The sequence below is a fragment of the Lactuca virosa genome, chromosome 2 (genome assembly GCF_052849685.1).
Source record: "Lactuca virosa cultivar CGN04683 chromosome 2, Lactuca_virosa_CGN04683_v6, whole genome shotgun sequence".
Lineage (NCBI taxonomy): Eukaryota > Viridiplantae > Streptophyta > Magnoliopsida > Asterales > Asteraceae > Lactuca > Lactuca virosa.
Genome location: NC_136427.1, coordinates 276049723 through 276338080, shown reverse-complemented (window position 1 = coordinate 276338080; position 288358 = coordinate 276049723). Strand labels below are relative to the sequence as shown.

At 39.0% G+C, this 288358-nt stretch overlaps 1 long non-coding RNA gene across 11 annotated transcripts; it reads right to left on the bottom strand.

Moving 5' to 3' along the window:
- Nucleotides 1-125164: 125164 nt before the first annotated feature.
- On the bottom strand, nt 125165-142608 carry LOC145161143 (uncharacterized). Of its 11 annotated transcripts, XR_013738383.1 has the most exons (7): nt 142084-142608; nt 141906-141928; nt 141027-141451; nt 140906-140960; nt 140743-140814; nt 140587-140659; nt 129840-136268 (listed from the first exon to the last, which is right to left on the bottom strand). It is a non-coding gene; the product is annotated as an uncharacterized LOC145161143 (long non-coding RNA). The 11 variants fall into 11 exon arrangements; XR_013738377.1 differs by having other exon boundaries at nt 141027-141928; XR_013738379.1 differs by lacking the exon at nt 141906-141928.
- Between the last annotated feature and the right edge of the window lie 145750 nt (nt 142609-288358).

Genomic DNA, 288358 nt, shown 5'->3' with positions numbered 1-288358 from the left:
GACTCGTCTTTTATTTTGATATTTTTTTGGTGTCTTACAACTATGCATAGAAAACACATGTATTAACTATTCTATTAATGCAATGGATGTTGTTGCTTGTTTTACTATGGTGCATTGTTATGATATTGTACATGACGTCCTCCGCCCCCGAATGTTTCCGCCAGCTCGGTTTGGGGGTGTGACATCAATGGAGCGTGTGTGGTTAACCGACACATTGATTAGGTGATCTGTAACATTAAGTGTAGCAAGCTAATTTGAATGGTTATTCACACCTTGTTTGTGATCCTCGGCATCCCAGTCACAAAATGGAAGGGCACAATCGAGATTTAAACATGCCTTTGAAAAGTTCAATGAATCTCAAAAGATCTAGGAATTTCAATTCATTTAAAACTTAATAATCAATTTCGTTTTTCATGGTGGAAATTGGTAAATCGTCATTTACTTACCTTCAAATAATTTGCAATTGGATTACGACATCCCTCTTCCGAATTGTAAATTATTGTGTTGGGTCCTAGCCTTAATATTTCATTTGGGTGTTATATTAAGGACATAAATCAACTAAACTTGAATTTCTCCCTTGTATATGTCTAGTTATGACAACTATGGTCTTCCCGAATCCTTTATTTATAAAGATGATATTCCACAAGACGATCAAGTTGAAAGATTAATCCCTTCTTCGTGTTGTAGTGGTACTTCACTTCCTCCACCTCCTCCAATAGTTCTCCCTAACCTACAAGTTCAAAGACTTGAAAAGTTCAAGGTCACTGAAGCCCTATTAGCAAGCAAACACCAAGATGGAAGGTCTGTGTGTGCACATGTCTTGGAGATGAAGTCACACACTGACAGGTTGGGAATGTTAAGAGTCGATGTCTCAAGGAAGCTGGCTGTTGATTTGGTTCTTAAGTCACTCCCTGAGTCGTATAGTGAGTTCATTAAGGACTACTATATGACAGATCACTACATGACCCTTATCGATCTTGCCTATTTGCTTGTTGTTGATCAATCCGCAATGATTTGGCGTACTGGTAAAGCAAATTTGATTGGAAGATCTACTCCCCAAACTTCCATGGACATTGACAATGGCAACATTGGAAGTCCAAAAAAGCTTTCTCTTCCCAACGGAAATGGATTAGCCATGGTCAAGTCAAGTAACCAAATGGTAAAGAGAAATGCTAAGTTTAAGATAGTCTCGTATACCATTCCCAAAGAGTCCATATGTTTCTATTTCCAAGAGAAGGGGCATTGGTTGCGAAGCTGCCATATTTACCTGATAGATCGCAAGGATGGTAAAGTCAAAATGTTTGACTCTACTTCAGGTAAAGTCCTGTTTGGAGATTCTTAATACATGATGTAATGTAATTACATTTTGATGTTTTGTAGAATCGAATAAAAGAAAGGAAACATAAACAAAGATTAAGCTGATTCTGATCATGAAAAGATAGATTTCGATCGCATGGTTCGATGATCAAAATTTTGAGCTGCTGCTTAAGAGTTATGATAGATTGCTTAGGAATAGATAACAACATAGTTTTCATATGTATTTGCATTGTAATGATAAGTTTTCCACAATTTTTGTAAATAAAGAATTTTTTTTGAAATTTATCTTATTTAAAGTTTCCTTACAATGGAATTTGTGAAAATTGTTGCTTATATGTTTCCATTGATAGCAATATTGGAAAATGGATTTGATTCTTTCGTTTGTGGTAGTGTCATAATTTACCAAATAAGGAAAGAATCTCATCACCCAAGTTTCAATTGGATAGAAACTTGGAATCATGAAACTTGTATTGTATGATGAATGAGAACTTCTGTTGGGTCAAAAATATGGTTTATACTTTACTTTTCTAGGCAACTATATTTTTCAGTCTAGGATCGTAAACAGCCTGGTGTTTACGGCTGTATGGGTGTTCATGGCCGTGAACGTGTTTTTGGTCATCTAATGGGTTTTCGGTCAAGGCCTTGTATTTTGGGTTTAGCCTTAGGTCAATATATATAGTGTTAGTGGAGTCATAAGTGTACACGACTAGGGAGGAGCATTCATTCATATCATGTGCTAGAGAAAGAAAGTTAGATAGAGAACTAGTGTGTGTGAATCTTGTGTAAGGAACATCATTCTAATCATATCAATACATTGAAGATTCATCTTATTCTTCTTCTTCTTCTTCTCTATTTTGATCTTGCATCATCCAATTAATTGGGATTCCGCACCATCAATTGGATCTGATTGATACGTCAAGCAAATTTGGGACTTACAGTTGGTATCGGAGCTTGAATTGTATCAATCGTTTTAGCAAGATTTGGAGCATTTTTGCACTTTTTCTTGAAGGATTTTTCGTTTTCGGATAGTTTTTTGAAAAATATTGGGGTTTTGTTCTTTGTGTTTTTCATAAAAACGAGTTTTTGATCGAGTTTTGGAGCAAAAAAGGTGAAAAAACATTGTTTTTGGTCGTAACCAGCGAGGGGGTGGCGGCGTGTATGGCCAGCAGCTAGGGTTTCCGAAGCGTTTGCGGCCAGAAACGATTTGCGGTCTGCGGTATGTGCGGTCCGAGGTCTCGCAGGTTCACAGTCAAGAAGTTCATGTTCTCACACGTTTGCGCTTCGCGTTTCCGGTCAGCAGCCTCGCGTTTACGGTCCAGCTGTTCTCGGTTCGGCATCACACGTTCTCGGACGCGGCTTTGAAGATTCTCGGTCTTGCTTCGTTTTCGGCCAGCAACGATTTCAAAAATTCTTGCGTGGTGCAAGGATCGAACCCAAGTCACTTGGGAACTCAACCAACGTCCTTACTAGTCCATCTAGCAAGGCTGGTGTTATATTCCTTTCCGTTTTAATACAAAAAGACTCGTTGCTTCGACCTTAATTTCGCAATTTTGACAAATTTTGCCCAAAATTAAAATTTTCAAATTTTAAAGTTTCATTTTCAACCAAAAATTTTGGTTTTTAATCTTTGACTTCCAAGTTTGACCTTTGACTTTAAACTTTGACTTTATCATTTAACTTTTAAATTTTCAAATTTAGTTTTTCGGTTTGACTTTTCAAGTTTGACTTTTTAAATTTGACTTTTAAAGTTAACTTTTGAGTTTTTAGTCAAAGGGCATTTTTGATAAACTATGAGTTCTTCAAACATTCTGGTCAATAAAGTTTCATGTACTCAATCTTGTGAAGGTACTATTAAATTTCTCCGAGATCAAATCGATTTATTAAAAAGAGAAAATGAGGACCTAAAATATGACGGATATACACTTAGGAAGGCCCCAAAACCCCTAAAAGAACAACTAGACGCCAAAAACAAGGACTTCCAAAAGCTTCAAGAAGAATATAGCAATAAATGTGAAAATTGTTCATATGTTAAGGAACTGCTTGACAAATTAACTGCCAAACTAGATGCATTGAAAGAAAAATATAATGATGCTGAATTTAACTTTAAAAAGTTTGATGTATCAAGTGAGGTAGTTGCTTCCATGATTGAAAAACAACTAAAATTCAAAGATAATCAAAACAAGGGTCTAGGGTATAATAGTGTTCCACCTCCTTTCAATGACAATTATAACCCACCCCTTGAGACCAATGAGGAAGAGACACCTACTCAGTGTGGCCAAATACCTGTACCAGCTTCAGCTAAGACTGAACAATTTGGGTCAACTGAGGGTGTTGAGATGAAAGTTACTAATAATTCTACTTCATGTGCAGGCAAAGTAGTGAAGGATGAGGACAAGGAGAACATAACTAATTCTAGTTCTACAAATTATGTTGACTGTCAAACCAATGACTCATTGAACTCTGAATCTATTGCTTCTAATCAACCTGATGTTGGTAAATATAGGCCACCAAAACAAGTGAAGCAGACTACTTGCTGCAAGTGTGCTTGTGGGAACAATCAGAGACAAGGCAAGGGCATGCCACCAGGGGCAAGCAGAAACAACTCCTATGTGAAGAAGCAGACGTGTTTTCACTGTGGGACACCCGGACACATTGCCAGAAATTATCCAAATCGTGCATACGTTCCCTACTACACACAAGGCTAGAAGAACACGCAAGGCGGGAGATCCTCCAAAAGTAACCCTTCCAGGTCACAATCACGCAATGGTGACTGGAACGCGCAGAAGGCCAAGAATCAAAATCCCAAAGTCAAGAAGGGAATGCCGGCCAAGAAGCCAAATTCAAGAGATGCTCCAGTGAAACCAAGACCGGTTAGGTCAAAGTCATCTTGACGGCCAGCTTCAAGTTCCAAAGCAAGTGACAAGGCACCCATCGGATCGAAAAAGAAATGGGTTAAACCCGACTACAGATGGGTTCCGAAGGTTCACTCTCCAAAATCTTCTAATGACTCTAACATTTCTTCGCTTTCTGTATGTGATAAGCAGGATATGTCATGGGAGAGAGTAGTCTGCATGGATGAAAAAGGTCAACCCAGTTTCAAAAAGGACTGGGTTCCAAAGACCAACTAATCTCGCACTCTGTGCTGGAGCAGCTATGGAGGAATATCATCAGACTTCGATTTGTTGATAGTGGCTGATCCAAGCACATGGTAGGGGACATCTCTCAACTATACAACACTCAGAACTTTAAGTGAGAGTATATGTCCTTTGCGGGAAAGGAAGAAAATGAGAGGATCACAAATGGGGTTTGTGCTTAATGATGTGAAGAATTTTTGGATCTGTTCCGAGATTGAAACACAGCTAAGGCTGAATTCGTTGTTGCTTGCGTCTTTAATTGCTGACTTTCGGTTTGAATTCTTTCGATACTCCTAAGTTTTTCTTAAAATGATTCGTTTCAAAGACAAATTTCTTTTAATTTTGCGCATTTATTTTATTTCTTCCCTATGCTCAATTTATGGGGGAGAAATCAAAATACAAAAAATACAAAAAAAAAATTAAAAAAATATGTGTCTTTCTTTGGTAGGTATTATTTGGGAAATCATATGAGATTTAGTGATAAAAGGCAAGTTAAATTGCTTGACAACTTTGATCCCAAAAGTTTTTGTATTTTTACTTTTGTTTTTGTTAAATTTGTTCAAATTTTCTTATATGCACAAATTTAGGGGGAGAATTAAAAAAAACAAAACAAAAATTAAAATTTTCAAAAATACAATAATATGTGTTATTTCTTTTTCTGAAAATTCAAAAAAACCCAAAGATATTGTTTTTGAGCGTATTTTTCTTTTATTTTTAATTCTTAGTGTGAGTTTACTTTTATTTTTTTATTATTTTTTATGTTTATCTCAAAATTTTCATTTGTCTTGAAAAGTGAATTCAGGAGAAGATGAGACTCAAGGAGTATGTATAGAAATATTCTGAGCAAGGAGAAGAAACCTGAAAGTGGAAAGGAATTGACGGTCATTACACTTCACACTACTTTCACAAGGAATTTATGGATGATTCACATGCGAGTGATAGACTCTTCCATATTGAGACATATACTAGTCTTAATAGGAGTCTTCGCATCAAATGTTAATGATCAAAGGTCATCTTCACCATGACCAATGTGAAACACCCAACCATTCTTCACCCATATCAAAAATTTTCTCCATCAAATCATTTCCACGTACCGGTACCCCTTGAGGTTCGAGTATAAAACAACTCCGCTGACGGTTGCCAAAAAGACTATGTTTATGATCTTAGATGTCGTTGTCACCATGACTGTAAGTGAAACCCAAAATCCAAAACCATTTATTAATGAATTGACGGTGAACGTTTTATATGTTCTAGATGTCACCCATGAATTGACGGATAATGGCTCATACTTGGTGTGACATTGTACAAAATGCCAGTTAGACAGTTTATTTTTAAGAACTGTTGTATCTAAGGAATTGAAAGTCTGAAACGGTACAAATTGTCAGATTGGTCTTGTTAGATTTCTTTACCTAAGAACTGTCATGGCACCAGGGCGATTCACCCAACAGGGAAACAGGTATCGCTGAACGTCTCGACAAGGGCCAAGTTAACTTGTTAACTTGATAACTGTATTGAGATCTATGATCAAGGATATACAGGGGCTAACATCAAAACTATCCAAGAGTAGTTCTCTGATACTCAACAAATCACAGTGCGTTCCTCCGAGTTCACACAGATACTGCGAGAAGTCTCTTTCTGAGCCAAGGATTCATCCTTGAACAACTTTGGTGAGAAGGGTCTTTATGATTCTTTCTGTGATCCACAGGGACTTTTTAGTCACAGTTACTTCTCAAGACGCATCGGTGATCATTTAATAACATTCATTCGAAGGAACTAGAAGTGAAGATCATTTTTCAACATTTAATCTTTTAACCCCAGAAGCAAGGTGGAGTTGCACTTGAAGATTATGTGACAATTTGCATTGAAGCCTCCTCAATCAATTTGTTGCTATCTATATACCTGCTGAAGTGATCCAAAAGTTCGTTCTCTGTTCTCTCTGAAGATTCTGAAGCTGAAAGTGTTGATTTTCAAGAATCTCTACATGAAGCCTCCACACCCAACGTACGTTCAAAGTCAAATCTTGAAGAAAAGCCCATCCGTTCAAGATGAAGTCATTCAGCTAGAAGATTCAATTGTTCATCTTGAAGTTGTGAAGAAATTGAAGATTAAAGTTGAAGCCAAGCTCCAAATGAAGATTGACAAGAAAAACCAGCTACATTCTTAGGGGGAGTTTGTTGGGTCAAAGAAAAGAAATCAATAAACCACGGGGGAGATTGTTGGGTCAAAAATATGGTTTATACTTTACTTTTCTAGGTAACTATAATTTTCGGTCTAGGACCGTAAACAGCCTGGTGTTTACGGCTATATGGGTGTTCACGGCTGTGAACTTGCTTACGGCCATGAACGTGTTTTCGGTCATCTAATGGGTTTTCGGTCAAGGCCTTGTATTTTGGTCTTGGCCTTAGGTCAATATATATATATATATATATATATATATATATATATATATATATATATATATATATATATATATATATATATATATATATATAGTGTTAGTGGATTCATAAGTGTACACGGTTAGTGAGGATCATTCATTCATATCATGTGCTAGAGAGAGAAAGTTAGAGAGAGAGCTAGTGTGTGTGAATCTTGTGTAAGGAACATCATTCTAATCATATCAATACATTGAAGATTCCTCTTCTTCTTTTTCTTCTTCTTCTTCTTCTTCTTCTTCTTCTTCTTCTTCTTCTTCTTCTTCTCTATTTTGATCTTGCATCATCCAATTGATTGGGATTCCGCACCATCAATTGGATCTGATTGATACGTCAAGTAAATTTGGGACTTACAACTTCGTCTTTGGGAAATTGAAAGACCTCTTTCATACTTCACATTATTACTCCAAGTTACTCCAAAACATGATACATGCATATTCATAAACACTATTTTACATTGATAGTTTAATTACAAAAGACTGGATACAAACCGACTAAGTTTTAGTATATTACATAACTACCCAGGAAATTATATTTTTATACATACATGATCACTAAATACAAAAGTAATATTATCAACTATTCCAAATCTTCCAACAGTATGTATCTATACTGGATGTTTATTACCTGCAATAGTTAAACACTGAGAGGGATAAGTGGTGACGCTTAGTGAGTTCAAAAATAGATACAATATAACGTTATGCCATATATATATATATATATATATATATATATATATATATATATATATATATATATATATATATATATATATATATATCAATATGACAGAAGCAAAGAGAAACAAAGAAAAACAAAGGCATATGTAAATCATGTGACAAGCTTTCCATATCAACAATTGATCTGATTCAAAGATTTACAATCAATGAGATAAAACAATTTCAACTTAAAATACATCAATAAGACTTCAGCCCAAGTGGCACAGAAAATACAATTTCAGATTATCATTTTGCTAGAATTTACAGGCTTTCAGCCCTATCTAGCATTCTGCCAATAGCAAAGTGATATGATTCATGCTCTACATGGCCAAAGGCACAAAGCCGATACCATAAGTTATACGAGACATGCTCTACATGGCCAAAGGCTACATACCAGTACCAAAGTGATGCTTAGTCATTCACTTCATGTCAAAGGTATTGCTCCATTATCATAATAACACGGGAAAGCATATTACACATATAACACATAACATACAATTATTTCTATAATTTGAACTCACTGTGAAATAACCGGAGGTTAAAATAGTAATTTGGGCAACACTTCGTTTCTATAATTAACTTTCTTCGATGAAAACCGGGAGCTTTATTGAAAACCGGGCCTTGCGAGGGTTGAGCTTCAAACTGAAAAGATAAATTTCTCGGGGTCTTCAGGCACTTCGGGATGTTTTTCAGGTGTTAGGTATGATCCCGGGGCTTCGGGGGTTTAAAAGTAGCTTAAAATAAAGTTTAGGGTGTAAAAGTATGAAAAATACCAACCAAAACCAGGAGGGTTCGCACCTCCCTTATATATGGTGCGAGGGCTCGGTTCCGAAGGGAGGAGGAGGGGACACGCGTCGGACATGCGAGGGTAGCGCGTGTCGGATCTCGCAGGCGAGGTGGCTCGCTTCGGACAGGCCACGGGTGCGACACGCGGCAAGTATCGGTTGGACCTCCCTTCGGACGCACTACGAGTCGGACACGGGGCAGGCATGCGAAGTGGGGCGACGTGGCCGATTCCGAGCCAAGCATGCGAAGCTTCTCGGATTTTGTGCCCAAATCTTCAAAAATTCTTAACTTTCGCATACGAGCTCCGATTTCGACGTTCTTTATATGCACGCGTAGGTGAGATTATACTCTACAACTTTTGGTTTGACTTCGTTGGCTAACTTTGACTTTATTTTTAATATTATTATTTTTAACAGACCCGGACAGAAAAATCCATTAAAAATTCATAACTTCTTCATCCGACGTCCGTTTTGATCTGTCTTTTTACCGTTGTACTACTATTGACGAGACCTTCGATTCTCGTTTAGGTTGTGTTGGCTAAAAATCACTCGATCTTTATTTCGAGTTTTTAGTTGTATACTGCTATACTGAAATTTAGAAAAATCATAACTTCCTCATACGAAGTCAGATTTGGAAGTTCTTTTAATGAAAATTATCGGTTTAACAAATACTACGACTTTCATTTAGATCACTAAAGCTAAAAAGTAGTTTATCGAAAACTCATTTTTTACGCTAAATAGTGTTTTGTTGGTTTTGTCGCGGAACTTCGATTGGTCATAACTTCGTCGTTATAACTTGGATTTTGATGAGGTTTTCGCCTAAATGTTTCTAACGAGATAATCTACAACTTTCAATAACATTATTTTTATTTATTTCCAACTTTATATTTTCGTTAATTTCAATATTTGACTTTTGATCGGAATCTCATAAGACTTCCAATACTTTCTGAACGATTCTAAACATAGTTTTACTTCAATTCTTCATAAACAAAACACGATAACTGAACGTGTATGTTACAAATACCTCTTCCTTTTGAGGATTTTGTCCCCGAAATTACAACGATTTAAACAAATGGGGATATTTCTCTCTTATCTCATTCTTATTTTCCCAAGTATAATTTGGGCCTCTATGGTGTTTCCACTTGACAAGCACTAACTCCACTTCTCTATTACGTAGATTAGTCGTTCTTTCGTTTACGATCTCTTCAGGCTCTTCTACATATCTTAACTTATTATCCAGTTTCACCTCGGATAACGGAACCGTTTCATCATATATGCTTAAACATTTACGCAAATAACTCACATGAAACACATCATGAATACCTGCCAAATCTTCAGGCAATTCCAAGCGGTATGCTTGTTTACCAATTATGTGGATGATTTTGAAAGGACCGACAAATCTAGGACTTAGTTTTCCTTTCTTTCCAAATCGCATAATTCCTTTCCATGGGGATACCTTCAGCATTACGAAATCACCCAACTGGCATTCTATGGGTCGTCTCCTCTTTTCTGCATAGGATTTCTGTCGATCCTGGGCCGATTTCATTCTTTCTCGTACAATTTGAATCTTGTCAGTGGTGTCTTTAATCATTTCAGGGCCTCCAAGGATTTTCTGTCCTACATCACGCCAACATAATGGAGTACGGCATTTACGACCATATAATGCTTCATATGGTGGCATTTTGATTGAACCGTGGAAACTGTTATTATATGAAAATTCGACAAGAGGTAAGTACTTGTCCTAGTTACCACCAAACTCTAAGACACATGCATGAAGCATATCTTCCACTGTTTGGATTGTTCTTTCTGTCTGACCATCTGTCTGTGGATAATAAGTTGTGCTGAGAGCAATCCGAGACCCCAATTCATGTTGCATACTCGCCCAAAAATGAGAAGTGAAGCGAGTATCACGATGGGAAATAATATTTAGTGGCACGCCATTTCTCGAAACAATTTCATCCAAGTATACTTGTGCGTATTTCTCCATTGGGGCCGTTTCACGCATAGCAAGAAAATGTGCGCTTTTAGTCAATCGGTCGACAACTACCCAAATACTATCATTCTGTATAGTAGTCTTTGGTAATTTGGTAATAAAATCAATGGATAGCTCTTCCCATTTCCATACGGGAACACTAAGGCTTTCTGGAATTCTGTAAGGCTTTTGGTGCTCTACTTTGACTTGTAAGCATACTAAACATTCCTGCACGTATCTTCCAATGTCTTTCTTTAATCCAGGCCACCAATAATCAGCTTTTACATCATAGTACATTTTACTTGTACCAGGATGTATTGATAGTTTAGACTTATGAGCTTCATCTAAAATCTTCTGTCTTAATCCACCAATCTTTGGAATCCATAGCCGATTCTTGAATGCCTTAAATCCTCATGGATCATCAAGTAAAACATCAGTATAATGAACCATCCCTTCTTTCTTCACATTTTCTGGCTTTAGGGCCTCTACTTGCCATTTCTGTAGTTCATCTAGAATAGTGAGCTTTACTGTAGTTCTAGTAATAGCATAACACACACTATTATGATAAACCTTTCTGCTAAGTGCATTGGCAACTACATTGGCCTTTCCAGGATGATACAGGATTTCACAGTCATAGTCTTTGATCAGCTTCATGGCTCCTTGTTGTCTCATATTCAAAGTTTGCTTACTGAATATATACTTGAGACTTTTGTGGTCGGTAAACAATTTGCATTTTGTACCAAAAAGATAATGTCTCCAAAGTTTTAGGGCAAATACCACTGCAGCGAGTTCGAGGTCATGAGTGGGATAATTCTTTTCATAATCTTTCAGTTCTCTTGAGGCATAGGCTATCACTTTACCACGTTGCATCAACACACAACCGAGTCCCAATCTTGAAGCGTCGCTATACACGGAAAAATCATTATCACATTCTGGTAGTGATAAGATCAGAGCATGAGTCAAAAGATCTTTTAGAGTTGAGAAAGCTTTTTCTTGGGCTTCACCACATTCGAACTTTGCTTCCTTTCATGTAAGACTTGTGAGAGGTACAGCTATACGTGAGAAATCTTTAATGAATCTCCGGTAATATCCCACGAGACCCAAGAAACTACGAATTTCAGAAGCATTACGAGGCGCTTCCCAATTCTGAATGGCTTCGATTTTGGTAGGGTCTACGGATATACCGTCACCAAAAATCACACGGCCGAAGAATTGAACTTGGCGAAGCCAAAATTCACATTTCGAGAATTTAGCATATAGTTTCTCCTTTCTAAGAAGTTCTAATATTTCATGAATATGAATGGCATGATCAGATTCAGACTTGGAACAAATTAGAATATCATCAATGAATACGATGATAGATTTATCGAGCATTAAACGACATACGCGATTCATCATATCCATGAATATAGCAGGAGCATTTGTCAAACCAAATGGCATGACAAGGAATTCATAATGCCCATATCGAGTACGAAAAGCAGTCTTCGGTACATCCTTCTCGTGTACTTTCAACTGTTGATAGCCAGATCTCAAATCAATCTTCGAGAAACAGCTAACACCCTGAAGTTGATCAAACAAATCGTCAATGCGAGGTAGTGGGTACTTGTTCTTGATAGTTACCTTATTTAGCTCACGGTAATCAATACACATTCGCATCGAACCATCTTTCTTCTTGACAAATAACACTGGAGCACCCCAAGGAGAGATACTCGGTCGAATAAAGCCTTTGTCAAGTAATTCCTGCAGTTGGATCGTCATTTATTTCATTTCAGCTGGCGCAAGACGATAAGGAGTCTTTGCAATCGGAGCAACACCAGGCACAAGGTCAATTCGGAATTCTACTTGCCTATCCGGAGGAAGTCCAGGCAATTCTTCGGGAAAAACATCAGGATATTCATTAACAACAGGAACATCATTTGTGACATCCCCATTTTCACGGCCAGAAAAGACCGATTTGTTTATGCTTTGTTTAAAAATCAGAGTAACATTTTAAATAAAAGAGTTGCGGAATTTGTTCCCAAAATCAAATATGATAATGATTTATCAAAGAATTTCCGTAGAAATGTATTTCATTAAAAGACTCGGGATGTCATGTTCGATACAGATCAAAAGCATAAACCATACAACATAAGCCTTACTACATTATTTCGTATTTACAAGCCTATAATCCCTTATTTCTCATCCAAACATCTATGCTCATGCGCCACTACCTATAATACAAGAAACTGAGTGGGTCAGGCTTGGGAGCCTGGTGAGCACATTGGGTTTTCAACCCATAATAAATATGTTCATTATTTTCATCAACCAAACAAACCCGATTACCCGTTCCCGTTATCCTCACTTTACGTCCCTAAAACATCTAACATAAGGGACCTAGCCTAAGGATTTTCATCGGGGTGACAACACATGCTTCGGAGGTTCCTCAGCAATTCATGTCAAATAAGGCAACCATGTGGGGGATGGAGTACTGCTGGTGAGCACACAGTTCAAATAAACACCTACAGGTTGCGAGCCTGCTAGCGTTCCACTAGACTGTCTAGAATAGTCCGTGGTCGTCATCTATACTCCGCTAGATGACTGGATCATCAATAACATCTGTAACGTGGCCTCTCATTATTTTATTTTGTCACACAACATAGATAGCAAGTATACAGATAATATGCACACGTAGCACGTAATTTATATAAAATACTTCATATCTATGTGTAAGATGAAAGTAACTATGCGCTCACTTGGTAAGGTGGTGACTCGGTACTCGGACAGCACTTCGTTATCTCAAAACAATTTTCCCTTGACAAAACCTAGTATCAATACCACTAGGGTTTAGTCTAACGTTAACCGCGACTAATTAATAGTCTAACTATTATTACTATTATATAAGCGTTAAAAAACACTCTTATATAACTCATAATAATAGCCCAAATAACTATTTTAAGGTCCTAATAATGTTACTATAATTAATTAGAAGCTATATTAAAAATAGTGTAGGCGTAGCTCACTTACAGTGGGTTTTATAGAAAACCGGGCTTTGCTTGGAGCAGCGTTTCCGAACCGAAATACCCTTTTTCTCGGGACTCCGGGAGCCTCGGGGATTCCTTTGGGTGCTAGGGAGTTTACCTAGACTTTAGGGTGTGTTAGGGGGTAGTAAGAGAAAGTAGAGAGAGAGAGAAAGGAGTTGAGAAATGTGTGGAAAATCCGAGCAACTTCGCACCCCTTTTATAGGCTCCAGCCTCAGACGTACGCTGGGCGTAGTCCTCTGCTACGCGGGGCGTAGTTCGGATCAGGTCAACACTTGGCGAACTCCGGATGGTGCGACGTGGAGGCTTGTGGACCGAGGAAAGCAGCTGTACGCGGTGCGTACCCGAGCTCGGAAGCTGGGCGTACCGAAGGCCAGGTGTCGTTCATCCGAAGCGAGGCGTGATCAGCAAGCGACGGCCTAGATCATGCCACGTCATCAATTTCTCATCAGTCTCGCAATTTTCCTTTCCGACTTCTAAAAATCATAACTCTTGCATACTAGCTCTGTTTTCGACGTTCTTTATATCCACGCGTAGGCGGGAACGTACTCTACAACTTTTGTTTAGACTCCATCGGCTAATTTTGAATTTATTTTAAAAGTTATATTTTTAACAGGCCGGGACAGGATTGGTCCGTTAAAAATTCATAACTTCTTCATCCGACGTCCGTTTTCGTCTGTCTTTTTATCGTTACGCTACCATTAACGAGATCTTCGATTCTCGTTTAGATTGTGTCGGCTAAAAACCGCTCGATCTAATATTCAAACTTCGGGCTGTACACTGTTATGCCGAAACTTCAAAAAATCATAACTTCCTCATACGATATCAGATGTCGGTGTTCTTTTTATGGATGCTCTCGGTTTAACGTTTTCTACGACTTTCGTTTAGATCACTAAGGCTAAAAGTCGCTCTATCGTAAATTCACTATTTACGCTTCCCGGTGCCGTGCCGGTTCCGTCGTGAAACTTCGACGGGTCATAACTTCTTCGTTATAACTTGGATTTCGGCGTTCTTTATATCCCCGGAATCCTTGTTTCGACCACTACAACTTTATGTAAAGATATCGGGCTTATATCACACTTTAATTTTGACGCTTATTTTATTATTTTTTTATTCTTTATTAATTATACCTTTATAATTAAGTATAAAACACATAAATTCACATAATTCACATAATACTCAAATATTTCATCTTTATTACTTCAAAAAGAGTTACAATAGTTGACGTAGACTATTACATCATCTGATAATGCTTAGCCCCGAAACCCGGGCGTTACAATTCCCCCCCCCCCATTAGGATGATTCCGTCCTGGAATCATGCGTCAGCAAACAGATGTGGATAGCGACTCATCATGTCATCATCTGTTTCCCAAGTGAGATTCGGCCCATTCGAATGTTTCCATCGGACTAGCACTAAGTCGACCATCTTGCGTCGTAACTTCTTAGTCTTACGGTCAACAATTGCCTCGGGCTCTTCGATTAGCCTTTTATTCTCATCCATTCTTAACTCTGAGGTCGGAATTATGTCGGGAACTTCTCCCGTGAACTTCCTCAAATGACAAACATGGAAGGTGTTATGAATACCATCTAGTTCTTCGGGTAATTCGAGCTTGTAATCTTGGTTCCTAATCTTCTAAAGAACTTTGAATGGTCCAATAAACCTTGGACTCAACTTTCCTCGTTTCCCGAATCTTATAAGTCCCTTCCACGGTGAGACATTAAGCAAAACCGAATCCCCAACTTCGAAGGTCATCGGTAGTCTTTTCTTGTCAGCATAACTCTTCTGACGATCCTGAGCTGCTAACATCCTTTCCCTGATCACCTTCAGCTTCTCAGCAGTCTCATGGACTATCTCGGGGCCCATAAACTGCTTATCTCCAGCCTCAAGCCAACAAGACGGCGTACGACACTTCTGTCCGTACAAAGCTTGCTAAGGCGCCATCTTGATGCTTGAGTGGAAACTATTGTTGTAGGAAAACTCTACCAAAGGTAAGTGCTCATCCCAGTTACCTTGGAACTCCAGGGTACATGCTCTCAGCATATCTTCGAGTTATTGTATCGTTGTTTCACTCTGACCATCAGTCTGTGGATGGTAAGCTGTACTAAAAAACAACTTCGTACCCAATTCCTCTTGTAGACTTCTCCAGAACCTTGATGTGAAACGACTATCACGATCCGATATAATCGTAAGAGGAACACCGTGAAGTCTTACTATCTCCTTCATGTAAGCATTTGCGAGCTTATCCATACACCACCTCTCGTTGGCTGCTATGAAGTGTGCACTCTTATTGAAACGATCCACGACCACCCAAATCATGTCGTGACTGTTCTTCGTTCTGGGTAGTTTAGTCACAAAATCCATGGTGATGTCTTCCCATTTACCCATGGGTACAGGTAAAGGTTCTAAACTCCCACACTGTTTATGATGTTGTGCCTTAAATCTTGCACATGTCACACACTCAGCCACATACTTCGCAACATCGAGTTTCATCGTCGGCCACCAGTAGTAGGGTTTTAGGTCCCTAAACATTTTTGTGCTGCCGGGATGAATTGAGTATATGGTCTTGTGAGCTTCCTCCATCAAAAGATCTCTTACTCCTCCTGTCTTAGGTACCCAAATCCGATCTTGGAATACCTTCAGGCCTTGACTGTTTGTACCGAACACTAACGTTTTGCCCAAACGTTCTTCCTTTCGGTCATTCTTCTCTGAAGCTTCTTCTTGAGCTTTCTTGATAATTTCCACAATCGTCGAGACAACTTCTATTCTCAACGCTCTTGGACTTTTTCTTTCAAGATTGACTTTTCGACTTAGAGCATCAGCAACAACATTTGCTTTACCGAGGTGGTAAAGTATCTCACAGTCGTAGTCCTTGAGTAACTCTAGCCAGCTTCGTTGTCTCATGTTCAATTCCTTCTGATTAAAGAGATACTCGAAACTCTTATGATCAGTGAAAAGCTTACACTTCGTGCCATAGAGGTAATGCCTCCATATCTTCAAGGAAAAAACTACCGCTGCCAACTCCAGATCGTGAGTGGGGTAGTTCTTTTCATGATCCTTCAATTGTCGAGATGCATATGCTATCACCTTTTCTCTTTGGGTCAGAATACAACCCAGCCCAACTCCAGATGCGTCACTATAGACCGCGAAGTCTTCAATTCCATCGGGTAGAGAAAGAATTGGTGCTTCACATAACTTCTTCTTTAACTTCTTGAACGCTTCTTCGTGCTTCTCACTCCATGTGTATGTAGCTCCTTTATGGGCCAAAGCTGTCAATGGAGCAGCTATCGAAGAAAAGCCTTGGATAAATCTTCGGTAATATCCGGCTAATCCCAAAAAGCTTCGAATCTCCGTGCGACTTTTTGGTTGTTCCCACTTCATCACAACTTCGATCTTTGCTGGGTCAACCATTATCCCCTCCTGGTTAACCACATGACCCAAGAATTGGACTTTGTAACGCCTGTAGATTAGGGCTAGTCAATTTAGAGACGATAAGCGTCAAAAATGACTTTTTGATGGAAGATTATCTAGAAGGATTAATCTTAACTAAGTTGTAGTATATGTTACAAGGATTCCGTACATATAAATAACGCCGAAATCTGAGTTATAACGAAGAAGTTATGACCTGTCGAAGGTTCGCGACAGAACCGGCACGACGCTGAGTGATGTAAAATGTGAATTTACGTTAGAGCGTTTTCTAGTCTTAGTGATACAAACGAAAGTCGTAGAGTTCGTTAAACCGAGAGTGTGCATAAAAAGAACGTCCAAATCTAACTTCGTATGAGGAAGTTATGATTTTTTCTAAATTTCGACTTAGCAGTATGCAGCCCGAAACTCGAATTCGAGATCGAGTGATTTCTAGCTGAAACAGTCTAAACGAGAATTGAAGATCTCGTTGATAGTAGTTCAACGGTAAAAAGACAGATGAAAACGGACGTCGGATGAAGAAGTTATGGATTTATAACGGAGTTTTCCTGTCCCGGCCTACTAAAAGTAATATAATAAAAATAAAGTCAAAATTTGCCGACAGAGTCTAAACGAAAGTTGTAGAGCATAATCTCACCTACGCGTGGATATAAAGAACATCAAAAATGGAGATCGTATGCGAAAGTTACGAATTTCTGAAGTTCGAGGCACGCATCCCAAAGAGGGAACGCTCTGCGTTCCTTTGGGGAACGCACTGCGTTCGATACTTGGCTCCGGAGTGGCCACGTCGATACTGACTCAGCAGATAAGGGATAGGATCGGAACCCCGCTCCTACGCACCGCGTTCGAAGGGAACGCACTGCGTTCGGGGAACGCCCTGCGTTCGTTTGGGGAACGCACTGCGTTCGCGCGCAGACTTCACCCTATAAATAGATATCAAAGGGCAGCCGTTTGTGGTTACCAAATCTCTTCTCTCTCACCCTTATTTCATCAACCTACATGCAATTTATACCCCCGAAGCCCCGGTATCATCCCGAGACCCAAAGCGAGTCCCGAAGCCCCGAAGATCTCGAGAAGTAAAGTTTCTGAGCCGAAGCTCTGCCCGCGAGAAGCCCGGTTTTTGTGAAGATCTCCCGGTTTCACCGAAGAATACTACTTCTACAAGCCGTAACGCTGTCCGATCATCTTCTGATCAAGTGAGTCTGTAGTTACTTTCTTCTAACACATAAATACAAAGTATTTGCTATGAAATACGCGCTATGTGTTTATATATTATTTGTCTATTTGAACTGGGCATGGAATTGATGTTTTATACAGGTGTTAAATGATTTAAACTGTGTAAGTATTTATATCTACGAAAATGTTGGGTAGAACATGGGTAGACGGGATAGTTGGTGACTATGGAGTTAGCACCTATTGTATAAACCTTGGCGACGATGTGACTTCGTGCCTATTTGATGAACCTTGGCGACTATGGAGTTAGCGCACGTTGAGTAAACCTTGGCGACTATGGAGTTAGCGCTTGTTGAGTAAAGCTTGGCGACTATGGAGTTAGCGCTTGTTAAGTGAACCTTGGTGACTATGGAGTTAGCGCCTGATAGCTATGGATTTAGTATCTGATAGATAAATTTTGGCAGCAATGGACTTCATGCCAATTCCTTAGGTAAATCCTTAGGAATGAATGAATAAAGGATAATTGGTTCTTAGGGTAAAACCTTAAGAAATAAAGGAGATAATGGGGATGGGTATTTGGGTTGATTGTTTGATGATTGAATAATAAATGTATTATTGTGGGTTGAAAACCCTATATGCTCACCAGGCTCCCAAGCCTGACCCACTCAGTTTTCTTTGTATCACAGGTATCAATACGAAGACATATTTCACTGAGAGATTAAAGGAGATGTAAATCATTAGTGTAAATAAATGTATGTTCTGTTTATGCTTATGTGTCTGTATCGGAACATGACATCCCGAGATTTTGTTATAAAATGAAAATACTTTTCTTTAAGAAATGCTTTGATAAATTCTTATCATATTTTGTTTTGGGGACAAATTCCGCAACAATTTTCTTTAAACGATTACTCTGATTTTAAAAACAAAGCATAAACAAATCGGTCTTTTCTGGCCGTGAAATTGGGGATGTCACAGTTGGTATCAGAGCATTAGTTTAAGCGAACTAGGAATTTTGTAGGAAAATTTCTAGACTTAAACTTAGAATGCTAAGTAATGATCGTGAGGAGTGTGTCTAAAATATGTTAGGTAGTACACCTAAATTGACACAAGCACTAGTATAATTTAGGAATGATGCCTAAAATGCTTTTATGTGCTAAATGTTATATGTTACCATATATAATGTTATTTGTTCGGATCTATGGTCTGTTGCCGACCGGATCTGGAAACATTAGGTGTTTAGGATTCTAAGCGTACGATTACGATATTAGGACTAGCATGTAAACGTTTCGGAGTGATAAGGATGATATATGTATCTATTGTAAATGTGCATCTAAATTCACCTTATTCGGTGTATAGATCAAGAATGGCAAGAACTAGAAGCGGAGTTGGAAACACAAATGAGAACAGGAATCAACCACCAGTGATTGAGCAAATACCTGTTGTAGTTGCAGCACCTGAGCCAATGACGATGACCGGTGTACAAGCAATGATGCAGGCGATGTTGGATCGTCAAATGGAGGAGACCAGGCGGTTGCTTCGACATAATCGTGAAGAACTGTCAATTCAAGTGGAAGAGCCCGAAGTAAATGGAGGGCATTCGGAAGGAGGAAACTACAGTGGGACCGTTGGTCAAGCCAACCCACCAATAGTTTGCCAAAACAGCCAGGATGGAGGAAATGACGGACGTGGATGCAAGTACAAGGATTTCATGGCATCCAAACCACTGTGTCTTTCTGGGAGCCCGACACCGGTGCAAGTCATGGACTGGATCTCCGAGATGGAGACAATGTTTGAAAGTTGCAAGTGTAGCAACAGACAGAAGACCGCTCTTGCAATTCCTCTGTTAAAATCTGGAGTACTGAGCTGGTGGAAGTTACTGGCCGGTTTGATGCCCAAGGGGGAAGCTAGCAAGATGTCTTGGGAAGAGTTCGTGGGGCAACTGAAAATGCAATACTGCTCTGAGTAGGATCTTCTGGAAATCAACAATGAGTTCCAGAATCTGAAGAAAGGAAAATTGAGCGTCACTGAATACGCTACAAGCTTTATGGAGAAGATGAAGGTTATTCCATACCTAATTCCAACTGAACTTTCCAAGGTTAACAAGTTTGCCAATGGATTACCAGCAGACTTTGGTCCGATAGTCAAGCAAGCAACCACTCTAAAAGCCGCCATCTGGGCAGCCAAGAATGTTGAGACCCAAATAAAAGAAAAGGGTCTGGAGAGAGCTGAAGTTGAAGAGAAAAGGAAACATGAAGGATCTTCAATAATCAACAAAGAAAGCAAATTCTCGAAATCTGGGGGAAAAGATGAAGCTAAGTAGTGTGAGAAGTGTAAAAAGAAACACTTCGGGAAATGTAGCGAGGAGATGACTTGCTACAAATGTGGGAAGACAGGGCATTACGCCAACAAGTGCGCACCTATCAAGAAGGTGTGCTACAAATGTAACGAAGAAGGGCATATTTCTAAAGATTGCCCAAAGAAAAACACACCTCCACAGCCAAGGGCATTCCACATGCTCCTCGACGAAGCAGAAAACGATGGGAGGATTAAAAGATGAAGACTTCATATCAATATATAAAGTCTGTATCAGAAAGTGTAGCCTATTAGAGGCATAGTATAGGGTGAACTTGAACCTTTGTGTAATCGTTTCAAGAAATAATATAAACCCTGGTTTTGTTATCTGATGTGTTGAATGATTATATGATTTATGTATGGTGACTTGGTTGACTGCGAGACAATACTTGGGACGAGTATGAGTAGGTGTGAATGGTAGTAGAGATCTATACTACCGGAAGCACAGGACTCGCACTTGGATCAGGGAAAGTCACAAGTTTACCAAGAATCTAGTAATTGATTCCATTTTATTCAAGTATGTCATTACCCTTGTTTCGGTAATGGCTAGTAGGATGATGGTTATTCCGACCCTAGTGGTCATATTAAATTGAGTCCGACTTCGATGAGTTGGTTACATGGTCCAGAGGACCAAGTTCGATGTAACATCTGACTTAAGTCAGAAGATTGGAATCAATTTACAAGCCCTATTTCGTTGATGATTTCGGGACGTAATCATCCTAAGGGGGTGATAATTGTAATGCCCGTAGATTAGGGCTAGTCAATTTAGAGACGATAAGCGTCAAAAATGACTTTTTGATGGAAGATTATCTATGTCACACCCCAAAACCGGAACGACGGAAATGTTCTGGGGTGGAGGACGTCATGTTAAGTATCACAACACATGCAGTATAGTAATTCAAAGTACAACAACCATTGCATTAATAGTATAAGTTTTTACATAGGTTACATTTAGCAACAACATCAAAAGTAGATATAGAAAATAACATAAGATGCAGCTCGGTACAAGGCTGACTTCGCAAAAGCTCCCGGAGTGTACCTGTCTACTGGTGACCTGAGGATACAAGTTATTTTAAAAGAGAGGATCAACATTTTAATGTTGGTGAGTTCATAAGTATTTTAATGACATTGATATAAATACATGTGTTTCCTCAAAATAATCTCATTTGCTGATGGTGATAAAGGTTTATAGAGTATTTAAATTCCTTCCAGAAAATCCTATATTTTCTAAATAAAGTAGTCTTCTACCAAGACTCGACTGGTTCATGTTTAAAAGAATGATTTTCTTTACTAAAAGCAGTCTTCTACCAAGACCCGACTGGTTCATGTTTAAAAGAATGAGTTTCTTTACTAAAAGCAGTCTTCTACCAAGACCCGACTGGTTCATGTTTAAAAGAATGAGTTTCTTTACTAAAAGCAGCCTTCTACCAAGACCCTACTGTTTTGTATAAAAGAAGCATTTTTCCCAAACGTTACTATCATTATCAAAATGTAGTTTTACTTTATCGTTTTATGTCAAAACGTTCTAAGTTTAATGTATTAGGGAAAATATTATAGTACCGTAGTTTTATATGTAGAAACTACCGTGGTACTACTTACCTTAAGGCCATGAATTATAAGGTAAATGTGAAGATACTCGTAACCATACTGATTGACGGATGTAAACACGACGACCTACTAGCGTCGAAATAAATGTGACATTTATCACCCTTTGGCTTGGTCGGCCGGGACTGTAGCTAGCAGTCAGGATGTGGGATGGTCTATCCCGTATAGATCTATACACACAATGTCCGCTCTCCCTCCAGGAGACTCTGGTTACCAACTCGACAACGGTGAAATCCGCGTCATGAGGATGTATCTCATGTTTTGATTTGCTATATACGTTTCTTTTTACTAACAGTACATGTTTTAGAATATTGATATAGGTAGTTTCTCCTCATAAAAGTTATTGTTGGTTTCTAAACTATACCTACTATAGTTTACTTGAGAGGTTATCTAGGTACCTTTGCTACCCAAAGGCGCTGAGCTGGAGTAGGAGTTTTTAATATCTAAACAGATATACATAATATATAACTAGGACTTCAACGACACTCGGAAAAATAACCGGATACTCTAAGTCCACAACCAAACAAGGAACAGGAAATAGAGCGGGTTATCAGTCCTAAGTCCTTCAAACCCTACTTATATAACTATATCTATATAGACATGAATCTATCAAGAATATAAGTTTAAAAGACTTTGATAAAAGTTTAGTAATTTAAAAAGAGATTTTAGTACTTTAAAAGAGATTTGAAAACCTTTAGCTTGATAATAACAGTTTAACATGCGAAAATCTATTTGATTGACAGTTATTAATCATATATGATTGATATAATAACTTAATAGTTCAACTTGTATTCCCCCCATAAAAGCATTTAAAATCATTTTAAAGGTTGATTAAGGGGTATGAACTCACCTGAAGTGAGTAACTCGAAAGAAAGATTGATATAGGATCGCCGGGTGTCGAACGAAGTCGTGAGCACAAACGGATCCTAGTTTAACATGTGATAACACATATATGAATAAACTTAGGTTATATAACCACTAATAGACACGTGGACACACCTTAGGGACATGAAAACACTTAGAATTAAGTGTTACAAACACCTATTGAAGTCCTTAAATGAGTGTAGGGCCTTAGAATTGAGTGTAAGGCCACCAAACTCGACTTTTGTGTGTGTGCGGTCAGGTGTACGGCCAGGGTGTGCGGCCAGGCCTTTGTGCGGCCAGGTCTATCAGGGTGTGCGGCCAGGCCTGTGTGCGGTCGTACACTCCCATAGAAATGTGTCCAAATCGATTTTCCAAGGCTTTGTGATGATCCTAAGAAGGTGTTTTGGCCGATGATATGTTTAGATGAGTGTTTAAGTCCATTTTAGGACCAAAAGATGGGTGTGCGGTCACACATGATGTGTGTGCGGCCGTACACACATGACGATCATCTAGAACGATGATTTCATGGTTCAAACTCGAGGAAAAGGCTTTCTAATCTGTTGTATCAATGATCTAAGGATGAATACTCACTTGTTTTGCTGATTGGAGATGAAAACACGAAGGATCCTTGAGAGAGAATGTTCCAGCTTTGAAGGAGTGGAAAAGGATGTAAAGTTGGCTTAGGGTCCTTTATATAGGCTAGAGTGTGAGGTTGGAGGGTGCGTGCGGCTGGCTGGCCGCACACGTGGGTGTGCGGCCGCACACACCTTCTTTGGTGTGTATGGCCTGATTTTGTGATGCTACACACTTTCTAACCCTTCCTTAGACTCATATCTAGTTTATTCTAAGCCTAGAACACTCATATAGACCCACAATTTCGTTAGAAGATAGCAAAACGAAGGCTGACACTCGGCTGAGTTGAATAGTTGAACTTTACAAGACAAGGATTTTCGGGTTGTCACATCATCCCCCCGTTAGAGGGAATTTCGTCCCGAAATTAGAATCTTAACGAATACTTAAGGATGGGTACGAAAGATGTGGATACTTCATGCTCTAGCTGATCCGCCCGTTCCTTAGGGAAATCAGGTCCATACTGAGTTTTAGCGAGTTTTTGTTAGGAGGTATGGCTTCTCCTCTGATCTCTAGGCTATACAGAATAAGGTTTCATCAGTTTCCTTTACCGAGCTAGATTTCTCCTGTTTCCCTTAACGAACGTGACTCTAGTTTTTTTATGGATCTAGTCGAGAAAATGATGAGAGTTTTGTCGGGTACTACTGGTTCACTCGCTGAGACGTGGGTAAGTTAGGGTGGAATTTATGGAATCCCTAAAGTAGTTGGGGTCTGGCGGATGCTGGACCAATTCTCATCAAGAATCTCTGATGGTCCTAAGTTCTTTGGAAAATAGAACGTTCCGTACCCAAAACATAATGTACTTCCATGGTGAGATCATCGCTTGGCATGATCACCATTCTGAAGTTCCAAAAGTTTTCTCTTACTGGAGGTGTAGTCCTTCTGATTGGATTCCTAGGAGTCTCAGGTCGTATTCGGATTCGTATTTCCTACTGGTTAGCTTTCGGAGGTTTTCTGGATCATTGAAGATGTTGGCTATATGCTGACATCTATTGATTGCTTGGTATCTACCTCAGCAATGACAATGCTGGTTATAACATAATAAAATACAGACTCCAGGTAGTATTAAATGAACGATACACCTCGGGGAGTCTAAAGTAGCCTTTAGACTCTGAGTTTTTATATCACTTGTATCCGTTTAGTACTCGTAGAAAGGGTTGTAGAATCATTTTTACGTATCTTTCACCAAGGTAGAAAATCCAGTGCAGAAAGGACTTGCACTTTCGACTGATGAGGTGTTTCTAACTGAATAACTCAGCGCCAAGATGATAGAGGCTTTTACCAGATGATGCTTAGATAACTCCAATTTTCGTCATCGTCTAATAGATGCTTTCACAGCATGATCCCTAATCGGAAGGAATCGTTCTCTCATTCGGTTCGCTGTTTCATGGATAGCAGTCTCTGATCAGGGCTAGCTTCGCCCTTAGAGAATTTCTGAAGTGATTGACTATTTCGGGAGGTGGTTCCACTATCTCTTAGAGATAATGTTCCTTGAAACACCTAGTAGTCTAACAATCTCTAAGACATGCTCCATTCTCCATCGTGTCTATTTCCTCCAGTTTGTAGGAAGCACGTGTTCTTGTATAACCCGTCGACTAACACCTAGACTGGCGTCGGGTCCACAATCTCTTTATGACCTGGGTTATAAAGCTTAGCGCAACCTGCTGTCTACTGTACTCAAGTATTCCTGGCCGTGGGGGTAATCATGTGGTTCTTAGTATCCTAGTATTAACTTTGGTGAATGCAGTCTATCATCTGTAGGGCGACGGTAACTTTTCTCGCATGACGAGGCACTATCACAACTCTTTCCGACCTAGGCACCTCTCGTCTGTATCTGGATGAACGAAGTGTTTGAGTAGTGCGAGCATCCCTTGCAACTACTCTTCCGATGTTACTGAGTTTCTCCATCTAGATTAAATCTAGATGGCATAAGACTCTGCCACTCAGAACCTCTAATTTCCTCATCCATTCTTCTCAGAGTTTAACCTGTCACAGCTTTCCAGGTTTCTTGGCTCACTACTGAGATGCTTAATTTGTGGGGTCAGGCGTGAATGGATGGTCGTAGTCAATGTTTTTGCCACTTACGACTTGAGTTACCTTTCCTAACTGAGGGTGTCAGCTACTATATTGGCTTAACCCGGGATGACAACAAATTTCGAATTTGTAGTCATTTTAGTAGCTTAACCCACAATTGTTCTCTTGACTTCAGCTCCTTTCTTATGGGTATAGGATGAAGGGTTTTATTTTAAGGCTCATGGTAGACCTCATACTTGGCTCAATCACTATTAATCGGTGTATACAAGTCGTATATAATTGAGATTGACAGGATGTTCAGATGTGTGGCCCCACCCCAAACCCACAACCAAACAAGGAACAGGGAGTAGGGCGGAAGCACACATCTTAAATCTTATCGACCTAAATTACATACCACCCTAACGCATATACTCAGTAGTAGTAAGTTAATCCCATGAGTTCTTACTCTTGATTCACGAGCTTGATCGTGCGATGCAAGTGGTCTTTCCGGAGGATCTATTGGGTAGGTCTAGGGCAGTTATTTTCTTCTGGAATATCTGCAGTGCCTTTCGCTTCTGGTTTTAATGTCTAATGGGGTTGGTTAACAGCGCGCGGTACCCCTCCCCTGGGTACTTCTGAAAGTTGGATGAGAGAGACGACAGATTATTCGCATTAGGTTTTCTTATTAGGTTCGAAAGAACCTTTATTCGACACCTACGATAAGGTGAAAGTTCTTTTTACACAGCACTAGGAATTCTCGCATGGCCGAACCAAGTCGAACCATGACTGACGGTAGTGTCGAAATTAATAAACATCGACACGACATAGAATGAAGGTTGATAGGACCATGTGTTGAACAGGTCACACAAGTTATTAGCGTTTCGGGTTCGTCCATGGTATTACTATCGCGAATACTTGGACCGACATGATTGTCGCTGAACGCTAGGGGTCCTGATGTTTTGGAATAATGTACTTTTCATGAACGGATTTCTCACGAGGCCTCTCTATAACCTCGTAGTATACACTAGTCATGTATAATTAAGATTAAAAGGACTGTTGACTGAGTGACTCCGCACTAAATCCACAACCAAACAAGGAACAGGAGATAAGGCTGCATCACTCACTCGAGGTCTATCAATCTTAATCATAAATGGCCTTAACGTATATACTAAGTCATCATAGCTTTACCTGGCGGGTTTTTAAGTTTTACAACAGTGCTGCGACTTTTGCCTTAACGAGGGAGTAATTACAATTAGAATTGATTATTTAAGGTTTTCGATTAGCTACTTAAGGTTGAGAAGCGTACCAAAATTCTACCGGGTTCCTTGATGTTCCTCTAGGTATTAGGGTTAAACTCCTCCTGTGTCTTTGTCATTTCTTTCAGTTGGGCAGTCCCTCTTGAAATGTCCAATTTCACCACATAGGTGGCATATTGGACTGATCCCAACATTGGTGGTTGATGTGATGAACTCAACCGGAGTTCTGCAGTTGCGAGCGGTATGCCCCTTCATGTTGCACCTAACGCAAAAGGGTTCTCGACAGACTCCATAATGATGGTAGTCACACTTGTTGCAGTGGGGGAAGTTTCCTAGTTATGGTCTTCTTGGTGTCGAGACAGGCGAGTTGACAGGGGTATTGACTACCTCAGCTTGCTGCCCTTCGGAAGGTCCTTGAGTCGAGGTACTCCCCTTCTCATCCTCAAACTTTCTTTTCAGGGAATTAGGTTGGAGTTCTTGGGTGGCTTTACACACCGGTGCTGGTTGCTGCTGTCCATTGCTATGATCGGGATTCCCGATAGTGCTCCTGCTAACATTTGCGTTGTTAGCATTCAGGTGAGCCATGACAGCTGTTACGGCTGCTGAAACTGCAGCTTGGAACGTAGCTTCATCGATCTGAAGAGTCAGTGTCTTGCTAGCGGGTTGGTTACGTTTCTTCGGAGACATGGTTTTTCCTACACGATGAGGAACACAAGTTGATGAGAAACGATGGTTACCCCTAGACGTATATTTCTTTACTATAATAGGCATAAATTTTTCCCGTGCTTTGAGCTATGGTTCTCTAAGGGTCGACCTACATCCCTATGATGCAGTCCTTGTAGAAGTAAGTGTATCGAAAAGCCATAATTTAGATGTTGTTCTAGCTAAGTTATCTTTATACTGGAGAGGTTCACTCTCCGGCTTAGAAAAGATTTGAAAGAACTTCGGAACGAAGATTACACAAGAAAAGGCTCATGAAAGTTTAGGGCTAAACAATATCAATCGAGGTTTTGTGATCCGATCTATTTATCTTAGTCGCGACAGGAAAGACGATTTGCCTAACACATAGTGTGAGTAGTGTAACCACTAACTCACTAAGTTGTATTAATTTATGGGTTATTAATGTGACTTTATAGGGGTAGAACACTTCTCGGGTTTCATACATTGGCTCCTTCTGTTCTCCGTTTAATCTTGACTGGAATAAACGCTGGTTTTCTTCAGGTACTTATATAGGGTTCTCTTCTCCTGTAGACATATTGAATTTCCGCTCCGCCTTACCTCCGATTTTGACTCTGATCGTCATTATTTCAAAATGGATGACTGGAATCTCGGAAGTTCAGGCAAATCTCCCACCGATGTCCCTAAAAGATATAGGCACATGGTGATTTCAATAGTCTCATCACTGTTCATTTATTTCCTACTTGGAAATCTTTCTCAAGGGACCTCTTCTGGGTCTTTATCGACTCCTCTGCCGATTACTGAAGTAGGTAAGGTCTTCTAAAGGGGTTTATGCGAGAATGGGAATGTCTAAAGAATCTTAGAAGATTATTAAAACATTTTAATGTGTGATCCATATCGAGTCCTTCTACAATTACATAGTGTACACAAATCATATATAACTTAGATCTAATAGGCCTTCAAATATGTGATACTACTCTATATCCACATCCAAACATGGAAAAGGAAGTAGAGCGAAACCACACATTCTTAGTCTATGAGATCCGCACTATATATAACCTTCGAAGCATACACTCTGTAATCATAGACCTATCAATAAGGGTCTTTTTAGTTTTCACGCAAGGTTACTTATGGTTCCTAAAATATTCCTATAGCATTTTAATTACATATTTGATTCTAGAATTTCTGGACATGTTTTCTGGTTTATTGTTAGTCTATAGTATCATAAAATACTCCTATACTATTTTAAACTTTATGTTCGGCTCTAGCATTCCTATATGGTATGTTTCAGATTCATTGCAACACCACCGTCACTCCCAAACACACGTTGGTCGCATCTCGAATAAATATAGTTGATCAGGCTACATTTATTCCAGCTTACGATTACATAACTGCCCAGGTTTGACGGTAATGCTCAACATCCAAAGACTTTTATTCTTGTTCTTCTTGTGATACTTGTTCTGGTATATATATTCTGGATGTACTTATACTTTTGTAAAATATGGTTATATTTTAAAGTATAACTCTTGGTCAGAGTGTTTTTATCCCATTGTATTTATAGGTTGTATATATTTTATGATTTGATATACTGAGTTCACTATAAACAATGCTCTGATACCAATCTGTCACACCCCAAAACCGGAACGGCGAAAACGTTCTGGGGTGGAGGACGTCATGTTAAGTATCACAACACATGCAGTATAGTAATTCAAAGTACAACAACCATTGCATTAATAGTATAAGTTTTTACATAGGTTACATTTAGCAACAACATCAAAACTAGATATAGAGAATAACATAAGATGCAGCTCAGTACAAGGCTGACTTCGCAAAAGCTCCCGGAGTGTACCTGTCTACTGGTGACCTGAGGATACAAGTTATTTTAAAAGAGAGGATCAACATTTTAATGCTGGTGAGTTCATAAGTATTTTAATGACATTGATATAAATACATGTGTTTCCTCAAAATAATCTCATTTGCTGATGGTGATAAAGGTTTATAGAGTATTTGAATTCCTTCCAGAAAATCCTATATTTTCTAAATAAAGTAGTCTTCTACCAAGACTCGATTGGTTCATGTTTAAAAGAATGAGTTTCTTTACTAAAAGCAGTCTTCTACCAAGACCCGACTGGTTCATGTTTAAAAGAATGAGTTTCTTTACTAAAAGCAGTCTTCTACCAAGACCCGACTGGTTCATGTTTAAAAGAATGAGTTTCTTTACTAAAAGCAGCCTTCTACCAAGACCCTACTGTTTTGTATAAAAGAAGCATTTTTCCCAAACGTTACTATCATTATCAAAATGTAGTTTTACTTTATCGTTTTATTTCAAAACGTTCTAAGTTTAATGTATTAGGGAAAATATTATAGTACCGTAGTTTTATATATAGAAACTACCGTGGTACTACTTACCTTAAGGCCATGAATTATAAGGTAAATGTGAAGATACTCGTAACCATACTGATTGACGGATGTAAACACGACGACCTACTAGCGTCGAAATAAATGTGACATTTGTCACCCCTTGGTTTGGTCGGCCGGGACTGTAGCTAGCAGTCAGGATGTGGGATGGTCTGTCCCGTATAGATCTATACACACAATGCCCGATCTCCCTCCAGGAGACTCTGGTTACCAACTCGACAACGGTGAAATTCCCGTCACGAGGATGTATCTCATGTTTTGATTTGCTATATACGTTTCTTTTTACTAACAGTACATGTTTTAGAATATTGATATAGCTATTTTCTCCTCATAAAAGTTATTGTTGGTTTCTAAACTATACCTACTATAGTTTACTTGAGAGGTTATCTAGGTACCTTTGCTACCCTAAGGCGCTGAGCTGGAGTAAGAGTTTTTAATATCTAAACAGATATACATAATATATAACTAGGACTTCAACGACACTCGGACAAATAACCGGATACTCTAAGTCCACAACCAAACAAGGAACAGGAAATAGAGCGGGTTATCAGTCATAAGTCCTTCAAACCCTACTTATATAACTATATCTATATAGACATGAATCTATCAAGAATATAAGTTTAAAAGACTTTGATAAAAGTTTAGTAATTTAAAAAGAGATTTTAGTACTTTAAGAGAGATTTGAAGACAAGATTTGAAAACCTTTAGCTTGATAATAACAGTTTAACATGCGAAAATCTATTTGATTGACAGTTATTAATCATATATGATTGATATAATAACTTAATAGTTCAACTTGTATTCCCCCCCCATAAAATCATTTAAAATCATTTCAAAGGTTGATTAAGGGGTATGAACTCACCTGAAGTTAGTAACTCGAAAGAAAGATTGATATAGGATCGCCGGGTGTCGAACGAAGTCGTGAGCACAAACGGATCCTAGTTTAACATGTGATAACACATATATGAATAAACTTAGGTTATATAACCACTAATAGACACGTGGACACACCTTAGGGACATGAAAACACTTAGAATTAAGTGTTACAAACACCTATTGAAGTCCCTAAATGAGTGTAGGGCCTTAGAATTGAGTGTAAGGCCACCAAACTCGACTTTTGTGTGTGTGCGGCCAGGTGTACGGCCAGGCCTTTGTGCGGCCAGGTGTACGGTCAGGGTGTGCGGCCAGGCCTGTGTGCGGTCGTATACTCCCATAGAAATGTGTCCAAATCGATTTTCCAAGGCTTTGTGATGATCCTAAGAAGGTGTTTTGGCCGATGCTATGTTTAGATGAGTGTTTAAGTCCATTTTAGGACCAAAAGATGGATGTGGTGTCACACATGATGTGTGTGCGGCCGTACAAATATGAAGATCATCTAGAACGATGATTTCATGGATCAAACTCGAGGAAAAGGCTTTCTAATGTGTTGTATCAATGATCTAAGGATGAATACTCACTTGTTTTTGCTGATTGGAGATGAAAACACGAAGGATCCTTCAGAGAGAATGTTCCAGCTTTGAAGGAGTGGAAAAGGATGTAAAGTTGGCTTAGGGTCCTTTATATAGGCTAAAGTGTGAGGTTGGAGGGCGTGTGCGGCTGGGTGTGCGGCTGGCTGGGCGCACACACCTTCTTTGGTGTGTTTGGCCCGATTTTGTATGCTACACACTTTCTAACCCTTCCTTATACTCATATCTAGGTTATTCTAAGCCTAGAACACTCATATAGACCCACAATTTCGTTAGAAGATAGCAAAACGAAGGCTGACACTCGGCTGAGTTGAATAGTTGAACTTTACAAGACAAGGATTTTCGGGTTGTCACAATCTAGAAGGATTAATCTTAACTAAGTTGTAGTATATGTTACAAGGATTCCGTACATATAAAGAATGCCGAAATCCGAGTTATAACGAAGAAGTTATGATCTGTCGAAGTTTCGCGACAGAACCGGCATGACGCTGAGTGACGTAAAATGTGAATTTACGTTACAGCGATTTCTACCCTTAGTGATATAAACGAAATTCGTAGAGTTCGTTAAACCGAGAGCGTGCATAAAAAGAACGTCCAAATCTGACTTCGTATGAGGAAGTTATGATTTTTCTAAATTTCGACTTAGGAGTATGCAGCCCGAAACTCGAATTCGAGATCGGGTGATTTCTAGCCGAAACAATCTAAACGAGAATCGAAGATCTCGTTGATAGTAGTTCAACGGTAAAAAGACAGACGAAAACGGACGTCGAATGAAGAAGTTATGGATTTATAACGGAGTTTTCCTGTCTCGGCCTACTAAAAATAATATAATAAAAATAAATTCAAAATTAGCCGACAGAGTCTAAACGAAAGTTGTAGAGCAGAATCGCACCTACGCGTGGATATAAAGAACGTCAAAAACGGAGATCGTATACGAAAGTTACGAATTTCTGAAGTTCGAGGCACGCATCCCAAAGAGGGAACGCCCTGCGTTCCTTTGGGGAACGCACTGCGTTCGATAGTTGGCTCCGGATTGGCCACGTCGATGCTGACTCAGTAGATAAGGGATAGGATTGGAACCCCGCTCCTACGCACCGCGTTCGAAGGGAACACACTGCGTTCGTTTGGGGAACGTACTGCGTTCGCGGCATACTTCACCCTATAAATAGATATCAAAGGGCAGCCGTTTGTGGTTGCCAAATCTCTTCTCTCTCACCCTTATTTCATCAACCTACGTGCAATTTGTACCCCCGAAGCCCCGGTATCATCTCGAGACCCGAAGCGAGTCCTGAAGCACGAAGATCCCGAGTAGTAAAGTTTCCGAGCCGAAGCTCTACCCGCGAGAAGCCCGGTTTTTGTGAAGATATCCCGGTTTCACCGAAGAATACTACTTCTACAAGCCGTAACGCTGTCCGATCATCTTCTGATCAAGTAAGTGTGTAGTTATTTTCTTCTAACACATAAATACAAAGTATTTGCTATGAAATACGCGCTATGTGTTTATATATTATTTGTCTATTTGAAATGGGCATGGAATTGATGTTTTATACAGATGTTAAATGATTTAAACTGTGTAAGTATTTATATCAATGAAAATGTTGGGTAGAACATGGTTAGACGGGATAGTTGGTGACTATGGAGTTAGCGCCTATTGTATAAACCTTGGCGACGATGTGATTTCGTGCCTATGTGATGAACCTTGGCGACTATGGAGTTAGCGCACGTTGAGTAAACCATGGAGACTATGGAGTTAGCGCTTGTTGAGTAAAGCTTGGCGACTATGGAGTTAGCGCTTGTTAAGTGAACCTTGGTGACTATGGAGTTAGCGCCTGATAGCTATGGATTTAGTATCTGATAGATAAATTTTGGCAGCAATGGACTTCCTGCCAATTTCTTAGGTAAATCCTTAGGAATGAATGAATGAAGGATAATTGGTTCTTAGGGTAAAACCTTAAGAAATAAAGGAGATAATGGGGATGGGTATTTGGGTTGATTGTTTGATGATTGAATAATAAATGTATTATTGTGGGTTGAAAACCCTATATGCTCACCAGGCTCCCAAGCCTGACCCACTCAGTTTTCTTTGTATCACAGGTATCAATACGAAGACATATTTCACTGAGAGATTAAAGGAGATGTAAATCATTAATGTAAATAAATGTAAGTTTTGTTAAAGGAGATGTAAATCATTAGTGTATCAATACGAAGACATATCTCACCAGGCTCCCAAGCCTGACCCTATATGTGTCTGTATCGGAACATGACATCCCGAGATTTTGTTATAAAATGAAAATACTTTTCTTTAAGAAATGCTTTGATAAATTCTTATCATATTTTGTTTTGGGGACAAATTCTGCAATAGTTTTCTTTAAACAATTACTCTGATTTTAAAAACAAAGCATAAACAAATCGGTCTTTTCTGGCCGTGAAATTGGGGATGTCACAGACTTCTCGGATCCAAAAATCACATTTGGAGAACTTAGCGTAAAGCTTCTCCTTCTTTAACACTTCCAACACTTCTCGTAGATGCTTGCCATGCTCCTCCTAGCTTCTTGAGTAAATCAGAATGTCATCTATGAACACTATCACGGATTTATCGAGGAGTGGTTTACAAAACCTGTTCATCAAATCTATGAATGCTGCTGGAGCATTGGTTAGTCCAAACGACATAACCAAGAACTCATAGTGTCCATATCTTGTTTTGAATGCAGTCTTCTCGATATCCTGATCTCTCACCTTCAGCTGATGATATCCTGACCTAAGATCGATCTTTGAGAAATAGCTCGAACCTTGCAGCTGATCGAATAGGTCATTAATCCTCGGAAATGGGTACTTGTTCTTCACAGTTGCCTTGTTCAGTTCTCTGTAGTTTATACACATTCTCATGCTTCCATCTTTCTTTTTCACGAATAACACCGGAGCTCCCCAGGGTGATGAACTAGGTCTGATAAAACCGTTGTCCAATAACTCCTGAAGTTGCGTCATGAGCTCCTTCATCTCCGTCGGTGCCAGTCGGTACGGTGTTTTTGCTATTGGTGTTGTCCCTGGTAACAAGTCTATCCGAAAACTCCACTTGTCTATCAGGCGGTAATCCGGGAAGATCTTCGGGAAAGACTTCCGGATAATCACACACCACTGGTATACTCTGCACCTCCTTCTTTTCCTTCTTAGCGTCGATAACAAATCCCAAGTATGATGCATATCCCTTGGACAAACATTTTCTGGTTTTCATCAGGGAGATGATTCCAGAATTTACTCTGCGTTTGTCCCCGTACACCATGAACGACTCTTTTCCGGGTGGGTTTACTCTTACTATCTTCTTTCGGCATAATATCTCGGCATCGTTGGCACTGAGCCAATCCATTCCCAGAACAATGTCGAAACCGTTCAATTCTATGGGTAACAGCTCTTCGTGGAATTCGTTTCCGTTTAAGTCGATGACTATGTTGTTAATACGATTACTAACAGGTACGAACTTGCCACTGGCAACTTCTACAATCAGGGCATTATCAAGTTTTTCTACAGGTAATGCTAGTTTCCCACGAAACTTATGCGACACAAAGGAGTAGTTTGCTCCGGAATCAAACAGTATATTGGCAGGCAAACCATTTACAAGAAAGGTACCTGAAGCAACGTCTGCTGCCTCCTTCGCAGCCTCGAGCGTCATCTGGAAGTCTCTCGCCTTCGGCTTTGGTGGAATGTTGGGCCTTGCCGCATCTTTCTTCTTCGGGCAATCCTTAGCAACGTGCCCTTCTTCACGGCACTCGTAGCACACCCTTTTGTTGGTGGTGCACTCATTGGCGTAATTCCCTGTCTTCCCACACTTGTACCAGGTCACCTCTTCACTACACTTCCCAAAGTGCTTCTTCTTACACTTCTCGAACCATTTCGATTCATTTTCTCCTCCCCCGAACTTCTTTGAACCGAACTTGCTCTTCTTATTGTTGGGTTTAGCAGACCCTTCAAACTTCCTCTTCTCGCCAACCTCAACCTTGCTGCCAGCTCTTCCCTTAATCATATCCTCCACAGATTTGGCAGCCCAAATAGCTGCCTCCAGAGTAGGTGCCTGACGAACTGGCACCGCGTACTCCCATGGAAGTCCCTTTGCGTATTTGTCGATTTTTTTAGCTCATTTGGAACAAGACGCAAGGCGAACTCCATCTTCTCTGTGAAGTTGTTGGTGTATTCATCAATCGACATGCTTCCTTTCTTCAATGTCAGGAATTGGTTTTCTAGCTCGAGCAGGTTTTGGGCTGAGCAGTACTTGCGTTTGAATTGCACCAAAAATTCTTCCCATGTTAGTTGCAGGGGCTCATTGGGGCTTAAAGTCTTCCCCAGGGTGTTCCACTAACGCACCGCGCCTCCTCTGAACTGGCGTACTGCAAACATGGTCTGCAACTTGCCTCTACAACCACACGTCATGAAGGCTAGCTCCATCTCCAAGATCCAATCCATGACTCCGATCGGATCTTCCTTTCCAGTGAAAGTCGATGGCTTGCAAGTTAGAAAATCGTTGTACTTGCATCCATTCCTCTCGACTCCGCCATCCTGGTTGTTTTGTCGAACTATTGGTGGGTTGGCTTGACCAACGGTCCCACTGTAGTTCCCCTTCCTCAGACTGCCCTTCGTTTAACTCGGGCTGTTCGATAGGTATGGTAGCATCCTCTCGATTCTGTTGGAGCAAACATCTGGTTTCCTCCATTTGACGATCCAACATCATCTGGATCATCGCTTGCACTCCGGCCATCGTAATTGGCTCAGCAACGGCTGCCACAACTGGTATTTGCTCAATTACTGGAGGTTGGTTTCTGTTCCCATTTGCATTCCCGGCTCCACTGCGGGTTCTTGCCATTTTGATCTATACACCGAATAAGGTGAATTTAGATCTTTATTTAGGATAGTCGTTTAAACCGTCCTTATCACTCCGAAACGTTTACATGTTAGTTCTAATATCGTAGTCGTACGTTTAGAATCCTAAACACATAAGGTTTCCAGATCCGGTCGGCAACAGACCATAGATCCGAACAAATAACAACATATCAGGCACAAAGCATTTAACACATAAAATCATTTTAGGAATAATTCCTAAAATAAGCTATTGCTCACACCTCACAATCATCACTTAGCATTCTAAGTTTAAGTCTAGAAATCCTACAAATTCCTAGTTCGCTTAAACTAATGATCTGATACCAACTGTGACATCCCCATTTTCACGGCCAGAAAAGACCGATTTGTTTATGCTTTGTTTAAAAATCAGAGTAACATTTTAAATAAAAGAGTTACGGAATTTGTTCCCAAAACAAAATATGATAAAGATTTATCAAAGCATTTCCGTAGAAATGTATTTCATTAAAAGACTTGGGATGTCATGTTAAATACATATCAAAAGCATAAACAGTACAACATAAGCCTTACTACATTATTTCGTATTTACAGGCCTATAATCCCTTATCTCTCATCCAAACATCTATGCTCATGCGCCACTACCTGTAATACAAGAAACTGAGTGGGTCAGGCTTCGGAGCCTGGTGAGCACATAGGGTTTTCAACCCACAATAAATAAGTTCATTATTTTCATCAACCAAACAAACCCGATTACTCGTTCCCGTTATCCTCACTTTACGTTCCTAAAACATCTAACATAAGGGACCTAGCCTAAGGATTTTCATCGGGGTGACAACACATGCTTCGGGGGTTCCTCAGCAATTCATGTAAAATAAGGAAACCATGTGGGGGATGGAGTACTGTTGGTGAGCACACAGTTCAAATAAACACCTACAGGTTGCGAGTCTGCTAGCGTTCCACTGGACTGTCTAGAATAGTCTGTGGTCGTCATCTATACTCCGCTAGATGACTGGATCATCAATAACATCTATAACGAGGCCTCTCATTATTTTATTTTGTCACACAGCAACTATTACATCTACCCATGTTTTACCCATTACATTTTGTAGATGTAAAATACATATACAATTTAAATCATTTAAAACATGTATAAAATCGTTTATCCAGCATAAATAGCAAGTATACAGATAATATGCACACGTAGCACGTAATTTATATAAAATACTTCATATCTATGTGTAAGATGAAAGTAACGTGACACCCAAATTTTTTTGCAAAAATTTTAAACTTTTAAAACGCATCTTAAATTAAATTAAAACAACTGAAATAGTCATAACATAATCCATCAACTTAATAATCATATAAAATAAGTGCGGAAGTAATAATAATAATAATAAGGTCCCAACAAAAATAACTAGTAGCGATGTCCCGGTGCTCCATGTCAAGCCTTAGCCTCTTTAATCTTAACACCTGAAAAGTTATAAGGGAAACCGTAAGCACAAAGCTTAGTGAATTCAAACACAGACATTGTACTAACATTCATATTTACTAACCCTAATTCATTTTCCATTTATAATTATATGATAAGGGCAAAGAACGAATCAATGCCTATAATACAAGAAGGACTTGTAGGTTTGAACCGCACCGGGAAGATCCCATATCATTTGGCCCTAATCACCGCACCTCATGATGAGTATTACGTTGGTGATATTACCTACCCACCGCACCGGTAAATCCGTATCCTTTGGTGGTGTCCCCATATCCATAATTAGTTACATACAGTGGACATGTACGAATTAAAACAATGGTTATATAGCATGCCTTTATAATAAATTCAAATAATCACACACGAGCTAACTAGCAAACGCAAACATCAATACAACGGTGTGAGAGAACTCACCTTGAGTGAGTAGTAAGGATATCTAACAATCAAATAATGCTACCAAGCTTGAGCAAACTTCAAAACCTCACCTAAGAAGGACTAAAGGTTAGAAAGGAGAAGTAATGAAGCTATGAGTTGAGAAAAGAGTAATCACAGCAAGGTCTCTAAAACATACCTGCTGTTCAAAACGGATTTACTCCAAAATCTAAAACAGAAACATAGCTTTAACTAAATTTTATAGGAAACTATGATTGCTCAGGATTCCACAACTATAAAGAACTCATTCTAACTCCAAAAGATGAATTAAATATGAATTTTACAAAATGGTGTATCACTTCTGTCTCCAACAATATAGTCAAGTGATGTTGGCCAATTCTACCCAACTTGTGAGTAGAATTCGTCCAAACCAAAATTAAGAGAAGTAAAGGACATACAAATGAAAGTCTCAGAGTTGGAATTTAATGAAAACCATCTCCCAAACTCCAGATATAAAATTCACATTGTGGACAATCACAGCACTAGCAAAAGCTGGTGACTGCCCACTGATCTGGAGTGTGGATCCATTTTAACCAATTTATAATTGGAAATAACACCCCATCTGCTCCAGATCTTAAATTCATAATATAAGGAACATATAGAAACTTGGAATCACTCTGGATCCTTTTCCAAGCCTTAGAAATGATGAAAACAAAATGACATATCAGAACAGACCCGGATCAGACCTAACAGCAAAGATGCCATTCTTTCCCATAGATAAAGTCCTTATCAGTGAGGTTGGCCTGCTTAAGAAAGTTAGCCAACTCAATTTGTGAACTTTTGGAACTGGTTTGGGGTCCGTTTGAGTTCTAGAGCTCAAGATATGAATTTTACAAAATGACTACAGATCTGATGGAAAACAGAATCGTAGCCACCCGTGATTCCTTTTTGGCTTATCCATCCTTCTCCCTTTGAAACACATTTTAAGATGTGTTCATCATCCCAATTTAGTCCCCATGATCATGGTGGTACTAAAAAGGGTTAGGTATCATTAGGATTTCATTTTGCCACAAGATTGTAATAATAATCAACATGAAAATGAACATAAAGCACATAAAATCACCATTCTCCCTTTTAGGGTTTCCATGATCTTTTGCCACATGTAATCCCCTAGATCCATCATCCACCATATATGGGGTGAAGATAGGATCTTGAGATGATGTATAACATACAATTACAAATCAAATAGGAAGGAGAAGAAGTGAAGATGAAATCATAAAACTAGAACAAGGTTATGAATCAAGTTGTAAGAAATGATAAGGACGTTCATACCAATACGAATCAAGGCTGGAAATGAACAAGAATTAAGCTCCAAACAACAGCCCCTTGGCTACTCTTGATCCCAAAGAGAGAGAGGACGATTTGAGAGAGAGATGGAGGGTTTAGAGTGTTTTTCTTGTGTGTGTTCCAAATGACTCAATTAACACATTAAGTACTATTTACTAGATGGACTTGCAAATAGGCCCATAGCCCATGGACTTCAATAAAAGGAGTTTACAAGATGATCAAAAGAGTCCAATAACATAAGAAATCAGACATTGGTTAAATAAATTAACCCAAGGTTACAAGGATAATTAAATTAAAATAACCAAACGTACCGAGAAAAACCGGGGCGTTACAACTCTCCCCCACTAAGAACGGACTTCGTCCTCGAAGTCAACGCCTAGAAACAGATCCGGCTAATGAGCACGCATCTCGCATTCCGGTTCCCATGTCCACTCCGAACCCTTCCTATGTTTCCACTGCACCTTAACCAGGTTTATAGTCTTGTTGCGGAGAGCTTTCGTCTTTCGTTCTAAAATAGCGATTGGTTTCTCAACATAATTGAGACGCTCGTCAATCTGTATGTCCTCCAGTGGTATCACAGCGGTCTCGTCAACCACGCATTTTCGTAACTGATACACGTGGAACGTATTATGAATTAGACTAAGCTCGTCAGGCAGCTCTAAACGGTAAGCCACCTTTCCCACACGGGCTATGACCTTGTAGGGTCCAATGAATCGGGGTCCGAGCTTTCCCCGCTTTCGAAGTCGAATCACACCTTTCCAGGGGGAGACTTTGAGCAACACATAATCTCCCACCTGGAACTCAAGATCGGAGCATCTTTTGTCGGCATAACTTTTCTGACGACTCCTCGCTGTAACCAAATGATCCCGAATCACGTGGATTTTCTCTGTAGTACGAAGCATGATATCGGTACTCCCAAGTACCCTCTGCCAAACCTCACCCCAACAAACGGGCGCCACGAATCATATCTAACAAAGACGACACCATCGTCATCCAGAGACACTTAGATCGAATCGGTTCGGCAGATTGTTTACAACTGAGAGCATCAGCTACAACATTAGATTTACCGGGGTGGTAGTGAATTTCACAATCATAATCTTTTACCACATCTAACCATCTGATCTGCCTCATGTTCAAATCCCGCTACTCGAACAAGTATTTCAGACTCTTATGGTCAGTGTATATGATACACTTCACTCCATAGAGATAGTGTCTCCAAATCTTAAGAGCGAAAACAACAGCCCCAAGCTCCAAATCATGAGTGGGGTAGTTTCGTTCGTGGGGTTTCAGCTGTCGGGAGGCATAGGCTATCACCCTGTCCCGTTGAATTAACACGACACCAAGACCCTGAAGCGATGCATCACAGTAAACCACCATATCCTCAACCCTATCAGGTAAGGCCAAAATCGGAGCATCACACAATCGCTTCCTAAGCTCATCAAACGCAAATTGTTGCTCCGGGCCACAAACGAATTTCACTGATTTCTTGGTCAATCGGGTGAGTGGCAAGGCGATTTTAGAGAAATTTTCAATGAACCTACGGTAATAACCGGCTAAACCCAAGAAACTGCGAATTTCAGAAGGTGTTTTTGGAATCTCCCATTGTTTAACCGCATCAACCTTGGCTTGATCGACCTTAATACCGTGTTTGTTTACCACATGCCCCAAGAATTGAACTTCTTCTAACCAAAATTCATATTTTGAGAATTTAGCATAAAGCCTTTCTCTTGCCAGAGTTTCCAGAATCTCCCGAAGGTGTTGCTCATGCTCCTCTTTGGTCTTAGAATAGACCAAGATGTCATCAATGAACACTATGACCGAACGGTTAAGCATCGGGCTACACACCCGGTTCATGAGATCCATAAACGCTGCGGGTGCATTGGTGAGACCAAAACGCATCACCACGAACTCAAAATGCCCATAACGAGTATGGAATGATTTTTTCTCAATGTCTTCTTCACGAACCCGCATCTGATGGTAACCGCAACGTAAATCAATCTTGGAGAACCAAGACGCTCCCTGAAGCTGATCGAAAAGATCGTCAATACGTGGAAACGGGTACCTATTATTTATTGTGCGCTTGTTTAGCTCCCTATAATCAATACACATTCGCTGGGATCCATCTTTCTTCTTCACAAAGAGAATAGGAGCACCTCATGGCGAGCAGCTTGGCCGTATAAACCCTTTATCACTTAGTTCCTGAAGTTGATCTTGGAGCTCTTTCATCTCAGGTGGTGCCAAGCGGTAAGGAGATTTAGCTACCGGAGTCACACCCAACACCAAATCAATGTGAAACTCCACTTGCCGAATAGGTGGCAAACCAGGGAGTTCCTCCGGAAAGACATCACTAAAGTCGGAAATGATAGGAACGTCGTCTAGTGCTATAGCAGAAGAGCAAGAAGCGATGGCCACGCGGGGAATGTCCCCCTGAATGATAAGTTCTCCACCTCTAGGGTTTTCAACACGAACTTGCTTCTTACGACAGTGGATTTCCACATCACACGCATCAAGCCAATCCATGCCTACGATAACGCAGAGCTCTCGCATCGCAATAGGGATAAGATCAATGGGGAATTCAACTCCAGAAAACTCGAGAGTGCAACCCCGATAAACATCGGTGACATAAATAGTGCGGTTGTCGGCAACTTCGACAACCATTGGGTGAGCCAATTTTCCGATACTATGCCCCAAACGATTAATAAACATGCGAGATACAAAAGAATGGGTAGCACCGCTATCAAACATAACAACATCGGGCTCGGAATCTAGCAAATAAGTGCCTGCCACTGTCGCTGTAATCACCGGCTCCTCCGCAGTCATCTGGTGAGCACGACCTCGTGTCACCATAGTGGGTCCCTTAGAGGACGATGCAATTGCAGGATTTGTACCCCCGTCTCCTTTACCAGTCTTCAACTTCGGGCATTCGGGCTTCTTGTGTCCCGTCTCGTTGTAGTGATAGCAGACGGGAACTGCAGAAGTAATATGAGGTGCTGCACTCGTAGGGGGATCCCTACAATTCTTCCAATGATGCCCTGGCTTTTTGCAGTTGTAGCATATCAACGGATTTTTCTCGCCCTGAAGACGTCCTATACTCATACCTTGACTTACTACCCTGCTTTCGCTTTTTTTTGGGCATCTCTGGATGTCTTGGAAGAGGTGTCATTGGCCTTCCTCTTGGACTGGGTCTGCAACTCGATTTCCCTCCTCCTCGCTGCATTCATGATCCCGGATATGGTCGAGAACTCCTGCATGCTAACGAATTCCCGAATCTCGGTACGTAGGATGGCCATGTATCGGCTGACCAACCAGGCCTCGTTCCCAGCAAACGAGGGGCAAAAAGATAGCATCTCTAAGAACTTGGCGTTCAGGTCGCTAACGGACTCGGTAGTCTGCTGTAAGGCCATGAACTCTTGCTGCATCCGCTGCTGCTCCACCTTAGGCACATATTGTGCCTCAAACCTCTCCACAAATTGGGCCCAAGACATGGCCCTCACATCTTCTTCGCTTAATAGAGCGGTGATGGTGTTCCACCATGTCTTTCCCCTTTTCCGCAGCTGATTCATGGCGATCACAACTTTGTACTGGTCCGGACACCCAACAGTCATGAAGGCGCCCTCAACATCTGACACCCAGTGCTTAGCAGCAACTGGGTCGGATTCATCGTTCCAAAGAGGAGGGCTACACTTGCTGAACTTCTCGAAGTAGTATGCCGAATCCCGAACGGGCGGAGCCGGTAACGCTCCCCCGGGAATAGCTGCGAGGCGCTCATCCAAAAGAGCACCGACTTGGTTGATTATGTCATTGGTCACACCCGGGATTAGTTCATTGAAAGCGTTATTGAATTGCTCAGCGACAATATCCCTAACTTGCTCCATTTGGAGCTGATTAGGTCGAGCAGGCGGAGCCATTGGTATCCGCAGAAGAAGGAAAATCTTAGAAACAATTCAGCCTAGATATTTCTAGGAAGACAAAACACTCAGCTTGCCGAAAAATTTTCAACCTTGCCCCGACCCGAAACCGGCACCGATGTTTCAAATAGTAGGGGCCCTTCTACTACCTTCCACACAAGTTCCAATTTCGCATTCGCGTCTAGTTTCAAAATTTCCAGTTCGCTCTAGCCGTTAATTTTACAACTCTCTCACATGTTAACACTAAATAAGTGTGTAATCTAACATTTTAAGACTAGTAGAATCCAATTCATAGTCAACAATTTAACATAAACATTTAACATAAGAAATAAGGCTTACTTGGCTGGCTGACTGGCACACTGCGACATCTTCCACTACTACTCTTCAGAAGGTTTGAAAAATATTTTAAAAAGAAAATAAACTCTTATAGAGCCTCAAATTTGAGTCTAGAACATCCACAAGAATGCCTAGTTCCCTCAAACTGTGGCTCTGATACCAACTTGTGACACCCAAATTTTTTGCAAAAATTTTAAACTTTTAAAACGCATCTTAAATTAAATTAAAACAACTGAAATAGTCATAACATAATCCATCAACTTAATAATCATATAAAATAAGTGCGGAAGTAATAATAATAATAATAAGGTCCCAACAAAAATAACTAGTAGCGATGTCCCGGTGCTCCATGTCAAGCCTTAGCCTCTTTAATCTTAACACCTGAAAAGTTATAAGGGAAACCGTAAGCACAAAGCTTAGTGAATTCAAACACAGACATTGTACTAACATTCATATTTACTAACCCTAATCCATTTTCCATTTATAATTATATGATAAGGGCAAAGAACGAATCAATGCCTATAATACAAGAAGGACTTGTAGGTTTGAACCGCACCGGGAAGATCCCGTATCATTTGGCCCTAATCACCGCACATCATGATGAGTATTACGTTGGTGATATTACCTACCCACCGCACCGGTAAATCCGTATCCTTTGGTGGTGTCCCCATATCCATAATTAGTTACATACAGTGGACATGTACGAATTAAAACAATGGTTATATAGCATGCCTTTATAATAAATTCAAATAATCACACACGAGCTAACTAGCAAACGCAAACATCAATACAACGGTGTGAGAGAACTCACCTTGAGTGAGTAGTAAGGATATCTAACAATCAAATAATGCTACCAAGCTTGAGCAACCTTCAAAACCTCACCTAAGAAGGACTAAAGGTTAGAAAGGAGAAGTAATGAAGCTATGAGTTGAGAAAAGAGTAATCACAGCAAGGTCTCTAAAACATACCTGCTGTTCAAAACGGATTTACTCCAAAATCTAAAACAGAAACATAGCTTTAACTAAATTTTATAGGAAACTATGATTTCTCAGGATTCCACAACTATAAAGAACTCATTCTAACTCCAAAAGATGAATTAAATATGAATTTTACAAAATGGTGTATCACTTCTGTCTCCAACAATACAGTCAAGTGATGTTGGCCAATTCTACCCAACTTGTGAGTAGAATTCGTCCAAACCAAAATTAAGAGAAGTAAAGGACATACAAATGAAAGTCTCAGAGTTGGAATTTAATGAAAAGCATCTCCCAAACTCCAGATATAAAATTCACATTGTGGACAATCACAGCACTAGCAAAAACTGGTGACTGCCCACTGATCTGGAGTGTGGATCCATTTTAACCAATTTATAATTGGAAATAACACCCCATCTGCTCCAGATCTTAAATTCATAATATAAGGAACATATAGAAACTTGGAATCACTCTGGATCCTTTTCCAAGCCTTAGAAATGATGAAAACAAAATGACATATCAGAACAGACCCGGATCAGACCTAACAGCAAAGATGCCATTCTTTCCCATAGATAAAGTCCTTATCAGTGAGGTTGGCCTGCTTAAGAAAGTTAGCCAACTCAATTTGTGAACTTTTGGAACTGGTTTGGGGTCCGTTTGAGTTCTAGAGCTCAAGATATGAATTTTACAAAATGACTACAGATCTGATGGAAAACAGAATCGTAGCCACCCGTGATTCCTTTTTGGCTTATCCATCCTTCTCCCTTTGAAACACATTTTAAGATGTGTTCATCATCCCAATTTAGTCCCCATGATCATGGTGGTACTAAAAAGGGTTAGGTATCATTAGGATTTCATTTTGCCACAAGATTGTAATAATAATCAACATGAAAATGAACATAAAGCACATAAAATCACCATTCTCCCTTTTAGGGTTTCCATGATCTTTTGCCACATGTAATCCCCTAGATCCATCATCCACCATATATGGGGTGAAGATAGGATCTTGAGATGATGTATAACATACAATTACAAATCAAATAGGAAGGAGAAGAAGTGAAGATGAAATCATAAAACTAGAACAAGGTTATGAATCAAGTTGTAAGAAATAATAAGGAGGTTCATACCAATACGAATCAAGGCTGGAAATGAACAAGAATTAAGCTCCAAACAACAGCCCCTTGGCTGCTCTTGATCCCAAAGAGAGAGAGGACGATTTGAGAGAGAGATTGAGGGTTTAGAGTGTTTTTCTTGTGTGTGTTCCAAATGACTCAATTAACACATTAAGTACTATTTACTAGATGGACTTGCAAATAGGCCCATAGCCCATGGACTTCAATAAAAGGAGTTTACAAGATGATCAAAAGAGTCCAATAACATAAGAAATCAGACATTGGTTAAATAAATTAACCCAAGGTTACAAGGATAATTAAATTAAAATAACCAAACGTACCGAGAAAAACCGGGGCGTTAGAAGTAACTATGCACTCACTTGGTAAGGTGGTGACTCGGTACTCGGACAACACTTCGTTATCTCAAAACAATTTTTCCTTGACAAAACCTGGTATCAATACCAATAGGGTTTAGTCTAACGTTAACCGCGACTAATTAATAGTCTAGCTATTATTACTATTATATAAGCGTTAAACAACACTCTTATATAACTCATAATAATAGCCCAAATAATTATTTTAAGGTCCTAATAATGTTACTACAATTAATTAGAAGCTATATTAAAAACTGCGTAGGCGTAGCTCACTTACAGCGGATTTTATAGAAAACCGGGCTTTGCTTGGAGCAGCGTTTCCGAACCGAAAGACCCTTTTTCTCGGGACTCCAGGAGCCTCAGGGCTTCCTTCGGGTGCTAGGGGGTTTACCTAGACTTTAGGGGGGGGGGGGTTAGCGGGGTAGTGAGAGAAAGTAGAGAGAGAAAGGAGTTGAGAAATGTGTGGAAAATCCGAGCAACTTCGCACCCTTTTTATAGGCTCCAGCTTCGGACGTACGCTGGGCGTAGTCCTCGGCTATGTGGGGCGTAGTTCGGATCAGGTCAACACTTGGCGAACTCCGGATGGTGCGACGTGGAGGCTTGTGGACCGAGGGAAGCAGCTGTACGCGGCGCGTACCCAAGCTCGGACGCTGGGCGTACCGAAGGCCAGGTGTCGTTCATCCGAAGCGAGGCGTGATCAACAAGCGACGGCCTAGATCATGCCACGTCATCAATTTCGCATCAGTCTCGCAATCTTCCTTTCCGACTTCTAAAAATCATAACTCTCGCATTTGAGCTCCGTTTTCGACGTTCTTTATATCCACGCGTAGGCGGGACGTACTCTACAACTTTCGTTTAACAGGCCGGGACAGGATTGGTTCATTAAAAATTCATAACTTCTTCATCTGACGTCCGTTTTCGTCTGTCTTTTAATTGTTACGCTACTATTAACGAGATCTTTGATTCTCGTTTAGGTTGTGTCGGCTAAAAACCGCTCGATCTAATATTCGAACTTCGGGCTGTACACTGCTAAGCCGAAACTTCGAAAAATCATAACTTCCTCATACGAAGTCAGATTTGGGCGTTATTTTTATGGACACTCTCGGTTTAATGTTTTCTACGACTTTCGTTTAGATCGCTAAGGCTAAAAGTCGCTCTATCGTAAATTCACTATTTACGTTTCCCGGTGTCGTGCCGGTTCCGTCGCGAAACTTCGACGGGTCATAACTTCTTCGTTATAACTCGAATTTCGGCGTTTTTTATATCCCCGGAATCCTTGTTTCGACCACTAAGACTTTATGTAAAGATATCGGGCTTATCTCACACTTTAATTTTGACTCTTATTTTATTATTTTTTTATTATTTATTAATTATACCTTTCTAATTAAGTATAAAACACATAAATTCACATAATTCACATAATACTCAAATATTTCATCTTTATTACTTCAAAAAGAGTTACAATAGTTGACCTAGACTATTACATCATCTGATAATGCTTAGCCCCGAAACCCGGGCGTTACGTCATTTACCGTTTTCTTCTCCTCTTTTGAGATATCAACTGTATAGGCTATATAGATAGAACACCCCTTCGATATGAATTTACGAGCTTTTAGGAAAGAGATTATTTTTACGATTTTAAGTCTTTGTTCACTGTATATATAAATAGGATTCTACCCTTCAATGGGAATACGTACTATTTTTCATAGCACAAGAGTTTTGCACGTTTCTTTGACAACCAATCCATGCCGAGAATAATATCAAAGTTGGGCAAGGAGATAGGAATCAGGTTAGCAAGAAAATTATAGCCTTCAATTTCTATCACACAATCCCTATAGACTTTATCAGCAAGTAATGATATACTTCTCGCAGTATCTACATGAAATGGTTGCGCGAGTGCATAGCAAGAAATTTGAAAGGAATGCGCAAATTCATGAGATACAAAAGAATCTGAGGCACCAGAATCAAATAAGATGTGAGCAGGTCTAGAGTTGACTAGAAATGTACCGGTCACAACATTCGGGTCTTCACGTGCCTCCTCCGTGGTAATCTGAAATGCACGGCCTTTAGCTTTTGGCACCTCCTCCTTTTTAGTTGGAGTACTCTTTGGTTGTTGGACGAAGCTTGACTCCCCGCCATTTGACTAGTAAGAGTAGGGTAGAAACGCTTCCTATTGCCAGTAACACCACAACCAAAGCAAGTAACATTCTTCATCGGGCAAACGGGCTTCATGTGGCCTATTTCTCCACATCCATGACAGATCACTGATCCTTTTTCTAATCTGCATTCGCCCGAATGATTCTTTCCACAATTTCGACACGATGGCGACTGAAGAGAAAAAGATTGTGACCTACCGCGGCCACGAGAGGTATTATGAGATTGCACTTGTTCACCAAGATCAGATCGAATGGATTGAGCTGGTGGAATAGAGGAAACATGAACTGTTCAATCAACACGTGGATGCTTCGGAACAGAAAGAGTGGCACCACGTATTTCTAAGTCATGCTCGCGCTTTCGAGCATACTCAACAGCTTTATCAAATGACAGAACATCCCGATTAACCACGAAATCGTGAATTTCATACCATAGTCCTTACAGGAATAACTGAATTTTATCATCTTTAGTTGGAATATACTTTGCAGCAAACCGTGCTTTTTGATTGAATTGAGTTTCATAATCATTCACAGTCATTCCTCCCTGGTTAAGCTCGAGGAATTCTTTCTCCAATCTTCTCCTCATGTCTAGAGGACAGTACTTTCCTAAAAAACGAGTTTTGAACATTTCCCAAGATAAATTATCCTGGTCATACCCGTTGAGAGCTTTAAATGTTGCTTCCCACCAGACCAAGGCTTCTCCGATGAGCATTGCAGACGCATAATTAGCCTTGTCTTCATTTACCACATGAGAGATACGGAATACTTTTTCTGTGTTCTGGATCCATTTAAGAACAACAATGGGATTAAGAACACCTGAAAACTCCGTAGCACCATTACTCTTGAAAGTTTTGAATGAGGGACGTTTCGTCTCCCCTTTTGAAGATTCTCCGGTGGTTTCTCTTTACCTTTATCACTATTCTTTTTGTGTTCTTCGAGAGTCTGCCGAATAACACTAATAAGTTTATCAAAGAGTCACACCTCACGAGGGGATACTGGAGTATTTACTTCCTCAGGATGAGGATCTCCACCCACACCTGGTGCATGACTACTCACCTGCTCAGCCATTGCTCTGAAATTTGAAGTAACATTGTATTTTAGAATATTAGGATTTATTATAATCTAATACTTCACTTAAATCTTTCCTATGGTTTGTATCCATATACTTATAATGAATCCGTTCATATATTGAACTTCCAATAGTTTAAGTCTAAATACCAATTCGTGGGATTTAGTTCACTTAAACTACTTCTCTCATACCATGTTTGAAAGACCTCTTTCATACTTAATATTATTATTCCAAGTTACTCCAAAACATGCTACATGCATATTCATAAACAATATTTTACATTGATAGTTTAATTACAAAAGACTGGATACAAACCGACTAAGTTTTAGTATATTACATAACTACCCAGGAAATTATAATTTTATACATACATGATCACTAAATATAAAAGTAATATTATCAACTATTCTAAATCTTCCAACAGTATGTGTCTATACTGGATGTTTATTACCTGCAATAGTTAAACACTGAGAGGGATAAGCGGTGACGCTTAGTGAATTCAAAAATAGATACAATATAACGTTATGTCATATATATATATATATATATATATATATATATATATGATAGAAGCAAAGAGGAACAAATAACAACAAAGGCATGTGTAAATCATGTGACAAGCTTTCCATATCAACAATTGATCTGATTCAAAGATTTACAATCAATGAGATAAAACAATTTCAACTTGATATACATCAATAAGACTTCAGCCCAAGTGGCACAGAAAATAAAATTCCGGATTATCATTTTTCTAGAATTTACAGGCTTTCAGCCCTATCTAGCATTCTGCCAATACCAAAGTGATACGATTCATGCTCTACATGGCCAAAGGCACAAAGCCGATACCATAAGTTATACGAGACATGCTCTACATGGCCAAATGCTACATACCAATACCAAAGTGATGCTTAGTCATTCACTTCATGTCAAAGGTATAGCTCCATTATCATAATAACACGGGAAAGCATATTACACATATAACACATAACATACAATTGTTTCTATAATTTGAACTCACTGTGAAATAACCGGAGGTTAAAATAGTAATTTGGGCAGCACTTCGTTTCTATAATTAACTTTCTTCGATGAAAACCAGGAGCTTTATTGAAAACCGGGCCTTGCGAGGGTTGAGCTTCAAACCGAAAAGATAAATTTCTCTGGGTCTTCAGGCACTTCGGGATGTTTTTCAGGTGTTAGGTATGATCCCGGGGCTTCGAGGGTTTAAAAGTAGCTTAAAATAAAGTTTAGTGTGTAAAAGTATGAAAAATACCAACCAAAACCGGGAGGGTTTGCACCTCCCTTATATATGGTGCGAGGGCTCGGTTCCGAAGGGAGGAGGAGGGGACACGCGTCAGACATGCGAGGGTAGCACGCGTCAGATCTCGCAAGCGAGGTGGCTCGCTTCGGACAGGCCACGGGTGCGAAACGCGGCGAGTACTGGTTGGACCTCCCTTCGGACGCACTGCGAGTCGGACATGGGGCAGGCATGCGAAGTGGGGCGACGTGGCCGATTCCGAGCCAAGCATGCGAAGCTTCTCGAATTTTGTGCCCAAATCTTCAAAAATTCATAACTTTCGCATACGAGCTCCATTTTCGACGTTCTTTATATGCACGCGTAGGTGAGATTATACTCTACAACTTTCGTTTAGACTCCGTTGGCTAATTTTGAATTTATTTTTAATATAATTATTTTTAACAGACCGGCACAGGAAAATCCGTTAAAAATTCATAACTTCTTCGTCCGACGTCCATTTTCGTCTGTCTTTTTACCGTTGTACTACTATTGACGAGACATTCGATTCTCGTTTAGGTTGTGTCGGCTAAAAATCACTCGATCTTTATTTTGAGTTTTTAGTTGTATACTGCTATACTGAAATTTAGAAAAATCATAACTTCCTCATACGAAGTCAGATTTGGACGTTCTTTTTATGAAAATTCTTAGTTTAACGAATACTAGGACTTTCATTTAGATCACTAAAGCTAAAAAGTAGTTTATCAAAAACTCACTTTTTACGCTAAATAGTGTTTTGTGGGTTTTGTCGCGGATCTTCGATTGATCATAACTTCTTCGTTATAACTCAGATTTCGATGAGGTTTTCGCCTAAATGTTTCTAACGAGATAATCTACAACTTTCAATAACATTATTTTTATTTATTTCCAACTTTATATTTTCGTTAATTTCAATATTTGACTTTTGATCGGAATCTCATAAGACTTCCAATACTTTCCGAACGATTCTAAACATAGTTTTACTTCAATTCTTCATAAAACTATCTTGTTAGAACTCAACACTCAAAATCATATATTAAATAATATTCATTTTTAAACAAAGCACGATAACTGAACGTGTATGTTACAGAAATTAAGACTAATTCCTTGTTCACATGTATATGTGAGTCAAGTGAAGGACTAGGAGATCGGGTACACTTGGTTGTGCGCTGGTCAGGTCCACCAAAAAGAACGATAAGACTGTTCGTTATGATTTACTAAAGTTTAGTAAATATGGTTATACTTACAAGATTTAGTGTAATTCTGAACCATTGGAAAAGTTTCAATGTATAGCAGAGCGAATAAGAAGAATCAAATTAGGCAGAAAGATAAAAGTTTCTTCAAACTGAAAAGAAGGGAGAGCACTTGAGTATCGTGTTTTAAGATTATCTTAGTGATTATGAAACCATATCACAATTGATCCTCTAAGTGCACTTGTATGCCTATGAAGAGGAATCATGAATTGTTGAAATGGTTAAATCAAGAAGATAAGTCATACTTCGTTCCAAAATCGATTCTTAGAGTCATACTCCAAGATTGAGCCTTGAGTGACATAATCTTAAGAAAGGTTTATAACACTTATCAAATGTAGAGTAAAATGTTTTCTACTCTTGTACATTTGAAATTGGTAAGTTGTGATGTTTTGGATAAAACAAAGACCAACTAAGGCCAATTGTGTAAAGTGTTTGTCTTGATAAGAAACTGCACTAACTCTTGTATATTTGTTTGTCAAGGAATGTTTCTTGACAATAGAATCTTATATGTCAAGAGGACAGTGGGAGTCTTAATGATCTTGAAGAGTTTCAAGAACTAATCAAGAGTAACCCTGTTGTTAATCACTAGCACATGACTTGAGGTTTATAACCTATCGTGTTGACATATTCTTGTTTTTGTGCCCATTCCAGTAAAAGTTGACTATGCATGTGAGTTCTATGAGTTCTCAGTTGGTTGCATAACAACTTGGAAGCAATGGTAGGCCCTTGTGCTGCCAGGTGGCAAGAAATTAAGATTGAACAAGTTCAGTCCATATGAGTTTGGATTTATCACTAACCTTGTCTTGTGATTATGGTTTTGACAAATTCACATGGATAGGAACACATACACCATAAAATCTAAGTGTCATAAGGTTTCTATCCAGTTCATGAAAATGATTGTGAGGAAACGCTTTCACTAAGTATATTTTAAATAGTTAGCAATTGTGATATTTGCATTCTTAAATTCGATTATGATTACGGAATCCCTCTTCATAGTTCGAATTGTGGGAAATGGCAAAGGTCTAAACATTTGAGACTTATTGCTGTAAGTTCTAAAAATTTTTAGACACGCATCTGAGCTATCAAAGGAAAGGTGTATGAGTTTGAAAAGCCTAGATAAAATCTTATCGAAGCATCTCGTGTCAGAAATTTGAACTTTTGTAATGAAAGTCAATAAGTATTGATTTCTAGAAGTCCAATTGATTTCTGGGTACATGTCAAAGCTAGTGGGAACATAAGTGTTATGCTAGTAAGATAATAATTATTGTGCTAGTGGGAGCATAATTATTATGGTATGCTAGTAAGATAATAATTATTGTGCTAGTGGGAGCATAATTATTATGGTAAGTGTTGCAAGTTAGCAATGTTAATTATAGAAAACAAAAAGTTTCAAATCTCAAAGTTGCAGGGTTTGAAAAGTTGTTTTGCTATAATTAAGGGAGAGGAATTCATACTTCATTTCAATTCTAAAAGCTTAGATTGAGATTTTAATCAAGTTTAGTCAAAAATATATATGGATGTTATGTTGATAAGATTCGACATAAGGAAATTTTATATATGGAAATATTATAGCAAGAGACTGGTAAAGTATCACGTCTTTATGTGAGACATTATGGATCGTATCACATATGCTTCGGGTATAGGGTCTATTGCATATGCTATAATATTTAAGAGGGAAAATGGACCAGAACTGGATATGACTAAAATGGTTAAGCAATTGTCGAGGACAATCTGAGGTTTACCAAAGATTGGTTGCTTATGGACAGTTGGAAGTATTGTGTAAATTTAGGAAGGACCATGTTGGCATACTATGAGAAGAGGTAACTCTTGTTCAGAAGTGATAGTCAAAATGGGAATATGGAAATGTTTCCATAAGTGGAAGTTACTCTTTAAACCTGTGTAAGATTAGAAAACTTAATGCAAGAAGGATGTTCAAAGGAATGTACTTTGAATGTGAGACTTCGTTTCCATGGAATTGCTATCCATTGTAATACTTTGCAATGTCTGTTACCAAGTCTCTGTGACTTTTGTGCATAGTCATTACAAGAGGATTATTGCATTTAAGTTTAGAATCTAACAGATTACAGTAAATGACAAGAATTTGGTATTCTTACATTTGCGATAAGGATTTGGAATTGTGAAATGAGATCATTGAAATGTTGTCCATTGATCTATTTCACAAAGAGATGATCATAGACAAACATAGTGTGCATGCTTGGGGTATGGGATAACTATTGTTTTAATTCAAGTATTAAGTTGATTAATCGAAACACTATACAATGAATAATGTGTAATCAATATGGTGACTAAATAAAAGGTGTTTTATTTATATTCATAAGTTCTGAGACCTATTTAGATTCAATTATTCTTGTGTTTCACTTTGCATGTTTTGACTTCCCGGATAACTAGGTTATTCAAACTATCCACAGTCGATCATACTTTGGAAGTAGGTATTGAGGCAAGACTGTCATGAATCTGGATGTAGATTGTCTAGGTGTTTTAGACATAACACAAGTTTGCTGCAGTGTTCATGAGTACTCCTGGAATAAGATTCGAGTATTGGATTAAACCCACGCTCATCTGAATCACTTCATGGATATTATCACGAGTGATTGTGAGACGATAATATCTTATATTCTTGAAACCAAGACGTGTGAGTTGTAATTTACAAGTCGGTTGTACATTTACATATGTAAACGCACCAGTAACTTGGTGTTATAAAACATATTGTTGTGTTTGATTTGATGAGTAAGTAGAAGTAAGCATTTGAGTCAAAGTTTATTCATTCCTTTTACCCTTAGAGGGATAAAAGCGATATATGTGGGCCCCTCGATGATTTAGTGATGACACCCGAAGTGCTTGGCCAAGCCTAAACTAATTTGATTTGTTTAATTAGTCAGTCGTCATAAATCGGAAATCGGGAAACAACAGATAGACATAGAGAATGATTATAATCCATGTCTCATGTCCATATGATATCTAGAATGGAGGAATATATGATCCCTTATCTAATGGACGCGTCATTGACTGGGTCAGAGTTCGACAACGGCTTTTAAGAGCTACGATTGCTAGTCGGGTTGTGGAGTCGTACTTGAAATAATAGTTATTAGACTTATCCAAGTGGGAGACTGTTGGATTAGGTGTCTAAGCCCATAACTATAATCGGTATGTACTTGACCCGAGAGTAGCATGGTCCATTTGGGTTGCATATCACCACGACAATTTGATAGGATGGACTTTTGCGAAGAGGTTATTTATGATTTATTAATATATTATAAGTTCTAATATATTAATATGAAATCATATGATTTAATTAGTATTGATCAATAAATTAATTTGGAATTAATTCAGTGATCAAAAGAGGCTAATTAAATTAATAGGGACTAATTATGTAAATTAGTTATATATATGGTTTGGGCTTATGATACAAGATGGACTAAGTTTATGGATGAATCCATGAAGAGTTAGCCCACTTAAATCATGGATCATGGATAATAAGCCCAAGAGTATGGATTAGGGTTTACCCATGACTCTTGGATTCCTAACATATATATAATTAACCCCATAGCTAAAATCGGAGAGGCTAGTGTTCTTGGAGTCCACATAACCAATTTTGAGTGCAAGAAACTCTCTCAAAAGTCATCCTTTGTCCTAGGTGTGTTGTGTACCATTTGAGGTGCAACATTTGGGGCACTAAGTTCTTAAAGGCCAAAACTACAAGCTACAACAAAGAGGTAATTCTATAACTCATTTCTATGTCATTTATGTCAATTGTATGCTAGTTGTAGGCTTAATGCTTTGGAAACAATATTGCATGTATAATTAGAGAAACATAGATCCAAATCATTTAGGGTTGTATGTGCACCATAGGATGTTGTAGTATACAAAACCCAACAAGATAGTCCATTAGACTGCTGAAAAGCTGAAAGTAATTAGGGAAAGGATGTTAGCAGCTCAGGATCGTCAAAAGGGCTATGCTGACAAGAAGAGACGACCGGTGACATTCGGAGTTGGAGATTCAGTTTTGCTTAAAGTCTCACCATGGAAGGGACTTATAAGATTTGGGAAAAGAGGAAAGTTTAGTCCAAGGTTCATTGGACCGTTCAAAGTTCTTCAAAGGATTGGGAACCAACCTTACAAGCTACAACTACCAGAAGAACTAGATGGTATTTATAACACATTCCATGTGTGTTATTTGAGGAAGTTCACGGGAGAAGTTCCCGACATAATTCCAATTTCATAGTTAAGGATGGATGAGAATAAGAGGCTAATCGAAGAGCCCGAGGTGATTCTTGACCGTAAGACGAAGAAGTTGCGACGCAAGATGGTCGAATTAGTGCTTGTGCGATGGAAACATTCGAATGGGCCAAATCTCACCTGGGAGATGGAGAGTGATATGATCAGTCGTTATCCGCATCTGTTTTCTGATGCATGATTCCGAGGACGGAATCATCTTAAGGGGGAGAGAATTGTAACGCCTGTATTTCGAGACTAAGCATTGATGCGTTTATGTAATAGTCTAGGTCAACCGTTGTAACCCATTTTCAAGTAATAAAGATGAATTACTCGAATATTAAGTGAATTATGTGCTTTTGTGTGCTTATTACTTGTCTATAATAATATAATAAATAAAGGATAAAAATAAGCGTAAAAAAATAAGCGTCAAAAATAAAATTTTAGATAAGCCCGATGTCAATGAAGAAAGTTGTAGTGGTCGTGACAAGGATTCCGGAGATTTAAAAACGCCGAAATCCGAGTTTTAATGAAGAAATTATGGCATGTCGAAGTTTCGCGGCAGAACCGGCACAACACTGCATGACGTAAATAGAAAATTTATGATAGATGACTTTTTGGCCTTAGCGATCTAAAAGAAAGTCATAGTGTTCGTTAAACCGAGAGCGTGCATAAAAAGAACGCCCAAATCTGACTTCGTATGAGGAAGTTATGATTTTTCTAAGTTTCGGCTTAGCAGTATGCAGCCCGGAGTTCGAATATTAGATCGAATGATTTCTGGCCGACACAACCTAAACGAGAATCGAAGGTCTCATTAATAGTAGTTCAACGGTAAAAAGGCAGACGAAAACGGACGTCGGATGAAGAAGTTATGAATTTTTAACGGACTTTCCTGTCCCGGCCTGTTAAAAATATAACTTTAAAAATAGATTCAAAATTATCCGACGGAGTCTAAACGAAAGTTGTAGAGTATGGTCTCACCTACGCGTGGATATAAAGAACGTCAAAAACGGAACTCGTATGCGAAAGTTATGAATTTTAGAAGTCGAGATGAGAAATTGCGAGCTGATGCGAGGGGTACGCCCAGCGTACCTTCGGACGCCCTGCGTTCCGAAGTACGCCCCGCATACGAGGAGGACTACGCTGCATGATTTGACTTTTCCTGCGGCTCCGAGACGTCCACGATGCTCCACCAAAGATCTGACGTGTGTTACTACTCCCCGCGTAGATCTGAGGTACGCCCCGCGTACTGGGAGGCCTCGGCCCTATAAAAGGGGGTGCGAGGCAGCCTCATTTCTCACACTTTTAAGCTATCTCTTTCTCACTCTACTCTCTCTCTCTAGCCACCCTAATCCACCTCGAAGCCTAGGGAACCTCCGTAGCACTAGAAGAAAGCCCCAGAGCGCCCGAAGGCTTGGAGAAAAAGAGTTTTTCGGTTTAAAACTCTGCCCGCGCGGAGCCCAGTTTTCAAGCAAACTTCTCGGTTTTGTCAAAGAAGATTATTTTAAGAAGCGAAGTGCTGTCCGAATCACTCCTTATCAAGTGAGTGTATAGTCACTTTCATCTTACACATAGATATGAAGTATTTTATATAAATTACGTGCTATGTGTATATATATTTTTTGTTTACTTCAGATCTATGTTGGATGAAAGATCTGAACCTCCTTCTTTTCAGATATGAACTTTTTCTTTCAGATCTAAACTTTTCTTCCAGATCTGAACCTTTTCCTGCAGATCTAGATTTTCTCATTTCAGATCTAAACTGTATACATATGTTTTATAATTTGAGATCTATCTTGTATGAAAGATTTAAGCTTTGTTTTCCATATCTGAAGTGTATATGTATTTTATATCTCAATATGTAGGGTAAAACATGGGTAGATGAAATAGTTGGTGTGTGATGAAATAAAATGATGAGAGGCCTCGATGTTGACGTTGATCTAGTCATCTAGCAGAGTATGGATGACGACCACAGACTTTTCTAGGAAGTCCAGTGGAACGCTAGCAGGTTCGCAACCTGTAGGTGTTTTGTGAACGATATGTTCACCGGTGTACTCCATCCCCCCCCCCCCCCCCATGGTTGCCTTACAGACACTTATGGCTGAGGAATTCCCTTAGCAGTAGTGTCCATCCCGATGAAATTCCATAGGATAGGTCCCTTATAGTAGATGCTTTAGGGACGTAAGGTGAGGATAATGGGAACGGGTAATCAGGTTTAATGATTGTTGAAAATAATAAACTTATTTATTGTGGGTTGAAGACCCTATATGCTCACCAGGCTGCCCAGCCTGACCCACTCAGTTTCTTGTATTACATGTTGTGGCAAAAGCATAGTTGGATGACTTGACGAGAGATTATGGATTTTATGGCCAGTAGAAAATAAATGGAATGTTGTAAGGCCTATGTTGTTTTGAGGCCAGATTTTGTTTTGTGGCCTATGATGTTTTTGGTTTATGCTTATGATCTGTATCGATGTTGACATCCCGAGTTTTTGTAATGTAATGAAAATACATTTCTTTAAGAAATGCTTTGATAAAATTTTATCATATTTTGTTTTGGGAACAAATTCCGCAACACTTTTCTTTGAAAGATTAATCTGATTTTATTATAAAAGCATAAACGAAATCGGTCTTTTCTGACCGTAAAAATGGGGATGTCACATAACGGGCCCCGCCCAATATGTGTAGCAGGCCCCACCCAATATGTGTATCGGGCCCCGCCGACACTCACATAACGGGCCTCGCCCACCGATTATAACGGGCCCCGCCCAAACAAACATATCAGGCCTCGCCCACTGAGTATAACGAGCCCCGCCCAAACTCGCATAATGGGCCCCGCCTAACATACAAATCATATAAGCACATACACATAGAAGAGTCACGCAGACATCTAATATCTTAGCATCACTGATCATGGGTCGGCATTGGTGCCTTAGACCCGCTAAACATGGTGAGGAAACTCACCTCGCACTACTGAATCTCACAGATAAATCTCTTGCTGCTGGCCCGCTAAAAATCCCCGCGCTATTATCACAAAACATCATCCAATTAATAATTGGATCTTGACTCACCCTAAGAGTCCAAACTAGGGTAAAATACCTTCTTACCCTTCCTTATATTTGGCCCAAGGCACAAGCCCAATCCAAGTTGTCCAAAGGCCCAAATTCTAAAATAATCACCTAAGGCCCACTATGGCCCATTTTTCCAAATTGGGCCCAAACCCCTTCATGGGCCTTAAACCAAGGTCCAAAAATATTCTGATGGCCTAAAATAAAGCCCTGTACTCCTAAAGTCCAAAATGAAGCTCAATACCGAAAAGCCCAACTTCCGTAGCCCACTACTGAGTACGCGGGGCATACTCAACTCTTACGCTCAACGTACTCGCTTAAGGGCTTGTACGCGCCACGTACATGCTTGTATGCCCAACGTACTCCACCCTTTTGCCAACTTTCACTTTTTGGCTACTTAATCAATTAAGACTTCCATCCCAACTCAGATCTGACTTCCTTACAGTGGTTTATCATGTATAGTTGTCAACTTTACGTGCATGCATGGCTGAATGAGGCTCTAGAGCTCAAAAGAGCTTAATAAATGACTAAATACATGCATGAGACCATAAAAACCATAAAGTTTGCACCTTTAAGCTTAAGGAACCCTCCAAACATCCAGATCTAAGGGATTTAGCTTCTAAAATGGTCTTTACTCATCAAGACCAAACAAAAGGGACCAAAAAGGACCATAACAAGCTAAAGAGTAGATCTAACCAAATAGTAGACAAGGTATGAACTTTATACTTCAAAAGTCACCAAAAGATGGAGCTATATATGGATCTCTAAGCTTCCCTCCAGTAAATGAGTCTTCTAACTTCTTCTTCTATCACTTCAAGGAGCACAAACCACCAAAAATCAAGACCAAGGCTCAAGAACACTCAAAGATGCTATTAGGGTTCGAGATTAGGGTTTTAGGACAATAGAGGCTGATAAAGAGGCCAACTGTTAGGACTTAAGGTGAATATATAGGTTGCAACACCCCAAAATTAGGATTTCATTTAAACGCATGTACCGCCCCGCATACACAAGTGTACGCCCTGCGTACGTGCCCGAAGGCGCGATCCCACCTCACACTAGTACGCTAAGTGTACACACATGGTACCCCATCGTATTAGCTTCTCAACTAGTACGCTAAGCGTACACTATGGTACGCCCCGCGTACTAACCATAAGGACCAAAAGTGAAATGCATATAAATAGAAGGTTTCAAGGAAACATACCAAATTTAAGTGTTACATCTTTTATTTATTTATTTATTTATTTATTTATTTTGATTTTTTAAACTAAATATCGGTTTGAGTTTTTTAATATTTAACAATTATAAAATTTTAAATAAGAAGAATATTAAGGATCATAATATTTTCCATTTATATATATTTTTTAATCATATTATTTTTGGATCATAACGATATTATGCATCATATATCTTTGGATCATATTAATTTGGATCATTTTAACTTGGATCATAATATATTGCATTGACAAAACTGCACGAATGGTCTCTGTGGTTAGCTGAAAATTGTCACTTTTGTGCAAAAAAGTTTGGACTAACACCAGAGGTCCAAACTTTTCATTTAGTTGCGAGTTTGGTCCGATTTTATTTGAACTTTTTTATAAAGACGATTTTGCCCCTGATTATTTAATATTTAATTTTCTTTTATTAAAACAATTAAAAAGAATTAAAAATAAAAGAAAAAAGAAAATACTCTCTCTCTCTCCATTAACCCAATCTTACCCCAAATTTTCTTCCAAAATCCTTTAAGCCTCCATGGAAATATGAGTTTAATTCTAGTTAAGAACCGTAAAAAACTCTTCTTAATCCTCCTACTGGAGGTGCTCATGAGAAAATTATCCCAACAACAGGTACACCGAGAAAAACTAGAAATGCTCCTCTAACTGGGTTGTGGCAGAAAAGGACGGGAGTTCATCCGGGTTCGAACTAGGTTATGACAATGGCTCTTGGGAAGAACTTGGGGCGGAAAATTGAAGTGGAAGCAGGTGAAGTCGAATTATAAAGACGACCATCGATTTCAAAAGACGACCATCGAGTTTGGGTTTGGAATTGAAGATTGGGTTTGGGTTTGGTTAACCTTCAATATCCGACCTTTATAAATAATGGAATTGATTTCAAAAATCGATTTCATTGCCTCACATCCTCCTTCCTCCTAATTCATAAACAGAAAAGAAGATCTGAAAAACACAAGGTATGTCCTTCAAGATGTTTTGAATAACACGAGGTATGTCGATGTTGTTTTGACTATTCCAGATCTGAAAAACTCCAGCGACTCTTCTCTTCTCCTTCTCGGGGTGCACATCGATCTGATAAACTCTTACAGTCGGATTGGTCGGAGGAGTCTTTGGAAGACTTAACTCTCTGATGAGACGATATTAACGAGTAAGAAAGAGGGAAATCCATATTTATTGCAAAATAGAATCTTAGGATTTAGAGAAAAGCAGGAATCGAGAGTTGTTTACAGGAATAAGAAAGAGGAAAGAAAAGTAGGTGGTTGTCAGTATCAGAGCTTCAAGATGAAAGAAATCACCATGTTCTTATTTTTGGGCTACTAAAAAGTACACAAGATTAAACATCATGTGTTACTCAATAAAAAAGAAAAATTTCAAATTTTCATAATTATGCTCGTTTTGTAGAGAATTAAAATTTAAGAACTTTAGTTTTTTCAAATTTTTTTACAGAAAAAAAATTATGGCATTAAAATTATGCGGGTGGAAAAAAATACCCACTAGTCAATAAGGGTTGGAGACATATCATGCTGGAGGTGGGAGCACGTGTCAGCTACTGGAGAGGCCACATGGCCGAATTTTCATTTGCTTTTTTCTTTTCTCTTTTTTCTTTTAATCTTTTTGTTTTTATCACTTGTAATTTCCAAACAATTAACCTTCCTTGGAAATTATCAAAATCTCGCAATTAATTACGACAATGTTTTATTGTCTCACGATATTTTGACGATAAATAAAATCAAATCCTGACAATTTATTTATTCAATCTTAAGGTCAAAAATAATCATCGCGGTTCCTACCATTTTTTGAGTTATTACTTGATCCTACTTATATATATATATATATATATATATATATATATATATATATATATATATATATATATATATACAGAGAGAGAGAGAAAGAGAGCTATGTTCAAATGTTTATAACAACTATTGTGTTCCTAAATGCACCAATCAGAAATTAGCAAATAATTAAATAATTAATTAAATCAGAAAGGGTATTTCTAGTTTTTTGCACTTGTAATTAATGAGATCATTTAATTAAATCCATGCAATTAAGGAAACAAAATAAATATGTCGACCTAATATCTATTCTTTATAACCATCGTAGACACCTTTGTATCCCTCATCTTGCCACTGTCGTATCTTCTTCTTCCTCCCTCTCCATCGGCAGCTTCGTTTTCCATCAACAAAATCGGTCCACAGTTTCCACCGTACACCAACATCTTAGCCCTGATATGTTCTTGAACTCAATTTCTAATTTTTAAGCCTAAATTCTGATTTTGCAATCAAATTTCTTTTGAGAATGGTAATGTGTCACACCCCCAAACCAGACGGAGGAAACGTCCGGGGGTGGATGACTTCATTTGTAGTATCACAACACATGCATTATAGTAATCAAAGTACAAACAACCATTGCATTAATAAGTATAAGTTTTTACATGTGTTCAATCATTGTATATTGACACCAAAAATAATTATAGCAAAAGATAGAAGACATGACTCAAAACAACTCCATCTTCTCAAAAGCTCGGGGAGTACCTGTTACTAATTCCCTGAGAATACAAGTAATTTGAAAAGAGAGTATCAACATAAAGTTGAGTGAGTGCATAAGTATTTATGTTTGAAAGTATGTTTTCTGTTCCTTTAATATGTAAACTGTTCCAGAAAATCCTATATTTTCTACTGTATATGAAAAGTAGTTTAATCTCATAAAACCGTTCTGTTTGTAAACCATTTTTCTGTATTTTGTATTCTTTTGTATAACCTGTAAAAGTGAGTGTGCCTAGCTCCACCAGTTGTTATTGTAAAGTGAGATGTAATACTGTCAACTGTATTTTAGTAAACCGGTACTTTGAAAATGTACTCATGTTTAGTTAATTATACATTAACCGTATTGTTAATATCTTTTTAATGACTTATTATCACCATACGGAGACTAGATTGCCTGAAACAACGCTTTGAAGGCGTCAAAACTGTTGATAACAATTGTCACTCGTAGGCGTGTATGTCCGGCTGTAGTTAGCAGTCTGAGTGCGGGGTTGTCAATCCCAATATAGATCTATACAAACTTGTTTCGATCCCCGACTAGAGATTGTGGTTATAATGTCAGGACTTTAACTATGTTGTTTAAATGAATAAACAACCTGAATCTATTGACTCATAAAAAATATATAGACGTTACGTGTATAATAGAAGTGAAAAACCCTATCATTCTGAAATAAATGATTAATAGTATGCTCTTGAATTATTATTCTTAAAGTGTATTTGTAAAATGTATACCCTTGATTAGTTCTAAATCAAACCCTTGTTCTTGTAAAATGGTGTACTCTAGTATACTTGAATCGTGAATTAATGTTCTATGAATCATAAATTATACATATTATAATTTATATGTACTTTCTCAATTGATACTAACTGTTCATGAATGAAACCCCTTGATCGACATGTTACAAAGGGTATTGAAATTGAATGAAATAACTTTTATATATATACATATATAAATATATATATAACTAAAATTTAAACGGCAGTCGGACAAATAACCGATACTTTAGGCCCACATCCAAACAAGGAAAAGGAAATAAAGTGAGTTATTAGTCCTAAGCCCTTTAATTCTTATATATATATATATATATATATATATATATATATATATATATATATATATATATATATATATATATATATGATTTTTAGGGAAAATATAAGTTTATAAAATCATTTTAAAGAGTTTAACATTTTGAAATACTTTTGATGACTTGATGTCATTTTAACACAATTTGAACCCTTTTAATTTGATGATAATTGAAATACATTTTGGTGAGATATTTTGAAACCATTTGTTTGTAACACAAAATCCTTATGTTAGACTTGTATCCCCCCTCCCCTTAAAACTGTAAAAACTATGAAAATACGGGGGTATAAACTCACCTTTGAGTGAGTGAATTGGATGAAAGATTGATATAGGATGCTTGGTATGCCAAGTGAAGTCCCGAGCACAAATGGATCCTATTTAGCATATATTAACATATATATGTATGAATTTAGGTCCTATAATAGCTAATATGTAAAGGAAACAACCTTAGGAACTAGGAAACACTTACAATGAAGTGTTAGAACTGAATATGAAGAGCTGAAAGATGATCACGGCCATCCAAGAGGAGTTCACGGCCCTTGATGTGTTCACGGTCCAAGAACACTTGAAGTGTTCACGACCCAAATGATGAATGTTTGAAGGGTTCACGACCAATGAGGTGTTCACAGCCCTGAGTTCTTGATGAATGAAGAACACTTGATGATCCTAAGCAAGTTTCTAACAAGATTCAAAGGTTTTTAGATGGGTGTTCTTCGTGTTCTTCGTGAAAACTAGTGAAATAAGCGGATTTCAGCCTAGTATAAGAAAATTGAAGGATGTTCTTGAAATGATAACAAGATCAAGAAATGATACCTGTTAGATCTTAGGAAGAACTAGTGATTATCCCTTGAATATGTTGATAAAGGATTAATTTAGCATGTTCTTGAGGAGAGAGGTTGTTCTTGGCTGATGATACTTGAGAGAGAAGGGGAGAGTTCACGGCTGGAAGATGAGAAATGAAGAGAAAAATGGCTAACACCCATATATATAGGTGAGGGTTCACGGTCCGAAGGGTTCACCGCCATGAACCTCGTTTGTGGTCCGAAGGCGGTTGTGGCCGAGAAGGCGTTCACGGTCCGAGGGTTTGCGGCCCTCGTTCACGGCTATGAGATTGCGGTCCGAAGGGAAAGAAAGAATGGTCTTCGGACTTCAAGTTTTCACCTCTTAAAAATATAACACCTTGAATAGAAGGTGTAAACACTTATAAAACATTAATCTAACCCATTTAAGATAGAATAGGATTTAAGTTGACTTTAGTTGACCCAAGTTTGACTTTGGTTGACTAGGTTTGATTTTACAAGTAGAAAAATAACGGGATGTTACATAATGTTCGTTCTTTCCTATCATTTTTTATTTCCAAGGCTTATGAATTTTGACTTTAAAAAATATCTCATTCATGCAAGCATTTTTTTTCAATTAATTGTTTTTAGATTCTTGTTTTGCATATTTTATACACATATTGGTTTTTAGCATTTTTTTTGATGATTTATTTGTCTATTTATAAGGATCATGGTCTTTGTTGATACAAACCTAGCACCCACATTATTATTCTAAATTCATTAATTGTTTTAGATGAATTTGGCTTGTTTGATAATAATGCGTAACAAGTGTTTGTTGAAATGCCTGAAAGAGAATCTAAAGAATTTAACCTTGTGGTACGCATTCTGTCAGAATTACTAGCAACACTTGTTTTATGTAATTGTTTAAAAAGGTAATTAATTTGGTTCTCTTTACTTCCCTGTCTAGGATGTCTACGGGCTCTTCCACAAAGTTGAGGCTCTCGTTTACCTCGATCTCGTCGAGTGGGATAACAAGAGTCTCGTCGAATAAGCAGTTTTTCAAGTTAGAGACGTGGACGGTAGGATGTATGTTACTTAGTTCTTGAGGTAGTCGGAGTTTGTAAGCTACTAGACCAATTCTAGCAAGAATCTCGAATGGTCCTATGTAACTTGGGTTCAGCTTGCCATGCTTTCCAAAGCGTATCATGCCCTTCCAGGGTGAGACCTTCAACAAGACGCGGTCACCAACCTGGAATTCTAAGGGTTTTCTCCTTTTGTCAGCGTAGTTCTACCTCTGGAAGCTTTAAGTTGCTCCCAAATTTTACGATTTTCTCCGTAGTTTCACGAATGATTTCCGGACCAGTGAGAGTACTATCGGGAACTTGACCTCTAGCTAGTTGCGTATCACCCACTTCAGCCCAGCACAGAGGTGATCTGCACTTGCGGCCGTAGAGGGCTTCGAATGGAGCAGCCTTTATGCTAGTGTGATAACTGTTATTGTAAGAGAATTCGACAAGGGGTAAATGAGTATCCCATGCCTTTCCAAAGTCTATCATGCAGGCTCGCAACATATCTTCTAGAGTTTGAATCGTCCTCTCACTTTGCCCGTCAGTTTGTGGATGGTAGGTTATACTCATGTCCAGCCTAGTTCCGAGAGATTTTGGTAAAGACTGCCGGAAACTAGAGGTGAATCTGCTATCTCGGTCAGAATTAATAGATATTGGCACACCATGCAGTCTAACAATCTCTTTGAGGTAAGTTCTTGTTAGCTTCTCCATCTTGTCGGTTTCTTTTATTGGTAAGAAGTGTGCGGATTCGGTCAATCTATCGACGATTACCCAAATAGTATCATAACCACTCGATGTCTTAGGTAACTTAGTTATGAAATCCATCGTAATCCGCTACCACTTCCATTCAGGGATTTCAGGTTGTTGCAATAGACCTGAAGGTTTTTGGTACTCTACCTTGACTTTGGCACAAGTAAGGCACTTGCCCACAAAGGTAGCGATCTCGTCCTTCATGTTAGGCCACCAGTACAGTTTCTTGAGATCCAGATACATCTTGTCTGAACCTGGATGAATGGAGTATCGGGTTTTGTGTGCTTCATTCATAACCACGTCTCTGTAACCACCGAACTTTGGTGTCCAGATCCGGTTCATGAAACAATAGACTCCATCACCCCTGATTTTGAAGTTCTTATCCATTCCTCTCAGGGTTTCACCTGCCACGTTTTTAGGTTTCAAGGCCTCGAGTTGAGCCTCTTTAATCTGTGTGGATAGATGTGAATGGATTGTCATGGTCAACGACTTTACTCGGCGTCTCGAGTATTCTTTTCTGCTAAGGGCGTCAACTACTACATTGGCTTTACCAGGGTGATAATGAATCTCACATTTGTAATCGTTCAGTAGCTCCACCCACCGTCGTTGTCTCATGTTCAACTCTTTCTGGTTGAAGATATGCTGAAGACTTTCATGGTCAATGAATATTGTGCATTTCGTGCCATATAAATAATGTCTCCAGATCTTCAGAGCAAAAACCACTGCTCCCAGTTCAAGGTCATGTGTTGTATAGTTGACCTCATGTGTCTTTAGTTGTCTCGAGGCGTAGGATATAACCTTTCCTCGTTGCATAAGAACCCATCCAATCCCTTGATTAGAAGCATCGTAGTACACTACGAAGTCCTTTGTCCCTTCAGGAAGAGACAATATCGATGCACTACACAAGGCTCGTTTCAGCGCTTGGAATGTTGTTTCTTGTTTCTCTCCCCAACTAAAAGTTACACCCTTTTGAGTCAGGGTGGTAAGTGGTTTAGCAACTCGGGAGAAATTCTGGATGAATCTATGATAGTAGCCAGCAAGACCTAAGAATTGACGGATTTCTGTAGGTGTTTTAGGTGCTGACCACTTCTCAATTGCCTTTATTTTGGAAGGGTCCACGTGTATTCCCTCTTGACTGACCACGTGGCCCAGGAAATCTACCTTCCTGATCCAAAATTCACATTTCGAGAACTTCGCATAAAGTTTCTCAGTTCTCAGAGTTTGCAATACTTGACGAAGATGTTGGCCATGCTCCTCTTCGCTTCTTGAGTTGATAAGGATGTCGTCAATGAAGACTATGACGAATTTGTCTAGGAACGGACGACACACTCTGTTCATTAAGTCCATGAACACAACAGGTGCATTCGTCAATCCGAAAGGCATCACTACAAATTCGTAATGACCATAACGAGTTCTGAATGCTGTTTTGGGAACATCCTCCTCCAAAATTCGTAATTGGTGATACCCGGATCTTAAGTCTATTTTCGAGAAGTAGCTCGCACCTTGAAGTTGGTCGAATAGATCGTCAATGCGAGGCAGAGGATATCGGTTCTTGATGGTAAGTTTATTCAGCTCGTGATAGTCTACGCACATACGTAATGATCCATCCTTTTTCTTCACAAACAAGACTGGTGCTCCCCATGGTGAGAAGCTTGGTCTTATGAAGTCTTTGCTAAGGAGTTCGTTCAGCTGGCTGGATAATTCCTGCATTTCTGAAGGTGCAAGACGATAGGGGGATTTGGCTACAGGGGTAGCCCCAGGGATTAAGTCAATTCTGAATTCGACTTGACATTCGGGAGGCACTGCTGGAAGATCGTCGGGAAATATGTCAGGAAAGTTGCAGACCTCAGGAATGTTCGTGATGTCTTTCACTTCTTGCTTGTTGTCTTCCATGTGAGCTAATAAAGCACACTACTAATTGCGAAGGTACTTTTGTGCCTTGATACAAGAAATGATCTGAAGGTTCGTTCCAAGTTTGTCGCCATAGTGATGGGTTTTGAGCATTCTAACACTCCTATGGTGTACATGCAACCCTAGAAACCTTGGATCTATATTTTACTAAGATACATGCAAATTTGCTTTTCCAAGGTTCTTAACCTAACTAGCATGGCATGGGGAACTTTGAAACATAATAAGCTAGTAGAGTTACATACCATTTAGTAGTGGTTGATTGCTTGGAGTTTGAGAGCCTAGCACCAATAATGTGGATGCCTCAAATGGAAGTCACAAATCACCACAAACCTTGGAAACTTGAGAGAATAGTAGAACACTTCTAGAAATCGGCCACCCTTAGTTCTCACACATAAACTAGTGCAATTTCAAGTGCCAAGGACTCCTTTATATAGTGTGGTGGGTTAGGGTTTCATCCATCTAAACCCTAATAACCATGACCTTTCATTTCCATGAGATCCATGGGTTAAAGCTCCATGCACTATCCATGGACTTACCATGCAAGCCTAGCCCATTCCAAATAAGCATTAGCCCACACTATATAAATACAAGAGTCCATATTTAATTAGTCACACTTTTGATCACCAAATTAATTCTAAATTATTTTTAGATCAATACTAATTAAATAATACGATTTCATATTAATATATTAGAATTTATAATATATTAATAAATCATAGCTTATACTATTCCCAAAAGATTATCCATATAAATTGTTCGGGTGAAGTGCAACCCAAATGGACCATGCTGTGTCAGGTCAAGTACATCTCAAATATAGTTATGGACTTAGACACCTTATCCAACAGTCTCCCACTTGGATAAGTCTAATAACTATCGTTGCAATTATGACTTCAGAAACCGACCGGCAATCGTAGCTCTTAAAACTCTGTTGAACTATGAAGAGCCATTTTAGATAAGGGATCATATAATCCTCTGTTCTAGATATCAGCCGGACAAATACATGGAGCAATGTCTTACTTATTGTCCAACAGTTTGTTGCACGATTTCCGATTTGTTTGACATAGAACTTAATTGAACACATCAATTTAGTTCAGACCGGGTCCGGTACATGGTGTTGGATTAATGTCTAAGTCCATAACTATAATTGGTAAGACTTGACCCGACCTGGCATGGTCCATTTGGGTTGCATGACATCATGCATTTGGATAGACTATAATGAGAGAAATAACACTTAAGGTTGGTTAATATATTATAAGTTCTAATATATTAATAAGGTTATTTAATTAGTATTGATCAAGAATTAATTTGGAATTAATTAAGTGATCAAAAGGAGACTAATTAAATATATGGGTTGATTGTGTAAATCATTCATTCTTATATATGTGGGCTTGTGATCCAAGATTCCTTATGTTGGACTAAGTCCATGGGGTGACCCATGGATACTCCATGGAGGTTAAAATCCATGGAGCATAAGGAATGGGTAAAGTTATGAGTTACATGGTGTAACCCTAATAGCCACCATATAAAAGAATCCCATGGCTCAAGAAATCGTGCACTAATGTGTGAGTGTGAGGGCTAGACGATTTCAAGGAGTGTTCAAGTTTCTCGCAAGTTATTCCAAGTGTATTTGGTGTTGTGTGAACCATTTGAGGTGTCACACTTGGGGCACTAGGCACTCAAGCTTCATGAAGACATTCTACATCAAAGAGGTATGTATTCTATCTTGTTATATTTATTATTTTGTATGCTAGATTAGGATAATACCTTGGATGTTCATAATTGTATGTATAATAGAGAAAACATAGATCCAATGTATTTAGGGTTGCATGTACACTTAGGAGTGTTAGAATGCTCATAACCCAACAGTGGTATCAGAGCCAGGTTTGTTTTCTTGTTATACTTGCAAAAGTAGCTGAAAAAATCGAGTTGGATGCATATATTCGATTGTTTTGGCTGGAATTGGACTAGGAACATTACCCTAAGATGTTTTTGGACTTATAAACTTGTTTTTGATGTGGTAATGTTCATGCTAATCCAATTTCTAAGATAATTGTCATAATTTCAAGATTTGTATTAGTTTGTATGTTCATGCTAATTTCTTGAAGATTGATGATTTGAATTATCTTGTTCTTATGAGGTTCTTAGATTAATAGAAAAGTTGTGTGAAATAGTTGTTTTCAATCCATTTTAATCTAAGAGTTGATTCCAAAGTGTGTTTTTGTAACTTGTCCTCAAGTTATATGAAAAGTCACATTTAAGAATCATAAAACTCATAAAAGTTGGCAAAGGTTACAAAATGAAGAGTCTAGTTCTAATTAAATGGTTTTATGACTCCATAACTTGTCCTCAAGTTATGGAGGTTCAAGAGTCTCTTCATTAAATTAAAAAAAAAAGTGTAACCTTAATTAGTTCCATAAGTTACAATAAAAAAAGTTATTTTTTTTATTAATTAGTTTAAAGTAGTTTTAATTAAAACTACTTTAAACTCATAAGTTATGGAATTAATTAGTTTTGAATAGTTTCAAAACTTGCCCTCAAGTTTTGGAATTTGAAAAGTTTTCACTTATGAATACTTTAATTCCATGTTAGCCCTTAGAATTTTAAAAGTTAAAATTCAACCCTTATACGTTATAATATTATATGTTAATAATATTATATGTTAATAATATTTATATATATGTATAAGAGTAAAGTCAGTCTTACCGTTAGTAGGCCTCATTCACGAAGCCGGTCTATAAGGGGGGTATAAGGTTACTGCCTATAAAATGGCAGTTTAATGGGTGTCCACTCTCACCCATCGCTTCCTTGACTGGTGGAGGGTCGTTAGCCGAACGGGTAGGACAAGGACTATAATTCTCCTTTCATTAAAAGTATTAATGATAAATACTAAGTAACTAAACTCTTATTAATACCCAATCTTAGTTACTTAGGAAAATGTGAATTTGGTGCTAACCCATGAAATTACACTTTGCACTTTGCTTAAGTCGTTAGTGGAGCGTGTGTTGTTAACCGGCACACTAACCTGGACTTAACAAGGTAGGCAAAGGGTAACTTAATATTTATCATAGTATCGGTGGAGCGTGTGTGGTTAACCGGCACACTGATTAAGGGGTAAATATTAAGGGTACCAAGTATATTTGCATGGTTATTCACACCTTGTTTTGTGATCCTCGGCATCCCTGTCACAAAACCTGAAGGGCACACTCGAGATTGAAACATGCCTTTGAACAGTTCAATGAATCTCAAAGATCTAGGACTTTCAAATCCAATTAAAACCTAATAAATTATTTCGTTTTTCATTGTGGAAATTGGTGAATCGTCATTCACCTACCTTCAAATATTTTATAGCTTGGATTACGGCATCCCTCTTCTAAGTTATAAAATAGTTTGTTGGGTCCTAGCCTTAATATTTCATATTGGGTGTCATATTAAGGACTTTAAATCAACTATCTTGAATATCTCCCAAAAAGATGTCTGGTCTAGACATTTATGATCTTCCCAAATTTCTTGAAACAAGCTTTCCTAAATGAAGATGATGTCCCATGGATATCATACTTCTTTCACCTCCTCCAATTATTCTCCCCAACCCACAAGTTCCTAAAAAGTTTAAGGTCACTCAAGCCCTATTGGCAAGGCAAGGTCTAGGTGTGATCACATCTTGGAGATGTAGCCACATATTGACAAGCCGGGAGAGTTGGGTGTCAAAGTCTTGAGAAAGTTGGTGGCTCAACTACTTTCTAAGTCACATAGTGAGTTCTTTTGGGAATCCTATGAAACAGACTAAGACAAGACCCTTAATGATCTTATCTATTTGCTAAGATCAACTTCCTAAAACGCTATGGACATTGACAATGATGACATTGGATATCCAGTAAAGCTCTCTCTTCCCAATGGAAAGGGATCGGCCATAGTCAACTCGGTTGACCCAATGGTAAAGAGAGAGGCGAAGTCTGAGATAGTCCCATTATCAAGGGTCCATAGGTAACTATTGCCAAAGGAAGGGGCATTGGTTACGAAGCTGCCAAATTTACCTAAGGATGTTAAAGTCAATAAGTTTGGCTCTACTTCAGGTAAAGTCAATTGTCTAACTCTATTAAGTACATGCTGATTCTGATCGCGAAGATGGATTTCAATCGCATGGTTCGGTGATCAGAATTTTGGGCTATTACTTAAGAGTTATGATATTTATATTGCTTAGGAATAGATAACAACAAGGTTTTCATATGGATTGTAAGGATAAGTTTTTCCGCAAAGTTTTAAAATAAAAGAAAAAGGTTTTGATTTTATTTATTTTAAGTATCCTTACAATGGCATTTGTGAAAAGTTGTTGCTTATAAGATTCCATTGATAGCAATATTGGAAAAATGGATTTGATTCTTTCGGTTGTGGTAGTGTCTAATATTACCAAATAAGGAAAGATTCTCATCACCCAAGGTTCAATTGGACCGAAACTTGGAATCATGCAAGTTGTATAGTATGATGAATGAGAACTTTCAGCTTGGAAAATTAAGACTAATTCCTTATGTGAATAAGGAAAGGACTAAGGGATCGAGTACACATTCTTGTGCACTGGTCAAGTCCACCACAAAAGATCAAGAAGACTATTCGTCATGATTTACTTAAGTTCAGTAAATATGGTTATACTTATAAGTTTAAGTATAAGTCTGTAGCATTGGAGAAGTTTCAATGTGAGACAGAACGAATAAGAAGAATCAAAGTATGGCAGAAAGATAAAAGTTTCTCAAATTTGAAAAGATGGGAGAGTACTTTAGTATCATGTTTATGATCATCTTAATGATTAAGATACCATATCACAATTGGTCCTCTAAAGTCATCTTAGTGCATTCTTATGACTAAGAAGAGGAGTCATGAATTGTTGAAATGGTTAAATCAAAAAGATGAGTCATACTTCGTTCCAAAACAATTCTTAGAGTCATACTCCAAGATTGTAACTTGAGTGACATATCTTAAAGAGGGTTTGTTAACACTAGTCAAATGTAAGAGTAAAAGGTTATCTACTCTTGTACATTTGAAATTGGTAAGTTGTGATGTTTTGGATAAAACAGAGACCAACTTAGGCCAATTGTGTAAAGTGTTAGTCTTGATAAAGAAACCGCACTATCTCTTGAATATTTGACAAGGGAGTCTTATATGTCAAGAGGACAGTGGGAGTCTTAAAGCTCTTGAAAGTTTCAAGACTTAATCAAGAATAAAACCTAAAGTCCTTCACTAGCACACGACTTGAAGTTTATAACCTATCGTGTTGAAATTTTTGTGCCTATTCAAGTTGGCTTTGCATAGGAGTTCTGAGAGTTCTCAATTGGCTGCACAACTACTTGGAAGCAATGGCAGGCACCTGAGCTGCCAAATGGCAAGAATTTAAGATTGCACAAGTTTAATCAATATGAGTTTGGATTTGTCACTAACCTTGTCTTGTGATTATGGTTTTGACAAATTCACATGGATAAGAACACATACACTATTAAATCTAAGTGTCATAAGGTTTCTCTCTGATTCATGAAAATGATGGTGAGGAAACACTTTCACTAAGTAGATTTTAGCTAGATAGCAATTGTGATATTTGCATTCTCAAAGTCGTTAGTGGAGCGTGTGTGGTTTACCGGCACACTAACATGGACTTGTGAGAAGTGGCAAAGGTCTAAACAATTGAGACTATGATTACGGCATCCCTTTTCATAGTTCTAAAATTGTTTAGACACACATGTGAGCTATCTAAGAGAGGTGTATGATTTTGATAAAGTTTTATCAAAACAATCTAGTATCAGAAATCTGAACTTTGGTAAGAAAGTCAGCTGATTTCTGAGTACATGTCAAAGCTAGTGGGAACATAAGTGTTATGCTAATAATCATCATGTTAGTGGGAGCATGATAATTATGACAAAGGTTTCAAGTTAGCAATGTTAATTATAGAAAACAAAAGTTTCAATTCGTGAGGTTGCAGGGGTTGAAAAAGTTGTTTTGCTATAATTAAGGGAGAGGAAATTATACTTCATTTCAATTCTAAAAGCTTAGATTGAGATTTTAATCGTATTTAATCAAGGATATATATAAATGAATTTCATGTTGGAATGGCTCAACATAAGGAAATTCTATATATGGGTCCATTATTTGCGTTCTAAAATTCGATTATGATTACGGCATCCCTTTTCATAATCTGAATTTTGAGAACTTGGCAAATTGAAATGGAAATATTATAGCAAAAGACTGGTTTAGTCTTTATGTGAGACATCATGAATCGTGTCCCATATGCTTCGGATATAGGATCGATTACATGTGCTATATTCATCCTTTCTAAAATTTTCCAAATGCCTGGGGCATTATGAAGGGAAAAGGTCTAGAATTGGATATGACTAAAATGATTAAGCAATTGTCGAGGACAATCTAAGGTTTACCAAAGATTGGTTGCTCAAGGACAGTTGGAAGTATGATGTTAATTCTGGAAGGACCATATTGACATAATCTGTAAGGAGGCAACTCTTGTTCAGAAGTGATAGTCAAAATGGAATATGGAAATGTTTCAAAGTTAGAAATTATTCAATCTGTGTAAGATTAGGAAACTTAATGAAAGAAGGATGTTTCCAAGGAGCTGATCTCTTTTGGAATGCTCTGTAATGATTGTTGTCAAGTCTTTCTGACTTTGTGCATAATCATTAAGAGGATCAATGCATATAAGTTTAGAATCTAACAGATTTCAGTAAATGGCATGAATTTGGAATTCTTGCATTTGCAGTAAGGATTTGGGACTGTGAAAAGAGGATCATTGGAGTGATGTTCAATTTATCTATTTTACAAAGTAAAGATCATAGACAAACATAGTATGCATACTTGGTGTATGGCATGACTAGTGTTTAGAAAACATAGTGTACATGCTTGGAGCATGGGACAACTATTCTTTTAAATTCAAGTATAAAGTTGATAAAACCGAAACAATGAATAATGAGTAATCAGTATGGTGATAAATAAAAGTGTTTATTTATATTCATAGGGTTTGATACCATATTTGATTAATTTATTCTTGTGTTTCACTTTGCATGTTTTGACTTCCAAAATAACTAAGTCGCTCTTCCTGAATGATTAAGTTATTCAAACCATCCACAGTCGGTCATATGTTGGAAGTAGATATGAATCAAGACTGTCATGGGTTGGTTTGTAGAGGTCCAAGTTGGTGGACAAAGTGGTGCTACAACACTCATGAGTGCTCATAAGTTCTGAGTATTGGATTCAACCCGCGCTCATTTGAATCACTTCATGGATTTTATCACGAGTGATCATGAGACGATAATATCTTATATTCTTCAAACCTAGAGATATGAGTTGTTACTATGAGTTGGTTATACATTGATTGCACGAAAACGCATTGGTAACTCGATGTTATAAAACGTGCCTTTGATTATGATTCAACAAGTAGTAGAACAAGCCATATGAGTCGAAGTTTATCCATTCCTTTTACCTTCGGGATAAAAGCGATATCTGTGGGCCCCTCGATGATTTAAAGATGATACATGTGAGTGCTTGGCCCAGCCAGGACTGATTTGATTTGTTCAATCAGTCAGTCATCATGAATCGGAAATCGGGAAACAACAAATGGACAGAGAGAATGATTGATAATCCATGTCTCAGTCCATATGATATCTAGAATGGAGGAATATATGATCCCTTATCTAATGGACAAGTCATTGACAAAGGTCAGAGTTCATCGACAAGGTCAGAGTTCGACAGAAGATTTTGAGAGCTACGATTGCTGATCGGTTCCTGAAGTCATACGCAATAATAGTTTTAGACTTATCCAAGTGGGAGACTGTTGGATTAATGTCTAAGTCCATAACTATAATTGGTAAGACTTGACCCAACCCGGCATGGTCCATTTGGGTTGCATGGCATCATGCATTTGGATAGACTATAATGAGAGAAATAACACTTAAGGTTGGTTAATATATTATAAGTTCTAATATATTAATAAGGTTATTTAATTAGTATTGATCAAGAATTAATTTGGAATTAATTAAGTGATCAAAAGGAGACTAATTAAATATATGGGTTGATTGTGTAAATCATTCATTCTTATATATGTGGGCTTGTGATCCAAGATTCCTTATGTTGGACTAAGTCCATGGGGTAACCCATGGATACTCCATGGAGGTTAAAATCCATGGAGCATAAGGAATGGGTAAAGTTATGAGTTACATGGTGTAACCCTAATAGCCACCATATAAAAGAATCCCATGGCTCAAGAAATCGTGCACTAATGTGTGAGTGTGAGGGCTAGACGATTTCAAGGAGTGTTCAAGTTTCTCTCAAGTTATTCCAAGTGTATTTGGTGTTGTGTGAACCATTTGAGGTGTCACACTTGGGGCACTAGGCACTCAAGCTTCATGAAGACATTCTACATCAAAGAGGTATGTATTATATCTTGTTATATTTATTATTCTGTATGCTAGATTAGGATAATACCTTGGATGTTCATAATTGTATGTATAATAGAGAAAACATAGATCCAAGGTATTTAGGGTTGCATGTACACTTAGGAGTGTTAGAATGCTCATAACCCAACACATGGGTCACAACAAAATCATCGAGGGGCCTAGATATCGCTTCTAATCCAAGAAGGAACCGATTAACTTCGACTCATATGCATGTTCTACTACTTTTTGAATCATACACAAAGGCACGTTTTATAACATCGAGTTACCAATGCGTTTTCGTACAATCAATGTATAACCAACTCATAGTCAACAACTCATATCTCTAGGTTTGAAGACTTATATGATATTAACGTCTCACGATCACTCGAGATAAATTCCATGAAGTGATACAAGTGAGCGTGGGTTGAATCCAATACTCAGAACTTATGAGCACTCGTGAATATTGCAGCAACTCTTGCTATGTCCAACACTTTAGACATCTACAAGCTAGCTTCATGACAGTCTTGATTCATATCTACTTCCAACATATGACCGACTGTGGAGAGTTTGAATAATATGATATACCATAACATAATTATTCTGGAAGTCAAAGCATGCAAAATGAAATGATAGTAAATGATTGACAAAAGATAGCAACACTTTACTCATAAATAAACAACAACTTTTATTCATCATCAAATGTCAATTAAACTTTACAAATTTCAAAAAACTATCTAATTTCCAAAACTAATATCATCCTTTAGCCCTATGCGCCTTGCATGCTGAAGATGCTTAACCCTACTCAGTCCCTTCATGAGGGGATCTACTGGGTTCTCATCCGATGATACCCTCTTTGCCACAAGGAGTCCTTCTTCTATTCGATGTCTGATGAAGTGATATTTTCTATCAATGTGTCTGGATCTGCCATGATCTCTCGGTTCCTTGGCTAAGGCAACCGCACTATTGCTGTCACAGAAAATCTCCATAGGCTCCTTTATAGCTGGTACAACTCCAAGGTCTCCAATGAAGTTCTTTAGCCATATAGCCTCCTTTGCTGCCTCGCTTGCCGCTATATACTCTGATTCGCAAGTTGAATCAGCCACTGTCTCCTGTTTGGAAATTTTCCAAGAAATTGCTCCTCCATTTAAGGTAAAGACCCAGCCTGACTGAGAGCGGAAATTATCCCTATCAGTCTGAAAGCTAGCATCACTATACCCTACTACTCTCAAGTCATCACTCCCACCGAGGGTAAGGACCCATTCCTTAGTCCTCCGCAGGTACTTGAGAATGTTCTTTACCACAGTCCAGTGATCCTTGCCAGGATTCCCCTTATATCTGCTGACCATGCTCAATGCAAAGGCCACATCAGGACGAGTACAAGTCATAGCATACATGATCGAGCCTACAGCAGAAGCATACGGAACTCGACTCATCTCTGCTATCTCAGCCTCTGTACTCGGGCTCTGAGTCTTACTCAGTCTGGCGTTACTCTGGACCGGTAACTCTCCTTTCTTGGAATTCTGCATGTTGAACCTTTTCAACACTTTATCCACATAGGTGCTATGACTAAGTCCAATTAGTCTTTTACTCCTGTCTCTCAAAATCCTTATCCCTAGGATATAGGCAGCTTCTCCAAGGTCCTTCATAGTGAAACACTTCCCAAGCCAGGACTTCACTTCCTGCAGAGTTGGGATGTAATTTTCCTATGAGTAGTATGTCATCCACATACAATACCAAAAAGCTAACTATACTCCCACTAGCCTTGACATATACACAGGACTCATCTTCGCTCCTCGAAAAGCCAAACTCTTTGACTTTTTCGTCGAAACAAAGATTCCATCTGCGAGGTGCTTGTTTCAATCCATTGATGGATTTCTCAAGCTTACACACTCTATTAGGGTACTCCGCACTGACAAAACCCTCTGGTTGACTCATGTAAACATCTTCAGCCAACTTTCCATTAAGGAAAGCGGTTTTGACATCCATTTTCCATATTTCATAGTCATGAAATGCAGCAATGGCTAGCATAACCCTAATAGACTTAATATTTGCTACTGGTGAAAAGGTCTCATCATAATCAACTCCCGGAGTATGAGAAAAGCCCTTTGCAACCAGTCGTGCCTTATAAGTGTGTACATTACCATCCATGTCGGTCTTCTTCTTGAAGATCCATTTGCACCCGACGGTCTTGCGACCTGGTACATTGTCAACCAAGTTCCAAACTTGATTGTCATACATGGATTGTATCTCGCTGTCCATAGCCTCTTTCCATTTAGCAGCCTCAGGGCCTGCCATGGCTTCTGTGTAGCTATTAGGCTCATCCATACTTACCAGTGTGCTATCACTGATAAGTGTATCACCTTCCGCAGTAATATGGAAACCATAGTAATGCTCAGGTGCATTCCTAACTCTCGTGGAATGCCTCCGAGGTACAGACTCATCTGTCGGATCAACAGGAGTTTCCTCCTCAGGTTGATTGCTAGGGTTTGAGGTTCCTTCACCACTTGACTCTTGAATTTCTTCAAGGTCAATTTGCCTCCCACTGTTTCCTTGGCTTATGAACTCTCTCTCGCGAAAGACTCCTCTCCTTGCTACAAAGACCACATTATCACTGGTTCTGTAGAAGAGGTAACCAAAGGATCTCTGCGGGTAGCCATTGAAGATACACCTCTCACTTTGAGGTTCGATCTTATCGTGAGTCTCACGCCCCACGAAAGCCTCGCAACCCCAAATCTTGATATGATCTAGATTGGGAACTTTTCCAGTCCACATCTCGTGAGGTGTTTTGGCAACCTTCTTTGTAGGGACTAGATTAAGGATATGGGCGGCAGTCTCTAAGGCATACCCCCAAAATGAGATTGATAGCGAAGCTCGACTCATCATGGAATGAACCATATCCAACAAGGTTCGATTGCGCCTCTCAGCCACACCATTCAACTGCGGTGTCTTGGGAGGTGTCAATTGTGAGACAATCCCATACTCCTTAAGATAGTCAAGAAACTCTGTACTAAGATACTCACCACCTCGATCGGATCGAAGCATCTTAATGTTCCTGCCCAACTGATTCTCCACTTCCTGTTTAAACTCCTTGAACTTTTCAAAGGTTTCTGACTTATGCTTGATTAAGTAGACATATCCATATCTACTAAAATCATCAGTAAAAGTCACATAGAAGCGGTTAGCATCTCTTATGGCGGTTCTGAAGGGTCCACACACATCAGTATGTATGAGGTCCAACAAACCCTCACCCCTAGCACAAGTACCCGTGAAGGGTGACTTTGTCATTCAAGCAAACAAGATTCACAACTATCATCTGACTTTAGGTCAAATGACTCCAAGACTCCATCCTTTTGGAGTTGGCCTATGCGTTTCTTGCTTACATGTCCAAGACGACAATGTCATAATGATGCTTTATCCAAGCTATTGGAAGAATCGATACACAATACATTATTTCCTAGGTTATCAACAATCGACACAGTTTCATACACACCATCACAAGGTAATGCTTTAAAATAAAGAACATTATTAAAGAAAGAATTAATACCACCACATTCATTATCAAACGAAAAGGTAAAACCTTTTTTGTACAAACCATGAAAGGAAATAATATTTCTCGCCATTTCAGACTAGTAACAACACTTATTCAAATCTAATACTAACCCACTACTTAGCAACAAAGAATAAACTCCAATCTTGGTGACAGGTGAAGCTTTCCTATTCCCCATGATCAAGTTTATCTTCCCATGCTCCACATTCTCACTTCTTCTTAGTCCCTGCAAATCAGTACATATGTGAATACCACAACTTGTATCAAGGACCCAAGAATTAGAATAGGGTGAGTTATTAGACAATATAGTGTAAATACCTGCATGGTTGGGTTTCACTTTCCCATCCTTAACATCTTGCAGGTACTTCGGGCAGTTTCGCTTCCTGTTCGACTTTTCATGGAAATAGAAGCATTCAACCTCTTTGGGGTTAGCAGAAGGAGTGACAAAACCTTTCTTGGTTCCACTTGCAGAAGAGCCATCAAGGGAATTTCCCTTGGTACCCTTCGAAGGGCTCATCCTCTTCTTTCCTTTGCCTTGCCCGATTGCCAAGACAGGAGCCGCAGTAGGAGTAGGAGTAGTAACAACCGACTTACCTTTAAGACCACTTTCTGCGTTCTTCAAAAGTCCTTGAAGCTTGCTGAGTGTAACTTCCTCCTTGTTCATGTGGTATGTCATTCGGAATTGATCATAACACGAAGGTAAGGAGTGAAAAATGATGTCAATTAACAACTCCTCGGGGAAGTTCACATTCAGTTTCAGCAAACAGTCCACATACCTTTGCATTTTCTGCATGTGGCCCGTGATGGGTTCACCATCCTTCATCCGGGTTGTTATTATGGAGGAGATGATTTCATACCGCTCTTGACAAGCACTCTGATGGTAGTGGTTCATCAAGTCCTGGCGCATCTAAAAAGGGTAATATTCCTCATAGGACTTTTGGAGCTCAGCTGTCATTGTGGCCAACATGATACATTCCACTTTGGTGGCATCTCTCTCATATGCCTGGTATTCAGCGATCTCCTCAGGAGTAGCAGACGACTCATCAAGTTCCTTTAGCTCCTTGTCAAGGACATATTCTTTGTCCTCATATCGAGTGACCATCCTGATGTTTCTGATCCAATCCATAAAGTTGGAGCCGGTAGGGTTTCAGCCAGAAGCAGCATTGTTGGAAGACATCTGAAAAGAAGAAAGACAAGTTTAGATTAGATATAAAGATAATCCTTAATAAGACACCCAAATGTAATATTAAGGCTAGGACCCAACACAATATTTTATAACTTAGAAGAGGGATGTCTTACTCCAAGCTATAAAATATTTAAAGGTAGGTGAATGACGATTCACCAATTTCCACCATTAAAAACGAAATAAATTATTAGGTTTTAATTGGTTTTGAAACTCCAAGATTCTTTGAGATTCATTGAACTTTTCAATGGCATGTTTCAATCGCGAGTGTGCCCTTCAAGTTTTGTGACTGGGATGCCGAGGATCACAAAACAAGGTGTGAAGTAACCATGCAAATTACTTGGTACTCTTAATGTTTATCACTCAATCGATGTGCCGGTTAACCAAACGCACTCCACCGACCTATGATAAACCTTAAGCCACCCTTTTCCTACCTTGTTAAGTCCATGTTAGTGTGCCGGTTAACCACACACGCTCCACTAACGACTTAAGCAAAGTGCAAAGTGTAATTTCATGGGTTAGCACCTTATTCACATTTTCCTAAAGTAAATAAGATTGGGAATTTATAAAAACATTTAGTTACTTTACATTCATCATACTTTTAATGAGGATTAAAGTCATTATCCTACCCGTTCGGCTAACGACCCTCCACCAGTTAAGGAAGCGGTGGGTGAGAGTGGACACCCATTAAGCTGCCATTTTATAGGCAACAACCTTATACCCCCCTTATAGATCGGCTTCGTGAATGAGGCCTACTAACGGTAAAACGACTTGTTCTTATACATACATATATATATATATATATATATATATATATATATATATATATATATATATATATATATATATATATATATATATATATATATATATTAACTTATAATAGTATAAAGTATAAGGGTTGAATTTTAACTTTTAAAATTCTAGGGGTTGGAACTAAAGTATACTAAAATGTGTGAGACTTTACATGTTCCAAAACTTGAGGGCAAGTTTTGTAACTTTCAAAACTTTTCATCTTTCATAACTTATGAGTTAATGGTTTGTTAAAATGAGAGACTTTTCATTTTATGTGACCTATGTGTTTCTTTAATGGACTTTAAAAGAATGACTTTTGGTAATGCATAACTTGAGGACAAATTATGGATTCCATTAAAACACATAATGATCAAGAATTAAACTAACAAGCAAGTTGCAAATAATTCCTATGATCTTCTAAACTCATAAGTGTATGAACATGCATATCAACAATTTCAAGAATCATAAAAAACACAGATAAGACTTGAAATTTTGATAATAGCTATTGAAAATGGATTAGCATAACCATTACACCATCTAAAATAAGTTTTATAAGACCAAAACAGTTTAGGGTAATGTTTCTAGTCCATCCATTTCCAGCAGCAAAACTCAAAAATATGCACTCTGGGCATTCTACTCGTCGAGTGCATGAACCTACTCGACGAGTAGGATGATTTTAGGCATGGACTCGTGGAGTCCCCCCATGGGCTCGGCGAGTTTACTCAGCAGATTGCATATTTTTCGACTTTTTTCAATAATTTGCATCAAGTATCAAGAAAACAAGCCTAGGCTCTGATACCACTGATGCGTTTTGAACATTCTAACACTCCTATGGTGTACATGCAACCCTAGAAACCTTGGATCTATGTTTTACTAAGATACATACAAATTTACTTTTCCAAGGTTCTTAACCTAACTAGCATGGCATGGGGAACTTTAAAACATAATAAGCTAGTAGATTTACATACCTTTTAGTAGTGGTTGATTGCTTGGAGTTTGAGAGCCTAGCACCAATAATGTGCATGCCTCAAATGGAAGTCACAAATCACCACAAACCTTGGAAACTTGAGAGAATAGTAGAACACTTCTAGAAATCGGCCACCCTTAGTTCTCTCATATAAACTAGTGCAATTTCAAGTGCCAAGGACTCCTTTATATATTGTGGTGGATTAGGGTTTCATCCATGTAAACCTTAATACCCATGACCTTTCATTTCCATGAGATCCATGGGTTAAAGGTCAATGGACTATCCATGGACTTACCATGCAAGCCTAGCCCATTCTAAATAAGCATTAGCCCACACTATAAAAATAAAAGAGTCCATATTTAATTAGTCACACTTTTGATCACCAAATTAATTCTAAATTAATTTTAGATCAATAGTAATTAAATAATATGATTTCATATTAGTATATTAGAACTTATAATATATTAATAAATAATAGCTTATACTATTCTCAAAAGATTATCCATATAAATTGTTCGGGTGAAGTACAACCCAAATGGACCATGCCGGGTCGGGTCAATTACATCTCAAATATAGTTATGGACTTAGACACCTTATCCAACACGTAGATGATAAGAGTTTCGGTAGTTGGAAAGTTCAGGCGAATGGCTCTTTTATAACATAGGATGTTGGCATGGTTAGAGCACAACCAATCCATACCAATAATGATGTTGAAACTTTTGATGGAGACCGACATAAGGTCTATTGGGAAAGAAAAGTTATTCAAGGTAAGGGTACACCCTATGTATATATCGGTAGTGTATTCGGATTTCCCGTTATCCATTTCTACTATGAAGGTTTCATTTAGTGGTTGGGAGTTTTGATTTAGCAGGTGTTCGAATTTATGGCTCACGAAGCTCTTCTTAGCACCACTATCAAATAGAATGCATACATAAGTTTTGTTGAGAAGAAACGTACCCGTGACCACCGTAGGGTCTGCCACAACGTCTTTGTGACCAATTGTCAGTGCCCTCCCAAGTCCACCGACATTTCCAGCTTTCAGACAATCTCTCTTGAAATGTCCAACATCACCCCATCCATAACACGCTTGACCTACCCCAGCAGCAGGTACTTGGTTAATCGGTTGGGGTGGTGATTTACAGAATCGGGCGGTATGCCCTTTTCTGTTGCAGTTTCGACACTGCATTTCTCTGCAATTTCTGTTGTGGTGGAAATTGCACTTGTTACATTTAGGGAGGTTACCAACATAAGGCTTAGATGGTGTGGGGTTAGCAGGAACAGCAGCAGTTACAGTAGCAACATGGACCGCCAATAACTGTTGCTTTTTTGAGGGTTCCTGAGAAGATTTGTCCTTCCTTTTATTCCAGGCTTTCTTCTTGTTGTTGATGTTATTGTTGTTGTTTCCCTTGGGTTGTTCTGGAGTAGCAATCACGGAGTTTTGACGGGCTCCATTGTTAATAAGGGACAGTGCCAACTCCTTGGCACTGTCAAAGGTAACAGGCCTGGAAGCAATAACACTTCCCTGAATCTGGGGTGGCAGCCCCCAGATGTACCTTTCAATCTTTTTGCTCTCAAGAGCAACCATTTCTGGACATAGGATCGCTAAGTCACAGAATCTATTAGTGTAGGTTGTTATGTCTGAACCAACCATAGTAAGACCCCAGAGCTCATGCTCGAGCTTCTGAATTTCACCCCGCGGGCAGAACTGTCACACCCCCAAACCGGAACGGCGGAAACGTTCGGAGGTGGATGACGTCATATGTAGTATCACAACAATTGCATCATAGTAATCATAGTAAACACAACCATTACATTGAATACATATATGAAAAGGTGTTTACATCTGTTTGATTCTTGTTTTTATACATCAAAAGTATAATCAAAAGAAAAAGAGGTGACTCTATACACTCCGTCTTCCTTCTAAAGTATATGAAAAGGTGTTTACATCTGTTTGCCTAACCTCTCCCCCATACCACCTCCATTATTTCCTTCTAAACATTCTCAAAACACCCTCAAGAACATCTTCTCATTCCTCCCAAATTTTCGAGATTTGTTGGTATTTCCAAGAAGGCTTTTCACCAAGATCATCATCTTTGGTAAGTTATTACTTAGATCTATGGTTTAACTTCATGATTTCATCAAAAATCTCTCCTTAACCCACCTCTTTTCGTGATCCATGCTCCATAGAGTTCGAAAACCATCCTAAGAGCTTGCTAGGGCCGAAAACTCACTCACATCTTCTTCAAAACCGAGAACAACAAGCAAAGGTGAGTTCATACCCCCTTGTTTTCGGTTTTTACATGTTTTTGGGGGAGAATACAAGTGTTTATGTGTAGATCTATATATTTATGCATGTTATGTGTGATTTTCTTGGTTGTTTTTGTGAAAATATGGAAAGCTTGGCATAGCTCAGAATCTCTAACAAAAATGGGTGTGAATCATAAACTAAAACATACTAGTCAACATACTACAAAGATAAAGGTTTTATACATGCTTAAGAAGTGAAAAACAAAACAAAAATCTTGTATAAGAATCATTTTTGACAAGTAAACAAAAGGTTGGGATAACTTTTGCCACTTACGGTTTTATAAGGATCAAAAAGGTCATATTTGTATAAAATTGAGTTTTTATGACAATCACAATTTTCAAAGGACGAAAGCTGTAAATTTTGGCAAAATGGGCTTAAATATTGGGTCTTACGATTTTTGGGCCCAAAATGCGAAAAATGTGAATCTTTAGGGGTTAAAATGTTATTTAATCAAAACCCGAGCCAAAACTGGAAATGAACAAAAATGAAGGCTGAAAATGACATTTATTCCAAAAATTGGGTCAAAAATGTTATTTTTATAAAAATTGGGCCGAAAATGTCATTTTATTCAAATAAGGGCTGAAAATGTAATTTTCTGCAAAAATCGGCTGAAAATGTCGAAATATGTATTTTGGGCCAAATCTGTAAATTACTAAACATTTGGGGCAAAAATAAAAATTTTTATAAATTTATGGGCTAAAATGTTATTTTTAATTAAAATGGACCAAAAATGACATTTTATGTAAAAATAAGCCTCTAAATGTTAATTTAGTTCTTAAGGGACCTAAAGTGTAATTTTGTTAAACACGAGTTCATATTATAGAATTTTGACGTAACAAACTAAAAATACCGTAATAACGAGATACTAGATTTTTATAACATTATGGATAAATTCTCCGACGAAGTGAACAATACTATAACAAACAAACGAAATACAACAACGGTACGAATATTGGGCCTAATACTTCCTATACATGCTTATTGGGCCTTCATGATCCGTTTGAATGATTAATGGGCCCAATATATTCATTTCATGTTTATTGGGCCTTAGTGACCCAATTACATGCTTAATGGGCCCAATATATTCATTTCATGTTTATTGGGCCTTAGTGACCCAATTACATGCTTAATGGGCCTAAGTTATCATTTACATGTTTATTGGGCCTTAGTGGCCCATTTACATGATAATTGGGCCTGAACCATTCATTATATGCTTAATGGACCTTAAGTGTCTTTCTGCATACCTAACAAGCCTTGAACAATTTACACGTCTAATGGGCCATAATTGTCATTTTTCATGTTTTGTTGGGCTTTATCATTTCACATCCATATACCAACTAGTGTTTGTAAACTAAATACATATAACATTATACATATTCATGTGGAAAATTTTGGGATCTAGTGGGACTTGTCGGTTAACATCACTGAGCGTATGACCGTAGCCTGTAGTTATAATCAGAGTCTCTTGGAGGGAGAGCGAGAGTTTGTGTATAGATATATACGGGGGTGACTCCCCCACACCTGAGCTGTTCGCTACAGTTAGACTAGGCCAGTCTAGGGTGACAAGACCTTGATCAAATACCGGCGTTTGGAAAAATGCCAAGACAGGCAATTTAGTCATTATCATGCATGGTTATAACAACTCACATGGAGATCCAATACCATCCTAACATTTCGGAATTCAAACTCTTCAATCGTGTCGATACAGAACAATTTATACGATAACGCAAGAACTATAACACTTTTATAAATCAGAAAATATCGGATTTTCTGGGGAAACTCTATTAATCATTACCTCTTTCTTATAACAGATATACTACAAGTAATTTGGTTCTTTCATTTATACATGATTTTACAATGAAAATCACACATACATTTATACTTAATCATTACATCTTTTTCAGAGAATTTTATAGAAAATATCGGATTTTTCTGGGTTATGCACCCAATACAAAGTTTTTCAATCAAACATGCTTATGAACTCACCAACATTATATATGTTGACCCTTTTCAAAATAACTTGTATTCTCAGGTAATTGATAAGCTGAAGAACCATCAAGAGTACTTTAGGATTTCTTTTATGCAAATGTCAATTATCGTACAATTTATGCTTTTGAATTATGTAATGTAAAACAATGTACTTGATGTGAACAATGCCAGTTGTATTATGTAATGTTGGTGACGATTGTGTTATGTTTCATGTATATTCATTGTGATGATATTTCAATTTATAAGTCACACGAGCCCCCGAACGTTTCCGCCGTCTGGTTCGGGGGTGTGACAGATATGGTATCAGAGCATTGTTTATAGTGAACTAGCATATCTAACCATACGTGATATGCAACTATAAATACAATGGGACTAAAACACTCTGAATAAAGTGCATGCATTAAAACTTTAACATTAAAAGTCTTTAAGGGAAATGGAACACTGTGATTAAACCCGGGCAGTTATGTAGTCATACTGGGGGTAAATATAGTCTGATCAACTATATTTATTCAAAATATGACCGACATGTGTTTGGGGGTAATTATGGCGGGAAGTTGACCTAGAAACTCACCTCATATTCAAAACTTCTCAGGAATTCAAACATAAATAATTAAAATACTATAGGAGTATTTTTGGAAATACTATATGCATGTGTGACATCCCCTAATTTCTCGGCCAGAAAAGACCGATTTAATTTATGCTTTTTAAAATAAAATCAGAGAATCTTTTTAAAAGATGTTGCGGAATTGGTCCCCAAAAAAAACAAAACATGATAAAAGTTTGTCAAAACCTTTCTTTAAGAAATATATAATTTCCTTTTATATCAAAACCTCGGGATGTCATGTTCCGATACAGATCAAAAGCATAAACAAGACATTATAAGCCTTACAACAGTTATTCATAACTACTGGCCTATAATCCATAAATCACTCATCATCATCATCCGACTATGCTCGGGGTCCACTACCTGTAATCATAAAAAGCTGAGTGGGTCAGGCTTGGAAGCCTGGTGAGCATATAGGGTTTTCAACCCACAATAATTAAATTTATTGTACTTAAACATCAATCAATCAACCAAATTACCCCAATCCCATTATCTTATTAATTTCTTAAGGGTTTACCCTAAGATTCAACTATCACTCCTTCCTAAGGATTCATCCTAAGGAATAGGCACAAGGTCACACCATCACCTGGGTTTATACAACAGGCACTAAGTCCATAGCTGCCAAGGTTTATTCAACATGTGCTAAGTCCATAGCTCTCATTTATCGACGGTATTATTTACAGGTATTCCCCCCTGCAATACATGTCAATGGGTTTTTAGAGTACATCAAATGAACATATAGTTCATTACACCTACAGGTTGCGGGCCTGCTAGTGTTCCACAGACCATCTAGAATAGTCCATGGTTGTCATCCCTACTCTGCTGAATGACGGGGGCCAACATTTTGGGTAAGTGATTCTCTCAAATTTCACCACTCACCCTCAACTCATGATCAATATTACTGATCATCTCCTTTATCCAACTCACCTATCATCACACACCCATTATTTCATCTACCCATGTTTTACCCAACATTTTTGTAGATAAAAATACATATACAGTTTAAATTATTTAAAAACATGTATAAATCACACCTTCAACATCCAACTCAAATAAACAAACAATAAATATTCACACAGCACGTATTTTATGTAAAATACTTCATATCTATGTGTAAGGTGAAAGTAACTACACACTCACCTGATTTAATGAAAATCAGGCAGCAATTCGTTTCCTAAAACGATCGTTTCTAATAAAACCGAGAGTTTTGTTGAGAAACCGGGCTCTGCGAAGGGTCGGGCTTCGAAACCGAAAAGATAAATTTTCCGGGCTTCTCGGGCACTTCGTGGCGTATTTCGGGTGTTAGAATCGATACCGGGGCTTTGGGGGATGCTAAGATGAAGAAAATATGAAGAAAGGGGCTAAATATGGCAAAATTCCAAATCTAACCGGGAAGGCTCGCATACCCCTTGTATTTATAGGGGTCCGAAGTCGGCTTGGTGGTGGGGTCCGCAGGTGGCTGCACGTGCGAAGGCCTCGCTGGCAGCTGCTGATTGGACCGAGATCTAGTGGTCCATCTGCGAGGCTCGGAGGATCAGGCGGTGCGAGGCTCGGTCCAGCTGCGAGCTTCGGATTGGGCCTCCCTTCGGTCGAATCAGAATCCGAAACGCAGCTAATGTTCATGCGAGGGACGGCGACACGTGGCTTCACATGACTCACCAATTTCGGACACGTGGCACTCTTTCAGCGAAGGTGACGTGGCAAAAACGTGACTATGCGAATTTTCTCGATTTTCGCGCCAAAACTTCTAAAATCCATAACTTTCGCATACGCGCTCCGTTTTTGACGTTCTTTATATGCACGCGTAGGTAAAATTACGCTCTACGACTTTAATTTAGACTTCGTCGGCTAATTGTGACTTTAATTTTTATATTATTATTTTTAACAGACCGGGACAAGAAATCCGTTAAAAATTCATAACTTCTTCATCCGACGTTCGTTTTCGTCAGACTTTTTACCGTTGTGCTACTAATGACGAGACCTTCGATTCTCGTTTAGGTCGTGTCGGCTAAAAATCACTCGATCTAAAATTCGAGTTTTTAGCTGTCTACTGCTAAGCTGAAACTTCGAAAAATCATAACTTCCTCATACGAAGTCAGATTTGGGCGTTCTTTTTATCGAACTTCTCGGTTTAACGAATACTACGAGTTTCGTTTAGATTACTATAGCTAAAAAGTAGTTTATCAAAAACTCACTTTTTACGACATTCGGCACCGTGCCGGTTTATCGCGAAACTTCGACAGGTCATAACTTCTTCGTTATAACTCGGATTTCGGCATTCTTTATATATCCGTAATCCTTGTCACGCCCACTACAAGTTTCTTAATAGATATCGGCTTTATCTAAAATTTAATTTTTGACGCTCATTTTTATTCTTAATTATTTAAACCCTAATAATTAAGCATAAAACACATAAAACACATAATATTCACATAATTCCTTTTCATTTCTCCAAAATGAGTCACAAAGGTTAACCTAGACCCTTATGTCAATATTAATGCCTAGCCTAGAAACACGGGCGTTACAACTCTCTCGCCCTTATGATGATTCCGTCCCCGGAATCACACAACGACAAACAACTACGGGTAGCGAATCACCATGTCACTCTCCGTTTCCCAGGTGGGATTTGGCCCATTTATATGTTTCCACGCACAAGCACTAAATCGACTATCCTACGTTACAACTTCTTAGTCTTACGGTCAACGATTGCCTCTGGTTCTCCAATTAACCTCTTGCTCTCATCCAACCTTAATTCAGAAATGGGAATTATGTCGGGCACACCTCCCGTGAACTTCCTCGAATAACACACATGAAATGTGTTATGAATACCCTCTAGTTCTTCCGGTAATTCTAGCTTGTAAGCTTGATTCCCGATCCTCCGATGAACTTTAAATGGTCCAATAAACCTTGGACTCAACTTTCCCCTTCTACCAAACCTTATAAGTCCCTTCCACGACGAGACTTTAAGTAAAACCGAATCTCCAACTTCGAATGATATCGGTTATCTTTTCTTGTCAGCATAGCTCTTTTGAGCAGCTAACATCCTTTCCCTAATCACTTTCAACTTTCCAGCAGTCTGATGGACTATTTCAAGTCCCATAATGTAACATCCCGAAAATACCAGCTAAAAATTTCATTTTTATCTTAGGTTAATACATAAAAACATCGTTACAAAACTTTCATAATATTAATTTATGTCTGAAAACCGGTAACATCATAGTTAAATATTCAGAGTACATCCCAGAAAATCCATAGTGCGGAAACAAGAGTGTGTGTGATATGCCGCTACCGTGCCAGCTCCTTTTCCCTAGCTGAAGAGATACCTGAAAACAAAACTATAAAACGTAAGCACAAAGCTTAGTGAGTTCCCCCATAATGCTACATACCATACAATCATATAATGAGTAACTAAGGGATACGGGCCTCGCCCACACCCATAGAGATACGGGCCTCGCCCACACTTTACTTTCTGGGAGGTACGGGCCTCGCCCACACTCTGCTATCCATGGAGATACGGGCCTCGCCCACACTCCGCTACTAAACCATAACATACAAGTATCACACAGACATCAAGTATAAGCAATTCTATCATACTGGCATATAACACGATCAAACTCAGCTATGAGATACGGGCTCCGCCCACACTCCGATACTAACATATCGTCTATACGGGCCGGCCTTGGTGCCTTAGACCCGTCCCTACTGGAAGGAAACTCACCTCGAGAGTAGCTGCCGAAAACCTGCTCAGACTACGCTTGGCTGCCGCACCGGTAACCCCTCCGGCTATAAATTCGTAAACATGGATTAGGTACTCATAAATACCCCTAAGGTCAAATGACTGGTCAAAGTCAACTCCTTGGTCCAAGTCAACCTTCTAATTGACTGGACTCGCCGAGTCCATCTGGCGACTCGCCGAGTCCTTCTATGTCTAGCCCGACTCTGACTCATCGGGCCCCTGTTCCCACTCACTGAGTCAGCCTGACTCGCTAGACGGGGACAACTAACAAAACCCGCGACTGGACTCGCCGAGTCCAGGGGGGTGACTCGCCGAGTCCGACGAACAGATCTTGCAAATCGCTCCAATCTTCCATCAGAACATCAACCTTGGAGATTTGGAGATTCTGGGACTATAGCTACACGTTAAATTGCTAATTCCACGTGCGACTACGGAGGGTTGGACCTCCTACACTTAAACCCTTCTTATCCTAGTGACTGATCATATGACTCGCCGAGTTGGAAGAACAACTCGTCGAGTTCAAGGCCATATTCAAGGGACTCGTCGAGTTTAAGGAACGACTCGCCGAGTACCAGACAATCTTCATAGGACTCGCCGAGTTGTTTATCCAACTCGCCGAGTCTAAGACCATCTTCATGGAACTCGCCGAGTGCACTTTGGCACTCGCCGAGTACCCTTCGACTCTTCACCCATTCTGGCCAAAACTGAGACATGCAACTGATCCAACTCATGGGTCTCAGTTCCTAGGGCCTGGTTATCACATATACACACGAAATTTGGGAGGTTTAAGGCTTGAAGATCAACCATTGGGGACAAAAACGAACCTAAGAGCTAATGAGCAAAGTGAGGGTTTTATTACCTGATTTGATGCCTTCCCCAGAGAAGATTTCGGTTCTAACTTCACTTCTGGACCACTCCAACTTCCTCCTTCTTCTTCTAAGCTCCAAAACCTTCTTTGGAAGATCAAAATCACTCAAGAACACTAAAGGAGCTAGAGTTGATCTCTACAACTCTCTGGGAGGAAAATGGGACGAAATGGGTGTTTTAGAATGGTAAAATAGGGTGAAATGTCTGAAAATAGAGTTTCATTCAGTCAGGTGGACTCGCCGAGTCCATGCACCGACTCGCCGAGTTCACCGCTCAAATCCCGTGTCCACCCCGCTGCTACTCGGCGAGCCGGGACGCAGACTCGCCGAGTTTGTGGCAAAAATAAGAATAAAACTTAAATAAAATCATACCATGAACCCGGTGTTACAAATCTCCCCCACTTATTTTAGACTTCGTCCTCGAAGTCTGCCGCTCCCTTCCGGAACAGCTCCGGATAATGCTCCATCATCTCATCCGCGGGCTCCCAAGTCCATTCCGAGCCCTTCCGATGCTGCCATTGCACCTTCACCAGCTCCACCCTTTTGTTCCTCAGTTCCTTCGTCTTCCGGTCTAGGATAGCCACAGGCCGCTCGATATAATTCAGGCTGTCATCAATCTGGATGTCCTCCAAAGGTACCACTGCTGAATCTTCCACCAGGCACTTCCGCAGCTGGGAGACGTGGAAAGTGTTGTGGATCTGACTGAGTTCGGCTGGCAGATCCAGTCGATATGCCACCTTGCCCACTCGGGCTGCAACCCTAAACGGTCCAATATACCTGGGACCCAACTTGCCCCGTTTCCTGAATCGGATGACGCCCTTCCACGGCGACACTTTCAGGAGAACCATATCCCCGACCTGGAACTCCAGGTCTGATCGGCGCCTATCGGCATAACTCTTCTGCCGACTCTGAGCAGTGTGAAGCCTGTTCCGAACCTGCTGAATCTTCTCTGTCGTCTTGAGCACTACTTCGGTGCTCCCCATGACTCTCTGTCCAACCTCGCCCCAACATATCGGGGTCCTGCACTTCCTCCCGTACAACATCTCGAAGGGAGGGCGGTCAATACTCGCGTGATAGCTATTGTTATATGAAAACTCGGCTAAAGGGAGATAGGTATCCCAGCTACCACCGAAGTCTAAAACACACGCCCGCAGCATGTCCTCCAAAGTCTGGATGGTCCGCTCGCTCTGGCCATCCGTCTGCGGGTGAAAGGCTGTGCTAAAATGTAGACGAGTACCCAGCTCGTCATGAAACTTCTTCCAGAACCTGGAAGTGAACCGCACATCCCTATCTGAAATCACTGAAACTGGCACCCCGTGCCGTGCCACCACCTCTCTGATGTAGATATCGGCCAATTTCTCAGCCGAGATGCTCTCCTGAATCGGGATAAAGTGGGCGCTCTTGGTCAATCGATCGACGATGACCCATATCGAATCCACTCCCCGCGCGGTCCTGGGAAGCTTGGTGATGAAATCCATCGTGATGTCTTCCCATTTCCACAGCGGGATATCCAACGGCTGCATCTTGTCGTGCGGTCTCTGGTGTTCGGCCTTGACCTTCCTGCAGGTCAGGCACCGCTCAACGTACCATGCTACATCCCGCTTCATGCAGGGCCACCAATAGTCCAGACGAAGATCCCTATACATCTTCGTTGCCCCTGGATGAATGGAAAATCGGGATTTGTGCGCCTCCTCCATCAGAACCTGGCGCACGCCTCCGAGGTATGGAACCCACACCCTGCGGTGTAATGTCAATAATCCCCTGCTGTCATAGTCGAAGGAGGAAACCTGTCCCACAATCCGCTCACTCTTCCGATGTTCCTCCTTCATAGCCTCCTGCTGAGCCTTCCGGATTCGCTCCAAAAGCGGAGTCACCACTGTCATCCGCATGCAAATATCCCTGATCGGCGCCGCCTTGCGGCTAAGCGCATCGGCCACCACGTTGGCCTTCCCCGGGTGATAAAGGATTTCACAATCATAATCCTTTACCACATCAAGCCACCGACGCTGCCTCATATTCAGATTTGGCTGGTCCATGAGGTACCTCAGACTCTTGTGGTCCGTGTAAATCGTACAGCGAACCCCACAGAGGTAATGACGCCAAATCTTGAGGGCGAACACAACAGCCCCCGACTCCAAATCATGCGTCGGGTAGTTCGCCTCGTGAGGCTTCAGCTGCCTCGACGCGTAGGTGATGACATGCCCTCTCTGCATCAATACCGCGCCCAAACCTGAGATGGACGCATCGCAGTATACAACAAAATCCTCCATGCCCTCTGGCAAGGCTAAGATTGGCGCCTCGCACAGTCTCTGTCTCAGTGTCTCGAATGTTGTCTGCTGCTCAGGCCCCCAACGAAAGACCACAGCCTTCCTCGTTAACCTGGTCAGGGGTAATGCTATCTTGGAGAAATCCTTGATGAATCTCCGATAGTAGCCAGCTAATCCCAGGAAACTCCGAATCTCAGATGGAGACTTCGGAACCTCCCATCTCATCACGGCCTCCACCTTGTCTGGATCCACCGAAATCCCGTTCTGGTTGACAAGGTGCCCTAGAAACTGCACCTCGTGCAACCAGAACTCACACTTGGAGAACTTAGCATACAAGTTCTCCCTTCTCAAAGTCTCCAAAACCTCCCGCAAATGCTCCTCATGCTGCTCTCGCGTCTTGGAGTAAACCAAGATATCATCAATAAATACTATCACCGACCGGTCTAACATCGGTCTACACACGCGGTTCATGAGGTCCATGAACGCGGCAGGAGCATTGGTGAGCCCGAAAGGCATCACCACGAACTCATAGTGGCCATAACGTGTCTGAAATGCCGTCTTCTGCACATCCTCCTCTTGACCCTCACCTGGTGATATCCTGAACGCAAGTCTATCTTGGAGAACCAAGATGCTCCCTGAAGCTGGTCAAAGAGGTCGTCAATCCTCGGGAGTGGGTAGCGGTTCTTCACCGTTACCTTATTCAGCTCCCTATAATCGATACACATCCGATGCGACCCGTCCTTCTTCTTCACAAACAGAATCGGGGCTCCCCAGGGTGAGCTGCTCGGTCTAATGAAACCCTTGTCTAACAGCTCCTGAAGCTGTGTAGACAACTCCTGCATCTCAGGAGGAGCCAACCGATACGGTGCCTTGGCTATCGGAGTCGCACCAGGGACTAGGTCGATCCTGAACTCCACCTGTCGCTCTGGAGGTATCCCAGGCAGCTACTCGGGGAATACATCCGCGAACTCTCGTACTATGGGCACATCGGCCACCGTCGCCTTACCCGCCTCCCAGGTGTCCATGACATATGCGACATATCCTGCGCAACCCTGCTGAAGGTAACGCCTTGCCCTCGCTGCCGAACAGAAGGCTGGCCCTCGCTGTGATCTCTCACCCTGAATTACTAACTCTCCCCCACTTGGGGCTCTGACTCGTACTAACCGTTGCGCGCAATCTATCACTGCCCCATTGGAACTCAGCCAATCCATACCAATAATGACCTTGTTTCCCCGCAATGGAATGGGAACTAGGTCAACCAAATACCCCTCTTCCAACAACCTCAATACACAATCTCGGAAGACCTCTGATGCTTGCACCGTCCGGTCGTCCGCAATCTCGACCTCTAAAGGGCAATCCAACATGCCCGAGGACTCAGGAAACTTCTTGCTAAGTGCAAGAGAAACAAAGGATCGGGTAGCCCCCGAATCAAACAACACATGGACTGGAATACCGTTCACATGGAACGATCCTAAACGTATATACACAGAGCACATATCAATATCATAAATCTCATATAAATAGGTCAGAGGGAAAGAATCATACCCGTCACCACATCGGGTGCAGCGCGTGCCTCCTCGGCTGTCAGCTGAAATGCCCGGCTCCTCACCACCGGAGCCTCTGCCTTGCCCTGTCGGCCATCTGTAATCCGCAGGGTCGCTGGAGCTGGCGCCTGTACTGGCGCTGTTGCCGTCAACTGGGGGCAGTTGGCCCTCTTGTGGCCCCTCTGGTTGCAGTGGAAACACAGTAACTCAGATGTCTGAATAACCGGAGCAGGGGCAGTACAATCCCTGCTGAAGTGTCCCGTCTTGCCGCACCTGTAGCAGCCTGTCGATCCTGATCTACACGCTCCCTCGTGCGACCTGCCGCACTTCCTGCAGCGGCCCGGTCCTGAATGGCCTTTCGGCCTACCATCTGATCCCTTGGGCTTCTTTCCCGAAGCCCCTATCGTCTGTCCCTCCCCTGCCTTCCTCTTCCGGATGTGCTCCAGATCTATCTCCCTCTCCCTTGCCCTAGCAATCATAGAATCCAGGGTAGGGCAAGCAGAAAAACTGACATGCTCCCGAATGTCGGCTCGCAGCATGTCATGGTAGCGGGTCCTCCTCATATCCTCATCACCTGCATACTGGGGCACTAGTAACGCCCTCTCCCGGAACTTGGCGGTGATCTCCGCCACAGTCTCTGTCGTCTGTCTCATATCCAAGAACTCCCGTGCCAACTGCTGGAGCTCCACCGCAGGCGCGAACTCCGCCCTGAATCGTGTCACAAAGTCCGGCCATGTCATAGCCTCAATGGCCGCGGCTCCCAAAGAGTCACAAACCGACTCCCACCAAGCTCTAGCTCTGTCACGTAGACACCCTGCTGCAAATCGTACCTTCGACCCCTCGGGGCAGAAGCTGATCAGCTGTGCAGACTCAAGGTCTGCAATCCATCGTCTGGCAGCAATGGGGTCCTTAGCCCCATGGAAATCTGATGCACCACTGCCCCTGAAGTCCTTAAAAGACAGTGTGCGTGGTCCTGACTGGCTAGCCGCCATATCACTCCTGAACGCCCTGAGACGATCCTCCATCAACTCTACAATACCCTCCTTGATCGACCCGAAGATGATGGGAGTCGACTCAAGGATTCCCCTGGTAATCTCTGACGCAATGAACTTGCGTAGACCCTCATCAACTGGTTCGGACCCTGAACCCGAACCCGATCCCGATCCCGAGCCTCCCGCTCCCTGTCGTGTGGTCACCATACTGAAAAACATAGCATAACCACCATCAAACGATATTCCACTAACGAGGGTCACATACATACCACTAGTCCCCGGTCTCGCCTCGGCCCTTTTTGAATCGAGTACGGATCCTCCGCTTTCAGTAGTACGGGCCCATACTACCTTCCACGTCTATCCGTACTTTCCTCAAGAATTGCCTTAACTCAACCAAGTCCTTTCTACTAATACTGCGGCTCTCGTGCTACTCTCGCCCTAGGCTTACCCTAAGTAATCGCCATCCCACTCTCTGCCATCAGCTGCACAAGAAGTCCCTGCTCTCTTTCCCTAACTAGCTTGCGAATACTATTACATATTACTCAGACTAGATAATTATTCGAATGAGAGGTCCTACCCTACAACGGTTGGACTCAAACAAGAGCTGCGAAATAGAGCTAGACCCAACCTTCTGAAATTATTTAATCCTTGCAATATGTAACTTAGCATATTCGTTCACTAGTTAGTGAAAGACGACTAGAACTCCTAATAGCACAAAGCAAGCAGCATTCGGGCATTGAGTACACATAATCAAGTATATACTACTCTAGCTATCATACTGACTGATCTGTACTAGCATGCAACTCTCAAAAAGCCGAAACACATAAAGCAGGCACATAAGGCATCATTCCTAGATCCTTAGTCCTATTCTAGCATGCTGTTCTACTGAAACTGAACTGATAATCATAACGTAAACTTGTATGGGCACTTTGGGGAAAACTTACTTGAGCTCGGCCGGTCGCGCACATCACACACCTTTTTCTTTTTAGAAACCTCTTTTACTTAGTCTTTAGAAAATCATTTCTTTATAAAAATCTTTTAATCCCTCGATTTGAGTCCAGACACCCCCGAAGGTGTGTCCGAATCCCTCAAACCAGGGCTCTGATACCAACTTGTAACATCCCGAAAATACCAGCTAAAAATTTCATTTTTATCTTAGGTTAATACATAAAAACATCGTTACAAAACTTTCATAATATTAATTTATGTCTGAAAACCGGTAACATCATAGTTAAATATTCAGAGTACATCCCAGAAAATCCATAGTGCGGAAACAAGAGTGTGTGTGATATGCCGCTACCGTGCCAGCTCCTTTTCCCTAGCTGAAGAGATACCTGAAAACAAAACTATAAAACGTAAGCACAAAGCTTAGTGAGTTCCCCCATAATGCTACATACCATACAATCATATAATGAGTAACTAAGGGATACGGGCCTCGCCCACACCCATAGAGATACGGTCCTCGCCCACACTTTACTTTCTGGGAGGTACGGGCCTCGCCCACACTCTGCTATCCATGGAGATACGGGCCTCGCCCACACTCCGCTACTAAACCATAACATACAAGTATCACACAGACATCAAGTATAAGCAATTCTATCATACTGGCATATAACACGATCAAACTCAGCTATGAGATACGGGCTCCGCCCACACTCCGATACTAACATATCGTCTATACGGGCCGGCCTTGGTGCCTTAGACCCGTCCCTACTGGAAGGAAACTCACCTCGAGAGTAGCTGCCGAAAACCTGCTCAGACTACGCTTGGCTGCCGCACCGGTAACCCCTCCGGCTATAAATTCGTAAACATGGATTAGGTACTCATAAATACCCCTAAGGTCAAATGACTGGTCAAAGTCAACTCCTTGGTCCAAGTCAACCTTCTAATTGACTGGACTCGTCGAGTCCATCTGGCGACTCGCCGAGTCCTTCTATGTCTAGCCCAACTCTGACTCATCGGGCCCCTGTTCCCACTCACTGAGTCAGCCTGACTCGCTAGACGGGGACAACTAACAAAACCCGCGATTGGACTCGCCGAGTCCAGGGGGGTGACTCGCCGAGTCCGACGAACAGATCTTGCAAATCGCTCCAATCTTCCATCAGAACATCAACCTTGGAGATTTGGAGATTCTGGGACTATAGCTACACGTTAAATTGCTAATTCCACGTGCGACTACGGAGGGTTGGACCTCCTACACTTAAACCCTTCTTATCCTAGTGACTGATCATATGACTCGCCGAGTTGGAAGAACAACTCGTCGAGTTCAAGGCCATATTCAAGGGACTCGCCGAGTTTAAGGAACGACTCGCCGAGTACCAGACAATCTTCATAGGACTCGCCGAGTTGTTTATCCAACTCGCCGAGTCTAAGGCCATCTTCATGGAACTCGCCGAGTGCACTTTGGCACTCGCCGAGTACCCTTCGACTCTTCACCCATTCTGGCCAAAACTGAGACATGCAACTGATCCAACTCATGGGTCTCAGTTCCTAGGGTCTGGTTATCACATATACACACGAAATTTGGGAGGTTTAAGGCTTGAAGATCAACCATTGGGGACAAAAACGAACCTAAGAGCTAATGAGCAAAGTGAGGGTTTTATTACCTGATTTGATGCCTTCCCCAGAGAAGATTTCGGTTCTACCTTCACTTCTGGACCACTCCAACTTCCTCCTTCTTCTTCTAAGCTCCAAAACCTTCTTTGGAAGATCAAAATCACTCAAGAACACTAAAGGAGCTAGAGTTGATCTCTACAGCTCTCTGGGAGGAAAATGGGACGAAATGGGTGTTTTAGAATGGTAAAATAGGGTGAAATGTCTGAAAATAGAGTTTCATTCAGTCAGGTGGACTCGCCGAGTCCATGCACCGACTCGCCGAGTTCACCGCTCAAATCCCGTGTCCACCCCGCTGCTACTCGGCGAGCCGGGACGCAGACTCGCCGAGTTCATGGCAAAAATAAGAATAAAACTTAAATAAAATCATACCATGAACCCGGTGTTACACATAAGCTGCTTTTTCCCAGCTTCCAATCACCATGACGGCATTCAACACTTTTCCCCATACAAAGCATGATAAGGTGCCATCTTGATGCTTGAGTGGAAACTATTACCCTAGAAAAATTCTACTAAAGGCAAATGTTCATCCCAGTTACCTTGGAATTCCAGGGTACAGGTTCTCAGCATATCCTTCAACGTCTGAATCGTTTATTCGCTCTGACCATCGGTTTGCAGATGGTAAGCTGTATTCAAACACAACTTGGTACCCAATTCCTCTTACAGACTCCTCCAACACCTTGAGGTAAAACGGCTGTTACGATCGGATACAATCGTTAATGGAACACCGTGAAGCCTCACAATTTCTTTCACATAAGAATTCGCAAGTTTATCCATAGACCATTTCTCGTTGGCTGCTATGAAATGCGCACTCTTAGTGAAGCGATCAACGACCACCTAAATCATGTCGTGACCGTTCCTTGTTCTGGGCAGTTTAGTCACAAAATCCATAGTGATGTCTTCCCATTTGCCCATGGGTATAGGCAAAGGTTCTAAACTCCCATACGGTTTCTGATGTTGTGCCTTAACCCTAGCACAAGTTACACACTCGGCCACATACTTTGCAACATCGAGCTTCATCGTCAGCCACCAGTAATAGGGTTTTAGATCCCTATACATTTTCGTACTACCGGGATGAATCGAGTACATGGTTTTGTGAGCTTCTTCCATCAGAAGACCTCTTACTCCTCCCGCCTTAGGTACCCAAATCCTATCTTTGAATACCTTCAGTCCTTGACCGTTTGTATCAAACACCAACGTTTTGCCCAAACGTTCCTCCTTTCGGTCATTTCTCTCTAAAGCTTCCTCTTGAGCTTTCTTTATACTTTCCACAACTGTCGAGACAACTTCAATTCTCAACGCTCTTGGCCTTTTCTTTTTCAAGATTTACCTTCCGACTGAGAGCATTAGCAACAACATTTGCTTTACCAGGGTGGTAAAGTATCTCACAGTCGTAGTCCTTGAGTAACTTTAGCCAGCGCCGTTGCCTCATGTTCAATTCCTTCTCCATACCTTTAAGGCGAATACTACCACTGCCAATTCCAGACCATGAGTGGGGTAGTTCTTTTCATGCTCTTTCAATTGCCTCGATGCATACGCTATCATTTTATCCCTTTGGGTAAGAACACAACCTAACCCAACTCCAGAGGCATTACTATAAAATGTGAAGTCATCAACTCCTTCAGGTAACGAAAGAATCGGTGCTTCACACAACTTCTTCTTTGACTTCTCAAAGCTTCCTATGCTTCTTATTCCAAGTATAGACAGCTCCTTTGTGGGTCAAAGCTGTCAATGGAGTCGCGATCGAATAAAAGCCTGGGATAAATTAGCGATAATATCCAGCTAATCCTAAAAAGCTTCAAATCTCCATAGGACTTTCAATCGTAACCTTCGAGTTACAAAATAAATCCTTATTGAGGACTCCTTCTTCTTCTTAGAATAAGTATTTTCCTTCGTTTATTGTAACATACCGATGGGTCATGTTCTAATGATCTCTCATTGTATACTGCACTACTTAGACTCAGATCTCCTAGGGACAAATTTCGGAGCAAACTATACCTTCCTTCATGTTCTAATGTGATACAATCACAGTTCAACATGTATCATTTCTAACTACCTACTTCTTTAACAATGAGTGCGATACTTCTATTGATCGCTTTGATCATTTCTCACTTCAATCTTCTGGCTTAAGTCAAATACTACATCGAACTTGGTTCTCTGAACCACATAATAAACTCATCTTAGTCGGACTCGATTCGATATGACCTCTAAGGTCGGAATAACAATCATCTTCTTAGTCATTACCGAAACGATGGTAACGACACACTAGAATAAGACGGAATCAATTACTAGCTCCTTGGTAACCTTGTGACTTTCCCTGATCCAAGTGTGAGTCATGTGCTTCCAGTAGTATAGATCTCTACTAATATTCACACCTACTCATACTCGTCCCAAGTACTGTCTCGCAGTCCCCAAGTCCTAAAATCACAAAACAATTTAACACATACGAATGTGTCCAATTAATCATAAAATTTTCCTAGACTCTACTAGGAGTTCTTCCATACGTATCTTCAATCATCAATTCTGCTTCAACTTGGTTGGTGATGGAAATTCCAGACGATTGGGACAACTTCAAGAATTACACCAACCATTCCATTCATCAGATGACAAAACCAGGGTTTATATTATTTCCTTGAAACGATTACACAAAGGTTCAAGTTTACCCTATACTATGCCTCTAATAGGCTAAACCACTTGTTACTATTCACATTACTACTTCGTAACTTGATCTTCGGGTATCAAGTCTTTACTTCTACCTCCTAGCGTTATTAATCGCTTCGTCAAGGATATCCTGAAATTCCTTTGGCGTTGATGGTGCACTTGGCCTTGTTACTTCATTGTTCTTCGGACAGTTCTTAGAAATATGGCCTTCTTCTTTACATACATAACACACCTCCTTGGGAATCGTACACTTATTGGCGTAATGCCCTATTTCTCCACACCTAAAGCACTTCACATTCCTGTCATCCCCAGAGTGTTTATTTTTGCACTTCCCGCACCAATTTCCTTTACCTCCTCTTTTGCCATACTTTGAGGATATGTTGCTCTTATTGGGCCTTGAAGACCCCTCAAATTTCCTCTTCTTGCCAACTTCAACCTTGTTGGCGGTCCTGTCATTGATCATTTCTTCAATAGACTTAGCAACCCTAATAGTTGCCTCAAGAACAGATGCCTGACGTACTGGCATAGTAAGTTCATCCTTACTTTGTTGAAGTAAACGTTTTGTTTCTTCCATCTGTTGATCCAACATCGTACGCACTATTGCCTGCACCCCAGCCATCGTGATTGGCTCAGGCTGTGGATTATCCTTTCCGAATCCACTTTGAGTACTCGCCATTTCGATCTATACACCATTCGTAGGTGAATTTAGATCTTTATTTTCGATAGGCGTTAAATCTTCGTTATTACTCCGAAACGTTTATATGTTAGTTCTAATATCGTAGTCATACGTTTAGAATCCTACACACATAAGGTTTCCAGATCCGGTCGGCAACAGACCATAGATCCGAAAAAATAATGGCATATATGACAAACATATATCATTTAGCACATAAAAGCATTTTAGGCATCTTTCCTAAAATAAACTAGTGCTCGTGTCTAAAATATGGCAGACACTCATCTCGGAGGCCTCGGTGGCAGCTGCTGATTGGACCGAGGTCTAGTGGTCCATCTGCGAGGCTCGGAGGATCAGGCGGTGCGAGGCTCGGTCCAGCTGCGAGCTTCGGATTGGGCCTCCCTTCGGTAGAATCAGAATCCGAAACGCAGCTACTGTTCATGCGAGGGAAGGCGACACGTGGCTTCGCATGACTCACCAATTTCGGACACGTGGCACTCTTTCAGCGAAGGTGACGTGGCAAAAACGTGACTATGCGAATTTTCTCGATTTTCGCGCCAAAACTTCTAAAATCCATAACTTTCGCATACGAGATCCGTTTTTGACGTTCTTTATATGCACGCGTAGGTAAAATCACGCTCTACGACTTTCGTTTAGACTTTGTCGGCTAATTGTGACTTTAATTTTTATATTATTATTTTTAACAGACCGGGACAGGAAATCCGTTAAAAATTCATAACTTCTTCATCCGACGTTCGTTTTCGTCAGACTTTTTACCGTTGTGCTACTAATGACGAGACCTTCGATTCTCGTTTAGGTCGTGTCGGCTAAAAATCACTCGATCTAAAATTCGAGTTTTTAGCTGTCTACTGCTAAGCTGAAACTTCGAAAAATCATAACTTCCTCATACGAAGTCAGATTTGGGCGTTCTTTTTATCGAACTTCTCGGTTTAACGAATACTACGAGTTTCGTTTAGATTACTAAGGCTAAAAAGTAGTTTATCAAAAACTCACTTTTTACGACATTCGGCACCGTGCCGGTTTATCGCGAAACTTCGACAGGTCATAACTTCTTCGTTATAACTCGGATTTTGGCATTCTTTATATATCAGTAATCCTTGTCACGCCCACTACAAGTTTCTTAATAGATATCGGCTTTATCTAAAATTTAATTTTTGACGCTCATTTTTATTCTTAATTATTTAAACCCTAATAATTAAGCATAAAACACATAAAACACATAATATTCACATAATTCATTTTCATTTCTCCAAAATGAGTCACAAAGGTTAACCTAGACCATTATGTCAATATTAATGCATAGCCTAGAAACACGGGCGTTACAGCATGCGTGATTAAAATTTTTACGTCTTACACCCCTCATGCAGACTTTATGGTGGGATTGCATCACCCTGGGGATCCCTATTTCCCCAATTAGGGAAATGGGGGATGGCTAGAACCCGTAGAAGAACCTGAAGAAGAACCTGAAGAGGAACCTGAGGAGGAACCCGAAGGTGAACATGAAGAGGAGCCCGTGGGAGGACTGGCAGAGCCGTTAGCCGACTCGGACGAGGAGGAGGCAGAGGGCAGCGACATAGATGACTCGGACACAGGGTCTGAGGTCATCAACCCTCCTTACATGGCCAGGGTGCCCCCATACCGAATGGGCCCCAACCGACCCACGCCCCCATGGGCACATGACATCTGGAGATGGAGCCGCCAGCAGGGAGTGCGGCCCCCATTTGGTATGGACCGGAACTTTTATGATCTGAGTCATGGTGGACCTGCCGATCGAGCCTTGCCAGTGATAGTAAGGAGGACTCGCAATATCGGCGAGCAGGCGCAGGCGACCGCTGGCCAAATGGTGGCCATGAGAGCCGCGATGGAGCATATGGAGAGGATGACGCACGAGGTAGTCAGGGACTACCAGATGCGTTAGGGAGCATTGGAATCTCGACTACGGGACGTCGAGAGCCATCTAGCTAGACTTCAAGGCGCCTCCACCTCATCATCAGCACCACCGGATCCACCCCGCCGCGGCTAGTACATGTTCATGTGCTCCTGTTACGATTACCACTTCTCTGTTTTACCTTATGTACTATCGACCTTATGTTTAAGTGATCACACTACTCATAGGGTCGTCATGCTGCCATATTTTATATTTCCCCATGTACTGTATGCCTTCTGGCAAATTTTCATGTATTAAAACAATTAGTATTAATGATAATGCTTTATGTTTTTATCATGATGTTGTTATCTGCTATGTGTTTTATTTCCTTGTTTTATGTTAATGCATGGAATTACTTAAATACACACTCGATACGCCGAGTCTATGGAATTCTAAACTCACAATACAATATGCACTCAACATCTTTCCATTATGTGACAGAAAGATGCCTCAAAGACCCAATCGTGGAAACAACACAACACCAAACTCGCCTGAAATAAACTCAGTTGCATTCCAGGCAGCAGTGTCCGCTGCGGTCACTGCAGCACTTGCGCAGATTCGCAACGGAAATAACGGAAAAGGCAACGGCCAGGGAACCGGGAGCACAAATCAAGGAACAAACCACGGAACCACACGAACCTGCACCTACAAGGATTTCACCAACGCCAAACCTCGAACATTTAATGGAACAGGAGGCGTAATAGCCCTGAAACGATGGATTGAGAAAGTGGAATCAGTTTTTGAAATCTGCGGGTGTCCAGATGGGTGCAAGGTCAAGTTCGCAGCCTGCACATTTATTGATCAAGCTCTCTCCTGGTGGAATGGCCACGTAGAGGCCATGACACTCCCGGTGGCGAAAACGATTCCCTGGGAAGAGCTTAAGGAAATGATGTTGGCCGAATACTGTCCTAGAGGTGAAATTCAGAAGATGAAACAAGAACAGTGGAACCTCACGGTTCAAAACTCCGATATCGACGCATACATATCCAGGTTTAGTGAGCTATCTCTTATGTGTCCCAGAATGATCACCTCAGAAGGGAAAAAGATTGAGAGATTTATCTGGGGGTTAACCGCACCTATCCAAGGGAATTTCATTGCGGCAAACCCTGAGACGTTTGATAGTGCAAAAAGGCTGGCCAAGAAACTGTATGATCATGGCAACAAAAAGGGTGTCAAAACAGGAGAAGTGGAGGTTAAGAAAGAAGGTGAGAAAAAGAAAGGGAAAAACAACCAGCGGAAGGGAAAACAAAACTCGGAATCATCTAAGAAACAACAAATGATGTTCATGCTGCTACTCAAGCTACCCCAACGCCACATGCTCCAGCCTCATCAACACCAATTGCTCCCAAACCGTACTCAGGAGCTCTACCCAAGTGCAATAAGTGCAATTTCCACCATCATGGAGAATGCAGGGAGATGCATTGCACGAGTTGCAACCGAAAGGGTCACACGGCGAGGTATTGTAGGACCCATCCACAACAGAATCAGCAGGCAACCAACAATAACAACTGCAACAACAACAACAACAATGTTGGGGCTAGTCACACCTGCTATGGGTGTGGAGAGACCGGCCATTTTCGGCGCAACTGCCCCAAAGCAAACAATCAAGGGGCAGGAGCAGCAGGGAAAGTGTTGACAATGGGTCAGGGTGAAGCAGTGCAGGACCCAGCAGTTGTTACTGGTTCGTTCCTACTTAACAACTCGTACGCATGCATCTAATTTTATAGTGGGGCGGAGCGAAGTTTCGTTAGTAATAAATTCAAACACTTGCTAAATCAACAACCCCAGAAGCTCAACGAAGCCTTCACGGTGGAAATGGCTAATGGGAAAACTGAAACAACCAAATATATCTATATAGGATACACGTTAACACTAAACAACCACTCTTTCCAAATAAATTTGATACCTGTAAATATTAGGAGTTTTGATTTATTGGCATGGATTGGTTAAGCCCCCATCATGCTGATATTATGTGTCACGAGAAGGTCGTTCGCCTTCATCTTCCTAATCAAGAAACCCTAATAATCTATGGAGATAAACCCGACACAAACCTTCGCCTTATCTCGTGTATCAAGGCACAAAAGTGTCTACATAAGAAGAACTACGCATTCCTTGCTCATGTGGTGGACAAAACCAAAGAGGATGTGAACATTCAAAACATTCCAGTGGCATGTGACTTCCCGGATGTGTTTCCAGAAGATCTTCTGGGAATACCCCCAGAAAGACAAGTCGAATTCCGAATCGACCTAGTGGCTGGAGCCACTCCGATCGCCAAATCACCCTATATGTTGGCTCCCAATGAAATGCAAGAATTATCAAGCCAACTGAGTGAACTCCTGGATAAAGGATTCATAAGACCAAGCTTCTCTCCATGGGGAGCTCCGATTCTTTTCGTTAAAAAGAAAGACGGATCCTTCAGGATGTGCCTTGACTATAGGGAACTGAATAAGCTCACCATCAAAAACCGGTATCCACTTCCCCGAATCGATGATCTATTTGACCAGCTTCAAGGGGCTAGTTACTTTTCAAAGATGGATCTGAGATCCGGTTATCATCAACTCAAATTCCAAGATGAGGACATTCCTAAGACTGATTTCCGAACTCGCTACGGTCATTACAAATTCGTCGTGATGCCCTTCGGTCTAACAAATGCCCCCGCTGCATTTATGGACCTCGTGAATCGATTCTGCCACCCATTCCTTGTCAATTTCATGATCATTTTCATCGATGATATTGTCGTATACTCTCGAAGCAAGGAAGAGCATAGCCAACACCTCCGACAGATCTTAGAGACCTTACGGGTTGAAAAGTTGTATGTGAAACTCTCCAAGTGTGAGTTTTGGCTCCGCGGTGTAAATTTCTTGGGACATGTTGTCAGCAAGGAAGGAATCCATGTAGATCCCTCCAAGGTCAAGGCCATCGAAGGCTGGGCAATTCCGACAACACCAACAGAAATTCGCCAATTCTTGGGACTTGCACGCTATTACCGAAGGTTCATTCAGAACATCTCCAAAATAGCCAAACCTCTCACCATTTTGACATAAAAAGGCGTACCTTTCAACTGGACTGAGAAGCAAGAGATTGCCTTCCAAACCTTGAAGCAAGCCCTCTGTAGTGCGTCGGTGCTATCCTTACCGGAGGGAACTAAAGACTTCATAGTCTACTGTGATGCTTCGAATCAAGGCTTAGTTTGTGTCCTTATGCAACGCGGGAAGGTAATTGCGTATTCGTCCAGGAAACTAAAAACTCATGAAGTAAATTACATCACTCATGATCTAGAGCTCGGAGCTGTGGTCTTCGCCTTGAAGATTTGGAGGCACTACCTTTATGGTACCAAGTGCACCATTTTCACCGATCATAAAAGCCTTCAACACATTTTAAATCAAAAGGAACTAAACATGAGGCAGCGGAGATGGGTTGAGCTGCTAAACGATTACAAGTGTGAGATCAAGTACCATCCAGGCAAGGCTAATGTGGTAGCCGATGCCCTGAGCCGAAAGGAGTATTCAAGTCGTCGCGTGAAGACTCTATCAATCACCATCCAATCTCACCTAACCTCACAGATCAAGGAAGCCCAATTGGACGCATTGAAACTGGAGAATGTCACTAGCGAATCACTGTCGGGAATGGATAAGGGATTTGAAGTTAAAGACGACGGAACTCACTACTTCATGAACAGAATCTGGGTTCCTAAGATTGGGGGATTCAGAGAAGTAGTCATGCATGAAGCCCACAAGACGTGATATTCTATTCATCCGGGTTCAGATAAGATGTATCTGGATATCAAGCAACATTATTGGTGACCTAATATAAAGACAGAGATAGCCACTTTCATGGGCAAGTGTCTTACATGTGCCAAAGTGAAAGTGAAATACCAAAATCCCTCGGGATTATTGCAACAACCACTGATACCCGAGTGGAAATAGGAAATGATTACTATGGACTTCGTGACCAAATTGCCAAAGACAACAGACGGATTGGATGCTATCTGGGTATTCGTCGATAGGTTAACAAAATCCGCTCATTTCCTACCAATAAAAGAATCCTACAAGATGGAAAAGCTGACTCGAATCTACATCAAGGAGATCGTGAGACTCCATGGAGTGCCAGTGTCTATTACCTCGGATCGAGATAGTAGGTTCACTTCAAGATTCTGGCAATCTCTTCAAAAGGCAATGGGAACACAGCTAGATATGAGCACTGCCTACCACCCACAGACGGATGGTCAGAGCGAGTGTACCATCCAGACACTCGAGGATATGCTCCGAGCTTGGGTGATTGACTTCAGCAAGTCATGGGATGCCCACTTGCCCCTAATCGAATTCTCTTATAACAATAGTTATCACGCGAGCATCAAGGTTGCTCCTTTCGAGGCTCTCTATGGTCGTAAATACAGATCGCATCTATGCTGGGCCGAGGTGGGAGACACCCAACTAGCAAAAGGGCAATCGCCAGCCAGTGCTCTCACAGGACCAGAAATCATGCGTGATACGACCGAAAAGATAATCCAAATCAAAGCACGACTTCAAGCATCGCGAGACCGACAGAAGAGTTATGCTGACAAGCGGCGAAAGCCGTTAGAATTTCAAGTCGGAGATCGAGTGTTATTGAAGGTCTCTCCCTGGAAAGGGATGATCCGCTTTGGGAAACGGGGAAAACTGAACCCGCGATACATTGGACCGTTCGAGATTCTTGCCCGGATTGGCCCAGTGGCTTACAAGCTGCAGCTACCTGCCGAGCTCAGCAACGTACACCCCGTGTTCCATATCTCAAATCTGAAAAAGTGTCTGTCAGATGAAACTCTTGTCATTCCTATAGAAGAGATCGAGATCAACAAGAATCTCCTGTTCGTCGAAGAACAAGTCGAGATATTGGATAGGGAAGTAAAGCGTACAAAGCAAAGCCGCATTCCGATTGTGAAGGTTCGATGGAACGCCAAGCGTGGACCGGAATTCACATCGGAACGCGAAGATCAAATGAAGCAGAAGTACCCTCACTTATTCTCTCCTTCATAATTCTAGTTTTCGAAAGAATTTCGGGACGAAATTCCCTCTAACGGGGGGATGATGTCACAACTGGCATTTTTAGCCAGGAAATTCTGTAATCATGTAAACATCATCTATGATAATACTTGTAACCCTAACTTGATACCATGCACTATGTTCATTCTATGACAACAAACTTAATCAAAATTCACAAGTGAAGTTCAAAACTCTACACAATGCATCCAAATAGTCAATTGGGGAGTTGAAAACCCTAGAGATCCAGGTTCAAGTTCATTATGGACTAGGATTTCCTTATTGGGCCTAATGGACCAATAAGCATTCAATTCAACTATATTGGGCTTAGAAACCCTATTTGGATTCTAAATGGACCCAATACATACACCTATAACATTTTGGACCATTTGGGCCTAGAATGATTCATTCTAACCCTAATGGGCCTTATTGGGCCATACATGAATTAATTTGCCCTAATGGGTCATAAACTCCATTCCTTTTATTTTAATGGGTCGAGAACCTTCCATTTGGGCCCATAATATCAAAATCAAGCATTTAAGGCCCAAACCACTCCTCCTTTCTCCTCTTCCTTCTCTCTCTCGGCCCAACAACAAAACAAAAAAAAGAAGAAAACAAGATTAATGTGCACTTGCCACCTCTTTATTGCATGGTGGGTTTCCATGAACCTATCACTTCAACTATCTTCCCCTCTCTCCTTTTCTTCCTCTCGGCCAAACCTCTCCCCCATACCACCTCCATTATTTCCTTCTAAACACTCTGAAAACACTCTCAAGAACATCTTCTCATTCCTCCCAAATTTTCGAGATTTGTGGGTATTTCCAAGAAGGCTTTTCACCAAGATCATCATCTTTGGTAAGTTCTTACTTAGATCTATGGTTTAACTTCATGATTTCATCAAAAATCTCTCCTTAACCCACCTCATTTCGTGATCCATGCTTCATAGAGTTTGAAAACCATTCTAAGAGCTTGCTAGGGCCGAAAACTCACTCACGTCTTCTTCAAAACCGAGAACAACAAGCAAAGGTGAGTTCATACCCCCTTGTTTTCGGTTTTACATGTTTTTAGGGGAGAATACAAGTGTTTATGTGTAGATCTATGTATTTATGCATGTTATGTGTGATTTTCTTGGTTGTTTTTGTGAAAATGTGGAAAAGCTTGGCATATCTCGAAATCTCTAACAAAAATGGGTGTGAATCATAAACTAAAACATACTAGTCAACATACTAGAAAGATAAAGGTTTTATACATGCTTAAGAAGTGAAAAACAAAACAAAAATCTTGTATAAGGATCATTTTTGACAAGTAGACAAAAGATTGGGATAATTTTGCCACTTACGATTTTATAAGGATCAAAAAGGTCATATTTGTATAAAATTGAGTTTTTATGACAATCACAATTTTCAAAGGACGAAAGGTGTAAATTTTGGGAAAATGGGCTTAAATATTTGGGCCTTACGGTTTTTGGGCCCAAAATGCGAAAAATGTGAATCTTTAGGGGTTAAAATGTTATTTGATCAAAACTCGAGCCAAAACTGGAAATGAACAAAAATGAAGGCTGAAAATGACATTTATTTCAAAAATTGGGTCAAAAATGTTATTTTTATAAAAATTGGGCCGAAAATGTCATTTTATTCAAATAAGGGCTGAAAATGTCGAAATATGTATTTTTGGGCCAAATCTGTAAATTACTAAACATTTGGGGCGAAAATACAAATTTTTATAAATTTATGGGCTAAAATGTTGTTTTTAATTAAAATGGACCAAAAATGACATTTTATGTAAAAATAAGCCTCTAAATGTTAATTTAGTTCTTAAGGGACCTAAAGTGTAATTTTGTTAAACACGAGTTCAAATTATAGAATTTTGACGTAACAAACTAAAAATACCGTTATAACGAGATACTACATTTTTATAATATTATGGATGAATTCTCCGACGAAGTGAACAATACTATAACAAACAAACGAAATACAACAACGGTACGAATATTTGGGCCTAATACTTCCTATACATGCTTATTGGGCCTTCATGATCCGTTTGCATGATTAATGGGCCCAATATATTCATTTCATGTTTATTGGGCCTTAGTGACCCAATTACATGCTTAATGGGCCCAATATATTCATTTCATGTTTATTGGGCCTTAGTGACCCAATTACATGCTTAATGGGCCTAAGTTATCCTTTACATGTTTATTAGGCTTTAGTGGCCCATTTACATGATAATTGAGCCTGAACCATTCATTATATGCTTAATGGACCTTAAGTGTCTTTCTACATACCTAACAAGCCTTGAACAATTTACACGTCTAATGGGCCATAATTGTCCTTTTTCATGTTTTGTTGGGCTTTATCATTTCACATCCATATACCAACTAGTGTTTGTAAACTAAATACATATAACGTTATACATATTCATGTGGAAAATTTTGGGATCTAGTGGGACTTGTCGGTTAACATACTGAGTGAACAATGCCAGTTGTATTATGTAATGTTGGTGAAGATTGTGTTATGTTTCATGTATATTCATTGTGATGATATTTCAATTTATAAGTCACACGAGCCCCCGGACGTTTCTGCCGTCTGGTTCGGGGTGTGACAAATGAGGCGGAAACCACACATTCCACACTCTATCGAATATTCTCCATACGTAGCCCTGATGCCTAAACTAAGGAATTATAGAATTAACTATAATGTTTGTTACTGTATCCTGTTGTAGTATATGAAACATATTAGTTTGTATGCTTGGTTACTACTAGATGTATTGTATAATGAATTCTGTATGAAAACCTTCGTATAGAATATTCTGTCTGAAAACCCTGGCTACCACCAGTATGTATAGTATGTTCTGTTTGGAAACCCTGGCTACCACCAGTATGTATAGTAGTTTTATTATTTAAAATAAAACCGAGTATTGTATTCATGGAATCCTCCAGTGTAGTGTATAATAGTTTTAATTAAAATAAAACTAATGAAGAATGAAATCCCGCAAACAAAGGTTAGTTTATACTATTGTGAGTCATATAACCATGCTTGATATGACCTAGCGACCTTTACGACGTTCTTCAAGTGTCGGATAAATGACATTTGTCACCCCAGGCATGCCTGCCTAACTGTAGCTAGTAGTTCAGGTGTGGGATTGTCAGTCCCGAATAGATCTATTCACAAATCTCACGCTCTCCCTCCAGGAGACTCTGGTTATACTATGATAGGATTAAATTCAGTACACCAAAGGGTACAGTTTTGAAGTAGAGTCTCACAATTCTGTATAACCTAGTTTACGTGTAGTTCTGTGTTGATCTACTGTATTGAAATCTATGTGTATTTTGTATAAGGTAATAATTATACTTAAATAATTATTAAATGTTTTACTATTGTAGTAATGTATATCATAAACTAAATCTGTCATAGTTTATATGTTTACCTATGTATGTAATCAGAATCGGTAAAAGCTGTGTATTGAATTCCCCAAACTATACCCATTATAGTTTGCTTGAAATTTTATGTACTTGGTTTGTAAATTGTTTTGAAAATTATGCAATTATGTTTCCAAGATAAAAGTGTCCCTTATGCTCAACATAGTACAAAAGGGATAAAATATCTAAATATTTTATAAAACGTGGGAATCGTTTGACTATATCAATTGCATAAGTTTTAAACTTGTTAAAACCTTTTGTTTTGGTTCACAAAATGATTTGTGTTTGGCTTGTATTCCCCCTTGAAGACTTTAAAAATCATAAAAGTGTAGGGGTATGAACTCACTGTTAGTTGTGTGCAAGCGTCGAATCAATGAACTGAAAATGAAGACCCTCGAGTTGTTGTATGTGGCACTTAACGGAATCCTAATAACAATTAAATACATATATGTATCTAAATTAGCGATTTCGTTAGATAAAGTGTTAGAAAAACACTTGCTTTCGGTTAAGGAATGTTACTGCGACTTGATTGAATCGAGGAAAACGGGTTTTCAGTCTATTTCACCACTTAGGAAGGGTTTGCGGCCGTAAAGGGGGTTTACGGTCGTGATCTGTTTACGGCCGTGAACAACCTCTTGAAGGGTTTACGGACTTTCAAGGTTTGAAGCGTGTACGTCCGTAAACTCAAGAACAAGGATGCTGGTTTCGATGAAAACGTGTTTTAGATGCTCCTAAACAACCTCCAGAAGTGTTTCCTAATGATTTTTCGGGAGAAATGAGGGTGTTTCGGAGTTTGCGGTGGAGAGGTAGAGAGAGAGAACGAGAGTGTTTTCGGCCAGAAAAGTCTAAATGAGGGGTATGGACTCGTATTTATAGGGGGTTTTCATGGTCGGTGGTGGTGGCCACCTGGCACTGACCGCAAACTGGTTTACGGCCGTAAATGGGTTTACGGTCGTGAACTCCAGTCAGGCCGTGAACTGTTGCCTTGTTCGAAGGAAAACCCGAAATTCCGCGTGTTTTTGGTCCCGACTCACATATAAAGGTCAATTATATAACGAAATGACTTTCCAAACCAAAGGAATTCGACGGGACTCAATAAAATTCACATTTTATTAATGGAATTTGGCTAACGGTAACGGAAAAGGTTCGGGTTGTCACATCATCCCCCCGTTAGAGGGAATTTCGTCCTGAAATTCAAACACATAATACAAATCACGGACTCGGGAAGAGATGCGAGTACTTCTGTTTCATTGAATCTTCGCGCTCCCAAGTGAATTCAGGTCCCCGCTTGGCTTTCCAGCGAACCTTCACTACCGGGATACGACTTTCTTCGTTCGTTTGACTTCCCGATCCATGATTTCTACGGGTTCTTCCACGAAGTGCAAGTTCTCGTCTAGTTCGATCTCATCGTGGGGTATCACAAGTGTCTCATCGGACAGACACTTCTTTAGGTTCGACACGTGGAGGACGGGATGTACGTTGCTAAGTTCTCGTGGTAGACGAAGTTTGTATGCTACGGCACCGATCCTAGCGAGGATCTCGAATGATCCAATGTATCTCGGATTCAGCTTTCCACGCTTTCCGAAGCGTATCATGCCTTTCCAGGGTGGGACCTTCAGAAGAACACGGTCCCCAACCTGGAACTCCAAAGGTTTTCGTCTCTTGTCGGCGTAGCTCTTTTGTCTATCTCTTGAAGCTTTTAGTCGTTCCCGGATTTGTATGATCTTTTCTGTAGTTTCTCGGATGATTTCCGAGCCTGTGAGAGTGCTATCGGGGACTTGACCCTTAACTAGCTACGTGTCACCCACCTCAGCCCAGCACAGAGGGGATCTGAACTTACGGCCATAAAGGGCTTCGAACGGCGTAGCCTTGATGCTGGTATGATAGCTGTTGTTGTAGGAAAATTCGACCAAGGGCAAATGCGTGTCCCACGACGTGCCAAAATCAATGACACACGCTCTCAACATGTCTTCCAATGTTTGGATGGTTCTCTCACTCTGCCCATCTGTCTGTTGATGGTAAGCTGTGCTCATATCCAGCTTAGTTCCAAGAGCCTTCTGCAGTGACTGCCAAAATCTCGAGGTAAATCTGCTATCCCGATCGGAGATAATGGACACAGGCACACCATGAAGGCGTGCTATCTCTCGAATCTAGATTCGCGTCAGTCTTTCCATCTTGAAGTTTTCTTTGATTGGTAGGAAATGGGCGGATTTAGTCAATCGATCGACAACTACCCAGATGGCATCGTGCCCACTCGGAGACTTGGGCAACTTAGTGATGAAATCCATCGTAATCCTTTCCCACTTCCATTCAGGTATTTCTGGCTGTTGAAGTAGACCTGAGGGCTTTTGATATTCTACCTTCACCTTGGCGCAAGTCAGGCACTTGCCCACGAAGGTAGCGATTTCTGCTTTCATGTTCGGCCAGCAATAGAGTTGTTTGAGATCCAGATACATCTTATCTGAACCTGGGTGAACGGAGTATCTAGTCTTGTGAGCTTCGTTCATGACAGCCTCCCTGTAACCGTCGTGCTTCGGGGTCCATATCCGGTTCATGAAATAATAAACTCCGTCTCCCTTGACTTCTAAGTTCTTTTCCATTCCCCTCAAGGCTTCATCCGACATGTTTTCTGGTTTTAAGGCTCCCAACTGAGCCTCTTTGATTTGAGCGGATAGATGGGAATGGATGGTCATTGTCAGTGCCTTCACTCTACGACCTGAATACTCTTTTCGGCTGAGGGCATCCGCTACCACATTGGCCTTGCCGGGATGATAGCGTATTTCGCATTCGTAATCACTGAGTAGCTCTACCCATCGCCGATGTCTCATGTTCAACTCTTTCTGATCGAAGATATGTTGTAGGCTCTTATGGTCGGTGAAGACAGTGCACTTGGTTCCGTAGAGATAATGTCTCCAAATCTTTAACGCAAAGACCACTGCTCCTAACTCTAGATCGTGAGTTGTGTAATTGACTTCGTGTGTTTTCAGCTGTCTCGAGGCATAGGAAATAACCTTTCCTCACTGGATGAGCACACAGCCTAGGCCCTGATTGGATGCATCACAGTAGACAACGAAATCCTCCGTCCCTTCAGGCAAGGACAAGATAGGTGCGCTGCATAGGGCCTGCTTCAATGTTTGAAACGCAGAGTCTTGCTTTTCTCCCCAACAAAAGGGTACACCTTTCTGAGTCAGGGTGGTAAAGGGCTTAGCAATTCTGGAGAAGTTCTGGATAAATCTGCGATAGTAGCCAGCGAGACCCAAGAATTGACGGATTTCTATGAGCGTCTTCGGTGCTGACCAATTCTCAATCGGTTTGATCTTGGAAGGGTCCACGTGTATGCCTTCCTTGTTAACCACGTGACTAAGGAAGGTTACTTTTCTGATCCAGAATTCGCACTTAGAGAATTTTGCATAGAGTTTCTCCGCCCTTAGTGTTTCTAACACTAGTCTCAAGTGTTGTCTATGGTCTTCCTCACTCAAAGAGTAGACAATTATATCATCAATGAACACTATTATAAACTTGTCTAGGAAAGGGCAGCACACCCGATTCATCAGATCCACGAATACCGCCAGTGCGTTGGTTAGACCAAAGGGCATAACTACAAACTAGTAGTGACCATAGCGAGTTCGGAATGCTGTCTTGGGAACATCACTCTCATGGACTCGCAATTGATGATACCCTGATCTCAGGTCTATCTTTGAGAAATAGCCGGCTCCTTGGAGTTGATCGAAGAGGTCGTCGATTCTGGGTAGGGGATAACGGTTCTTGATGGTAAGCTTGTTCAGTTCACGATAATCTATGCACATCCGAAAGGACCCATCTTTCTTCTTCACAAACAAGACCGAGGCTCCCCAGGGTGAGGAACTTGGTCTTATGAATCCTTTGCTGAGCAGCTCATCGAGCTGACTGGATAACTCTTGCATTTCTGTCGGCGCTAGACGGTATGGGGATTTAGCTATGGGAGTAGCTCCGGGAATTAAGTCGATACGGAACTCGACTTGGTGCTCGGGAGGGATTCCGGGAAGATCTTCGGGGAAGACATCAGGAAAGTTGCAGACTTCGGGGATGCTCTCGAGGTCCTTAACTTCCTGTTTTTCATTAACAACATGAGCTAGGAATGCATGGCACTCCTTTCGCAGGTATTTATGGGCTTTGATGCATGAAATGATACGAAGGTTTGAGCTAAGTTTATCGTCGTAAACTATGAGAACTTCGCCCGAGGGCAGATTGAGACGGATGGCTTTTTCGTAGCAAGGGATATCAGCAAGATTGGGGCTCAACCAATCCATGTCGACGATGACGTCGAAGCTTTTTATGGAAACTGGCATAAGATCGATGGGGAAGGAATGGTCGTTTAGGTTAATGGTACATGCTATGAATATGTCGTTAGTGCTCTCTTTCTTTCCGTTAGCCATCTCAATGGTAAATGTTTTGGTTAAAGGTTGGGATTTATGCTTGAGTAGATGCTTGAATGCATGACTAACAAAACTCCTCTCTGCACCAGAATCGAAAAGAATGCATGCATAAGAGTTCTCAAGGAGGAACGTACCCGTAACAACGGTGGGATCAGCAACTGCCTCCTCCTGGCCCATCACTAGCATTCTCCCTGTGTTGCCAACTGTTGTTGCCTTGGGGCAATTTCTTTTGAAGTGCCCGACCTCCCCACAACCATAACAGGCTTGACCGGCACCCGTTCCAGAAGCTTGACTGGTCGGTTGGGCTGGTGTCTTGCAAAATCGGGTGGTATGTCCCTTCTTGCCACAATTGTTGCATTGCAAATCGCGGAAGGGTCCGTGATGATGAAAGTGGCACTTGTCGGCTGTCGCACCTTAGAAGAGTACCAGCATATCCACTGGCAGGTGCTTGAGCTGCAGGAACGGCGACAGGAGTGGTAGCAGCATTAACTGCCACTACTTGCTGTTTCTTGGAGGGCTCCTGTGAAGACTGCCCCTTTCGCTTGTTCCAAAACTTCTTCCTCCCACCACTCGCCTTTGGTGGTTCGGGAGCGGTTGCCACTTTATCAAGATCAACCCCGTGATCTATCAAGGTCTGCACCAGGCACTTGGCGCTGTCAAAAGTAGAAGGCTTAGCAGCCAAGACATTTCCTTGCGTTGGGGGCGTCAATCCCCAAATGTACCTTTCTATCTTTTTTCTTTCCGGGGTGACCATTCTCGGACATAGAAGAGCCAGATCGCAGAATCTAGCTTTGTAAGCGGCAATGTCGGAACCCTTCATCTTTAGGTTCCAGAGCTCGTGTTCCAACTTCTGCATCTCGCCCCTTGGGCAGTACTCAGCAAGCATAAGCTCTTTTAAGCTTTCCCAACCCATGGCATTCGCTACCGGCAGAGTTAGGGATTTGACTCGACCATTCCACCAGGTCAGTGCTCTGTCGGTGAAGGTGCAGGCGGCGAACTTCACCTTGTTTGCCTCAGAACATGCGCAGATCTCGAAAATGGATTCGATCTTCTCGAACCATCGGGTTAGGGCAATGACTCCCCCATTGTCGTCGAAAGATTTAGGCTTGGAATTCATGAAATCTTTATAGGAACACTCCTTCTGGTGTCCCTGGCCTCCACCAACATTTTGGGGATCTGGCCCACCTCCGGATCCACCCGAGCCACCCGGGTTTATCTGCGACATTGCAGCGACCGTAACTGCTGCCTGGAACAATGCAGGATCGAACTGAGGAGGTGGTGGCAGCGGAGGGTCGTTGTTCTTCCTGTTGGGTCTCTTTCTGGGAGGCATCTTTTTCTAAAAATAATCAGGAAGAAGAGGATGATAAGTCCCCTAGATCTTTAAATCAAGAGATATGAAATAAGATATATCTCAGCCTGATAAATAAAGTGATCTACTAAGCGATAAACAGAGAAAAGTTACCAATGCAAGTAAACTATCGCTAGGAAGGAATAATTAGAAACACTTGGAATAAACGTCTACATTGTATTCGGCTCTAGCTAAAATACTCCTATAGTATTTTAAGCTGTATGCTCTGTTCTATCGATATCTTGATGTATATAGCTTGGTAAGTTTTAGGCTTGCTGCAACACCATGATCACTCCCAGACACATGTTGGTCATGTCTCAAATAAATATAGTTGATCAAGCTATATTGATCCCAGACATGATTACATAACTATCCAGGTTTAACCACAGTGTCCAACATCCAAATACTTTTTTTTGTTCTACTTATGATATTGTTTCTGGTACTTATGTATACTTGTATACTTCTTATAAAATACTTATATTTTAAAAGTATACTTTTAGTTCAGAGCACTTCGGCCCTTTAGTGTTTATAGTTGAATACAATGTAAGGTTCGGTATACTTAGTTCACTATAAACAAGATTTCTGATACCAATCTGTCACACCCCCAAACCGGAACGGCGGAAACGTTCGGGGGTAGATGACGTCATATGTAGTATCACAACAATTGCATCATGGTAATTATAGTAAACACAACCATTACATTGAATACATATATGAAAAGGTGTTTACATCTATTTGATTCTTGTTTTTATACATCAAAAGTATAATCAAAAGAAAAAGACGTGACTATATACGCTCCGTCTTCTCGAAACTCCAGGAGGTACCTGTCTACTGATTTCCTGAGAATACAAGCAGTTTTGAAAGAGTATCAGCATAAAGCTGGTGAGTTCATAAGCAATGTTTTTGTAATGAAAACTTGTTGATGACTCTGTAAAAATGTTCGCATGTTTCCAAGAAAATCCAATATTTTCTTTAGTAAAAGTGTGATAATATCAGTTCTATCTATGACCACTTAGTTCATGCTAGCCACGTATAAACCAATATCGAACATATGGTTGATTATGTGGATCTTCCCTAAGCCCACAACCAAACAAGGAACAGGAAATGAGGCGGAAACCACACATTCCACACTCTATCGAATATTCTCCATACGTAGCCCTGATGCCTAAACTAAGGAATTATAGAATTAACTATAATGTTTGTTACTGTATCCTGTTGTAGTATATGAAACATATTAGTTTGTATGCTTGGTTACTACTAGATGTATTGTATAATGAATTCTGTATGAAAACCTTCGTATAGAATATTCTGTCTGAAAACCCTGGCTACCACCAGTATGTATAGTATGTTCTGTTTGGAAACCCTGGCTACCACCAGTATGTATAGTAGTTTTATTATTTAAAATAAAACCGAGTATTGTATTCATGGAATCCTCCAGTGTAGTGTATAATAGTTTTAATTCAAATAAAACTAATGAAGAATGAAATCCCGCAAACAAAGGTTAGTTTATACTATTGTGAGTCATATAACCATGCTTGATATGACCTAGCGACCTTTACGACGTTCTTCAAGTGTCGGATAAATGACATTTGTCACCCCAGGCATGCCTGCCTAACTGTAGCTAGTAGTTCAGGTGTGGGATTGTCAGTCCCGAATAGATCTATTCACAAATCTCATGCTCTCCCTCCAGGAGACTCGGGTTATACTATGACAGGATTTAATTCAGTACACCAAAGGGTACAGTTTGGAAGTAGAGTCTCACAATTCTGTATAACCTAGTTTACGTGTAGTTCTGTATTGATCTACTGTATTGAAATCCGTGTGTATACTGTATAAGCTAATAATTATACTTAAATAATTATTAAATGTTGTACTATTGTAGTAATGTATATCATAAACTAAATCTGTCATAGTTTATATGTTTACCCATGTATATAATCTGAATCGGTAAAAGCTGTGTATTGAATTCCCCAAACTATACCCATTATAGTTTGCTTGAAATTTTATGTACTTGGTTTGTAAATTGTTCTGAAAATTATGCAATTATGTTTCCAAGATAAAAGTGTCCCTTATGCTCAACATAGTACAAAAGGGATAAAATATCTAAATATTTTATAAAACGTGGGAATGGTTTGACTGTATCAATTGCATAAGTTTTAAACTTGTTAAAACCTTTTGTTTTGGTTCACAAAATGATTTGTGTTTGGCTTGTATTCCCCCTGAAAACATTAAAAATCATAAAAGCGTAGGGGTATGAACTCACTGTTAGTTGTGTGCAAGCGTCGAATCAATGAACTGAAAATGAAGACCCTCGAGTTGTTGTATGTGGCACTTAACGGAATCCTAATAACAATTAAATACATATATGTATCTAAATTAGCGATTTCGTTAGATAAAGTGTTAAAAAAACACTTGCTTTCGGTTAATGAATGTTACTGGGACATGATTGAATCGAGGAAAACGGGTTTTCAGTCTATTTCACCACTTAGGAAGGGTTTGCAGCCGTAAAGGGGGTTTACGGTCGTGATCTGTTTACGGCCGTGAACAGCCTCTTGAAGGGTTTACGGCCTTTGAAGGTTTGAAGCGTGTACGTCCGTAAACTCAAGAACAAGGATGCTGGATTCGATGAAAACATGTTTTAGATGCTCCTAAACAACCTCCAGAAGTGTTTCCTGATGATTTTTCGGGAGAAATGAGGGTGTTTCGGGGTTTGCGGTCGAGAGGTAGAGAGAGAGAGAACGAGAGTGTTTTCAGCCAGAAAAGTCTAAATGAGGGGTAGGGACTCGTATTTATAGGGGGTTTTCATGGTCGGTGGTGGGGGCCACCGGGCACTGAACGCAAATGGGTTTACGACCGTAAATGGGTTTACGGCCGTGAACTCCAGTCTGGCCGTGAATTGTTGCCTTGTTCGAAGGAAAACCCGAAATTCCGCGTGGTTTTGGTCCCGACTCATATATAAAGTTCAATTATATAACGAAATGACTTTCCAAACCAAAGGAATTCGACGAGACTCAATAAAATTCAAATTTTATTAATGGAATTTGGCTAACGGTAACGGAAAAGGTTCGGGTTGTCACAAGTACTCCCGCATCAGCATTGTCTTCAAGTTCTCCCAACTTATAGAGTTAGCCACCACTAAGTTCAGTGACTTAACATGACCGTTCCACCATGTTAGGGCTCTATCAGCAATGGTACAGACAGCGAATTTAACTTTGCTTCCCTCCGGGCAGGAGCAGATCTCGATGACTGCCTCTGTTTTCTCAATCCATTGCCTTAACGCCATAACTCTCCCAGTCCCGTTAAAGGTCCTGGGTTTGGCGTTTGAGATGTCCTTGTAGGTACACTCCCGATGGTGCCCGTGACTATCACCCTGATTGGAGGGCTGTGCGCCACTCCCCGATCTACTTGTGACAGTGGTGGTTATATGAGACATAGCAGCTGCGACAGCTGCTGTGACCGCCGCCTGAAACATTGCAGCGTGAAATTGAGGAGGTGGTGTTGGCGCTTCATTAACATGGGCACGCCTTGGGTTTCTCCGAGGAGGCATCTTTCACCTTAAGGATTAAAAGATGAAAAGACAGTCAGATATCAACAATGAACATGAATATGATATCTCTGAACTAAAACACTTAGTTCAATAAGAATCTTGTAAGGAATTGGAAATAGAAGTTTACTACAAGTATAACTTGCAACAGGATAATAGGAATTTGAGTGGTTACTTTTCAAAGAGTATGAAAATACATGTCGATTGTATTGGTATATTAAGTACATAGAGTTTGGGAAAACTTGACCTTAAACAGGTCTATAATACACCACAATACTGGGAAAACATCGACATTAAACCGACCTACCGAAAATGAACTTTTCGCGGTCGTACTGAAAACCATGAAAAATAACGCTAGACATATCCGAAGACTTAGCCTATAACCAAAAGAGTAAGTAGTGAACAAGTAGAGTATAATCTACTTCCTACTAGGTCCGACCCTGGATTTGGCTAGCTGCCGTTCTAAGTTATGAATGCGTACGGTGTTGACTCCAGTAGCAGTATCAACCTTCATGACTCGGTCGATAGCAGATCTTTCTTGTTCATCGTTACGTGCCACACGACGAACTAACACCGGGAGGGCTCTGTCTGCTGAGCCTCCTGTGTCCAGATTGTAGAAGCTTCGGTCTCCTTGATAAGGATGGTTCTGACCCTATTCGATACTCCACCTGTCTATGTTTACCGCCCACAGAGGCATCGGGCCTTGGAAGTTTTGTCGTGGATTGGGATTATGGGCAACCTGTGGTGGATTATAGGCTTCTGACTCTGAATCAGCATCTTCAGAGAAATGTTCTGCAAAATCGTCATCAAAGGGAATTTCAGGATTCTCTTCTGGCTCATCATCGAGCCAACCTCCATTTCCCTGGTTGGGAAAGTATGGGTCTCCGGGTAGATGAAATCCAGCCATTGTTATCTAAGCGAGAATATGGATATAAGAAATATTGAATATAATTAGTAAAGATAGATTGCAAATACAAGTTTCTACGAGAGAAACTCACTGTTAACAGATAATGAATTCTGTTTGCGATAACTCCTACTGAGTCCTTCTATAAGTACATAATGTATACTAATTATATATAACTTGGGTCGAATAGTCCTTCGAATAAATGATCCTACTCTAAATCCACATCCAAACAAGGAAAAGGAAATAAAGCTTAGACCACTCATTCCGAGTCTATACAACCTTCATCATATATAACCGTGATGCATGCACTTAGTACTTATAGAACTATCAGCCAGAGTCCTTTGTTTTCATGTAGTTTGTTCTTAGTATATAGTGCCTAAAATACTCCTATAGTATTTTAACTTTATGTTCTGTTCTAGAGTTCTTTTGTATATGTATAGTTGGTAAGTTTTAGACTTGCTGCAACACTACCTTCACTCCCAAACACATGTTGTTCGTATCTCAAACCAATATATTTGATCAGGCTATATTGATCCCAGATATGATTACATAATTGCCCAGGTTTGACTGCAGTGTCCAACTTCCAAATACTTTTGAGTTGTTATGATTGTGATATTGTGCTTGTAGGCATAAGTGTTAGTATACTTCTCGTAAAAATACTTAAATTTTAAAAGTATACTTGTAGTCAGAGCTCTTAGCCCCAATGCATTTATAGTTTGTATATATTTTATGAATTGATATACTGAGTTCACTATACACAATGCTCTGATACCAATCTGTCACACCCCCAAACCAGACGGCGGAAACGTCCGAGGTGGATGACTTCATTTGTACTATCACAACACGTGCATTATAGTAATCAAAGTACAAACAACCATTGCATTAATAAGTATAAATTTTTACATGTGTTCAATCATTGTATATTGAAACCAAAAATAATTATAGCAAAAGATAGAAGACATGACTCAAAACAGCTCCATCTTCTCAAAAGCTCGGGGAGTATCTGTCTACTGATTCCCTGAGAATACAAGTAATTTGAAAAGAGAGTATCAACATAAAGTTGAGTGAGTGCATAAGTATTTATGTTTGAAAGTATGTTTTTTGTTCCTTTAATATGTAAACTGTTCCAGAAAATCCTATATTTTCTGATGTATATGAAAAGTAGTTTTAATCTCATAAAACCGTTCTGTTTCTAAACCATTGTTCTGTATTTGTATTCTTTTGTATAACCTGTAAAAGTGAGTGTGCCTGGCTCCACCAGCTGTTATTGTAAACTGAGATGTAATACTGTAAACTGAATTTTAGTAAACTGGTACTTTGAAAATGTATTCATGTTTAGTTAATTATACACTAACCGTATTGTTAATATCTTTTTAATGAGTTATTATAACCTTACTGAGACTAGATGGCCTGAAACAACGCTTTGAAGGCGTCAAAAACTGTTGATAACAATTGTCACTCGTAGGCGGGTATGCCCGGCAGTAGTTAGCAGTCTGAGTGCGGGGTTGTCAATCCCAATATAGATCTATACACACTTGCTTCGATCCTCGACTAGAGATTCTGGTTATAATGTCAGGACTTTAACTATGTTGTTTAAATGAATAAACAACCTGAATCTATTGACTCATAAAAAATATATAGACTTTATGTGTATAATAGAAGTGAAAAACTCAATCATTCTGAAATAAATGATTAATAGTATGCTCTTGAATTAGTATTCTTAAAGTGTATGTGTAAAATGTATACCCTTGATTAGTTCTGAATCAAACATTTGTTCTTGTAAAATGGTGTACTCTAGTATACTTGAATCGTGAATTAATGTTCTATGAATCATAAATTATACCTAGCGAAAACTGCAATAAATCCCTACATATTGGTCTCATTAACGATTTAGTTCCTATATTTTTTTTATTCAATTAAGTCTCAAATACCGGTAATCGTATTCAATTTAACCCTTTGACCCGGTCAACAGGTCATCCAACTTTCAAAAATTACATTTTTGGCCCAGATTTCAAATTTTATTACAAAATTGGTCCAAAATTTACACTTTTGGCCCAGATTTTAAATTTTGTTACAAATTTGGACCAAACTTTACCCTTTTTGCCCAAATTTTAGAATTTTATTATGAATTCATCCTAACTTTAGTTTCTTGTACAACTTTTTTTCTCAAAGAATTGTTTCTAGTATGTTTTTTCTTTGTAAAATCATATTTATACAAAAAAAAACGTATTTTCACATAAAAATCTTATAGTTTCTATATAAAAACTTTTTTTAAAAACTTTTTTATAAAAACGTGTTTTAATAATTTTGTATATAATACGTGTTTGTATATATTTTATAAAATGTCTACAAACATGATTTTATAAAATATATACAAACACGTATTATATAAAAAATTATTTAAACACGTTTTTATAAAATATATACAAACGCGATTTTATAAAATGTATACAAACACGTATTATATAAAAAATTATTCAAACACGTTTTTATAAAAAAATATAAACAAACACGATTTTATAAGAAAAAATATCGATACACACCTATTTGTGTGCATATATATATATATATATATATATATATATATATATATATATATATATATATATATATAAAGGTGATAGGTGTTTGTATACATTTTTTTTTTTGTAAAATACGTTTTTGTATACATTTTTTAATAAAAACGGTTTTATATATATTTATATACTTAATAAATACATATTTTTATAAATAGATATTTCATATGCAAAAAACTTTTTAAAAAAAAGTTTTTATATAGAAAAAATAAGATTTTTATGTGAAAATATGTTTTTTTTTCATATAAATATGATTTTATAAGGAAAAAACATATTATAAACAATTTTTTGAGAAAAAAAGTTGTAAAATTTTGGACCGAATTTGTAATAAATTTTGAAATTTGGGCCAAAAATGTAATTTTTGAAAGTTGGATGACCTGTTGAGTGGGTCAAAGGGTTAAATTGAATACGATTACCGGTATTTGGACTTAATTGAATAAAAAAAATATAGGGACTAAATCGATTATAAGGCCAATATGAAGGGCTTTATTGCAGTTTTCCCTTATATATACTATAATTTATATGTACTTTCTGAATTGATATTAACTGTTCATGAATGAAACCCCTTGTTCGACATGTTACAAAGGGTATTGAAACTGAATGAAATAACTTGTATATTTATATACATATATAAATATATATAACTAAAATTTAAACGGCAGTCGAACAAATAACCGATACTTTAGGCCCACATCCAAACAAGGAAAAGGAAATAAAGTGAGTTATCAGTTCTAAGCCCTTTAAATCTTATATATATATATATATATATATATATATATATATATATATATATATATATATATATATATATATATATATATGATTCTTTGGAAAAATATAAGTTTATAAAATCATTTTAAAGAGTTTAACATTTTGAAATACTTTTGATGACTTGATGTCATTTTAACACAATTTGAAACCATTTGATTTGATGATAATTGAAATACATTTTGGTGAGATATTTTGAAACCATTTGTTTGTAACACAAAATCCTTGTGTTAGACTTGTATTCCCCCCCCCCCCCCCCCCCTTAAAACTAAAAAAAACTATGAAAATACAAGGGTATGAACTCCCCTTTGAGTGAGTGAATTGGATGAAAGATTGATATAGGATGCTTGGTATGCCAGGTGAAGTCCCGAGCACAAATGCATCCTATTTAGCTTATATTAACATATATATGTATGAATTTAGGGCCTATAATAGCTAATATCTAAAGGAAACAACCTTAGGAACTAGGAAACACTTACAATGAAGTGTTAGAACCGAATGTAAAGGGCTGAAAGATGATCACGGCCACCTAAGAGGAGTTGACGACCCTTGATGTGTTCACGGTCCAAGAACACTTGAAGTGTTCACGGCCCAAATGATGAATGTTTGAAGGGTTCACGGCCAATGAGGTGTTCACGACCCTGAGTTCTTGATGAATGAAGAACACCTGATGATCCTACGCAAGTTTCTAAGAAGATTTAAAGGTTTCTAGATGGGTGTTCTTCGTGTTCTTCGCGAAAACTAGTGAAATAAGCGGATTTCAGCCTAGTATAAGAAGATTAAAGGATGTTTTTGAAATGATAACAAGATCAAGAAATGATACCTGTTAGATCTTAGGAAGAACTAGTGATTATCCCTTGAACATGATGAGAAATGATGAATTTAGCATGTTCTTGAGGAGAGAGGTTGTTCTTGGCTGATGATACTTGAGAGAGAAGGGGAGAGTTCACGGCTGGAAGATGAGAAATGAGGAGAAAATGGCTAACACCCATATATATAGGTGAGGGTTCACGGTCCGAAGGGTTCACGGCCGTGAACCTCGTTTGCAGTCCGAAGGCGGTTGTGGCGGAGAAGGCGTTCACGGTCCGAGGGTTTTCGGCCCTCGTTCACGGCTACGAGATTGCGGTCCGAAGGGAAAGAAAGAATGGTCTTCGGACTTCAAGTTTTCACCTCTTAAACATATAACACCTTGAATACAAGGTGTAAACACTTATAAAACATCAATCTAACCCATTTAAGATAGAATAAGATTTAAGTTTACTTTAGTTGACCCAAGTTTGACTTTGGTTGACTAGGGTTGATTTTACAAGTAGAAAAATAACGGGATGTTACATAATAACCGCCCTAATAACCACTCAGGTAAGTATAGTGAGAAGACTCACCTCGTAAGCAGAACAGGAATATCTCGGACTCAACTGTAGGTCTAGATTCTGCCTACATGTATCATGATCGTCTCTAATTAACAATTTGTAATAACCGCCCTAAAATGTTAGGCTAACTCTTCTACTAAGTGTCAACAGGGTTAACTAAAGTCCACAATTGACCAAACCCTAAAAGTTAACTAAAGTCAACACTCAAGCCAACAACCCATGTTGACTCAACTCGCCGATTCCATCTATGCGACTCGTCGATTCCCCTCTGTTCTTCAGAAAGAATCGGGAAAACCCCAACTCAACTCGTCGAGTTGTCTCATCAACTCGCTGAGTTGTAGCGCGTCCAGACTATCAGGGAAAACCCTAACTTACTCGTCGAGTCCGTCTAGTCAAATTCTCACTCAGACGATTCTAAGCAGAAATAAAGTCCCAAACTCTAGATCTAGCCTCCCAAGGCTGAAATACCACGTAAAGCTTCAAGCTTTACGTCCATGCATGACACCTCGGACTCACAATGCCAAAACAAGGCTCCATAGAAGGTTTAATGTTTGGAACTTGGCAATAGCTTGATAAAGCTTGGATCTTTATGCTCAAGGGACCTCATACAGTTCAGATCTGAAGGAAACAACCTTAGGAACTAGGAAACACTTACAATGAAGTGTTAGAACCGAATGTGAAGGGCTGAAAGATGATCACGGCCACCTAAGAGGAGTTGACGACCCTTGATGTGTTCACGGTCCAAGAACACTTGAAGTGTTCACGGCCCAAATGATGAATGTTTGAAGGGTTCACGGCCAATGAGGTGTTCACGACCCTGAGTTCTTGATGAATGAAGAACACCTGATGATCCTACGTAAGTTTCTAAGAAGATTTAAAGGTTTCTAGATGGGTGTTCTTCGCGAAAACTAGTGAAATAAGCGGATTTCAGCCTAGTATAAGAAGATTAAAGGATGTTTTTGAAATGATAACAAGATCAAGAAATGATACCTGTTAGATCTTAGGAAGAACTAGTGATTATCCCTTGAACATGATGAGAAATGATGAATTTAGCATGTTCTTGAGGAGAGAGGTTGTTCTTGGCTGATGATACTTGAGAGAGAAGGGGAGAGTTCACGGCTGGAAGATGAGAAATGAGGAGAAAATGGCTAACACCCATATATATAGGTGAGGGTTCACGGTCCGAAGGGTTCACGGCCGTGAACCTCGTTTGCAGTCCGAAGGCGGTTGTGGCGGAGAAGGCGTTCACGGTCCGAGGGTTTTCGGCCCTCGTTCACGGCTACGAGATTGCGGTCCGAAGGGAAAGAAAGAATGGTCTTCGGACTTCAAGTTTTCACCTCTTAAACATATAACACCTTGAATACAAGGTGTAAACACTTATAAAACATCAATCTAACCCATTTAAGATAGAATAAGATTTAAGTTGACCCAAGTTTGACTTTGGTTGACTAGGGTTGATTTTACAAGTAGAAAAATAACGGGATGTTACATAATGTTCAAAACACAAGACTACAAAATGTTTGAAAATATCCTAGAATCCTCAAAACATAACTCTAATGACAGGTGTGTACAATCAAGTCGGCGCCTTCCCGCGATCCTGAGAAGTACCTGAAAACATTTCACACAACATTGTAAGCACAAAGCTTAGTGAGTTCTCCAAAATACCACATGCAAATAATTATCCCCTCATGGATATATCTCGATAAGGACCCTCCGGCCCATGTGTTCCAGTGAGGACCCTCCGGTCTCACAACTCGGGTTGGACCCTCCGGTCCTAACCAACAAAACACAGAATAATATACATCATAAATCACAAAGACAAATGCACGATATCACATAACTCAGTATAAGCATATAAGACCCTCCGGTCACACAGTATTACCACTCAGGTAAGTATAGTGAGAAGACTCACCTCGTAAGCAGAACAGGAATATCTCGGACTCAACTGTAGGTCTAGATTCTGCCTACATGTATCATGATCGTCTCTAATTAACAATTTGTAATAACCGCCCTAAAATGTTAGGCTAACTCTTCTACTAAGTGTCAACAGGGTTAACTAAAGTCCACAATTGACCAAACCCTAAAAGTTAACTAAAGTCAACACTCAAGCCAACAACCCATGTTGACTCAACTCGCCGATTCCATCTATGCGACTCGTCGATTCCCCTCTGTTCTTCAGAAAGAATCGGGAAAACCCCAACTCAACTCGTCGAGTTGTCTCATCAACTCGCTGAGTTGTAGCGCGTCCAGACTATCAGGGAAAACCCTAACTGACTCGTCGAGTCCGTCTAGTCAAATTCTCACTCAGACGATTCTAAGCAGAAATAAAGTCCCAAACTCTAGATCTAGCCTCCCAAGGCTGAAATACCACGTAAAGCTTCAAGCTTTACGTCCATGCATGACACCTCGGACTCACAATGCCAAAACAAGGCTCCATAGAAGGTTTAATGTTTGGAACTTGGCAATAGCTTGATAAAGCTTGGATCTTTATGCTCAAGGGACCTCATACAGTTCAGATCTGAAGGAAACAACCTTAGGAACTAGGAAACACTTACAATGAAGTGTTAGAACCGAATGTGAAGGGCTGAAAGATGATCACGACCACCTAAGAGGAGTTGACGACCCTTGATGTGTTCACGGTCCAAGAACACTTGAAGTGTTCACGGCCCAAATGATGAATGTTTGAAGGGTTCACGGCCAATGAGGTGTTCACGACCCTGAGTTCTTGATGAATGAAGAACACCTGATGATCCTACGCAAGTTTCTAAGAAGATTTAAAGGTTTCTAGATGGGTGTTCTTCGTGTTCTTCGCGAAAACTAGTGAAATAAGCAGATTTCAGCCTAGTATAAGAAGATTAAAGGATGTTTTTGAAATGATAACAAGATCAAGAAATGATACCTGTTAGATCTTAGGAAGAACTAGTGATTATCCCTTGAACATGATGAGAAATGATGAATTTAGCATGTTCTTGAGGAGAGAGGTTGTTCTTGGCTGATGATACTTGAGAGAGAAGGGGAGAGTTCACGGCTGGAAGATGAGAAATGAGGAGAAAATGGCTAACACCCATATATATAGGTGAGGGTTCACGGTCCGAAGGGTTCACGGCCGTGAACCTCGTTTGCAGTCCGAAGGCGGTTGTGGCGGAGAAGGCGTTCACGGTCCGAGGGTTTTCGGCCCTCGTTCACGGCTACGAGATTGCGGTCCGAAGGGAAAGAAAGAATGGTCTTCGGACTTCAAGTTTTCACCTCTTAAACATATAACACCTTGAATACAAGGTGTAAACACTTATAAAACATCAATCTAACCCATTTAAGATAGAATAAGATTTAAGTTGACTTTAGTTGACCCAAGTTTGACTTTGGTTGACTAGGGTTGATTTTACAAGTAGAAAAATAACGGGATGTTACATAATGTTCAAAACACAAGACCACAAAATGTTTGAAAATATCCTAGAATCCTCAAAACATAACTCTAATGACAGGTGTGTACAATCAAGTCGGCGCCTTCCCGCGATCCTGAGAAGTACCTGAAAACATTTCACACAACATTGTAAGCACAAAGCTTAGTGAGTTCTCCAAAATACCACATGCAAATAATTATCCCCTCATGGCTATATCTCGATAAGGACCCTCCGGCCCATGTGTTCCAGTGAGGACCCTCCGGTCTCACAACTCGGGTTGGACCCTCCGGTCCTAACCAACAAAACACAGAATAATATACATCATAAATCACAAAGACAAATGCACGATATCACATAACTCAGTATAAGCATATAAGACCCTCCGGTCACACAGTATTACCACTCAGGTAAGTATAGTGAGAAGACTCACCTCGTAAGCAGAACAGGAATATCTCGGACTCAACTGTAGGTCTAGATTCTGCCTACATGTATCATGATCGTCTCTAATTAACAATTTGTAATAACCGCCCTAAAATGTTAGGCTAACTCTTCTACTAAGTGTCAACAGGGTTAACTAAAGTCCACAATTGACCAAACCCTAAAAGTTAACTAAAGTCAACACTCAAGCCAACAACCCATGTTGACTCAACTCGCCGATTCCATCTATGCGACTCGTCGATTCCCCTCTGTTCTTCAGAAAGAATCGGGAAAACCCCAACTCAACTCGTCGAGTTGTCTCATCAACTCGCTGAGTTGTAGCGCGTCCAGACTATCAGGGAAAACCCTAACTGACTCGTCGAGTCCGTCTAGTCAAATTCTCACTCAGACGATTCTAAGCAGAAATAAAGTCCCAAACTCTAGATCTAGCCTCCCAAGGCTGAAATACCACGTAAAGCTTCAAGCTTTACGTCCATGCATGACACCTCGGACTCACAATGCCAAAACAAGGCTCCATAGAAGGTTTAATGTTTGGAACTTGGCAATAGCTTGATAAAGCTTGGATCTTTATGCTCAAGGGACCTCATACAGTTCAGATCTGAAGGAAACAACCTTAGGAACTAGGAAACACTTACAATGAAGTGTTAGAACCGAATGTGAAGGGCTGAAAGATGATCACGACCACCTAAGAGGAGTTGACGACCCTTGATGTGTTCACGGTCCAAGAACACTTGAAGTGTTCACGGCCCAAATGATGAATGTTTGAAGGGTTCACGGCCAATGAGGTGTTCACGACCCTGAGTTCTTGATGAATGAAGAACACCTGATGATCCTACGCAAGTTTCTAAGAAGATTTAAAGGTTTCTAGATGGGTGTTCTTCGTGTTCTTCGCGAAAACTAGTGAAATAAGCAGATTTCAGCCTAGTATAAGAAGATTAAAGGATGTTTTTGAAATGATAACAAGATCAAGAAATGATACCTGTTAGATCTTAGGAAGAACTAGTGATTATCCCTTGAACATGATGAGAAATGATGAATTTAGCATGTTCTTGAGGAGAGAGGTTGTTCTTGGCTGATGATACTTGAGAGAGAAGGGGAGAGTTCACGGCTGGAAGATGAGAAATGAGGAGAAAATGGCTAACACCCATATATATAGGTGAGGGTTCACGGTCCGAAGGGTTCACGGCCGTGAACCTCGTTTGCAGTCCGAAGGCGGTTGTGGCGGAGAAGGCGTTCACGGTCCGAGGGTTTTCGGCCCTCGTTCACGGCTACGAGATTGCGGTCCGAAGGGAAAGAAAGAATGGTCTTCGGACTTCAAGTTTTCACCTCTTAAACATATAACACCTTGAATACAAGGTGTAAACACTTATAAAACATCAATCTAACCCATTTAAGATAGAATAAGATTTAAGTTGACTTTAGTTGACCCAAGTTTGACTTTGGTTGACTAGGGTTGATTTTACAAGTAGAAAAATAACGGGATGTTACATAATGTTCAAAACACAAGACCACAAAATGTTTGAAAATATCCTAGAATCCTCAAAACATAACTCTAATGACAGGTGTGTACAATCAAGTCGGCGCCTTCCCGCGATCCTGAGAAGTACCTGAAAACATTTCACACAACATTGTAAGCACAAAGCTTAGTGAGTTCTCCAAAATACCACATGCAAATAATTATCCCCTCATGGCTATATCTCGATAAGGACCCTCCGGCCCATGTGTTCCAGTGAGGACCCTCCGGTCTCACAACTCGGGTTGGACCCTCCGGTCCTAACCAACAAAACACAGAATAATATACATCATAAATCACAAAGACAAATGCACGATATCACATAACTCAGTATAAGCATATAAGACCCTCCGGTCACACAGTATTACCACTCAGGTAAGTATAGTGAGAAGACTCACCTCGTAAGCAGAACAGGAATATCTCGGACTCAACTGTAGGTCTAGATTCTGCCTACATGTATCATGATCGTCTCTAATTAACAATTTGTAATAACCGCCCTAAAATGTTAGGCTAACTCTTCTACTAAGTGTCAACAGGGTTAACTAAAGTCCACAATTGACCAAACCCTAAAAGTTAACTAAAGTCAACACTCAAGCCAACAACCCATGTTGACTCAACTCGCCGATTCCATCTATGCGACTCGTCGATTCCCCTCTGTTCTTCAGAAAGAATCGGGAAAACCCCAACTCAACTCGTCGAGTTGTCTCATCAACTCGCTGAGTTGTAGCGCGTCCAGACTATCAGGGAAAACCCTAACTGACTCGTCGAGTCCGTCTAGTCAAATTCTCACTCAGACGATTCTAAGCAGAAATAAAGTCCCAAACTCTAGATCTAGCCTCCCAAGGCTGAAATACCACGTAAAGCTTCAAGCTTTACGTCCATGCATGACACCTCGGACTCACAATGCCAAAACAAGGCTCCATAGAAGGTTTAATGTTTGGAACTTGGCAATAGCTTGATAAAGCTTGGATCTTTATGCTCAAGGGACCTCATACAGTTCAGATCTGAAGGAAACAACCTTAGGAACTAGGAAACACTTACAATGAAGTGTTAGAACCGAATGTGAAGGGCTGAAAGATGATCACGACCACCTAAGAGGAGTTGACGACCCTTGATGTGTTCACGGTCCAAGAACACTTGAAGTGTTCACGGCCCAAATGATGAATGTTTGAAGGGTTCACGGCCAATGAGGTGTTCACGACCCTGAGTTCTTGATGAATGAAGAACACCTGATGATCCTACGCAAGTTTCTAAGAAGATTTAAAGGTTTCTAGATGGGTGTTCTTCGTGTTCTTCGCGAAAACTAGTGAAATAAGCAGATTTCAGCCTAGTATAAGAAGATTAAAGGATGTTTTTGAAATGATAACAAGATCAAGAAATGATACCTGTTAGATCTTAGGAAGAACTAGTGATTATCCCTTGAACATGATGAGAAATGATGAATTTAGCATGTTCTTGAGGAGAGAGGTTGTTCTTGGCTGATGATACTTGAGAGAGAAGGGGAGAGTTCACGGCTGGAAGATGAGAAATGAGGAGAAAATGGCTAACACCCATATATATAGGTGAGGGTTCACGGTCCGAAGGGTTCACGGCCGTGAACCTCGTTTGCAGTCCGAAGGCGGTTGTGGCGGAGAAGGCGTTCACGGTCCGAGGGTTTTCGGCCCTCGTTCACGGCTACGAGATTGCGGTCCGAAGGGAAAGAAAGAATGGTCTTCGGACTTCAAGTTTTCACCTCTTAAACATATAACACCTTGAATACAAGGTGTAAACACTTATAAAACATCAATCTAACCCATTTAAGATAGAATAAGATTTAAGTTGACTTTAGTTGACCCAAGTTTGACTTTGGTTGACTAGGGTTGATTTTACAAGTAGAAAAATAACGGGATGTTACATAATGTTCAAAACACAAGACCACAAAATGTTTGAAAATATCCTAGAATCCTCAAAACATAACTCTAATGACAGGTGTGTACAATCAAGTCGGCGCCTTCCCGCGATCCTGAGAAGTACCTGAAAACATTTCACACAACATTGTAAGCACAAAGCTTAGTGAGTTCTCCAAAATACCACATGCAAATAATTATCCCCTCATGGCTATATCTCGATAAGGACCCTCCGGCCCATGTGTTCCAGTGAGGACCCTCCGGTCTCACAACTCGGGTTGGACCCTCCGGTCCTAACCAACAAAACACAGAATAATATACATCATAAATCACAAAGACAAATGCACGATATCACATAACTCAGTATAAGCATATAAGACCCTCCGGTCACACAGTATTACCACTCAGGTAAGTATAGTGAGAAGACTCACCTCGTAAGCAGAACAGGAATATCTCGGACTCAACTGTAGGTCTAGATTCTGCCTACATGTATCATGATCGTCTCTAATTAACAATTTGTAATAACCGCCCTAAAATGTTAGGCTAACTCTTCTACTAAGTGTCAACAGGGTTAACTAAAGTCCACAATTGACCAAACCCTAAAAGTTAACTAAAGTCAACACTCAAGCCAACAACCCATGTTGACTCAACTCGCCGATTCCATCTATGCGACTCGTCGATTCCCCTCTGTTCTTCAGAAAGAATCGGGAAAACCCCAACTCAACTCGTCGAGTTGTCTCATCAACTCGCTGAGTTGTAGCGCGTCCAGACTATCAGGGAAAACCCTAACTTACTCGTCGAGTCCGTCTAGTCAAATTCTCACTCAGACGATTCTAAGCAGAAATAAAGTCCCAAACTCTAGATCTAGCCTCCCAAGGCTGAAATACCACGTAAAGCTTCAGGAGCTTTACGTCCATGCATGACACCTCGGACTCACAATGCCAAAACAAGGCTCCATAGAAGGTTTAATGTTTGGAACTTGGCAATAGCTTGATAAAGCTTGGATCTTTATGCTCAAGGGACCTCATACAGTTCAGATCTGAAGTTTCAACTTCGTGTCATGCTCAAATGACTTAAAGACCACAAGATGGATGGGAGAAAGCCCTAAAACTTCCTAGAAAGAGATCTAACAAAAGAAATGATCAAGGTGGAAGCTTTTTACCTCCAGACAGAAGCTAACACTAAAGAACACTGGATCCAAAAGTCCCTCCTTGTTCCAAGCCTTGTTGCTCTCCAACCTCCTTCCAAAAGTGCACAAGAATACCCAAATTTAGTCTCTCTCTCTCTCACACACACACACACACACACAACGAATGAAGCTTGATTAGGGTTTCTCATAGAGTGTTAGGGTGATAAGGGATGCAGAAATGAAGGCTTAAGGTCCTTTAAATAGGACACAAACCCTGAAAACTAGGGTTTTCACACTCAGCACCTACTCGTCGAGTTGAGGTCCTCCAACTCGTCGAGTAGACTATAAAAAATCACGTAGGCATCTCCATCTCTACTCGGCGATTTGGGGCCTCCAACTCGTCGAGTCGCCATAACAAAATGAATATAATACAAATAAATATTATACCTGGGAGTCGGGGTGTTACAATTCTCCCCCACTAGATTTATATAATTAAGATACGTTTTCAAGTTATTCATTTAATAATTTTTCTCATGTATTTAATCATATTTGATTATATATATTTAATCACTTATGATTAATATGAACATAGATTTCTTTTTGTGTTTTTGATTTAATGGTTGTTCTATTGTTTATAATGACATATGATTATATGTATCTAATCGCATATGATTTATATAAACACGATTCTTTTTTGTCCATATAAATTATATATGATTAGATACATATAATCACATGTAATTAGATGTATTTAATCACATATAATAAAACATGACAAAGAACAATTATTGAATGGAAAACGCGATAATGAATCTTCTCCACATAAATCATATGTAATTCAATAGTTATTCTCGTATATTTAAATACATATTATCACATAAATCATATGTGATTATATATATTTAGTCACATAAATCATATGTGATTAAGTACATATAATCACATGTGATTATATGTAGCTAATAACATATTATTTATATAGACACGATTCGTTTTCAAATTTTCATTTCAATAATTTTCTCATGTATTTAATCACATGTGATTATATGTATTTAATCACATATGATTAATATGGAAAAAGTACAACTTTTGAATCAATAACACAAAACAAGTTTTGCACTCATAAATCACATGTGGTTTGATACACATAATCACATGTGATTAAATACACAAGAACAAATATTGAATAAAAAACGCAAAACGAATATTGTCCATATAAATCATATGTGATTAGATACATAAATCTAATCACATGTGATTAAATAATGAGAACAACTATTGAATCGAGAAAGCAAAAATGAATATTTTCCTCATAAATCATATGTGATCGGATACATATAATCACATGTGATTATACATATAATCACATGTGATTATATGTATTTAATCACATATGATTGATATGGACGATACTAATTTTCGTATTTTCGACTAAATATTTGGTATCATGTATTTAATCGCATGTGATTATACGTATTTAATCACATATGATTTATGCAGACAATATTCGTTTTTCATGTTTTCCATCCAATAATTTTTTCTCATGTATTTAATCACATATGATTAATGTGGACAAAGATTTATTTTCTCATTTTTGATTTAATAGCTGTTCTCTTGTATATAAGCATATGTGATTATATGTATCCGTTAGCATATGATTTATATAGACACGATTCTTTTTTGTCCATATAAATCATATGTTATTAGATATATATAATCACTTGTGATTATATGTATTTAATCACATATGATTAAAGTTGACAAAAAATAATTATTGAATCAAGAACGTGATAATCAATCTTGTCCACATTAGCATATGTGATTGGATACATATAATCACATGTGATTATATGTATTTAATCTAAGCGGATAATATTTATTTTCGCGATTTCGATTCAATAATTGGTCTCGTGTATTTAATTACATGTGATTATATATATTTAATCATATATGATTTATGTGGATAATATCTGTTTTTTGCATCCTTGATTCAATAGGTGTTCTTACGTATATAATCGCATGTGACTATATGTATCTAATCATATATAATTAATATAGACAATATTTTTTTCAAATAAAATCATCACACCCCTATCACCCTTACCACCCTTTACCACAACCATCATCGCACACCACCACCACCCACCACCTTACATGTCACCACTACCCACCACCCACCACCCACCACCACCACCGCTACCCACAACCCACCACCACCCACTACCTACAACCACCACAACTATATGTGGTTAAACGCATATAATCACATTAATCATATATGATTGAATAAATTACTGAAATCATCCCTATGGTTTGGTTAAATTTACGTGTTTGGTCCTAACTTTGGTTTTGTACTCGGACCGTCCCTATTGTTTTATTTGGTTGCGTTTTTCGTCCCTCACAGAGATGAAAAGACTATATTACCCTTGGTAATTTGTTTTTTGATTTATTTACGATTTTTTTAATATTAACCTTTTAAAGATTATTATTAAAAATAAAAAATATGGGTCCCTCACATCACTATCTCTTTTCCCTCCCTCGTCATCACTCATCTCCCTCATCCCATTCCCGTCCTCTCATTTCTCACCGGAAGCCACAACCACCAACGAAGCACACCGGGAAACCACCTAGAAACGTCACCGGAAGACACCACGAAACCACCGATCTGCATCATCAATCTCTTCTCTTCATCTTTCCGCCCCCATCTGCTCCATCCTCGCTCTTCCTTTTTCTCCATCTACCTAAATAGATGGAGCATCGTGTACGCCAAAATCTTCCAACCACCACCATCTCCTTCACTAAGTGTTGTTCCCATTTAACCCCATTTTTCTAGAACACCGTATTTGATTCCAAGGATTTCATCAGTTTTTTCTTTCATCGTCATTTTCAGATTAGGTTTTGCTTTTGGGTTTTGATTCCATATCTGGATTTTATTTCAGTTTAGGTTTTGATTTTGGGATATTGGTATTTGACTTTGGTTAGGTTTTTGATTTCAGAATTTGATTTTGTTATGGTTTTGATTTCTATGTTCAAGTTTTGATTTCTATGTTCAAGTTTGATTTTTGGGATTTGATGTTGGGGTGTGAATTAATGAAATCGATTAATTAGTCTTTTCATCTTGGGGGAGGGACGAATATAGTCTTTTCATGTCTGTAAGGGATGAAAAACACAACTAAATAAAACAATAGGGACGGTCCGAGTGCAAAACAAAAGTTAGGGACCAAACACGCAAATTTAACCAAACCATAGGGATGATTTCAGTAATTTGTTCTATATGATTATATGTATTAAAAGAGTCAGATTTTGATATACTTACTATAGTAACCTTCTACATCATCCCATTTATCCCGAATACCACTTCTTTGAATGGCTAAACCATATCCTTTTCCCTGATGATATAACAAAACTATATAATCACATACAACATGAAAATCTGCTATGAGATTTTAGAAATAATGAGTGTGTGTCTTACAGGTTTTCGTACTCCAGTTGGTGGTTCTCCAAATATATCATCAGAGAACATGTCATTTGATCTTTCCTCTTTCTATTCAAATAAAAAAAATACAAGTCATTAATGTCAAACATTTTACAGAAAGTTAGTAAAGAAACTCATAAAATAGAAGACCAAGACTTACCCTTTGCAAGAGGTGGAAATTCTCCAAATATATCATCATTGTTTGATCTTTCACTCTATGATTCCCATTAAAACCAAAATCATTAATACACATTAAGTAAAAAAGAAAATAAAAAACTGACCTTAACCTCTACAAGTCCACCTTTACCAGATGTCTTCTCAACACCAAAATTACCACTTTGTGGAGAAGATCTTCCAACTGAAAATGGTGTGTCTCCTGTATTACTATCTGAAAATTTCCTTTGACCTTCCAGAGTACCTGAATTCGCTTTAGTTACAGATATAGTAACTAAAAGATTATTCAACACAAATAAGAGTCATAAGTTTCTAATATGCTCTAATAGGAAGAATAAGAAAAAAAAACCTCACATGTATCGTTTAATTGAGGCACTGGTCGATGCTGCTTCAATGACTTAGTATTGTACTTTTCAATAATGGGATGTCTATGACTTCTACTTACCTTCTTTATTCTATTAAGATCTTCTTCTTCATCTTCCTCTATTTGCTAGGAACTTTTCTCTTGATACATCTCTTCATCAGCCTCCTCCTTATAGCAAAGTTGAATCCAGAACATAATTTAAAACAAACAACATTAGCTGATGAATAACAGATGTATAAAACAAGAAAACAACAAAATATACATTTTAGTCTTTTCTATATTTGCATCTAAAGGGGCACCTTTGTGACTTTCACCCTTTTGTCCATCATATTTCCTATTTATATAACAGATGGATTATGCTATTTGCATTATATATTAAGCTACTACCCCCTTATGCATTATCAAATTTCATAGCTAAATCCCCCAAGAAAGACAAGATTCTAGCTAGCAGTTGTTGATCAAGGGAGTAATGATATCTTATTTCATGGTTAGCAACATAACTTCATTATTTAACAATATGTATGAAGGTAAGTATTTCCAGATAGTATATCTCTCAAAATCCAACAAAGTTTAAACTGAAACTTCAACAAAATCTACGCTATAAACAATAAAGTCAGTGTACCTGATCAGCTGATGTTTGGATTGCTTTATAGAGTAAGCGTATTGTATACATGGAGATTAGAAACATTGGTTATTAGAACAACAAGAGCAAAAATACTAGGTGAATTACAATGAATACACAATTGTTAACCAACTTCAATCACACATAAATCAATAGATTAAAATAAAAACGGAATTACCTTGATTGTGAGTTGAGTACAGAAAAAGGCCATGATTACATTATGGACGAAGGAGACTAATCTCATGCCACCTTCGAGTAATACTGATGCAAGGTAGTAAGCACGTTAGATAAAATCGATTTGATCGACATTAGTAACCCTAGAATTAACGAGGATGTCGATTAAAGAGGAATTAGAGACATCAAAACAAAGACTTCAAAATTGTGTTGAAGTTCGATCGATCGCTATAACGTTTCAAAACCTTAGGTGAATGATCGGAAAAGCAAAGGAGTTTGGCCATGGTCAGTGATGGAGAGTGGAGACGGTGGGAGTGAAAAATAATGTTTGGGGGATTTATGTGCACAATAACCTTGAACGGGAAGAGAGAGAAAGAGGTGGAGGGGAGAGGCGGTGATGTGGTGGTATGTGGTTCCGGCCGGAGGGGGAGAGGTGGAGGGAAAAGGCGGTGGTGTTGTGGTTAGTGGTTTCGATGACCTTAATGCCAGTTGGTCTCTGTTTGTGTCTATGTAGTTTTAATATTTGTAAAGGGCCAGGTGGGGGTAAAATTATGTGTTCAAATTTGTTCTCATTTGAACATTCATATATATATATATATATATATATATATATATATATATATATATATATATATATATATATTATATTATATGCTATTCTTTATTTTTATATACATTTTTTACTTAAGACAATATTTTATTAAAAGTACAAGCCTTGGAATCATGACGCGCTATAAGTAACTTTTTAGAACCTTAGTTTAAATATGACGAAAGCAGTTTACTCTGACTTAAAACCTTGTATGGCATCAAAAGTATTTCAGGTTCAAACATTTTACATTTAAAATATCATTAGCATTCTGTGATTTATTTTCACGTAATGTAGGGATGAGCATATGACCTGATGAACCGGACCGAAGCAGATAAAAAACCAGGATTAAACTCGGACCGAATCGGATAAACATTTAACTGGACTGGTTTTCAGTTTTAACTTTTAACAAAAATCTGTTTTTGGGTTTGGACGATATTGAACCCGGAATAAGCTTTTTTATCCGGGTCGGACCTGAAACAAAAGATTATTTTTTCTTTTATTGACAAACAACAAAACTTGTTGTTTCTGGGGTTTTTTGCTAAAAAATTACAGGTTTTTTTTATAAAATGTGTTGTTTTTGTTTAGAAAGTGCATTTTCTTATAAAAAGTGAAGATTTTTTTTAATAAAATGTATTTTTTTTGTTAATCAATTGCACTTTTGTAAAACAATGCCGTTTTTTATGTGTTCTAAATGTTAATAACGTTTGTGAGTTTATCTTTGCGATGAGTAATGGTTAAGAAGGTTAAGTTTACATTTATTTTTTTTATTTTTTTATTTTTATTATTTTTTTTTGTAATTTGTTGCACCTTATTACATGTGTTGGTATATATGAAGCTTAAACAAATGGTCAAACAAATATTTAGGCCAACAAATGGTCTAATTCGGTCCAAGAACCGAAACTCAGTTTGGACTCAGAACCGCTCCTTACCATAACCAAAACTGGCATATCTTAAACCAATCCAGTTTTCAGTTAATGAAATTTTAGAATTTTGGATTTTGTATTTTCATTATTCAGATCCGTTCAGTTTGGGTCCAACCCGTTGCATATCCCTATATTGTAATATACCATGATACATACAATATACCATGATACATGTTATCCAGACGACAAAAACTATTTTTATATGGAAAAAAGATAAGTTACTCTAAAATAAAATAATCTAAAAGTTCCATGCCTGAGTATTCTGAATAAGCCACTTATAAATTATTTAATATATTACTAGAATGACAACAACATAACATTAAAAATTTTCATCATTCCATTTACTTATTTGTGTTTTAAATTTTTGATGTAACATTGCAAGCCTAGTGCCTATTTTTTAACAAAGTTTAGATCAAAAGACATTTAGCCTAACAGTATCAAAAATTAACAGATATGTACCCTTCAGCCAAAGGTTAAAAGTTCAAGTTTCGCAGTTGACGAAATGTATAGATTAATGAGTAGAGTAGTATGTGCGTGTTTATACCGTTCTAAAAAACAACAAATTTTAGGGTCATAAAAGGGAAATCTTCATTACGGTTCCTACATTCTCACATTATTTACGATTTAGCCATGATTTTTTTATTAGACAAAGAAACCCAAAAAGACTTGCAAACATATTCGGTTTTGGAAAAAATTTCAGTTGTCCCGTTTACAACCGATTTCAACCACATTGAATCTAAGATGGGTAAATCACAAACCGATTTCAACCCCTTCAAACTTGTGTTGCCTAGTTTTCTTAATAAAAATTAGTTCCATTTCTTTTATTTTTTATATTATAGTGACTGTCTAATGAATCATCCCAAGAAAGTAGGTGTTTAGGTTGATGATGAGTACGAGGATGAAGATTTGGAGGATCTTCTAATTGATGTTAAACTAAACGATAATTTCAAAGCACAAGTATGTTGATAATTTTAGTGTTATCTATATACTTTAGTGTAGTTAGTATTACCATCGAGACAGACTAAGTACAATTTACTTTTCGAGACTGGAGGTGCGGGGTGCATATTTGGATCAATAGATGTGGACTCGGGAATATAGGGGTCCAAGGGCAGCGCCCCTGGGGACAAGGTTGCAATGGGCAGCACCTTTAGCGCCATTTTTTAGCGCCAGTTTGGTCTTATAACCACCATTGAACCACCATCTTCCTTATATAAAAGGAATATGGACATTAAATGCAAATTTTAGAAAGTTTTACCAACTGAAAACTAATTTTCATCTCTCTACATTCATATTGTCTGAGAGAACACATAATACGGTCAAGGTATTTTGTGTTTGTGGGTCAGATTGGTCCTATAAAATGATTTGATCTCTCGGATTATCCCATAAGTCTACATTCATGTAACCCCGAGAATAAGAGTCAAATTATAGATTTCAGAAAAGTGATTTCTAAACATGATCCAAGAGGTTATCCAAGTTATTGTTATTTTAAACCCTTAAATTATAACAAAGCTAAATAAAAAATACAATGATGACTTCTTGAACACTCTATGCAATGAAGGCATCAACATATTTCTTGATGGCGCAAAGTCTGCTGAAGAGGAGCTTCATGAAACATAAGGATATAATAAAAGTGATGAAGGCGATGGGGGTGGAGTAGAATACATCACACATGACCCAATTATCAAAAGGAATAAGAAGCAAATTAGTATACTATAAGGTTTGTAAAGTGTGACAATGTTCTTTTATTGGTAATATATGGGAACAAAATGAAAATTACAATGTCCGTATAGACTTTAGGTATCTTATATGATTAGGTAAACATATTTCAATGTTAAAAAAATATTGTTTTATGAACACAAACGTGTTAGGAAATTCAATAATGCAAACCTTATGAACCTAACTTAGCTTGAATGACCTTTTATTAAGCATTTGATTAGAAAACTAGACATGAAATGTAATGATATATAAGAACTAATTAAACATAGATTTCATTGTGGAATGTCTTGGTATAAGTGTTACAAAGCCAGTTGTAGGGAAATGAGTCTTATAGAAGGTAAACTCACAAACCTCTATGCTAGGGTGTGGGATTACTCTTATGACTTTATTTGTTCCAATATTAATAAAATCGTGAAAGTGACTATCATTGTCAACCTAGATGAAACCATATACTTTCATAGGATTTACATTTGTTTTAAAGAAATCAAAGATGATTGGAAAAGAGGTCGTTGTATGGTAATATATCTAGATGGTTTATTGTTAAAGAGTCTATGTAAATAGGAATTACTTAATACAATATGAAAATATGCTAATAATAAAGTATATTGCATTGCATGGGTTGTTGTAGATATGAGAATAATGTTAATTGAAAATATGGTACAAGCTATTATTTTTACTATTTTAGACACCCAAATATTAGTTGGACACAAGGTAACTAGGAAATTTCCTAAAATCAAATATGTTTGCAAGTTTCTAGGCTTTTTGTTCAAAAAAAACAAAAAAACAAAAGAATCATGGCTAAATCCTAAATGAGGTTAGAATATAGGGACTTTAATGAAGATTTCTCTTCTTAAAATCAACAAACAATGTCTATTATTATTAATTTTACAATTTAGGTATTGAGATATAAATTAAAAACAATTTTTAACCACTTAAGCTAATTTATGTTATAATCCAAAAACATAGAAGAAATCCCACGACTACACAGACCACTTGCACACTTCCCTACTACATATTAGTAAAAATACATAGAACTATAAAACCTGGTCAATCGTGTTCCAAATTCTCAATCTATTGAGAATCATATTTCATTGGACACATTGCCGACATCCAAGCTTTGTCATCATTAGTGGTCAAGGTCCTTATCATATTTTTCACGATCTAGATTAGATTTTTTTACATTAAAAGGGTTTTAAATGGCATAATAAAATCTAAATTGTTAGAAAGAGTGTACAAGGTCATTAATTATTGTTAATATTTCTAATAATAGCAGGGTTTTTTTAGTTGTCCTCGTGACCCAAATTGAGTAGAATAAACAAAAGAGAAATTAGTTTATTTAATATTATGGTTTAATAACGAATTATTAACTGTTTGAAAATTAATTTGGGAATTAAATTAATTCAAGGAGTTGAATGTTAATTAATCCATATTTGATTAATTGGAATATTCCACAATTCCTTTTAAAGATAGGGTGAACGAAATTTAGGGCTATCCCACATGGGATTAGAGTAGCGTTGGGCCTAAGCAACTGTATCCTATAAATAGGGTGCTAGGGATCACACCTTAATTTCTTATTCCTTTGGCTTGAATTTTCGCCTACCATTCTCCTCCCTTCTTGGACGGATTTCTCGCCCTCTCTAGGGTTGTATAAAGAGTTCCTCTGTTAGTTATTTTATTCCAATCTTTGGTGTTCTTGAGTATGAACAAAAAGAGGGATTCTAGTTCGGGTTACATCCAAACAAGATGGCACACATGAGGTCTCAAGCAAGGAAGTCATTAGCATCAAAAGAGGTATGTAATTCTTCATTCTTTGTGTTTTAGTAAAATAATAGTAATAGCATGAAACTTAGAACCTTATGATGCATAAACACAATATTATAGTTTTGTTTCCGTTGTGCCATGACCGTGTGTTTAGATGCATAGAAACCCTAGTTGACTTGATTAAACTTGTTTGTAATTTAGAATAAAAATTTCGAAAAACATAAACTTGCTAATCACAGGTGCGACGTTCCCAACTGTATTAGGGTTTTTCTTGTTGGCTTCCTTATTGATTTCAAACTTGAAGGTTTTCATATTTTGGATAACTGTTTTTTATAAGTTTAATTTTACTTAAAGTATTTTAAATGTGGATATTAATTTTGGATAAATATTATTCAAATAAAATATTTTAAACGTGAATATTTATACTTATATTAATTTAATATTATTTAAATAGATATTTCATGTGGAATATTTGAATTAATATTTAATATTGTTTGTAATAGTGATGTATGAACTTAGATATTAATCTAATACTAATTATTAATATTTCGTCCTTAAGGATGTCTAATGCTATAAGAAAGGTTTAAGGATGTCTTTATGATTCCTAATGAGGTCGGTTCTTAAAAGCTCTTGCTTACCACCCTCACTGCCTCTTTGCCTTTTGAGAGTGGAGTCACCGAAAGGATTTGATACAATAATGTTCAAGTTAAAAGTATTAACTTAAAAGTATAAAACAAAATCATGTTTTATTAAAGAAATATGAATCATATGTTACCCTTAAAATATACACATTTTTTTATAATCGGTTGATGAAGTTCATGTGGTTAACCGACACATCAATCTGAGAGTATACTTGAGAATGATGTGGAACTCACAAATATCTAGCGTAACTTGAGTAGTGGACCACACATTTTTCCATGGTTGATTCACCATCTGTTTTATGATCCATGTCGATCCCGTCATAGAATCAGAGATGATCATAATCTGAGATTAGCATGTCATTGATAGTCAATAAATCTTAAAGATTTAGGAATTTCATAGTGATTGAAATTGGAAAAAGGTGTTGCTTACCTAAATAACTTTGCGGTGTGTTTACGACGACCCTTTACACATTATAAAGCCAAACGTGGATCGTAGCCTTAGTAAATAATATTTTTAGGTAATTGTATTTGAGGATTAATCGTATCAAACTAATTGAAATTCTCTTTTGTAAATTACAGTTCCCAACAACAACAACAACAACAACAACAACAACAACAACAACAACAATGTTCTTCATAATCCTCCTCCACCACCTCCAAAATCTATTTTCCTGCTTCTATCAGTTTTGAACATGGAAAAACTCACCAGACCCAATTACGTTGATTGGATTTGTCCCTTGAGGTTGAGAACAAGGAGTTTGTTCTTAATAAAGATGTTCTCGAACTTCTAGAAGAGCCTACTGATAAAGAAGTTATTACCTATAACAAACACTACGGTGAGTCAACTAAGGTTGCTTGCCTCATGTTAATGACCATGTCCTTTGAGCTCCAAAAGAGCATTAAAAACTGGGGTGCTTCTAACATGAATCAATAGATCAAGGAAATATTCCAAGAGCAAGCTAGTCAAGAATGATTTGAGAAAGTTATATCACTCATGGCATGGAAACTACAAGAGGGAGCATTTGTACGTGCTCACGTCTAAAATATGAAGTTTTACATAGACAGATTGGGAAATCTTGGTATCGAGCTTCCAATGGAGTTGACCATTGACATGGTGTTGGGTCTTATTGTGTTGTGTCATGGGCTTGTTTTGTATATCCGGATTGGGTATGTCCATCCGTGATTATCTAGTAGGGTTAGACTATAAATAGTGCATGCATGTATGCATTAGATACGTTCTTGATTATCATTATTATTGTTTTGTAACCCTAAACACCTCTACAGTCGAAGTTCTTAATCGAGCTCTTCTGAGGTGTTAAAGTTTAATCATACGACATCTTTAAAGCCATTCATGTGTTCTTAATTGCGTCTTTAATTGTTTATCTGCTTAAAATCTATCGATCCTAATAGAACTTTGTTATAACAATTGGTATCAGAGCAGGAGACTGTGTGATCAATACACATTCCTTCTGTGTTAATAATTCTTTAGGGTTTCCGCTTTTATCGAATATAAAGCAGTCGTCTTCTTCCTGTCGACGGCAACTCTTGTTTCTGATAAAACCCTAATCTCAAGTTTACAGATCTGATTATAGCGGCTCACCATGTCTCACGAAGATTCTCAAACAAATCCCATCAACATCTCTAACAGCATTGGATCCACAACCAGGATTCCCATTCTTTACACTCAAGACTATGAAGTATGGGCGCATCACTTTGAAGATTATGTGGTCGGATCTGAAGATAATGGTTATCTCATCTGGGAAGCCATCACGCTTGGGCCGTTTGTTCATTCTGGAACGAACACGACTGTTAAGACCCAAAAAGAATATAACAAGCTAGTGGCGGACGTAGACAAGATGCCACAGGATGAGAAGGACAAGTTGCTGTGTAATGTGAAGGCCATGAGAATAATCAGATTCGCCTTGCAATCTGACACTTTTCGGTTAGTTGGTTCATGCACGACGGCCAAAGAAATCTGGGATAGGTTGAAAGAACTTTACTCAACCGATGAAGATCTAGAACACTCTATTCAAACCTTGCTGCTCTCAGAATTTGGAGTTTTCGAACAGAAACCAGAAGAGAAACTGATACAAACCTTTGATCGCTTCAATCATCTCCTAAGCAAGATGATCAAACATGGTATAGAAAGGAAGTTGATCGAACAAAAGGTAATATTCATGAATGGTTTGAGACCAGAATGGATGGCAGTGGTTTCAACAGTGAAAGCTCATGAACAGTTTAAATCTTACTCACTAGCGAAACTTGTGGGAATACTTAAGTCCCATGAAAATGTGGTAACCAAGGAGGCGAAGGTTGTTTCAGGTGTGGGATCGTTGGCCCTCGTTTCAAAAGCAAAAAGTGTTGCAGAAAAAGAAGAGGAGTCAGATATGTCTGAATGTGACCTTACAAGCGAAGAATACGCTATGATGGTCACCAATCCAAAGAAGTTTGCCAGAAGGAAATTTCCTATCAATAAGAACCGAAACTGGCAGGGAAGTTACAGTTCTGAGAAGGTGAAAGATGAACCGAAAATTACTTCTCAAAAGGATGATGACAAGAAGGAGAGCAAGCTTGCAGGAGACTCTGGGTTCGACTGCAATTACTGTCATGGCAAGAACCACTTTGCCAAAGATTGCATGCTGAGGAAGATGGCTGAGAAAAGAGATGGTGAAGACGATGAGGCGTACTACATGCGAAAGTTGGAAGAGATCAAGAAAAAGAAGGCATCTAACAGTTCTATGAATGCCTTGATTTTGCAGGAAAATGCAGATGAAGATGAGTTCGGTGGCGTTGAAGTTTGGTCAACCGATTCTGAGGATGAAGAGGTGAGAAAGCCCACTCATGGAAGAGCTTATGTGGCAAAGGATGCAGGTTCGGCTAGAAGATGTTTGATGGTCACAGATGGTGGATCAACCGAAAGTGCAAGTGAGGAGCCGAACCTAACTGAGGACAAGTGCTTTGCAGCCAAGCCCGTGAGCGAGAAGATCAACGACTGTGATCGGCTGATCAAAAAGGTACAATCCATCCTTGAATCACTTAAAGTTCCAGTAACGAACTATGAAGAAGAATTAAATGAATTAAAATTTAAATTTTCTAACTTAAGTGGTAGTCTCATGCAAACTCGCTTAGCGAATTCTAACCTAACTGACCAACTCAGCAGGGTGTCTTCAAAAAGTGAGGAGAGAAGGATGTGGATTGAGCTGAAGGAGAAGGAGTTAAATAGGGCTAGGGATGAAAGTATTTATTTGCAACGAGACAATTTAAATTTTTTGAAACAAAGGAATGTTTTTTGTTTAATTGATAAGCGCTTATATACTAATATTGCTCAATTGCATTTAAGTTGTGAAATAGGGAAAAAGATTCATAAGATGATTTTACCCTTCCTTGAATTTAAGGAGGATGAAGTCATCGCTGAATGTGAATCAATTATGTCCTCAGAAGAAACATCCATTGCTTACAAAATCGGACTGGACAAGATATAAACCTTCATTGACTCTAAGGAACATAAATGTATGCTCAAAAATCTTTTAGATGAAAATGATAGGTTAAAAATTAAGTCCGAGACCATTCAATCATTTGACTCGTCTAACGCCAAATTAATTTCAGAAAATAAAATGAACATAGAAAATATGTCTGAATTTGATGAGGAAAATGAGATGAGCGAAATCTCAGTTGAAGACGTGGTTGATTGCTCTGAGTTTATGAAGAGCGAAACCGAGAATGATAAACCCCTCATTTCTAAAAATTTGGTTGAATACGCTCGCCTGTCAAAGGACAAGCCACAGAAACTCAAAGAGAAAGCAGTGGTTTATCATAAGGTTCAAACTGTGCCGAATCAGGTATATGCTGTTACAGGGGTCACTGCAAAACAAACAGCAGAATTGAAAATCTTGGTTGACAAAGACAATGCTGAAGGGTGCGACGATTATTTCTGGTCAGCCCCTATTGATAACGCAGATGAAACCATCGACTTATCTGAGCAAACTTCATGGAGGGTAAAAGGAAGATACGTTGCTGAACCTATCAACAAACCCACGAGTTTCGACAAACCAAGCACAAGTGGAACAAAAGAGATCCCTGAAGAACCAAAGAGAACACCGAATGTTCCTACTAAGACAACCGAAACTCAAAAGGAAAAGCCAAAGGCTAGCTTCAATATCCACAAATCTCAGAAGGAGTTAGCTGAACAGAAACGCCAAAGAAATCAAAGATACATGAAATATCTGAATGAGCGAAAACGTTATTGGCAATCTCAAAATCCCAACTACGTACCTCCTAAGAAAGAATCAATTGACAAAGGAAAGGAAAAGCAAAAAGGAAAAGAAAATTTCAGTCCAAATTCCTACTATTCCAAAGCTCAGAACCGAACGTCTACTTTCGGTTCCAAAACTAGCGCGCAGAACCGAACGTCTAGTTTCGGTCCATACGTCAAGGCTAACAACCGAACGTCTACTTTCGGTCCCAAGTCTAGTTTCGGTCCTTCCAACTCCCAAAGAAAATCGAATTCAGTAAAGGATGTCAAAGGAAAGGGAAAGCTTGATTCTGATTCTAATTTCAATAATAAGAAAAAGTCAGCTAACCCTAGGATTCAAAAGAAAACACCAAAACCATCTAACAACACACCATCGAATACACCAAAATTTAAACAAGATAAAACTAAAATCAAGGTGTACACCATCAAAAGAAAAGATCAATCCACTCTAATAAAAAGAACTTATTTGGTTGATATTTCTACTACAATTCCTTTTTCTGTGAAAGACTCACCAGGACCCAAGAAACTTTGGGTTCCTAAATCTGCTTGAATTTGCAGGTGATTAGTGACGAGCAGTTCGATGATGAATGGTATATAGACAGTGGCTGCTCGCGTCATATGACAGGAAGGAAGGAAGAGCTGAGGGAGTTTCGGTCCCTAAAGGATGGTGGATGTGTGAAGTATGGCAATAACTTGTATGGCATAATCAAAGGATATGGTATGATAACCAACAGAGACTTCTCGATTCGAAAAGTAGCATATGTGGAAGGGTTGCAGCATAACCTCATCAGTGTAACACAATTAGTTGTGGGAACAGGTTTGAAGGTTTCATTTGATGATGAGGGCTCAGAAATAGTTGAGAAGCAAACTAAAAAGGTTTTGTTGAAGTTTGAACGCAAGGGAGAGATGTATCCTTTAAATCTCAACCCAATTCGAGGAAAACCAGCAATATGCCTGCTATCACAGGTGAACACTGATGAAAGCTGGCTGTGGCATCGACGCCTATCGCACCTGAACTTCAAAGACATTAATAAGTTGGTGTTTGGTGATCACGTTCGAGGCCTTCCCCTTCTCAAGTTTGATAAGGAACATCTGTGTGCATCGTGTGAAATAGGTAAACAAAGCAGAAAGAGCCATCCTACACGTATAAATACAAAGATTATTGAAGCTCTTGAACTTCTGCACATTGACTTATGTGGACCTTCGGCTATCGAAAGCTTCGGTGGTAGTAAGTTCATTCTTGTCATAGTAGATGATTTTTCACGCTTCACCTGGGTTTTCTTTCTTAAACAGAAATTAGACGCAACTCCCAAGTTGAAGACGTTCATCAAGCAAGTGGAAGTGCAGCTGGTGAGGAATATCAGAAGCGATAATGGGCTGGAATTTAAGAATAAAGATTTTGAGGATTTTCTGGCTGACAAGGGGATATCTCACAACTTTTCGGCCCCTTATACACCACAACAGAATGGGATTGTTGAAAGACGAAACCGTTCTTTATGTGAGGCAGCCAGGACCATGCTAAGCTTCGCTTCTCTACCGCTATACTTCTGGGCTGATGCAGTTGCAGCCGCGTGCTACACTCAGAACCGATCCTTGCTCAACAAAAGATTCTCAATCACTCCATATGAGATTCTGAACAATCGAAAGCCCAACGTCAAATTTTTCCACGTGTTCGGTTCAAGGTGTTTCATATTTAATTCAAAAGAGAACCGAAACAAGTTTGACGTCAAAGCTGATGAGGGAATTTTTCTTGGTTATTCACTCACTTCAAAGGCATACAGAGTTTTGAGCAAACGCTCCAAACGAATTGAGGAAACATATTATGTAACCTTTGACGATAATTACATGAAGAAAGTTCAAAGGAGCGAAAGTGCCTTAGGGGAAATATTTCCTGAATCAGGACAAGTCTCGGTTCCTATATCCAACTTGTTTGAAGAGTACATTCGGCTATTTGATGAACCAGAGAAAGCTGCACACTCAGAGGCGAAAGCAGCAGACAACAAAATCGACAATGTCAAAAAGATCATAGATGAAGCTGCCAAAGAAATGGAACGTGAACCTCATAAACTGACTGGTGGTAAACCCTCAACTGACCCTCCAAACAACAGCTCAATGTTCAAGGGGGAGGGTTCATCAGCACCAAAGACAACTGATATGTCTTTCGAGGGGGAGAATCCAATTCCATCTCCAACCCATAAAAGTCCAGGCGAGGGGGGCATCCAACTCCAAACCCACCCAATAATAGTCCAATCGAGGGGGAGAATCCAACTCCCATAGAGGAGGAAAACTTTAAACCTGATAAGGGATACACTTCGCCATTTAAGGGGGAGAAAGAGAATACAACTGACGAAGGTGATCAATCAGAACTTGAAGAGGAAGTAAATGCAGAGTTGGATCCAGCCTATGACCCAAATTACCCTCCTCTAACGAAATGGACCAAGGATCATCCCAAAGCACAAATCATTGGTGAATCATCTGAGCGAGTTCTCACACGTTCTCAATTGAAAGCGAAACAAACTGAATTATTCTCTAATGTTGAATTCTATATGTTTAATTCGTTTGTCTCCAAAGTCGAACCAAAGACTGTTAATGTTGCACTTGATCATTCTGATTGGGTACAAGCAATGCAAGATGAACTCCATGAGTTCGAAGGAAATCGAGTTTGGAGGCTGATTCCCACACCAAAGGATGCTTCAATGGTTGGCTTGAAATGGGTCTTCAGGAATAAATTGGACAAAGAGGGGAACGTCATTCGCAACAAGGCTCGGTTGGTGGTGAAAGGATATTGCCAAGAGGAAGGGATAGATTATGAGGAAACCTTCGCTCCTGTAGCAAGGTTGGAATCAGTTAGAATTTTTCTGGCATATGCTGCTCATAAAAACTTCGAAGTTTTCCAAATGGATATAAAATGCGCTTTCTTGAATGGAGAACTAGAAGAAACAGTGTATGTTGAGCAACCACCTGGGTTCTTGAACGAGAAATTCCCTGATCATTGCTATGTGCTGGATAAAGCTGTATATGGTTTGAAGCAAGCACCGAGGGCCTGGTATGAAACTTTAACTCGCTTTCTGAAAATGTCGAAATTTAAGCAAGGTTCGGTTGACCCAACCTTCTTCTAAAAGAAAGAAGGCGAACATCTAATGATAGTTCAGATTTATGTCGATGACATCATCTTCGGCTCCACGAATCCTAGCTTAACGGCTGAATTCAGGAAGTTGATGGAGACTAAATTTGAAATGAGCGCAATGGGTCCGATTAATTTTTTCCTTGGTTTGAATATTAGACAGGGACCAGAAGGTATATTCATCAACCAGGAGGCCTACACAAAGAACTTGTTGGCAAAATTCGGTATGATGGGAGATTCGAAAGTGAAGGTTCCTATGGCATTTGGCACTAAGTTAACACCATCTCTGGAAAAACCTGCTGTTGACATAACACTATATCGTCAAATGATAGGGTCCCTTATGTATCTAATAGCTAGTAGACCAGACATTATGTTTTCTGTTTGTTGTTGTGCCAGGTTTCAAGCAAATCCAAGAGAACCTCACATGGTGGCTGTGAAAAATATTTTCCGGTACCTGAAGCGAACCTCGTCTCTCGGTCTTTGGTACCCTGCTAGATCTGGATTCTTTATTCAAGCTTTTTCTGATGCTGATCTTGGAGGATGTGGCCTGGACCGAAAGAGCACTACTGGTGGATGCCAATTCCTTGACGGTAAACTTGTTAGCTGGCAGTCCAAGAAGCAAACATGTGTGTCTCTTTCAACAGCCGAAGCTGAGTATATAGCTGCAGCATCCTGTACCTCTCAAGTAATATGGATACAAAGCCAACTAAGAGACTATGGGCTAAGTATGAAGAAAATACCTCTCTATTGTGACTCAGAAACTGCGATAAGAATATGCCACAATCCAGTACAACACTCAAAGACAAAGCATATTGCACTAAGATATCATTTCATCAAGGACCATGTAGAAGATGGGAACGTGGAAGTACATTTCGTTCGGTCCTCTGATCAACTGGTTGACATATTCACTAAAGCCTTACCTGAAGCAAGCTTCAATAAAATTTTACAAGGCTTGGGAATGATGGAAGCAGAGTCAGTACCGGATCCTCAAATCTCTCTCTAAAAATTAAACAAGCGAAATAGAGCGAACGCTCGGTCTATTTCGGTTCCGGACTTTTCGGGAACCGAAATGAACCGAAGGCTCGGTCTATTTCGGCTCCATAATTTTCAGGAACCGAAATGAACCGAACGCTCGGTCTATTTCAGCTCCAGAATTTTAAGGAACCGAAATGAACCGAACTCTCAGCTTATTTCGCTTCTTTCTTTTAAGATTTAGTTTCGGTTGTACATTTTGTTTATTCTTTTAAGTCTATTTTGATACTCTATTTTCTCTTTCATTTTTTTTATTAAGTTTTTTTTAAAGAGTGTTTTGTGTTAATTTCTTTTTGTTTGTTCTTCTGTTTTTATTATTTTTCAGAAATCTTCGAAAATCCAAAAATATTTTTCTTTTATCTTTCTGTTTTTATTATTTTTCAGAAAATTTCAAAAATCCAGAAATATTTTTCTTTTATCTTTCTGTTTTTATTATTTTTCAGAAAATTTCAAAACTCCAAAAATATTTTTCTAAACGTTTTTTTTGTCTGGTTTGTTTGTTTTGTTTGTGTGGTGTGTTTGTTTGTTTGTTCTTTTACTTAGGTCCCATATACTTTAGTGCAACATAATTTGGTGCTAAGGCAGGTATGATTCTCTACATCTGAACTAGTTAAGAGTCCCTAGAAGCATGCTGCTGTATGTGGACCGAAGCCTCTACGACTAAGAGCTAGGCCTTAATGATTCGATCTATACCTATCGTTTCTTCCCAATCAGGCTGTTAAAATCAACTCAAGTCAAGAGCTACCTTACTCTTCTCAAATGAGTTAAGAGTTTTCTGCTTTGTCATGTTTATATAGCAGAGGTACTTTCGGTTCTTTAACCACCCTCCTTACATTCTCCATTAACCTTCGGTTCACCACTGTAACCCTTGAGACTCTCGGTCTTTACCACTGAGGTTTATGGTTGCATACAATCTGTGTATATGATCTTAGATACGTACACCACGTGCTGAGTGAAACCCACAATCCAACACCAACAAAGAATTGACGGTGAATCATTGTATTCAAGATCTTACTGGTTACCTAATGAAATCTCATTTTATTTTTTGAATGGTCTTTTATGAAATTGTCAACCACCAAGACTTTTCTTCCCAAAAGATTCAGTTTGTTTTTGTTTTTGAGATTTCTATCACATCTTTCGTCACAACATATTATATCCAACCTACTTGTTCAACAGACTACATTGGTCTCACAAGTACTTCTTCCAACGTTCGGTCTTATGTTAAGAATCGACGTTCGGTTGAAGATAAGCCACCCTTAGCCTATTAATTAAAAGAAGCCTTTCGGTGTTTCTCTACAAGCACTCGATCGTATTTTCTCGGGAAACCAAGCAAGCACTTCAAGTCTCTCTTGACTTTGAAGGAAGCGATTCTTGCCCGAAATCATTTGCTTTGTGTCTTCTAATAGACATCACTCACATCCCATACACATTTTGCTTTATTTCTTTATCTTTTGTCACACTATTGCACGGAAATTCTTTGTGATTTTCCAACATTCTGGTTGCTGTTGGTTCGTTTACCTTTTGGAGCAACAGGGGTTATCCTAATTTTTTGGAGCGAAGCTGAATTTCAAACGACGAATTGAGGATAAGCTTTTGGGCGCGTGAATTTGAATGGTTCCTAAACCCACGCGTGCTGACGTATAACTGGGAGAAACCAACCTGTCACATCGCGCTTTTTCAGGCGACGTTTCAGTGACCTCATTATTATCATGACGATTCTTTCTCTCTCCTGGAAATAGTATATAAAGGGTTTCTAATTACCTTTGTCTCTTTTACCAGCAACAAATTCTCTCAATATACAAGGCGATTTGCAACTGTTCATCTTCTTCATTAACTCAACAATGGCGACTTCTTCATCTGCTCACGATCAAACTGCTTCGTCCACATTGCTCTCGATCAAGCCAAACCAGAACATGATCATTCAACTCAACCCTTTTATGTACGATTCGTATATGCTACAAGTGGTTGAGTGTTTGAAGTATTCACCTCTGGTTCTAGCCCTAACACAGGTGGAATCCGTCCCAATGTCACTCCTATAGCAGGTTTACACTACTGCTTCATATGACAAGAACAAGGAGAGGATCTACTTCCAAATCTTCTCTCACAAGGCTTCGATTTCAAAAGGGAGATTTTGTTCACTGTTACAGCTTGCTGTGGATTCGTCTGTGATCTCACCTGACTTCATCACCACTACTCAACTATTCTCGATGCTCTACGAGATGGGCTATACTGATGTGCTTACCACGGTTACGAAGGTTAAGAAGTCATGCTTACCGCCCCAATGGAATGGATTTCTTACTCTTCTCATCAAGAGTTTGGCGGAGAGGAGTGTTGGGTCTGATGGTACCAGCAAGGGTTTTCTGACCATTCTGTATGGTCTTTACAATGGGATAAATCTCGACTATGGGTCAATTATCTGGTCACAGGTGGTGCAAAGCCTCAACACTTCAACGAGGCACTCTGAAATTTCGTGTGGTCGCTTCTGGACTCTCATCACACGCAGGGCGATTGATACTTTGCAGATTCCGGTAATGAAGGATGCCCTGGTCTCGTTTGTGGCTACGTTTCACACCAAGAAAATTATATTTTCTGATCCCACAAAGTTCCCTCACAATGGTACCATACCTGAGACAATGTACATGTGTGTATCAGCCGAAAGTAAGGTAATGGCTGATTATCGAAAGCTTCCTCCCAAGGAACCGAGAGTACTATCTCCTGAACAGCAGGCTTCCTTGGATGCTGTGGAGAAGCCTGCAAACCGTGGAAAAAGGGCTACTACCAAGAAAGGGACAACTGAGGATGATAAGTCTAAGCCTTCCAAGTCTAGGAAGCGAAAGTCTGAAAAAGGAGATTCTTCTAAGCCAAAGAAGATCAAGAAGATGGCGAAGAAATCAAAGACTCCTTCTCCTTCCAGCTCAGACAATGATGAGGAGGATGAAGAAGAGGAAATTCCGCATGATTCACCAAGAGGAAACACACCTCCTCGATCACCAACTCCAACCGAACCTCTTCATGACAATATTCCAACACCACCTCCATCACCGAAACCAACTGTTCCAGTTTCGGTTGCTCCTATTCCACCCCTTACCACCTCTCAAACAACAACTTCTATTCCACCACCACCACCCCTTAATACCATACCTATTTCTACCACTCCAATCCCTCCTCCTATTATTTCCCAATCAACTTCCACCACTATCCCAGAACTGACAGTAAGAGTCAACGTATCTGATACGCGGGCGACTACTGAGACCGAACCTCTGGTTACTTCTAAACCTCTTTCACCCTCACCTTCAACCGATTCCGGTGCCACTCTCCGTGAAGATAATGTTGAGTTTGACTCAACCTACTACAGTCCCTATCGGCTTCCTACAGATGATGATGATGAAGCTCCTATCACTCGACAACAATTGCAAAGTATTTATGATAAGCTCGATAAATTATTTGATGCCAACAAGATACAATGATGTTGTGCTCAAAGCTTTTATGGACACTGCTCTTGAGCAATATACTGAGGCTATAGACAAATCAACGAAGGCTGTTAACGCTTATACTTCTTCTTGCAAGAAGGCCACTACTGATGTTACAGAAATTGTTCACAGTACTCAGATCTTTCTCGAATCAGTCAAAGGGCATGCTGATTCCAATGCAGCCAAAGTGACCGCCTCCGTGGATTCCTTATCCAAGTCCCTTCAAGAGGAGCAAACAAAGTTTGAGGCTGTTCGTTTGTCTATTCAATCTGAGAATACTTCTCTGCTTAGTTCAGTAACTTCTCATCTTTCAACCCTCCAAGCTGATTTAGCAAAGGAGAGTGCTTTAAAGGAAGATCTTGCCCGCCAAGCCTCAACAATTGAAGTTCAGAAGGTGCAGTTGGCTCAGGCTGAAAAGGAGATCTCATTATTGAAAACTGAGCGTGTAGTATTCAGAAGCTTGATGGGTTTTGAGCATTCTAACACTCCTATGGTGTACATGCAACCCTATAAACCTTGGATCTATGTTTTCTCTATTATACATGTAAATATTAACTATTCCAAGGTTTCATCCTAACTAGCATATTATGAAGCACCTATACTACAAAGTTCTAGTTAGATGACATACCTTTTGATGTAGCTTGATGTCTTCAAGGTTTAAGAGCTTAGCCCCAATAGTGTGGAAGCCTCAAATGGAATCACAAATCACCAAAACACCTTGGAAGAACTTGAGAGAATATGTATGCACACTAAAATCGGCCCACTCTTATTTTCACACACTTGTGCCAATTTTGTGAGCCAAGGACCCCTTTATATATTATGGAGGATTAGGGTTACATCCATGTAAACCCTAATACCCATGACCTTTCATTTACATAGGATCCATGGGTTAAAAGCTCCATGGACCATCCATGAAAGCTTAGCCCAACCTAAATGAACTTGGCCCATTCCATATATATAAGAGTCCATATTTAGTTAGTTCTTTTTGATCACTTAATTAATTATAAATTAATTCTTGATCAATACTAATTAAATAATATGATTCCATATTAATATATTAGAACTTATAATATATTAATATAAATCATAAATATACAATTCTCAAAAGACTACCATATAAATTGTGCCGGTGAAGTGCAACCCAAATGGACCATGCCGGGTCTGGTCAAGTACATACCAAATATAGTTATGGACTTAGACATTAATCCAACAGTCTCCCACTTGGATAAGTCTAAAAATATTATTGCGTATGACTTCAAAACCTAACTGGCAATCGTAGCTCTTAAAGCCGCTGTCGAACTCTGACCTTGTCAATGACTTGTCCATTAGATAAGGGATCATATATTCCTCCATTTTAGATATCATATGGACTGAGACATGGATTATAATCATTCTCTCAATCCATTTTTGTTTCTCGATTTTCCATTTATGATGACTGACTGATTGAACAAATCAAATCAGTCCTGGCTTGGCCAAGCACTCACATGTGTCATCGCTAAATCATCGAGGGGCCCACATATATCGCTTTTATCCCGAAGGTAAAAGGAATGGATAAACTTCGACTCATATGGCTTGTTCTACTACTTGTTGAATCATACACAAAGGCACGTTTTATAACATCGAGTTACCAAATGCGTTTTCGTGCAATCAATGTATAACCAACTCATAGTAACAACTCATATCTCTAGGTTTGAAGAATATAAGATATTATCGTCTCATGATCACTCGTGATAAAATCCATGAAGTGATTCAAATGAGCGCGGGTTGAATCCAATACTCAGAACTTATGAGCACTAATGAGTGTTGTAGCACCACTTTGTCCACCAACTTGGACCTCTACAAACCAACCCATGACAGTCTTGATTCATATCTACTTCCAACATATGACCGACTGTGGATGGTTTGAATAACTTAATCATTCAGGAAGAGCGACTTAGTTATTCTGGAAGTTAAAACATGCAAAGTGAAACACAAGAATAAATGAATCAAATATGGTATCAAACCCTATGAATATAAATAAACACTTTTATTTATCACCATACTGATTACTCATTATTCATTGTTTCGGTTTTATCAACTTTATACTTGAATTAAAAACACTAGTTGTCCCATGCTCCAAGCATGTACACTATATTTTTCTTAAACAATTGCTTTGCCATACACCAAGTATGCACTCTACGTTTGTCTATGATCCTTACTTTGTGAAATAAACCAATTGAACATAATTTCAATGATTCTAATTTCACACTCCCAAATCCTTATCGAAAAATGTGAGAATTTCAAATTCCTATCATTTATCGAAATCTGTTTAGATTTTAAACTTATATGCACTGACCCTCCTGTAATGAATATGTACAAAGTCACAAAGACTTGTCAACAGTCATTATAAGGTATTCCAATGGAGATCAACTCCATGGAAACTAAGTCTCATATTCAAAGTACATTGCTTTGGACATGCTTCTTGCATTAAGTTTTCTAATCTTACACAGATAACTTCCACCTATGGAGACAACTCCATATTCTCATTTTGACTATCACTTCTGAATAAGACATGCCTCTTTTCAGAATATGTCAATATGGTCCTTCCAAAATTAGCACTATACTTCCAACTGTCCCTGAGCAACCAATCTTTGGTAAACCTCAGATTGTCCTCGACAATTGCTTAATCATTTTAGTCATATCCAATTCTAGACCTTTTCCCTTCTTAATGCCTCTGGGCATTTGGAAAAATTTAGAAATGACAAATATTATAGCACATGCAATCGATCCTGTACCCAAAGCAAATGGTACACGATTCATGATGTCTCACATAAAGACATGATTCTAGACCAGTCTTTTGCTACAATATTTTTATTTGCCATGTTTTCAAAAATTGACTATGAAGAGGGATGCCGTAATCATAATCGAATTTTGAGAACGCAATATATAGAATTTCCTTAAGTTGAACCAATCCAACATGAAATTCATATATATATTCTTGACTATAGATGATTAAGGTCTCAATCTAAGCCTTTAGAACTGAAATGAAGTATATCCTCTCCCTTAATTATAGCAAAACAACTTTTTCAATCCCTGCAGCCTCACGAATTGAAACTTTTGTTTTCTATAATTAACATTGCTAACTTGCAACACTAACAATAATTATCATGCTCCCACTAACATGATGATTATTAACATAACACTTATGCTCCCACTAGCTTTGACATGTACTCAAAAATCAGCTGGACTTCTAGAAATCAATACTTTATTGACTTTCTTACCAAAGTTCAGATTTTTGATACGAGATGCTTTGATAAAACTTTATCAAAATCATACACCTTTCCTTAGATAGCATGCATGTGTGTCTAAACAATTTCAGAACTATGAAAAGGGATGTCGTAATCATAGTCTCAATTGTTTAGACCTTTTGCCATCTGCTTCAAATCTACTTGGTGGAAGTGTTTCCTCACCATCATTTTCATGAATCGGAGAGAAACCTTATGACCCTTAGATTTTATGGTGTATGTGTTCTTATCCATGTGAATCGTCAAAACCACAGTCACAAGACAAGGATAATGACAAATCCAAACTCATATGGACTGAACTTATGCAATCTTAACTTCTTGCCACCTGGCAGTACAGGGCCTGCCATTGCTTCCAAGTTGTTATGCAACCAATTGAGAACTTTCAGAACTCCTATGCAAAGCCAACTTTAACTGGAATGGGCACAGAATATGTCAACACGATAGGTTATAAACCTCAAGTCGTGTGCTAGTGAAGAACCTCAGGTTTTATTCTTGATTAGTTCTTGAAATTCTTTTTAGGATCTTTAAGACTCCCACTATCCTCTTGACATATAAGACTATCTTGCCAAATATTCAAGAGATAGTGCGGATTCTTTATCAAGACAAACACTTCACACAATTGGCCTTAGTTGGTCTTTGTTTTATCCAAAACATCACAACTTACCAATTTCAAATGTACAAGAGTAGGACACTTTTACTCTTACATTTGACAAGTGTTTTAAACCTTTCTTTAAGATATGTCACTCAAGTTACAATCTTGGAGTATGACTCTAAGAATTGTTTTGGAACGAAGTATGACTCATCTTCCTGATCTAACCATTTCAACAATTCATGACTCCTCTTCTTAGTCATAAGAATGCACTAAGATGACCTTTAGAGGACTAATTGTGATATGATTTCTAAATCATTAAGATGATCACAAACATGATACTAAAGTACTCTCCCATCTTTTCAGATTTGAGAAACTTTTATCTTTCTGCCTAATTTGATTCTTCCCATTCGTTCTGCCATACATTGAGACTTTTCCAATGTTTCAGAATTATACTTAAACTTGTAAGTATAACCATATTTACTAAACTTTAGTAAATCAAATAGTCTTAACGAGCTTTGTGGTGGACATGACCAGTGCACAAGAATGTGTACTCGATCCCTTTAGTCCTTCACTTGACTCACACATCCATGTGAACAAGTAATTAGTCTTGATTTTCCAATGCTTGAAAGTTCTCATTCATCATACTATTCAACTTGCATGATTCCAAGTTTCGGTCCAATTGAAACTTGGGCGATGAGGAACTTTCCTGATTTGGTAAATTTAGACACTACCACAAATGAAAGAATCAAATCCATTTTCCAATATTGCTGTCAGTGGAATCATGTAAGCAACAATTTTCCACAAATGCCATTGTAAGGATACTTCAAATAAATAAAATTAAACAATTTTCTTTTATTTTAAAACTTTGCGGAAAAACTTATCCTTACAATCCACATGGAAAATTGTTGTTATCTATTCCTTAGCAATATATCATAACTTCTTAAGCAACTGCTCAAAATTCTGATGCGATCGAAATCCACCTTCGCGATCAGAATCAGCATATACTTCCTTTAAGATTTCTCTCTATTCTTTGATTCTTAAAACATCAACATGTGACCCAGTCACATCATGTAATGAGGATCTCAGAATAGAACTTAACAGAGTTAGATAATGGGCTCTACCTGATGTAGAGTCAAACTTATTGACTTTAACATCCTTAGGTAAATTTGGCAGCTTTGCAATCAACGCCCCTTCCTTTGGCAAAATAAACATATGGACCCTTTGGTAATGGGACTATCTCAGACTTAGCCTTTCTCTTTACCATTTAGTCAACTGGGTTGACTATGGCCAATCCCTTTCCATTGGGAAGAGAATGCTTTTTCTGGATTTCCATTGTCACTGTCCATAAAGTTTTTGGGAAGTTGATCTTCTAATCAAATTTGCTTTACTATCGTTCCAAATCATTGCTGATTCAGCAGCACCAAGCAAATAGATATGATCATTAAGGTTCATGTCATAGTCTGTTTCATAGTAGTCCCAAAGGAACTCACTATGTGACTTAGAAAGTGATTGAACATCCAACTTTCTCAAGACTTTGACACCCAACTCTCCCGGCTTGTCAATATGTGACTTCATCTCTAAGATGTGATCACACATAGACCTTGCTTGCCATTAGGGCTTGAGTGACCTTGAACTTGTGGGTTAGGGAGAATAATTGGAGGAGGTGGAGGAAGAGAAGTATGACTTCCATGAGCCAAACTCGGGAAGTCATATTCATTAGGAAAGCTTGGTTTGGGAAGATCATTGTTGTCTAAACCAGACATCAATAATGGGAGAAATTCACGTAAAGTTGATTTAAGTCCTTAATATAACACCCAATACGATATATTAAGGCTAGGACCCAACAAACTATTTTATAACTTGGAAGAGGGATGCCGTAATCCAAGCTATAAAATATTTGAAGGTAGGTGAATGACGATTCACAAATTTCCACCAAGATAAACGAAATGTATTATTAGGTTTTAATTGGTTTTGAAACTCCTAGATTCTTTTGAGATTCATTGAACTTTTTAATGGCATGTTTTAATCTCGAGTGTGCCCTTCAGGTTTTGTGACTGGGATGCCGAGGATCACAAAACAAGGTGTGAAGTAACCATGCAAATATACTTGGTAGCCTTAATATTTACCCCTCAATCGATGTGCCGGTTAACCACACACGCTCCAACGATACTATGATAAACATTAAGTTACCCTTTGCCTACCTTGTTAAGTCCAGGTTAGTGTGCCGGTTAACCACACACGCTCCACTAACAGCTTAAACAAAGTGCAAAGTGTAATTTCATGGATTAGCACCTTATTCACATTTTCCTAAGTAACTAAGATTGGGAATTTATAAGTGTTTAGTTACTTACTATTTATCATTATACTTATAACGAAGGGAGAATTATAGTCCTTGTCCTACCTGTTCGCCTAACGACCCTCCACCGGTCAAGGAAGCGGTGGGTGACAGTGGACACCCATTAAACTGTCATTTTATAGGCAGTAACCTTATACCCCCTTATAGACCGGCTTCGTGAATGAGGCCTACTAATGGTAAGACGACTTGCTCTTATACATATAATATATTAAACTTTTAATATTGTAATAGTATAAGGGTGTATTTTAGACATTTAAAATACTTGGTGGTTTAATCTATTAATTAAACTATACTCTTAATTTAATTAAATTTAAACCATGTCATTATGGAATTATTAATTCTCTTTTAATTAAACACTTTAATTATCTATTAATAAAGTCCATAAGAGTTAATTGAATTATTCAATAAAAACATCATAATTCCAATTATTAAATTCAAATTTAAAACCATTTAATTAATTGTTTAAGTTATGAACCCAAGAGTTTTAGAATTCATTTTTTTTTATCATAAAAAAACTTTTTCCAAATTCCAAAACTTGAGGGCAAGTTTTGTAACTCTTGAAAACTTTTGGATTTCATAACTTATGGAGTTAAATACTTGTTTTATGATGAAACTTTTCATGTTCCATAACTTAAGAACAAGTTATGGAATTCTTTAAAACATTAAGACCAAGTTTTGTAACTCCATAAAAAACTTTGAATCAATTTTTTTAAAAAACCTTTTCATATCCATAACTTATGGAGGTTTCAAAAAACTCTTTAGATCAAACTTTTAAAACTAATAAAATAATCATATCATTTTATCTTTTACTAAATTTGACCTAATTCAACTCATATAGCAAATGATTCAAATTTTACAAATAATTAGTTTTTCACAAAAACAAGTAATTATCTTAAAATTTGACAAACGTCATGTTTTTTTTTCCTTTTTTTTTCAACTTGAAAATAAAACATTTGCATCAATATAACAGAAAACAACCCATGGCTCTGATACCACTGATGGGTTTTGAGCATTCTAACACTCCTATGGTGTACATGCAACCCTATAAACCTTGGATCTATGTTTTCTCTATTATACATGCAAATATTAACTATTCCAAGGTTTCATCCTAACTAGCATATTATGAAGCACCTATACTACAAAGTTCTAGTTAGATGACATACCTTTTGATGTAGCTTGATGTCTTCAAGCTTTAAGAGCTTAGCCCCAATAGTGTGGAAGCCTCAAATGGAATCACAAATCACCAAAACACCTTGAAAGAACTTGAGAGAATATGTATGCACACTAAAATCAGCCCACTCTTATTTTCACACACTTGTGCCAATTTTGTGAGCCAAGGACCCCTTTATATATTATGGAGGATTAGGGTTACATCCATGTAAACCCTAATACCCATTACCTTTCATTTACATAGGATCCATGGGTTAAAAGCTCCATGGACCATCCATGAAAGCTTAGCCCAACCTAAATGAACTTGGCCCATTCCATATATATAAGAGTCCGTATTTAATTAGTTCTTTTTGATCACTTAATTAATTCTAAATTAATTCTTGATCAATACTAATTAAATAATATGATTCCATATTAATATATTAGAACTTATAATATATTAATATAAATCATAAATATACTATTCTCAAAAGACTACCATATAAATTGTGCCGGTGAAGTGCAACCCAAATGGACCATGCCGGGTCGGGTCAAGTACATACCAAATATAGTTATAGACTTAGACATTAATCCAACAAAGCTGTGCTGGAGATGTCAAGGATATGCTTACCAACCTACTTGGTGCTCATGATCCTATCCTTACTCTCACTATAAGAAATCATCTGACTTCAAAACTTCTTCCTGCCCTTGCATTGTTACACGAGATGAAGGGTGTTTCGGAGATATTCATACCTCCAAAACAAGGGGGAGAAGGTGCTTAACCGAAGGCTACTGTGAAAACTGAAACTGAAACTTCTCAACCGAAAGTCACAGTTAAAACCGAACCGAAGGGTAATGAAGCTTCGGGTTCCGGGAACAAAGAAAAGAAGAAGGGAATTGATGATGACAGTGATGAAGAAGAAGAGACAATTGCTGAGGCCCTAAAAAGAAAGAAGAGGGACAGAGAATTGGATGAAACCTTAAGGGTTGCGAGGGAGGCTGAAGAAAGGGAAAGGATGAACAAGGAAGAACAAGATGCCTTAAACTGCAAGAAGGCCTTGTTTCCTCTCTGGACAAGAGAAACACTCATCAATGAGGCAATAGAGTTTCCAAGCGTCTACTGGCTGGAACCTGTCGCTTCTTTTGATTGTTATAATTCTAAGGATTCACAGTTCGATATGCCGATAACACGAAAGGCATTCACATTTCATTGTTTTGATTCGACTATTGAAGTTCCTTTCCCTCATCCAAAAGTGGATCGTGAACTTATAGATTTTTATTTGAAGTTCGGTCAGCCCAGTACTTGACGTGGAGTGCACAGAATATTGTTACTGTCAAGGTACTGAAACCTTCACCTGCTGGGAAATTTATCAATGCTAGTTTCAAGATCACCCGAGGATCAGCAAACTCGGTTTCGATTATTTCCCTGGCAGATCTTCCAAATTTAAATCCTCATGACTGGATCCTATTGTTTAACATTCTGCTCACCAATCCGAAAGAATATGAGCCGATACTGGATCATTTGAAGAGGATGTTGGCCTCTTACATCCATGAGGTTGCTGCTATGGATCAGGAGATAGAAAAAGTGATGAATAAGAAACCGACTGTCAAGCCAACAGCGAAACCAGGAGATGTGAATAAAATGAGGATGGGCCAAATTGACTCTACACATCTAACTGTAATGTTCACAAGAGGCGAAGCCAATCGTTTTCTGTTCGCTCTCGTTAACAAACATTTGTTCTCAACAGACTGCTTAGAACACATTATCAGTATCATTTATCGGTGCAAGCAGAATTCTGATGTAGACAAGAAGAACTTTACGGACATGCTTCGGTGGTATATCACGTTTCGTCATACTCTTTTGGCCATCATACCGAAGGTGTTCAAGACAGTCAAGAAGTCTTCTGCAGCTCAACCGAAGTGAGCTTTCGGCTCCATTGACGCAAAGGGGGAGATTGTTAGGTCTTATTGTGTTGTGTCATGGGCTTGTTTTGTATATCCGGATTGGGCCTGTCCATCCGTGATTATCTAGTAGGGTTAGACTATAAATAGTGCATGCATGTATGCATTAGATACGTTCTTCATTATCATTATTATTGTTTTGTAACCCTAAACACCTCTACAGTCGAAGTTCTTAATCGAGCTCTTCTAAGGTGTTAAAGTTTAATCATACGACATCTTTAAAGCCATTATTGTGTTCTTAATTGCGTCTTTAATTGTTTATCTGCTTAGAATCTATCGATCCTAATAGAACTTTGTTCTAACACATGGTTTTGAACTCGCTTTCTATTTCGTATCAGCACATCATTTTGAAGTACAATATGAACAACCTTCATAAGGCCATGATTGTGGTACATGGCATGCTTAATACTACTGAATCAAGCATGAAGAAAGATCCTAGCTTCAACCTTATTGCTCTTGTCTTGGCCATTGATCATGGTATTGCTAAAAGGAAAAGGGTTTCTTATCCCAAGGGAAAGAGAAAGGGTAAAGTTGGACAGTGTAAGCAAGGCCCTAAGAAAAAATTCGAATCTGACATAGTTCCTACCACTAATCCCAATGATGCCATATGTTTCAACTATTAGACGAAGTGACATTAGAAACATAGATGACCTAAATACTTGGAGGATATGAAGAAGGGAAAAGTCAAAGTGGCTGGCAATTTATGTATATTTTTTACAGAACTCGATAGTACCTCCATTTCTAATTCTTGGGTTCTTGATACAGAATGTGGTACTCATATTTGCTCTCATATGCAGGGACTAACAGATAGTAGGATGCAGAAGCATGTGGAGCTCAACCTAATCATTGGAAATAGACACACTACAACTGTTACAAGGATCGGAGAATAAGCTCATGCTTAGTAGTGATGTTTGTCTTAGTTTATTAAATAATTCCTTTTCTCCTGATATGAAATGAAACATTATTGCTTTTTCATGCATTGTATAAGGATGGTTGTCGATTTTCTTTTGATAATGAAAATGGTGACATTTTGGTTTATACGAATCGTACTTTTATTTTCATAGCTAGTACTTTCAATGGTATTTATGAGAACGTTGTTTTCGTAAGTAAGTTTGAAAATCTAATTTTAAATGTTGATTTTTCTAACAGTGTATTGTACAAATCATGTTTGTGGCATTGTATTCTTGGCCATATAAATAAGAAATGCATCACCAAGCTCCAATCGGATGCAATCTTGGAATCATTTGACTTAAAGCCAAATGATGTATGCGAATCTTGCTTACTTAGAAAGATGACAAAGGTGTCATTCATATGTTACTATGAAAGAGGCAAGGATATGTTAGACCTCATCCATACCTATGTCTGTAGACCGTTCAGATCTGCCACAAGACGTGGGGAACGATATTTTGTGACTTTCACTTATGATTTTAGTGTGTGTGTATATATATATATATATATATATATATATATATATATATATATATATATATGTATATATATATGTATATATATATATATATATATATATATATATATAATCAATCATAAGTCATAAATCTTTGAAGTGTTCAAAGAATTTCAAAACGAAGTATAGAATCAACTGGGAAAAAAGATAAGATGCTCCGATCCAATAGGGGTAGAGAATATTTAAGACTTGAATTCTACTATCATCTTAAGATTTATGGAGTAGTTTCACAATAAGAAGGTTGCTAAAACACCATCTGAAATGTCGAGTAGAACACATCCTTCTATTACAAGTGAAAGTCTAGGGATGCGAAACATATGTTCTTTGCAACGCTAATGATAAACTAGAACCCAGATTAGAGAAGTGTTACTTAATTGTTTATCCACAAAGGTCTGTTGAATACTTGTTTTACAAGCCTTTTGAGAAAAAGGTGTTTGTTTCTCGTAGAGTATTCTTCCTGAAGAGGGATATCATATCCAAAGAAGCCAGTGGGAGTAAAATTAATCATGAAGAAATTCAAGAATCAAACAAAGAAGAACATATAATTGATACTAGTGCTCAACCAAAGGTTAATACACATGTTGAGGAAACTAATATACCTCCACATCCTATTTTCAGATCCATTAGAATCCGTCTTCCTCCTACGTTCTATCGTTTCCATATTACCATATAAGGATACGTATTGATCAGTGATCATACACTGGTTAATATGGATGAGTCATCCAACTATAAGGAAGTGATGGCAGTCCCTAAGGCTTACTAATGAAAAGAGAACATGGAGAGCAAGATTCATTCCATTCATGATAACCAATTTTGGAATTTGCTTGATCCTAATCATGGCATTCAAATCGTTGGGTGTAAACGGATCTTCAAGTAGAAGACTGACATGGATGGGAATGTGCACATGCTGGTTGCGAAGGGCTACACTCAAACTCAAGGGGTTAGTTATGAGGAAACCTTCTCACCAATATCTAAGTTCAAGTCTATTAGGTTATTATTTTCCATAACTGCCTTCTATGATTATGGAGTATGGAAAATGGATGTGAAAACTGCTTTCCTAAATGGAAAACTCATAAAAGACGTGTATATGACATAACGTGAGGGTTTCATAGATATTAAATATCCAAATAGAGTGTGTAAGATTGAGAGGTCCATATATGGGCTGAAACAAACATCTCATAGTTGGAATCTTTACTTTCAAGAAAAGGTCAAAGAGTTCGGATTTTCTAGAAATGAAGATGAGTCATGTCTGTATATTAAATCTACAAGGAGTATTATAGTCTTTCTAGTGTTATATGTTGATACCATACTACTTATAAGAAATGACGTCCTGATGCTGCAAAGTGTATATTTTTCTTGGAAGTTGTCTCGCAATAAAGGATCTGGGAGAGGCTGTAAGAATCAATAGAGATAGATCAAAACATCTAATAGGACTTACCCAAAGTACATACTTGGATAAGATATTGACAAGGTTCATATGGACAGTCATTATCAGGACAATCATGCAAATAGTTATTAGACAACATTAAAGAACATTTTGAAATGCTTGAGAAGAACAAAGGATATTTTCTTGGTATATGGAGGCAGAGAAGAACTAAGAGTTACAAGTTATATTGATGCAAGTTTCCAGACTGATAGAGACGAATCATGCTCACAGTCAGGATGGGTGTTCTTGATCATTGGAGGAGCAGTCACTTGGAAGAGTGTTGGGTCAAAAATATTGGTTTATACTTTATTTTTCTAGGAAATTATATTTTTCCAGTCTAGTTTACGGTTGTATGGGTGTTTACGGCCGTGAACGTGTTTACAGTCGTGAACGTGTTTATGGCCGTGAACCCATTTGTGGTTGTCTGTCTCATATAAATAGTGTTAGTGGAGTCATAAATATGTATGTACGGCTAGACAAAGAGAGACAGAGAGAAGAGAGAGAGAGAGAGAAAGGAGCTTAAGTGTGTGTGTAAGTGTGTGAATCTTGTGTAAGGGATCTTCATTCATATCATCAATACATTAGATTCATCTTATTCTTCTTCTTCTTCTTCTCTATTTTGATCTGGCATCATCCAATTGATTGGGATTCCACACCATCAATTGGATCTGATTGATACACAAGCAGATTTGGGACTTACAAGTGGTATCAGAGCAAGGTTGTATCAATCAATTTGGCCAGATCTGGAGCGTTTTTGATCTTATTTTTGAAGGATTTTTGCGTTTTTGGATAGATCTTGGCAAAATAGGGGGTTTGTTCTTTGTGTTTTTGATAAAAACGAGTTTTTGATCGAGTTTTGGAGCAAAAAGGGTGAAAAACGTCGTTTTTTTCGTATCTATTGAAGGGTTCACGGCCATCCGAAGAAGGGTTCATGGCCATCTGAAGAAGGGTTCTCGGCCGCGAACCGAAGAAGCTTTCACGGCCCGAAGAATCTTTCTCGGCCGAAGAAGCGTTTGCGGCTAGGGTTTCTCGGCGGCGGCCGTAATCACGAATTAGGGTTCCTCCAAGGTTTACAGCTAGCCTTGCACGTGTTCGGTCGGGGGTTTCCGTCCGAGGTTTACGGCCGGTCTTCGGACAGTTCACGGTCAGCAGCGTTTACAGCTCAGCAGCTTTGTTCTCGGCCTTGCATTGTATCCTCGCATTCGCGATCAGCAGTAATTAAATTTTTTTTTGGTGGTTGCCAGGCTTCGAACCTGGGTCTCCCATTCTTTCCACCTTCGCGTCTTACCAGTTGGCCTAGGCTGCATCTTGTTACAAGCCTTCGAAATTTAACTCAAATATTATACTTTCGCACCTAATTTCGCATTTTTTACAATTTCAGCCCAAAAATCAATTTTTTTTAAATCTTAAAATTTCACTTTCAACCCTAAGTTTTTGACTTTTATTTTTTTGACTTTCTAAATTGACTTTTGACTTAAAATTTGACTTTGACTTTTCAAGTTTGACCTTTGACTTTAAACTTTGACTTTCTCGTTTAACTTTTAAATTTTCAAATTTAGCTTTTCGATTTGACTTTTAAGTTTGACTTTTTAAATTTGACTTTTAAGGTTGACTTTTGAGTTTTTCGTCAAAGGGAATTTTTTTATAAAATGAGTTATTCAAACAGCCCGGTAAATGAAGTGTCATGCTCTCAATCTTGTGAAACTACTATTAAATTTCTTCGTGAACAAATTGAGTTACTAAAAAGGGAAAATGAGGACCTTAAGTATGAAGGTTATACCCATAGAAAAGGCCAAAGACCTTTAAAAGAAAAATTAGAAATCAAGACTCAGGACTTTAGAAAACTACAGGAAGATTATAGCAATAAGTGTGAGAGCTACAATTTATTGAAAACAACTTGCCATTGCAACTGCCGAGCTTGACACATTGAAAATTAAGTTTGAAAATGCAGATTTAAATTTCAGAAAATTTGATGTGTCAAGTGAAGTAGTTGCGTCAATGATGGAAAATAGTTTGAGATTTAAAAATAACCAGCAAAAGGGTTTAGGGTATGATAAAGTTCCTCTTCCATTCAATCACAATTACACTGTCATCCCTATGATCCAGGAAGAAATTGACAGAGAACCATATCTTGTGTATGGCAAACCTGCTGTATTTATGAAGGAAAGTGGTCCTAAGGTTGAGAATACTAATGTTTCTACTTCCTATGCAGATCCACCATTAATTCATTGCAAGCAAGCAGCTGAAGAAAGTGTGTCAAAGTTTGATGACTCAAATGTTTTTGATATGTTTGATGATATCTTTGATAATTCTGCCGTGGTTGTGCCAGAAAGTGTTGAGCTGAACGATTTTAATACTTCTACTTCTTGTGCAGGTAAAGTAGTAGAGGATAAGGACATGGAGAACAGAACTAATTCTAGTTCTGCAAATTCTAAAGATTGTCAAACCAATGACTCCTCGAACTCGGAATCTGTTGCTTCTAACTCAGTTACTTCTGACAAACCTGCTGTTGAAAAATATAGGCCACCAAAGCAAGCTAAACAGAGTGCTTGATGCAAGTGTGCATGTGGGAATAATCAGCGACAAGGCAAGGACACACCACCAGGAGCAGGAAAAAACAATTTCCTAGTGAAGAAAAAGACATGTTTTCACTGTGGAACACTTGGACATATTGCCAGAAATTGTCCTAATCACGCATACATTCCCTACTATGCACAAGGATGGCAGAACACGCCAAAAGGGAGATACTACAAAAGAAACCCTTCGAGGCCACATTCAAGCAATGGCGACTGGAATGCCATGAAGGGCAAGAATTCAAATTCCAAGGCCAAGAATCCATCTCCCAAGGTCAAGAAGGGAATGTCTGCCAGGAAGCAAAGCTCAAGAGATGCTCCTGTGAAGCCAAGACCGGTTAGGTCAAATCCATCTCGACGGCCGACTTCAAGTTCAAAAGCAAGTGTCGAGGCACCCATCCGATCGAACAAGAAATGTACAAATAGGTACCAAAGGTTCAATCTCCCAAATCTCCTAATGCTTCTAACGTTTCTTCATCTTCTGTTTGTGATAAGCAGGATATGTCATGGGAGAGAGTTCCTTGCACAGATGACAAAGGTCAACCCAGTTTCAAAATGGACTGGGTGCCACAGACCAACTAATCCCGCTCTGTGTCGGAGCAGCTATGGAGGCATATCATCAGACTTCGGTTTGTTGATAGTGGCTGTTCCAGGCACATGATAGGAGGTATCTCTCAACTGTACAACACTCAGAACTTTATTTGAGAGTATGTGTCACAAATGGGTTTTGTGCTTAACGATGTGATGAATTTTCGGATCTGTTCTGAGATTATGCGTGCTGTTCTCAGACCTTCTGGATGCAAATTCAATCGGTGACTTACAATTTGAGTTTTCTTCTCAATACTCCTGAGTTTATCTTAAACTGATTCGTTTTGAAGACAATCTTTTCTTTCCTATAGTCTTTCGTTAGTAGGTATTGTTTGGGAAGTGATATCAAGAAAGTGATAACGGGCAGTCTAAACATGTATAAGGGACTGAATCTAAACTGTCTAGACTCTGTGTTTAATGTGCTGGTAGGCACGAAGGATTTGATAGTGTGGATTTAGATAGAATTGTTTGGACTGACCATACGACGCTCGGGTAGATTTAGCAGTGAGATAAACACGGGAACCCACGGTATACACTAAGTTAATACGCATCTAGAACAATGGTTCAACTTTTCCTTGATGTACGGACTTATGTCCTTAATTCTGGTTCTGATTGGGCGACTGCAGTGTTCTGATAAAGTAGGTCTGTATGAAATTATTTTCTTGCTTTCTATCTGTCAATCATATGTTGCTTCCTCTGTGTGATTGGAAGAGATCCGACCTGGAATGCAACATATGCAACTCTATTTCTATGCACCTCTTTATATATGCAATTCTTTCTATCTGTTAGCCATATGCTGTCTCCTCTGCGTGATTGAAATGATCCGACTTGGAACACATCATATGCAACATTCTACCTCTCAATCCCTCTATCCTATTTAGCCATATGTTGTTCCCTCTGCGTGATTGAAAGAAATCCGACCTGGGACACAACATATGCACCTATCTCTAAATCTGTCTTCCTCCTTAATAATTGTTTACTCACCTAAAGTAAGGAGTTCTTTGGAATTTCTTGATAATCAGGGTATATCGGGAAGTGGGGAACACGTTCTAGTGCAACTAAAATTGAACCATTTAGAGGTTGTCTGTAGATCTCGCTGCTTAATTTAAGTGGACAACAATACCCGTGGTCGTCGTCAGCTAAATGGTTTATTTAGAAAAGTTTGTCAATATTCTTCGTGTTTAAGTGGACCACAATACCAGCAATTGACCAGATCTATTCATGAAGGTGAAGGTACTGATAAACAAAGTTAAGACTGTCTCACAAATTTGATCCCAATTATTTTTGTTTTTGTTAAATTTATTCATAGTATTCCTCTATGCATAAATTTAGGGGGAGAATTAAAAAACAAATTCAAATATCAAACAAAAATAAGAAAATTAAAAATCCAAAGATAGTGTTATTTCTGTTTTATTTCTTGTTCAGAAAAAAAAATCAAAAATCCAAAAATATTTTTGTTTCTGTTTTAATTTCTTTTTCAGAAAATATGAAAAATCCAAAAATATTGTGTGCTAAGTTTTCTTTTAGTTTTGTTTTGTCTTGAAAAGTGAATTCAGATGTAGATGAGACTCATGGAGTGTGTATCGAGATTTTCTGAGCCAAGGCTTCATCCGTGATCATCGAAGAATTCTCATTCGAAGGAGCAAGAAACGAAGACTATTCTTTCAACATTTAATTTTTCTACCCCAGAAGCAAGGTGAAGCTGACTTGAAGATTATGTGACAGATTGCATTGAAGCGTCCTCAATCAATTTGATGCTATTCATGAACCTGTTGAAGTGATCCAGAAGATTAGATCTCTATATTGTTCTCTTTGAAGATTCTCAAGCTGAAAGCGCCATCTTTCAAGAATCTTTTCAAGAAGCCTCCTCACCCAACGTGCGTTCAAAGCCATATTCTGAAGAAAAGCCCAAGTGCTCAAGATGAAGTCATTTGTATTTATTTATTTGTATAACCAACCACAAATTTTGTATTTTAAAGGTTCAATACATATCGATTGAAGACAAACGGGCAACAAGCTGCGCCGCTAGCCCTTTTTGGATGGCAAAACCAATTCTTTTGAAAACTACATTTGTGGATCTAGGAGATATGACATTAGAATGCATGACCCGTTAGACTCTATTGAGGAGCTCCACCGCCTCTGGTGCGAGAAACCCAAATGTATCGAATGCAAAAGGTACAAACACATGTTGATTTTCTATACATGCATTCTCGTGCTTTACCACTTTACACGCATCGGCTTTCAAAGCGGCATGCCGAGCTGTGAAACCCCCGCTCCCCAAACCAACGAGAGGAGAGACCCCAGTAAGATCCACGCACACATGCTTCCCTCCTATCCATCCAAAGACCAAAATGTCAGCCGGTCTAAGTGTGGACCTTCCATCCTGCGGGTCCGTCAAAAAGTTCACAGGCGCTTCTTTCTTCACAGAAATACCAGCACGCCGACAAGCATCAAAGAGAACATCTCGAACCACATCATGTATGTACTTGAAACCAGGGAGCTCTCTACAATGAACCGCGTGTTCCCCAAAGGTATCCAAACATGCCTTGCGGCAAACTGGGCATATCTCGTCAATTGGGAATATGGGAATCATGAGGCGGTAACGAAGGATAGTTCGGTACTCCACAGGAGACATATGCTGGCCAAGACCATCAATAGGGATAGTTAGCAGAAAATCCTGAGCATGAGGTGCCCGCAGACACTCAAAGACTGCTTTCTATCTGACAGTCATGTCGAAGTCGACTTCCATATCTTGGACGATTTTGCTAAAAAGGGCACACACCAAAACTTTTTGGGATTTAGGGGGGGCGGTGTCCTTATTAGTGAAACCGCTACAGTCAAATCCCGGAATCGTATCACCAAGACGAGTCATAGCACATAGGTAATCCGATTCCATACCACATACGCCACTGTCACGTAAGATGTGGTCTTGTAATGCCCAAGATTGGGCCCTCGAGGCTACAAATGCGTAAGAGGAAACCTCGTATGCCGAGTACAAACCCAAACCACCAATATTTTCCTTAAAAAATGAGTTGTAGTCTTAGAACCCTAAGACCGAAATGTACAAGTATTTTCCATACTTAAAATGGTAATATGCAGTTTTAATTTATATAAAACCGTTTGAATGAATGTTTCCCCGTAAACCAAATGTATCATTGTTTCCTCATGTAATTTATTATTATAACCGTGCTAATGACATAGATAGCCTGTCGCGACGTTTTTCAGGCGTCAGAATGTTATGACATTTGTCACCCGAGACCTGCAGGTCTAACTGTAGCTAACAGCTAGGGTGCGGGATTTTCAGTGTCGTATAGATCTATACACAAGTATCACGGTCTCTTACGGGAGACTCTGGTTATAATACACGACTTTGTAGGTACCCTGATAGGTACGATGAAGACTTTGACTCACAAAAATTGATTCAACGAGTTTACGTATCGTTGTGATGAAAACCTTTGTATGTGTAATTATCACTTTTCCATGATAATAAAATAGTATAAGATAATTATATATGTATTTTATATAATTATACACCTTGCTCAACATTTTACAAAAGTGTTACAAATTCATAAACTATGCTTATATAGTTTATTATAGTATTTGATTTTCGTATATATATATATATATATATATATATATATATATATATATATATGGGTTAGTATTCTTAGATATTCATAAATAACAAGTATTTTGCATCTAGCACAAATAAGTGAGTCCTTAGTATGAAAATGTCAATTTTTCTAGTGTTTGACTTTTAACGTCACAAAAGGCAAATAGTGAAAATATAGTTATGCAAAACTTATTTTTACCTTTTTGTGATTTTTAGGGCAAGTTAACTTTATATGTTTTAAACAACATATTTTTGGTCAAAACCCGCAAAAATTATGTCATAACCTAGTTATGACCATTTTTGCTAGAAAACCTATTTTTACATAAAATGATAGATTTTAGGAGTTTTCTTTTTGTAAACTAAAACCTTGGTATTTTTTTTGACTAATTTGAAGACATATATCCAAAATAACATATTTTGGTTTAGATCTTACAAAAATGGTGTAATAAATTGGTTATATTTTAACACCCATAAAAATCAAGCCAATTTAAAACTTTTTCAACCAATTAAAACCATTAATTATGACAAAGTGTTTTCATAATAGTTTCATGTCAAAGTATCCCAAAAATCAAAATCATAAAATGTGAGGAGCTGTACGATCACGCGTTCGCCTTCCCGCGATCATTCGAAGTACCTAACTGTAAGCCAAATGCTTAGTGAGTTCCCCCAAAATACCCATACACACAACAATACACATATAATCACAAACAACATACTATGGGTCCAATCAACCATCGGGTTGGAATACCCCAGGCCCTCAACCATTAGGTTGGAATGCCAACATACTATGGGTCCAGTCATCCTCGGGATGCAATACCCCATGCCCACAACCATCGAGTTGGAATGCCCACATACTACGAGTCCAATCATCCTCGAGATTGTGACAACCCGAAATTTCTATCTTGTACAAAGCATTCACTTCAATCAAAGTCAGACTTGTTTCTGCTAACTTTTAGAACTGTTTAGAGTCTGTTTGTGCATTCTGAGCCTAGTGCACCAAAGGAATGAGTGAAAGGAAGTGCCAATTGAAGTTGTAACCTACCAAACAAGCCATAAACCCTCAAATGAGGAGTTTACGGCCAGGGACCATGACTTTACGGCCATGGTGACCGTAATCTCCATACTATATATGGTCTTTAGTCATTTTCAATCACTTTTCACATTTCAAGCCTAGAAATCGGATTTTCTCTCAAGTATCTTAAGAAATTTCATCAAAATCTTCAATCTAGTAAGTAATCTTTCCAATTTCAACTTGATATCCTTCCATATCTAGTGAATATACATGATTTCATCCATGAAATCTCTTCTTTTGGTTAGATCATCAAGTGTTCTTCATTTCACCAAGAACACACTAGTGTTTTTGAACCTTAATCACCCTTTCAAGCTTCTATATCGTAAGTACTCTCTCCTAAGCTTGTTGTATACTTGTAATACTTGAAGAACACTTAGAAAACATCCATTTGACAAGAACAAAGGGAGTTTACGGCCAAGACCATCTCCCTTGGCCGTAAACCCTTAAAATGGTGCCATATTGACTCTAAACTCTTCTAGGAGCTAAACTTGTGAACTAGAATACTTCTTGGAAGACCATTAGACCTTGAAAGCATCTAGAATTCAAGAACAAAAGGTGTTTACGGCCAAGACAATCTCCATTGGCCGTAAACCCTAATTAGTGTGGCATAAGAACCATAACTTCTTCCTAAGGCTTAGACATGAGACTAGATCACTTCCTTCATGATTGTAAGACCTTATCACACAAAATGGTACAAAATACCATGAGTTTACGGTCGTAAACTCATAGGGCCGTAAACCCATGGGCCGTAAACTCATGTGGGTATTACCATTTGGGCCGTAAACTCCTATGTGAGGCCCTACATCCCTTATATGCAACCTTATGCAGTTTAACACTTCGTTACAAGTGTTTCCTAGTCCCTAAGGTTGTTCCATTTCATGATTAGATGTTATAAACACTAATTATACCCAAATGTATTTATATTTTGACACTTACACCAATCTTACAGTTGAATAACTTACAACAGGTGAGTTTATACCCCCACATTTTCATAGTTTTTACTGTTTTAAGGGGGGGGGGGGATACAAGTCTAACACAAAGATTTTTTGTGTTATAACAAATAATTTCAAATGGATTACAGTTATCAAAACAAATGGTTTCAAACATCTTATCGAAATGAATTTCAGTATCATCAAATCAAGTGGTTTTAAGTGATTGTTTCAAAAAGACATCAAGTCACCAAAATGGATTTCAAAATATGAAACTTCTTTTAAATATTTTATAAACTTATATTTTCCCCAAAAATCATACTAGTATACATATATTTATATAAATAAGATTTAAAAGATTTAGGACTCATAACCCACTTTGGTTCCTTTTCCTTGTTTGGATGTGGAATTACAACTATCAGTTATTTGTCCGAGTGTCATTTAAATTTTACTTATATATATATTGTATATGTATACAAGTATAAAAGCCTATTCATTTAGTTTCAGTTACCCTTTGTAACAAGTTGAGCAAGGGGTTGTATTCATTAATACTAAGTATCTGTACAGAAAGTACATATAAGTTATAATAGGTATAATTTATGATTGAGAGAACATTAATTCATGATTCAAGCATACTAGAGTACATTGTTTTACAAGAACAAAGGTTTAATTCAAAACTATGCAAGCGTATACACTCCTTCAGATACAAGTTAAGAGTACTAATTCAAGAACATACTAGTAATCATTTATTTCAGAATGATTGAGTTTTCATAATTATTATACATGTAACGTTTATATGCTTTTATGAGTCAAGTAGTACAGTTTGTTTAATTCATTTTAAAAAATATAGTAAAGTCCTGATATTATGACCAGAGTCTCCAGCAGGGGATCGAAACAATGTGTATATAGATCTATATTGGGATTGACAACCCCGCACTCGGACTGCTAGCTTCAGTCAGGCATACACGCCTGTGAGTGACAATTGTTATCATCAACTTTCAGCGCACTCATAGCGTTGGGTCAGGCCATCTAGTCAGTATGGTTATAATAACTCATTAAAAGATATTAACAATACGTTAGTGTATAATTAACTAAACTTATGTACCATTCCAAAGTACTAGTTTACAAGATACAGTTTACAATATTACATTACAGTTTACAATAACAGTTGATGAATTCAAATGTACTCTCAGATACAAGTTTACTAAAGGGTTACAAATACAGAACATTGGTTTACAAATAGAACAGTTTTATGCAACTAAAACTACTTTTCATATACAACATAAAATATAGGGTTTTCTGGAAACAGTTACATATTCAAGAAACATAAGACATTCTTTCAAAACATAAATACTTATGCACTCACTCAACTTTATGTTGATACTCTCTTTTCAAATTACTTGTATTCTCAGGGAACCAGTAGGCAGGTACACCCCGAGCTTTTGAGAAGATGGAGCTATTTATGTCTTATCTTCTTCTTTTGTACAACTATTTAGTTTCATAATACAAGGTTGAAACACATGTAAATATTTATACTTTTTAAATACAGTGGTTGTTTGTACTCTGATTACTATAATGCATGTGTTGTGATACTACAAATGAAGTCCTTCACCCCCGGACGTTTCCGCCATCTGGTTTGGGGGTGTGACAGAGATGGATTACTCACGGCCCACAACCATCGGGTTGGAATGCCCAGGTCTATTAGGTCTCGCACAAAGCAGATAAGCCTCAACCACCAGACAAACATGCGCTCATATATCAAATAATCACAGAACATTCTATAGACAGGCAAACCGATCTAACAGATCATACTAGCATAGCATCATCCTATCTACCAGGATACTGATCTAACATAGCATAACAACATAATACCATCCTATCTACCAGGATGCTGATCTAACAGATCATACTAGAATAACATATCAGGATAAAAATCCAAAAGGGCCGACCTTGGTGCCTTAGACCCTTGAGTATAGTGAGGAAAACTCATCTCGCAAATGTCGAACTGTAGCGATAAGATCAAACTCTCGAATCACAACCACAAACTTCACCACCTATATTCTACATAGGACCACTTCCATAAATTCCCAATTTACTAAAATACCCCCAGAAGTCAAACTGGTCGACCTTGGTCAAAGTCAAAGTCAAAGTCAACAGTCAAGGTCAACAGTCCATGTTGACCCAACTCGTCGAGTGCAGCTAGCAACTCGTCGAGTTCCTTAAGAACTCATAAATCACCAAAACCCTGATTGCCTTGCCGAGTTTCCAACCAACTCGTCGAGTCCATGCGTGTCCATATGTCGGGGAAAACTCTAACTGACTCGTCGAGTCCTCTTACTGACTCGCCGAGTTCATGCAGAATCAAATACGGACAATTCTTCATCCGACTCGCCGATTCGACTATGCGACTCGTGGACTTCATGCAGTCCATTCTTATCCAGACATTTTTAAGCCACCCCAAATCTCCATATTGCATATCTAACCTCCTAGAGCATGGTTTTCCACATAAAGTTGCAAACTTTACGTACATCCATGGTCCTAAATACGAAAACCAAGCTAAGGGAAAGGTTTACCCCAAAAAGAAAGGCCCAAGGTTGCTAAATTTGATAACTTTATGGTTATAGGGACTTGGAGAAGTCCAGATCTGAAGTTACAACTTCAGATCATGACCAATGCCCAAAATGGCTCACAAATATGCTATAAATGGTCCTAAACCTAAGCATGAAAAGATCTAGCTAAAGATAAGTCAAGGTAACTACTTGATACCTTCAGAATGATGCCAAGATGAAGTAGAGTCAGATCCACAAGCTTCTCTTTGCTCCAAGCTCCTTATACTTCAAGCATTCTTCACAAAATGCACCAAAACACTCTTAAATCCTCAGAAACACTCAAGAATTCTCATTCGATCATCGAAGAATTCTCATTCGAAGGAGCAATAAATGAAGACTATTCTTTCAACATTCAAATTTTCTACCCCAAAAGCAAGGTGAAGCTGACTTGAAGATTATGTGACAGATTGCATTGAAGCCTCCTCAATCAATTTGATGTTATTCATGAACCTGCTGAAGTGATCCAGAAGATTAGATCTCTATATTGTTCTCTTTGAAGATTCTCAAGCTGAAAGCGCCATCTTTCAAGAATCTTTTCAAGAAGCCTCCTCACCCAATGTGCGTTCAAAGCCAAATTCTGAAGAAAAGCCCAAGTGCTCAAGATGAAGTCATTTATATTTATTTATTTGTATAACCAACCACAAATTTTGTATTTTAAAGGTTCAATACATATCGATTGAAGGCAAATGGGCAACAAGCTGCGCCGCTAGCCCTTTTTGGATGGCAAAACCAATATTTTGAAAACTACATTTGTGGATCTAGGAGATATGACATTAGAATGCATGACCCGTTGGACTCTATTGAGGAGCTCCACCGCCTCTGGTACGAGAAACCCAAATGTATCGAATGCAAAAGGTACAAATACATGTTGATTTTCTATACTTGCATTCTCGTGCTTTACCACTTTGCACGCATCGGCTTTCAAAGCGGCATGCCCAGCTGTGAAACCCCCGCTCCCCAAACCAACGAGAGGAGAGACCCCAGTAAGATCCACGCACACATGCTTCCCTCCTATCCATCCAAAGACCAAAATGTCAGCCGGTCTATGTGTGGACCTTCCATCCTGCGGGTCCGTCAAAAAGTTCACAGGCGCTTCTTTCTTCACAGAAATACCAGCACGCCGACAAGCATCAAAGAGAACATCCCGAACCACATCATGTCTGTACTTGAAACCAGGGAGCTCTCTACAATGAACCGCGTGTTCCCCAAAGGTATCCAAACATGCCTTGCGGCAAACTGGGCATATCTCTGTTGGATATAGTGTCTAAGTCCATAACTATATTTGGTATGTACTTGACCCGACCCGGCATGGTCCATTTGGATTGCACTTCACCCGAACAATTTATGGATAATCGTTTGAGAATAGTATAAGTTATGATTTATTAATATATTATAAGTCCTAATATATTAATATAAAATCATATTATTTAATTAGTATTGATCTATAATTAATCTAGAATTAATTTAGAGATCAAAAGTATGACTAATTAAATATGAGCTCTTGTATTTATATAGTGTGGGCTAATGCTTATTTGGAATGGGCTAGGCTTGCATGGAAAGTCCATGGATACTCCATGGAGCTTTAACCCATGGATCTCATGGAAATGAAAAGACATGGGTATTAGGGTTTACATGAATGTAACCATAATCCACCACACTATATAAATGAGGCTTTGGTTCTTGAAATCACATGAGTTGTGGTGAGTAAAGTAAGAGGGCCGATTTCAAGAAGGTGATTACTATTCTCTCAAAGTTCCAAGTTTTTGGTGATTTGTGATTTCCATTTGAGGCATCCACACTATTGGTGCTAGGCTCTAAAACTCCAAGCAATCAACTACAACTACAAGGTAAGTAATTCTACTAGCTTTATTTGATTCAAGTTCCCCATGCCATGCTAGATAGGATAAGAACCTTGGAAAAATAATTATTTGCATGTATCATAGTCAAACATAGATCCAAGGTTTCTAGGATTGCATGTACACCATAGGAGTGTTAGAATGCTCAAAAACCCATCAGTGGTATCAGAGCCTGGTTTGTTTATTTGATACTTGATGCAAAAAAAAAAAAAAAAAAAAAAAAAAACTTGAAAATCGAAGTTTTGTTCAAAAGCTCGTATCAAAATTTCAAGTTTTGTATATGTACTTACGATTCTTGAAATTTTTGATATGAACATTCATAAACATATGAGTTTAGAAGATCATAGAAATTATGTGCTAATAATTGATTAGATTAATTCTTGATCTTTATGTGTTTTAATGGAGTCCATAACTAGTTATTAAGTTATAGATAACCAAAAGTCACATTTATAAATAACCATTAAAAGAACACATAGGTTACAAAAATTGAAGAGTCTTCATTTTTAATAACCATTAACTCATAAGTTATGAGAAATGAAAAGTTTTGAAAGTTTACAAAACTTGCCCTCAAGTTTTGGAACATGTAAAGTCATATTAAAAACTTTAGTTCCAACCCCTAGAATTTTAAAAGTTAAAATTCAACCCTTATACTTTATAATATTATAAGTTTAATAATATTTATATATGTATAAGATCAAGTCGTCTTACCGCTAGCACGCCTCATTCACGAAGTCGGTCTATAAGGGGGGTATAAGGTTGTTGCCTATAAAATGGCAACTTAATGGGTGTCCTCTCTCACCCACCGCTTCCTTGATCTGTGAAGGGTCGTTAGCCGAACGGGTAGGACAAGGACTTATAAATTCTCATTAAAAGTATAATGATAATACTAAAGTAACTAAACTTTATTGAATTCCCAATCTTAGTTATTTTAGGAAAATGTGAATAAGGTGCTAATCCATGAAATTACACTTTACACTTTGTTTAAGTCGTTAGTGGAGCGTGTGTGGTTAACCGGCACACTAACTTGAACTTAACAAGGTAGGTAAAGGGTGACTTAATGTTTATCATAGTATCGATGGAGCGTGTGTGGTTAACCGGCACATCGATTGAGGGGTAATACATTAAGGGTACCAAGTAATTTGCATGGTTACTTCACACCTTGTTTTGTGATCCTCGGCATCCCAGTCACAAAACTTGAAGGGCACACTCGAGATTGAAACATGCCATTGAAGAAAGTTCAATGAATCTCAAAGAATCTAGGAGTTTCTAAACCAATTAAAACCTAATTAAATATTTCGTTTTTCATGGTGGAAATTGGTGAATCGTCATTCACCTACCTTTAAATATCTTATAGCTTAGATTACAGCATCCCTCTTCTAAGTTATAAAATATTGTGTTGGGTCCTAGCCTTAACATTACATTTGGGTGTTTTGTTAAGGACTATCTCTATATCTAATCTAATCTATTCCCTCTTTTTTTCAGATGTCTTCCAATAACAATGCTTCTGGCTCAAACCCTACTAGCTCCTTCTCTCTCATGAATCTTTGTGGGAGAGTCATCTTTGATGGGTCCAACTTTATAGATTGGATCAGAAACATCAGGATGGTCACTCGGTATGAGAACAAAGAATATGTTCTCGACAAGGAGCTGAAGGTACCCGAGCCAACTGCTACTCCTGAAGAGCTTGCTGAATATGAGGTACATGAAAGAGATGCTACAAAAGTGGCATGCATCATGATGGCCACCATGACAGCCGAGCTCCAAAAGTCCTATGAGGACTATTATCCTTTTGAGATGCACCAGGACTTGATGGACCGCTACCATCAAAGTGCTCGTCAAGAGTGATATGAAATAATCTCCTCCATGATAACAACCCGAATGAAGGATGGTGAACCCATCACGGGCCACATGCAGAAAATGAAAAGGTATGTGGACCGTTTACTGAAGCTGAATGTGAACTTCCCTGAGGAGTTAGCAATAGACATCATTTTGCACTCCTTGCCATCGTGTTATGATCAATTCCGCATGACATATCACATGAACAAGGAAGAAGTCACCCTCAGCAAACTTCAAGGACTCTTGAAGACCGCCGAAAGTGGTCTAAAGGGTAAGTCGGTTGTTACTACTCCTACTCCTACTCCAACTGCGGCCAATGTCTTGGCAATTGGGCATGGCAAAGGGAAGAAGAGAAAGAACCCTTCTAAGGGTACCAAGGGTAAGACCCTTGAAGGCTCCTCTTCAAGCAAAACCAAGAAAGGTTTTGTCACTCCTTCTGCTAACCCTAATGAGGTTGAATGCTTCTATTGCCATGAAAAGTCGCACTGGAAGCGAAACTGCCCAAAGTACCAGCAAGATTTGAAGGATGGGAAAGTAAAACCCAACCATGCAGGTATATACACTATATTGTCTAATAACTCACCTCATTCTAAGTCTTGGGTCCTTGATACAGGTTGTGGTATTCACATATGTTGTGATTTGCAGGGACTAAAAAGAAGTGAGAATGTGGAGCAGGGAAAGATAAACTTGATCATGAGAAACAGGAAAGCTTCACCTGTCACCAAGATAGGAGTTTATTCCTTAGTGCTAAATAGTGGGTTTACATTAGATTTGAATAAATGTTATTATTCGCCAGAAATGGCAAGAAATGTTATTTCCTTTCATGCATTGTATAAACAAGGTTTTACCTTTTATTTTGATAATAATAATGGTAGTATTGATGCTTTCTTTAATAATGTTCTTTATTTTAAAGAATTACCTTGTGATGGCGTGTATGAAACTGTATCTGTTGTAGATAATCTAGGAAATAATGTACTGTGTATTAACTCTTCCACTAGCTTAGATAAAGCATCCTTATGGCATTGTCGTCTTGGACATGTAAGCAAGAAACGCATAGGCCAACTCCAAAAGGATGGAGTCTTGGAGTCATTTGACCTAAAGTCAGATGATAGTTGTGAATCTTGTTTGCTTGGTAAAATGACAAAGTCACCTTTTACTGGCACTTGTGCTAGGGGTGAAGGTTTGTTGGACCTCATACACACGGATGTGTGTGGACCCTTCAGAACCGCCACAAGAGATGCTAATCGGTTCTATGTGACTTTTACTGATGATTCTAGTAGATATGGATATGTCTACCTAATCAAGCATAAGTCATAAACCTTTGAGAAAGTCAAAGAGTTTAAGCAAGAAGTGGAGAATCAGTTAGGCAGGAACATTAAGATGCTTCGATCCGATCGTGGTGGTGAGTATCTTAGTACTGAGTTCCTTGACTATCTTAAGGAATGTGGGATTGTCTCACAATTGACACCTCCTAGGACACCACAGTTGAATGGTGTAGCTGAGAGGCGCAATCGGACCTTGTTGGACATGGTTCGTTCCATGATGAGTCGAGCTTCGCTACCAATCTCATTTTGGGGGTAAGCCTTAGAGACTGCCACCCATATCCTTAATCTAGTCCCTACAAAGAAGGTTGCCAAAACACCTCACGAGGTGTGGACTGGAAAAGTTCCCAATCTAGACCACATCAAGATTTGGGGTTGCGAGGCTTTCGTGAGACTCGAGACTCACGATAAGCTCGAACCCCGAAGCGAAAGGTGTATTTTCATCGGCTACCCACAGAAATCCTTTGGTTACATCTTCTACAGACCCAGTGATAATGTGGTCTTTGTAGCAAGAAGAGGATTCTTTCAAGAGAGAGAATTCATGAGCCAAGGAGACAGTGGGAGGCAAATTGACCTTGAGGAAATTCAAGAGTCAAGTGGTGAAGGAACCTCAAACCCTAGCCCTCAACCTGAGGAGGAAACTCTTGTTGAGCCGACTGAAGAATCTATACCTCTGAGGCGTTCCACCAGAGTTAGGAATGCACCTGAGCATTATTATGGTTTTCATATTACTGCAGAAGGTGAGACACTTATCAGTGATAACACACTGGTAAATCTGGATGAGCCTAACAGCTACACGGAAGCCATGGCAGGCCCTGAGGCTGCTAAATGGAAAGAGGCTATGGATAGCGAGATACAGTCCATGTACCTGATCGTAAGATAGTTGGGTGCAAATGGATCTTTAAGAAGAAGACCGTCATGGATGGTAATGTACACACTTATAAGGCACGACTGGTTGCAAAGGGTTATTCTCAAACTCCGGGAGTTGATTATGATGAGACCTTTTCACCAGTGGCCAAGATTAAGTCTATTAGGGTTCTGTTAGCCATTGCTGCATTTCATGATTATGAAATATGGCAAATGGATGTCAAAACCGCTTTCCTTAATGGAAAGTTGGCTGAAGATGTTTACATGGTTTAGCCAGAGGGTTTTGTCAGTACAGAGTACCCCAGTAAAGTGTGTAAGCTCTAGAAATCCATTTATGGATTAAAATAGGCACCTCGCAGATGGAATCTTTACTTTGATGAGAAAGTCAAAGAATTTGGCATTTCAAGGAGTGAAGATGAATCTTGTGTCTATATCAAGGCTAGTGGGAGTATAGTCAACTTTTTGGTACTGTATGTGGATGACATACTACTCATAGGAAATGACATCCCAACCCTGCAGGAAGTAAAGTCCTGGCTTGGGAAGTGTTTCGCTATGAAGGACCTTGGAGAAGCTGCCTATATCCTAGGGATAAGGATTTTGAGAAACAGGAGTAAAAGACTAATTGGACTTAGTCAAAGCACCTATGTGGACAAAGTGTTGAAAAGGTTCAATATGCATAACTCCAAGAAAGGAGAGTTACCCATCCAGAGTAACGCCAGATTGAGTAAGTCACAAAGCCCTAGTACTGAGGCTGAGATAGCAGAAATGAGTCGAATACCTTATGCTTCAGTTGTAGGATCGATCATGTATGCTATGACGTGTACTCGACCTGATGTAGCCTTTGCTTTGAGCATGGTTAGCAGGTATCAGGGGAACCCTGGCAAGGCACACTGGACTGCGGTAAAGAATATCCTCAAGTACCTACGGAGGACTAAGGACTGGGTCCTTACCCTCGGTGGCAGTGAGGACTTGAGAGTTGTAGGGTACAGTGATGCTAGCTTTCAGACTGACAGGGATAATTTCCGCTCTCAGTCGGGCTGGGTCTTTACTCTAAACGGAGGGGCAATTACTTGGAAAAGTTCCAAGCAGGAGACAGTTGCTGATTCCACTTGTGAATCAGAGTATATAGCAGCAAGCGAGGCAGCAAAGGAGGCTATATGGCTAAAGAACTTCATCAGAGACCTTGGAGTTGTACCAGCTATAAAGGAGCCAATGGAGATTTTCTATGACAGCAATAGTGCGGTTGCCTTAGCCAAGGAACCAAGAGATCATGGGAGATCCAGACACATTGACAGAAAATATCACTTCATTAGACATCGAATAGAAGAAGGAATCCTCGTGGCAAAGAGGGTATCATCGGATGAGAACCCAGCAGATCCCCTCACGAAGGGACTGACTCGGGCTAAGCATCTCCAGCATGCTCGGAGCATAGGGCTGAAGGATGATATTAGTTTTAGTAGTTAGATAATCTTGAAATTTGTAAAATGTAATTGACATTTGATGATAAATAAAAGCTGTTATTTATGAGTAAAGTGTTGCTATCTCTTGTCAATCATTTACTATTATTTCTTTTTGCATGTTTTGACTTCCATAATAATTATGTTATGGTTTATATCATATTATTCAAACTCTCCATAGTCGGTCATATGTTGGAAGTAGATATGAATCAAGACTGTCATGGGTTGGCTTGTAGAGGTCTAAGATGTTAGACAAAGCGGGGCTACAACACTCATGAGTGCTCATAAGTTCTGAGTATTGGATTCAACCCACGCTCACTTGTATCACTTCATGGAATTTATCTTGAGTGATCGTGAGACGGTAATATCATATAAGTCTTCAAACCTAGAGATATGATTTGTTGCCTATGAGTTGGTTATGCATTGATTGCACGAAAACGCATTGGTAACTCGATGTTATAAACCGTGCTTTTGTGTGTAATTCAACAAGTAGTAGAGCAAACATATGAGTCGAAGTTTATCTGTTCCTTCTAGGATTAGAAGCGATATCTGGGCCCCTCGATGATTTTGTTTTGACCTATGTACCTGGCCCGGTCAGAACTAAATTGATGTGTTCAGTTAAGTTCTATGTCAAACAAATCGGAAATCGGGAAACAAATGCTGGACAATAAGCAAGACCATGTTCCATGTATTTGTCCGGCTGATATCTAGAACAGAGGATTATATGATCACTTATCTAAAGTGGCGCTTCATAGTTCAACAGAGTTTAAAGAGCTACGATTGCTGATCGGTTCCTGAAGTCATACTTGCAACTATAGTTATTAGACTTATCCAAGTGGGAGACTGTTGGATATAGTGTCTAAGTCCATAACTATATTTGGTATGTACTTGACCCAACCCGGCATGGTCCATTTGGGTTGCACTTCACCCGAACAATTTATGGATAATCGTTTGAGAATAGTATAAGTTATGATTTATTAATATATTATAAGTCCTAATATATTAATATAAAATCATATTATTTAGTTAGTATTGATCTATAATTAATCTAGAATTAATTTAGAGATCAAAAGTATGACTAATTAAATATGGGCTCTTGTATTTATATAGTGTGGGCTAATGCTTATTTGGAATGGGCTGGGCTTGCATGGAAAGTCCATGGATACTCCATGGAGCTTTAACCCATGGATCTCATGGAAATGAAAAGACATGGGTATTAGGGTTTACATGAATGTAACCCTAATCCACCACACTATATAAAGGAGGCTTTGGTTCTTGAAATCACATGAGTTGTGGTGAGTAAAGTAAGAGGGCTGATTTCAAGAAGGTGATTACTATTCTCTCAAAGTTCCAAGTTTTTGGTGATTTGTGATTTCCATTTGAGGCATCCACACTATTGGTGCTAGGCTCTAAAACTCCAAGCAATCAACTACAACTACAAGGTAAGTAATTCTACTAGCTTTATTTGATTCAAGTTCCCCATGCCATGCTAGATAGGATAAGAACCTTCGAAAAATAATTATTTGCATGTATCATAGTCAAACATAGATCCAAGGTTTCTAGGGTTGCATGTACACCATAGGAGTGTTAGAATGCTCAAAATCCCATCAATCTCGTCAATTGGGAATATGGGAATCATGAGGCGGTAACGAAGGATAGTTCGGTACTCCACAGGAGACATATGCGGGCCAAGACCATCAATAGGGATAGTTAGCAGAAAATCCTGAGCATGAGGTGCCCGCAGACACTCAAAGACTGCTTTCTGTCTGACAGTCATGTCGAAGTCGACTTCCATATCTTGGACGATTTTGCTAAAGAGGGCACACGCCAAAACTTTTTGGGATTTAGGGGGGGCGGTGTCCTTATTAGTGAAACCGCTACAGTCAAATCCCGGAATCGTATCACGAAGATGAGTCATAGCACATAGGTAATCCGAGTCCATACCACATACGCCACTGTTACGTAAGATGTGGTCTTGTAATGCCCAAGATTGGGCACTCGAGGCTACAAATGCGTAAGAGGAACCCTCGTATGCCGAGTACAAACCCAAACCACCAATATTTTCCTTAAAAAATGAGTTGTAGTCTTAGAACCCTAAGACCGAAATGTACAAGTATTTTCCATACTTAAAATGGTAATATGCAGTTTTAATTTATATAAAACCGTTTGAATGAATGTTTCCCCGTAAACCAAATGTATCATTGTTTCCTCATGTGATTTATTATTATAACCGTGCTAATGACATAGATAGCCTGTCGCGACGTTTTTCATGCGTCAGAATGTTATGACATTTGTCACCCGAGACCTGCCGGTCTAACTGTAGCTAACAACTAGGGTGCGGGATTTTTAGTCCCGTATAGATCTATACACAAGTATCACGCTCTCTTACGGGAGACTCTGGTTATAATACACGACTTTGTAGGTACCCTGATAGGTACGATGAAGACTTTGACTCACAAAAATTGATTCAACGAGTTTACGTATCGTTGTGATGAAAACCTTTGTATGTGTAATTATCACTTTTCCATGATAATAAAATAGTATAAGATAATTATATATGTATTTTATATAATTATACACATTGCTCAACATTTTACAAAAGTGTTAAAGATTCATAAACTATGCTTATATAGCTTATTATAGTATTTGATTTTCGTATATATATATATATATATATATATATATATATATATATATATATATATATATATATATATATATATATATATATATATATATATATATATATATATATATATATATATATATAGGGGTTAGTATTCTTAGATATTCATAAATAACAAGTATTTTGCATCTAGCACAAATAAGTGAGTCCTTAGTATGAAAATGTCAATTTTTCTAGTGTTTGACTTTTAACGTCACAAAAGGCAAATAGTGAAAATATAGTTATGCAAAACTTATTTTTACCCTTTTGTGATTTTTAGGGCAAGTTAACTTTATATGTTTTAAACAACATATTTTTGGTCAAAATCCGCAAAAATTATGTCAGAACCTAGTTATGACCATTTTTGCTAGAAAACCCATTTTTACATAAAATGATAGATTTAGGAGTTTTCTTTTGTAAACTAAAACCTTGGTATTTTTTTTGACTAGTTTCAAGACATACATCCAAAATAACATATTTTGGTTTAGATCTTACAAAAATGGTGTAATAAATTGGTTATATTTTAACACCCATAAAGATCAAGCCAATTTAAAACTTTTTCAACCAATTAAAACCATTAATTATGACAAAGTGTTTTCAAAATAGTTTCATGTCAAAGTATCCCAAAAATCAAAATCATAAAATGTGAGGAGCTGTATGATCACGCCTTCGCCTTCCCGCGATCATTCGAAGTACCTGAAACCAAAACTGAAACTGTACGCCCAAAGCTTAGTGAGTTCCCCCAAAATACCCATACACACAACAATACACATATAATCACAAACAACATACTATGGGTCCAATCAACCATCGGGTTGGAATACCCCAGGCCCTCAACCATTAGGTTGGAATGCCAACATACTATGGGTCCAATCATCCTCAGGATGGAATACCCCATGCCCACAACCATCGGGTTGGAATGCCCACATACTACGAGTCCAATCATCCTCGAGATTGTGACAACCCAAAATTTCTATCTTGTACAAAGCATTCACTTCAATCAAATTCAGACTTGTTTCTGCTAACTTTTAGCACTGTTTAGAGTCTGTTTGTGCATTCTGAGCCTAGTGCACCAAAGGAATGAGTGAAAGGAAGTGCCAATTGAAGTTGTAACCTACCAAACAAGCCATAAACCCTCAAATGAGGAGTTTACGGCCAGGGACCATGACTTTACGGCCATGGTGACCGTAAACTCCATACTATATATATGGTCTTTAGTCATTTTCAATCACTTTTCACATTTCAAGCCTAGAAATCGGATTTTCTCTCAAGTATCTTAAGAACTTTCATCAAAATCTTCAATCTAGTAAGTAATCTTTCCAATTTCAACATGATAAACTTCCATATCTAGTGAATATACATGATTTCATCCATGAAATCTCTTCTTTTGGTTAGATCATCAAGTGTTCTTAATTTCACCAAGAACACCAAGAACACACTAGTGTTTTTGAACCTTAATCAACCTTTCAAGCTTCTATATCGTAAGTACTCTCTCCTAAGCTTGTTGTATACTTGTAATACTTGAAGAACACTTAGAAAACATCCATTTGACAAGAACAAAGGGAGTTTACGGCCAAGACCATCTCCTTTGGCCGTAAACCCTTAAAATAGTGCCATATTGACCCTAAACTCTTCTAGGAGCTAAACTTGTGAACTATAATACTTCTTGGAAGACCATTAGACCTTGAAAGCATCTAGAATTCAAGAACAAAAGGTGTTTACGGCCAAGACAATCTCCCTTGGCCGTAAACCTAATTAGTGTGGCATAAGAACCATAACTTCTTCCTAAGGCTTAGACATGAGGCTCGATCACTTCCTTCATGATTGTAAGACCTTATCACACAAAATGGTACAAAATCCCATGAGTTTACGGTCGTAAACTCATAGGGCTGTAAACCCATGGGCCGTAAACTCATGTGGGTATTACCATTTGGGTCGTAAACTCCTATGTGAGGCCCTACATCCTTTATATGCAACCCTATGTGGTTTAACACTTCGTTACAAGTGTTTCCTAGTCCCTAAGGTTGTTCCATTTCATGATTAGATGTTATAAACACTAACTATACCCAAATGTATTTATAGTTTGACACTTACACCAATCTTACATTTGAATAACTTACAACAGGTGAGTTCATACCTCCACATTTTCATAGTTTTTACTGTTTTAAGGGGGGGGGGGAATACAAGTCTAACACAAAGATTTTTTGTGTTATAACAAATAATTTCAAATGGATTACAGTTATCAAAACAAATGGTTTCAAACATCTTATCGAAATGAATTTCAGTATCATTAAATCAAGTGGTTTTAAGTGATTGTTTCAAAAAGACATCAAGTCACCAAAATGGATTTCAAAATATGAAACTTCTTTTAAATATTTTATAAACTTATATTTTCCCAAAAAATCATACTAGTATACATATATTTATATAAATAAGATTTAAAAGATTTAGGACTCATAACCCACTTTGGTTCCTTTTCCTTGTTTGGATGTGGAATTACAACTATCAGTTATTTGTCCGAGTGTCATTTAAATTTTACTTATATATATTGTATATGTATACAAGTATAAAAGTCTATTCATTTAGTTTCAGTTACCCTTTGTAACAAGTTGAGCAAGGGGTTGTCTTCATTAATACTAAGTATCAGTACAGAAAGTACATATAAGTTATAATAGGTATAATTTATGATTTAGAGAACATTAATTCATGATTCAAGCATCCTAGAGTACATTGTTTTACAAGAACAAAGGTTTAATTCAAAACTATCCAAGCGTATACACTCCTTCAGATACATGTTAAGAGTACTAATTCAAGAACATACTAGTAATCATTTATTTCAAAATGATTGAGTTTTCATAATTATTATACATGTAACGTTTATATGCTTTTATGAGTCAAGTAGTACATTTTGTTTAATTCATTTTAAAAAATATAGTAAAGTCCTGATATTATAACAAGAGTCTCCAGCAGGGGATCGAAACAATGTGTATATAGATCTATATTGGGACTGACAACCCCGCACTCGGACTGCTGGCTACAGTCAGGCATACACGCCTGTGAGTGACAATTGTTATCATCAACTTTCAGCGCACTCATAGCGTTGGGTCAGGCCATCTAGTCACTATGGTTATAATAACTCATTAAAAGATATTAACAATACGTTAGTGTATAATTAACTAAACTTATGTACCATTCCAAAGTACTAGTTTACAAGATACAGTTTACAGTATTACATTACAGTTTACAATAACAGTTGATGAATTCAAATGTACTCTCAGATACAAGTTTACTAAAGGATTACAAATACAGAACATTGGTTTACAAATAGAACAGTTTTATGCAACTAAAACTACTTTTCATATACAGCAGAAAATATAGGGTTTTCTGGAAACAGTTACATATTCAAGAAACATAAGACATTCTTTCAAAACATAAATACTTATGCACTCACTCAACTTTATGTTGATACTCTCTTTTCAAATTACTTGTATTCTCAGGGAACCAGTAGGCAGGTACACCCCGAGCTTTTGAGAAGATGGAGCTATTTATGTCTTATCTTCTTCTTTTGTACAACTATTTAGTTTCATAATACAAGGTTGAAACACATGTAAATATTTATACTTCTTAAATACAGTGGTTGTTTGTACTCTGATTACTATAATGCATGTGCTGTGATACTACAAATGAAGTCCTCCACCTCCGGACGTTTCCGCCGTCTGGTTTGGGGGTGTGACAGAGATGGATTACTCACGGCCCACAACCATCGGGTTGGAATGCCCAGGTCTATTGGGTCTCGCACAAAGCAGATAAGCCTCAACCACCAGACAAACATGCGCTCATATATCAAATAATCACAGAACATTCTATAGATAGGCAAACCGATCTAACAGATCATACTAGCATAGCATCATCCTATCTACCAGGATACTGATCTAACATAGCATAACAACATAATACCATCCTATCTACCAGGATGCTGATCTAACAGATCATACTAGAATAACATATCAGGATAAAAATCCAAAAGGGCCGACCTTGGTGCCTTAGACCCTTGAGTATAGTGAGGAAAACTCATCTCGCAAATGTCGAACTGTAGCGATAAGATCAAACTCTCGAATCACAACCACAAACTTCACCACCTATATTCTACATAGGACCACTTCCATAAATTCCCAATTTATTAAAATACCCCCAGAAGTCAAACTGGTCGACCTTGGTCAAAGTCAAAGTCAAAGTCAACAGTCAAGGTCAACAGTCCATGTTGACCCAACTCGTCGAGTGCAGCTAGCAACTCGTCGAGTTCCTTAAGAACTCATAAATCACCAAAACCCTGATTGCCTTGCCGAGTTTCCAACCAACTCGTCGAGTCCATGCGTGTCCATATGTCGGGGAAAACTCTAACTGACTCGTCGAGTCCTCTTACTGACTCGCCGAGTTCATGCAGAATCAAATACGGACAATTCTTTATCCGACTCGCCGATTCGGCTATGCGACTCTTGGAGTTCATGTCGTCCATTCTTATCCAGACATTTTTAAGCCACCCCAAATCTCCATATTGCATATCTAACCTCCTAGAGCATGGTTTCCACGTAAAGTTGCAAACTTTACGTACATGCATGGTCCTAAATACCAAAACCAAGCTAAGGGAAAGGTTTACCCCAAAAAGAAAGGCCCAAGGTTGCTAAATTTGATAACTTTATGGTTATAGGGACTTGGAGAAGTCCAGATCTGAAGTTACAACTTCAGATCATGACCAATGCCCAAAATGGCTCACAAATATGCTATAAATGGTCCTAAACCTAAGCATGAAAAGATCTAGCTAAAGATAAGTCAAGGTAACTACTTGATACCTTCAGAATGATGCCAAGATGAAGTAGAGTCAGATCCACAAGCTTCTCTTTGCTCCAAGCTCCTTATACTTCAAGCCTTTTTCACAAAATGCACCAAAACACTCTTAAATCCTCACAAACACTCAAGAACAAAGTCAAAGCTGGTTAGGGTTTCTTCTGGCCGTCAAGAGGTGGTAAGGGGCTGAAGGAAAGGACTTAAGGTCCTTTAAATAGGGTGCAAACCCTAAAACTTAGAGTTTCCATGTACAGACTCTACTCGTCGAGTCGGGGTCCTCCGACTAGTCGAGTAGGAAACATAAATCACGCGGGCCAACTAGGTTCGACACGACGAGTTGGGGCCTCCAACTCGTTGAGTCCCCTTAGTAAAATGAATATAAAGCTTTCAAAAATTATACCTGGGAGTCGGGGTGTTACATATATCTATTTTTGCTAGATTATCCATACTGTGTTCATAAAAACCCTAATTTTTATGGTTTTGAGTTTATGAGTTTTTCATGAGAACATCTAGCATGTTTATACTTGTTTTTCATAGTTTTGTATTTTAAACAAACTTTTGCATATAAAAGTTCATAAAGCTTGATAATAACATCATTTCATGTATTTAGCACTTTTACACAAGAAGTAAGAAAACATGCATAAAAACTTGTATATTAACACAAGTTTACTTGTGTTTTACTTGTATTCTCCCCCTAAAACTTAGAAATCTTGAAAATGGAGGGGTATGAACCAAGGTTCTAAATAACGTGAGGCGTGGCTTGGCGGCAAGGTAAAAGTTAAGCCATGACAAGCCTTGGCGAGCCATGACGTTTTTCAAGGCGTGACTATTATATATATATATATATATATATATATATATATATATATATATATATATATATATATATATATATATATATATATTAACAGAGATAAATAATATAATTATTGATTTTTATCAAGTATATCAAGTTTTTAAAAGTGTTATATTAGTACTTAATATAAAAAGTTAACAAAAACTCAATTATTTTAGGCCCGATAAAATAAATCAAAAAAAAAAACAAAAAAAAACTCGCGCCTTGAAAAAAACTCGCGCCATATCGCGTTAAGGCGCGCCTTGACACGTTATTTGGACGCCATGCTTAACAAACCCGCCTTGGACGTTTTCGTAACGGGTACACCACGCCTCGAGCCATGGCACGCCTTGAGGCGCGCCATGGCGCGTTATTTAGAAGCATGGTATGAACTCACCTTATGTGTGTTTTCTTGACGAATGGATTGTTGTAGATGGAAAGTTTCAAGTCAAGAACACTTGAAGAACGCTTTGAAGATTTGAAGATCCTATGAATAGTAACACATGATAATGTGTGTAAATGGATTGAAACTAGTATAGATGTGTATAGATTCACTAGATTAAGGAGGAAGTACTTACCAAAAACTCAAGAACAACTTGGAATATTTTTTCTAGAGAGAATGAGAGCTTAAACATGGAGAGGAAGTTGAAAAATGAAGAAGAAATGAAAGGGAAAAGGCGATTTTGGCTGTGGATTTAAGAGAGAATGGGAAAGAGGGTGGGTGGGGTGGGTAGGGTGAGTTATGAGGGGTGATGAGAGGCAAAATGGATGGGACTTAAAGGTGGTCTACTTTAGGGTTAGTAGTTGGCTAATTAAGAGAAGAGTACATCCTAATTAACTAGTGATTTTTATAAAAATAAAAGTCAAACTTTTATAAATCCTAGCATTTTTTATAAAATGGTGGAGTTTTTATAAAGAAAAGAGGGTATAAAGGATGTATACAATATTTAATTTGAATTTTAAAAATTTAAATTTATTATAACAAACATTGTTATCAAATAATAATACGTTACATAAATAGTTAGGTTGAATTGTTAAGTTTGTTTCGTTAAGATTTGATGTTTAGACGAGTATAGATTTTGTCTCATTTGGTGACGAATTCACCAAAAAGTTGTGTTTGTAGCCTTTGTTATGAACTTTTCCATGTAGTGTTAGGTTTATGAACTCCACTACATTTGTGTTAGAAACATTATTTATTCCCAAATAATATATCGTTGAATTATCGAGTTGTTATGTTACTAACCCTAATTAGGGTTTATATTTGATATTTGGCAACTCCTAAGAGATACTTTATATTAAAATTGTAAGTTTGTACATTAGGAAACATAGCGTTAATCCAAAAATCTTAATTCTAGTCGTGTTGACTTGGTTGACTTTGTTTAACCCAAAGTTGACAGTTGTCACATCATCCCCCCGTTAGAAGGTATTTCGTCCCGAAATTAGCATTTTGAGTGGTTCCTCAAGGTTTAGGGAAAAGATGTGGGTATTTTTGTTTCATCTGGTCCTCGCGTTCCCAAGTAAATTCAGGTCCTCGCTTAGCGTTCCAACGAACCTTTAATATGGGTATGCGGCTTTGCTTTGTCCTCTTGACTTCCCTGTCCATGATTTCTACAGATTCCTCGATGAAGTGGAGACTCTCGTTTACTTCAATTTCGTCAAGTGGAATGACAAGAGTCTCATCGGACAGGCACTTCTTCAAGTTGGACACATGGAAGGTGGGGTGCACGTTACTGAGTTTCTACGGTAGTTGAAGTATGTAAGCCACCGGGGTGATCCTGGCGAGGACCTTGAATGGCCCAATATACCTTGGATTCAGTTTCCCACGTTTTCCAAAACGTATCATTCCCTTCCAGGGTGAGACCTTCAATAGGACGCGATCCCCAGATGCTTTTAGTCTTTCACGAATTTGAACGATCTTCTTTGTTGTCTCCCGTATGATCTTCAGGCCGGTAATAGTGCTGTTAGGTACTTGCCCTCTTGCTATCTGAGTGTCACCCACCTCAGCCCCGCACAGAGGTGATCTGTACTTACGCCTATAGAAGGCTTCAAATGGAGCAACTTTGATGCTAGTGTGATAACTATTGTTGTATGAGAACTCGGTGAGGGGTAAGTGGGTATCCCAAGCCTTACCGAAGTCAATCACACAAGCTCTCAACATATCTTCCAATGTTTGAATAGTTCTTTCACTCTGATCGTCGGTTTGTGGGTGGTAGGTTGTACTCATGTCAAGTCGGGTTCCCAAAGACTTTTGCAGCGTTTGCCAAAATCGCGAGGTAAACTTGCTATCTCTATCTGAGATAATGGATATTGGCACACCATGCAGTCGTACAATCTCCTTGATGTACGTCCTCGTTAGTTTTTCCATCTTGTCCGTCTCTTTTATTGGCAGGAAGTGTGCGGATTTGGTTAACCTATCGACAATCACCCATATGGTGTCGAGTCCACCCGTTGTCTTGGGCAATTTTGTTATGAAATCCATGGTTATCCGCTCCCACTTCCAGTCGGGTATCTCCGGTTGTCATAGAAAACCTGAGGGCTTTTGGTATTCTACTTTGACCTTAGCGCAAGCCAAGCACTTGCCCACATAAGTAGCAATTTGTGCCTTCATATTTGGCCACCAATAGAGTTTCTTGAGGTCTAGATACATCTTAGCAGACCCGGGGTGAACGGATTATTTTGTATTGTGAGCCTCGCTCATGATAACGTCTCTGTACCCACAAAATCTCGGCTTCCAGATATTGGATTAATGTCTAAGTCCATAACTATATTTGGTATGTACTTGACCCGACCCGGCATGGTCCATTTGGGTTGCACTTCACCGGCACAATTTATATGGATAGTCTTTTGAGAATAGTATATTTATGATTTATATTAATATATTATAAGTTCTAATATATTAATATGGAATCATATTATTTAATTAGTATTGATCAAGAATTAATTTAGAATTAATTAAGTGATAAAAAAGAACTAATTAAATATGGACTCTTATATATATGGAATGGGCCAAGTTCATTTAGGTTGGGCTAAGCTTTCATGGATGGTCCATGGAGCTTTTAACCCATGGATCCTATGTAAATGAAAGGTCATGGGTATTAGGGTTTACATGGATGTAACCCTAATCCTCCATAATATATAAAGGGGTCCTTGGCTCACAAAATTGGCACAAGTGTGTGAAAATAAGAGTGGGCCGATTTTAGTGTGCATACATATTCTCTCAAGTTCTTCCAAGGTGTTTTGGTGATTTGTGATTCCATTTGAGGCTTCCACACTATTGGGGCTAAGCTCTTAAAGCTTGAAGACATCAAGCTACATCAAAAGGTATGTCATCTAACTAGAACTTTGTAGTATAGGTGCTTCATAATATGCTAGTTAGGATGAAACCTTGGAATAGTTAATATTTGCATGTATAATAGAGAAAACATAGATCCAAGGTTTATAGGGTTGCATGTACACCATAGGAGTGTTAGAATGCTCAAAACCCAACACCAGATTCGATTCATGAGATAATGAGCTTCGTCACCCTTGACTTCAAGGTTTTTATCCATTCCTCGCAAGGCTTCACTGGCGATATTCTCAGGTTTCAAAGCCTCGAAATGTGCCTCCTTGATATGTGTGGTCAAGTGCGAATGGATTGTTATGGTCAATGATTTTACTCGACAGCCCAAGTATTCTTTTCGACTTAGGGCATCTGCTACTACGTTGGCCTTGCCCGGATGATAAAGAATTTCACATTCGTAGTCATTTAGTAGTTCTACCTATCGTCATTGCCTCATGTTGAATTCCTTCTAATTGAGAATATGCTAGAGACTCTTATGGTCAGTGAAGATCGTACACTTTGTACCATAAAGGTAGTGTCTCCAGATCTTCAGGGCAAACACTACTGCTCCCAATTCGAGGTCATGTGTGGTTTATCTGACCTCGTGAGTCTTAAGTTTTCTTGAGGCATAGGCAATGACCTTTCCTCGTTGCATGAGCACACAACCTAGACCCTACTTGGACGCATCATAGTAGACCACGAAGTCCTCCGTTTCTTCTAGAAGAGACAAGATCGGAGCACTGCATAGGGCTTGTTTTAGCATTTGGAAGGCAGTTTCTTGCTTATTTTCCCAGTTGATGGTCACTCCTTTCTGATTCAAGGTAGTGAGTGGCTTCGCGATATTGGAAAATTTTGTATGAACCTCCTGTAATAGCCATCAAGGCCTAAGAACTGATGGATTTCCGTCGGTGTCCTTGGTGCTTTCCAGTTCTCGATTTCTGTGATTTTGGAGGGGTCCACATGTATCATTTCCTTGCTGACCACGTGTCCTAAGAAGTCCACCTTTCAGATCTAGAATTCGCATTTCGAAAACTTCGCATATAGCTTCTCCGTCCTTAATGTTTTCAGGACTTGTCGCAGGTGATGACTATGCTCTTCCTTACTTTGTGAATATATTAATATGTCGTCGATGAACACTATCAAGAATTTATCTAAGTAAGGCCGGCATACATGGTTCATTAGGTCCATGAATACTGCAGGCGCATTAGTCAATCCGAAGGGCATCACTACGAACTCGTAGTGACCGTAACAAGTTCTAAATGTTGTTTTAGAGACATCTTCCTCCTGGAATCGCAGTTGTAGGTACCTCGACCTCAGATCGAATTTTGAGAAGTAGATCGCTCCCTGAAGTTGGTCGAAAAGGTCGTCGATTCGGGGTAGGGGATATCAGTTTTTGAAGGTGAGTTTGTTCAATTCCCGATAGTCAATGCACATACGAAATGATCCGTCTTTCTTCTTAATGAACATAATTGGTGCTCACCAATGTGAGAAGCTTGGTCTAATGAATCCTTGCTCAGCAGTTCGTTCAGTTGACTGGACAATTCCTGTATTTCGGCCGGGCCAATCGGTACGGTGATTTGGCTATGCGATTGGCTCCTGGAATCAAGTCGATTATGAACTCGACTTGTCGCACGGGTGGTACTCCTGGAAGGTCTTCTGGGAATACATCGGGAAAGTTACAGACCTCTTGAATGTCCTTAATGTCCTTCACTTCCCTCTTCTCATCAACAATGTGTGCTAGGAATGCGTGGTACTTCTTGCGTAGAAAGTTCTGAGCCTTGATGCAGGAGATGATTCGGAGTTTTGTGCTGAGTTTGTCACCGTAGATGACAATGGTTTCGTTATTCGGTAAGTTGAGTCGGACAACTTTTTCATAACACAAGATATCGGCATGGTGATGACTCAACCAATCCATGCCAATGATAACGTCAAAACTCCTTATCGTAATAGACATTAGGTTGATTTGGAAGGAGTGATTGTTTAGGGTTAGAGTGTATCATATGTATATATCTTTAGTTCTTTTAGTTTTACCATTTTCCATTTCTACTGTGAATGTTTCGTTGAGTGATTGTGGACTTTGTTTGAGTATGTTTTTAAACTTGTGGCTCACGAAACTCCTCTCCGCACCACTATCAAAAAGTATGAATGCATATGAGTTATTGAGAAGAAATGTACCAGTAACCACCGTGGGATCCTTCATGGCCTCCTCGTGCCCAAATCCCAGAACCCTTCCTGTACCCCCATCATTCCTATTATTGGCTTTTGGGGATTCTCTCCTGAAATGCCCCGTTTCCCCGCATCCATAGCATGTTTGGCTCACCCCGACATTTGTGGCTGGGGTAGCTTGTCGGGCTGGCACCTTACAAAAACAGGCGGTATTCCCTTTCCTGTTGTAGTTGCTACAATGCATTTCCCGACAAGATCCAGTGTGGTGGAAGTTGCACTTGCCGCATTTGGGTAGGCTCCCAGCATATTGTTTCATTGGTGTTGGGGCGGAAGGGACAGTGGCAGAATGGACTGCCACCATTTGCTGTCTCTTGGTGGGCTCTTGCTTCGGGTAGCCCTTCCTCTTGTTCCAGAGTTTTATTTTGTTGTCTCCCCCTTTCGTTTATTCGGGGATGGCCGTCATAAAGTCGTGGCGGACTCCATGATCCACAAGCGTTTGGCATTATCAAAAGTGGATGGCTTTGCAGATACCACATTTCCTTAAACCTGGGGGGATAGTCCCCAGATTTAACGTTCCACCTTTTTGCTTTTCGAGGTGACCATCACGGGACATAGCACCGCCAAGTCGTTGAACCTGGTAGTATAGGCTGCTATATCGGAGCCCTTCATTGTGAGGCTCTAGACCTCTTGCTCCAGCTTCTATACTTTGCCCCTCGGACAGTAACATCATGATATTCTGGTCCTCACAACTCATAGAGTTGGCCACTGGGAGATTTAGTGATTTTACGTGGCCGTTCCACCATGAGAGGGTCCCGTCAGCGAATGTGCAGGCCGTGAATTTGACCTTGCTCGCTTCCAGGCATGCACAGATCTCGAATACTGACTCTGTCTTCTCGAACAATCTTGTTAGGGCAATGACGCCTCCGTTGCCATAGAAGGTATTGGGTTTGCAGTTTGAGAAGTCCTTTTGGGAGCATCCTCTTGGGCGTCCATGGCTTTTGCCCTGGTTATAACTATTGGTACCATTTCCAGTCCCATTGGTACCATTAGTACTAATCTGTACCATGGCGGCGGTCACAGCGGCTGTTACAGCAGCTTGAAAGACGGCGAAATCCATCTGTGGAGGTGGTGGCGGTGGTGGTGGAGCTGTTGATGTGTTGTTGAGATGCCTGATAATTCTGCATGGTGGCATCCTTCTGCCATTAATTTCAAATAATGAGATGACGGTAAGTTCTCGATGATGGTTATGAATCGAGTATTATCGAAATAGAACGTCTCAACTATACGTTTAGTTATGTCTATTGCGCAAGAATAGAGGTATAAGAGACACATAAAGAATTTAGATGTATGGTTCTATAGTATCATAAAATACTCCTATAGTATTTTAAACTTTATGTTTGGTTCTTAGAGTTTCTTTGTATGGGGTGTTGGTAAGTATTAGACTTGTCGTTTACCACGACTATTTCCAAACGCATGTTGGTCATACCTCACATGAATATAGGTGATCAGACTATATTTATCCCAGATATGATTACATAACTCTCTAGGCTTAATTGTAGTGTTCAACTTATCTTTTTTACTTTTGTATTGTTCTTGTTATGACACCGTTCTAGTATGTATGTATGTACTTATACTTTTTATAAAAATATCATTATATTTTAAAAGTATACTTGTGCGAAAATGTTTAGTCAGAGAGTTTTAGTCCCATTTTATTTATAGTTGTATATCTTACGTCGTTTGATATACTTAGTTCACTATAAACAATGCTCTGATACCAATCTGTCACACCCCCAAACCAGGATGGCGAAAACGTCCGGGGGTGGATGACTTTCATGTATTGTATCATAACATAATGCATAATAGTGGCTAAAGCAAACACAACCATCATAAATATAATTGAAAAAATTACATGGTTGTAAGAGTTACATGTTTCAAAATCAATTACAATATGATGATAAAAAGAGTTGTCTAACGCCCTAGAGGAGGAGCATAGACAACATCTCCGACAAGTCATAAAAACATTGAGAGCAGAGAAGTTATATGCGAAGTTCTCAAAGTGCGAGTTTTGGATCAGGAAAGTAGATTTCCTAGGTCACGTGGTCAGTGAGGAGGGAATACATGTGGACCCTTCCAAAATAAAGGCAATCGAGAACTGGTCAGAACCTATAACGCCTACAGAAATCCGCCAATTCTTAGGCCTTGCTGGTTAATATCGCAGATTCATTCAGAATTTCTCCCGAGTTGCTAAACCACTTACCAATCTGACTCAGAAGGGTGTAACTTTTAGCTGGGGAGAGAAACAAGAAACAACGTTCCAAACGCTAAAGCGAGCCATGTGCAGTACATCTATTTTGTCTCTACCAGAAGGGACAGAAGACTTCGTAGTGTACTGCGATGCGTCTAACCAAGGGATAGGATGTGTTCTTATGTAGCGAGGAAAGGTTACATCCTATGCCTCGAGACAGCTTAAGACACATGAGGTTAACTATACAACACACGATCTTGAACTAGGACCTGTTGTATTTGCTTTGAAGATATGGAGACATTACCTCTATGGCACTAAATGCACAATATTCATGGACCATAAAAGTCTTCAGCATATCTTCGACCAGAAAGAACTGAACATGAGACAACAACGTTGGGTGGAGCTACTAAGCGATTATGAATGTGAAATTCGTTATCATCCCGGTAAAGCCAATGTAGTAGCTGATGCCCTTAGTAGAAAAGAATACTCGGGACGTCGAGTAAAGTCGTTGACCATGACTATCCATTCATACATGTCCACACAGATCAGAGAGGTACAAATTGAAGCCTTAAAACCCGAGAATGTGGCAGGTGAATCTTTAATAGGAATGGAAAAAAACTTAGAAATCAAAGGTGATGGGGCCCGATATCTCATGAACCGGATATGGACACCAAAGTTCGGTGGTTACAGAGAGGTTGTCATGAATGAAGCACACAAGACACGATACTCCATTCACCCAGGGTCAGATAAGATGTATCTGGACCTTAAGAAACTTTATTGGTGGCCTAACATGAAGGCTGAGATTGCTACCTTTGTGGGAAAGTGTCTCACTTGTGCCAAAGTCAAGGTAGAGTACCAAAAGCCTTCAGGTCTACTACAACAACCGTAAATCCCCGAATGGAAGTGGGAGCGGATTACAATGGATTTCATAACTAAGTTACCCAAGACAACGGGTGGTCATGATATCATTTGGGTAATCGTCGATAAATTAACCAAATCCGTGCACTTCCTACCAATAAAGGAAACAGACAAGATGGAGAAGCTAACTAGAACATACATCAGAGAGATAGTTAGACTACACGGTGTACCAATATCTATTATCTCTGACCGAGATAGTAGATTCACCTCACGATTCTGGCAGTCACTTCAGAAATCTTTGGGAACTAGGCTGGACATGAGTACAACCTACCATCCACAAACCGACGGACAAAGTGAGAGAACGATTCAAACGTTAGAAGACATGCTGAGAGCATGTGTAATCGACTTTGGTAAAGCATGGGATACCCATTTACCACTAGTCGAGTTCTCGTACAATAACAGTTCCCATACTAGCATAAAGGTTGCTCCATTCGAAGCCCTCTATGGTCACAAGTGCAGATCTCCTCTGTGCTGGGCTGAAGTGAGTGACACGCAACTGGCTAGAGGTCAACTTCCTGACAGCACTCTCACTGGTCCGGAGATCATTCGAGAAACTACTGAGAAGATAGTACAAATCCTGGAGCGACTTAAAGCTTCCAGAGACAGACAGAAAAGCTACGCAGACAAAAGGAGAAAACCCTTGGAATTCCAAGTTGGTGACTGTGTCATGTTGAATGTATCACCTTGGAAGGGAATGATACGCTTTGGAAAGCGTGGCAAACTGAATCCAAGGTACATCGGACCATTCTAGATTCTTGCTAGAATCGGTCCAGTAGCTTACAAACTCAAACTACCTCAAGAACTCTTTAACATACATCCTATCTTTCACGTGTCTAACCTTAAGAAGTGCTTAACCGACGAGACTCTTGTTATCCCACTCGATGAAATCGAGATAAACGAGAGCCTCACCTTCGTGGAAGAACCAGTAGAAATCCTAGATAGGGAAGTCAAGAGAACAAAGCAAAGCTGTATCCCAATAGTAAAGGTTCGCTGGAACGCAAAGCGGGGACATGAATTCACTTGGGAGCGGGAGGATCAAATGAAACAAAAATACCCGCATCTTTTTCCCTAGTCTTACTGTATCTCTATAGTCTTAATTTCGGGACGAAATTCCCTTTAACGGGGGGATAATGTGACAACACGTTAATTTCAATCTTGTAAAAGTCAAACTTGGGTCAACTAAAGTCAAACTTGGGTAAACTAAAGTCAAACATGTCAAATAAAAGTCAAATTGTTGTTTTTATTAACGTATTAAGGTTAGATTAATAACCTATACGTGTATAAACCTTGTATTAAAAGTGTTGTGTGATTAAGAAGTGAAAACACTAGAATCTGAGAATTCTCGCCTAGACCGAAAACGAACTTCGGACCGAGAATCCTCTTCGAACCGATAACATGCGAGACCGAAAGCCATTTTCGGCCGAGAACCCTTGGCGGCAAACTCTCATTCTCGGTGGAGCGTTACCGAAAACGTGCGAGGCTGGTTCTAGAAGCCTTATCTCCTCGGGAAAAGTTCTTATCTCCTCGGTTTGAGTTCCCAGCCGAAAACCTATGCCTCGGTTTGTGTTCTCGGCCGAGAACCCCTAAACCGACATGCTTTATACTTCCATATATATACATATAACCGAAAATGAAGCTCATTCTTACACATATCAGCCGAAATCTCAACATTTTCTCTCAAGAAATTTAACCGAAAACCTCCCCTCTCCTCTCAAGAACATGCGCAACTTCTCATTCTCATGAATTCCATGCGAAAATCCATTGTTTCTTCATTGAATCTAGCAAGTATCATTCCTTGATCTTGTTTTCATTTCAAAAGCACCTTCCAATCATCTTATATTGGGCCGAAAATACCCAATTTAGTTAATTTTCACGAAGAACACGAAGAACACGAAAAACACCTACACACTATTCTAATGATTATTGTAAGTCTTTTTACAATAATTAAACATCATTAGATTATCTAATTTATACTTAATTTTATATTAATATGAATTAGGATTCGGTCTTTATTACGAGTTTTAAACTTGTGGATTCAGCTCTCCTACACCGTATCTACAACCGGAAACTCACAAAAGGTGAGTTCATACCTCTGCATTTTTACTATTTTTCTCTGTTTAGGGGGGTGGGGGATACAAGTGTAACACAAAAATATTGTGTTTACAATCAAATGATTTCTAAATATTTTCTAAAACGACTTTAAATTACTGAAACTCTTTTAAATATTGTCAAACTGTTATTTATATATATATATATATATATATATATATATATATATATATATATATATATATATATATATATATATAAGATTTAAAGGGCTTAGGACTAATAATTCGCTTTATTTCCTTTTCCTTGTTTGGATGTGCGCTTAGGGTAAAATTATTTGTCCGAATGTCGTTTCAATTTTAATTATATATATATATATATATATATATATATATATATATATATATATATATATATATATATATATATATATATATAAGTTTTTTCAATCAAATTCATATTTCCTTTGTAACATGTCGAGCAAAGGGAGTACATTCATGAATATTAACATACCAAACATAACACACATCTAAATTATAATAGGTATAATTTATGGAATTCTCAAGCTATTTTCATTAATCAGTTATACAAAGTTAACGGTATACTCTCGTACAAATACTATACATTCAAGTATAGTAAAAAAAAAAGAAATACTATTAGTTCATTTATTTCAAAAGGACTTTTCATCATTATTATATACGTAATCGTCAATATGGTTTTTGTGAGACAATGTTCAGTTGCTTATTTAGGCAATACAAGTAAAGCCCTGATATTATAACTAGAATCTCCCGATAGAGAGTGAAACAAATGTGTATAGATCTATACGGGATTGACAATCCCGCACTCAGACTGTTAGCTACAGTTGGGCTGATATGCCTATGAGTGACAAATGTCGTTAAAAGTTCTGACGCCTACAAAGCGTCATATCAGGTCATCTAGTCATAGTATGGTTATAATAATTCACAAAAAGATATGAACAAATACGATTAGTGTATAAATAATTAAACCAAAGAGTACGAATACAAAGTACTAGTTTTACAATAATACGAATTACAATATTACATTACGATTTACAATTACAGCTGATGGAGCCAGGCATACTCACTTTTACAAGGTTTTCAAAGAGTACAATTACAGAACTTGGAAAACATAAACAATACAGAAAACATTATTTTTATAGTTTCATTGAATTAAAACTATGTTGCACTACTTTATAGTACAACAACACTTATACAGAACAGTTTTATGGTATTAAAACTACTTTTCAGTTATATTAGAAAATATTGGATTTTCTGGAACAATAAACATGATTACTATTTCAAGAAACAAACAACAAAATTTCTAAACATAAATATTTATGCACTCACCAACTTAAATGTTGATACTCTTTTTTTCAAAACACTTGTATTCTCAGGGAACCAGTAGACAGGTACATCCCCGGGATTTTTGAGAAGACGGAGCAGTATAGAGTCATGTCTTCTATCTTTTGTTATATAACTTTTGATGTCATATACACAATGACTTGAAACTATGTAAAACTTATACATTATCAATGCAATGGTTGTTGTACTTTGATTACTATGATGCATGTGTTGTGCTACTTACATGAAGTTATCCACCCCCGGACGTTTCCGCCGCTCCGGTTTGGGGGTGTGACACATACACCATATTATACCATAAAATTCATCTCTTCACCAAAAAACTCACATCCTATTTTTCGTTTAAATTCTTTTAAGCCACATTTTTTATCAAAAAAAAGAAAAGAATATACCTTTGTTCGTAATTTTACATCCACTTTCCCTAGAGATCCATGTTGATATATAAAAAAACAATAATTTTTTCCCCGAAAATAACCCTCTTCGTTTTATTGTTTTTTTTTCAATATTTAAGTTTATTTTTATTCAAAAAAATTAATTATACAAAAAATCTCAATTTTTTGTCGTCTACTAATAAACATCAGAATTGATTAAAAAAACAAACTTGAGCATTTTAGATTCACACTGTAAATCTAAACTATAAATATTTCAATATTAACAATTATAATGTGAATCCGACTTACTAGTTCAACTTTTTGATCATTCACAAATTAAGTGAAACTTGCATATGAATCGAAATATATATTTTCATATAGTTTTATAATATTTTAACATTTTGATTACTCGTAAATTAGTTTTGTAAAATCAACAAATGTATTTATTCACATTGTGAATCTGAACTGTATATAATTTAGTTTTCAGAATTCATAATGTGAATCTGACTTACTACTATTCACAATGTAAATCTGAACAGATTCATAAAGTAAATCTGAACTGAAATTTTGATTTTTGTTAAACATCAATATGAATATATGTTCAAAGAGTACAAAAAAATGAATTTTTGTATATATTTATTAATTTTTTCGATAAAAAATAGAACTTAACTTTCAAAAAACAAAGAAAATAAAATGAGTTTTTTTCAAAAAAAATAAATCATTTTTTTGGATAAAAAAAAGACCTTATTTTTTCAAAATACAAAGAAAATAAAGTGAGTTTTTTTTAAAAATAAAAATATATATATTTTATATCAACATGGATCTTTATGGAAAATCGACGAAAAGTCATGAATAATATTATATTCGGTTTTTTTTTGATAAAATACATTACTTGAAAAAATTAAACTAAAAAAAAAATGAATTTTATTATAATCTGGCGCATTTACGTCAATTGTAAAAGTCTATAATTTTTTTTTGCCGTTGATCAATTTAAATTTCGACGATTTAGATTGATTTCTTAGTTTCTTAATTCATAATGGTTATCTATTGAATTTTTTTTCTCTTTCTCTCTCTTTTATATATATATATATATATATATATATATATATATATATATATATATATATATATATATATATATATATATATATATATATATATATAAAAAGTGATTATAACATAAAATATAAAAAATAAGTAATGTTAAATGATTAGGTATAGGGAGGGAGCAAAAATAAAGGGTGAAGAAACAAAGGGTGGACAAGAATACCTCACAAAAACTGACTACCTTGTTGTATTGGTGTCAACCCTAATATATTCCCCTCGCTTTTTCTCAGCAAAAGATTCCCAGCTTGATTTTGACCCTTCACACTTTATTATTATTGTTATTAACTCTATTTTTTAGGAACTTACCTAGAGAGAAAAACCTTTTAGCCTTAAATTCTTTCGATTATTTTATTTTGTTTAAATAATGGATTATGTTGATTATATATATATATATATATATATATATATATATATATATATATATATATATATATATATATATATATATGTCAAAGATTTAGATAGATATTTGGGAACTAGTATATGCGTTCAATTTATTTTATTTTATTTTATTATTATTTTTGGGGGTATTCTTAAACCCGATTTATTATAAGCCGTTTCTACCTCATTCTATCTGTTTATGCACTAATATCCTAAGGGCGAAGTGTACATTTCATGTTATGATATATTGAATCACTATTTTTTATTTTGTTGGTTACTGTTCTTGACGCTTGACAGATAACAAAACCATAAGTAATCATGTATTCATCTTTTAATTTTTTGGTTTTACTATATGCAAAAGTATATGGAGCATATGGACAAGGTACATATCTCTAGAATAATATTGAAAAGCCGAAACCAAACTAAAAGGGTCAGATTAGCACATATCCACTCCAAAAAGCACGCATACCCAGAAAAGGCCTTGCCCACTGAAGGAGCAACAATACGTGGTCCTAACAGTCTTAAGTCTTAAGGCGTAAATACGAGCTTGAAGGTTTAAGCAATTTGGTCTCATGACTAACTCCCAAGGATACATTCAGAATGTAAAGTGAAATATTATTCAAATCAATCAACTAAGAGAAGGTAAACACAAATGGTGTAGAATTTTTACACTTTGTTTTATTTAAGCTCTATGAGCCGTAGTTCGACATTAACTCGTTGATATTGTGTTCGCTTTAAATGAATAAATAAACAATAATGCCCAAAACCCTTTGTTTTGGCTTTACTTTCTTTTATACTACACATGATTGCTAATGTTTAGAGATATTTATGTATGTATATACGGTAAAGCTCACTTTGGGCCCTTTTGTATATTTATCCCTAAGCCATCTCTCTTTCTTTCTTGATCATCGTCGACCACCATGGCCAACGATGATGGTGCTCCTCAACCACTGGAAAATCTTAACGGAATAACCAACATCAATTTATTCGTTCATTTAACCTTTGATCTTGACTGACTGAATTATGAAGCTTGGTGAGAATTGTTCGACAACCGTTGCATCGGATTTGGCGTGATAAATCACATTGGTGGCTCCACAAATATGCAAGCAACAAAACTCACCGATCCTAAATAGACGAAGATTGACTCCATCGTAAAGCTCTGGATCTATGATACAATCTTCCAATATCGTTTCCTAATGATTCTAAAGTGTAACTTCATTACCCAAACGACCTAGATAAACCTAGAAAACATGTGGTAACAACAAAGATGCAAAATATATTCAACTCGAAAATGAATTGAGAAATATCAGCATTAGACACTCAACAATCACAACGTACTATATACACATCAAATCCATCTATGGTCTTATCGACAACATTGTGACAATTTCTGGTCAACAAAAGTCATTTCCGTTAAATAAAATTTCGAATTTTGTTTATTCCATTAAGCTCGTGAGTGTTAGAAAATAATTTAAAATATATAAATAAAGTTTATATAAGTTTTCGAAACAAAAAACACTCGAAAGATCAAATTTCCTTCGGAAATTCAACAAAACTCGTCCAGCCAAGTGTTTACGGCCGTAAACCATTGGGTCGTAAACCCTTGGGCCGCGAACCCGTTTACCGCCGAGAACCTATTCCCGACCGCAAACCCAACCGGTATAAAGGTTTTTCCCGGAGAGATTCTTCATTTTTCATCTTTTTCACCCAAAAACTCTCTCAAGTTGCTCCCAAGAACCTCCCAAGAACATTCATATCTTCAAGAACAAACCTTCAAATCTTCAAGTTTTTCCTCAAGAACACCAAGAACACCAAAAACAACTTTCATATTTTCAAGTATACATACAGTTTCAAGTACAAGAGAACACTACTACACTACACGTAAACTAATTGATACAGGGTTGTGAGGCACTACTTTGGGTACCCACCAATGTACAAGTTCAAATCCTACAAATTATAACCAGAGTCTCCCGGATGGAGAGCGTGAGGTTTGTGTATAGATCTATACAGGACTGACAATCCCACACCCAAACTGCTAGCTACAGTTAGGCAGGCATGCCTGGGGGTGACAAATGTCATAATACCGACGCCTGAAGAACGTCGTAGAGGCCACTAAGTCATATTAGCATGGTTATATGAAACTCACAACATTATAACTAACAACTATGTTTACGGGATTAACTCTACTTCAATGGTTTTATTTTAAGTAATAAGACTACCATACACTATTTACTCTACAGCTGGTAGTAACCAGGGATTTATACAAGGTTTTCATACAAACATCACTGTGGTTCATTTCTTTACTCTACAATTGGTAAATACCAGGTTTTCATACTAAGGTTTTATACAGACACTATTATAGTACACTACTTTCACTACAACTGGTGGTATCCAGGAATACATACAAGAGTTTTTCAAACAAATACAGATACAATACACAGTTTTTCTAATACAGAGTACACTATTACTATTTACAAATACAAGAAACATACATGACTACATTGCTATCATTATAGAAAATATTGGATTTTCTTGAGAAACACACTAGGTATTTTCAAAGTACAAAGACAAGTCTTCCAACACTAAAACATACTTATGAACTTACCAACTTAAATGATGATACACTTTCAAAATCGCTTGTATTCTCAGGGAACCAGTAGGCAGGTACACCCACAGGCTTTTGAGAAGACGAAGATTATAGAGTCGCGTCTTTTACACTTTTGTTATACTTTTGTTATATACAAACTATGTATCGAACAGATGTAAGGGGCTGTTTGGCAGGGTCTGAATTTTTAAGATCTGAAATTTTAAGAGGTCTGAATTTCTAAGAGGGTCTTAGTTTTTAAGATCTGAATTTATAACATACTGTTTGGGTGGAACATCTGAATTGCTATGCTGAATGATAAAAATGACCATTTTACCCTTCTATATAATTTTTGTTTAGTTCAATGCTTTTGTTTTAAAAAACAACTGAACAAACTCTTTGAATAATTATAAAAAATATATATAAACACAATACATAATCCAAATCAAACAAAAATATTTTCAAATCCACCAAATAATACTAAAATTCAAATAAAATCCAAACATAAATATTTTCAAACACAACACAAAAACTATTCCAATTTGTTATTTCTAAAATTAACTGAACCCTATCCTTCCGTTTTGATGCCTTTCCTATCTTGGATTTCTTCATGTGTGAGATTCGTTGCATACTTGCATATGATCAAGAAGCAATCTTACCTATAGCCTTTGCAACACGAATTGGATGAATGTCAGGTTCCAACCATACTGAACTACAATTGATATAAGCCATATCCATGTTACATCATGTAGAACAAAAGACCAATCAATCAAACCCTAATAAACAATTACAAGTAAAAGAAATCATGAAAAAATAAAGAAATCACTCCATCTTCTTCTCCCCTGCAACTCTAACCTATGTAAAAATTACATCTCAATTTCATGATTTTAGCATATAAACAGACAATTTCATCAGATATAAAGGAGACAAAACAAACAATTTCAGCAAACAAACAATTTTAACAGCTAAATAACCAATTTTATCCAAAAAATGATGTAAGCATTGTGGGGTAACAAACAATTTTAGCAGCCAAACAACCAATTTCAGAAATTGATGGAGTAACAGAAACTGAAAACATTGTGGGGATGTAAGCATATCGAAAAAAAGTAAGAAATTGATTATTCCTTGGTAATGAACATCATCATTGGCAATTAGCAAAGCATAAGGTTCGTTAAATTTGGTACAGATGTAGAATCAAGAAACATACACCGAGGTATAGATTGAAGAGGTCGATGACGGTTGGTCGTGCCGGCAACTCAAACCCTAGGCTTCAGTGTGGTTGCAGATCGGAGATGAATTGAAGGGAGAAGGTGGTGTGCGACGATGGCGTGCGATGGTTGTGATGTTCGACGGCCGACGCTGAAGTCCGATGAGATACGAGGAGAGGATGGAGGCGGTTGTTCTTTGATGCCGCAAGAAAAAAGAGAAGGGTGTGACGAGGGTATGATGGGAAAAAATAAGAACGCGCGCTTCCTTTTTCATTTCAGATGTAAAGTGAAGTCTGAAAAAATAAGAGGCTATTATAGAATTAAGAGCCAAAAAATAAGACTCTACCAAACGGTCTGTATCTGAACTTTTAAGAGGATGCCTCTTAATTTGTCAATTAAGAGGCTAACAAACAGCCCCTAATTACCTTATATATATATTCAATGTAATGGTTGTTTACTTTGATTACTATGATGCGATTGTTGTGATACTGTACATGACGTCCTCCACCCCTAAACGTTTCCGCCGTCTCAGTTTAGGGGTGTGACAGATTGGTATCAGAGCTATTGTTTATAGTAAACTAAGTATATCAAACCTTACATGATATACAACTATAAACGCTAAGGGGCCGAAGTGCTCTGAACTAAAAGTATACTTTTAAAAGTATAAGTATTTTACAAGAAGTATACGAATATGCATACACACTAGAAACAGTATCACAGTAAGAACTACATAAAAGTATTTATGATGAGTTGGACACTACGGTTAAAATTGGATAGTTATGTAATCATATCTGGGATAAATATAACCTGATCAACTATATTTATCCGAGATATGACCAACATGTGTTTGGGAGTGATTGTGGTGTTGCGACAAGTCTAAAACTTACCAAGGATATACTAATAGAAACACTAGAACCAAACATAAAGTTAAAATACTATAGGAGTATTTTATGGCGCTATAGCACTATACGGATTCATTACAAGTATTACTAATACACACAATTAAAAATCTATGATTACTTGCTTGCGTTAGTAAACCTCTATTGTAGATTGTTGATAGTACACTATAAAGTCAGAATATTATGCGTTTAGGATTAAGACATATCTTATTCAATATCAGCTGACTCGTGACCGCTATAGAGGACTTATTGTCATTTCCTCTTGAATCTTCTTAGAGAAAGATGCCTCCGAAGAAGAAGTCCAACAGAAAGAACAACAACCTTCCGACAGATCCGCCACCGCCACCTCCTCAGTACGATCCTGCTGTTTTTCAAGCAGCAGTGACAGCCGCCTGGCTGCCGCCATGTCCCAGATCAACGCAAGTGGCACTAGCGGGGCGGGTAGTGGTGCCCCTGCATCCAACCTCGGTGACAGTCATGGACACACGAAGGGGTGTTCATACAAGGACTTCATAAACGCCAAACCTCGGTCTTTCGATGGCACTGGAGGTGTCATTGCCCTAACTCGTTGGTTCGAGAATACCGAATCAATTTTCGAGATATGTGCATGCCCCGAGACCAGCAAGGTGAAGTTTGCAGCGTACACCTTCACTGACAGAGCACTAACTTGGTGGAATAGCCAAGTCAATTCCCTAACTCTTCTAGTGGCTAATTCTATGAGTTGGGAGGATTTGAAGGAGTTAATGTTGGCCGAATACTGCCCGCGTGGAGAAATGCAAAAGCTGGAGCAAGAGCTTTGGGAATCTGAAGATGAAAGGTTCCGATGTCACTGCATACACTGCTAGGTTCAGCGACCTGGCTCTTCTGTGTCCCGGGATGGTCACCCAGGAAAGCAAGAAATCAGAAAGATACATATGGGGATTGACACCTATGACATCCCCAAATTCACGGCCAGAAAAGACCGGTTTACTTTATGCTTTTGAAATAATTTCAGAGTAATCATTTGATTAAAAGTGTTTGCGGAATTTGTTCCCAGAAAAAAAAACATAATAAATATGTTATCAAATCATTTCCGAAGAAATGTATTTTATTCACTTAAACCATTGGGATGTCATTGTCGATACAAAAACATAAGCATAAACAAAACTTACATTCATTTACACTAGTGATCTACTTCTCTTTTAATCTCTCAGTGTAAAGCAACTTCGTATCGATACCTGTGATACAAATAAACTGAGTGGGTCAGGCTTGGGAGCCTGGTGAGCATATAGGGTTTTCAACCCACAATCAATAATAAACTTATTAAGTTCTCAATCAATAAATTTATTAATTTCATCAACCAAAATAACCCTAATTACCCATTCCCATTATCCTCACTTTACGTCCCTAAAACAACTATCACAAGGGACCTAGCCTAAGGATTATCACTAAGGGTGACAACATTGCTTTGGTGGTTCCTCAGCAAGTTATGTCAAATAAAACAAACATCGGGGTGACAACATTGCTTTCCCTCAGCAAGTTATGTCAAACAAGACATCCTAACATAAAACAACCAACAAGTTGACAACATTGCTTTCCTTCAGCAATTTATGTCAAATAGGCACGAAGTCACATCGTCGCCATGTGCTAGTCCATAGCTCTTATTCATCGACGGTATTTCCCACAGGAGTTTCCCCCCGCAATACATGTCAATAGGTTTTCCATATGCTAAGTCCATAGCTCTTATTCATCGACAGTATTTCCCACGGGTTTCCCCTCACCCGCAATACATGTCAATGGGTTTTCCATACAGCTGATGAACATACTAAGGGGTTTCCCCAGCCATACATGCACTAAAGGCAATCATGAGGGGAATAGAGTACAACGAATGAACACTCTAGTCCATTAACACCTAGAGGTTGCGGGCCTGCTAATGTTTCCCACTGGACTGTCTAGAACAGTCCATGGTTGTCATCCATACTCTGCTGAATGACAGAGGTCAACGTTGGGTAAGGGCTTTTCTCATATTGCACCACTCACGCCAACATTTGGGTAAAAGCTTTTCCCATATTTCACCACTCACTTTCAACTCATGATCTATATCACTGATCATCTCATCTATCCAACTCACTTTTCATCACACACCCACTATTTAACTCATGATCTATAGCACTAACTCATGAAGCTGTTCCGATCACTTCATAAAAGAACAAAGACTCCAAAGCTCTTCCAAATAAAAGTATAGGGAAAATACTGATAAAGTACTCCCGTATGCTCCCGTACCCCGACTGTGACATCCCCAACTCACCTAAAATTTAGGTGTACTACCTAAAATATAATAGACACACTCAACTCACAATCATCGGTTAGCATTCTAAGTTTAAGTCTAGAAATCCTACAATTTCTTAGTTCGCTTAATAGTGTCAAAAGGAAGAACTAATTGATGAACACATAGTTCAAAAATACCTAATGAACATATAGTTCAAGAACACTTTATGAACATATAGTTCAAACATACGTACCGATTACAAGTCTACTAACGTTCCACTGGACTATCTAAAATAGTCTGTGGCCGTTGTCTATACTCTGCTAGATGACTAGATCATCTTAAACATCGATACCTCTCATCACTTTTCTTTCATCACACATCATCTAATTCATCTACCCATGTTTTACCCAACATATTTGTAGATAAAAATATATATACAGTTTAAAACTTGTATAAAACATCAATTCAACAGTCACCTCAAATAAACAATTAATATATTTACACATAACACGTATTTTAAGGTAAATACTTCATATCTATGTGTAAGGTGAAAGTGACTATACACTCACTTGATTTAACGATAACCGGGCAACACTTCGTTGCCTAGAATTATCGTTTCTAATAAAACCGAGAGTTTTATTGAGAAACCGGGCTCTGCGAGGGTCGGGCTTCGAAACCGAAAAAATAAATTTCCCGGGCTTCTCGGGCACTCCGGGACATGTTCCGGGCGTTGGAAATGATCTCGGGGCATCGGGGGAAGTCAAAATAGCTAAAATATTGAAAAATGGGTGAAAAATGACAAATTTGGAATTTTCCCCGGAAGATCTCGCATGGCTTCTATTTATAGGGGTGAGCTTGCGAGGGTTCGGCCGAGAAGGAGGAATCAGCGAAGGCAGGTGGCATCCGCGGAGCGAGGCCAGGTGGCGGGTGCGAGCTTCGGACACGCGAAGGGCACACGGCGCCTTCGGATTGGGCCAGCGAAGCTCGGATGATGAGTCAGAAGCGAGCGCGTCGGAAGATCATTGGACCGCACCCTCGGTCAAATCAGCAAGTGACACGCGTGTTGCGCACGGGCTATGCATGCGAGGATCACGTGGCCAGCACCATTCCTTGCGATTTTTCTCGAAAATTGTGCCCATTCTTGTAAAATCCATAACTTTCTTATACAGGCTCTGTTTTTGACGTTCTTTATATGCACGCGTAGGTAAAATTATGCTCTACAACTTTCGTTTAGACTTCGTCGGCTAATTTTGACTTTAATTTTTATATTATTATTTTTAACAGACCGGGACAGGAAATCCGTTAAAAATTCATAACTTCTTCATCCGACGTCCGTTTTCGTCAGACTTTTTACCGTTGTGCTACTATTTACGAGACCTTCGATTCTTGTTTAGGTTGTGTCGGCTAAAAATCACTCGATCTAAAATTCGAGTTTTTAGCTGTTTACTGCTAAGCTGAAACTTCGAAAAATCATAACTTCCTCACACGAAGTCAGATTTGAGCGTTCTTTTTATACATACTCTCGGTTTAACGAACACTACGAGTTTCGTTTAGATCACTAAGGCTAAAAAGTAGTTTATCAAAAACTCACTTTTTACGACATTCGGCACCGTGCCGGTTTATCGCGAAACTCCGACAGGTCATAACTTCTTCGTTACAACTCGGATTTCGGCATTCTTTATATATCCGTAATCCTTGTCACGCCCACTACAAGTTTCTTAATAGATATCGGTTTTATCTAATATTTAATTTTGACGCTCATTTTTATTCTTAATTATTTAAACGGGATAATGTCATAAAAAGCCTTAAGTTTGGCAGAAAATGTCGGTTTTACCCTTCGGCAGATTTTTTGTTCGTTTATACCGCAAACTTGTCATTTTTTTGTCGGTTTTGCCCTTTTTACTTGCAATAGCAGGTTTCCAGGTTACCATGAATTATTTTTTTACGAAAAAACCCTTAAGTTTACAAATATTTTGCAAAAAAACCCTTAAGATTATAAACATATAAATTATAAATATATATTCAAAATTTGATAAAAAACTAAATAGTTTTCTACTGAAACATATTTTTAGCTTTACGTACGGTAAATTTTATATTGGTTCGATATAAAGTTTTTATATTTAAATTTTAAAAAAGTTACCTAGTTTTATCAAAATTTGAATATATTTATTAATTAATACTTAAAATTTTCAAAGAAACATTAAAAAAACGTCTGTTAGCTAATAATTAACTATGTTAAAACAGTTAAACATATGAATAATATAACATTAGTTACATTCAATTAATTTTTTAAAAAGGAAAATAAAAATATTTTATATGTTTAAAATGTTTGTATTTTAGAAATAATAAACTATCATATTTTTTTATAAAAGTAAATATATTTATATAATAAATTAGACAAATATATTTATATTTTATATGTTTAAAATGTTTATGTTTATTTTTGATGTTTAAAATGTTTATAATATTTTTATAAAAAATATATGATAATATTATTATGTATTTTAACATATAAAAAATATGATACATTATTATTTCTGAAATACAAACCTTTTAAACATATAAAATATTTTTTTTTTCCTTTTAAAAAAATTAATTGAATGTAATTGATGTCATATTATTCATATGTTTAACTATTTTAGCATACTTAATTATTAACTATCAGACGTTTTTTAGTTTTGCTTTGAAAAGTTGAAGTATTAATTAAGAAATATATTCAAATTTTAATAAAACTATGTAACTTTTTTAAAATTTAAATATAAAAGGTTTATATCAAACCAATATAAAATTTACCGTATGTAAAGCTAAAAATATATTTCAATTTTGGTTTCATAATATAAGTTCAATAAAACTTATATTAGTTTTGATATAAACTTTTGACATTTAATTTTTAAAAAAATTATTTAGTTTTATCAAAATTTGAATATATATTTATATTTTATATGTTTATAATCTTAAGGGTTTTTTTGCAAAATATTTGTAAACTTAAGGGTTTTTTCGCAAAAAATAATTCATGGTAACCTGGAAACCTGCTATTGCAGGTAAAAAGGGCAAAAACCGGCAAAAAAATGACAAGTTTGCGGTATAAACGAACAAAAAATCTGCCGAAGGGTAAAACCGACATTTTCTGCCAAACTTAAGGCTTTTTATGACATTATCCTTTATTTAAACCCTAATAATTAAGCATAAAACACATAATTTTAATATAATATTTACATAATTCCTTTTCATTTCTTCTAAATGAGTTACAAAGGTTAACCTAGAATATTATGTCAATATTAATGCCTAGCCTAGAAACACGGGCGTTACAACTCTCCCCCCTTAGAATGATTCCGTCCCCGGAATCACACATTAGCAAACAAATACGGGTAGCGACTCATCATGTCACTCTCCGTTTCCCAGGTGAGATTTGGCCCATTCGTATGTTTCTAACACATAAGCACTAATTCGACCATTTTACGTCACAACTTCCTAGTCTTACGGTCAAGGATTGCCTCAGGTTCTTTAATCAACCTCTTGTTTTCATCCAACCTTAACTTAGAAATGGGAATTATGTGGGGCACATCTCCCGTAAATTTTCTCAAATAACACACATAAAAGGTGTTATGAATACCCTCCAGTTCTTCTGGTAATTCTAGCTTGTAAGCTTGATTCCCGATTCTCTGAAGCACTTTAAATGGTCCAATAAACCTTGGACTCAATTTTTCCCCTTCTACCGAATCTTATACGTCTCTTCCACGGCGAGACCTTAAGTAAAACCGAATATCCAACTTCAAATGATATCGGTTATCTTTTCTTGTCAGTATAGCTCTCTTGAGCAGCTAACCTCTTTTCCCTAATCACTTTCAACTTTTCAGCAGTCTGATGGACTATTTCAAGTCCCATAAACTGCTTTTCCCAGCTTCCAGTCAACATGACAGCATTCGACACTTTTCCCCATATAAAGCGTGATAAGGTGCCATCTTGATGCTTGAGTGGAAACTATTACTATAGGAAAATTCTACTAGAGGTAAGTGTTTACCCCAGTTACCTTGGAATTCCAGGGTACATGCCCTCAGCATATCCTCCAATGTTTGGATTGTTCGTTCGCTCTTACCATCGGTTTGTGGATGGTAAGCTGTATTCAAACACACTTGGTACCCAATTCCTCTTATAGACTCCTCCAAAACCTTGAGATAAAACGGCTGTCACGATCGGATACAATCGTTAACGAAACACCGTGAAGCCTCACATTTTCCTTCACATAAGAATTCGCAAGTTTATCCATAGACAATTTCTCGTTGGCTGCTATGAAATGCGCACTCTTAGTGAAGCGATCAACGACCACCCAAATCATGTCGTGACCGTTCCTTGTTCTGGGCAGTTTAGTCACAAAATCCATAGTGATACCTTCCCATTTACCCATGGGTACAGGTAAAGGATCTAAACTCCCATATGGTTTCTGATGTTGTGCCTTAACCCTAGCACAAGTTACACACTCAGCTACATACTTAGCAACATCGAGCTTCACCATTGGCCACCAGTAATAGGGTTTTAGATCCCTATACATTTTCGCACAGCTGGGATGAATCAAGTACATGGTTTTGTGAGCTTCTTCCATCAGAAGACCTCTTACTCCTCCCATCTTTAAGGCGAATACTACCACTACCAACTCCAGATCACGAGTGGGGTAGTTCTTTTCATGCTCCTTCAATTGCCTCAATGCATACGCTATCAGTTTATCCCTTTGGGTCAGAATACAACCTAACCCAACTTCTTTAACAACGAACGCGATACTTCTATTGATCGCTTTGATCATCCTTTACTTCGATTTGACTTAAGTCAAATACTACATCAAACTTGGTTCTCTGAACCACGTAACAAACTCATCGTAGTCGGACTCAATTCGATATGACCACTAGGGTCGGAATAACAATCATCTTCTTAGTCATTACCGAAACGATGGTAACGACAGACTAGAATAAGACGGAATCAATTACGAGTTCCTTGGTAACCTTGTGACTTTCCCTGATCCAAGTGTGAGTCCTGTGCTTCCAGTAGTATAGATCTCTACTACTATTCACACCTACTCATACTCGTCCCAAGTACGGTCTCGCAGTCCCCAAGTCCTAAAATCACAAAACAATTTAACACATACGAATGTGTCCAATTAATCATAGAATTTTCCTAGACTCTACTAGGACTTCTTCCATGCGTATCTTCAGTCATCAATTCTACTTCAACTTGGTTGGTGATAGAAATTCCAGATGATGGGACAACTTCATGAATTACACCAATCGTTCCATCATCCTGCCAATCGAAGGTGTACTTCAGACGTACCATACTCATCTAAACGTTTCATTATTTTATCAAACATGTTCTAAGACAAGATACCAATCTTACGATATCTTCTGATAGGTATCATTCACTATCATAAACTTTTCATTTCCTCCATCTACTCAATTCTCTACGAGTCTTTACCATAACGTTTTGTACACCCAAGCAGACGTTCGGTGTACCAGGCGAGAATTTAAGATAGGAAAGCTTTATTTACGATAAACGTATAAATCTCCTTATCACTTCGAAACGTTTACATGTTAGTTCTAATCTCGTAATCATACGCTTAGAATCCTACACACATAAGGTTTCCAGATCCGGTCGGCAACAGACCATAGATCCGAACAAATAATAGCATCATTATAGCTATAACACAAAACATTTAGCACATAAAAGCATTTTAGGCATCCTTCCTAAAATAAACTAGTGCTCGTGTCAATTTAGGTGTACTACCTAAAATATAATAGACACACTCAACTCACAATCATCGCTTAGCATTCTAAGTTTAAGTCTAGAAATCCTACAATTTCTTAGTTCGCTTAAACTAATGCTCTGATACCAACTGTGACATCCCCAAATTCACGGCCAGAAAAGACCGGTTTACTTTATGCTTTTGAAATAATTTCAGAGTAATCATTTGATTAAAAGTGTTTGCGGAATTTGTTCCCAGAAAAAAAACATAATAAATATGTTATCAAATCATTTTCGAAGAAATGTATTTTATTCACTTAAACCATTGGGATGTCATTGTCAATACAAAAACATAAGCATAAACAAAACTTACATTCATTTACACTAGTGATCTACTTCTCTTTTAATCTCTCAGTGTAAAGCAACTTCGTATCGATACCTGTGATACAAATAAACTGAGTGGGTCAGGCTTGGGAGCCTGGTGAGCATATAGGGTTTTCAACCCACAATAAATAATAAACTTATTAAGTTCTCAATCAATAAATTTATTAATTTCATCAACCAAAATAACCCTAATTACCCATTCCCATTATCCTCACTTTACGTCCCTAAAACAACTATCACAAGGGACCTAGCCTAAGGATTATCACTAAGGGTGACAACATTGTTTTGGGGGTTCCTCAGCAAGTTATGTCAAATAAAACAAACATCGGGGTGACAACATTGCTTTCCCTCAGCAAGTTATGTCAAACAAGACATCCTAACATAAAACAACCAACAAGTTGACGACATTGCTTTCCTTCAGCAATTTATGTCAAATAGGCACGAAGTCAAATCGTCGCTATGTGCTAGTCCATAGCTCTTATTCATCGACAGTATTTCCCACGGGAGTTTCCCCCCGTAATACATGTCAATGGGTTTTCCATATGCTAAGTCCATAGCTCTTATTCATCGACATTATTTCCCACAGGAGTTTCCCCCCGCAATACATGTCAATGGGTTTTCCATACAGCTGATGAACATACTAAGGGGTTTCCCCAACCATACATGCACTAAAGGCAATCATGAGGGGAATAAAGTACATCGAATGCACACTCTAGTCCATTAACACCTACAGGTTGCGGGCCTGCTAATGTTTCCCACTGGACTGTCTACAACAGTCCATGGTTGTCATCCCTACTCTGTTGAATGACAGAGGTCAACGTTGGGTAAGGGCTTTTCTCATATTGCACCACTCACGCCAACATTTGGGTAAAAGCTTTTCCCATATTTCACCACTCACTTTCAACTCATGATCTATATCACTGATCATCTCATCTATCCAACTCACTTTTCATCACACACCCACTATTTAACTCATGATCTATATCACTAACTCATGAAGCTGGTCCGATCACTTCATAAAAGAACAAAGACTCCAAAGCTCTTCCAAATAAAAGTATAGGGAAAATACTGATAAAGTACTCCCGTACGCTCCCGTATCCCGACACGTAATAGTGTCAAAAGGATGAACTAATGGATGAACACATAGTTCAAAAATACCTAATGAACATATAGTTCAAGAACACTTTATGAACATATAGTTCAAACATACGTACCAATTACAAGTATACTAATGTTCCACTGGACTATCTAAAATAGTCTGTGGTCGTTGTCTATACTCTGCTAGATGACTAGATCATCTTAAACATCGATACCTCTCATCACTTTTATTTCATCACACATCATCTAATTCATCTACCCATGTTTTACCCAACATATTTGTAGATAAAAATATATATACAGTTTAAAACTTGTATAAAACATCAATTCAACAGTCACCTCAAATAAACAATTAATATATTTACACATAGCACGTATTTTAAGGTAAATACTTCATATCTATGTGTAAGGTGAAAGTGACTATACACTCACTTGATTTAACGATAACCGGGCAGCACTTCGTTGCCTAGAATGATCGTTTCTAATAAAACCGGGAGTTTTATTGAGAAACCGGGCTCTGCGAGGGTCGGGCTTCGAAACCGAAAAAATAAATTTCCCGGGCTTCTCGGGCACTCCGGGACATGTTCCGGGCGTTGGAAATGATCTCGGGGCATCGGGGGAAGTCAAAATAGCTAAAATATTGAAAAATGGGTGAAAAATGACAAATTTGGAATTTCCCCCGGAAGATCTCGCATGTCTTCTATTTATAGGGGTGAGCTTGCGAGGGTTCGGCCGAGAAGGAGGAGTCAACGAAGGCAGGTGGCATCCGCGGAGCGAGGCCAGGTGGCGGGTGCGAGCTTCGGACACGCGAAGGGCACGCGACGCCTTCGGATTGGGCCAGCGAAGCTCGGATGATGAGTCAGAAGCGAGCGCGTCGGAAGATCATTGGACCGCACCCTCGGTCAAATCAACAAGCGACACGCGTGTTGCGCACGGGCTATGCATGCGAGGATCACGTGGCCAGCACCATTCCTTGCGATTTTTCTCGAAAATTGTGCCCATTCTTGTATAATCCATAACTTTCTCATACGGGCTTTGTTTTTGACGTTCTTTATATGCATGCGTAGGTAAAATTACGCTCTACAACGTTCGTTTAGACTTCGTCGGCTAATTTTGAATTCAATTTTTATATTATTATTTTTAACAGACCGGGACAGGAAATCCGTTAAAAATTCATAACTTCTTCACCCGACGTCCGTTTTCGTCAGACTTTTTACCGTTGTGCTACTATTTACGAGACCTTCGATTCTCGTTTAGGTTATGTCGGCTAAAAATCACTCGATCTAAAATTCGAGTTTTTAGCTGTCTACTGCTAAGCTGAAACTTCGAAAAATCATAACTTCCTCACACGAAGTCAGATTTGAGCGTTCTTTTTATACATACTATCGGTTTAACGAATACTACGAGTTTCATTTAGATCACTAAGGCTAAAAAGTAGTTTATCAAAAACTCACTTTTTACGACATTCGGCACCGTGCCGGTTTATTGCGAAACTTCGACAGGTCATAACTTCTTCATTACAACTCGGATTTCGGCATTCTTTATATATCCGTAATCCTTGTCACGCCCACTACAAGTTTCTTAATAGATATCGGCTTTATCTAATATTTAATTTTGACGCTCATTTTTATTCTTAATTATTTAAACCCTAATAATTAAGCATAAAACACATAATTTTCATATAATATTTACATAATTCCTTTTCATTTCTTCTAAATGAGTTACAAAGGTTAACCTAGACTATTATGTCAATATTAATGCCTAGCCTAGAAACACGGGCGTTACAACACCCCCAACTCAGGGGAACGTCTTAGCTGCTAAACCCCTCACATTCGATAGCGCCAAGCGTCTGGCGAAGACTTTGATAGATCATGGGGATAGCCATGGAACCATAGCAGCGGCTCCCCAACCACCTAAAGAGAGTGGTGGAAAGAAAAAGTTCTGGAACAAGCGCAAGGGCCAGCCTTCACAGGAGCCCTCCAAGAAACAACACATAGTGGCAGTTCACGCTGCTACTACTCCTGCTGCTGTTCCTACAACTTAAGCACCTGCCCGTAGATATGCCGGAACCCTCCCAAGGTGCGATAAGTGCAACTTCCATCATCACGGTCCTTGCCGTGACTTGCAATGCACCAACTATGGTAAAAAGGGACACACATCCCGTTTCTGCAAAGCACAAGTCCAACCAACCAATCAGGCTCCGGGAGCTGGAGTAGGCCAAGCCTGCTATGGTTGTGGTGAGACTAGGCACTACAATAGGAATGGGCAACACAGGGAAAGTGCTAGCAATGGGCCAGGAGGAGGCAGTCGTTGATCCCACCGTAGTTCCAGGTACGTTCCTCCTCGACAACTCTTATGCATGCATTCTTTTTGATAGTGGTGCAGAGTGGAGTTTTGTCAGTCATGCATTTAAACACCTCCTAAAACAAAAATCCTAACCTATAACCAAAACATTTACCATCGATATGGCTAACGGAAAGAAAGAGAGCACTAACGACGTATTCATAGGCTGTACCCTTACCCTAAACGATTATTCCTTTCCCATCGATCTTATGCCAGAATCCATTAAGAGCTTCGATGTCATCATTGGCATGGACTGGTTAAGTCTTCATCATGCGGATATTCTTTGTTTCGAAAAAGCCATTCGCCTCAATCTGCCAAATTGCGAAGCCCTCATCATTTATGGCGATAAACTCAGCACAAACCTTCGTATCATATCGTGCATCAAAGCTCAAAAACATATGCGAAAGGAGTGTCATGCATTCCTAGCCCATTTCGTAAACGAAAAACAGGAAGTTAAAGACCTCGAGAGCATCGACGGAGTCTGCGACTTTCCTGATATCTTCCCCAAAGATCTTCTAGGAGTTCCTCCCGAACGCCAAGTCGAGTTCTGAATCGACTTAATCCCCGGAGCTACCCCCGTAGCCAAATCCCCCTACCGTCTAGCGCCGGCATAAATGCAGGTTTTATCTAGCCAACTGAATGAGCTGGTCAACAAGGGATTTATTAGACCAAGTCCCTCACCCTAGGGAGCACCAGTCTTGTTCGTTAAGAAGAAGGATGGGTCCTTCCGGATGTGCATAGATTATCGCAAATTAAACAAGCTCACCACTAAAAATCGCTATCCTCTACCCCGAATCGACGACCTCTTCGATCAACTCCAAGGAGCCAGCTACTTCTCAAAGATAGACCTGAGATCAGGGTGCCATCAATTACAAGTCCACGAGGGTGATGTTCCTAAGACAACATTTTGGACTCGATATGGTCACTACGAGTTTGTAGTGATGCCCTTTGGTCTAACCAACGCACCCATGATATTTATGGATCTGATGAACCGGGTGTGCCGCTGCTTCCTAGACAATTTCGTGATAGTATTCATAGATGATATACTTGTCTATTCAAGGAGTGAGGAAGATCATAGACAACACTTGAGACAAGTGTTAGAAACTTTGAGGGCGGAGAAACTATACACAAAATTCTCAAAGTGCGAATTTTGGATCAGAAAGGTAACCTTCCTCGGTTACGTGGTTAGCAAAGAAGGCATACATGTGGACCCTTCCAAAATTAAGGCAATCGAGAATTGGTCTGCACCGAAGACGCCCACAAAAATCCGTCAATTCTTGGGTCTTGCTGGCTACTATCACAGGTTCATCCAAAACTTCTCCAGGATTGCTAAGCCTCTTACCGCCCTGACTCAGAAGGGTGTAACCTTTAGTTTGGGAGAGAAGCAAGGCACTACGTTCTGAACATTGAAGCAGGCCCTATGCAGTTCACCTATCTTGTCTCTTCTAGAAGGGACAGAGGACTTCGTTGTCTACTGTGATGCATCCAATCAGGGGCTAGGCTGTATGCTCATGTAGTGAGGAAAAGTTATTGCTTATGCCTCGAGACAGCTGAAGGCACACAAAGTCAATTATACAACCCACGATATGGAGTTGGGAGCAGTGGTATTCGCATTAAATATTTATAGGCATTACCTCTACGGAACCAAGTGCACTGTCTTCACCGACCACAAAAGCCTCCATCATATTTTTGATCAAAAGGAGCTTAACATGAGGCAACGGTGATGGGTAGAGCTACTCAATGATTTGAGTGTGAGATACGCTATCATCCCGGAAAGGCCAATGTGGTAGCGGATGCCCTCAGATGGAAAGAGTACTCTGGTCACAGAGTGAAGGCACTAACAATGACAATCCATTCCCATCTGTCCGCCCAAATCAGAGAGGCTCGGCTGGAAGCCTTGAAACCAGAGAACATGACGGATCAAGCCTTGAGGGCAATGGAGAAGAACTTAGAGATCAAGGGAGGCGGAGTTTACTATTTCATGAACCAGATCTGGACCCCAAAGTTCGGTGGTTATAGGGAGGTTGTCATCAATGAAGCTCACAGAACTCGATACTCCATTCACCCAGGTTCAGATAAGATGTATTTGGATATCAAGAAGCTCTATTGGTGGCCAAACATGAAAGCAGAAATTGCTACCTTCGTGGGCAAGTGCCTAACTTGTGCCAAGGTGAAGGTGGAATATCAAGAGCCCTCAGGTTTGCTTCAACAACCAAAAATACCTGAGTGGAAGTGGGAAATAATTACGATGGACTTCATCACCAAATTGCTCAAGACCCCGAGTGGCCATGACACTATCTGGGTAATCGTCGACAGACTGACCAAGTCCGCCCATTTCCTGCCAATCAAAGAAACATACAAGATGGAGAGACTGACCCGAACCTACATCCGAGAGATAGTACGACTGCACAATGTGCCTGTATCCATTATCTCTGATCAGGATAGCAAATTCACCTCGATATTTTGACACTGCAGAAGGCTCTTGGAACTAAGCTGGATATGAGCACAGCTTACCATCCACAGACCGACGGGCAGAGTGAGAGAACCATTCAAACGCTAGAAGACATGCTGAGAGCATGTTGTGACATCCCCAAAATCACGGCCAGAAAAGACCGGTTTCATTTATGCTTTTAAATAAAATCAGAGTAAATCCTTTGATTAAAAAGGGTTGCGGAATTTGTTCCCAAAACAAAATATGATAAGATAAAGTTTATCAAAGCATTTCTTAAAGAAATGTATTTTCATTATATAGCAAAACCTCGGGATGTCATGTTCCGATATAGACCAAAAGCATAAACAATACAAAATAGACCTTACAACAGTTACATATAACTACTGGTCTATAATCCAAAAATATATTGACAATGTCATCCAACTTATGCTCTCGTGCCACTACCTGTAATACAAAGAAAAACTGAGTGGGTCAGGCTTGGGAGCCTGGTGAGCATATAGGGTTTTCAACCCACAATAAATAATTATATTTAATTTCACCAACCAACAATAACCCGATTACCCATTCCCGTTATCCTCACTTTACGTCCCTATGACAACAACTATTACAAGGGACCTAATCTAGGATTTTCATCGGGACGGGCATTACTGCAAAGGGGTTTCCTCCACAATAAATGTCCTAAAGGCAACCATGAGGGGGATAGAGTACACCGGTGAACACATCATTCACATCACCAATAGGTTATGAGCCTGCTAGCGTTCCACTGGACTGTCTAGAAAGAGTATGTCGTCGTCATCCATACTCCGCTAGATGACTAGATCAACAACAACATCGAGGCCTCTCATCATTTTATTTCATCACACACCAACTGTCTACCCATGTTCTACCTAACATATTAGTAGATAAAATATATACATTTATATACAGCTTAAAACCTGTACAAAACATCCGCTCAAAAACTAGTTCAAATAAACAAATAATATATATAAACACATAGCACGTATTTTATAAAGAATACTTCATATCTATGTGTAGAAGAAAACGAATATACACTCAGTTGATAAGACGATGATCGGACAACACCTCGTCTCTTAAAACAATCGTTTTCGATAAAACCAGGATGTTTTCTTGAAAACCGGGCTTCTTGCGGGCAGAGTTTCGGCTTGGAAACTTTACTTCTCGGGATCTTCGGGGCTTCGGGACTTGCTTCGGGTCTCAGGAATGATACGGGGGCTTCGGGGGTATTTCTTGCACGCAAAACGAGAAAATATGGGAGAGATAGAAAGATTTTGAGCAAAAAAGATCGGTACCCTCGCATGCCCTTTTATAGGGATTGAACCTCACACGTACGCTGGGCGTACGAAGCACTACGCGGGGCGTAGTTCGGATCAGGCTTCCAGGTGGCGAACTTCGGGTGGGGCGACGTGGACTCTTCTGGACCGAACAATGCAACAGTACGCTGCGCGTAACCATCTCGTACGCAGGGCGTACCTCGGTGTCGACATGTACGCGGGGCGTACACCTAGTAAGCTGAGCGTACCTTTCGGATTAGATCAGGTGAGTCAGCTCTTCGTATATTATCCGAATAAATATATATATATATATATATATATATATATATATATATATATATATATATATATATATATATATATATATTTATATATTTTAATTATTTAAAAACTTCAGAAAATCATATCTTCCTCATACGAGCTCCGTTTTCGACGTTCTTTATATCCACGCGTAGGTGAGACTAGGATCTATAACTTTCATTTAGACTCCATCGGCTAATTTTGACTTTATTTTTATTATATTATTTTTAGTAGGCCGGGACAGGAAAACTCCGTTAGAAAATCATATCTTCTTCATCTGACGTCCGTTTTCGTCTGTCTTTTCACCGTTGGACTACTATCGCCAAGATCTTCGATTCTCGTTTAGATTGTTTCGGCCAATTATCACTCAATCTCATATTCGAGTTTCGGGCTGCATACCGCTAAGTCGAAACTTAGAAAAATCATAACTTCCTCATACGAAGTCAGATTTAGACGTTCTTTATATGCACGCTCTCGGTTTAATGTATTCTACGACTTTTGTTTATATCACTAAGGCTAGATATCGCTTTATCTTAAATTCATATTTTATGTCATACAGTGTCGTGTCGGTTCTGTCGCGAAACTTCGACAGGTCATAACTTCTTCGTTATAACTCGGATTTCGGCATTCTTTATATATTCGGAAACCTTGCCATGACCACTACAACTTCATGTATCGATATCGGGTTTATCTAACATTTTATTTTTAACGCTTAAATTATCCTTAATTAAATTAAGTCACAACAATTAGGCATAAATCACATAATACTCAAATAATACATTCTTATTATTTCAAAATGAGTTACAAAGGTTAACCTAGACTATTACATCAACATTAATGCCTAGCCCAGAAGCACGGGCGTTACAATTCTCTCCACCTTAGAATGATTCCGTCCCCGGAATCACACATCAACAAACAAATGCGGATAGCGACTCATCATGTCACTCTCCATTTCCCAGGTGAGATTTGGCCCATTCGCATGTTTCCATCGGACAAGCACCAATTCGACCATCTTGTGTCGTAATTTCTTAGTCTTTCGGTCAACGATTGCCTCTGGTTCTTCAATTAACCTTTTGTTCTCATCAATTCTTAACTCAGAAATTGGAATTATATCGGGAACTTCTCCCATGAACTTCCTCAAATAACACACATGGAAAGTGTTATGAATTCCATTCAGTTCTTCGGGTAATTCGAGCTTGTAAGCTTGGTTCCCAATCCTCTGAAGAACTTTAAACGGTCCAAATAACCTTGGACTTAACTTTCCCCTTTTACCAAATCTTATAAGTCCCTTCCATGGCGAGACTTTAAGCAAAACCGAATCTCCAACTTCAAAAGTCATCGGTCGTCTTTTCTTGTCAGCATAGCTCTTTTGACGATCTTGAGCTGCTAACAATCTCTCCTTAATTATTTTCAACTTTTCAGCAGTTTGATGGACTATCTCCGGTCCCATAAACTGCTTTTCCCCAGCCTCAAGCCAACAAGACGGCGTACGACACTTCTGTCCGTACAAAGCTTGATAAGGTGCCATCTTTATGCTTGAGTGGAAACTATTATTGTAGGAGAATTCTACCAAAGGTAAATGTTCATCCCAGTTACCTTGGAATTCCAAGGTACATGCTCTCAGCATATCTTCAAGTGTTTGTATCGTTCGCTCGCTCTGACCATCAGTCTGTGGTTGGTAAGCTGTACTCAAACACAACTTGGTACCCAATTCCTCTTGTAGACTTTTCCAAAATCGTGAGGTGAAACGGCTGTCACGATCTGACACAATCGTTAACGGAACACCGTGAAGCCTCACAATTTCCTTCACGTAAGAATTCGCAAGCTTATCCATAGACCATTTCTCATTGGCTGCTATGAAGTGCGCACTCTTAGTGAAGCGATCAACGACCACCCAAATCATGTCGTGACCATTCTTTGTTCTGGGCAGTTTAGTGACAAAATCCATAGTGATTTCTTCCCACTTACCCATAGGCACATGTAAAGGTTCTAAACTCCCGTATGGTTTCTGATGTTGTGCCTTGACTCTCGCACAGGTCACACACTCCGCCACATACTTCGCAATGTCAAGTTTCATCGTCGGCCACCAGTAATAGAGTTTTAGGTCCCTATACATTTTAGTGCTACCGGGATGAATTGAGTACATGGTTTTGTGAGCTTCTTCCATCAGAAGATCTCTTATTCCTCCTGACTTAGGCACCCAAATTCAATCTTGGAATACCTTCAGTCCGTGATTGTTTATACCGAACACTAACGTTTTGCCCAAACGTTCTTCCTTTCGGTCATTTTTCTCAGAAGCTTCTTCTTGAGTTTTCTTTATACTCTCCAATATTGTCGAGACAACTTCTATTCTCAACGCTCTTGGCTTTTTTCTTTCAAGATTGACTTTCCGACTGAGAGCATCAGCAACAACATTGGCTTTACCGGGGTGGTAAAGTATCTCACAGTCGTAGTCCTTAAGTAATTCTAGCCAGCGTCTTTGCCTAATATTCAATTCTTTCTGATTAAAGAGATATTGGAGACTCTTATGATCAGTGAAAAGTTTGCACTTCGAGCCATAGAGGTAATGCCTCCATATCTTTAGAGCAAATACTACCGCTGCCAACTCCAAATCATGAGTGGGATAGTTCTTTTCATGCTTTTTCATCTGTCGAGACGCATATGCTATCACCTTTTCTCTTTGGGTCAAAACACAACCCAACCCAACACCAGACGCATCGCTATAGACAGCGAAGTCTTCAACTCCATCGGGAAGAGAAAGAATCGGTGCTTCACATAGCTTCTTCTTTAGCAACTCGAATGCTTCTTTGTGTTTATCACTCCAAGCATAAGTAGCTCCCTTGTGGGTCAAAGCTGTTAATGGAGTAGAGATCGAAGAAAAGCCTTGGATAAACCTTCGGTAATATACGACTAATCCTAAAAAGCTTCGGATCTTCGTGGTACTTTTCGGTTGTTCCCACTTCATCACAGCTTCAATCTTAGCTGGATCAACCATTATCCCTTCTTGGTTGACCACGTGACCCAAGAATTGGACTTCTCGAATCCAAAAATCACATTTGGAGAACTTAGCATACAGCTTCTCCTTGTTCAAGACTTCCAACACTTCTCGCAAGTGTCTGCCATGCTCCTCTTGGCTTTTCGAATAAATCAGAATGTCATCTATGAACACTATCACGGATTTATCAAGGAACGGATTGCAAACTCTGTTCATTAAATCCATGAATGCTGCTGGAGCATTGGTTAGTCCAAACGACATAACCAAAAACTCGTAGTGTCCATATCGTGTTCTGAATGCAGTCTTCTCGATATCCTGCTCTCTCACCTTCAACTGATGGTATCCTGACCTTAGGTCGATCTTTGAAAAATAACTTGAACCTTGTAGTTGATCTAATAGGTCATCAATCCTCGGCAACGAATATCTATTCTTTATCGTTGCCTTATTCAGCTCTCTGTAATCAATGCACATTCTCATACTCCCGTCTTTCTTCTTCTCGAATAACACCGGAGCTCCCCAGGGTGATGAACTAGGTCTAATGAAACCTTTGTCCAATAACTCCTGAAGTTGCATCATCAGCTCCTTCATCTCCGTTGGTGCTAATCGATAAGGTGCTTTTGCTATTGGCATCATTCCTGGTAACAAGTCAATACGAAATTCTACTTGTCGTTCAGGCGGTAATCCGGGAAGATCTTCGGGAAATACTTCCGGATAATCACACACGACAGGAATGCTCTTCACCTCCTTTTTCTCCTTCTTTGCGTCAATCACGAATGCCAAATATGATGTACATCCTTTGGCCAAACACTTTCTGGCTTTCATTAGAGAAATGATTCCAGAATTTACCCTGCGTTTGTCCCCGTACACCACAAATGACTCTTTCCCTGGCGGGTTTACTTTTACTATCTTCTTCCGGCACAATATTTCGGCATCATTGGCGCTAAGCCAATCCATTCCCAAGACGATGTCGAAACCGTTAAGTTCGATAGGCAATAATTCCTCGTGGAACTTATTCCCATTCAGGTCAATTAAGATGTTTTTCATACGATGGCTAACAGGTACAAACTTGCCACTAGCAACTTCGACTAATAAAGCATTATCTAGTCTATCAACAAGCAAAGCTAGTTTTCTACCAAATTCGTGCGAAATAAAGGAGTAGTTGGCTCCAGAATCAAATAAAATTTGGGCAGGCACTTCGTTTACGAGAAAGGTACTTGAAGCGACACCGGCTTCTTCTTTAACAGCTTCCAATGTCATCTGAAAGGCTCTCGCCTTCGACTTTGGTGGAACGTTGGGTCTTGCTGCTTCCTTCTTTTTCGGACAATCCCTCGAGATGTGCCCCTCCTCCCCACACCCATAACAAACTTTCTTGGTGAGGGTGCATTCGTTGGCATAGTGCCCTGGCTTTCCACATTTGAAGCATGTGATTTCCCCGTCACATTTCCCATGATGCTTCTTCTTGCATTTGTCGCACCACTTCGCTTCGCCTCCTCCTCCTCTCGAACTAGACTTCGAGAATTTCTTTTTCTTGTTGGACCCTGAAGGCCCATCAAACTTCCTCTTCTCACCACCCTCTGATCTCTCCAGACCCTTCTCTCTGATCTGAGTCTCAACATTCTTAGCAGCCCAGATGGCGGCTTTCAATGTGGTTGCTTGCTTAACCATTAGACCATAGTCCGCTGGTAGTCCGAGGGAAAACTTGTTGACCTTTGAGAGTTCTGTTGGAACTAAATATGGAATAAGCTTCATATTTTCTGTGAAACTTGCAGCGTATTCGGTAACGTTCATTTTTCCCTTCTTCAAATTCTGAAACTCATTATTGATTTCCAGAAGGTCCTGCTCGGAGCAGTATTGCAGTTTCAGTTGTTCCACAAAGTCTTCCCAAGACATTTTTCTTGCTTCTCCCTTGGGCATAGAGTCAGCTAACAGCTTCCACCAACTAAACATGCCAGATTTCAACAAAGGGATCGTAAGAGCGGTCTTCTGCCTGTTGCTGCATTCACAACTCTCAAACATTGTCTCCATTTCAGAGATCCAATCCATAATTTGCACCGGCATTGGGCTTCCGGATAGACACGGTGGCTTAGATGCCATAAAATCTTTGTATTTACATCCTCTTCCATCATTTCCTCCATCACGATTGTTTTGTCTAACAATCGGTGGGTTGGCTTGACCAACCGACCCACTGAAGTTTCCTCTATCCGACGGCTCCCCATTCACTTTGGGCTCTTCTACTTGAATTGAAAGTTCTTCACGATTTTGTTGAAGCAGACGTCTAGTTTCTTCCATCTGACGATCCAACATCGTCTGAATCATCAATTGTACACCAGCCATTGTCATTGGCTCGGGTGCTGCTGCTACAACAGGTATTTGCTCAATCACTGGTGGTTGAGGTCGTTGATTCCTGTTTTCGTGTGCGTTTCCAACGCCGCTTCTTGTTCTTGCCATTCTTGATCTATACACCGAATAAGGTGAATTTAGATATTTATTCACGATAGATATTTAAATCATCCTTATCACTCCGAAACGTTTACATGCTAGTTCTAATACCATCGTCATACGCTTAGAATCCTAAACACATAAGGTTTCCAGATCCGGTTGGCAACAAACGATAAATCCGAACAAATAATATCGTATATGGAAAACATATAACATTTAGCACATAAAAGCATTTTAGGCAACTTTCCTAAAATAAAGTAGTGGTGGTGTCTTAAATATAACAGACACTCATCTCACAATCTTCACTTAGCATTTTAAGTTTAAGTCTAGAAATCCTACAAATTCCTAGTTCGCTTAAACTAATGCTCTGATACCAACCAGCTGTGACATCCCCAAAATCACGGCCAGAAAAGACCGGTTTCATTTATGCTTTTAAATAAAATCAGAGTAAATCCTTTGATTAAAAAGGATTGCAGAATTTGTTCCCAAAACAAAATATGATAAGATAAAGTTTTTCAAAGCATTTCTTAAAGAAATGTATTTTCATTATATAGCAAAACCTCGGGATGTCATGTTCCGATACAGACCAAAAGCATAAACAATACAAAATAGACCTTACAACAGTTACATATAACTACTGGTCTATAATCCAAAAATATCTTGACAATGTCATCCAACTTATGCTCTCGTGCCACTACCTGTAATACAAAGAAAAACTGAGTGGGTCAGGCTTGGGAGCCTGGTGAGCATATAGGGTATTCAACCCACAATAAATAATTATATTTAATTTCACCAACCAACAATAACCCGATTACCCATTTCCGTTATCCTCACTTTACGTCCCTATGACAACAACTATTACAAGGGACCTAATCTAAGATTTTCATCGGGACATACATTACTGCAAAGGGGTTTCCTCCACAATAAATTTCCTAAAGGCAACCATGAGGGGGATAGAGTACACCGGTGAACACATCGTTCACAACACCTACAGGTTATGAGCCTGCTAGCTTTCCACTGGACTGTCTAGAAAGAGTCCGTGGTCGTCATCCATACTCCGCTAGATGACTAAATCAACAACAACATCGAGGCCTCTCATCATTTTATTTCATCACACACCAACTGTCTACCCATGTTCTACCCAACATATTAGTAGATAAAATATATACATTTATATACAACTTAAAACCTGTACAAAACATCCGTTCAACAACTAGTTCAAATAAACAAATAATATATATAAACACATAGCACATATTTTATAAAGAATACTTCATATCTATGTGTAGAAGAAAACGAATATACACTCACTTGATAAGACGATGATCAGACAGCACCTCGTCTCTTAAAACAATCGTTTCCGATAAAACCAGGATGTTTTCTTGAAAACCAGGCTTCTTGCGGGCAGAGTTTCGGCTCGGAAACTTTACTTCTCGGGATCTTTGGGGTTTCGGGACTTGCTTCGGGTCTCGGGAATGATACCGGGGCTTCGGGGTTATTTCTTGCATGCAAAACGAGTAAATATGGGAGAGAGAGAAAGATTTTGAGCAAAAAAGATCGGCAGCCTCACATGCCCTTTTATAGGGACTGAACCTCGTACGTACGTTGGGCGTACGAAGCTCTACGCGGGGCGTAGTTCGGATCAGGCTTCCAGGTGGCGAACTTCGGGTGGGGCGACGTGGACTCTTCTGGACCGAGCAATGCAGCAGTACGCTGCGTGTAACCATCTCGTACGCAGGGCGTACCTCGGTGTCGACATGTACGCGGGGCGTACACCTAGTACGCTGAGCGTACCTTTCGGATTAGATCAGGTGAGTCAGCTCTTCGGACATTATCCGAAAAAATAATTAAATTTATATATTTTAATTATTTAAAAACTTCAGAAAATCATATCTTCCTCATTTGAGCTCCTTTTTCGACGTTCTTTATATCCACACGTAGGTGAGACTAAGATCTATAACTTTCATTTACACTCCGTCGGCTAATTTTGAATTTATTTTTATTATATTATTTTTAGTAGGTCGGGACAGGAAAACTCCGTTAGAAAATCATATCTTCTTCATCTGACGTCCGTTTTCGTCTGTCTTTTCACCGTTGGACTACTATCGACGAGATCTTTGATTATTGTTTAGATTGTTTCGGCCAATTATCACTCGATCTCATATTCGAGTTTCGGGCTGCATACCGCTAAGTCGAAACTTAGAAAAATCATAATTTCCTCATAGGAAGTCAGATTTAGACGTTCTTTTTATGCACGCTCTCGGTTTAATGTATTCTACGACTTTCGTTTAGATCACTAAGGCCAGATACCGCTCTATCTTAAATTCGTATTTTACGTCATACAGTGCCGTGTCGGTTCTGTCGCGAAACTTCGACAGGTCATAACTTCTTCGTTATAACTCGGATTTCGGCATTCTTTATATATTCGGAAACCTTGCCACGACCACTACAACTACATGTATCGATATCGGGTTTATCTAACATTTTATTTTTAACGCTTAAATTATCCTTAATTCAATTAAGTCACAACAATTAGGCATAAATCACATAATACTCAAATAATACATTCTTATTATTTCAAAATGAGTTACAAAGGTTAACCTAGACTATTACATCAACATTAATGCCTAGCCCAGAAGCACGGGCGTTACACATGTGTTATCGACTTTGGCAAGTCATGGGACACCCATTTGTCGCTAGTCGAGTTTTCCTACAACAACAGCTATCACACTAGTATTAAAGCTGCTCCATTAGAAGCCCTCTATGGCCGTAAGTGCAGATCCCCTCTGTGCTGGGCTGAGGTGGGTGACATGCAGCTAGCTAAAGGTCAAGTCCCTGATAGCATTCTCACTGGCCCTGGTATCATTCGAGAAACCACCAAAAGGATCGTGCAAATCCGAGAACGAATAAAAGCCTCTAGAGATAGACAAAAGAGCTACGCCGACAAAAGAGGAAAACCCTTGGAATTCCAGGTTGGTGACCGCGTTCTGTAGAAGGTCTCACCCTGGAAGGGCATGATACGCTTCGGAAAGCGTGGAAAGCTAAATCCAAGATACATGGTTATTCAAAATCCTCACTAGGATCGGCCCCGTAGCGTACAAACTCCGAGAAGACCAGATGCAACAGAAGTATCCGCATCTCTTTCCCTAGTCCATAATTATATTCATTTTCGAAAGAATTTCGGGACGGAATTTCCTCTAATGGGGGGATGATGTGACAACCTGATACTTTCTTGTCAACAAAAGTCATTTCCGTTAAATAAAATTTCGAATTTTGTTTATTCCATTAAGCTCGTGAGGGTTAGAAAATAATTTAAAATATATAAATAAAGTTTATATAAGTTTTCGGAACCAAAAACACTCGAAAGATCAAGTTTCCTTCGAAAATTCAGCAAAACTCGTCCAACCAAGTGTTTACGGCCGTAAACCCTTGGGCCGTAAACCCTTGGGCCGCGAACCCGTTTACCGTCGAGAACCCATTCCCGGTCGCAAGCCCAACCGATATAAAGGTTTTTCCCGGAGAGATTCTTCATTTTTCATCTTTTTCACCCATAAACTCTCTAATGTTGCTCCCAAGAACCTCCCAAGAACATTCATATCTTCAAGAACAAACCTTCAAATCTTCAATTTTTTCCTCAAGAACACCAAGAACACCAAGAACAACCTTCATATCTTCAAGGGCTGAAAACCTAGTCCATAGTCGCAAACCTAGTTCATAGCCGCAAACCTAGTTCACAGCCGCAAACCAGTTCACGGCTGCAAACTTTGTTCACGCCTGCTAACAGCCTTGAGCCGAGAACCTTGGCTGAAAACCCTCTTTTCCCATTTCAAAAAAGACTCGGTAACATTCCTAACCCAAAAGAAAGTGTTTTCAAACACTTTAATAAATGGTTTCATTAATTAAAATACAATTATGTGTTTAATTATCATTAGGATACCGATAATTCTACGTACTCCAACTTGAGGGTCATCTTTCCGGTTTTGCTTTCGAGCACGTGCACATAATCAACTGTGAGTTCATGCCCCTACACTTTTACTGTTTTTACGTTTTCAGGGGGGATACAAGCATAATACAAAGAAATTTTGTGTTCTTATATAAAGGATTTCAATAGAATTAAATCTTATGCAATTGATACAATCAAGAGATCACTACATTTTATAAAATATTTAGATATTTTATCCCATTTTGTAACATGGTGAGCATAAGGGAAGTTTTCAACATCCAACCAAAATTGCAAAGTTTTCAGTACAATACGTGAATCAAATACATAACATACATGAAAGCTATTATAGGTATAGTTTGAGATTCAACACAGTTTTATCAATTCCAGAGCTTATAAATTAACAAACATATAAACTATGATAGATATAGTTTATGGCATACAATACTATTTTCTAAACACAAAAGTACAATACTAAATAATTATTTAAGTATAATTATTTTTACTCTACAAGTATACATACAGTTTCAAGTACAAGAGAACACTACTACACTATACGTAAACTAGTTGATACAGGGTTGTGAGGCACTACTTCGGGTACCCACGAAGGTACAGGTTCAAGTCCTATAAATTATAACCATAGTCTCTCAGATGGATATCGTGAGGTTTGTGTATAGATCTATATGACACTGCCAATCCCACACCCAAACTACTGGCTACAGTTAGACAGGCATGCCTGGGGGTGACAAATGTCATAATACCGACGCCTGAAGAACGTCGTAGAGGCCACTAGGTCATATTAGCATGGTTATATGAAACTTACAACAGTATAACTAACAAGTATGTTTACGGGATTAACTCTACTTCAATGGTTTTATTTTAATTGATAAGACTACCATACACTATTTACTCTACAGCTCGTAGTAACTAGGCATTTATAAAAGGTTTTCATACAAACATCACTGTGGTTCATTTCTTTACTCTAAAATTGGTAAATACTAGGTTTTCATACTAAGGTTTTATACAGACACTATTACAGTACACTACTTTCACTACAACTAGTGGTATCCAGGAATACATACAAGAGTTTTTCATACAAATACAGATACAATACATAGTTTTTCTAATGCAGAGTACACTATTACTATATACAAATACAAGAAACATACATGACTACATTGCTATCACTATAGAAAATATTGGATTTTCTTGAGAAACACACTAGGTATTTTCAAAGTACAAAGACAAGTCTTCCAGCACTAAAACATACTTATGAACTCACCAACTTAAATGTTGATACACTTTCAAAATCGCTTGTATTCTCAGGGAACCAGTAGGCAGGTACACCCACAGGCTTTTGAGAAGACGGAGATTATTGAGTCGCGTCTTTTACACTTTTGTTATACTTTTGATGTATACAAACTATGTATTGAACATATGTAATTACCTTATAGATATTCAATGTAATGGTGGTGTTTACTTTTATTACTATGATGCGATTGTTGTGATACTGTACATGACGTCCTCCACCCCCGAACGTTTTCGCCGTCTCGGTTTGGGGGTGTGACAAACATCCACTCGTCAGTCCCGAAAAAGAACTTGGTAACCTACAGATCAATGGCCACACTCCTAAATATGATTACATCTCTCGCCTGATTTTTCATCACTCTCCTCTTCTTATGTTTTTGGAGGTTCGATTCATGGTCCTCTTGAAAGTAAAAAATACTTCAGATGAAATGCCAATCCATACTTTCTAACTCGACATCATCACCCACCATGTTGAACGCTAAATTGTACTCTCAAAAGGACGTATTCAGTGTATAGGAGAATCAAGAAGCTTGGATCTGAAGAATAGGGGCTTAATCCCTTAAGATGACCCAAATAGACTGAGAAACTCGGTGAGTCTAGAGAAGGACTTGACGAGTTGAGTCGTTATGTCCCGATTCAGTTTAAGATAGAACTCGACGATTCTGTAAAGGGACTCGACAAGTTGACTCGTTTTATCGTGACTAGGAGTAGCCAGGGAACTCGGCGAGTCAGGGGGTTGACTTGATGAGTTGGATCGTGAGTTCAAGACTTTGGATTCATAGAACTCGACGAGTTGATGGGTTAACTCGGCGAGTTTAGTCAACCCAGAATGTTGAATTGACAGAATGTGACTTTGACTAGGGTAATGTAGTCATGCTACCTAAGAAAGATTTTGGACATTGATTAAGTGATATTGTGATGATGTTAGCTGAGGAGTCGCAGAAGCAGACGATAGAGACCCCTTACCAAGAGATTCAGCAGCCAGCTTTGTGAGACGAGTTCTCCCCCAGTAGGAACGGGTCGAAGGCACCAATGCTGGCCCGTTTATATATGCTAGCATATGTCGGACTTACGTCTGATGGCGGGGTTAGCCTGATGTAGATTATATGTTTCCGGACTACGGTCCGATGCCGGGGCAAGCCCAGGGAATGTTTTGTATGCTTTATGTCTTCGTGATTCTTGCATGTGTTTGTTTATATGTTCCGGACTTCAGTCGGATGCCGGGGAAAGCCCGAGGAATGTTTAGCTTATATGTTATGTGTTATATGTTCCGGGCTTCGGTCCGATGTTGTGGCACGCCCGAGGAATGTTTATATGCATATGTTATGTGTTATGTTATATGCCTGTTGATATGTTATACGTATATACCGGACTTCGGTACGATGCCGGGCGGGACCCAATGCCAGACTTTGGTCCGATGCCAGGTGGGGCCCGATGCCAGATTAGTCCGATGTCGGGCGGGGCCCGATGTAGTAGGCAAGGCCCAATGTATGCTATTATGTGATTATGTGTATGGTATGTGGTAGTTTGGGGAGATTCACTAGGCTTCATGCTTATAGTTTTCAGCTTTGGTTTTAGGTACTTCCGGTAGCAAGGGGAAGAGCTCGGGATGACTGCATGCCACACACCGTTTATGATTAGCCTGGGATATGTTACTCTGATTTATTTGACATGTGATTGATATGGATCCACTGTTTTTACATTTGAGATATTATGGTTCACGTTTTGATAAATGATTTTTAGTAATTCTGGTTTAATTAATGATTTTAAAAATGAAAATTTTAGACCGTATTTTTCGGATGTTACAAGTTGGTATCAGAGCCTTGGTTTGAGAGATTCGGGCACACTCTCGGGTGTGCCTGAACTCAAACAAAGGAATTGGTATGAAAAATTTTGTTGAGAGAAAAACTTTTGAGAAACACTTGAACAAACGTTAGTACAAGTTGTATATTGCGGAATGAAGTTAATCTCAAAGGATCATAAAGCTCAACAATAATAAGTTAGAGTTGTTAGATGCGGAAATGTAAGTGTGAAATGTAAAGGAATTGTAAATGACAATAAGTTATATATCAAGTAAACACTAAGTTGATTCTTAACAAGGTTTGCATTCAAACCGAGTTAGTATATGTGATCAGCTTGAAGTGAATGAAGTCACGAGGACTTGCTCCGAAGGAGAGTTTGAGAGTTTGATCTTAATATATGAATGTGAGTTCAGCAAGATCTTAGAAGTTAAGAATACAGAGAGTAAGAGATATATTGAGAGATAAGAGAATGATAGATGTGAAGGGGGTGTTTCATTCAGAAGCGGAGTACTCTATTTATAGAGTTCCGAGAAATTACATGAGAAGTAAATAAAGACTATAATTCTGATAGAAGTGTCCATGCAAGGTACACTGGACAATACAATGTAAACAGAAAAGGTTAAAATGATAAGTCTTTGTTGTTGGTGATACCGCGGATAATAGAAACTGATTGCGGTTGGGAGATCATTGCGGTTGACGAGATGACTTCAGATTGACTAAGTTTAAGAGGGTCTTTTTCTTGCTTCACAATTTCCCCCTAAGTGACCTCTTCAACTTTTCTACTTGTTAAGCTTTAAGAACTTAATCAGCAATCACCAAAACTTCCGTACTTCACCCAGCCATGTGATCCTCCTTGTGATTTCAAATTTTACTTCATCAGTCGCGTGCTTCGTCCTCTGAACCGAGGTCAAGGTGACTTCCAGTTGCCTACGGGTTAGGCGGTGCATAGCTGCGATGGGGATGAAGTACTTAACATTGTTGTTGACTCTTGTGAACACAACTCCCAATTCTGGAAAGTTGGTTGCACCTAAGGATCAATCTTGATATCCTTCGGTGAAGAAAGGAGCTGGATCAAGTGCAGGGAGGTTGAACTTTTGTGCAAGGGCTGGATGAATGTCAGCATCAATCTTGGCAAAGTCACAAACTGCGCATTTCAGGTACTCACAAGCCTTTTCATACACAATTTTCATATTGGGATGTTTTTCAGGCCTGATCTGAAAAACCCTAGCAATCAAGAATACTTCCTCCGGATTCATGCAGGGAAAGTCTGCTTGAGTTCGGATATACTCATCACTTCTTCTTGTAAGTGTGTACTGGACAAAGTCTGACTTCATAAATCTTCTTATCTTATAACTCGTGACTCCTGAAGGTCTATCGTTGGACCAAATGCTTTCAAATGCTGATCCATGCTTGGCATGAAAACGACTGAGTTGTTCAAACTCAATGGGCAGTCTTTGTTCATCAGGTAGACTGCGGTCGAAGGGTTCAAAGACACTAAAGAACTTGGCATTGGGACAGATTGGGATATCCCAATATCCATCCGAAGGGGGCTCAGCATAGGTCAAAACTGGCCTATAATCAACATCAAGCAGTCTTCTAGTGGGATTAACCCATGAGTTGATCAACGTTTCATCTATCGTCATATCAAAACCATGTTCTCTCCAGATCAATTCAACAATTTTTGCTGCTTTTCAGTCTTTCTTCCTTTGCTGGGTTGCGGGGGAGTCATTGGAGTGTTCGGATGACATGGTTGGCTCCAGATTTTTGAAGTGTGGTGGAGTTTCTTGACGAGGTGGGGATTGATGGGTTTCTTGAATCGGAGAGTGTTCTTGATGCGGTGAGATTTGTTGTTCTTGATGCAGTGGGTGTTGTTCTTGATGTGGAGAGTTTTGTTGGAGTGGAGGAGATTAATGAGTTTGAACTGGAGAGGGAAGCTTGTGTACATCCGCAGTTGGATTTTGAGTTTGCTGAGGAAGGTGTTGTTGAGTTTCGATCCTTGGTGGCGATGAACCAAACTAAGAAGGACCGAAGTTTGGAATGGGAATTGCTTCAGTAGATTGATGGTGTTATGGATTTGAATCTTCACTTCCTCCTTTTGAGGAAGTAACCACCTGTTGCTCCTCAAACCATTGACGGAGGCCATCAATCTTGGAGAATGTGGTGGTAAACTGAGACTTGATCAGATCCGAGAGTTGAGTGTTGGAAGGAACTTCGGTATTAAACAAAAAGTTATTGATTTCCTTGGTCAACCGCAGAAGTTCATCAACACTAGAGTTAGCTGTAAGTGAACGTCTCAGGCCGTTGATTGTGGTTTGGAGCACAGAGAGAGCTGATTTGTACGCTTTGTGTGTTTCTTGGACAAGATTCTTGGATGAGATAGCTTGATTTTCCAAGGTAGATTTGAGTTCATCCTTGAGAGCAGTGACTTCCTTGATGAGATGCTCTGCGGTAGAGAGAAATTGTTTATGATCAGCAGTTATGTTGTTGTCAAGGGCCCGGATACCCATTTCCACCTTTACAGAGAGTCTTTCAGCAGCCAGTCTTTCTCTAGTCTCTAGTCTCTTAATTATTTCAGCTAGGGACTGCGGACCACCAATATTTGAGTCTTGCGGTTGAGAACTGGTGACTGCAGCCAAAATCTTGTCAACCTTGGTCTGAAGAAAGAGAAATTCCTTTCGTGATACAACGAGTTTCTTTTTCTTCTTTTTCTCTTTTGGCTTGGAGGTGGAGTGTTGAGAACCACTGGACTCTTTATCTTCATCAAAGATCATAACGAAATCATCAGAATGAGTAGGCTGATCGACTTCATCAATTTCAAGATCATCGAGTCTGAGCGTTAGTCCTGAACTGATTCAATTGCGGTGTCGTCTTCATTGGACCCTTGTGCGACTGCAGTGGGGAGAGGTTTAGATGAACCAACATTGTGAAGATTCTGAGCATTTTGCACCATTTCTTCCATGCGAGACATACAATCTTGAATTCGTAGAAGATCATAAATAGCCTTGGCGTTGCTGATAGAGTCTGCCCAATATTTTGCAACAGATTGAATCTCCTTCTCTTTCTGCTGTTGTTGCTTGATTTGCTGATCCTTACGTGCTTGAAATGCCCTGCGAAAAGCTTTGTATTTCTTGATAGTAGACTCGGTAGTGGGACGATCCTGAGTCCATGTACCATCAGAATCATAACCGTCAAATCCTTGATTTCGCACCGGGGTGTCCCCCGAGTTCGTGGATCCTTGCACATTTATGCTCACCACGCCTAAACCACTTGTCTGTAATGTAGGAAGAGTAGGATTTCGCAGGCTTCCTTGGTCTCCTTGACCCGTAGTCAAGTCTGGCCTCGGCCTGGTTTTGGCAAGGGCTGAAGAAGTGCCCTACAGTTGGCTAGGTGTATCAAGTGTTTGGGTTACATCAAGAAGGATGGAGCACAACTCCTCTGGATCAAAGATATGAAGGCGGGATGCCCTAGAGACCTTAGGGTGAGTAGTACCACTCAGATCCTCTTGGGATCCCGATGGGGTTGTGTCTCCATGATCAAGTGAAACAGATGCACTTTCTGCATATGAGTACCTAGAGAGGGTTGAAACAAGTATGCCTGCAGGAGCACCAAGGACTATCGGAGTCTTTTAAGAGACTGCGGTATTTGTCGGTATTTGTCGGCTCTGGCTAGGGATGGTCTTCTGTCTTTTGTGTCTGAGAAGTGGAACAGAGTCGTCATCAGATTCTTCATTCATATTGACCGCAATATCATCTTGAGAGTTGGAAGGGGAGTTAGGAGTGTCATCCGAGGACTCGATGAACCTGGTCTTGTGTTTGTTTGAAAGGATTTCACCTTTCCTGGCTTTGCTGCAGGGAGCTTTCTTAGATTGAACAATCTTCTTATGACGTGTAGTTGTGGGAGGGTTTGATTGTTCTGCGGTAGGAGGGACTGAGACAGGTGCGGATTTTGAAGGACCTTGGGTTGCAGTGGTGGCTAAAAGTTGCTGACTGGGATGAGGCAGGGAAGAATGGTATGGGACAATACCATCCATAGCCTCGAGATGATCAGTGACTTCTCGGGTTTCAAGTCCAATAGACTTGAGAATATGTTCAGGCAGTCGTCTGAGAGGTCCAAAAATCGATTGATCTTTAGAAAGACTGTACCTTTTCAAGTCTCGGGTGACAAAGAAGTTGATGTCATCACCCATGCTGAGCTTTGCATCTATGTGGAGATCTGAGATGCAGAGAGACCAGAAGCGTGCAAATGTAAGTTCGATTGGGTCTTCTCTTGGATTCTCCTTGGGAACATACTGGAGGAAATCATCCCAGAGGATCTGTCCGTAGTTAACAGCATTCCCAGTGAAAATGCTCCATACAAGTTCTAACAACTTTAGACCCATGTTGTCTGTGCCTCCGGTTCTGCCAGAGAGACTTCGGATGATGAAGTGACAAACAAATTGCCAAACCACAGGTAGTTGGTTCTTCTTGAATTCTCCAATTCCCTTAATCCTTTTCTGATAACCCATCTAGTACAGGGTTGAAGTGATGTCGTTCAGGCTTGGAGAGTAGACTATTGTCGTGGGAGGAACCCTCATATTGATTGCATTCAAGAAATTTTCTTTAGTCAAGATGACCAAAGAATCATCGATCAGGATCAGATGAACTTCTTGCAGATTGTTGATTGGGTGAAAGGCAGAGAATGCACTCTTGAAGAGAGTTGAAAGAGGAACAACATCCGTGAAAGAGTCGAAGGCTGCAAACAGTGGATGAGATGACAAGAACTTGATCATTAGTCGAATCGATTCATTGTAGGACGAATGATATTCAAACACAACCCTAAAATTGCTTGAGGCTATCGTCGGAGATGGGATTTTCATTGTGGAGTCGGAACAGTTGGTTGAGCCGACGCAGAAGCTTTGGATTGCTTTTTGGAGATTCCAGATTTCACCATTTTGAAAAGTTTGAAGAACTTGCAGAAAAACAGTCAACAAGACGGTGAAGAAGAGAAAGATCGTCTTAGAGTTCAGAAAGCGTAAATCTTTCTTGAGAGGGAAAAAGGGTTTTTATAGTTCCAGATCTCAAACAGTTATATGATTTAATTTATTTACAGCTGTTAATGGTAAAAACCCTTGGGTTTAAGCCATTATCAGCCATTCATGAAAAAGATTTATTATTATTTTTTTAAAATGTCGGGCATTTAATGAATGTCAACCCACGTTTGAGGATCGTGTGGAGGGGCAGTTGAAAATCCGTTGGGTAATGGGGAAGTGGAAACGGATTAGACATCTTGGGGTAAGGTGATGTGACAGAAAAAGGTAAAAGATTTCTTTTATGGGAAAAACAAATTATTTGTCATCTAACCTAAAATAGGCCTGACATGAAAAAAAGGGGTGATTTTGAAAGAAATTGAAACGTTTTATGCTACAAAACGAATGTTTTTTTTAGAATGTTTTATCTTATTTAATGAAGATCATTAAATAGCACACAAACACAATATTATCAGTGGATTTAAGAAGTTGTGGATGATTCATTCAATGTGACTGCGGACGGTGTAGTGACTGCGGTGGGAGGCAATGTAATTGCGGTAGTAAGATCTGAAAGGAACACTTGGTATAAAGTCATAGATAACAAACAATAAAGACCCAAAGAATATAAGTATGATATATGGTTGCGGTATACAGGGTATACTGAAACCATGTATGATAGATATATTGTTATAGGACCGCAACGGAGACCAGAAGTATTCTGCGGTACCTATCAATTCAAAAAGAATTGCGGGTTCGGATTCATCATCCCTAACATTTGTAGAAAACTGTTGACTTTTATTTCATCAAGTGCCTTTATAAACACATCAGTAATCTCTTCGTGAGTATTGACAAAAATTAGTTCAATATTACCTTTGAGAATGTGGTCTTTGATGAAGTGATACCGGAGTTCAATGTGTTTCGTCTTTGAGTGATGAATAGGATTGTGAGAAATCGCAATGGCACTCTCTGAGTCACAGTAAATCGGTATCCACAACATTCTGTACCCGTAGTCCATCAGTTGGGTTTTCATCCACAAGACTTGAGAACAGTATCTGGCTGCGGCCACATACTCAGCTTCTGCGGTAGATAAAGAGAGACAATTTTGTTTTCTTGAGGACCAGCTGACCAGTCTTCCTCTAAAAAATTGAAAACCACCGGAAGTGCTTTTTCTATCCAATCTACATCCGGCATGATCTGTATCCGTGAAGGCTTGAAGACTGAAGTCATTCCCGGCAGGATAACAGAGGCCTAGAGCTTCGCTTCCTTTCAAGTATTTGAGGATTTGCTTGACTGCGGTCAAGTGCGATACTTTGGGATCGACTTGGTACCTGGCACATAAGCCTATTGCAAAGAAAATGTCTGGTCTGCTTGCGGTGAGGTACATCAAAGAACCAATCATTCCTCTATAAGTTTTGTGGTCCACTGATTCTCCGGAAGGATCACCAGAAATCTTATATCCGAAGGCCATTGGAACCTTGGCTGAGGAACAGTTTTCCATTGCGTATTTCTTTAGTAGTTCAGAGGTATACTTTTCCTGATGAATGAATATCCCTTGAGGGACTTGTTTCACTTGGAGTCCTAGAAAGAAATTAATCTCTCTATTCATGCTCATTTGGAACTTGTTAGTCATGAGCTTTGCAAATTCATCCACCATACCCTGATCTGTTGACCCAAATATGATATCATCCACATAGATTTGAACAAGCATAAGGTGATTACCATTTGCCTTTCTAAATAATGTGGGGTCAATCACACCTCTTTTGTATCTAGATGTGACAAGAAACTTGGAGAGAGTCTCGTACCACGCCCTCGGTGCCTGCTTAAGGGCATAGACTGCTTTCTCGAGCTAGTAACAATAATCTGCGAAATCTTGACTTTCGAAGCCTAAACGTTGTTGCAAGTACACCTATTCTTTCAGTTCACCATTCAGGAAGGCACTTTTTACATCCATTTGATGTACTTTGATATTTTTGTGTGCCGTATATGCTAAGAAGATACTTATTGCTTCCATCCTGGCTACGGGGGCATAAGTTTCATCATAGTCAACACCTTCCAGTTGACTATAGCCCTTAGCAACTAATCTTGCTTTGTTTCGCACGACCGCACTGGATTCATCCAGTTTGTTTTTGTACACCCATCTTATTCCAACAATAGTGTGACCAGTTGGCTTCGGTACTAGTTGCCACACTTTGTTTCTTTCAAACTCTGCTAATTCCTCTTGCATTGTGGCTATCCGGTCAGGTTCCATGAGAGCTTCTTTTATGGTGTGAGGCTCGACTGATGACATGAACGCTTCATAATGACAATGATCAGTTAAATCTTTAGAGGATCAAGTTTGGATACCTGCGGATGGGTTTCCTATGATTTGACCCGATGGGTGGTTCTTCGTCCAGACATGTAGACGAGGTTGTAGATGATCAGCACCTGCGGTGGAGGGAATGTCTTCGATATCAGGAGACTCTTCAGTTGGGGAAGGTAGTTCCCCCTCGACTTGTGAGCATCCTGCAGAAGTGTCTTGGACTGAAGGAGTTTGATCAGCATTGAAGTGAGGTTCCCCTGGATTGCGGATGGGAGTTCCCCCTGGGTTGTGGATGGGAATTCCCCCTGAACTTGAGATGGTTCCCCCTGGATTGAAGAGCGAGTGATGATCCTTGAATCAGTTCTTGTGTCGATGTTCTGTATACCGTCTTCGTCAGATTCTGAGGAGACATTTGAAGGGTTTTGGACTCTACAGTGTAAGGGTCGAATTGTTGTAATTAGTCGAAGAATGTTTTGGACTCTTCGAATATTTTGTAATGTATTTTACTAGGGCGCTTTTATTCGAAGCTTTAGTGTCTATGCCTTAGTATATTTTTTGTACACTTTCAGTTCCCTATAAATAGGGTTATTTACTAGAGTTAGAGAAGAACTTTTACAGACTTGTCGTTTGTACTCTGTAAAGAATTCGAAAGCGTAATAGAGCATAACAGATCATATTTACATTCCGTGTTCAAATCTCGCACTGTTACTTGAATTCATACTCTGATTAGTTTATTACTTGATTCTTTGGGTCATCAATTGGTATCAGAGTAGGAATCATATCTCTGATCTGATTTTCACGCTGTTCAAAAAGTTTTTGAATCAATTTTTGATTCAAAAGTTTCCGCAGTTTTTGAAAGTGAAAATTTGTCTAGATCTTAGTCTGTGATTCGATTCTGCATTTGAATTGTTGAATCGAGTGTTATTCTCATCAATTCGATTTGATTCATCTAGTTTGTTTTCAAATTCTCAAATCTTTTCAAACTTCTCAAAATCTTCTTCCATACAACAATGGCGAGTTTCAATCTCAATTCGATGACCTCATTTTCTCATCTGCTAGGTTCATCAACCAAAATTCCAATGCTAATCCCTGAATACTATGATCAGTGGGCTGATCGGATGCAGGATTATCTGAATGGTCTTGATGAAGAATTATGGACATGTATCACTGGAAGTATCAATGTTCCAGTGAATGTTCAACCAATCGGATCTTCTTCCACAAGTTCTGGTGTTGATAATCAAGGTGATCGTCTGAAGAAATTGGAGAAAAGGTGTATAAGGGAATTACGAGGTGCTTTACCTCCAGTTGTGTACAATTACGTTAGGAGTTGTACAACTGCAAAGGAAATCTGGAACAATCTGAAAGATAAATTTCAAGGAAGTGAGAAGACAAAAATCAATTCAGTTAAACAGTGTTTGGTTGAGCTGAAAGACTTCAAACAAAAGGAAGGAGAAACAATTGAAGTTTACTATGATCGTCTGAATGAGCTAATCTATCGATGAAATCGCTATGGAATTACCAGGACTTCAATGGAATTCAATCTCATCTTTGTAATGGGGCTTTGAAAAGAATGGAGAAGTGTGAGTATGATGGTGAAGAATCAGCAAAGTTTTGATACATCAACTCTCAATTATTTGTACAATCAGTTGAAAACACACGAAGTTGAAGTAAATGAAATTGCTGAGGAATCGAAGTTGAATTTGGGAGGTCCATTAGCTCTTGTGTCAAAGATTTCGGAGAAAGAAGCTGAGAATGGTGATTCTGAGGAAGAAGAAGGATTCATCATGAATTCGGATGATGAAGCAATAACATTTTACTCGAATAATCATATCAAGAAATTTTTCAAAAAGCCGTTCAATTCGAAGACTAAGCTTGCTGAGATGAAAGGAAGTTCTGGGAGTAAAAATGTTGTTGAAGAGAAAAAGAAAGTTCAGAAGCAAGATTCGAAGATAGCTGAAGGAAAGGGTGAGAAGAAGCTGAAAGGTGATGCTGGAATAGATTGTCATTATTGCAACGGTGCGAATCATCTTGCAAATGACTGTATGCTTCGAAAGAAGGATGAGGGGAAGAATAAAGTCAAGGATGAGGCATACTATGCAGAGAAGGTTGAGGTGGTTCGTGCTAAAGCCAAGAATTTATCATTGGTTGCAAAGGGTGAGCATGAGGATGAAGAAGGAACATATCAAATCTGGTCATCTGGATCAAACGATGAAGAAATGCGAAATTCAACACATGGAGCATTGTATGCGAAAATGGAGGAAAACTCAGAGGATGAGGAATTCGAAGTGAGGGGAATATGCTTCGTATCCAAAGCTGCTGACAAATCTCCAATGACTACAAAGGTACGTAAAATTCTCGAATCGTTTAATATTCCTACTCATGCTTATGATTATGAACTAATATCTTTTGATGAGACGGTTACTTATTTTGATTCAATTGTTGTGTCTGCTAGTAATGAGGCCAACAAATTATCCATGGAGTTGTTAGAGACCAAAAAGAGATTAGACTCGAAAATAAGCAAAATTGAATGTATGGAATTACAAATAACAAACATTATGTGTGATAGAGATTCTTTAACGAGTGAAGTTAAACTTTTACTAGCACAAAGAAACATTTACTGTAATTATGCGAAAAGACTATATGGCAAATTAACTGATTTACATCATTCAAGTGACATAAGTAAAGAGCAACATAGAAAATTACTACCTTTTCTAGCATTCGAAAGAGCTAAGGTAGATAATATTTTGTATGATTGTGAGCAGATAATAACTGATTTTGACAAAGTTCCTGATGATAGATATAAATATGGAATTGTCAAAATTGATGAATGTCTTGATACGAAAGAATTAGTTAACATAGTGAATGATACTTTGACTAAATCTGAACAAATTCAAATTTTGAAAAAGACTGAGAAATCAAAATCTGATTCTCAATCTAATTTTGCTGATATTGAAGATAATTCTGACAATATTAGTGAAATTAGTGAACTAGAAGATGTTGATTGTTCTCAGTTGTCTGTTGTTAATGTTGCTTTAACATCTAAAGGGAAAGAAAAAGTTAAGGATTTGATGGTTGAAAATGAAACTGATATACCCTCAACTTCGAAAGTTTGTGATATGAACTTTGTGGATCTCAAAGACAGCCAAACTGATGATAGTGATGATGACGATGAAGAGAAAATTTCGAAGGAAAAGAAATTTACAAAAGAAGAAGAAACTCCTCGAATAGTGGTTGATCAAGTGTATGGTGATACATAAAAGTTCGAAAAAGTTATGAATGAAAAAGGAGAACACTATCTTGAAACAAATACAGTGGTTTATCCGAATTTCAAATGTACAGATGATGTCATTTTTCCAAATCAAGTTTTCGTAACTACTGGAAATGTTGAGAATATAAAACCAGAATTAAAGAAGTTAGTTGAGGAGGATAATTCAAAAACAACCGAAGAAGGTTTTTTCTCAAATCAAAGCACTGTTGAAAACAACTTAACTAAGAATTCGTATGAATTCCAACGTCAAAAACCAAAAAGGCAATGGGTTGAAAAATCAAAAATTGAAAAAGAATTTTCAAAACAAGTTGTAAAGGAAAATGAAAAGGTTGTGAAGTTAAACTCTAAGGAATTTAAAGATCAAATTGACAAATTTTCGAAGGAAAACAACATTTCAAAAAGACAAGCAAGAAATAAAATATTTTGGCAAAATGTTGAGTCTCAAAAGATGTCTGAATCACAATCAACCAAAAGTGTTTTCAAAGCTAAAAATTCCTCTTTTTCAACAAAACCTCAACAATCATCTCATACAAATCATTCAAGCTCTGAAGTGAATAAACACACAAGGTTTTCAAAAGTTCAAGCTACTAATAAATCAAGAGCATTTTCAAATAAATCTAAATCAAATCAACAAGTCTTTCAACGTCAACATTTTAAATCAACTGTTGATTCATCATACGCTCAATCATTTTTATCAAATCCAAAAGTTGATTTTGTTCCTCAAAAACTAAATTTTCCTAATTATACGAAGAAAGAAACAATGAAAACTTCACAGGAAAAAGGAACGACTTCAAGGAAGAACATTGATCATTGGCTTGAAGGCAAAGGAAAGATGTATCAGTCCAATAAATATTCAAAGGAGCAAATTCACGATGCATATGAAAAATATGTGAATACTTCATCAAATGGCAGTTCATCTTCTAAGGATTCGAACATTTCAGTCAAAGCTTGGAAACCAGTAATAAAAGCAAAGAATGTTCATTCACAAACTCAGAATTCGAAGGGTAATGTCAGTGAACATTCGAAACCATCAAAAACTTATGTTTCAGTTCCTTTAAATGAAGAAGTAAACTTAATTAATAGTCTCAAAACCAAAGTTTGTGATTGGATTAAAAGTTCTTCATTACATTCGAAATTGAAATCTAATTTCCAAGGACCCAAAAAGCATTGGGTACCTAAAATTTTCAATTTATTGTAGGTACTATGTGACGAGCAATATGATAACAAGTGGTACATCGATAGTGGTTGCTCTCGTCACATGACTGGGAAGAAGGAGAATTTAAGAGATTTTCGAAGTCTCAAAAATGCTGGAGTAGTGAAGTTTGGGAACAATAAAAAATGTCAAGTCAAAGGATATGGGAAGATCACGAATGGTCAATTCACAGTGAATCGGGTGGCATATGTTGAAGGTCTTCAACATAACTTGATAAGTGTTTCTCAACTTGTTGTGGGCACTGGTAATCAAGTTATTTTTAACGAAGAAGGGAGTGTAATTTCGAATGTCAACACAAAAGAAGTATTACTGAAATCCAAAAGGAAGGGTAACATGTTCACTTTGGATATCAATCCGATAGTAGGGAAACCTGCTATATGTCTTCTTTCGAAAGCAACAGCAGACTTAAGTTGGTTATGGCATCGAAGACTTTCTCATCTCAATTTTCGAAACATCAATAAACTTGTGGTACAAGATCTGGTAAGAGGTTTACCTGTGCAGCTTGTGAAGTTGGCAAGCAACATAAACAAGGTCATCCAATTACAATAGATTCGAAAATTATTGCACCTCTGGAGCTCTTACATATTGATTTGTGTGGTCCTTCGACTGTTTCAACTCTCAACAAGAAAAGGTACATTTTAGTGATTGTTGATGATTTTTCCAGATTTACGTGAGTTTATTTTCTCAGGCTTAAATCCGAAGTTGCACAAATCATGATCGATTTTATCAAAAAGATGGAGACAACATTGAAGAAAATTGTTCGAAAAATTAAGAGTGATCATGGAACTGAATTTAAGAACAATGTTCTTGATTCGTTTTTGGTGGACAAAGGAATTTCGCATAATTTTTCATCTCCATACACACCACAACAAAATGGTGTTGTTGAACGAAGAAATAGGTCTCTATGCGAAGCGGCAAGGACTATGTTGGCATATGCGAATCTTCCACAATATCTTTGGGCTGAAGCAGTATCAACCGCATGTTTCACTCAAAACAGATCGTTTATTCATCGTTGTTTCAACATTACTCCATATGAAATTCTCAACAATCGAAAACCTAATGTAAAATTTTTTCATGTTTTCGGATGCAGATGCTTCATTATGAATCTGAAGGATCATATTACGAAATTTCAAGCTAAAGCTGATGAAGGGATTTTCTTGGGATATTCGCATAATTCAGTTGCATATCGTGTGTTGAATAAAAGAACACGAAAAGTTGAAGAAACTTTTAATCTTACATTTGATGATTACTACATTAAACAAACAACATCACAGTTTGAAAATCATCATATTCTGAAAGACATACAAGATGAATCTGAATCCTCACAAACCTTAGATATTGATTATGATTTAATTTTTGGAATTTCAGATCATGCTGTTGATGCTGAAATAAATGCAAATGATAATCATCTCTCTGAACTAACAAAGCTTAATGATGCTTCAACATCAAATTCTCCAGAGAAAAGCGAAAGTATGCAAAACAATCCAGTGGAGGGGGAGCACTTGGATTCGAATACATTAGATGACAGCATGCATTCTTTCGAGGGGGAGAAAGAAAGGATGAATGATGATGTTGAGGGGGAGCATATTGTTGAGGTGGAGCATAATGTTGAGGGGGAGCATTCAGAAAGTATTGAAAATAATAATGATTTTGATGATGCTTGTTCGATTATAGGCTCAGAACACGATGATATATACGAAGATGCACCTTTGAAATTTGATCCAGCATATCCACCAATGGAAAAGTGGACAAAAGATCATCCGAAGGATCAAGTAATTAGGAATCCACAAGAGGGAGTCTTAACAAGAGCTCAAATTCGTGCAAAGAATGAGGTATTGAATACTCATCAAGAATTTTGCATGTTCAATGTTTTCATCTCTAAAATTGAACCAAAAACAGTTAAGATTGCAATGGAACACTCAGATTGGGTTGTTGCAATGCAATCTGAATTGTCTGAATTCGAACGAAACAAGGTTTGGAGATTAATTCCTAAACCTGAAAATGTTTCGATTGTCGGGTTAAAATGAATTTACAAAAATAAAACCGACAAAGATGGAAATATTGTTCGAAACAAAGCCAGACTTGTTGTCAAAGGATATTCACAACAAGAAGGAATCGACTATGAAGACACTTTTGCCCCTATCGCAAGACTCGAGGCGGTTCGTATATTTCTGGCTTATGTAGCTCACAAGGACTTTGATGTTTATCAAATGGACGTGAAGTGTGCATTTCTAAATGGAGAGCTTGAAGAAACAGTATACGTGGAACAACCTCCGGGTTTCATTAACGAAGAATTTCCAAATCATGTTTATATTTTAGATAAGGCAGTTTATGGTTTGAAACAAGCACCACGAGCATGGTATGCAACTCTAACCTCATTTTTGAAACAATCTAAATTTAAACAAGGATTAGTTGATCCCACATTATTTCGAAAGAAAGTGGGGAATCATCTAATGCTTGTTCAAATTTATGTTGATGATATTATTTTTGGCTCAACTGACCCTGCTTTGTCTAGAGAATTCGAAGATTTGATGAAGAGTAAGTTCGAAATGAGCATGATGGGAAAAATCAATAATTTTCTTGGTTTGAATATTCATCAAAACAGAGAAGGAATTTTTATAAATCAAGAAAAATATACGAAAAATCTGCTGGAAAAGTTTGGATTGACGAATAGCACGAAGTTACGAGTTCCAATGGCAACTGGCATAAAATTAACACCTTCGTTAGATAAACCTGCAGTTGACTTAACTCTTTACAGAAGCATGATTGGTTCATTACTTTATCTTACTGCAAGTAGACATGATATCATGTTTTCTGTGTGTAATTGTGCAAGGTATCAGTCAAATCCACGAGAACCACATCTTACTGCTGTGAAGAATATATTTCGTTATCTCAAAGGAACAATTTCGTTAGGATTGTGGTATCCTTCGAACACTGGGTTCTTTGTCCAAGCATATTCGGATGCAGACTTGGGTGGTTGTAATCTTGATCGAAAAAGCACAAGTGGTGGATGTCAATTTCTCGATGGCAAATTGGTGAGCTGGCAGTCGAAAAAGCAAACATGCGTATCAATCTCAACAGCTGAAGCAGAATATGTGGCTGCTGCTGCTTGCACTTCACAAATAATATGGATCCAAAGTCAATTGCGTGATTATGCAATACATATGAAAAAGATTACATTATATTGTGATTCTCAAAGTGCGATAAGAATTTGTCATAATCCTGTGCATCATTCGAAGACTAAACATATAGCTCTTCGTTATCATTTTATCAAGGATCACGTGGAGGATGGGAATATTGAAGTACATTTCGTGAAAACAACTGATCAGTTAGCTGATATTTTCATGAAACCTTTAGTGAAAAATCCTTTGTAAGAATTATAGAGGGACTTGGAATGATCAATGGAAATTCTGTTCCATGCGAAAAAGAAGAATGATGCACGATAAGGAATGAATCAGAGACGCTTAATAAAAGACAAGGCAAAGTCATTCAGCATTCAGATGTTACTGTTCATAGTCAACGCTTCGACCCCTTCGAATTCGCACATTTGTTACTTATTTTAAGGGTTGATTCAGCGGTTACTGTTCATAGTCAACGCTTCGACCTCTTCGAATTCGTACATTTGTTACTTATAAGGGGATGATAAAATTTCGCATCTTTACAACAAGTATTGTTTATTTTCGAAAAATCAAAAATACAAAAAGATTTTCTTTTATTTTTGTCATTTTATTTTCGAAAAATCAAAAAAAAAAATACAAAAAGATTTTCTTTTATTTTTGTCATTTTATTTTCGAAAATTCAAAAATACAAAAAGATTTTCGTTTGTTTTTGTCATTTTATTTTCGAACATTCAAAAAGATTTTATTTTGTTTTGTAATTCAATTTTCGAAAATTCAAAAATCCAAAAAGATTTTAGTTTGTTTTGTCTTAATTTTCGAAAATTCAAAAATCCAAAAAGATTTTAGTTTGTTTTGTCTTTATTTTCGAAAAATCAAAACAACAAAAATATTTTGATTCTTATTTCTTTTTAGTATGTTGTTGTAGATTATCATGCAGATTCAGAGGGAATTAAGTTTGCAGTACTAGGGTCAGGTACATCTTTCATCATTCGTATAAATTGATAAATTTTTCTTCATTCGAACTAGTTAGGTTGTCCCTAGAAGCATGCTGCTGCATGTTGACCAAAGCCTCCATGACTCAATGTGTGTGTACGAAAGCCTTAATGAAATTATTCATACGAAGATTTCTTCCCAATCAGGCTTATATTCACATTAGTCTCTGAGCTACCTTACTCTTCTTAAAAATGAGTTAGAGTTTACAGTTTGGTCCAAACATAACAGAGGTACTTTTCGTGTCTTACATCAATCTTTTTCATCCATAAAATTCTTTCACGATCACACACGAAGACATATGTCCGAGAGGTCTCTGATCAAACCCATCGAGACTTAGATATATCAAAACTCTGTGTTTATGATCTGACATCATGAGACCGTGATGAAAGTGAAGCCCAATTTTCATTATCTTTTTTAAGGAATTGACGGGGAACTAAGTTCCAGATTTTCACGAAACTTTTGTTTCTGTTCCAAGATTCGAAACTCCAAATCATTTTCATTTCGCATGTGTGGTCTTGATCAAACATTCGAAACCCCCGATGTTTGTTACCCAACAAGATCCAGCATATAAATTTTTTCTTGAATATGATTTCCGTGTAAGTTTCATTCGAATGTCCTAGTTATTTCAAAAATTTTCAACGCCAACTTGTCACTGACTACACTGGTCAAACAAGTAATTTCTGTTACAATTTCTCACCTTATTTTTAGGTTGACATGTAACAATTTTTTTTGAACTACCCACGAAGCATTATAAAAGAAGCCCTTCGATACTTATCAACAAGTATTCGATTGTAATTCACGGGAACCCACACAAGCTATTGATCATTTCTCTAAATGATTAATGAAGTAATCTTTGCCCGAGATTGAATTTGCTTTTGTGTCAATAATTTGACATCACACTATCCCATATTTTTCTTATATTTGTTTCACGTCTCTATTCTTTGGAACACAGCACTCACAAAATCCTTGAGGTTCTGAGTAATACCAACTCAGGCTGATGATTTCGAACTTCTGGCGTATGACTTCGCTTTTCATCCCAAAAGTGAAAGAGCCTTGCTTCCATTCGAAGGGTTCTGACGGTTACAATACTCTTGGTGATCACAAGACAAGCTGTTTTTAAATGACGTATGGTATTCTGTCCGGTTTTCAAGGTGATGTGACAACTACTTTTTGACGCATGGCTACTTTTCAGCAGTAATGGTCCGACTTTCAAGGTGCCACGTCGGATTTCATTAAATATACATCCCGCTTCAAATTCAAATTTCAGGGTTACATATAAAAGGGGATTCAAGGGTTCATTGTCCGTTTACGCGATCAAAAAGCAAATTTCCCAAAATTCTCTATTCATCATCTTCTTCAAACCCTAACAATGGCGACTTCTGCTCATGTTGATTCTCATACAACTGAAGATGCCTCTTCATTACCATTAATGAAGATTCAAGCAACAAACTACTACTTGGAGGGTGAAGTTTCTCAGTATCCGGAAGAATTAAAGATGCTCATAGTTGCTTTGAAGAACTCGGTTTTGGCTAAAGCGATGTTCAACTCTTTCTCTGTTCCATTTTCCTGGCTTTCTCAAGCAGGATCGACTGAAACATACAACAAAGCATCTGATACGATTACATTTCATCTGGTGAACGATAAAAAGGTCAGGCTAACCAAGAAACTATTTTGCCAAATTCTTGATATTCCGAATTCGCCTCCATATGTTTCATTTACTTTTCCACAAATCGTTCACATGTTCAATGAGATGGGATATCAGCCACCATTGTCCAAGATTAGTGATTTTAAGAAATCTAGACTTCCAAGAATCTGGAATTTCTTATTTGGAATTTTTCTAAGATGTTTGACTGGGCGATCCGCTGGTCTTGATAAAGGAAGGATGGAAGTTTATGCCATGGTTGCTGGCATATATTACGATATTCAAGTGGACTATTCTACTCAATTATGGAAGGAATTTCAAAAGGGTGTAGAACATACGAATGCCATTCATGGCATTTTGTGTGCAAGATACTGGAGCTTGATCTTGCAACATTTCTACAATAAGGAAGGTATTTTAGTACCCGATGATGAAGAAAGAGCAGCTTTTCAACCATACCACTATCCGAAGGATGTTACAGACAATGCTGATATTTTTCCATCAGTGGCTCGTATTCCCGATGCAATGCTTAAAAGAGTTGATCCTTCGAACTCTGTCTTGGTGGCATATTTGCAGACCATCGATACACCAATTGAAACTGGCATACTCTTGGATAGAGAAGATACGAAATCCAAGAAGACGAAGAAGAATGAAACTGAGTCAAAATCTTTGAAATCTCCCAAGAAGAAGCCTGAAACTGTTGAAGTATCTGTTGCTGAGACTCAAGTGGTTGAGTCCATTCTTGAGGAAACACAAGAAAATGTTATCATTCCTTCGAAGACTGGAATGTTTCGAAGAATTAAAATGAAGTCTTCCCATAAACGCAAGTCTCCCACACAACAAATGATTCGAAAGCCTCAAATCACTCATCAAGGCGTTTTAATTAGGGAAGTGCCAGCACCTATTTCTCCTGTGTCAAAGAAACGAAGGGCTGAAGATATGGCAAAACGTTTGTTGAAAAAGAAGAAGAAGAAGACTCGCAAACTTGTGATTTCTACTGAGTCAACCGAAGATGAAGGTGAAAGAATTCCAGAAACTCCAGAGTTTAATCTTATCACATAAAGTTCTACTCCTGAGAAGATAGTTGTCATACCACCCGAAGTTTTGATTGCCAAATCAGTTCCTGAGGAGGTTCGAACTTCAGGCATCCCTGCACACGTATCTGATACGGATGCAAATGTTAATATGGGTGAAGGAGGTTCGAAGAATGAAGCTACAGGTCCGTCTACTTCTGCTCCTCCTACTTCAACAACAGATTCCCCAACATTCGAACACATTCTTGATCAACCCTTTACTTCTATTTTTTCTTCTCAATCTACTGAGCCACCCAAACCAACTTCACCTGTTGAAGAAACTGTTTGTATGGAGACAGAGCCTGATAATGAGGGGTTTGGCGGAATGTTTGAAGATTTGGAGTTTCATGAGGAAGAAGAGCAGTTTCCAGATCACATGCTGATGACCATGAAGCAGTTCAAGATTTTAAATCAAAAGTTGAATTCTGTCATTCAATCCCAAGCAGATCTAGGGGTTGGTTCATCTGTTTCAAGTCTTGAAGTTGATTCATTGCTGAAGGTGTTTGAATCCAGAATCATCAGTCAAGTATCGGGGATGCTTAAAGATTCTGAATCTCGAGTCTTGGAGAAGATTGATCATAATGATCAAAACAATGAACTTCGGATCAATTCTCAAAATTCGAAATTTACTGGTGATCTGAGAGAGTTGAAGAATGTTGCAAAGGAAAGACACGTTCTTTTTATTCAAGATGTGAAAAAACTTCGAGAGGATGTAAACTTGCAAATTCACGAACTTCGTGAAGATATGAAAAGAGAAATAGCAACTGTTCAACATGACTATGCATCATTGCATCAAAAAGTTGATATCATTTGTGACGCAGTCACTCGATTTGTTAAGTTGTATAAAAATTTGAGTCCTCAAATTACTCAACTTTCAACATCCGAAAGTACAAGCTTTGAGGAGGTGCTTAAGTTGCTCAAGGAGTTAAAGGAGATTTCTGATAGGCCAATGTCTTCTTCATTGATTACTCCTGAATTTTTATCTCAGAAGTTTATACAATTCGAAGCCATTCTCAACAAACAACTTGCTCCTCTCTTTCGCATATCAAGCCTTCTTCCAACAACAAATGCCCCACCTGTTTTCACAGGGGTGCAAGGGGGAGAAAGAAAAACTACTGAGTCGAAGGCTAGTGGTGAGGATGCGAAGGTGGTGGGAAAAGTTTTTTCTTCAAAAATCCCAACAACAAAACCAATAATTGTTTCTGCTGAAATGGTTACTTCAACAGTCGTAACAACAATACCAATTGCAAGACCAATTTCGAAAGGAATTGTGATTGGTAAATTTTCGGAGACTGGTGGGAGTGGTTCGAATCCAAAAGAAACAATTGATAATCCAGCCTTGAAAGATAAAGGGAAATCAATTCTTGTGGAAAAATCGAAAGAAGAAAAGAAGGCTGAAGTAGAAGCTGAAATTGAAAAACTGAGGATTATCCAAAGCATTATGAATCAACGAGCTAGTGATCCGAAGGGAATGGATAAAGGTGATCCAGCCAAACATTATAATTACGAAACAATCGAGGCCAAGGTTGTGTTCAATCACATGTATACATTCGAAAAGAAACCAAAGCAGAGCTATTTGGTCACAAACACTGATGCAAGCCAGCTGGATTTTCCCATAAACGAAATGATGTTTATCATGCCTCAGTTCAAAGCAGAAGGGAATTTTAAAAATAAAGATGAAGCTACACACATGAAATTTCGTTTTCATGATGTTCTTAGAAAAGCCCATGAGGAAGTATGGTCATTGATTAAAATCAAGAAAGTGATCAGTATGAAGAAGGATGTGATTTTCGAAAACACAGTCCAGAATGTTAAGTATGTGGTTGCCAGGGCAAATGGAAAGATTTGCGAATTTACGATTGCTGATTTTCCTTTGATGAACTTGTATGATCTCATACAAGTTGCTTTGCTCTTAAAAGACAAATCATTTTCATTCCTTCAAAACACTGAACCGGATGAATTCAAGCTTGGAGTTGCTCACATCAAAATTTTTATCGAAAATTATTATGAGTGCTTGGCACTAACAGATGTGGAGTTAGCTACTGCCAAGGGAATGGAAATAAAAGCACTGATGGCTCCTACGAAGACTCAGACGGATTTGAAGAAGTATGCTGATGGTGAAATTTGCCTGAAGCCTTTTGGTTTGGTCTTCGCAGGAAAAGACAAAGCTGGAAAGTCTAAACGGTTTTTATTCCAAGCAAGTGAAGTGGAGAGGTATTCAACGTCACAGTATACGAACTTGATTGTTCGTATGAATCATTGCAAGAAGAATAATGAAGGTGATAAGAAAGAGCTGAAGAAGATTATCTCCTGGTACACGGAGATTCGAAGAGTGTTGCTGTATTCCATCACGCTTCTTACAAATTGAAGACTTCGACTATGATTACAAAGGGGGAGATTGTAAGGGTCGAATTGTTGTAATTAGTCGAAGAATGTTTTGGACTCTTCGAATATTTTGTAATGTATTTTACTAGGGCGCTTTTATTCGATTACAAAGGGGGAGATTCTATGCCTTAGTATATTTTTTGTACGCTTTCAGTTCCCTATAAATAGGGTTATTTACTAGAGTTAGAGAAGAACTTTTACAGACTTGTCTTTTGTACTCTGTAAAGAATTCGAAAGCGTAATAGAGCATAACAGATCATATTTACATTCCGTGTTCAAATCTCGCACTCTTACTTGAATTCATACTCTGATTAATTCATTACTCGATTCTTTGGTTCATCATACAGGTAGATACCGGAGCTGCTTCTTCAAGCACTGGAACCTCGATGGTTTTCACCTGAGCCTGAGTTGAACTTTCCCCCTCAACCGGCGAGGTGGAAGTGTTGAGACTGAGGTCTTCGGATAGGGTTGGACCAGAGACTTCGACATGTTGCTGTTGGGCTTCCGGAGACACAAGAATTTCAGACAGATGAGCAGTCTCTGTGGGGTCAAAAAGGTCATCATAGTTTATTTCAACTATGTTCAAGGGACCCGAAGGGGCTGGGATACCACTTTCCAGAATTGCTTTCGTTTCACCCGAAGGAGCAGTGTTATAGATGTAATAGTCATCGAAGTTTACATCGAAGCTTTCGACTATTAATCTAGTGCGTCTGATGAGAACCCTGTTGGCCACTTTGTTTGTTGAGTAGCCAAGAAAAATGCCTTCATCGTAATTTGGTGCAAACTCGTTAAGATGATCTTTGTTATTGATCATAATGTTGGATAAGGTGTCTAAGTCCATAACTATTTCTGGTATGTACTTGACCCGACTCGGCATGGTCCATTTGGGTTGCATGGCATCATGCATTTGGATAGACTAAATGAGAGATATAACACTTGTGGTTTATTAATATATTAAGTTCTAATATGTTAATAATATTATTTAATTAGTATTGATCAAGAATTAATCTAGAATTAATTAAGTGATCAAAAGGAGACTAATTAAATATATGGGTTGATTGTGTAAATCATCTATACTTGTATAGTGGGCTAGATGCTCCATGGATTATCAAGTTGGGCTAAGGTCCATAGGATGCTCCATGGGAGTTACAAACCCATGGGTCATGGAAATGAAGAGCCGTGTTACATTAGGGTTTACATGGTGTAACCCTAAGTGTAACACACTATATAAAGAACATGACATCCACAAAAATCGGCTACAAGAAGTTGCAAGAGGGCTAGGCCGATTTTCAAGTGTTCTACATATCTCTCAAAGTCATTACAAAGCACTTGGTGTTGTGTGAAACATTTGAGGCATCACACTTGGGGTGCTAGGCTCTCAAGGTTTATCAAGGAATCAAATCAACTACAAGGTATGTAATTCTAGCCATCTTTTATGTTAAAAGTTCCCCATGTATGCTAGATAGGATTATGAACCTTGGAAAAAGTATTTGGCATGTATTTTAGACAAACATAGATCCAAGGTTTTCTAGGGTTGCATGTACACTTAGGAGTGTTAGAATGCTCAAAACCCATCAGTGGTATCAGAGCCTAGGCTTGTTTGTTAGATAGTTGATGCAAAATTGTGAAAAAACTCGTTTTTATGCATTCTGAAGCATGAACTCGCCGAGTCCATGGGGGGACTCGACGAGTCCATGAGTAAACTCATCCTACTCGTCGAGTAGGTTCTTGCACTCGACGAGTAGGAGCCCCTGAGTGCAGTTTTTTGAGTTTTGCTGCTGGAAATGGACTAGAAACATTACCCTAAACTGTTTTGGTGTTTTAAAACTTCTTTTAGATGGTGTAATGGTTGTTCTAATCTATTTACAATGGTTAATATCAAAATTACATGATTATATGTGTTCATATGTTCTTGAAATTTTGATATGACTATTCATGTTCTTATGAGTTCTTGATAGATCATAGGAATTACTTGTTTAATGCTTATTTCATGATCTTTATGTGTTTTAATGGAGTCCATAACTTGTCCTCAAGTTATGGATAACCAAAAGTCACTTTGTATTAAATCCATTAAAAGAACACATAAGTTACAAAAATGAAGAGTTTTCATTTTAATAACTCATAAGTTATGAATTGAAAGGTTTTGTAAAGTTACAAAACTGGCCCTCAAGTTTTGGAACATGTAAAGTCATCTAGTAAACTTTAGTTCCAATTCCTAGAATTTTAAATGTTAAAATTCAACCCTTATACTTTATAATATTACAAGTTAATAATATATATATATATATATATATATATATATATATATATATATATATATATATATATATATATATATATATATATATATGTATAAGATCAAGTCGTTTTACCGTTAGTAGGCCTCATTCACGAAGCCGGTCTATAAGGGGGGTATAAGGTTGTTGCCTATAAAATGGCAGTTTGATGGGTGTCCACTCTCACCCACCGCTTCCTTGACTGGTGGAGGGTCGTTAGCCGAACGGGTAGGACAATGACTTAAAAATTCTAATAAAAGAATAATTATTATTATAAAGTAACTAAATGTTTTTATAAATTACCAATCTTAGTTACTTTAGGAAAATGTGAATAAGGTGCTAACCCATGAAATTACACTTTACACTTTGATTAAGTCGTTGGTGGAGCGTGTGTGGTTAACCGGCAAGCTAACTTGGACTTAACAAGGTAGGCAAAGGGTGACTTAAGGTTTTTCATAGGTCGGTGGAGCGCGTGTGGTTAACCGGCACATCGATTAAGTGAAAAACATTAAGGGTACCAAGTAATTTGCATGGTTACTTCACACCTTGTTTTGTGATCCTCGGTATCCCAGTCACAAAACATGAAGGGCACACTCGAGATTGAAACATGTCATTGAAAAGTTCAATGAATCTCAAAGAATCTAGGAGTTTCTAAAAACCAAATAAAACCTAATACTTATATATTTCGTTTTTCATGGTGGAAATTGGTGAATCGTCATTCACATACCTTTCAAATATGTTTTTGCTTAGATTACAGCATCCCTCTTCTAAGTTATAATATATTGTGATTGGATAGTAGCCTTAATATTACATTTGGGTGTTTTATTAAGGACTATCTTTATATCTAAACTAAACTTGTCTTTTCTTCTTTTTCAAGATGTCTTCTAACAATGCTGCTTCTGGCTCAAACCCTATCGGCTCCTTCTCTCTCATGAACCTTTGTGGGAGAGTCATCTTTGATGGATCCAACTTTACAGATTGGATCAGGAACATCAGGATGGTCACTCGGTATGAGAACAAAGAATATGTTCTCGACAAGGAGCTTAAGGTACCCGAGCTGACTGCTACTCCTGAGGAGCTTGCTGAATATGAGGCACATGAAAGAGATGCTACCAAAGTGGCATGCATCATGATGGCCACTATGACTGCCGAGCTCCAAAAGTCCTATGAGGACTACTATCCTTTTGAGATGCACCAGGATTTGATGGACCGCTACCATCAGAGTGCTCGTCAAGAGCGATATGAAATCATCTCCTCCATGATAACAACCCGAATGAAGGATGGTGAAACCATCACGGGCCACATGCAGAAAATGCAGAGGTATGTGGACCGTTTGATGAAGCTGAATGTGAACTTTCCCGAGGAGTTGGCAATAGATATCATTTTGCACTCCTTACCATCGTGTTATGATCAATTCCGCATCACATACCACATGAACAAGGAAGAAGTCACCCTCATCAAACTTTAAGGACTCTTGAAGACCGCCGAAAGTGGTCTTAAAGGTAAGTCGGTTGTTACCACTCCTACTCCTACTCCAAACTCCGCACCTGTCCTGGCAATCGGGAAAGGTAGAGGGAAAAAGAGGAAGAACCCTTTGAAGGGTACCAAGGGTAAGACCCTTGGTGGCTCCTCTTCAAGCGGACCAAGAAAGGTTTCGTCACTCCTTCTTCTGATCCAAAAGAGGCTGAATGCTTCTATTTCCATGAAAAGGCGCACTGGAAGCGGAACTGCCCAAAGTACCAGCAAGATTTGAAGGATGGGAAAGTGAAACCCAACCATGCAGGTATTTACACTATATTATCTAATAACTCACCCTATTCTAACTCTTGGGTCCTTGATATCGGCTGTGGTATTCATATTTTTTTTTGATTTGCAGGGACTAAGAAGAAGTGAGAATGTGGAGCATGGAAAGATAAACTTGATCATGGGGAATAGGAAAGCTTCACCTGTCACCAAGATTAGAGTTTATACTTTGTTGCTAAGTAGTGGGTTTACTTTAGATTTGAATAAATGTTGTTATTCGCCTGAAATGGCAAGAAATATTATTTCCTTTCATGCTTTGTACAAACAAGGGTTTACCTTTTCTTTTGATAATGAAGTTGGTGGAATAAATGCTTTCTTTAATAATGTGTTTTATTTTAAAGCATTACCTTGTGATGGTGTGTATGAAGCTGTGTCTGTTGTAGATAACTTAGGAAATAATGTGTTGTGTATTGATTCTACTAATGATAATAACTTAGATAAAGCATCATTATGGCATTGTCGTCTTGGACATGTAAGCAAGAAACGCATAGGCCAACTCCAAAAGGATGGAGTCTTGGAGTCATTTGACCTAAAGTCAGATGATAGTTGTGAATCATGCTTACTTGGAAAAATAACAAAGTCACCCTTCATAGGTTCTTGTGATAGGGGTGAAGGTTTGTTGGATCTAGTACACACGGATGTGTGTGGACCCTTCAAAACTGCCACAAGGGATGCTAATCGTTATTATGTGACTTTTATAGATGATTATAGTAGATATGCATATGTCTACTTAATTAAGCATAAGTCAGAAACTTTCGAAAGGTTTAAAGAGTTTAAACAGGAAGTCGAGAATCAATTGGGCAGGAACATTAAGATGCTTCGATCCGATCGTGGTGGTGAGTATCTTAGTACAGAGTTCCTCGACTATCTTAAGGAATGTGGGGTTGTCTCACAATTGACACCTCCCAGGACACCACAGTTGAATGGTGTAGCTAAGAGGCGTAATCGAACCTTGTTAGACATGGTTCATTCCATGATGAGTCGAGCTTCGCTACCAATCTCATTCTGGGGGTATGCCTTAGAGACTGTCGCCCATATCCTTAATCTGGTCCCTACAAAGAAGGTTGCCAAAATACCTCACGAGATGTGGACTGGAAAAGTTCCTAATCTAGCCCACATCAAGATTTAGGGTTGCGAAGCTTTCGTGAGACGCGAGACTCACTATAAGCTCGAACCTCAAAGTGAGAGGTGTATTTTCATCAGCTACCCACAGAAATCCTTTGGTTACCTCTTCTACAGACCTAGTGAGAATGTGGTCTTTGTAGCAAGGAGGGGTGTATTTAGAGAGAGAGAGAGTTCATAAGCCAAGGAAATAGTGGGAGGCAAATTAACCTTGAAGAAATTCAAGAGTCAAGTGGTGAAGGAACCTCAAACCCTAGTAGTCAACTTGAGGAGGAAACTCCTGTTGATCCAATTGACGAGTCTGTACCTCTGATGCGTTCCATGAGAGTTAGGAATGCACCTGAGCACTACTATGGTTTCCATATTACTGCGGAAGGTGAGACACTTATCAGTGATGAGATACTAGTAAGTCTGGATGAACCTAACAGCTATGCGGAAGCCATGGCAGGCCCCGGGTCTGCTAAATGGAAAGAGGCAATAGACAACGAGATACAGTCCATGTATGACAATCAAGTTTGGAACTTGGTTGACAATGTACCAGGTCGTAAGACAGTTGGGTGCAAATGGATCTTCAAGAAGAAGACCGACATGGATGGTAATGTACACACGTATAAGGCGCGACTGGTTGCAAAGGGCTTTTCTCAAACTCCAGGAGTTGATTATGATGAGACCTTTTCACCAGTAGCCAAGATTAAGTCTATTAGGGTATTGTTAGCCATTGCTGCATTTCATGACTATGAAATATGGCAAATAGATGTCAAAACCGCTTTCCTTAATGGAAAGTTGGCTGAGGATGTTTACATGAGTCAGCCAGAGGTTTTTGTCAGTACAGAGTACCCTAATAGAGTGTGTAAGCTTGAGAAATCCATCTATGGATTGAAACAAGCACCTCGCAGATGGAATCTTTGCTTCGATGAGAAAGTCAAAGAGTTTGGCTTTTCGACGAGTGAAGATGAATCTTGTGTATATGCCAAGGCTAGTGGGAGTATAGTTAGCTTTTTGGTACTGTATGTGGATGACATACTACTCATAGGAAATGACATCCCAACCTTGCAGGAAGTGAAGTCCTGGCTTGGGAAGTGTTTCGCTATGAAAGACCTAGGAGAACCTGCCTATATTCTAGGGATAAGGATTCTGAGAGACCGGAGTAAAAGATTAATTGGACTTAGTCAGAGTACCTACTTGGATAAGGTGCTGAAGAGGTTTAGCATGCAAGATTCCAAGAAAGGAGATTTACCTATCCAGAGTAACGCTAGATTGACTAAGACTCAGAGCCCGAGTACCGAGGCTGAGATAGCAGAAATGAGTCGAGTACCTTATGCTTCTGCTGTAGGCTCGATCATGTATGCTATGACGTGTACTCGTCCTAATGTGGCCTTTGCATTAAGCATGGTCAGCAGATATCAGGGGAACCCTGGCAAGGCTCACTGGATTGCGGTAAAGAACATTCTCAAGTACCTGCGGAGGACTAAGGACTGGGTCCTTACCCTTGGTGGGAGTGATGACTTGAGAGTTGTAGGGTATAGTGATGCTAGCTTCCAGACTGATAGGGATAATTTCCGCTCTCAGTCAGGCTGGGTCTTTACCTTAAACGGAGGAGCAATCACTTGGAAAAGTTCCAAACAGGAGACAATGGCTGATTCAACTTGCGAATCAGAGTATATAGCAGCAAGTGAGGCAACAAAGGAGGCAATATGGCTGAAGAACTTCATTGGAGATCTTGGAGTAGTACCAGCTATAAAGGAGCCTATGGAAATTTTCTGTGATAGTGAAAGTGCAGTTGCCTAAGCCAAGGAACCAAGGGATCACGGGAGATCCATACACATTGACAGAAAATACCATTTCATCAGACATCGAATAGAAGAAGGACTCCTCGTGGCAAAGAGGGTATCATCGGATGAGAACCCGGCAGATCCCCTCACGAAGGGACTGGGCAGGGTTAAGCATCTCCAGCATGCAAGGCACATAGGGCTGAAGGATGATATTAGTTTTAGTAGTTAGATAATTTTGAAATTTGTAAAGTGTAATTGACATTTGATGATGAATAAAAGTTGTGTTTATTTATGAGTAAAGTGTTTCTATCTTTTGTCAATCGTTTACTATTATTTCTTTTGCATGTTTTGACTTCCAGAATATTCATGTTGTGTTTTACATATTATTCAATATATCTACAGTCGGTCATATGTTGGAAGTAGGTATGAATCAAGACTGTCATGAGTTGGTTGTAGAGGTCTAAGATTTGGACATGACCTCAACACTCATGAGTGCTCATAAGTTTTGAGTATTGGATTCAACCCATGCTCGTTGGTATCACTTCATGGAATTTATCTCGAGTGATCGCAAGACGGTAATATCATATAAGTCTTCATACCTAGAGATATGACTTGTTGCCTGCGAGTTGGTTATGCATTGATCGTACGAAAACGCATTGGTAACTCGATGTTATAAAACGTATTTTTGTGTGTGATTCAACAAGTAGTAAAACAAGCATATGAGTCGAAGTTTATCTGTTCCTTCTTGGATTAGAAGAGATATCTGGGCCCCTCGATGATTTTGTTTTGACCTATGTACCGGGCCCGATCAGAACTAAATTGATGTGTTCAATTAAGGTCAATGTCAAACAAATCGGAAATCGGGAACCAAACTGCTGGACAATAAGTAAGACATTGTTCCATGTATTTGTCCGACTGATATCTAGAACAGAGGATTATATAATCACTTATCTTAAATGGCGTAACATCATCTTCTCAGTTCCGAGAGACCTTGAAAAGGAGCTACGATTGCTGATCGGTTCCTAAAGTCTTACTTGCAGTTATAGTTATTAGACTTATCCAAGTGGGAGACTGTTAGATAAGGTGTCTAAGTCCATAACTATTTCTGGTATGTACTTGACCCGACCCGGCATGGTCCATTTGGGTTGCATGGCATCATGCATTTAGATAGACTAAATGAGAGAAATAACACTTGTGGTTTATTAATATATTAAGTTCTAATATATTAATAATATTATTTAATTAGTATTGATCAAGAATTAATCTAGAATTAATTAAGTGATCAAAAGGAGACTAATTAAATATATGGGTTGATTGTGTAAATCATCCATACTTGTATAGTGGGCTAGATGCTCCATGGATTATCAAGTTGGGCTAAGGTCCATAGGATGCTCCATGGGAGTTACAAACCCATGGGTCATGGAAATGAAGAGCCATGTTACATTAGGGTTTACATGGTGTAACCCTAAGTGTAACACACTATATAAAGAACATGACATCCACCAAAATCGGCTACAAGAAGTTGCAAGAGGGCTAGGCCGATTTTCAAGTGTTCTACATATCTCTCAAAGTCATTCCAAAGCACTTGGTGTTGTGTGAAACATTTGAGGCATCACACTTGGGGTGTTAGGCTCTCAAGGTTTATCAAGGAATCAAATCAACTACAAGGTATGTAATTCTAGCCATCTTTTATGTTAAAAGTTCCCCATGTATGCTAGATAGGATTATGAACCTTGGAAAAAGTATTTTGCATGTATTTTAGACAAACATAGATCCAAGGTTTTCTAGGGTTGCATGTACACTTAGGAGTGTTAGAATGCTCAAAACCCATCACATAAAACATCTACACCCAAAGATGTGAAAGAATCTGACATTCGGTTTGTGATTGTTGAGGCCCTCATAAGGAGTTTTGTTTAGACGCTTGCAAATGATGCTTCGGTTTTGAACAAAGCATGTAGTTGCCACTGCTTCGGCCCAGAAGTATAGAGGAAGATTTGCAAAGTTAAGCATAGATCTAGCTGCTTCCACCATAGTACAGTTTATTCGCTCTACTACACCATTTTGCTGCGGTGTATAGGGAGCTGAGAAGTTGTGACTAATTCCTTTGGAAACCAAGAAGCTATTCAAGAGATGGTTCGTAAACTCGGTTCCATTGTCACTTCGGATTCTTCTCACATGTAACCTGATTTGAAGTTCAATCTCTTTGATGAAGTTGATCATCACTTGCGGTGTTTCAGATTTGAGCCTCAGAAAGAAGACCCAAGTGAAACGAGTGAAGTCATCAACTATAACCAATATGTACTTCTTGTGATGGAGACTGGCTACGGTAGATGGACCGCAGAGATCATTGTGCAAGAGTTCTAAGGGTTCAGAAATTGATGAATCAATCACCAGTGGATGGCTTCCCTTCGGTTGTTTACCGCACTCACAGGCTGGACATAGTGTATCATTGTTATACTTCAGAATGGGGATACCTCGGACGAGTTCTCCAGTGACAAGGTTGTTAATATACCGAAAGTTCAGATGAGCCAGCTTGCGGTGCCAAAGCCAGCTAACTTCGGATACTGCTTTGGACAGAAAACACAACTGTGGTTTCCCAATGATCAAAGAGACATACAAAGGATACATTGTCCCTTTGGACTTAGATTTGATCAAACTGGTGCTTCTATCGCTAGTCATAATGTAGCAGTATTCATTATCAAACTCAACCTGATGGCCTGCTTTACATAGTTGACTTACACTGATAATATTATGCTTGAGGCCTTCTACGTAAGCAACCTTTTGTATTGAGAAGTTCCCTTTAGTTAACACACCATAACCTCTGATGACACCATTCGCATTGTTGTCGAATGTGACATTTCCACCGTTACATATAGACCTGAAATCTCGAAGGTATTCTAACCTTCCGGTCATGTACAATGAGCAGGCACTATCAATCAACCACTCCTCTTCTTGTTCCTCCTTGCACATTGCCTGAAAAATTACACAGTTAGTTTGGGCACCCAAACGAGTTTGGAGCCCGGGGTTACAAGTGAATTATTCTTCGTAGATGTATGAACAAGGATTGCAGAGACGGATTTCACGTCAATCTTAAGACCTAGACCTGGATGTTTGTGAATTTTTTGGAGTGTTACGGGGTTTTGTAAAGTTACGAGGTTTCGGAAAGGTGCGAGGTTGGACTTGACATGATCTTTTCTAATGATAAAATCCAAATGAAAGATTTTTCTCATTCATCCAGATACGGTGCATGGTCTGCGGTCTGGAGGGTGGAGTGTGAGTCTTATAACCGGTCCAAGAGTGAGTTCTGACAGTTCTGACTACTGAGCCCTTGGGATTTGAAAAAATGCTATTTGAAAAGGTGTGAGCACGTGAGCTCCTCCTAGGTTGTGTTCTGAAAAGTTGAGGTGACTTGAAAAGTGTAGGACTTGGTAAAATTCCTTTCCATTTTGGGTCGTCTAAGGAATATATTTGAAAACAATATTTATGAAAGGACTTGACTCTCATTTAGGACTTGTCATGAGAGTTAGAAAAAGTTTTCGGAACAGTGCATTCCTTTTTGTCTGATTTCTTGACTGCAGTGTTTTTCAAAAAGTGATTTGAAAGAACATATTTTTCCGGACTCATATGTTTTGAAATTCTGACTTGTTTTCTGATTTTTTAAAAGATTTCCCGCTTTTTACCACGAGATCTAAGTTCCTCCTTGAAAGCTAGTTTTGCCTGAGTTTTTGGGGAACCGCAGTTAGTGATGTTTAGCTGCGGTTTCTTGGAAACCTGAGATTGCTTTTGAAAACGAAGACTTGAATCATCTGAACTAAAAAATTTAGGACTCTGAGAGCATTGACCATATTCGAAATTTTCTATGGGCAACTCATGATGAATTGGCTGAACAGTCACAGAGCTCTTAACTGCGGTCTGCAGGAAAGAAGACTGGACTACCGTAGAGTAAGTCAAGGTTGGTTCTTTAGTGGGACACTTGATAGAAGGCAGTTGGACAGATTACGGATCGGGACTGCACTGTGAAGAACTGCGCTCCGAAGGCAGAGATGGACAGTTCATAAGAACTTCGGGTTCTTCCATAAGAATTTCTTCATCAACAACTGATGAGGTCTGAGCGTTGGGATAAATTTTGCAAGAGAAAGGTACTTGATCACTTGAATAACCCGAAAATTCAGGAAGAATTTCCTCAATGACACAATTATTACTCATATTATGAAGTCGACCGAAGTGGGCTCTGATGTCTTCGGGAAAGGTTTTTTCATTGACTGGGAAATGAAACTCTCGGTCCGGAGGGACATATGGATGGTCTTTGTTAAATCGGGGGGATGAGTCCTCTACGGTAGAATACCCATTGGACCAACCCCAATTATATGTGTTATCTACGGTCCCATTATTCATTAGATTTTCAATAGCTTCGCTTTCATTGAACAACTTCTCGATTAATAGATTTAAACTTACATCTTCATTTTGAGCTAGATCTCTTTGATTTAAGGATATTCCTAACTGAGTTTCACATAACATTTTGGCATCTTTTTCTAACATTGCTACTTTAAGTCTTTTGTCTTCCAGTCATCCTCTCACATGAAACATTTCTTGGGACGCTATATTCTTCTCATCTAAGGCTTTGTTATACTCTGAAAGGACGACAGCACAAGTGTCATTAAGATTGTCTAAGAATGGTTGACAATCATGCATGCTATAGTTATTACTTTCGACCATGCGTTTTACCTGCTCAACGATGCTCAGAGTTTCATCCATTGCCATGTAGCAGTAGTTTTTCTCCAGCTTTGTTGACCCATCCTCATCCGCAGTTGCCATCATACAAATTTTTCATTTGCCTTTGATGTTGTTAAAGTTTTCATCTTCATCTCCTGATGACCAAACTTGATGGTCTCTTTTAACTTGGGCTACGTATGACCTTTCTTTCTCCTTTTCTTCCATTTCCTGAGCCATTCTAAGGTAGAATGCTTTGTCTTTTACCACATTGGCTTTACAATCTTTAGCAAAGTGGTTTTCCTTGTTGCACTTGTGACAGATTATAACATCCTTTTTGTCTTCGGTTGAGGTACCAGAGTCAGTTGGATTGACAGGCTGCGGTGCCTCCTTAGATTGATGAGTGTTCTGAGGTTGCGGAGAATGGTGAGGATTTTTGGGATATCTTGAGTGATTGTTCTGCGAATTGAAATTACGATTGAAGGGAGGTTTAGTGAACTGCTGATTTTTGCGAAAGGAGGTTGGTGGTAGTCGGTTGAACTGTTGGCTAATAAGAGCAATTGCATTTTGGGATTCCTCTTCGTCATCGTATTCTGTGTCAGCTTCGTATGACTGCGTTGGGTTGTCATACGAGGTAGAGTAAGGTTGGATGTTTTTGTTTAGAGGAGTTTGAGCTATAAGAGCGAGTGGTCCTCCAAAGTCTGCACAATCTTTAAGCACGGTTGATTCTTGTGCTTGAAGTTCACCATACAACTTGTAGAGAGATAATGAATGAATCTTTCTATCTCATTGGACTATCATTTTTGCTGTAGTCCAGTGTCTACCCAGACCATTAAGAAACTGAAGGTTTGTCTCATGATTACTTCGGACAGTGCCAGCATTTGATAATTTTGTGACAATCAGGTTGAATCTTTTGAAGGAGTCTTCAAGACTTTCACCAGCATGAGCTTTGAAGTTGTTGAATTCGTTGAGTGAAATGGTGAGCTTCATATCTCGAGCTTGCTCTGTACCTTCATACAGGTTCTTGAGAACATCCTAGATTTCTTTGGCTGATTGGCAGTTTATGATTATGTCGAAGTTGTCAGGAGCAACTCCGCATGATATTTCATAAAAAGCAACCGCATCATTTCCCATCTTATCAAGATCATCTTTTGTGGGACGATTCATGGCAGGTTGACCTCCTCCTAATTTGGCTTGAGCGTCGTCGGTTTGGACTGGAATAAGAATGGGAACGTGAGGTCCTTCTTCTACGGATCTCCACACATCTCGTCCAAGTCTTCTTAGATACCTCTCCATTCTTTGTGACCAGTGATGATACTCATTTTCCACAAGTATCAGGGCTCGATTAGAACCACCAACACTGTTGGAGACGTTTAGTGATAAAGCTTGTGCCATTTTCCTTTGTTTTTTTTAAGAAAGAAATGAGCTTTAGTGGTATAGAAGGCTTTTCAAAATCAGAGTTTTGTTTAAAAAACAACCACTTTGGCTCTGATACCAATTGTTGAGAGAAAAAATTTTGAGAAACACTTGAACAAACGTTAGTACAAGTTGTATATTGCGGAATGAAGTTAATCTCAAAGGATCATAAAGCTCAACAATAATAAGTTAGAGTTGTTAGAGTTGTTAGAGTTGTTAGATGCGGAAATGTAATTGTGAAAAGTAAAGGAATTGTAAATGACAACAAGTTATATATCAAGTAAACGCAAAGCTGATTCTTAATAAGGCTTGCATTTAAACTGGGTTAGTATATGTGATTAGCTTGAAGTGAATGAAGTCACGAGGAATTGCTCCAAAGGAGAGATTGAGAGTTTGATCTTAATATATGGATGTGAGTTCAGCAAGATCTTAGAAGTTAAGAATAGAGAGTGTAAGAGATATATTGAGAGATAAGAGAATGATAGATGTGAAGGGGGTATTTCATTCAGAAGCAGAGTACTCTATTTATAGAGTTCTAAGAAATTACATGAGAAGTAAACAAAGACTATAATTATGATAGAAGTGTCCATGCAAGGTACACTGGACAATACAATGTAAAAAGAAAATGTTAAAATGCTACGTCTTTGTTGTTGGTGATACTGCGAATAATAGAAATTGATTGCGGTTGGGAGATCATTGCGGTTGACGAGATGACTTTGGATTGACTAAGTTTAAGAGGGTCACTTTCTTGCTTCAACAATTTTCAAAAGAAAATCATTTTTATAAAAAGAAGTTTGAAAAGAGAAAAGAATTTTGAACGAGAAAAGGGTGTGGTACATGGAATTAGCCGTGCACAAGTTTAGTTTATGATATGTTTATGAGAACTGCATTCTAGATTAGGGCTACGGATCTAGGAAGGATGCCTTATGTGCCTGTTGTATGTATATCGGCTTTATGAACTGCATGCTACTACAAATTAGTTAGTGATATGATGGCCTGATTAGAATATGCTTGATTATGTTGCTCAATGCTTGAATGCTACTTGCTTTGTGCTTTTAGGAGTTCTAGTTATCTTTTACTAGCTAGTAAACAAATATGTTAAGTTACATATTGCGAGGACTAAATAATTTTAGAACGTTAGTTCTAGCTCTATTTCGCAGCTCTTGTTTGAGTCCAACCGTTGTAGGGTAGGATCTCTCATTCGAAGAATTATCTAGTCTTAGTGATATGTAATAGTATTTGCGAGGTAGTTAGGGGAGATAGCATGGACTTCTTATGCAGCTGATGGCAGAGAGTGGGTTGGTGATTACCCTAGGGCAAGCCTAGGATGTGGTTAGCATGAGAACAACAGTAGCAGTAGAAGGGACTTGGTGGAGTCAAGGCAATTCTTGAGGAAAGTACGGATAGATGTGGAAGGTAGTATGGGCCCGTACTATTGAAAGCAGAGGATCCGTACTCGAATCAAGAAAGGCTGAGATGAACCCTGGAAACTTGTAGTGTGTGAGATCCCTCGAGTGATGATATGTATACTGATGTTTGTTATGGTGTATTTTCAGTATGGTGACGCTACGCACTAGGCCAGTTGGCAGTTCAGGTGCCGGTGAGGGATCAGGCTCAGGCTCTGGAGCCGGGCAGCTAGACGAGCAGACGAGGGAGTTCATTTCGTCTGAGGTCACACATAATATTCTGGATCAGACTCCTGTGATCTTCGGCACGATCAAGGAGGGTATTTTAGAGCTTTTGGATGAGAGACTGAGTGCATTCTGCACCGAGGTGGCGGCCATGATGGGGTCGCGCACACTTACATTCAGGGAGTTCAGGGCTTGTGGAGCTCCCGATTACAATGGGGCTCGGGATCCCATTGCTAGAACTAGATGGTTGGCTGATATCGCCAACGCTCTCCGTACCAGCAGATGTCCCAAGGGGGACAAGGTCCGACTTGCTTCCTGTCTTCTGAAGGACAGGGCACATGATTGGTGGGAGGAGGTCGGACGAGCCATTGGAGATGATGCGGTTCTAGATGTGATTACTTGGAGTGATTTCTAGCCCAGGTTCAGGGCTGAGTTTGCACCTTTGATAGAGGTGCAACAGCTTGCGAGGGAGTTCCAGGACCTCCAGCAGACTACGGAGACGGTGGCCGAGATCACCGCTATGTTTAGGGAGATGGCCCTTCTCGTTCTGCTGAACGTGGCAGACGAGGAGATGAAAAGGCTCGATATCATGAGATGTTACGGAGTGATATCCGCCAGTTTGTGAGCTGCTCCAGCTGCAAGATGCTAGAGGACATGATTGCTAGGGCGAGAGAGAGAGAGAGAGAGAGAGAGAGAGAGAGAGAGAGAGAGAGAGAGAGAGAGAGAGAGAGAGAGAGAGAGAGAGAGAGAGAGAGAGAGAGAGAGAGAGAGAGAGAGAGAGAGAGAGAGAGTTGGATTTGGAGATGGAGAGGAAGAGGAAACCCGAGGAGGTTCATTCAAGGAGTTTGGGGAAGAAGCCCAAGGTATCAGACCATCGACCTAAGAGCAAGCAGGGCCGCAGCCGTTCTGGCAAATGCAGCAAGTTGCACGAGGGGACATGCAAGGCAAGGAGTTCAGGTTGCTTCAAGTGCGGTCGAACTGGACATGTGAGCAGAGATTGTACAACTACTTCCACCACTACGACAATATCAGATCTGATTTGCTTTCAGTGGAATCAGAGTGGACACAAGCGGTCCCAGTGCCCGAGTTTAGCAGCGGCGTGGCAGGTGGCAGCACCTGCTCCTGCTACGTTGAGGATTACAGACGGCCATCAGGGCTGGGCAGAGGCACCTGTGGTGAGGAGCAGGGCCTTTCAGTGGACAGCAGATGAGACACGAATAGCTCCCGACGTGGTGACGGGTATGTATTTTCTCCTTATCTCTTTAATTATATTGATTATTGCTTATGTGTTTGTGTTTCATTATAGGATCGTTCGTTGTGAACGGTTTATATTCTCTGGTAATGTTTGATGCGGGGGCTACCCGATCGTTTGTGTCGCTCACGCTCAGCAAGCGATTTGTAGGGGCTCCGGGGGAGCTGGATTGCCCACTTGATGTGGAGATAGCAGATGACAGGACTGTTAAGGTTGCGAGGGTTCACCGAGGATGTTCACTGCAGTTGTTTGATGAGTAGTTTTCCGTGGATTTGGTCCCTACTCCCCTGCGAGGGAATAAGGTTATAGTTGGTATGAACTGGTTGAGCCCCAATAGGGAAATGATCGATTGCGAGCAGAAGCTAGTGCGGGTTCGGACTCCCAGTGGGGGAGAGTTACTGATTCAGGGCGAGAGGACGTAGGGTGGACCGCCTCTATGTACAGCAGCGAGAGCGAGGCCTTACCTTCATCAGGGTTGCACAGGTTATGTCGCTTATGTTATGGATACCCGGGATAAGGGCAAGGAGATAGTGGATGATGTACCGGTCGTGCGAGAGTACCCAGATGTATTCCCGAAGGATTTGCCTGGGATTACTCCGGAGAGACAGGTTGAGTTTAGGATTGACCTAGTCCCTGGCGCGGCTCCGATAGCCAAGGCACCATATCGGTTGGGTCCTTCCGAGATGCAGGAGTTGTCTACGCAACTGTAAGAGCTGCTAGACAAGGGATTTATCAGGCCGAGCAGTTTGCCATAGGGAGCCTCGATCCTGTTTGTGAAGAAGAAGGACTGGTCACATCGCATGTGTATAGACTACCGGGAGCTAAATAAGGTAACGGTGAAGAACCGTTATCCCCTCCCGAGGATCGATGATTAGTTTGACCAGCTACAGGGTGCATCTTGGTTCTCCAAGATTGATCGGCGATCGGGTTATCATCAGATGCGAGTCAAAGACGAGGATGTGCAGAAGACAACTTTTAGGACTCGCTATGGTCACTATGAGTTTGTGGTGATGCCGTTTGGGCTCACCAATGCTCCACCCGCGTTCATGGACCTCATGAACTGGGTGTGCAGACCGATGCTGGACCGATCTGTGATAGTCTTCATTGATGACATCTTGGTTTACTCCAAGACTCAGGATCAGTATGAGGAGCACCCGAGGGAGGTGCTGAAGACATTGAGGAGGGAGAGAATTTTCGCAGAGTTCTCCAAGTGTGAGTTCTGGTTGCGCGAGGTGCAGTTTCTGAGGCACCTTGTTAACCAGAAGGGTATTCTGGTCGATCCGGCCAAAATAGAGGCCGTGATGCAGTGGGAGGTTCTGAGGTATCCAACTGAGATTCGGAGTTTTCTTGGTCTAGCGGGTTATTATTGGAGATTTATCCAGGATTTCTCCAAGATCGCTGTTCCTTTAACCCGACTGACCAAGAAGTCGGTGACATTCTGCTGGGAGCCTGAGCAGCAGGCAGCCTTTGAGACGCTCAGACAGCGGTTATGCGAGACATCGATTTTGACTTTGCCGGAGGGAGTCGATGACTTTGTGGTTTGCTGTGACGCTTCGATCACGGGCATGGGTGTGATATTGATGCAACGAGGTCACGTGATAGATTACGCCTCGAGGCAGTTGAAGCCTCACGAGGCTAACTATCCAATGCATGATTAAGAGCTGAGGGTGGTGGTTTTTGCCCTCAAGATTTAGCGGCATTACCTATATGGGGTCTGTTGTACCATTTACACGGACCACAAGAGTTTGAGGTACCTCATGGATCAGCCGAATCTGAACATGAGGCAGCATCGGTGGCTAGATGTGGTGAAGGATTATGACTCTGAGATCCTTTACCACCCGGGCAAGGCCAATGTAGTGGCCGATGCCCTGAGCCGCAAGGCAGTGGCGGCTCCAATTCGAGACATATGTCTGAGGATGACGGTGATTACTCCATTGTTGGAGTGGATTAGAGAGGAACAGGTTGAGGGCCTGAAGGAAGAGCGTCGGAAGTGCGAGCGGATCATAGGCCAGGTGGCCTCGTTTGACTATGGCAGCTGTGGGTTGTTGACCCTGCATTGGAGGGTCTGGGTTATGTACTAGGGCGGAGTACGACAGGTTCTGATGGATGAGGCCCACAAGTCTAGGTTCTCTATTCATCCCGGGGCGAGGAAGATGTATCGGGATCTTCGCCCTGATTACTGGTGGCCCTGCATGAAGCGGGACGTAGCATGGTATGTAGAGCGGTGCTTGACTTGCAGGAAGGTCAAGGCCGAGCACCAGAGACCCCACGGAAAGGTGCGGCCGCTAGACATTCCCATGTGCAAATGGGAAGATATCACTATGGATTTCATTACGAAGCTTCCCAGGACCGCACGTGGAGTAGATTCGATATGGGTCATCGTGGATCGGTTGACTAAGAGTGTTCACTTTATCCCGATCCAGGAGAGTATATCGGCTGAAAAGCTGGCCGAGATCTACATGCGTGAGATAGTGGCACGACATGGAGTGCCTGTGTCGGCGGTGTCAGACCGAGATGTCTGTTTCACTTCCAGATTTTGGAAGCGGTTTCACGACGAGATGGGTGTTCGTCTCCACTTCAGCACCGCTTTCCACCCTCAGACAGATGGACAGACTGAGAGGACGATTCAGATTCTCGAGGACATGCTACGCGCATGTGTATTCGATTTCGGTGGCAGTTGGGATACGTATCTTCCATTAGTGGAATTTTCGTATAACAACAGTTACCATGCAAACATAGACCGACCTCCCTTTGAGATGCTCTACGGGAGGAAATGTAGGACCCCAATCTGTTGGGGCGAGGTCGGTCGGAGAGTCATGGGCAGTACTGAGGTAGTACTCAAGACTACAGAAAGGATCCAGCAGGTCCGAAGCAGGCTCCATACTGCTCAAAGTCAACAAAAGAGCTATGTCGACAAGCGGCGTTCAGAGTTGGAGTTTCAGGTGAGCGACATGGTCCTCCTGAAGGTGTCACCTTCGAAAGGTGTCATCCGGTTCAGGAAGCGAGGCAAGTTGGGCCCCAGATACATCAACCCTTTCAGGGTTATGACCCGGGTGGGCAAGGTGGCATACTGATTAGATCTTCCAGCAGAGCTCATCCATATCCACAACACTTTCCATGTTTCTTAGTTGCGGAAGTGCTTAGTGGATGACTCAACGGTTGTGCCTCTTGAGGACATTCAGGTTGATGACAACCTGAATTACATCAAGAGACCAATAGCTATTCTCGACAAGAAGACAAAGGAGTCGAGGAACAAGAGGGTTGAGCTGGTGAAGGTGCAGTGGCAGCACCACAAGGGTTCAGAGTGGACTTGGGATCCCAAGGAGGAGATGAGGGAGCACTACCCAGAGTTGTTTCCCGACACAGCAGACTTCGAGGATGAAGTCTAAGACAAGTGGGGGAGAATTGTAACTCCCGATTCTTGGTACGCATTTAATTATAATTTATTCATTTTTGAAGAGCTACTCGACGAGTTGGGTGCCTCAGACTCGTCGAGTAGAAACAAGATGGGACACGGGATTTAAGTCGCATACTCGACGAGTTGAGAATCCTCGACTCGACGAGTAGGGCTGTCAGGATGAAACCCTAATTTCGGGGTTTTGCACCCTATTTAAGCATCTTAATCCCCACCTTATGGCCTCATTTCCAGCCTCCAAGTCCCAAACCCTAATCCACGAAACCCTAGAGCCTTTTTGTAACGACCCAATTTTACCAAGAATTTTTTTCATTTTTAGTTAATCAAAACCTTCAAATCAACATTCATTACATCATTGTTTTCCTTTTTAAAACATCAGAGGGTCCCAAACACATCAAAAACAGAGATAGAGTGCACGCCACGTCATCACGCCTTGCCCTTGGCCTTAGGCTCTGAAGTACGTGAAACAATTCAACAACCTGTAAGCGAAATGCTTAGTGAGTTTCCCAGAGCATACCACACACATTCACATACACATATCCTGATAGCTAAATAAGCTATAAACATGCCACAGAAACTATGCAATATGATTTAGCAAGAATGCCATGGGCTACCCCACATGGTCTTTACCTAGGACCACCATGGGCTACCCCACATGGCCTTACATCCAATGCCATGGGCTACCCCACATGGTATTTACCTAGGACTGCCATGGGCTACCCCACATGGTCTTATATCCAATGCCATGGGCTCCCCCGGGGTCTTCCATACCAACATAATATCACATAACATATCAATTCATAAATGAATAACACACACATAACATGATCACATAATGGGTCGGCCTTGGTGCCGTAGACCCATAGGTATGGTGAGAAGACTCACCTCCGTCCGATGAATACAAATACTGCCCTCCCAATAATTCGTAACCTCCCAAGCTGAATAATAACAATAATATATAATAAATGATAAGACCTTAAATTACCCAAGGAAAGGCCCAACCTTCAAACTCTACCCCCCAAGGCCCAATTACCCTTTTCTTGCAATTTGGGCCCCGAAATCCAAGTCTAATATCCTTAATGGGCCCCTTGGCCAAATAAGGCCCAACCAATAAGTCCTCGGCCCAAACAGATGAAAAGGCCTCAATCTTACATAATCCAATCAAGCTCAACAACCAAATGAGGCCTAAAGGCCCAAAAACAGCTTAGGGCCCAACTGAGCTGCGTACGCCCAACATACCTCCCTGGTACGCGCATCGTACTGAAGGTCTAGCGACTACGCGCTGCGTACATACAGTTACGCCCATCGTACAACCGTATTAAGCACTTTTCCCATTAAGTGCTTAATGCTCGAATCCCTCACGTCCAAAAGCTAGATCTAAGTCTGAAAAGATGTCCTAAGGCATAAAGTTGGCAACTTTATGCCCTTGCATGTCTCATACACACCCAACCACTCCATTAAGACATTTCCAAGGTCTTTTACCCAAGCATGAGGTCAAATCTCTCATCAAGCTTCCATTTTTATACTTCTAAATGACTAGGGGACCTCAGATCTGACTTTCATATCAAAAGGGAAGGCTTAACTCAACAAAAGAGGTCCAAAGTTCATAAAAGGGACAAACCACCAAAACCCTAGCTAGATCTAAATATTAGAAAGGAAAGATGCAAGCTTTTTACCTCCAGAAGCTTTGCAAGATGCTTTTGGTGTAGGATCTTGAAGCACCCACTTGATCCAAGCTTGCTTGACCACCCCTTCTTCTTGAAATACACACAAAAGGCCACAAATGCACTCTTTAAGGCTTAAGAATGATCTCACAAGGTTTCCACGAGTATATGGACATTCTAAGGCTGTGGAGGCTCTCTAGGGTTTAGTCCAAGGGACTTAAAGTTGTTTAAATAGGCCTCAAGTCCGGAAAATTAGGGTTTTGCGTCCCTAGCGCGTACGCCCCGCGTAACTCAAGGTACGCCCGGCGTACCCTGATTCCTCCGCGACCACTTCCATGCAGTACGCTAAGCGTACACTTAAGTATGCCCAACGTACTTAAGGGACCAATTATGCAAAAATTATCATTTCTTAGGGTTTCAAGACATACCAGAATTTTGGATGTTACAACTCTCCCCCACTT